Genomic DNA, 276,696 nt, shown 5'->3' with positions numbered 1-276,696 from the left:
AATATCTAACATATTGGTCCAAACGGCGTGTTCAACAATTTTGAACTTAGAAAGAGTAAAGACTATAAAAATTAAAAGGACTTCGCGCCGCATGTGCTGTCACCGTCTTACACATGTATACTACATAAGCAAATTTTCGTTCACTATAGTTTTAATAGTGTGCTGCAGTTGGTTTTGATATTAGAGTAAATTGTGAATGAGTTATGTGCATTTTCAAATATTTATGCATTATATACAAATAACTCATTTAAAAATTAAAATATCGTAAAAAACCAACGAAAGAACACAAATAATGTTATTACCTAAAAGTTTGATAATGTTTTAGTTCGCTCTAATATCAAGACTAACAGCACACTATTGAAAATAGTGAACGAAAATTTGATATATGTAGTACGTGATGAGTAAGACTTAAACAATAAACACTTATGGGAAACTTGTAACAATTGAACATTTAAATACATTTTTAAACAGAAAATAATTTTCATATTTCCGTCTGGTACACATTAGTATAATATGTATATATAATGTATTTTAAACTTGGTTTGTATTAAACTGTACCACTTACTCACTAATTAATATTAAAAGAATACAAGATGTCAAGATTTATAGATTATTATATTAGTTATATAAAGCTTCAATCATAATAACATCGGCGCAACCCATTTGCGCCCGAACCCATTTATCGTAGCCCATTTGCGCCCCAAATCATAGCCCATATGCGCCCGATTCAGATCAGGTGAAAATCGTGCAACGTTGCCATTTATTGAGTATATTGGGGTGTAACTATAAAATCTAAAATAATATTCGATCGTTTCCCAAGCTAATCGAAACCAATATCAAAATCGAAAAAGATAATAATATTTTGTCGTTAGTCGTTCTAATCGAAATTGTAAAATCCCAATCGATAAAGATTATATTATATGAAAGATTATATATTATTTATATATTATATTATTATATTATATTATATAGATTATATATATAAAATGCATTTATCAGTTGTATTTTATATGTGTCAGTTGCATCAGTACATGAATAGTGAGTACTACTATAATGGAATTTTATATAACTAATTCAAGTAAACAAAAACTTTGTTTAGTTTTTCGTTATTTTAAATATCACGTGAGTAGAACCCTTGTTTCTGGAGATATAAGTTAGCGTTGTGTAAAAAAAACCTGTAGTGCGTATGTCAAAACCAATAGTTCAAAAACGAAGTTAACCGAAATTAAAGACAGCCATACCCATGATCCGGAAACTGAAGAAAATTTAAACTTACTGGACGTTCAAGGTAGGTGTAAAAGAAAAGCGTGTGAAGATTTAACTTTACGACCTAATAAAATAATACGTACAGAGCTTTCCACGTGCAGCACCGCTAAGAATTATTCTGATGTTCATAATATCAGAAAGTCTATATACCGAGAACGTCGAAAAATATTACCCTCAGTTCCTAAATCACTCAACGAAGCAATTGAACAGATTTCTAATTTAGTAATTTTAACAAATAAAAACGAAGAGTTTACACATGTTGATAATGTAAATAATATCATTTTGATTACATGTAAAACGAATTTAAATTTTTTATGCGATTTCAACTATTCTGATATTTTTGGTGATGGTACTTTTACTTATAGACCATCACATTTTTATCAAATGTATGGTATTCATATATATGTAAATGAATGTTATATACCACTAGTTATTGCATTTTTACCATCAAAATCATTTGAATGTTATCGGGCTATGTGGAACTTTATTTGCCATTTATGTACAAATAAATTACAAAAAAATTTTACACCATTATCAATCCATTTAGATTTTGAAATCGCAGCACACACAAAGCATTTCTAAATGTATTTCCAGACAGCAAAATAAGAGGCTGTAGATTTCATTTAGGTCAATCTTGGTACCGAAAAATAAATTCTTTGTCAGATCTTAAAAAATTGTACAAGAATCAGTCATGCGATATCTCTAAATGGTTAACATTATTTTTTGGGTTACCATTTTTACCGTCAAATGAAGTGGAAGATGCTTATTTTGATTTACAAAACTTAACTCCAGATTTCAATTTGACAAATTTATCCGAATTTTCTGATTATGTATTTAATAACTATATCATTAAAGGATGTCCATTTCCACCATCAATTTGGGCTGAACCTCCAACAGACGCACCGTCGCACCACAAATTGCGCTGAATCATTTCACAAGCACTTTAACTCCCAATTTTATTCACCTCATCCTCCATTGACTAGTGTAATTGAAAATTTAAAACTTATACAAGTAGAATCATATCTAAAAATAAATGAAATCAAGAAGGGTAAAATAAAATCACGACGTAAAGAGGAAAAAGAAAAAATACAACATACTTATGAAGCGTGGAATGAGTACAGAGGAAAACACTTAAATAAAATAGAATACTTATACCTAAAAGAATTGTATATTTTTAAACAACAACGGCAACGTTGCATGCAAAATGGGCGCATTTGGGCTATAAATCAGGGTGTTAAGTTTTTTATTTTGGGCGCTAATGTCCATAACTCTCGGGGCGCAAATGGGCTGCTCTTGGGCGCAAATGGGCTACATCCAATAACATATAGGTAGGTCCAGGTACATATACAGGGGAGGCGGTTGGGACAAGTTTATGCAATTTTTACCCACCCAAAGTAGAACTTTGTACACTCCAATCTCCAATTCAATAGTGTACATATATAACACTCATAAATAGTGACTTCCTAATTTTTGGAACCAAAAACCTTAAATCAAATTAGTGCGATTGATTTTCATTAAGTCATTAACACTATTACTTGTTTACTGAGATTTGAAATTATTTTTTTTAAAGAAAATTTTCGAAAAACCTACACGAATATTAATCGTAGAACCTTGATTACTGTTGTAATCAGTTTTGGATCAAATTTTTTTTTTTAACTCACGAGTGGTATTTACTTGAACAAATTGTATTAATCCAGAACAACAGATTCCACCAAAGCATCCCATTTGGATCTCTGGGGATAAATTACGGGAAGTATAGTAGTTAGGTCCCAGATTATTTTAGATAAATAACTCAAATATTCGATATAGAAGGTAAAACATTAAAAATAGGTATATAAATATAAAAATAATTATATAGTATATAAAATGCGATTAAAAAAAAAGTGGCTAAGTAGATATCGCTCTGCTGTTAAGTAGTTGACAAGTGGGTTACTGTAATGGATGGTATTCAATTTGAATTCAATAATATAATATCATTGTACAAGAAAAATGATTCCTAGTGGAGACGATTTGTCAGTCTATGACATTTTGTTAATTTTGTACAATATTATTTATTTTGCTATTATTTCAATAAATAATAAAAAAAATTAGGTACCTATAAAATAAAGTCCAGATTCATTATGCACACGACTCACTCAGTAGGTTAGGTATAAGTGGAATTAAATACTTACGTGGTACTTCGTTTTTTTAAGATTTAAAAGTTTTATAAATTTTCAACTAAATATAAAACTTATAACTAATAATAACATTTAGGTACCTATGTCTTCCTATTATTATTTTTAACTACTTATATCTTATTTTATATAAAATAAAAATACAATAATTCGTATTTTATTTGACGAAAAACTGAAACACTAATTTCACATCAACGGCCAATGCTAAATCAAACACGCAATATCAAAAACTAGTAAAACTGTTGACTAGTAAAACTGTTGACTCGCAACAGTTTTTCGGGACGTTGTCGGCTAGCTCCTGATATTTATCTAATACGAATTTTTGCAAAATAGTCGCTAAATTCACACCAGACGCCAATTTTTTTTTGATCGTTTACCAACTTACACGCCACATTTTTATATCCGGGAACCATATATACCTAAAATGCGTAGGTACATGTTTACTGTGTAAGAACTTGCATATTATGTGTGTACCTTTTTCTATCGTTTATGATTTAGGAACTGGCATGTGTAATTTTTTTACCGGATAGTAGGTCTCGTGTAGTATAACTTACATCCACCCTGAAATATTATATTGCCTTTTGATACGATATCTGTAGATGGGTAAACATAATGTGAATTGTGAATCGCAAAAGTTTGAATGCCTTACATACAGCAGGGTCGGCCTATGATGTGTGTTAAGGGCTTTATATAGGTGAGGTGTTACGTGTCCATATAAATATATAAGTCATCGTGGACTATATAGAAAAGGTTTGAGGGGGGTAAACTGGTGAATGTGAATAAGTATGTACATTTGATTTGAGGACGTTTAAAGGGGCCTAAATGTAAGTTCTCACTCGTTAGAAAAAGGTACGTATTACCTAGGAAAATGGAATTCAATATAATAAATTTAGTTTAGATTTTTTGTTCAGAATTTCATTAAGACCTAACCTAACCTATATAAAAATTGAATTTTTTCTACTTGTTTCCGTATTATTTTAAAACTAAATTTAGTTAGTGGTCCTATGTTGTCAATATTAACCAAGCAATAATTGATGCTCCATGTTTATTTCACACAAGGTTTTTTGTTTTCTTAACAAATTTATTATTGATAAAATATACATATATTAGATTAAAACCTATATAATTAATTTTAAAAAAGGGAAATAGTCTCTTTATCCTCCAAATTTATATAGTATATTATTACATTAATTCATTCATAAGTCTTGTCTATGGATAGTTTTTCCTCTATTTCTTACCATTTTTATAATTATATATAAAAATATATTATCACTCTAACTAGTTGTACCACAACCACATAATAATTTGTACGAATTATTGGATTTTCAAAATAGTCACAAAAATCATATAATATTAAACTAAAAATTCTATCAAAAATATGATGGTGTAAATAATTTTTTTGTATTAAATTTGTTCTTATTTGTTTTCAATCTACATTAAGTTTAAAAAAATAAATAAATATGCTATACAGCAGAAGTCTAGTATATCCGTCAATTGAGTAGGTACAGACATTTGTAATGGATGTGTTAAATTTCAATACAAAATACAAATCATTTCACATATAACGAAATTGGTTTTGAGTGAATACTCTAGCTTAAAAGTAACCAAGGATAGCAAAAAATTATTTTAATAATAATATTATTACAACAAATGTTTTTCTTAATTATTTTAAAAAGTACTAACCATTTTTAATTATGTCATCATAAAATTACCAACTAGATGCAATTTGACAACAGCAACCCCTATCAAAGCAGATGATCTGAGAATTTTTTCTACTAGAAAAAGTGTCTTCAGACATAATATTTAAAAAACACATATCATTGTAAAATTAATACATACATTTGGTACTACATTCTGAATCTAAAATTGGATATATGTTTCATTTGTAATGGTTTTTGTTTCTGGTATCCAATCTTATTAATAATCAAATTTTATCTAGTTAGTTATTACCATAATAGAGACATGAGTTAACTGTTAGATTTAAGATGTTTATAGAATAAATAACAAAAAAACTTAATAATAATTTAATATTAATATTAATTACATTTAAAATTACATCAGTAGCATATAAATAATATGAAAATTGACTATTGTGAAAAAACAACAATGTATAATTAAAAAAGAACATAAATTAATTGATAAGAATGAAAACATATTTGTGATAAGCCAATCTTCAAAACAAACAGCTGCATTTTATGAAATAAAAACTTTCATTAAAAAAAATGTGTACATGTTTATTAACTGTTGTATAAAATTTCAGACATAAATGTTTAAATTGTTTGTGATTAAATAAAATTGGATGTTATTTAATAACTATAAATTATCATTAATGAATAGCAGTATATTATTATTTAAAAATAAAACTGCGAAAACACCCAAATTGCTCACAGAGTTTATTAAATTACTATATCTAAATCCAAATTAAACTGTCATAAAACTGATAATACATTTTTAAAATATACAGTTATTCATTAAATATTTTACATAGTTAATATTTAAAAAATATTTAAATTGGTTTAAATTAAAATAATAATATATACATAACAAAATATATTACTAAAATTTGTATTTAATGTTTATTTCGAATAAATTTTAATAAATCAATTATTATAATGGTGGAAGTAATATTATATGATTGTAAATTTATTTTAACAATAAAAATTGTAAAATTTAAAAAAATTTAAATTTTATGTACATAAAATAATAGAGTTTTAAAGAAAAATTAACACACTATTGATGGATCACAAAAATAAAAAAATAATAAAAATCATTTGTAAGACTTAAATAATTATTAAGTTATTTAGCACGAAAATAAGCCCAATAATAACCTCATGATGTAAGAAACATTGTGCTAGGAGATTAACTTGCAAATGTCAAACATTTAAAATCATTCATGAGATACCTAAGATAAAATATAACAGAGTATTAATATTTAAATTGCTAATGTCAAACATATAAATATATAATTAATTTCAAACACATACTTTTTGGTGCACTAAATGGCCCAACACGAGTGTATACATCAACAGCTCTAACTAAAAAATGATATTTTTCACCGTTTGTAAACTATAAAATAAATATAAATAAAAAATAAAAGATTTTACCCTCAAAAATACAAAAATTTATTTAAATATACTTACGTGAGTAAGTGAGCAAGCCATTGGTAGAGGAAGGGCATTTACATCACCAATTTTCCTCCATAGGTCAATGTTAGGTGGTTGATCAGGGGTCTCTTGATAAGCAAATACCTGATAACTTACTATGTCTGCAGTTGTCTTATTAATATTCATAGTCCATGAGAGCACTAATGCTATAAAATAAAAATATAAAATGTAAGAAATCTACGAGTTTGTTAATAAAATTATTTAATATTAACTTAATACCTTGGGGCATATTATTTACTGCTATTGTTTTACTAATGGTCAATTTAGGTGCAGGAGGTAATTTTTTCCATGAAGGAAGACTCTTTTGATTTGGAATTCCAGGCACAGGAGAAGGATGCTGCAATTTAAAAAAAAAAATATGTTATCATACTAATTTAATATATTTATAGATTATTTTTCTTTTTTTATAGAGTAAATAAAAATAACAACAGAATTTCCATACTAATAGTATCGCAGGAGGTGGTGGTCTGTTTAATTGAGATCCTGTTGAACTCCTTTCAATAGAAGTAGGATGAGATATTGTACGTATTGATATCGGTAACCGGCATGCAGTAATAGCTGTTCCAAGAGACGCCTGTGGCAAGGAAATGCCAGGCAATGATCCAGATACACGAGCTACTGGTAATTGGCAAGTTGAATAAACTGGAGTTAATGTTTTTAATGATGCAGAAAGTTGTGACACTGTTATTTGGCGAGGGGTCGTTGAGATTGGTTGTAATGTACCAGATATTCGAGATACTGGAACATGCTGTGCAGTATAAGCAACCGCACAAGGCTGAACTATTACAGGTTCCACACGTGACACTAAAAAAATATTATTGATTATTAAGTATTCTGATACAGCACACAATGTATTTAAATAGTAGTCTTGATAATCTAAAACATACAGTATCCAACCCTTTTTATTAAGAGTAATAACTATTACAATTGATAAATCCAACTAAAGAAAAATGTTGGAACTTGGAACCAAACCAGCACATAATGTAATAATGAAATCCTAATTAACCATGGCTACAATTGCGCGCGCAACATATGGGATATAAAATATATCTAGTGATACTGTGATAGATCATATCATTTTTAGTTTCTTATACTTGCAGTACTGAGAATGGTACTTTTCGGTTATCGTACCCCCAATGGTCGGCCGGCCGACTGCGGCGGCGGTCGGGATATACCGATTCCGCCATCGTACCCCATTATATTCATCTCAATGTTTCCATCATAAAAATATTAACGGTATTCGACTGTTAGGGTACGATAACCCGAAAAGTACCCTGAGAATTTGTATCTGGTTAATTATATAGTCTAAAATGAAATTCTGTGTACTGTTAACAAATTCAAGAAACATAGAGGATACTATGAGCAAGGGCGCCAGGCAAAGGAGCCATTGCTCCTACTGGGAATATTTTAAAACTATTGTTAATTTAATGTCACACATATTAAAGACATTATTAAAAAACAAAAACAAAAAATTATTAAAGACGTTATACAATCATTTTGTAAGTAACCAAGATGCATAAAACTTTTATTTGATAATTAATATAAATATAGTTAATTTGTAACATCTACATTAACATGTATTCAAAAAATATTAATTATGCATTGTAAACCTACACATATTATAAAGGACTTATGTGATGACATAATGTTATTTTATTTTCTATTTATGTTATGCTAATTTTAGAATGAAAACACTATAAATATATTAAAATTTAAAATAATCTTTTTGATTTGGTTTTAGAATTTTGATCTTGCACCGGGTGGGATTTTATCCTGCAAGTGTGGTTGCTAAGGAGAAGTACTTTTACTTATATCCATAATAGTATTAGAACTCCACAGGAGACTTCAAATAAGTAAGCACATAACATCACTATCTGGAGTCTCAAACTTATGAATTAGTAAAATCATTTCATACAGAAAATTTGTAACAATCTAAGATATGATATGATCACAAGCAATCATACTTCAAAGAATAACTGAGCAATAAAGGAGGTAACTGACACAAACTCAAAAATTAATTCCTTTAAAATCAATCCTAGCCCAAACCTAATTTAACTTACATATACACCATTTTCAGGAACTAAAGGATTTCAACTTCAATTTATTGCAATTCAAAACCAGAGCAGAGATCTACTAAATGGTGCTAACAGATGACTTAAAGACAATAAATTAATGGAATACCAGACAAGAAACAATCAGAAAATTAGAGACAGATTTAAAAGAGGGGGCTCGCCCCTCCCTCTATTAGCATAAGCTTAAACGCAACAACTTACTGTACATTTAAAAATGTAAAAAGGGAATTATAAAATTAATGTAGTTGTTATAAGTATTTTTTATTCAATAAAAATGTAAATTAATATTATGAGCAAAAATAAAAATGTCCTTATAATTAGTACTTTTTTTTAACATTAAAATATAACAAAACAAAATATACAAGTACAAATTAAGTTGAATGATTCAGTAATGTATCTACTATTACTGACTAAGATAATATTTATATTAAATGATTTTAAAAAAATCAAAGTTAACAAAAATACAAATTTTATTTAATATTTCTTATAATTTAATTAAAACAATATTATGATTAACTTTATTGCAGCTAAATTATCATTGTCAACAACTGATTTTTAAAAAATAAATATAATAAAAATATTCAAAAAGGAGTTATTTTTAACACTCAGTTTAACTGATTATTGTAACTGTATTATCGCTAACCGTTATAATCTCAAACTAGAGATGGTATAACTATAACTATATGATATGAGCATAATATATAGTAAATATTTAACTAAGTTAAGTACTTTAAAAACTTACCATCGATTAAAAATGGTTTGATATTTTTGGATTTTGGACTTGTATTCATGGTACCTTTATTTGAAATACTTGTCTGATGAGGAGTGCTCTACAATGAATAATGATTATATTTATCAAAGAAAAAAAATTATACATTTTGTATGAGCATACTGAAGCAATTCTAGTCATAGAACTTGAAGAGGATGATGGATTGTTAGGTAGCTCTACTTGAGTCAAAGTTTTTGATGAACTGGCATTCTGAAACATTAACCAATTAAATACTTAAACCTAGGAATTAAAAATTACAAAACATCATAATATATTACATATACTCGATAAAAAAGCGGGTAAGTAGATATCGCTATGTTGTACAGTAATTTACAAGTGGATTACTGTAATGGACAGTATTAAATTTGAATTCAACGATATGATATCATTGTATACGAAAAACAATTCTGAGCGTAGATGATTTGTCAGTCTAGGATTTTTAGGGTTTTATATTATATTAATTATATTACTTTAATTTAAAAAAAAAAAAAAAAAAATGTAGGTACTTAAAAATAAATTTCAAATCAGATTCATTATGCACTCGACTCACTCAGTCATAGTAAGTATAAACAATTTATTATAAAGTATTAATATCGGTCATTAACGACATTAACTATTAGCATTAGAATATAAAGTATACTCAAAAAATTTTAAGTGCCCACCAATAATATTTATAAATTACAATAATATAACTAAAATTGTTATTCTTGGTTGTAATTTGCACATGTAATTTCATCCAAATTTGAACTAAAAAAAACTATGTTTGTATAGTTTTCAAATTTTTTTTCATAGAATTAACTATTTATGTGGAATCTTACTTTAGATTTTCAATTCATAGCTATAAAATTTAAACGTTTTCTAATAAATTTTTAACAATCAAAGAATTTGTAAATTTTTAATTAAACACTTTTGTCAACATTTTAACTTTAAATGGTTATAAAAAAAAAAGTGCCCAAGTATTTTTAATATTTTTCAACTGCTATTGTATCAACTTATGGGGAACCTTGTATTAAATTTTCAAATTTTTTGACTAAACAGATGAAATTTTATTGACATTTATAGAATAAAAAACAAAAAATTTCAAATGTTTATAAATAACTTAAAAATTGTTGAAAATTGTATCAAGTAGGAATTGATAAAATAAAATAATGTAAATTTAAAGTTTTTAGTTATTCATTTTTGAATAACAACAAAATAATAATCTCGGTACAAGAGAACCCAAGTGAATATGTAATGCTATAATGAAATAATGCTCATAAAAATTAAATTTGACCTTCCAGTAGACATTTTTTATTTGATAAAAGAAAACTAACTCATGAATCTTGTATTGAATTTTCAAACCTTAGATTTAAAAAGAAACATTTTTATGAATTTCTAACTCAAAATAAATTGCAAATTTTCGTGTTTTTTATGTATTTTGTCAAATTCAAACTTTCAATGTATATTAAAAAACATTTTGACTGTATTTTTTATATTTTTTAACTGTCATTGTAACAATATATTAGGAGCCTGTTATTAAATGTTGAAGCTTTTATACTCAACGGATAAAATTTTACTGTCATTCATAAAAAAAAACTAAAAAGATTGAAAATTTCAAATGTCTATAAATAATTTAAAAATATTTGAAATATTTTGAAAATTTTATCAAGTATAGAAAATACAAGTATAAACATTTAATGAAAATTGCATGTGAAACAAATATCAAAATTCGATTTTCACAACAATTAATTTTGCGTAAAAATTCCCGATTTTCCTTATTTTTTTTTTGTTGGTTTTTCCTAGTGTTTATGAAAACTACTAGGAATTGAAAATTTGGCTTTCTCAAGCACCAACTAGATTCACTTTCCAATTAGAAAAGCTTACTAAGTTTAAAATAAAAGCATTACTTTGACAGCTTATTGTGTACACAGATACAAAAAAAACACACACAACATAGTAAAATCAATACATTCATTATCCGCTCAGAATCTAAAATATGCCTAACAGAAATTTAATAGGTAATTTAAAATTTATATGACGATGTAAATCATTTGAGCAAGAAAATGAAACAACATTTTTAATTTTGAAGTAACTAGGGATAAGAAGTTTGGTCTTGATTCTAAACATGCTTTGGATAAACAAATAAGACTACATCTAACTCACATTTGTGATATTTTTTTAAATTCAATATTAAAGGACTATACAACTAAAAAATCCTAATTTTTTTTATTGTGTGAAAATGTAGTGCTTAAAAAAAGAAAAAATTTGGTGGTATAAAAATTTTTGTCGGACAATTGCTCCGGTGATTATTTATAAGTCGCGTAAAACGCGTGACGTCATAAAATCACACCGTCCGCCGGGCCGTATCTAAAATACACGCGTTGTAGTTATTTCACTCGATTAAAATAACTATAGAGAAAAATTGATTTAAGGTATAACGGTAAAAGTTAATAAAGTACATATAAAAAGGTTATAAATTTCTTTAGATGATCATATTATTTTTACAGTATTAAAATTTGTTTCAGGGTAGTTAACAAGAAAGACAAAAAATTAAAATATAAAAAATAGCAAATATATTATATTAAATAATATTATACACTTTTAATTAAAGTTTAAACAAATGTGTTATTATAATATTTATAGTTTAAGAACTAAAATAAAAATGAAAAAAAAACCTCTCAATAAAATATGTTAATTCAAACAAAAATACATAGGTATGTTATACGTAATTGAATTATTATAATATATAATAATAGCTAATTTAGCTAATTAAATTATATTTTCAAGGAAATCTTTAATATCTCTTTGATTTTAATTCTTCATAAGGAAGGTAAAGTGTTGGATAAATATGATAAAAATTTTTGGGATGTAGTATTACATATTTACATTCTCTTTGTACGTCAAATTGCAGTGGTAAAATTTCTTTTTCAGCTTCTTCGATAATTTTTGTCATTATACCATGTTTCCAATTATTTTATTCTTTATTGTGTTTGTTTTATACTATAGTCTATAGGGAATAGAATCGTTATTCCATCATGCGTGGTAAAAAAAAATCGTGAAACTTATCCTAAGGAGAACGGATTATATGTTGGTTTTGAAAACGCGTAATTCGTGTAATCTATTACTTAATACAATCCATTAGACATTTAACATTATAATTAATAATATACTATATAAAAAAATAATATCAAATATGTAAGTTGTTTTATTGTAGTATAAACATACTATATACTTACCTGTATTCAATTTTATGAACCTACCTTATTTGAATTAGTACCTATATGTATATTTTATTGTGAGGTTTGTTTTACATATTTATTTTAGTTCTTAAACTATAAATTATAAATTATGATAACACATTTGTTTAAACTTTAATTAAATAATATTAAAATTTATATAATATTATTTAATATAATATATTTGCTATTTTTTATATTTTAATTTTTTGTCTTTCTTGTAAACTACCCTGAAACCAATTTTAACACTGAAAAAATAATATGATCATCTAAAGAAATTTATAACCTTTTTATAAATGTACTTTGGTAACTTATACCTTAAATCAATTTTTCTCTATAGTTATTTTAATCGAGTGAAATAACTACAACGCGTGTATTTTAGATACGGCCCGGCGGACGGTGTGATTTTATGACGTCACGCGTTTTACGTGACTTATAAATAAACACCGAAGCAATTGTCCGACAAAAATTTTTATACCACTAAAATTTTGCTTTTTTTAAGCACTAAATTTTCACACAATAAAAAAAAATTAGGATTTTTTAGTTGTATAGTCCTTTAAGTTGCTTAAAATCATAAATAATATTTAACAATTAATTAATGAGGTACCTGTGTTGTTATTATAGTCGCTGCACCTCGGCGATGAAGAACTTTAACAGGTGATATTGTTCCTTTCAAATTGATTAGTTTTGTTTTTTCAATTAAATCATCATTTTCTGTTAGATCTATAGTAGCAGTGCCAATTTTGATAGGATTTGAAGACTTTGCAGCAGTAATAGTCTTTGGAGATAACACTGGCGATTTTGATGCAGTAACTAAAGGAGAAATTTGCTATTTAAAAAAAAAGAAAAAAGATATATAAGTGTAAATAATAAATAAAAAATAAAAATATTTTAAGTGAGCCCAGCCGCTCAAATTTCTAGCATTCTTCTTTAATATTTTTATTTTTATTTTTTGAGAAACCACATGAAATTAGAAAAAAAAACAAATAATCAAGTTTTAAAGATACAATAAGAAACATAAAATTATAAATCATACTCTTCCTAAATCACACTTGAAAGAGATAGGTAAATAATATAAATAAAACAATATTTTGCTTTAAAAAAAAAATCAACATAAAATCCTAAATAAAAATAATAAGTGTTAAGATAATTATTAGCATTTGTATCAATTTATCAAATTAATTATTTCCCAAAATACTTTTTTTAACAAATTACGGCTGTCATATAGTATGCAGTCTACCGACAAACGCGTTCTACCGCCTCTGTAGGACCATCTACCTGCGACCGGCCAGTTTATACACAGCCCTAAGTTTATCTTTAATAGATACAGTTTAGTCTTTGTCTCCAGTGAACACTTTATCTTTATATAGTATACCGCATACTATATGACAGCCCAAATTACAATAGTTAATATTTACTATATTACCTTTTTTGTAGGCGTATTTGTAATATTTGAAGTTGATGGATTGCCAGATTTTATTACATCTAATTCAATATCATCCTCATCATCATCAACAACAATACTTACAGGTTTATTATCAGTTTTTGGCAAAGGAGTAGCTAATTTTGGTAACTTCATATTACTTTCCTAGAAATATTTCAAAATATTTCAATATTTTTCACTCAATATTTAAATCAAATAATTTACCTTTTTTGGACATAACACTGCTTGCAAACCAACAGTCCTTGTAATTAAATGTGGTCTAGCATGTTCATTGTTTTTTAAGTCTTGTCTATGAACATTCACAATAGTCTTGATTTCTTTTAACTGTCTATTTAGTGAACAATATTTTAACCGCCAATGTTTTTCTCTTTCCTTCAACAACTGAAGTTCTGAACGTTCTTTACCCATGTATGATCTTTCTGTCATAATTTCAATAATTTTCTGTGTACACAAGCTGTCAAATTGCTAAAAAATAGTAATAACACAAGACTAAATGTATTAATTAATAAAATATATAATCAAAATTATAAATAGTAAAAATCTTCTTACGTCAAAAGTCAATTCTTTTTTACTAAACAATTTTAATAACTGTGGAAAACTCTCTTTGGTCATCTGATGTACTCCGCTTACAATATTACTAATGTCCTCGGGTAAATCAGATAAATCAGATAATGAAACATCAGAATTAGAATCAGAATCTATAACTTCAAAATCTTTACCAATGTCATCAGAACAATCATTGCTTGTATTACTACTACATGGACGACTTTCTATAATTTTAGTTTCATCAGTATTTTTTGTTAAATTTTGTGTTTTATTTTCAAATGCCTTCAAATTTTCTGCAGTATTTTTATTATTATTTGCAATGTTTTCGATGTTTTCAATTTTAGATATCTTAGTACTTGAATGATTTAAATTACTTTCTGTTACAGTTGAATGATTTCCTGCTAAAGATATATTTTCATTTACCGGGATATCATTAACAACTTTTTTGATTTTAAGATCAGAATTTTCAATATCTAAATTTGATGATGATGATGATGATAATGATTTATTTAAACATGAAATACTTTTGGCAGTAAGAATATTGTTTTCAGTTAATTTATTTATACCATTTTTTACAGTTTCCACACTGTTTTCAATACATTTAGAACTATTATTAACTTTATTTAAATTACTTGTTTCGTTTTCATTTTTCTTACTAATATCTTTACTTAAAGTATTTTTATCAAGATAATCATCCTTACAATTTTGATCATCAACACTATTTTTGCCATTATGGTTAATCATACTAAAGGATGAATTTGTTTCATTATTAATATTGTGTGTCTTATTCGAAACATTAGATTTTATATCATCTATTGTATTTTCTAGGGACTCTGAAACTTTTTGTATCAAAATTTCAATATGATTTTTTCCACTATCATCATTGTTAGTATCTTCAAATTCATCATCACTTGTATCAGTTAGTCTTTTTTTTTTTTTCTTATCGCTGTCTACTCCATCTGGCAAAGGTCGCTTTAAGCCATTTGGTAACTCATTTATTGATGGAATAGATATTGATTCGTTAGGAACATCATCAGGAAGTTTATCTAAAAAATACACAACAATTTAACTCAATGAATCAATGTTAGATCAAATTGCAAAAATTGTTTATTGATCACTTAATTTATTTAATAATTGATAAGTACATTAAAATCTCTATTAATGGACACCTTTCGATAGTGGACACTTTTAAATTCCCATTAAAATGTATGCACATAATAGGAGTTATAACCCATTAATAGTGGATGTGGAACCTCTCATAAATGGACACAATACATATCATTGCAAATGATTGCAAAAAGCAGAAAAAAATTACATAAAAAAGATTACAGATATTTTCAATTGCACATAAACGTTATACATTTCTATAAACATTTTTAAATACATAAATATAATGTATATTACTATAATTAATAATAGACAAATACCTATGTACCAAATTTAATGTGATTATGTATAATATGTAAATGTATAATCAATTCTATATAGCGTCCACTATGTAGAGATTTTCTCAATAGTGGACAACTCTCTATAGTGAACATTTTTTAATCAGCCATGGCTGTCCACTATATAGAGGTTTCACTGTAATAAAAATACTATCTGTAGTACAATTCAAGACCTATAAGCTAACTTGGAAAATCTAATATTATAAGGAAACATGTATATTTCAATTTCACTTTATTATTGTTAATTGAAATATCATCATAAAATATATTGTGTTTAAGTACTAAGAATATTATATCTATTATATAAATTAGGTGCCCGCATAAATTAAATAAAACAAATACATAGGTATCTGGGATATATCTTAAACAAAAAACATTGGTACATAAATTAAAAATGTAAAACAAACCTAATAGTAATATCTACCTATTACTGCTAATAAAATAAAATAAAATTTACTAGTAATGATCCAATACACATGTCATATGAACATGAACTGTTAAATATTTAAAAATAAATAAAATACTCAACGGAGGTTTATATTTATTGAATTTATTTATTTTACCAATATCCTTAAAAAATATATTTTGGATTGGTGTTCATATGTAAACGTTAACAAAAAATGTGTAAGCTTACTTGGCATGAAAGAAAAATTAAGTAGGTATTTATTTCATAATAATAAACTCAAACATAAATTAAATAATTAAATAATATCAACACTGATAAGAAGATAATGTTAATAACATATTATTATATTGGTAAAATATTTAAACTAGCAGTAAAAACATTGTGGTGGCAATAATTAAACAAGCATCATAACACATACCACTTCTAAATTTTGAATTCAGAGGCATTAAACTATATGTAAGGCATTTTTTTCTAATATTCATTCAATAATAACAGGATTTCAAACAATCAACACAAGTCAAAATGTAGGTATTCAATATTTGTGTACAGATAAAAGTCAACCACATATTCTATCCACTGTAATACACAACACAACTGTTAAACTTCAATGCTTGTACAAGGTCTGAGGCTCATACAATGTTTCAAATCGATACAGCGTCCCATTGTAACCGTGTATCTCTCTCTCTCTCTCTTACTCTCTAACACTATTTACTTATGTGTCCAACTAGGTGTCTACCAAGTACATAGGTCAGATCACTCGTGAACAAACAATAAAAAATTAACGTTATCAACTTACTATCAGGCAAGTCAGGTTTCGACTGTTTCAGCAAGTCCTCATCCACAATGGATACCTGTTGTTCCGTCATTTCGCTAGTCGTCTCGCCGGGCATGATGAGAAAAACTGAACGATTACAATAACAAATTTCGGCCCATGTCCGACGACCGGGTCGGACTAATTACGAACAGTATACCGACGCATCCGACGAGGATACGGCGGCGGCCGAACGGTTTCCAGACCAGCCGCCGTCTCGATCAGTTTAATGTGCCGTTGTTACTGCACGGTACCTACCTACGCGACCGTATAATTCCCGAAAGCAAGACAAGAGCAGACGCTCAGAAACGCTTTTCGAGTTTGGTCTGATATTTTGTTTATGTTTTGTTTTTTACTCCCCCCGTAAAGCACTTGGCCCCGGACAGGACGACGACGAATGGCGAAACAACGTTTACGGCGACAGGATTTTATTTAACAAATTCTGTTGCGTTTAGGGTACGAGTTGTCGAGTTACCTCGTACCTCGATCCCGCGACCAAACCTGAAGGCTCAGACGCAAGACGTCGGGCTGTGAGCTTCGACTGCGGTAAATTGACGCATTTATACGACAGCGAACGACGGACACGAACCAATGAAAAACAAACGATCGGACTGCGCTTATCAGCGACCGGCCGAGCAGCTCCGTTTCGTGCGGCGTTGCCGCGCTCGCATACTCGTGACCCGTCGGAGGTCGTCGCGGGGCGACAGATACTTTTTTCGTAGCTCGTGCATGTATTAGACGGTCGTTTCGTTTCACCCGATCTGTCCCGACGACATGTTGGCAAACGCGCACAACTCGGACGTGTCGACGGCTAACCAATCCGAAAAGCGAACGGGCCTAACTCCGACGTATAACGTGCCGCGGCGTTGCGACGTTGTGCAATGTACGACGGCACACGGCAGTGGATTACGAAAAAATGTAACAATAATAGAATACTGAATAAAATATACTTTAGCATTAGCAGTGCTATAATAGTATAATCTATAGATCCTCTTGTCTCTACGCACGCTGCGACGATCAAGTACAAAAGATTTGCGTTCAAATTCGGTACACCACAAGTCCACAATATGTCACACGTTTGTTGTGATAAATGATAAATACTCATTGCTTAGGCAGTTAGCGCCTCGATATTGAATTTTTCATCGAACTTTTTATAGATCAATGGTTTATTGACAGTCATGATTGCTTGGTATATATGGAGCTGGAAATCAATTTCTCTTCTTGTTTTTCACCGGGCTTTCAGATATAAGTCACTTTCTAGGAATTTCCAAAATTTTGATTTCTTATTGAATACGTTTTTTTTTCAATTTCATATTTTCATCAACAATAGAAAATTTTTTTTTTAATTTCAAGATAACTATTCTACGGGTTTCAGTTTAGGATTCAAAATCCTTTCCATAATTTAGTTAATGGATATCTTAGACATTTGTACCAAGTAGTAAATACCAACTAACTATAACAGATTTTAAATTAACAAAAAAAAAATCGTGTATATTTGGTTAAATAACTCTGTTCAAGCTTCAAGACAAGAAACGTTGTGCGCAGGAGCGTAGCAATTTTACTCGACAAGTATAGAGATAATTGACTGGGTAGGGATGACGAACGGTTATTGCTCAACATCGGTTGACGATAACCGGTCGCAACCGATTAAGTTTTTTAATTTGAACAAAAGCTGTATATCGTACAATTTCAATCTTACGTGATAAACATTTTATACGACGATTGCTCGATTGCGACCCGTTAGTAAAAAGTAATGAGTGTGTAACCAGAATAATATATTATATTATTATTGTTGAATACATAGAATTATGTATAGTAAAATATTTCATCATAAGAAAAGCAATTTCTTTCTTCTTTGTTCATTATATCACATTACTTATTGAGTAAAATATTGTCACCCAGGATCTCGGCCCTTACCATTACAAAAAACGCAGAAAACGCTCTAATTTTAAATACCCAAAATATAGTCAACATTGTCTCTAGTATTATGATATCATTAATATACTATAATTCTATTAATATCTCGATGGAAGAAAATAATGAAATATGCTTATTAGGGTGTTGTTACCGTATATTACTACATAACGTTTAAGTATACCTACTACTTATAAAGTCATAACTCCGAAGTAGCCATGTAGTTCAATGAAGCAAATAAGCTGAGACTTCAAATATGTAAATAGTTTTTAAGAATGATTTTTACTATTTTCAGTATAAAACGAGAGAAGTATTGGTATAGCTTGTTAGTCAATCAATATTTCTGCCCATTTACCGATTAAATTAATGTAATATGGATAAGAAATTAGATGTACTTAACTCAATATTGCAGTACAGTTGAGATGATGGTACGTAAGATGGAAATTCATAACTATTTTTGTTAAACTGTTAGAAAACCGATTTACGAATATCAGGTGAAAATAATTTTTTAGACCCTTATATGAACAGTAGTACCCAATGGTAATTCTGTTTTTTAAACCGATTTATAACTATCAAATTAATATATTATTCATATTTCTTTGACCCACAATACCTTTGCATTAGTAATTGCATTTTTCAAACTATAATATCATCGAATATCCAAACCCAATGATGCTCATATTTTATGCGATTACAACATGCTTTGTGGGCTATTTGGTAACATTTTATCAGAGTGGATTGTTAAATTTGATAAAATCATTACAATTTATAGTTAAAACTGAAAACAAAACTAACATTGATTCGAAAATAGCCACTCAAAAGCTTAATTTCCAAAGACAATGCAACTATGTAATATAACCTACGTATACTTATCTACAAAAAAAATGGATAAAAGTGGGTACCACTCTGCTGTAAAGTAGTTGTCAAGTCTCAAGCATGTCGATGTAACGGATGGGTTGTATTTTAATTCAATGAAATCGGAAACAAAAACTCTTATGAATTTCTAACTGAAAAATAATTTGAAAATTTTCGAGTTTCCAATGAATTTTGTTAAACTTTGAACTTTAAATGTATATAAAAAAAACGGGTAAGTCGTGTATGTCGCTCTGCCATACAGTAGGTTAAGTGGGTTACTGTAATGGATGGAATTAAATTTGAATCCAATGATATTATATCATTGTATACAAAAAACGATTCTGAGCGAAGACGGTTTATCTGTCTAGGATATATTACAGATTATTAAAAATTTTCAAATCTTAGATTTAAAAAGAAAAATTTTTATGAATTTCTAGTTTGAAATAATTTGCGAATTTTCGTGATTTTTACATATGTAGTCAAAATTCAAACTTTGAATGCTTGTAAAAAAAAAATTGTGACTACGCATTTCTTTTATTTTTCAATTTTTATTGTAAAAATATATTATGAGCCTTGTATTAAATTTTCAAATCTTAGATATAAAAAGAACATTTTTTATGAATTTCTAGCTTAAAATAATTTCTGTATTTTCGTGATTTTTACATAATATGTTGTCAAAACTCAAACTTTGAATGCTTATAAAAAAAAAAATTGTGACTATGTATTCCTTTTATTTTGCAACTGATATTGTAAAAATATGTTAGGAGTATTTTGTATTAAATTTTAAAATCTTACAATTAAAAATAAAAACTTTTATGAATTTCTATCTAAGATAATTTGAACATTGCCGTTATTTTAACGTATTTAGTCAAAATGTGAACTTTAAATGCTTATAAAAAAAAATCGTGCCTACGAATTTTTAATATTTTTTAACTTCTATTGTTACAATGTGTTAGAAGCCTTGAATTAAATTTTCAAGCTTTTCTACCGAACAAATAAATTTTTATCGATATTTATAGAAAAAAAAAACTAAAAAAGTTGAAAAATTAAAATGTTAGTAAACAGCTCAAAACAAATCTACATATTTTGAAAATCGTATCAAATATAGAAAATGCCTATATAAACACTCAGTGAAAATTTCAAGTATTATCTGCGGTCATTTGTTTTAGAGTTACACCAAAATAGGGAAATCGCTAAATGTGAAAATCCAATGTTGTAAAAATTTTAATTTCCATTGCTCATAAAAATTAAATTTGAATTAACGGTGGAATTTTTATTTGTGATAAAGATTGAAAAACTTGTAAGGAATCTTGTATTAAATTTTTAAATCTTAGATTTAAAAAGAAAATTTTTTATGAATTTCTAGCTTAAAATAATTTGTGAATTTTCAAAATATTTTGACTTTTTTTGAGATATTTATAGACGACTGAAATTTTCAATTGGTCTGAAAACATTTTTTTGAAGTGTCGATAAAAGTTTTTTGGCCCTATCAACATACTTGAAAATGTAATACAAAGCTCCTCATAAGGATCTTATAGTAAATAAAAAATTATAAGAATACATAGGCACAATTTTATTTTATTAGCATTTGAAGTTCAAATATTGACAACAATTCGTTAAAACCATGAATATTTTTTTTTTGTGTTTGTGATTACGTTTTTGGGCAGTAAAAATGCTTCGACTTTTAACTTCAGTACCTTGTTAAATCAGAAAGTGAATCTAGTTGATACTTTGGGTAAAAGTAAAAAATTCTTAATATTTTTCTTAATAATCGGGATAAACAAACTAAAAATTAACGGAAAAACAGGAAATTTTACGTACAATCAGTTTTCGACAAAACCGATTTTGATTTTTTATGTAACTTTAAAACGAATGACCATAGATACATGAAATTTTCACCTAATGTTTATATAAGTATATTCTATCCACCGTGCAATTTTCAAAAAATTTCGACTTAAGTTGAACTATTCATAGGCATTTGAAATTCTCGATCATTATTAGTCTCTTTTTAATTAATATCGATAAAAATTTATTTGTTAGGCAGAAAAGCTTGAAAATTTAATACAAGGCTCCTAACATATTTTTACAATAGCAGTTGCAAAATAAAAGGAATACATAGTCACAATTTTCTTTTTAAGCATTCAAAGTTTGAATTTTGACAAAATACGTAAAAATCACAAAAATTCACAAATTACTTTAAGCTAGAAATTCATAACAAATTTTCTTTTTAAACTAAGATTTAAAAATTTAATATAAGATTTCTTACAAGTTTTTCAATCTTTATCACAAAAAAAATGTCCACAGGAATTGCAAATTATATTTTTATAAGCATTTGAGTTTCAAATATTGACAAAAATTCGTCAAAACCATGAATATTTGCGAATTATTTTGTAGTTCAAAATTCATAATATTGTTTGTATTTTTATCTAAGGTTATAAAATTCAACACTAAGTTTTCCATAAGTTTTGCTTCAAATAGCTATAGAGAAAATTTGAAGCGTCATTATTGGAAAAATGTTTTGAGCTTTTGAGTTTTACTTTTTTATGAAATCGCGTCTATGATAATATAAGGTATTATGAATGCCTAACTATAAACGCTTATAAAAAAAAATTGTGCCAATGTAGTCTTATAATTTTTTAATCATCTTAAGGATAACTTAGTAGAAACTTTGTATTAAAATTTCAAGTATTTTGATAGGGCAAAAAATATTTATCGACACTTCAAAAAAAAATTTTCAGTAAAATTGAAAATTTTAGTTGTCTATAAAATATCTCAAAAAAATTCAAAGTATTTTGAAAATTAATTCATGTAAAGAAAATGCCAATCTTAATAACTGGTAAAATTTTCAAGTATCTACTACATATACTTTTTGAATAATAACAAATATTTTAAATCGTTTCAGGATAAATCGTTATCGTTACGCTATTTCGTAAAAATTTAAAATTCAACCGCATTAAAAATTTTCCTATAATGATGTTTCAAGTTTTCTCTATAGCTAATCGAAGGAAAACTTATGGGAAACTTAGTGTTGTATTTTTAATCCTTAGTTGTGAACACAAAAAATTTTATGATTTTTCAACTTCAAAATTACTTGCAAATATTCGCGTTTTCGACAGATTTCGTAAAAATTTGAACTATAAACGTTTATAAAAAAAAATTGTGACTAACGATTTTTGAATTTTTTAGCTACAATAAGAACAACTCATAAGGAATCTTGTATTACATTTTCAAGTTTTTTTGGTTATCCAACATTTTTTTACCGGCACTTAAAAAAAATTCTCAAAAAAGTCGAAAATTTCAGTGGTCTATAAATAAGTCATAAAAAGTCACTAACATAAACATTTGGTGAAAATTTCAAGTATTTGCAGTGATTAGTTTTTGAATTACAACCATATAAAAAAATCGATTTGGTCTAAAACTGGTTTTGCGTAAAAATTCCCGTTTTTCTGTTATTTTTTTTTTTGTTTTTCTCGATTTTTTTGAAAACAGTAGGAAAATGTTTACTTTTGATCTCTATAATGCACCAAGGATATTCACTTTTACATCGGAAACCACCCCCAAAGTTAGAAATTGAAGCATTATTTCGACTAGTTATGCTGTACACAGACACAAAAAAAAAATTTTCTTTTTAAATCTAAGATTTGAAAATTTAATACAAGATTCCTTACAAGTTTGTCCAATCTTTATCACAAATAAAAAGTCCACCGGAAATTCAAATTTAATTTGTATGAGCAATGGAAATTAAAATTTTTACAACATTGGATTTTCACATTTAGCGATTTCCCTATTTTGGTGTAACTCTAAAACAAATGACCGCAGATAATACTTGAAATTTTCACTGAGTGTTTATATAGGCATTTTCTATATCTGATACGATTTTCAAAATATTTAAATTTATTTTGAGCTGTTTACTGACAGTTTAATTTTTCAACTTTTTTGGTTTTTTTTCTATAAATATCGATAAAAATTTATTTGTTGGGTAGAAAAGCTTGACAATTTAATACAAGGCTTCTAACACATTGTAACAATAGCAGTTGAAAAATATTAAAAATACATGGACATGATTTTTTTCTATAAGCTTTTAAATTTCAAATTTTGACTAAATACATAAAAATTACGACAATGTTCAAATTATCTCATATAGAAATTCATAAAAGTTTTTCTTTTTAAATCTAAGATTTAAAAATTAAATACAAAGCTCCTAACATATTTTTACAATAACAGTTGAAAAATAAAAGAAATAGATAATCACATTTTTTTTATAAACACTCAAAGCTTGTATTTTGACAACATATGTAAAAATCACAAAAATTCGCAAATTATTTCAAACTAGAAATTTCATAAAAATTTTTCTTTTTAAAACTAAGATTTGAAAATTTTTAATAATCTATAATATATCCTAGACAGATAAACCGTCTTCGCTCAGAATCGTTTTTCGTATACAATGATATAATATCATTGGATTCAAATTTAATTTCATCCATTACAGTAACCCACTTGTAACCTACTGTACAGCAGAGCGACATCCACGACTTACCCGCCATTTTATTTATATAATTATAACACAACAATACAATTTAATTTTGTATTCTTAATAAAGTAGATATTTACAACACATCATACTAAAAACTAGAAAATGTAATAACCGTGTAAAGCGAGGAACGATTACGACGTTAATCATATCTATAGACTAAAATATTCATGTTATAATTTATATAAACAAAGTAAATTAACAAAAATAATTTGTACAATCGATTTAACTCTCTAACATAGTAAACGGTATTAATGTAAATTGTTACACATCTTATATATATGTAGATTGTAGGTGAATAAAATCTTATTTTCACTTTACCACTATAGTTCGTCAACTAATTTATTGTTATTTCATAGAATAATTGAATTTAACCTTATTCCTTATTTTTTTAAGTACATATATTTATACTAAATACTACATACAGACTAACCTAGATAAACATTTAAAAAAATACATTTTTTGTAAATACCCAAGTCAACATTTTTAGCTAAGCTATTTTTTTAATTTTTTTTTTTTTAATTTTACAGGTAATTAATAATTAAATATTAAAATATTTAATATAAAATTCAAAATTTTCATGAAAGAAAAATACATTTGTGTATATTAATAGATCAATAATAATTTATAACTATCGATTTCAGTGCATTGAGTAATCTATGATATACTCTATGTTTCAGTGTACTGATGAGTATAACATCGATAATAATGTTATAGTTGGCAGCCCGTAACCATTAAGGTTAGATTAGGTCCTGACCTAACTCTACGAATATAATTAATCATATATATATATTAGCTACATTATATTAACTAGAAAAAAATTAGTACCTAGTTTAACAATATGGCCAACGTGATAATCTAGATTCTGATTATAGCTTAAACGCTAAAATATGTTCGTAATTTTAAGTAATTATTAAAGGTTGTCCACAAGAACTTTTTAAAGCATTTTTAGCTTATTTGAACGTGTTAAAATTTAAAATTTGAGAGATTTTCAACAACTATACGACACAATTCATATACGATACTCACACTACTACGACAGTCACTATAGTCGACTAAAAAACTGTACTCACGGTGCTGCTAGACACGAAATTTTGAGATTATTCAGAGTGCCTATATATAGTATTAACATTGATTATATTATATTATATTATATTATATATAATCAATGGTTTAACTATATTAATTATTTAGATATCTACTAAATTTACCATAGTTACTAGAATTCAGTATAATAACATAACGTTTTATTAGAAGAAGTAAAATTTTCGTAAATTTGGTAAATTTTGATATTTTATTTATTATGTTACTATAATTCATAAGGACATCCCCAGGAACACTATCGATTCATAACTTTATAATTACCAATGTGATCTACATTTTGGGAAGTAAACCTCATGCTCCGATTTTCGACATCGATATTTTTTTCGATACAAAAGTGAATATAGTTATTACTTTCGGGAAATCAAAATTAAAAATTCTCAGATTTTTTCAAATTTCTATAAAAATGTTTAAAAAATTTATTTTATTTTTTAATATAATTCAAAAATTAATAAACGTGGACACTTAAAATTTGACACCAAAATACCATTACTGTTATAGAGATGGGTATCACAAGAAAATAAAATTCTGGCCTTACTTAAATCTAAAATATAAAAAAAACGAATATATAATATATATATATATATATATATATATCCCGGGTAGGCTTGAATTGTTGAACAATAACTAAAATATAATATTACGAGTATAATACCTAATTATTAATAATAACAGCACGGAATAGTATGGCATTGGTACTTTAAAGTGATGAGATGAAACTGTTACGCTGCACTCTAATCAGTAATTATAGGTAATTTATATCCCAGAATTTATATTTACAATTTTTTTCTTAAATAAATTACTGCTGAATATTAACTAGGCATATACTAGTAGGTAGTAATACTTACTCATCGGAGAGGTGTTAGGTTGAATGATAGGTTCATTGATTGGTACTCTCTTTCGTGGCCTTCCCTGAAAAATAGTTTATAAAAAGATTATACTATAATTTATTACAAACTAGAGATAATTAAATACTGTAATTAAACAACTCAAATCTAAATTATATCAATTATATATGCACCAAATTAATGATTTATGTTATTCAATACTGCCAAGTTTTAAGATTGAAATTTATATTAAAAATAATGAATAATTTAGTCATAACTTGTTGAAAAGTTTTTAAAATATACTTCCCTATATGATGGATGTATTTTAATTTGCAGGTAGGTATTTAAACACAATTTTCAGGAAATTGCAAATGGACAATCTATAATGGGTCCAAAATAACCAATTTTCAAATTGATGAATGCTGGTCATGTATATGTGTACGTAGTGAATAATGATCATTAGTATGCGTGTGAGTGTGTGTAAATAAAATATGAGAAGCGCACTTCTATTATACGCATACAATTTTAGACATTAGTCATCGCCTTGGTGTTATGCGCGTGAACGGTAAACAATTGTATGCTCACATGTATAATATGTACTTTTTGTCAATCCTACCAATAGACCTGATAACGCGATTAGACTTTAGAAAACCTATTTAAATTCGATAATTTGTCTACTTGAGATTGATTAAGTCAAATTTATAGATATTTAATTACGTTTTCAACTACTCAACATTTAAAAATGCGTAAATTTTAAACATTCAAATAAAATATATGTTAGTTTAGAAACAAAATTTTAAAAGCATGGCCTGATCGACAACATATTAACGAGTTCAAATCAATTTTCAAAAATCTTATGTTGTTATTTGTTATCAAGTCCATCGGTATGATTGACAAAAAATTGGTACAGTATGTCGGTTGAAATAATTGTTCATCTGCAATCCCCTTAAAAGTATTTATACTGCTTTCCCACTGTCTAGCTAGTCTAATCAAAATGCAAATTTTGACTCCAGAGTTAGTTCATAAATAAAAAACTATTTTTAAATTGTAGTTAAAAATGTATTATTTATATAATATTTAAGTATAATAACGAGTACGATGATAATTGTGTTTTGCTGAAATTCTGCATAAAATGTAGTTGGTATAGCTTTATTCCTTTTATGGTTAGGTTATCCTATCCAGCGGTGAGGTAAACCAAGTTGAGTCATAGATAATAAAGAAATGGATGGGCCATCCCTATACCTTATACACGGAGCGTTCTGTGATCGAAGAGAACTTATGTTACCACAGTAGTTAGAAAGTGGTTAGATAGTGGTTGCCGGGTAGCAAAATTTTAAACCACGACGTCTCGGAGCGCGAAATTTTAAAATATGTCAGCCCATTAATTACCATTCGACTATCAACAATCAGATAGGGCATAGAACCATACATAATTAATAATTTTTAATGATGACAATAATGGGATTAACAAAATGGGTGATCTGCTATAGGGCACTATGTCAAAAACTTATAATAATTAAATGTATAATATCACAGAATAGAATCTATTCAATAAATAAATAAATATGATATAACTAATATTAATAATGATAAATAATGGTATTTTCAATTTTGTTATTGTCAATTATAGACTAAGGTTAAGTCTAGCATGAGGTCTATGTTGTCATTTTGTCATTAGATAATAATAAAGTACATGACAAATAATAATTTATTTAATTTATTTGTCATGATAAAGTATAAACATAGGTTAAATAATAGGTTAATGAATAAGTAAATAAGTTTAGTTACATTAAAATTAAAATTAAAAATCACATAAAAACATATTAAAGTTATTGGTTTTGAAATAAAACAAGTTTTGTGTATTTAGACCTAATTGTTATGGTATCATTTTTATTTTTTAATTCGTGATACATTCGTACACCTATCTAAATATTTGGATATAATTAAATTCGTCAATTGGTCCCTGTGAGTATCTAAAATGGATATGTCTTCGCTGCAATCGTTTTTATTAAAATATATGTTTAATTGATGCAAATTAGTACATCATTTTTAGTTGTAATTCACAATATTATAACTTAAGAGTTAAAACTTTAATTATTTGATTTCTCTATTCAAGACAAAATACGAATATAGTAATATAATGATTTATTATTATTTAATATTTATGGTGATAAACTGATAAAGCCTATGATACCAATATTTAGTAACCTGTGCTACATTTTGTAACCATATTGGTAACTTAAGTTCTCTTCCGTCACAGATGAGAACAATATAGCCATTTCTTTATTATCTATGAGTTGAGTCATAGATATTAAAGAATGGATAGGCCATTGCTATATTAATCGAATAGAGGGAAGTGTGCCGGAATGGGGAAGAGAGAAAGACAGATTTTTATCATTACCTCTCTTTCTGGCAGAGGTCTTATCATAAATTATATTTTGTGATTATTATCATTGCTGGACGCATAGATAATACTGATAATAGATATTTGAATTTATAAATTATAATAAAATAATAATTATTATAAATGTAATATGTATATTTTATTATAATATAAATTTAATTGTATTAATTGAACCTGTTGGATGTTACCTAGTTATTGCATAATTTGACTAATTTACTCCATTTAAGTCCAAAATCCAAACTGAATATTTATATTAGAACTTACTATGGTTCATATTTGCAAAGTGTGTAATGTTTCATCTAAAGACAACAAAGATTTACCATTTCATAGGTAGGATCATAGTCCCTTATGGGTTATTTTAAATTAGTAATATCAGATATTTAATGTTAATTAATTAATAATTATGATGGTTAGATTTCCTAAGAATTTGGAAAAAAGGAAAAAATGGGCATCAGCATTAGGGTTTGGGTTGCAAGAAATTGGTGATTGGCAATATGTTTGTGGAAATCACTTCACAAATGATTGTTATATTTTTAGTACTGCAAGAAAAATATTAAAGCCTAATGTTACACCATTGTAAGAATACTGTATTTTATTTATTTATGAAAATTTAAGTATAAAATGTAGTTAAACAAAAACTTTCATTTTAGTGTTGTTCATAATTCTGATGATAAATCTTGTTCACCAGTTCCAAGTACTTCGACAACTGTTAATTATTCATACTATGTATTTTTTTGTTTGAGTATTAAATATTGACAACTAATTGAATAAAATGAAATAAATAAAATAAATAATTATTATGTGTGATTAAACCAAATTCCTTTATCTATTTGTGTTAAGACCTCTATAACCTCAAAATAATTTCATATTCATTCCCGTATGATAAGCTCAAATGGCCTATCCATTCTTTAATATCTATGAGTTGAGTAATATTTTTTATCAACTAATCAGTCAAATGTTAACACCTTATCAATCTCTCTATCAAACTGATATTGTGACCACCTCACGCATGCGCAAAAGTATGTGTCGCCGTTATCAGTTTATCACATAACTTTACTTTAGTGTTGCCATCGACTTATAAATATACAGAAATAATTATATATCGCATAGGAGTTACTAAGCGCACTTTTCCGCACCTAAGCGTCAGTTTCACGAAGCTGGCTTCAGGTTGGTTCTCATAACAAAATAAAAATGGACGCCGTTATACATAGTGATTCTTTTATCAAACAACACTCATAATATGGTGTCTGTGTGTAAATACCACTTAACATACTCCTTTATAGCTTTATAGCTGGTCACACACTACGGTTTTAATTGATCGTGTACGGTGTACGGTGTAGTTCGACATTTTTAATTCGTACACCGATGAACGACACACACCATCTATTTTATATCTTTGTACGGTGTTCGAACAATACGGACCGTTTTTTTTTAAAAATGACCGAATCGACCACAAACTATCAACATTATTATCAACGTACTAGTCGTACTTAACGTACAATACTTAACTAGTTGTATTTGATACTAAATAAACCAAATTTATATTGTACAATAATTATTGTTATCAGTACAAAAATAACATCTTGAAAATAATAATATTGGGGTTATTTATATATGCTATTTTTAGTTTTTAAAACTGTACGGTTTTAGTTCGAACACCGAACATGGGCACACACCGTCGGTTTTGTCCATTTCAAACTCCGAACACGGACAAAAAATCAAACTCATCAGTTTTCATTCCGTCTCAGTGTACCGTGTTTTTCATCCGTTTTATTACCCACACACTATCGGTGTACGTTATACGAACTACACCGTACACCGTTCACGGACAAATAAAACCGTAGTGTGTGACCAGCTTAACACATAAACCTCCTAACTTTGGGAGGCTATATATTGTAAACGGATTAACGAAAAATAAATATTTAAACGTGAAAATTCATTGAAAAAAATAGCCTTTTTAGTTTATGAAATTTAAAGTAGGTATAGGTTGTCATTTGAAAGTCAAAAGTTGATAATGGTTTACCTGATAAATATAATGGTGAAAATATTTAAAAAATATATAGTTCTAGAACAAGATGGATCTGAAATTTTGAAAAAAAAAAAATTTTAAAAAAGTCAATAGTTTTTGAAATAATGAGTGTTGTTTGATAAAAGAATCACGCTGTATAGCGACGAGCGAAACCACTGTTTTCACCGTTTTCAGTAAAAGCCACCCGTATACAAACATTACAAACACGTCGAAACGGCGACCCCGGTGAGTATAATTTGTACGTTTTGGAAGCGCAGAGTACATTGCATCTGTGTAGTCGCTGTTGGTAACTTGCTTAGTTTGAGAACACATGTCTAACGCTGTCGTGGAACTGCGCGTATGCGCGGGTCGCGGGAGTCACCGGCAGGCGGCAAGCGAATACTTTTCGTGCTTGTGTTCTTGAATAAGGCGGCTATATCTATGATCTATAGTTGTTTAATATAATATCTTTTGTCCCGCTATAGAGCAAAAAAAGGTCCATAGATGTAAAATGCACACGACACATTGCGTTCACAAAATCAGCGTTACAAATAGTACGTCAAATCGAAAACACTATAAGTTGATCAGACGACCGATAAAAATTATAAGGTCTCCAAATTCCCAATCCTAGGCTTCCAGCGTTCAGCAGTCGACACGTCTTGCCGGCCGCCGCCATACTCGGAGCAACGGCAGTAGGGCGTTCGCTTGTCGCTCAATGTTCAATTTTCCACACTTATACGAAATAGATTGGTAAGATGGCGAATAGTGCACGTGTAATGAGTCAGGACTACTAATGTATTTAAATTATAATTTATAATGCTTTATTTGTACGTACCCTTTTTCTCCCTTGTCCCGGTTTCTGTGTCATAATCATTCCGATATATTATTACTCGACGGTCTTGAAGATGTTCGTAACCACGACACTAAAATTTGGCCGTATCCGTCGAGCCTATAACTATTAAGTTTAAGTTTTATATAGAACTATATAGAAGCGCGATCACTTTAGATTACGTTAACAATGTGCTTAACGTCGAATGTTAATAATAGTTTAACGGTCACTGCGGCGACAGTTGAGCAATATTGTTGATTTTTCGGATTCTGCGATGAGATATAAGGACAAACTGACACACTGTCCCACTAGCGACTGTCGTCTGGCACACTGCGTCGAGCGTGGTTGTGCCCTGTGCGTGCGTGTTTCTTTAAAACAATATATTTTATCACCGACAAACTGGTAATCCGACGCCCGGTCGACAAATGTTATTACCCCCTCCAGTAATGAAATTCAATTGCTGAACAATCGTCTGGGCAGCGTTCACAGCACCACGGGCGCACACATATTTGGAAAATACTGAAAATAGATGCACAGTAGAACCTTATTAATCCGGACGAATAGGGAGGGGCTGTAGGTTGTCCGATTTAATGAAAGTCCGATTAGACAAAATAACCAAAAAACATGTCTCTATTATAGATTTAAGATTTAAGAATATTATATTAAACTAATTACTACCTATATAATATGATATATTGCAACAATGCAACATAATATTAGATCCAGCAAAAACATTACACATCAACGTAATGCATGTAATCATAATTATTATATATTTAGGCACACTTTCATTAACTGGTTTGAAAAAACTGGTAGTCTTTTGTTGTCTTCCTTTCGCATTTATTTCTCGTATTAATAATTCACGTAGATGCCTCAAATGTAATTTACAGATATTATCATTTATTATAAATACTATATAAATATTAAATTATAGGTATTATAAATACTTGTATTTATAATCAATGATATTATGTTTTCATCGTCGTTATCTCAATATTTTTAAGGACAATATTTAGATGGTCTTTAATTTCACCAAGTTATAGCTTAGACTTGATACTATCGTCTACTTCGTCTTGTTCGTATATCCGCTTCAGTTTCAGAGTTTTCTGCAGTGGTGAGGCTTTCAAAAATCTCTTCTTCTCTTAAGATGTGATAGCTATATATTATGTTTATTTTAATCTACGTCATATACTGCGTATATTTCGTAATATTAGACAACTGTCCGGATTAAGCGAAGTCCGGACAAATGGGGTCCAGATTAATGAGGTTCTACTGTATAACAATACAGCCGTCAGCCAGTTGCCAGTCAGAGCATAGATTAAATATACTAATATAATATATATTTAATCTATGGTCAGAGAGACAAGACATAATATATAATAAATTACAAGTTCAGTATACACCCATAAAGAAATGGACAATAGAGAGGATTCCTGGTTCAAAATAATGGTTAACGGAAAAAGTTGATTACCATATTTTTTGTGTGAAGGAAAAAATTTGGTGAGAAAGAGAAACATAACAATACTTGGAAAAAAGGTATCACAGGTATTGTCGTATATTGAATAACTATTTCTAATGATGTTTGCATTTAACGAATTATTTTAGTATGGGTATGGGGAACGCACCCTATATATTATATATTAACAAGGATATAATATCATAAGGTAGGTATGTAGGTATAGGTACAATGTACATGAAGATAAATTTCGTAGGTAGCTGCCGCCACACGTAAATAACTTACAGGTATATGTAATGCTGAAACTGCACCGTGTTGATAATAATAACAACATAAAATATTATCTGTTATTTAATATCAACGTTTTACACTAATTTTACTCTATATTACACGTCTTAATCCCTAACCCATTAGGAATTTTGTTCGCCATAGCCTATACTCTATAGTCTATAGGTATATCGACATCATCATGATTGATTATATTTTTTAGAACGCGGGACAATAAATTTGAAGATAAATAATAATAACACAATAAATGGGATATGACATAATAGTTTTCCAATTTCTGAATATAATAATTAATAACTAATAAGTGTTAAAAAATGACCATGAAAAGGTTTTTAAATCATCTTGTTCTATTCATACAAAATACTATTTTTTTGGGCGCACACACTGTTACCTCCCGAAGTCAAAAAAAAGCCCATAATTTATATACGAATTGCCTCCCGACTATATACGAGTTGCCTCCCGACGTACCCTAAATGTTATCATAAACAAAAAGGGTCTAGTACTAGTTGCCTCCCATTAGTCAAGTAATAAATATAAGAGTGGTTCCAAACATTTTCAAACATCATGTAACACTAGCAAAATAACTTTGTAATTTCAAAGTCGTAATTTATGACTTTTGTTATACAATATTACTTTCATATTTGATATTTGATACGATTATATTAAAATAATTTCCTTTGATACCCAAATAAAAAAACTAAGTGAAAAAAAATTAAATTTTGAGTACCTACAAATATTGGCTAAAAAATACAAGCCTAATAAGCAATGTTTAAATAATTTACCATTATATACAATATACATATTATATTAAATTATTATTACCATACATTTATGTAATTGACTAATAATAGGTACTACTTCCTATTTTGTTAGACTTATCGATTTCTTATTTTTATAGTTGTGTAATTTTTTTATAAATAATGAGTAATAAATCATTTTTCTTAAATGTCGATCCCAGACAGCAAATGTTTGTCTAAAATTACTATTATAACATTATTCTATGTATTATACCTAAGACTGATGTTTTTTAACTGCACTATATATTTTTAATTAGTAGTAAAATATGTTTTATTTGTATTGATTATTAGATTCAGAACGAATTTTTATATTATTATTGTTTTTACCAAGTCTGATATTTTTAATAATGAATAAACATCACCTATTTATGTGGAACTGTTTAGAGAAGTTTATGAACCACTACTTAATTATATATGGGAGGCAACTAGTGTGAAAATTTTTGGGAGGCAATTTGTATATAATTATGAACTACCTGGTCATTGGAGGCAACTAGTGTAAATTAACGTTTTTATTTACGATAAGGCCGGGAGGCAATTCGTATGTGTATTTTGAGAGGCAACTAGTATGCGCCGATTTTTTTAGTCTGGTAAATAAATGTAGATAAAATAATTTTAATTTGATCAAAAGCATAGTAATTTAATATAAAGTATCTTAAAAGTTGTTATTATTGTAATTGGAAATACAGAAGAATATTCTCCAGAAGTCCAGACGGAAGTGGTAGAACGCATTCGAGCGATCGTGAATTTTCTTGAGCAGTTTAAAATTTTAAATTGTCAATAACACTATAGGACGGTTTCACAGGGACGTGCATCATACGCGACGTATCGTGTACACGCGTTTTACAATGGTTAAATTCATACGCACCATTCCGTCTTGGCACGTTTCCTTGACTAGTATGACGCGTATGAATTTAAACAATGTAATTGTTGAAAGATTTTGAATACAACTTAAATTTACTACCACATATTATAAACAATATGAAACACTTAGGCATCTTATTATTTCATAGGCGTGTCCAGATCTCATTTGGAGGACAAGCACAACGATGGCATATCTAGAGAAGGAAGTAACTCCCCCCCACCCATAAAGCAAAAATAAAAAATTCTGTTAGGTTTTGGGGATATGACCCTTGAATCATCCACATGATGAAAATCAAAAAAAAATTTATATAAACTAAGAATAAATTGAGTAAAAAAGTTTATATTATATTCACCTAAATTTACAATTTAAGTTAGATCAAATTTCGAAGGTCATGCCTGTACGGCTGTATACATGGCAGGCATGATCCGTGGATACGCCTATGATCTAAATATCTAATCCATTAATGGCATTACCAGTAGAGACCTAACCATAGAGTCTTACTCCTTACTACTTATTTCTTGGCTCACAGTTTTATTTTCGGAAGTAATTATATTGTCTGTTACTTATTGTGTATTAATATTGTTAATTCGTTATTCATACTAGGTTAGGTTAGGTTATACAAAATATGTAAAAATCACGAAAATCACGAAAATTCGCAAATTATTTTATGCTAGAAATTCCTAAAAAATTTTCTTTTTAAATCTAAGATTTAAAAATTTTTAATAATCTATAATATATCTTAGACAGATAAACCGTCTCCGCTCAGAATCGTTTATCGTACATATTGATATAATATTGTTGGATTCAAATTTCATTCCATCGATTACAGTAAACCATTGTACAGCAGAGCGACATCCACAACTTAACCGTTTTTTTTAATTTTCTTCAGTTAAAAGATTATAAAATGTTCAATGTTTTTAATTAAGAATTGAATATTTAAAACAAATAAAGGTTCTCAATCAAAGTTTATAATACTGTAATCAAAACATTTTAAATTCAAATTTGGACGAGATTAAATATTGAAACCAAGATACGATCTTAGTTATGTTGTTGTAATTTAAAAATATTATTTGTGAGTGCTTGAAACTTTTAATGTATTTATAATTATATATTTTATCTTTTACTCACTATATATCAATTTAAAATGCAAGTTTTTCGGCATAAATGAATTTAACCTAATAAAATGCCTTAATGTCTAATAATAAAATAGATTTATCATTAACATGTACTTTAATCACAATAATATCATAACATTTATTTAGTATTTATTTGTAATATTGCAGGCTGACAGATCGTCTCCACTCGGCACTCATATAGTAGTTTTTCATTTACAATAAATATTGAATTAAATTTAAAATAACCATTACAATGATTCTCTTGACACCTATAATGTACAGTAAATCGTTACCCACTTAGGTACCTGATTTATTTCCATTGGAATTTTTAAGCTTATAAATAATTGAAAATTTGATTTGCAGGATTCAAATTTAAAATAACAACTAAACAAAATAAAATAAAATAATAAAAATTATTATTTTCGGTGTAAAATTCAAGTCGCTATGTTGGAAGTCGTTAATGTCTGATATACGATATTATTTCAGGAATTTTGATTTTAAATGTTTTATTTTTATGACACGTGCATATGAGAAAGCGTAACGCTAATTCGGGCAATTCCGCTAGTTGGCAAAGGATTTGAAATAGTCTTTATGATAAATTTAAATATGTTTTCAAAATATTATTATAATAGATGTAAAATTAATCTAGTAAATTAGAACGCGTATAGGAATATTTTTCTCTAGAAAACGATAGTGTGTATATATTCACTTAAAACGACGCCACACCCGTATGCGTGGACTACATATTTTTTTGATGACACGAACCAATAAATTTTAATAAAAAAATTCAAAAATAAATGTATTTTCTTAAGCTGATAACTTTAATAATTTATATAATATTATCAACAAAATAACAACGCTACGACGGTAGTTGGAAAAAAAATCCCCGGAAAAAAAATCCCCAGGCTACAAATATTACTCACAACCTCATTCACAAATATTTTTTAAACATAAATTGGTATCTATAATTACCACATTACTAATATTTAATTACAAATACGTATATTATATTATATTATATTATACTATATTATTATACTATATCATTCAATAAATTAATAAAGTTGTTAGAAAAATAAAGTTTTTATTAAAAAATTATATTTTTTATCCTTATAATTTTAACTAAAAATATCTATATAAAATTCCGAGTACCTAGTATGTCCCATAGAGAATTTTAGATTTTTTTCAAACACTTATGAGAAACCTTGTTTTAAATTTGCAATACTTAGCTATAGAAATTGAAATTTTTTTGCATTTTTAGGAAATGTTTGTAATTTTTGGTATTTATTATTTTGGTTTTCCGTTATAATTGCATTTAAAAACGTCAACAGTTTTTTGTCTAATATATAAAGTCATAATCATAACGTTTGATTTATAAATAGCTCTAAAAAATATTTAAAATATTTTGAAAATGTTATCATACATAGATATTATATTATTATTATTTATATTATCATGAATATACATAGAAAACATCATATAAACATTTGTTGAAAATTTCAAAAAACTGCAAACAATTATATTATTATATGTTTTTACTGTGAATAGGTGCCTACGTTTAATGATTATTGTTTGATAATTATTATATAATTATTAATTTTATTATTATTATCTATATTTCGTATTATTGACGCATTAATTATTCGAAATATTTTTAAATGCTTTATTTTTACTGTGAGTAGGTGTGTAGGCTAACCTAACCATTTTCACGAGGTTGTGAGTAATATTGCGGTCTGGGAATTTTTTTTCCTAGGGTTGGGGAGTTTTTTCCGTGGTCGTTCGTCGGGCGATTTTTTTTCCGCAATTCCGCTACGACACATATTAAGCGCATACCTATGAGTTGTAGAATTCTGATAATCCTATTATATAAATACTGAGGGAGAAAAGTGGGCGCATGTAAATTCCGCCCGAAAATGGTAAATTCCGCCCAAAATGAAATACAGGTAAAATAAGGTACATGTAAATTCCGCCAAAAAAAATTCAGGTAAAAAAAGGTACACGTAAATTCCGCCCGAAAATAAAAATATTATATTATAAAAGTATATTTCCACGTTCCGATTCGATAAGTTGAGCCATTATAGCGTAGGTACTAGGTATAAGCGTATAAGACTCTAGGACGTGTACTGAACACAATTTATAATATTTCTATCTGAAATTTTAGATCCACAATATTGCAGTCAAAGCTGATATGATATGACATGATTGACGATTATCGTTTGAGATACGATTGTTCCGTGTTCGAAAATGTTGTGACTTCCCAATACTATAAGTTATAACACGCACCGCGTCGCGAAAAGTACGGTCGCGTCGTACATTCACGGAACGCTTAGATTAAAAATATTTTTTTTTCCGGGCGGAACTATTTTTGTACCTGTATATTTTTTCGGGCGGAATTTACATGTACCTTTTTTTGCTTGGATATTTTCTCGGGCGGAATTTACCATAGCCCTTGTTTTTACCTGTTCATTTCGGGTGGAATTAACAATCTCCCAGAAAAGTTGTCCCCTACAAAACAGTTTTCGATAATATGTTTTACGGTTGTGAGACGTAGGCTGCGCATGCGCATGCGGGTGTGGCGTCGTCTGGTGAAACATAATCGGACTCCGACCTATATGCAGGGGGCGCGGCAATAATAGGAACACGACAGGTGCCTAGGTCATTGAATCCCTAGACGTGGTAAAAGCAGACGTTGTCTGACTGCCACCAACGAAAACAGGTACCATTAAATTGTTTCCCAAAATCAACAACCTTGAACATAATGTAATATCATGACACTGCCCCGCTGTATATTTAATAATATCTTTTAGTACGTAACAAAAAAAGGATTTTGTGACCGCCACAAACCTATCGACTGTTTCGTCGGCTATTGCCTATTCGGCGTACCAAAAGAATATTTTCACTTTCTGATTCCATAAATTGAGCTATTATAGGTATACGGACGTATAAAACTATAAGTCATAGGACGTGTACTAAATATGAGCAGACAATTAAAAATCGAAAATAAAGTGATTTAAACAGTTTATAATGTCTCCATCCAATTATTAGATTTACAATATTGTAATAAAATCTGATAAGATATAATATATGATTGAAGATTGTTTCGTGTTCGAATATTTTTTAACTTAAAAATACTATACGCCGTAACACGAACAGTACGGGACACTTAGTTAAAAATATTTACTTTTTCCGGGCAGAATTTACAAATCCATTTTTGTACCTGTATATTTTTTTGGGGTGAAATTTGCATGATCCTTTTTTACCTGTATATTTTTCCTGGTGGAATTTATAATAGAGTCTTTATCTATTTTATTATTTTTACCTGTCACTTCGGGTGGAATTTACCGGTGACGATAGGTACTCGTTTGTGCATAATACACAATTTTTTACGTGTAAACAGATGAACCATTTGCGTACATCAAAAAACGTGAAAACCCAGCTAATACAAATTTTGATACGAAAAATTACGACTCATTTGAGTAAAACTATTACATTAGACTTATATTGTAACTTGCAGAGCGAATTTCGATAAGATCCCCGTAATCTCAAACGATTTTGATTGAGTGGTGTGTTGTTCTAAGCGATAATGCGATTTTAGATAATTGTGTACATTATTACTTATTGACGACCGCTGGATGTTACTATATGCCTATTATTCAGTCGAACGTTTGATGCTATCGAGACATGAGTCATTTTATTTCATGTAGTACAATGAACATTCAAATATCAATTGTATTTGAAACGTGCAGAGGAAAATGTTGTTTTACTACTGAAAACTATAAGTATAGGTAGTTTTGTGTTTTAAAATCAGGTGATCTGTTGTTTAGACGTACCAATAAACAATGTACTTCAAGAGTTTCTGTGAATGAATCATTTATCAAGATAATTAATACTTCAAACACACACAATCACGAGGCACACACTGACCAGGTAATTTCTAGAGAAATTATAAGAAGTAGTTAAGCAAATGATGACTTACATATACTTTCAAGTAAATTGATACTTCGTGATTTACAAAATATGGAAGATATTGCGATAAATTTAATACATAAAGATATAAAGTTGTTTAGGCATTCCATATATGACAAAATAAGAAAGCATTTTCCGAATTTACTGACAAATGAAATGCAAAATAAAATTCAATACAAGGGTGAAGAATTTTGTTTTATGAGTGATGATAAAAATGTAATTGTATTTACATGCAAAATGAGTTTAGAGGCAATTTCAAATGCAGAACATAACTTATGCTCCAAAAATTTTTATGCAATGTATATATTACATATTTATAAAAATAACTATAATATTCCTCTTGTTTATAGGTAGTTTTTTACGCAACAAACTCCGAGTTATTTGATGTTATGGGATATTTTAGAAAAATTATGTGTGCAACTGACTAGCAAAACACTTCCAATAATTTTTTTCTATCCTGATTTATAAAAAGCCTCTCATAATGCTGTAGTAAAAAAGTTTTAAAATTGTAAATTAGTTTGTTGTAATTTCCATCTTGGGCAAAGTTAGTATCGACGTATACAACAAAATAAACCACTATTAAACGAATATTTAAACAAATTATTAGAAACTGCAGGTGCATACATGTTTTTTCGGTTTAAGTTATTTACTACCAGATGAAATCTCGGACGGCTTTACAGAATTGCTATTAACTATAATACCTATGACTATGTTTAGCGAATTTACATATTATATTCTGAAAAATTATATTTTGCTTGACTCTGATTTCCCACCAATTATGTGGGCAAGTGCCGCAAATAATAATCCAAAGAAAATAAATGGCATAGAAAGTTTTCATCGTCATTACAATAGCTAATTTTACTCACCACATCCAAATATCTACCTAGTTATAGTCTTATAGACACAATATTACAAATTCAATCATAATCAGATTTAAAATTTAATTCAATAAACAAAAAAGCGGGTAAGTCATGGATGTCGCTCTGCTGTACAATAGGTTACTGTAATAGATGGGATTAAATTTGAATGCAATTATAGGTATCATTGTATACGAAAAACGATTCTGATCGGAGATGACTTGTCAGTCTAGGATATATTATATTTAAATATTGTCATATATTCTGTTTTGAAACAAATACATTATTTTTCAATTAGGACGCATTTTGAATAAGGCATGGTTAATCAATTTTTCCAAAAACATTGCATGTAGTTATCATAATTCATAATACTTTATATCATCATAGATATACATATACCTAGTTTAAGGATAAATCGTTATCATTACGCGATTTCATAAAAATTTAAAACTAAAACGCTCAAAACATTTTTCCTATACTGACGCATCAAATTTTCTCTATAGCTATTTGAAGCAAAATTTATGGCAAACTTAGTGTTAAATTTTATAACCTTAGATATAAATACAAACAATATTATGAATTTTGAATAATAACAAATATTTAAAATCGTTTGAGGATGAATCGTTATCGTTACGCTATTTCGTAAAAATTTAAAATTCAAACGCACTTAAAATTTTTCCTATAATGATGCTTCGAATTTTTTTTATAGCTACTTAAAGGAAAACTTATGGAAAACTTAGTGTTATATTTTTAATCCTTAGTTATGAACACAAAAAATTTTATGATTTTTCAACTTCAAAATTGCTTGCAAATATTCGACAGATTTCGTAAAAATTTGAACTATAAACGCTTATTAAAAAAATTTATGACTAACGATTTTTAATATTTTTTAGCTGCAATAAGAACAACTCATAAGGAACCTTGTATTAAATTTTCAAGTTTTTTTGGTCATCCATCTAGTCGAAATAATGCTTCGAATTCAAACTTTGGGGGTGGTTTCCGATGTAAAATTGAAGATCCTTGATGCATTATAGATGAGGTCAAAAGTAAACATTTTCCAACAGTTTTCAAAAAAATCGAGAAAAACAAAAAAAAATGACAGAAAAACGGGAATTTTTACGCAAAATCAGTTTTCGACCAAATCGATTTTATTATATGGTTGTAATTCAAAAACTAATCACTGTAAATACTTGAAATTTTCACCAAATGTTTATGTTAGTGTTATCTATATAGAGTTTAATTTTCAAGTGTCGCTAAAAAAATTTTGGATGACCAAAAAAACTTGAAAATGTAATACAAGTTTCCTTATGAGTTGTTCTTATTGTAGCTAAAAAAAATTAAAAATCGTAAGTCACAATTTTTTTTAATAAGCGTTTATAGTTCAAAATTTTACGAAATCGAATTTTTTTTTGAGTTATTTATAGACCACTGAAGTTTTCAATTTTTTTGAGAATTTTTTTTTGAAGTGTTGGTAAAAAAAATGTTGGGCGACCAAAAAAACTTGAAAATTTAATACAAGGTATTAAAGGTATTTTAAGTTTTCCATAAGTTTTCCTTCAAGTAGCTATAGAGAAAAGTCGAAGCATCATTATAGGAAAAAATTTAAGTGCGTTTGAATTTTAAATTTTTACGAAATAGCGTAACGATAACGATTCATCCTCAAACGATTTTAAATATTTGTTATTATTCAAAAAGTATATGTAGTAGATACTTGAAAATTTTATCAGTTATTTAGATTGGCATTTTCTTTACATGATTTAAATTTCAAAATATTTTGACTTTTTTTGAGATATTTATAGACGACTGAAATTTTCAATTGGTCTGAAAACATTTTTTTGAAGTGTCGATAAAAATTTTTGGCCCTATCAACATACTTAAAAATGTAATACAAAGCTCCTCATAAGGATCTTATACTAAATAAAAAATTATAAGAATACATTGGCACAATTTTATTTTATTAGCATTTGAAGTTCAAATATTGACAACAATTCGTTAAAACCATGAATATTTTTTTTTGTGTTTGTCATTACGTTTTTGGGCAGTAAAAATGCTTCGACTTTTAACTTCAGTACCTTGTTAAATCAGAAAGTGAATCTAGTTGATACCTTGGGGGATTAAAAGTACAAAATTCTTAATATTTTTCTTAATAACGGGATAAACAAACTAAAAATTAATGGAAAAACAGGAAATTTTACGTACAATCAGTTTTCGACAAAACCGATTTTGATTTTTTATGTAACTTTAAAACGAATGACCATTGATACATGAAATTTTCACTGAATGTTTATATAAGTACCTATGTTCTATCCACCATGAAATTTTTAAAAAAATTTGACTGAAGTTGAACTATTCATAGGAATATGCAAATTTCAATCATTATTAGGTTTTTTTTTATTAAAATCGATAAAAATTTATTTTTTAGGTAGAAAATCTTGAAAATTTAATACAAGGCTCTTAACATATTATTACAATAACAGTTGAAAAATAAAATAAATTCATAGTTACAATTTTTTTTTATAAGCATTCAAAGTTTGAATTTTGACAAAATACGTAAAAATCACAAAAATTCACAAATTACTTTAAGCTAGAAATTCATAACAAATTTTCTTTTTAAACTAAGATTTAAAAATTTAATATAAGATTTCTTACAAGTTTTTCAATCTTTATCACAAAAAAAATGTCCACAGGAATTGCAAATTATATTTTTATAAGCATTTGAGTTTCAAATATTGACAAAAATTCGTCAAAACCATGAATATTTGCGAATTATTTTGTAGTTCAAAATTCATAATATTGTTTGTATTTTTATCTAAGGTTATAAAATTCAACACTTAGTTTTCCATAAGTTTTGCTTCAAATAGCTATAGAGAAAATTTGAAGCGTCATTATTGGAAAAATGTTTTGAGCTTTTGAGTTTTACTTTTTTATGAAATCGCTTCTATGATAATATAAGGTATTATGAATGCCTAACTATAAACGCTTATAAAAAAAAATTGTGCCAATGTAGTCTTATAATTTTTTAATCATCTTAAGGATAACTTAGTAGAAACTTTGTATTAAAATTTCAAGTATTTTGATAGGGCCAAAAAATATTTATCGACACTTCAAAAAAAAATTTTCAGTAAAATTGAAAATTTTAGTTGTCTATAAAATATCTCAAAAAAATTCAAAGTATTTTGAAAATTAAATCATGTAAAGAAAATGCCAATCTTAATAACTGGTAAAATTTTCAAGTATCTACTACATATACTTTTTGAATAATAACAAATATTTTAAATCGTTTCAGGATAAATCGTTATGGTTACGCTATTTCGTAAAAATTTAAAATTCAACCGTATTTAAAAATTTTCCTATAATGATGTTTCAAGTTTTCTTTATAGCTACTTGAAGGAAAACTTATGGGAAACTTAGTGTTGTATTTTTAATCCTTAGTTGTGAACACAAAAAATTTTATGATTTTTCAACTTCAAAATTACTTGCAAATATTCGCGTTTTCGAACGATTTCGTAAAAATTTGAACTATAAACGTTTATAAAAAAAAATTGTGACTAACGATTATTGAATTTTTTAGCTACAATAAGAACAACTCATAAGGAATCTTGTATTACATTTTCAAGTTTTTTTGGTTATCCAACATTTTTTTACCGGCACTTAAAAAAAATTCTCAAAAAAGTCGAATATTTCAGTGGTCTATAAATAAGTCAAAAAAAGTCACTAACATAAACATTTGGTGAAAAGTTCAAGTATTTACAGTGATTAGTTTTTGAATTACAACCATATAAAAAAATCGATTTGGTCGAAAACTGGTTTTGCGTAAAAATTCCCGTTTTTCTGTTATTTTTTTTTTTGTTTTTCTCGATTTTTTTGAAAACAGTATGAAAATGTTTACTTTTGATCTCTATAATGCACCAAGGATATTCACTTTTACATCGGAAACCACCCCCAAAGTTAGAAATTGAAGCATTATTTCGACTAGTTATGCTGTACACAGACACAAAAAAAAAAATTTTCTTTTTAAATCTAAGATTTGAAAATTTAATACAAGATTCCTTACAAGTTTGTCCAATCTTTATCACAAATAAAAAGTCCACCGGAAATTCAAATTTAATTTTTATGAGCAATGGAAATTAAAATTTTTACAACATTGGATTTTCACATTTAGCACCCAAGACCCAAATAAGATAGCTATAATGCTGTAATTCTATGTACCTACACGAATAAACTTTTGGTTATTTTAAATAATTGATTTTTAATTCATATTACCTATACAGCTAGTATATTATCATTAATAAACATGTCAACATGCTGTTGTAAAATCCGGTTTGTGGAAGTTATGTGTATATGATATTGTAAGGACTACAGGTATATTTTGTACACTGCCGTAAAGAATGTAGTTCGTAATTATATGGAAATTAATCATTTTTCGTATGGATCATAAAAATGGTATATTATATACATCATCTGTACAAAATAATTTTTATTTTTTTTAAATTAAGAATATATTATTATTATGGTATATAATTGATTTATATTCTTAAATAAATTGAATATAACAAATCTATATAGCATAAAGACTACATTTATAATTTAAGTTGATTATTTAAAATTTAGATAATAATTAATTTTGGGGCCTCATTAAAAAATTTGACCCGGGCCCCAAAATTCCTAAGTTGGGCTCTGCATATAGGTCTAAATTAAGTAACTTACTAAGTGGCAAGGAGACTCAAAATCTTAATATTAATATATACATAATACATAATCTAACCATAAAAATAGGATGGACATGCTTAAAAAATCACCCTGTGTTATATTAAGATATATATAAACTTCTCTTCTCACTTATTCAGGCTTAATACTGGCAGTATTTTTAATTGACGTCACGTAGCGAGTTCTAAAACTTATTTTTATGATTATTAATATTGTTATTATTTATAAATAGATATCTATATGTATATTTGAAGATACTTAATAAAATATTTTTTTTTTACCTTATAAATCAATTTTCGGATTTTCCGATGTTCCGAATAAACCGATTTCCATGTCTTACATTAAGATACCTAACTATGTTCTGTATCTATTATCAGTTGAGAATAATTCACAGTAAAACATATATTATAATATTCACTAAATTCTCAATTTTTATTTTTTTTATTATAAATGATCAAAATTAAAATTTATATTATGCAAGCTAAAAAGAATAATTAATTATGTTGAAAATTAGTATTTGATTTTAAATACAAATACTTCAATAAAATGTTTAAAATACGCATTGTTGAGGTACTTTTTTTACGTATTTCAATATTTGAGTAGGTACCTACTTAAAAAGTATTTGAATGATTTTACTCAAGTACTGTACAGCGCTGGATGTACGTATATGCTATACGAATTACCGAATAATCTGAGTAAAAAACGTTATCGATGTTCACAAACAAACAAATATAGCAGTATGGCACCAAATCTGGACACATGATGATAATACACCGGCTTCGGTGCTGACACCAATATCGAGCAGCTCAGCATTGCAGCCTGCTGCGCTGCCCGTCACCATTCACCAGTCACCACACACCATTTGTGTTCGATACCTCAACTGCAATGGACCGCGGTATTGGTCAAAACCGGTGTTCCTTTGGCGGCATGTGCACAACAGTGGTCGTAGGTCGAGTGCCGCGAAGAAACCGCGGAGTAGGTACCAGGGTCCCATGTTCCCATGCACAAAGTCGAAAAGAAGGTTCATAGCGGTTCATACCTACCTAGAATCCATAATTTACTTGGTACCTCTATTTATAATGTTCCTACGATACTCAATAATTATAATAGTATCTAAATAAAAAATAATTCGTATGGTAGTTCATTTTTCATTTTAACTTATATGCGGAGACATTTTATAATGGTCAATGATGTATTGATGTATGTTTTTTATTTTTTTTTATGTATGAATGCACTTTTTATAATAGAAAAAAATGCTTTGGTTTTCAACATCAATTCTAGTAAGCAAATAAATCTAATTGATACACGAGCAGTGGCGTGTAACACGAGCCAGACAAAATTATAAAAAAACTCATTACTTTCCGTAATAATTGAGAAAATCGGAATTTTTACACTTAATCAATGTTCGACCAAATCGATTTTGTTTTTGAGTATCACTCAAAATTAATAACGTTAAGTAAGTGCCTACTTAAAATGTTTACAGGAAGTCACAAAATGACAAACCCAAAAATGTAGATATTTGATAGTTTCACTAAATTGTTATATCATAGGTAGTTATTTTTGATTCTTTTTGAGCTATTTATAGACATTTTACTTTCTTTTTTTTTTAATTTAAAAGATGCATTGATGCATAGGTAGGTACAATTTTTCTATAAGCCTTATATTTGTAATACAAATAACATTATTCTAACATATATTGCAAATTATTTTGTATTAATGTTGAAATTTTTTTATTAGAATACACTTATTTCCCCACTTATTTCTTACCAAAGAATAAGTTAAAATTTATTTTTCCCTCGTAATTGTTCGTAATAACTAATAAGTTCCTAAGTACTAAGTAAAACCAATGTAAAAAATATAATTAACAAATAAAAAATATAATTACTAAAATAGTAAATGACCTAGATGAGAATGTGTGTAAAAATCAATTATTAAAAAGTATCTACGTGTACCTAAATATAAATGATTAGGTATCTATTAGTATCGTTTAGTTATATAATTATAAGATAATGTTTATTTAGAGAAGTAAAATACATCATTCTCAATTGTATAAGACATATGACATTTTATTTTATTATATTATATAAGTAATATGTATAGGAACTCCGTATACCAGAAACGAGCAGCTTGCTCAGTTGGTATACGTATCAGCTCTTATCACTATTATTGTAATAATTTAGCCTTTGAAATTTGATTATTGTATTGAAATAATGATATTGATTTTGCTGAAATAAATAAATAAATAATAAGTAGCATTAATACGTATTAAGATAGCACCCACCATAAAAAAAATCTTATAGACCCAGTGTCGGCCAGGGTTGGGCAGTATCTTCGATACAATTATATCTTGTATCTTATATCTCGATACAAATATATGAAATATTGAGTATCTTTTATCGCGATACTTCAAAGCAAAGTATCTCGTATCTAGTATCTCGATACTGCTTTTGTGGTATCTTTCCCTTGGAAATTATTTTTCAGTACCGATAAATCATAAAATTATAAACTATTATTTATTATATATTAGGATTTAGGACATTATGTTACTACTAAAATTATTTTTATCATGTATTAATTATATAATTTTTAATGTAGAATTATTATTGATATAATTATTATTATTTAGTTGTTCTGTAATTGTATTGTGGTTATTATTGCATCGTTGACGACAACGAGATTACGTTATGTGGCGTTATGTCGTAATTAATTTGTTTTATTCTTACTGAATAAGTGTCAATTTTTATTATTTATCTTATAGACCCAGTGTCGGCCAGGGTTGGGCAGTATCTTCGATACAATTATATCTTGTATCTTATATCTCGATACAAATATATGAAATATTGAGTATCTTTTATCGCGATACTCCAAAGCAAAGTATCTTGTATCTAGTATCTCGATACTGCTTTTTGTGTATCTTACCCAGAGCATATTTTAAGTAATTTTCACTGGGTGGCACTTCAATAAAATTGTCTACCAGAGGAACATAGAAAGAAAATCAACTCTCCTATCTCAACAATTTTGATATAGGTTTATTAACTGTACTCTACTGAAAAATACATCTACAAGTTGTATATAGGTTTATTTATTGAGAATTTGAGATATTATTATTATATCAAAATAACCGATTTTTCAATTATAAAACTTTGATAAAATAAGTAGAACAGAGTATATACATTTCTATCAGTATCTGTATTTAAAAAAATACGTGTTAAAATTTAAAATTATATGTTTGAATCTATGGAAAAAAATTTTTGTATAAATTCTTGATTCTGGTATAGCTCTGGGTCAGGTAGTTTCCTTCTTCTCTCTTTAGATTCCAGAAACTTAGCATTTTAATGACAGCTATATTATAATAGTGTACACTAGGTATACAGTCAACAAACAGGATAAGATCATTACTATTTATTAATACTAAAATTCGTCCAATATGGGCTTTTATAGCAAATTACGGACCGATTGAAAAATATTTCTCGAAGGGCCGAGACTATCCAATCCGGCCCTGGACGAGTATAAGTATTTGATATTTCAATCACAGAAAATCACAATGCTATGAAATATGAATACTTCTAAACAATTGTATAAAAGTAGTATAAAATTTACCTATACAGTGTATGGTCGCCTCGCCTGTCTTTCATCAGGAGTACAGGACGAAAATTCAAAATATGTAGAAAATAAGAAATGTTGTAATATAGCACCTTATTCCCACCCAACCTTCAATTTACGGTGACGATCGACGATTTCCGAAGAAATTGATAGCATCGTTAAAATTACGTGTACTATTTTCGTACTACATCAGTACAACTATATCTATTCGTATAATTTATATTATCAATAGGTATATAATATAAACAATTCCGACAAAATAGTTGTGAGCATGTGACATGTTCTACATTCAATAAAATATTATTATTGTTTATTATATAGTATGGGATAAACTATACAAGAGTCGAAAGCTTAAAATAGTTCTATGTTCTTTATACATATATTATATACATAATAATTGACATTAGTACCTATCGGTCGTTAGATATGAGAATGTATTAGTCAGTGGCAGTGTGGCACGATCACCCACCAGTGGGTAGCATTAAAATATCACTGGGGGGGGGGGGGGGGGCACTAGTGCCCCGTACTTTGTATGTTAAAATATGCTATGATCTTACCCAACCCTGGTGGTGGCCAATAAGAAGACTTGAACAATAAAAATAAGAGCTAAAACACTTAATAATTATATCATTATAATGGATATATTAATTTTTAATTTGATTTTTGTTATAGGTAGGTACGCACCACGCAGTAGTGCAATACACAAATCGACAAATCAATATACATACTTATTTATCGAAAAATAATAAAAATAAAAATAATTCATAATATATATAAAAATAATTTTACACGTCCCGATCAGAGTTGAAAAAGCTGTGATCGTTTCCAGAAATCGGTAGGTATTATACTATACCTATCTATAATTATATATGAAGGATTTAAAATCTACATTATATGAAATTCGACTACCGACAGTAGTCCGGCAAACATGTCTAGCTTATAGGTAAGTTATAGTAGGTAGCTTATATATTAAATTGTAATGATGTGTCACATATCATAATTGAATGGTCTAATGAGGTATCTGCTATCAAGGATAACGGTAAATCTTTGGAAGCGCAAAAGCCTTTGATGGAGCCGCCTGCGACTTTGGCTGTCTTGACCACCTTGTCTCCACTCCAGTGGTTGAATTGGGGAAGGATGTAGGGGGCTAAGCTACTCATCATTTTTCTTCAAATTATAGCGTACCCCTTTATTATATTCATCAAAGTTACTATTAAATTAATTTGCTTAATTGTTAAATTTAATTTAGAGTTCACCTTTATCTTTTTTCCAATTCAACCACTGCTCCTCGTCCTCCCATTAGCGCATGAGCACCATTCACGATAGAAACAACCTCCCAACATCGGACCCTGCTAGCGACAACTGACTTTTTACATTTTTAACAAAAAATTTATCAGTGTTGTATTTATTTCGATTTGAGTGTTTAAAACTTTTTTAACCTTATTAAGTCATCTGCATAAATCAAATATAGCTGCGAATAAGGTAAGGTACACGAGCATCATATTATCTAGGTATGTTAATTTTTATAATTTATTTATAAACATTTTATTACTATGGTGTATTTGATCATATTCTCGAATTACGACTTCGAGAGCCACCCGGCGACCAGGAGGAAGGAAATATCGCAATTTTAATATTTGCATCTGGTATCATTCTCCAGCATTTTTAAGTTTAGGAAATGACACAGATCCATAACATCAACTCTCCCTAATTTTAATTACTTTTAATATAACTATTGACAATAGCCTTAGTTGTACTTCTTTATATTTTTTATTTTAATATTTTATTTCTTTTCTATTTTTGTACAATATTGATAATTTACCATAAAAATTTAAAAAAAATTACAAATTATTAGACTAACGAAAACAACCATTGTCCTATATTTCGAGAAAAAAAGATTAAAAATACAAAATGTTTTGGAAGCTGTTCTTGCCGTAATCAAAATATGTTTAAAAATAATAATTTAAAAAAATTCGTTTAAAATTGTGATAATTTACAAATTTTTCTGCAGTTATTTAGTAATTTTATTAATATTCTAATGTTATTAATTAAGTCTTGAATTTTACAATTTTATATGATTCCTCTTCCTGATTAGTTGTAACCAAACATTGAAACATATATTAATATACATATATATATCATAAACAATCTTGAATTTTCTTATATATCCTGAATCTTGAAGCACAACTAATTTGGTAATTTTGTGGTAGATATGAACTCGATGTCCAGTTCAAATATTCAATGGATCACCCATATTATTAGATTATTATAATAAAATATGATATATAATATTATAGAGCATCAGAGTCAAATAATTCTCAGATATAATAAATCATCAAATAGTAATCAGATAATTTATACATATCAATCTTGTATTATGTATTTATTAGTTTTTAATATTTAGTATTTTAGTTAATAGTGATATTCTCACAATATCCATTGTAATGTTGTTTTAAGTAGGTACACACATAAAAATGCAAAGGTTTCTGGTGTGACATAAGAATAAACAAATGTTTTCCTCTTCAAATTCTCACTAAGATTTTAACATGCGTCTTATATGAGCCTTAAGGGAAAATGGAGATAAAATAAAACGCATCTGTGACAAGTTATACTCTCACTTATTATACATCAGGAGGGAATTGTTTTTTACAGATGAATATTATATGATGTTCATTATTACTAAGCTTTATTTCTATCAGATGATTCGTAAAAAATGTATATTACATAATATATAATATACAATTATTATATATTATATATTAATATAAATTCTTTTTACACAATTAAAAGAAACAAAATGTTAAATATGTTGATGATAAAAGAATAAAATAAAACACAAGGTTAAAAACATCAAAAAACTATTTAATATCATAAAATATCAATTTAATAACATCATTAATACTAGGTATAGTATAACAATCATATTTAGTATTTTTAACATCAATATCCAATATAATAAACTCATTAACATTTTAAATTATTAAAAACAATAGAATAAAAAATTTCAAAGTATAAAAACAGTCTGGAATGTAATGCTATTAAATTCGCTTTGGTTTATTTATAATTTCCTTAATGTTAAAGAAATTATATTTTAGAATTGTATTAAGATATATTATATTTATACAATATACTAGTAATAAATATTATATTAAATTATCATACACAAATTCAATGTATTAAATATTATAAATTAATTAATGACTTAAAATATTTTAACCATCAGTCTTTTCCAAACATAATCACAATAAGCCGTTTAAATTTGATTGGTACAATATAAAAGATTTAAAAAAATGTATTCATTGGTAAAATAATGGTATTTTTTAATTATTTCCTAAACATATGTAAAAGAATATTTATAAAATAGGTTAGGTATAAATAATAAGTGAAAATGTAAATAATACATTATCATGATATTAATATATTATGGGATAATAATTTTAAAAATAATTATCACAACATATTCATAATTCTTAGTCGTTAAAATACTGAGAATAGTATATTAAAAAAAAAAATACATAAATACATATTAACAAAGAAAAATATTAATTAATTGTCTTCTGATGACAAATTATTCATTTTTGTTGCAAAAAAGAATGGACAGTTTTTTTCACTTCATTGATTATAAGCAAACAATTAACAGTAACAATGTCTTTATAAATAGGTTGAACTGAAATATAAATTAATACATTTTTTGAGTTATTTAAATGATGAGCATGTTAAATAAATGAATGCAAAAAAAAAATCATAACTTACACATAAGTTTTTTAATTGGAAAGAATGATATTAAAGATTGTTCTTGTTTTTCAACTATATCTATGATACTGGGATCTTTAATATGCTTTTTTAATTCGTTTAAAAGAGCTATTAAATCATCTATATTTTTGCCATTAACTTTTGAACAAAACACAAAAGCATGGCCCATTTTATCAGGTTTCATCACACCAGTCTACAATAAACAATAAAACAACAAAATTTAAATGTTTAACTAAAACAGAATTTATAAATTTGTATAGACCAAATTTTAAATACCTTTAGGAACATATTAAGAAGTACAAAGAAAACACCAACATTTACTTGAGTAAGCAATGGATATCCAATTAATAATAAACTATCAGAAGTTTGAAGTTTATCAAATGATTCTAAGATAGCAATTAAAGAATCATGTTGTTTTCTATTATTATTGATACAATCACTAATATAAATCGATGTTAGGTCGCAAACAATTAACTGCCCATTAATAGTCTGTCTTGGTATTTGTAACCAAAAGTAACTGCAATGCATAAAAGAATATTTTATATTGAGATCAAAATTTGAATAATAATTTCACTTGTAAAGTTTTAAATGAAAATAAATTTTAAACTAACTCTCTGCGTTTAATACTGTCTTCAATAGGAATAGTAAATAATGATCTTGCTCGGTTACTGTAGTCTATTAATATATCCACACAAAACTTAGAGCTGCGTATCACAGATACAGGTTTACCCATTTGAATATTAAAATCAGATGAGTCAATTTTGGCATCCTATATGAATAAATTAAAAATGTAACCAATTTTAAATCATTCGTTGAAGACACAAAATAAATATAATTTCATTATGAAATTAATATTTTTATTATTTAGTTAAAATAATATTGCTAAAAAATTAAATGATTAAGTTAACCTCTGCAGTAAACCACAAAACTGTTGATTCATATTGCCATTGATATTTATCAAACTGATTCACTTCATTTTGTAGTAACTTTGCTTCATCTGATGCTCGATATTCTGTCCTACGCTGTTTCTCAGAAAATGAATAATCCATGACTAACTTCATAGATAAAACTTTTGGCAAATCATACTGTAAACTCTTTTTAATTTAAAACAATCCAGCATGTTTAAGATAAAGAATTTACATTTTATCACTTAATTTAGAATTTTTTTTTTATCAAATTTTTTTATTTTTACCTGAAGTTTATTATGTCCAACTATTTCTTGTGATGAGTCTATTTTTTTTATTTTATACCTATACACATATGTTTTAGCAACACAATATTGTAGGTCACTTAAATTTTTGGCATCATTTTCAATTTTTTTAACAAATCGTTCAATATTATTTTCAATAACTTGCATTTGTAGTTCACTAAAATATTTTGAGCAATTATACATTGTTGATAAGAAATCCTTAGGCAATTCTTTCAATGGAAACAGACAATAATCAGAGACATCTAAAACGATAAAATAAGTCATATGACGTAAGTAATAATCAATATTTATGGTTTTTAGTAATACATACTGCGATCTATAGTCGAAAAATAAGTATGAATCCAAGGTTCCACATGTTGTAACCCCTTGTATCCGCAACATACAACATAAACCTCAGAATTTCCCTGCTTACTAGTAACTGGTTTTTTTATTTGTACTGAATCAAAAGCACAACATAACAAATATATTCGACATAACGTATTGCATTCAAACATAGTAAACATTTTTATAACAAATGAACCACCTAAAATTCAAAAACATTATCAAAAAAAAAAATCTCACAAATAAATTAAGTATAAATACAACCTTTTTGAAGTATCATTAAGGCGACCATAGTCTCTACTATTTGCAGGCGCATTACTACATTTTCTTGTTCGTCAGGATTATTTTGACAATCCATACTTCCATCAGCTGTTACCTGAAGATCATAATAAAAAATATTATTTTAAATCATACATAAACCAATAATCAAATGATTCAAATGTGTTATTTACCAAATTTGCTTCTTCGCCAAAACGGTTTTTTACAAAGGTATATAATTCTTTGTAGAAATTTTTTTGAAAAATATCGCCAGTGTGATCCTTACCAAAAAACCAATGGTTTAATGTATATAACATAAATCTATCATCATTTATTAAATCAGGATTACCGTTTCCTTCATGATATGGATTTAATGAAACTCCTACCCAATCCCACTTGAATGATAAAAAAAAAAATAGTTAAATTAAATAAAACAATTATTAACACTTATAAGAAATACTTACTTTGACGTTTATTTCTTGGCTAATGATATAATGGTTGAGAGCAGAAATAAAACCTCCAGGAGCTTCACATAAATGAACACTGTACAACTTACCATTTTCAATGCTTTTTTGAGGTATTAGATTATAATCGTTTAATAGTTCAAAAAACTTCAACCAAGCACCGGTCAATAGTTCTGGATGTCCAATTCCTCGAACTTTAGATATAACTTTACCAGCTGGATTTGTTTGTTTTGTATTTGTATGCCATTCAGTTAAGTTAAAATCATTTAGTTTATCTTTGACTGTGTTAAGTGATTTTTTTAAATGCATAAAATCTGGTAACTAAAAAGAAAATAATAATATTGTATTTAGTATATTCAAAATAAAAATTATGCTTAAGTTTAAAAGTTTTTATTTTAAACTGAAATTATTATTTTTACTTTCATGTGCTTTTAATTTATCCAACAAGTGTTATTATAAAAAAACAAAATATATTATTGAGATCTTAAATGCTAATTAAATATATTCTATATACCTGACAATATGATTAGAGTTGGTAGTTATTTTATCTGCTTGGAATTTAACGACATTGTATTTTGCTTATGTTTAATATTTCTCCCTTATCCGATTAAATTTAGAATATGGATCGATAATTTGGAGCCCACCCAAGATTATTTCATGGGAAAACTCAAAATATTATATTTTATGAATGATCAAATAATTAGGTACCTAATAACTTTATAATATACCTATTCAGACAAGAAATATATAGATAATATCTGTACCACAAAATAGAAAATTTCAACTTTAAATTTTAATCCTTATTTTTGCCTGAAAAATATAATGAGACTAATTTTGAATAGGCACTATTTAAATTTTAAAATTTTAAATACATGTTGGGTTCAAATATTTCAGAAATTTGTTATTTTAACTAAGTCTCCATGAATAAAACTTTAACTCATCAGCAACACATTCTCATAAAAATACTATCAGCGTTACAAAATTGAAATACAGATAAGAAATTAATTTTTCAAAAATAATTTTTTCTAGTATCTAAGATTGACCCTTGAGCCCTCAGCAGCTTTAATGTACATGAAATGTCTATAAATTATTATTTATGTACCAACATGCAGTTAGTGCAGTGATAAAGTTTATAAAATTAATTATTCTCATTACTGTGGTCTTGCAAATGTTATTTTTAGTAATATAAGAGCTCAAAGAATATAAAATTGAATACACTGTCTTTCAAACATATACACAGGTCAATAATCATTAAGTACATTAAATTAATGGGTAGTTAGTATTAATACATATATTATTTTATGCTATATTGCAATCATAATAATTGTAATCTTTTATCATTTTTATAGATAATAAGTCTAATTTAAAGTTAGTAACTGGTTTTTCTTTTTTTTTTTTGATATTAGTAGTTACCTACACTACTTATACATTTTGTAGTAAAATAATTTGAAGTCCATTCACTTGCCAATCCAGATTATAATATTTTTTCTAGCTTATAAAAATAATTTATTAGGAAGTTACAAATTAATAATCATTCCTTTAAAATTAAAAAATATATGAAAAATCAAATTTTTTAATTTCCAAAACTGTATTAAATATAAAATATAATATAGATACCTAGTTAATGTGTTACTAATAAATTATGATAAAGGTTATTATAAATAATGACCTTAACTTTCATATGCCAATGAACATTAGGATATTTACAAAAACATTAATTTATCAATATATGTTTAATTAATTTATATATGAATATTGAACAATACAGGGGTTAAAATGGAATTTAATGATGTTGATTACCTCCCATTTACAGAGTCTCAGCATGGTATCCGGGTTAGGAAGTTCCCACTTGCCTTGATTAGTCAGGGGAAATTGTTTTTTGAATAATTGAGCGACAACTTCATCATATTGCGTTGGTTTGTTCTGGTAACCATTAGTGTTTCCGTAATGTTTCTTCTCCCTGATACCATTCTTTACCTGGTACTCATAAGTAGTGTAATTGTTATTAAAAGAGTCTTCGGTCTTATCCATTTTAGTCTGCATTGTCCGTAGAATTTAAACAATAATTTACTCGTATTTGGAATTAATTTATTATGGACAATAAATAAGCAACATGAAATATTTAACAACAATCGACATTACATTTTGATTTAAAAAAAAAAACGAGTATCAGGATTTGCCAATTCCGAGATTGAACTACGAAAACTTAAAACCATAAAATGTTCTGCCTTACAAGTTACAACTTACAACTTACAACGTCAAGTCGTCAAGTTGTCAAGAGAGAAGAGAATATTAGAATGGAATGGTCATTGCCTCATTGGCCTGGTTTTAACAGTGATAACAGCTTTCTACTGTTATCAATTAATAATATGATGTCGTGTCCATAGAAAATAGATAAAATGATTAAAATGTCGTGTCCTCGGCTGCGCCGCACGCGCTATTTTCTAAAATCATGTGACAGCGTGTCATTATCGTAATTTATTTTTATTATTATCCTTATGATGTTTTTACACTTCAAAATTGGTGGTATCACGTCCTCTTAATAGGGCTTAATAGTGGCAGCACAGAGTAGATTAATAGATAATTTATTTTATATGGTGGTGACACTATCTACCATGTTGTACGTGCGGTTATATTTATATACAGTAGAATCAATTCGTGATCGGTCTAGACTTCAACCGGGCAGCCGTTTAATAACACAATTAATTATTAGTATTTTCTGAAAATTAGTGTTAGTTAGTAGTCATTTAAACTTATTTTGTACTTTGTAGGGCCTAAAATACTGTGTTGGTGCTTTGGTGGCCAACACAGTGTGGCAGTATTTATTATTTATGACTTAAAATATATACTAAACCTCCTTTGAACTTTTTAATTTACATTAAGTTCTTTTTTTTACTTAATATAATGTTCAAATATGACGTTATACCTTGGCTCATTCCATGGATATTTTGTTTAAATTTAACTTTAATTAATTCGGTCAACCCAATTAGTTAAGAGGAATGAGGTTATAACTTATAAAGAAATAACAAATAAACATTGTAAAACTAATATATTCCTCACTCCGCTCAGAATCTAAAAATGTAAATATAATATAGCATTATTAATAACCACTTTTATTACAAGAAGTCAAGAAATATTATCATTGAATTTTAATGTAGGTAATACAATTCTGAATAATCTTAGGGGGGAGCTTGATACATTTAATCGAGGTAGGGGGAGCTCAAGCCACAGATATAGGTAATAAAAATAAAAAATTACATTTGGCTCTTCCTAAAATCCTCTTGTGCAGACCGATGGTCTACTGGCTACGAATCATGTTTCCAACTTTGATGTAACGTAAAAAAAAACTTGGATATATAACATATTATATAATAAATTCTAAAACCCTAGCAGAAATCTAGATTAAACTTTTTTTTTTAAAACGACCAATATAAAAACCTTCCCTTTAAAACTACCCATTTTCCTAAAAAAAAAAACACACATATCTTTAAATATTAATAGGTAAAATGACAAAACAAATATGTGGTGCGGAGCATTATTGTACTTGCGAGTGCATCAAGAGCCGAAAAAGTCCAACCAAGTGTTACATTCTGTTCCGGGGACTACACCACTAACTTCAGAGGATGCAAAGTTTTCACAAGATCTTAAAAAAAATAAGACCCTCAAAAGCACCTCCAGCCAAATTTCCGGAGTCAAACCCTCATTCCAGACCGAAATCTTACGCTGAAGCCACACGGACTCAAGATTTTTCCACACATAACTTGTATAGTCATTAGTAAATTTTTTTTTACCCCTGAGGAGGTTGGACCCAGACCCCCCCCCCCTGCTTGTACTCCACTGTGTGGTGTCCTTTAAAGTATAGTACCTATATTTTTGAATAATAATACAAAACTGTAGGAGTGTAGGTACATAACTGCAATGGTATACATTTGAGGTGCTAGTCGAAAACTTGGGGGGCCTTAGCCTCCGTCTATACAAATAATCAATACAATATTCAATTTAATATAATGATTATCTTTAAATTTAAATATATACCAAGTATTCAATTTTAAAAGTATAACAAAAAATATTACGAACGCATCACTTGGAGTTTGATTCGGGAGTTTTTTACTGCCTGCAGCACTACTATAATACATATTACTATAATACTATTACATAACTATAATTATCGGCGCATGCATATTAAAATAAAAATTCTTTAAATAGAAACCATTATTTTTGAGACTGGATTTGAATTGCTTTTTATTTCTGAGCAACTTTGATATTTACATGCAGTTTTTTGATATCTTAAACATTTTAAGTTTTATGTCAGCCAAAAGTTATTACATTATATGTATATGGATTATATAGTCTCTTTTACTCAGAATTAGAGAGTGGCCGGTTCCGGTTCTCGGTTCTTCGGTTCCTTCAATTTCTGTAGCGCATAGCGGGATTGGACAAATTTGGCACACCGAGTTTGTTTGTACTTATCAGCCAACGTGGCAACGTCCCGCGTCCCACTTAAAAACTTAATATCAACAACACCTACAACTATTGAACTATATACTATAACTATATGATCTATGCAAATCCAATACTAGGACTCGATTTTTCAACTTTAAACTCTTAACACATTTCCAGTCAGCAGCCTCATAACTTAAACGGCCCAAAATTGTCGCGGCCCATCGAAGTTTACTCGGTAACTCGCTGGGCCATTCCAACTCTTGCTGTAGGTACGCTACACAGTTTCGTTCACCGACCAGTCGCAAAATGAAGATGGTTTGCAGTTATATTTTATATAGGTATATAACTATATAAGTAATATATAATTATTATATAGTGAATATCGTTTTGAAATTACGCTTAGTTTTTACATCACAAATTAAATAGTTATTATGAAATATTTTTACCACTTTTTTAATCGCTCTATATACTATACATATACATGATCCACTTATTAAACCCCCCGGTCATCTTTCCTGCAGACTAATTAAGTTCGTACAATATGATGAGCCACTGATTATAAAAACTAGTATTCAACTAAAGAATGCGCTAAATCAGCGAATGCAAGCTTTTATTAATTTTTCAAATTATCGGACACGTCATCGATTTTGCATAAATCGTGCATAAGTCACCATCATATGTCATTTTTAATGACAAACCAACAAACAAGCGATCACCCATTGCGACACAATACATTTTTTATCTTTGTATATTTATTATTATTTTATTTTCATTCATAATTCTAAATTATTTAAAAATATAATTACATACCTTACACAAAACACATTTTAGATATAAGTAATATCATTTAAATAATTTAGAATTATGAATGAAAATAAAATAATAATAAATATACAAAGATAGAAAAACTGCTATAATAGGTATATATTAAGACATGATACCATTGATTATAAATACTAGTATTTATAACCAATGGTGATGATGCTATACACTGAAAAAAAACCTTGGTAATTTCATTGTTGGGAATGACAAATTCATATCAAAAATAATTTTGATATGAAAAATAGTAAAATAGTAATATAATTGACATCAATTAAAAATCCATGTTTTATTAAAAATTATTTTGGACATTACTTTGTACCATCCCCCCGTTTAAGTAAAAAAAATAAAAATAGTAGGGGAGCTCCGTCGCCCCGCACCCCTCCCACACCAAAAAAAAAATGTGCTCTGTACATGCACTATAGTCTATAACAAGTAAATGACAATGAAGTAAAAAAAAAAGTGAAAATGTGAGTTAGTCTCTGCCATACACTATACAGTAGGTGTGATTAAAATGATTATAATATACCAATCCATAAAATAGCAGAGGTAAAATAGGTATGTAAGTGATAATAATATTTATAATAAACGCGTAAACGTATAAATACAATAATTATAACTTATAAGTGGCATAAAATGTAAGTTGTCAAAAAAGGTAATATAGTATAAAATTATATTTGCAATTAAATATATATAAATTATAAAGATATTAGATATTGCAATTTGTAATTAATAAAAAAATTGTATAAAATGATAGGTAAAATCTATAAAAATAATATGAATAGGTAGATATAATAAAATAATAAAAACAATAATTATAATTACACTTACACACATCTAAAATTAAGCACTCTGGTAAAATATTCTGTTTGTACCATTTGAACTATTATTTTTATACTTTGATTATTATTTACCTATTTACCTCCTCCATTTTACGGGTTGGTATTATAAACCTGAATTTAAAATATTTGAGAGTATCCGCCACCAGTATATTAGTTTGTGAGCAAATGACAAATGGTACATTAGGTTGAAGCCGTCGAGGATATAACTGGAATATTTTAAAATGCAAAAAACAGCTGTTGAAGGAAACTAGTCAACACCCGGTCTGTATGTCTATATAGGTAATATAATTACAAAGTATTTTATGATAATATTGTAATTTAAGTAATTTATTATAGTATTATAGGTAGATTGCAATCATTTTTCCCTAAAAACTTGCATTAAAATGTAAAATATAAACATAGCACTCAGGAAACTTCTAAACGCTCCTCCTTACGTCTCAAACCACACTATTCACACTGATCTAAAAATGAAACTGGTACATGAAGAAGCTATAGATCATTACCAACGCTTCCACAATCGTCTTTCCTCAAATAGCAACCCGCTAATACGTAATCTTGCAGTCCATACTATTCCTGGTAACCCACCCAGACGTTTAAAACGTAAATGGTGTCGTGACCTACTTGCTCACCCCCTGCCCTCAACTAATCATTTACAGAGTATCAGTTGTTTAACTAATTATTCTAAAAAAAAAAAAAAAAAATTAAAAAAATTAAAAAAAAAAATCAATCAATTTGAGTGTCATTAGTGGATGACTTCTCACGTCAAGCGTATCATGTTGTAAATTCTCTAACCATATAAACTTATTGTGCCCCTAAGGTATAGATTGTTTATCTCAAATAAAGAAAAAAAAAAAAAAAAATGTAAAATATAATACAATTATAAAATATAAAAATATATGCATATTAAATGTTTCAAGTATCACCACACAAATATTATTGTGAAAAAAAATGTACCTATGCAGCATTGCAGCCTAAGTATTTACATATTTTTAAATTTTAACAACAACAACTTATGGAGGAACTTTGATAAAATTTTAACCTACCAACATTTTGAGCTGTTGTTTTGTACATCTAATAAAGTAATGTTACACTGGCACCCGGAATTTGTAACGTCGTGTTCAGGGGCACCGATGTGGTTACAACATTTTTTTTTGCGGTTACAAAATGTTACATAATAAATTACAATTACCAAACAGTTTTCAAGTCGAAATTTTGACCTTGGGGTGCCAGGGTAACACACCTGTTTTCGGTAAGGTTATTAGTGTTATTACACGTTACTAGGATTAGTCTTGAGACGAGGTCTATCGTCAAGACGATAGTCTTGTTTATAAGTTATAACATATTTTCTAAAAAAAATTCGTACAAATATTCAAAAAGTAACCAATAAGAATTAATTATAAATGATTTTATAAATGTTTAAAAATGTATTATTAATTAATAAAATTGACATGACTCTTATTCAGTTGATATTGAACTAAGAGCCATAGTTGATAGGTACCTACATAAAAATTAATTTTAAAAAAATAGGCCTATCCGAATATGGTGTTAAAAATAGGTGTTGCAATTTAAAAAAAAAAGTTTTTACTGCGCATGCGCAGAAAAAATTCTCAAACATTTTTGAAATGTATCGAAAAATGTGTATTCATATATTACCAGTTTGTAAAAAAAAGATCGATTTATTCCAAAAAAATCCGGCCGAGAAATTCAATATCGGTAGAAGAGAAATTGAGTGAATATCCAATGTTGTATTTCAAATGCTCATAAAAATTTAATTTGAAATTTCGGTAGACATATTTTATTTGATAAAAGTACACGAACTCATGAAGAATCTTGTATTGAATTTTCAAATCTTAAATTTAAAAAGAAATACATTCATCGTTCCGCTCAGAATCTAAAATGTTTATGGATTTTCAACTCAAAATAAATTGCAAATGTTCGTGATTTTAACGTATATTGTCAAAATTCGAAATTAAAAATGCTTATTGAAAAAATTGTGTCTATATATTTTTAATATTTTTTAATAGTCGTTGTAATAATGTATTTTACAGGACTTTAGGAGCCTTGTATTACAATTACATTTTGAAACTTTTTTACCCAACGAATAAAATCTTTGTCATTTATAAAAAATTAATTTGTATTAGAGTTAAGTACACCAATATCTAAAATCGATTTTTCAAAAATTGATTTTGAGTAAAAATTTCCGTTTTTCTTAATTTTTTTTTGGTTTTTCCCTGTACTTTTGAAAACTATTGGGAATTTCAAAATTTGACTTGCCCAATGCACCACTAAATTCACTTTCGAACCGAAAAAGCTACTGAAGTTGAAAATCGAAGCATTATTTCGATAACTTATCGTGAACACAGACACGAAATAAAAAAAATACACGCATGCAAAATTGTAAAATCAATACATTCATCGCTTCGCTCATAATCTATAAAAAATGTTAGGTAAGTAACTTGGCACTCGACTGTACAGTTGGTAGAGCCTACCTCGTAATTTATAGAAGTAACTCAGTAACAGCCTGCAACAGGAATATGTTAGGTTAGTAACAGTTACTCACTGTAATGGATATTTTAAATTTAAATTGAATGATATATTATAATCATACGAAAAACAATAACTTACCAACCATATTTTATAATTTTATTGCTGTTAATGTAATTTATTTTTCTCTAAGTAATACTGTAGGTACTGATATATACTTAAAAAGTTTCAACAACTCACGAATAATATTTTTAAGTTACAATAAAATAGGTTACTAAAAATGTTTTTAAACTTTAATTATCTAATTTTGTCAACATACTTATATTATGTCTTTTAAATCTATGTTATTAATTATATAGTTTTTAGATTTTTTGGTAACAGAATAAAATATTTATGAAAAACATTATTTTTGATTTTCAACCCTTAGCTATAAAAATTGGATATTTTACTTATACATTTTTATCTATAAAATAATTTTAAAATTTACGTGATTTTCATAAATTTTGTAAATGTTCTAACTTTAAACGGTTATAAAAAAATATTGTGACTATGTACTATCGATATTTTTTAAATAGGAAACTTATGAGTTATGAGGAACATTATTTTCAAACTTTTTGAACGATCGATTTGGTCCACACGACACCCACTTTTCCTCTTTTATAAATAAAATATTTAGCTACTCACCAACTCGTCAAATGATTGTACTGCAGACATTCGGCAGTACTTGAAAAACTCTTCTGAATGTGCTCGAAAGTCATTAAGTGCCATAAAGTTAACATTGAATTGACCTTCTTGAGGCCTTTTTAAGTTGATTGAATATACCCAATAACGAATCTTCGATATATTTTTTTTTCTGATGTCGTTTATACAGCACATGTGCAACAGCTATGGCTTCCACGTCATCCAATAATAGTATGTCCATTTTTAAAATGCTTAAGTACAAAGTTATAAAATGCTACGCTTAAAACAAGTCTTTAGAGAAACTAATGATTATTTCGCGCTAAAATCATAATGTTGTAAATATTGCAGTATTGTTCAAAAATTGGTTATAATCCGAGACCGCGCGCGGCCAAACCGCTCCGTGAGCATCAGCTTAATAAGGCATTCCACGATTATTCTATAATTTTAGGATGATCAAAATCAAAATGAAATTACCATAACAGTGTCCGGTATTTAGGGGTTTTCCAATAATAATTAAAATGTCCCCGTTCCTGAAAATATGTCCGCTATTTGGAGGTGTCAGCTATTTAGAGGTGTCTGCTATGCGAGGTTTCACTGTACACTGTAGCTAGCTCCCATCCATTGTATATGATCAAAATTCTAAGCTGCTGCATGTTACTGCACGACGATAAGTTGAATATTTTTCAACTTTCTGGTATCGCTTGGTAACGTGATACATTGATTACAGTAACCACAATGTTCAGCCAATCAAAACACTGTAATTTCAACACGACTTGCTATATTTTTATGGACGACATGATACAGTGCAAGCCAATCAGAAAATAGTACTCGGGCATGGTGAACTGTGATTTGTGAACCCATCCAAAAGTCGTGTACTAATATTGTGCAGTTCAAGAATAAATAATAATATAGGTATTATATATATGTATATCTTAATTCTTTGATTTTTTTTTTACGATTCGCCGTTTGCCCTTTTTGCCGTACTTACTACTTAGCAGTTAGCAGAACTTACTAGTTGTTGGTAACTGTTTAGTAGTCGTTTTGTTGTCAATTTAGTCAGACCTCAGACAGCCATTTGCGCCTTTGCCAGTCTAAGTGTCTTCATCACAAGCCAGATGAAAGTATATATTAAACAGTTAAACCATAGAGTATAGACAAAGAAATTAACGAACAAAAAAGTAAATGACTAAATAATTTAACAATTGGCTTAAAGTAGTCCATTAGACTCCAATACAAAATATTTAAATAATGGCACCAAAAAAGGGTAGTAAAATTATTAAAAAAAAATCGTAAGTATATGTACTGAGTCACTAGATACACATATTTACAATTCACTAATTTGAAAGGAATATTATTTATTTATTTTTTGTCATGGATTTCAATTTCAAAATAGAACAATTAATACTTTAAGACAATATTTTCCATCTCTATTAATAAAGTATAACCAGCGTATGGATCAATTGCCAAGAGAAACTAAACTGAATGATGAAAATCTCATGTCAGTGTTCAGGATAATGTGGAACACTAAGTAGGTTATAATTTTTGATTGTTATTCACATACCTATATCTTTGAAAATTAAGAGATTTTAATATTTTTATGTACAATGTGTTTAAAATTAAAAGTATCAACATAATATTGTATGAACATTAAATATTTGTTTAATCAGTGGGAGCATGATTATTTGTCATTAATTCCTATAAGAACTAAAATAGTTGAGTCCACTGGCTCTATTGTACTACATGAGTAGCAAAACAAAGGTGATCTTTAAGAAGCAACTACTTCTTGATTTTTTTTTTATATTTAGGTGTGGGTGGGTGGGTCGGTGGGTGCTCAATATGACAGTGGAAAACAATTACTAAATAAAGTAATTATAGTTATAAATTATTGGTAGAAGCCAGGGAGGTGGTGGGTTGTGGATCAATTTTAGTTGCTTATGGGTTATTTCAGGATCATTTTGTCACCATACTACATGATACCATGAATAGATTTTACACATCTGTAAAAATGACCGAAATTGTTCTATAAATTAATAAAAATTAATCACAAACAGTTTGTTACTCAAGAATATGATGGACAGTAAAGCATTCAGTAAGACAAGAAATGATCATACAAGTTGTGTTAATATGGAAGAAACTCTTAAAGAATTGCATAAAGCTATCTGGAAACTCAAGTATTTATAATCAATTATTAAATCCATTAAATTATATAATTGTTTAAGAGAGAGATTAGTCATTAGGAACTAATATTATTAGTTTTAAAATGAATATGATCATGTATATTTATGATATATAGATTCAATATGCATGTTCTAGTGTATGATTGTTTTTATAATCATTCATAACATTGAATACGTTTTAATAAATAATAATATATTAACAAATAGTTTTAGATTCTGAGCGGAGCGATGAATGTATTGGTTTTACCATGATGAGTGTTTTTTTTTTTTTTTGTATCTGTCATCACGTTTTGGGGCAGTAAAAATACTTCGATTTTTGACTTCAGTACCTCGTTCGATCAGAAAGTGAATCTAGTTGGTACTTTGAGGGGTCAAAAGTAAAAAATTCTTAATACTTTTCTAAATAATTGAGAAAAACAAACTAAAAATTAAGGGAAAACGGGAAATTTTACGCACACTCATTTTTCGACAAAATCGATTTTGGTTTTTGATGTAACTTTAAAACAAATGACCATAGATACTGATACATGAAATTTTCACCTAATGTTTATATAAGTATATTCTATCCACCATGCAATTTTCAAAAAATTTCGACTTAAGTTGAACTATTCATAGTAATTTCAAATTTTCGATCATTATTAGTTTTTTTTTAAATTAATATCGATAAAAATTTATTTGTTAGGCAGAAAAGTTTGAAAATTTAATACAAGGCTCTTAACATATTGTTACAATAGCAGTTGAAAAATAAAAGAAATTCATAGTCACAATTTTTTTTTATAAGCATTCAAAGTTTGAATTTTGACAAAATACGTAAAAATCACGAAAATTCACAAATTATTTTAAGCTAGAAATTCATAAAAAATTTAATACAAGATTCCTTACAAGTTTTTCAATCTTTATCACAAATAAAAATTCCACCGGAAATTCAAATTAAATTTTTATGAGCATTTGAAATTTAAATTTTTACAACATTGGATTTTCACTTTTAGCGATTTCCTTATTTTGGTGTGTAACTCTAAAACAAATTACCGCAGATGCTTGAAATTTTGACTGAATGTTTATATAGGCGTTTTATATATTTGATAAATTTTTCAAAATATTTAGATTTGTTTTGAGCTGTTTACTGACATTTTAATTTTTCAACTTTTTTAGTTTTTTTTTCTATAAATATCGATAAAAATGTATTTGTTCGGTAGAAAAGCTTGAAAATTTAATACAAGGCTTCTAACACATTGTAACAATAGAAGTTAAAAAATATTAAAAATTCGTAGGCACGATTTTTTAATTATAAGCATTTAAAGTTCAAATTTTGACTAAATACGTAAAAATTACGGCAATGTTCAAATTATCTTAGATAGAAATTCATAAAAGTTTTCCTTTTTAATTCTAAGATTTGAAAATTTAATACAAGGCTCCTAACATATTTTTACAATAGCAGTTGCAAAATAAAAGGAATACATAGTCACAATTTTTTTTTAAGCATTCAAAGTTTGAATTTTGACAACATATGTAAAAATCACGAAAATTCGCAAATTATTTCAAACTAGAAATTCATAAGAATTTTTCTTTTTAAATCTAAGATTTGAAAATTTTTAATAATCTATAATATATCCTAGACAGATAAACCGTCTTCGCTCAGAATCGTTTTTTGTATACAATGATATAATATCATTGGATTCAAATTTAATTCCATCCATTACAGTAACCCACTTGTAACCTACTGTACAGCAGAGTGACATACACGACTTACCCGCTTTTTTTACTCTATATTGTGTTAGATAATTTCATTAGAACATTATTGTGTAACAAACTAAAATGTGTTTAAAAAAAATTTTATCACTTCTAAGAATACAGTGATTAGCATCCTAAAACTATCAATCTTGGTACTAAATGTGATAAAATTTAGTTTTCAATAACTTAATCTTAGAAAATGTTATTTGTTAATTTATAAATTATATCTTAAAAGTATTAGAAAATATATATACTCTAAATATCAAGCTAAACCTTATATAATATTTGCTTTCCTTTTTTTTAAGTTCTCTAATAATTTACGAGTTCCACTTCTAAACATGAAATCAACATAAGAATATTTAAATACAATTTATAAGTGGTAGTTCAACACAAAATTGTTAAATTGAAACATTTTTAATTTATAATAACTTTCACTAAACATCTATATTGTATAAAATTTTAAAGAGTAACTTATTAGTTATAATTAAAGTAAATTATTAACTATGTTATGTTATCTAGAAATAATCACTTATAGTAATTTTACTGAATAACACACTTCTGTCTCTTAAAATCTATCCATGGCACAGTCTTCTAAAGGTTTAAAAATATTATATTGTACAGGTTTAATATATTCATTTTATGTATAAACTTTAATTTGAATTTGAATAATGTATCATGAATATCATATCAAGTTATTATAATTATAAGTGTTTTTTTTTTATATTATTATAATGTTCTTAAGCCATAACTTGTAAGACATAAGTTATTACAATTTGTAATGGGTTAGATCTGGGGAATACAAACTATAAGTACAATTCTATATTATTTTAAATACAAGATGTAATTTTAATACAATTTCAAAAAAAATATATAAATAAAAGACAAATAGTCAACTTCTTAAATTTTTTAAATATCATACCTTGTTATCTGATCTATGTGACTGACAATTTTGTCTCTGCTCAGAATCATTTTCATAAAATAAAATAATTTATCATTTAATCACATTTATATTAAAAGGTGTTTTTCAGTAGTTATTTTAATGTTATTAATAACTATAATAGAATTGGTGGCCTTGTGTGAACTTTAAATTGTGCGTATATTATAAAAATTACTATACGTAATAAACTAATAACAAAAATATTTGGATTAATTTAATGCTATTTCCTATTAATTATCTATTTATACCATAAGTCCATAAGGCAAAAATTCATTATCATTATCCTACCTTAAGATAGTATTGATCATAAGTTAATAACAATAGTCAATAACATAATAGAAATATACACTATTAGAATAATTAAAATTTTTTCATTGTCTATCATTGAATTCAAATTTAACTTATTCATTGTAACTAACCATCTTTTATTTTTGAAAATTTCCATATAAAATTATTTTTTCAGGGTTTTATTTTTGCAATACTGTTGATTGTTTCAAAATAAATAAGTGTGACTTGGGTCTTTGGAGTATAGTTATTTATATTAGTTCATAATCTAATATCAGATTAATCTAATATCTTGATAATTCTACATACAGTAGTTACATAGAAAATCTACTATGGTCAAGTTTTTAATGCTGGGAGCACTAATGTAAGCTTATCAAAAATTAATTACAAATAAAAAATTTGGGTTATTTCTCATAACTCAAATCCAAATACTACACTAGTAAGATTAATACAATTTGATCAATGTATAACGTTTACTCAGATATATTTGTGATGAAAAATAATGAATCAATATTTCAGATTCTAAACTATTTAGATAAACTACCATAAAGTTCTGTTATTTAATAAGAAAATAAAAATTTTAAATTACGCTAAACAAATATTTTAGTTGTTAATAGTTCTATTTTAACATGTTCAAGATAAAATTATTTAAAACTTAAAGTAGGTTTCAACTTGGATTACAATTAAAATACACCTTTGAAAATAAAATGGATTTATTGCTATTCTTGCTAAGATTGGTTTAAAAGTAGCAGCACAATATTGTATGATTTCTCATTTTATAATACAAGACAATTTAATTGTTTGTTTATAATTGCTTAAACCTAACCAGTTGAGAAACCCCTACTATAGAGTATAGAAAAAGTATAATTCCAAAACCAATGTGAGTGTGTATATTTTGAATATCAATTAAGTATACATTAATTCTATAGCAGTGGTTCTCAAGCTCTTTTGGTTCACGGCACATCATGATACATCACAAACATTCGCAGCACACTCAATACAAATGTAATGAAATAAATTACTGTTTTCAATATTTTTACCAGCATAATTACAAATATCAGAAACTTATCGCAGCACACCTAGTCGATCTCTTGGCACAGTATTGTGCCGCGGCACACCGGTTGAGAACCACTGTTCTATAGTATGCAATTAATTATTTTTTGAAATTATTGAATAGGTGCTAGGTAGTAATAAATAATAATGAATTAATATAGAGCTTTTATATACACTAGATTTGTTAGACATCTTCATAAGTATTATTGTGTAACTAAATATTAGAAAAAAAGTTATTAACTAGATTATAAATTGTAAGTATATGAAAATAATTTACTTGACTTTAATGTAGCAAAACCTTTAAATTAATTTAAGAATGTTCTAAATAATATTATCTTATCTAAAATTTGTTTTTCTATTTTTAAAATAAATCACAAGTTAAAATTTCTGGCATGAATTCAACACAAAATGTTTAAATGGAAACATGTTTTATTTATAGTAAATTTAACAAAATATGCATGTATAAAATTTAAAAACTAACTTATCAGTTATAATTAATGTAAATTACCAACTATGTTACATTATCTCAAAATCATCTCTTAGGTCATTATATTCAAGCACACGTTTCTTGATAGCCGAATTATCCACCCATGTCACAAAATCTTCTAAAGGTCTGAAAATATTATATTGTACAGTATTAAATATTTTTACTTAATAATATATATACTTCAGTTAATTATATAAGTAATAATTAAAATTAATTAAGTATTGCCATTGTATTAAGTTATAAAATAAAATTATCATCAAATAATAAGTTGATCATATTGAACATATGATTGTAAAACCAAATATCATCATTGTACATTTAGAGAATATACACTGAAAAAATTCTAGAGTGAGTATACACTGTATATCCCCCTCAATTGAATATAATGCCATGTTTTTTAAGTACAATATGTGATTTCATATAGGTACAGTACAAGCAATCATTACTATAAAAAAAAATCAAATAAAAATAATATAACAGCCAACAGGTATCCCACAAAACCTTACTTAAAAAAAGTAGAGTTTGCAATAAAGGTTCACATAATGCAAGTGGGGGGACTGTTATTAAGAGGATGTCAGTGCACTATTTATTTTCTCTATCTGGCCCATACTCAACATAGACAAAACACATTTACGCAGAATCATTTTTTCTAAGTTTTAAGTAATCTTCGAGTAAAATCACCCATTACAAAAAAAATAGAAAATAATATTTTTGAGGGAATGACATATCAACATTATATTATTTTATTGTTATTTGATTTTGTGTTCAATTTTCAAAATAAACAAAAAAATTTTGTAAATTTAAATGATGTTTAAATTGTTTTGAGACAATATTTACACAAATCAATGTCATTCCCTCAAAAATGTTATTCTCTTTTTTTTTAGTTATTGATTTTACTCTAAAATTACTTAAAAACATAGAAAAATGATTATTAATAAAGATTATTTGTCAGAAAACGTTTTTTATCGAACTACTTTAATATTGGACTAATCCTAAAGGTTATATTTAGTGTCACAACAATATTTTTTTGAACATAAACTTTTTTTGTAATTTCAGGAACATTGTATTGGAACTTAGAACATAAGAGATAAAAAAAAAATATTAATGCAATTTTGCAATAATAGTATGTTATATTCCAATACCATTGATTATAAATACTATATAATAATACTAGTATTTATAATCAATGATAATATATTAAGTAAAGGTAAACTTTAGAAGCAAAGAATTTCCATAATATGTCACTTATCCCACCAGAAATTTATATTTACTTTAAACTAACAACAGACAAACAACTAAAGAAATCTGCTGAAAAACTGATACTGATGATTGATGATGATAATGTTGATTTCTTGAAAATTAATGTGATCTTACTACATATTATATTTTATACCTAGTAATTTTGATCTTTAATAGACAGTAAATATTAAATAGGTAGATCTACTACAAATATTATTTTTAGACTACAACTACTAATGTGATATTTGCTGCTGTTGATTTGTCACCTTGTTTAAATTTCATAGCTAGGGAAGTGGCACATGCCTTCTCTAACATAAAAGCTTTTCTTTTTTTTTTTTTTTTTGCTGTATTGTACAGAAATCCCTTTCAAGTTATATCATTAATACAATGAATTTGCTTCATAATTATCTTTATTTTAATCTATCTCATTTGTGTAAGGTCGGCTATGGCTTGTTTAATAAAAGTTTTAAGTTATGGTCTAATCAATAATACAATCCAAACAAAAATTAATTTTTATGTTTACACACATATATACTTCTATCAAAACATTAATCCATGGCTTAAAATAATGTTAATACATTGTAATGTAAGACTGAATACATTTAAGTTTAGCCGGGACTGTAGTACTGTACCGGTTTTGAATATAGGGTACCACTATCCTGATAAATTGTTTCAGGACGAGAAATTGTCCCGGAATCAAACATAAATAATTAATGTTAACATATTATTGTCTTTCAGCAAATATTTGGATAGATAAATAATAAATTTGATTATTTGATTGAATGACAAAATCTATTTTAAAATTATACTCCTGGATTGGTGATAACAATATTATTATTGTTTTTCCTGTTTCCCCATAACAATTTATGTAACACTTTTGGCTATTAATCATTTTTTAGGTTAATTATTTTATTTTTTTAACGTAGATTTGATGTTTGCATCACAAATTTAATATGTTGTAGAGTGCTGATTTTTTAGTGTTATTCTAGTGACGACGAAAATTGTATGTAAAAACTGGTTAACCGAAGAAGAGTGGTACAATTTTTTCAATAAAAATTATACAAAAATTGCTTGTCTTAGTTCAAGTTAAATAAAATATGGCAACCCCGCCATAAAAAAGTACATGCTATTAACAATGAGACCATAAAGTAGGAGATAATAAGTAGGAAATAAATAATTGCAACAACTAGAAAAAATATTCTGACTATGGCACTGAAATGTTAATCAATATATTAATCCAATATTGGTATTATATAATTGTGCAACACTAGTTATAATTTTTTAAAGTTTGAATTATAGAGGTAAGGACAAGTGATTTAAGTATTATTGTATGAAGAAAAAACGTAAGCTTAAAATATAATAATCATTAAACTATAGATAAGTAGTTCTAACTCTTGAGTAGGTTAGGCAAATAGCATCTACATAATATACAACTTGTATTTGTAAGGTATTTTCTATAATTTTGTGTACATCTAAATTATTCAAGATTATCAGATTCTAAAATATTACTACTTAAAAAAAAAAAAAAAAAAAAAAAAAAAAAAAAATGCTAATATTATAAGATATAATATGAAATACCTTGATACTAAGAAAGCTGGATCTTTTACTAACTGTGGACCAACTCGAACATGTCCTTGTTCTATATAGGTAGTAGCAGATTTCAGTGTTTGAACCATTTTGGACCGAACCATTATAACAGGTAATCTACGTCTACAGAAACATGATGCAGTTACCTTTGAACAAAGCTCAAAGTTCCTTTTTGTCGTGATTAATCCCATCATATACCTAAAAAAAATTTTTTGTTTTACACAGTTTGAAACATTTAAGAAGTAGGCTTTTTAACGGGGTACGAATTGCACGGGTTCATCATTCTATGAAACATCAATTCACCATGACTCTGCAACGGTACCAGGATTCAATAAAAAAGTTGATGAACAACATAATCAAAGCTACAATTTGAAACGGAAAGTTCAAAGGTAAAGATGTACCGTTGCCATACATCCCAATGATTCCAACAGATATGCCTTTTGAATTCAAACTTTAGCAGTTTCCAGTGAGACTAGCCTTAGCAATGACCATCGCTACAAGTGGGTGGACTGAATTTGGAATATCCATGCTTCTCACATGGACAGCTGTGTGTGGCATTCTCACGTGTTGGAAAACCTTCTGATTTATTTGTGTACACATCAGAAGGAAAAAAAATATTGTGTATCCAAATGGATTTAAATAAATATTATTCAATTTAATACTTGAATTGTCAGACTTTTTTCGTTAAAACTAATAAAATTATTTAATAATAAACTAAATTGATTATCAGTGTAAAATTATTACTTAGTATATTTTAACCATTATTTATTTATATGTATAAAAAAATACTGCTAGCATGATCACAGAGGTAATGAATTTAACACACAGTTTGAGACATTTAAGAGGTAGGCTTTTTAATAGGCTACAAAGTGCACGGGTTCAGCTAGTGTTCAATAAAAATCAGTTTTAAATAAAATTTTTACCTTGAATTAACACTATTTAAGAAATATTACCCAAAAAATCTATGATTAGTTAAAAATGTAATGCATGTTTATGTAAGATAATGTAAAAAAATATGCAATGAAAAAAATGTAATTTAATGACTTCGAAGTCAAAATTAAAAATTTCTAATATTTTTTAATAATCGGCAATAATAAAAATAAAAATTTTTATGTAAAAACCGTTTTCAAAAAATTGATATTTGTTTAATTCAATGTTTAGAACAATTAATTTAACCTACTGTATAAAAAATAGTAAAATAAATAAATTTAGTATTATATTATTAAATATTATATTTAGTAAAATATGGTTTTTTTTTGTTCAAACCCGTTTACGTATACATTGATATATTATTAAATTATAATTTAACACATTTATAACAGTGATCACACGACACTTAGTGAACAGCAAAGCGGTGCTCATTAATTAGTTACCTTTTAAAATGCATCAAATGTCCCCACATCTTTTAAAACATTTAAGATTTTTTTACATTTATATTTTGAAATATTGTGGTATTTGTTTAATGCATGACCTACTGTAATAGAAATTTGTTTAGATTTTTAGTCAAATTAAATATCATAAAATCGAGTTATTTCATTATTATAAGTTAATTAATTAGTAATACAAATATATTATGTTTACATAATATAGTTAATCGTCACATACTAAACAAATACCAAAATTAATAAATTTATTTGGAATTCAATCTTACAATTTTTCCAATAACTGAGCTCCACGTTCATTTCGAAATGGATCTTTAGGTTCTAAAGTTTTTATCTTTTCTGCAACAGTACGTATTTCTCTGGATAACTTATTATACCTAAGACACATCAAATACATATACAATCAATTTTTCTTATTATGATCTAACCGATTAACTTACAAAGTGTAATGTTCTCGCTTTTGAATCATGTATTTCTTCATAATTTTTAATTCATGTAAATTGTTGTCCAGTTCCCATGATATGAAGTCAACTTTCTTCAACAATTTTTGCTCGTGGAATTTCAATTTTCTAACCATGTTGGCGTTTTGTCGGATTTAACTTTTATTAACACCAATATTACGTTTAAAAATGTTTAATAATAACCAAAGAACCACATTCAAGTCACTATTTAATCAAATAACTAAATACCGAAATGCCGGAAACGTGATACGTGACTGATAACATGAAGATTTAAAGTTAAAATGTTAATTGATAATGTAATAGATAATCTCTCTGATAAAAAGAAGATTGGTTATCAGCCAACAGGAAGTCCAACATTTTGTTATTTAAGCTCTGGAAGATTCCGGAAATAAATGTATGCTGTAAATTGACAAAATTAAATCGTATTTTTCTCCAAACGCACACAATCAAAATAATAATTGCAATAATTGCATAATCATATTATTCATATTATTTTCTACCATCGGTGCGCAGTGACTGCGTTTTTATTAATACAGACGACTAATATTCAATTAATAATGCTGTTAACAATAATATAGTTTGTCTCATTCACACACTGTAAAATAGTTTTTTTTTTCCATTTATTGATAGCGTACGTCACTCATTATTGTGAATAGTGTGAATATTTTTCCGTCATTTTATAATCTTTCGTCGATTAACATAATAATTGGCGTTTGGCACTTTGGCGTTTGGCCAGTGACAGAAATTTTGTATGATTTAAACACGCTTCCGTTAACGAATCTATTGTTTTAAAGAGTTTAGGCTTGTCGTTTTTGCTATGTTATCCTCAAAGTGAATTCAATTTTGGTTGCATCCGCTGTTTTAACAGTGACGGAAATATAACAAGATCGTGTCGCTCTCGTAGCATTTTTACACATTACATAACCATTAACGATGGCTGAACCAGATGAAAATCCTTTTGGTGATCCCACCCCTTCCGTGGGTCATCCTTTTCAGGTAATTTTTCAAATATTTTTATTCAGATATCAGGTGTAAAAAAGAAAATTGTACCTAGCCCCTATTTTAGTGTAGCCAAATTATTTGTTTATCTGAATACAATATTATTTGTATAGACGACTCTAAAAATACAACAATGTAACAATTTTATTATATATTATTAATTTTAAATATTATTTGTCTATTGTTCATATATATGTATTTGAACTTGGAGTCCATCACATATGTTTTCGAGATTCAAATATTACATGTTTTAAAACTAACTATGGAAAATTAGTACTAAGACTTGTTAACTTATTCTTTATTTCTTATTAATTTAACAGATATAATAATGCATACACTTACAACTTGGATTATTTAAATGCATTAGGCATGTGTGCTTAAAATAATATAAAGTGAATTTTGTTATTCTTAATATTAATTAACTGTTGTAAATGTTATAGATTAATTTTAGTAGAAAACTAGAAAATGTACAAAAATGTAGATTTACTAGTATATTTTATAGTATAAGGAAAAAATGTGTTATAATTATTTTTTTTAGGATCCATCAGTCAAAGAACTAACAAATAATAAAGTACAGTCTTTAATTGAAGACTTCAATCCATTTGGAAAGGATCAAAATGTTGTTAACAATGCGGTAAAATTATAACTATTGTACTTTATTATTACTAAAAATGTTGCCTTAGTTGTCATTATTTTTTAGTTTAAGTTGTTTTGTGTTTTTGTAATTTGTTTCAAATATTAGTTTTAATAATATTTTTAAATCTTTATACTTGTAGTAAAATTTTAAGTGTTTATTAAAGCCTTAAAAGGTAACTTAGTAAGACTTCATTTCCTACATGTATATTTTATTACAGAAACCCCCTGTGAGAGGAGCAGCCAATCCACCACTTAATTCTATGCCAGCTGTTATGTCACCTACACAAGAATATCCAGTTACTCCACAAGTTGCTCCTACCTATGGAAGAACTTCAGGCGATGTCTCAGCTGATTTATTGGTATTCATTTTGTCTATTTATTAATTGTTTTATAACATTTTTTATTTATGTATATTGTTACTCAATTAGGCTAGAAAAGCTGAACTTGATCGAAGACAAGCTGAATTAGATAAAAGAGAAGAGGAATTACGTAATGCTTCAATAAATGGTAACAAAATTTATACTCTAAATGTTTGTATAAAAATTAATGAATACCATTTTTATGAATTGTTCTAGTTCGTCAAAACAATTGGCCTCCATTACCTAAAGGGTTTTGCTATCAACCATGTTTTTATTTGGATATAAGTGTAGAAATTCCCCCAGATTTTCAACATGTAGTCAGGCAACTATATTATCTATGGTTGTGTAAGTTACTTTAAAATCGGTATACTGTTAAACAATTTGAATTAATGACAAATGTTTATTACTTAACAGATCATACTGGTCTGCTAGCATGCAATGTATTGATTGGTATCTTATTACTTTTCTTAACTGGAGCGATAGCTACATTTATTTTTTCAATTGTGTACGCCGGAATTTTAGTGCCACTTTCATTTTTATTTTGGTTTCGTCCAGGATATAAAGCTTTTCGGTAAGTACTATAAAATCCTTATTGTTTTATTTTTTTTTTATTTAAAATTTTTTTTTTACTTGTAGAGATGACAGTTCTTTCAACTTCATGCTATACTTTTTTGTGTTCTGTATCCAGTTTGTTATAGCAGTTGTTCAAGCATTGGGTACTTATGAATCGGGTTATTGGTAATTGTTTATGTTATGTAAATATTTATATTATCGTAACATTTAAATATAACTATATGTTATTTTACAGTGGATTGTTTATGGCCGTCAGACTTTATGAGGACTCTCATCCATTTTTAGGTACTTTGGTGTTATTAATGGGAATTGCTTTTTCTCTTGGCGCAACTATGGACTTCCTTTTGTTGACAAAAGTAAAAGATAATAAATTTTAATCCCTATCATACTCATTAATCATTACACTATTATTGATATATGATTTTAATTTTTTTTTAGATCCATAGAATTTATCGTAGCTCTGGCGCCAGTTTTGCTAAAGCACAAGAAGAATTCCGTTCCGGTGTCATTTCTAGTGGTGCCGTTTCCAATGTCATAGCATCTAACATCAGATTTTAAACTAACAAATCATGCATTCTCAATATATATTCTATTTAACACTTAATAATATTACTTCAGGATATACATTGTTATATTGTGATGGATAATGTATATAACGCAGCTGAAAACAACATTTAACCTTTTGCATATTTTAGTATAATAGTCATTACTCAACTATTTTCAAGCAGAAATGATAAAAATGTCATTATAATAAGTCATTTTTGTTTGAATATTATTAATTATTAGGACTTCTTAATTACATCAAATTATTTTGTCCTAAAAATTATATATTATTAGGATTTTATTTATCCTATAAATTATCATTTTTTTTTTCTATCGAGTTATATAAACATAATAATATATTTTATGATTATTTATTATGGTTTTATTGTTTTATATACAATTTTTACGTCATTAGAAATTTGTTTGTTAATATATATTATTCATTACTACGTTTAAACATTTAAAAAATGATGTACATAGTTTTGTTTAACTTGGATTTCCTTATACAACTTTATTCGCCATTAGATGTGCACAAATCAAATCATTATAAATATATGTATATATACTATATATTATATTGGAATTTGATAAAAAAAAAATATGGAATTTAATTTGTGTAGTAATTGAATCCCATGCATGAAGAATAATGACCCATAACTGCTGAACATCGACAAAACGATGTCACATTCAAAAATACTCGAAAATGACATAGAGATCATGGTTAATAATACCATGATAACAGAAGCCAATTAAAATACAATACAAAAAACTCAATGTGGAAGATGCCTGTAAACCCGACATTAGGTTTAACTCTTATGTCAAGAATATCAAGACCATAGGATTTAGAGCGCTTCTTAAACGCGTTATAGTTGTCTGTCTACTAGTTGACAGTACATAGTTTCAATGATCGATATTTAAAGGCATTTAATATTTTATGTATTGTCCATAGTTACTGTACAAATATAATATATGGCATTTTAATTTATTGTGTTGTATTAGATATGTTTAGAAACCGAAAATTTAACATGCTAGCAAAATGAGATTTTCTAACTTGTTTGTTTTTGATTCCTCATCTGTAAATTACAATATATTATATTTAAAAAGCAGACATTCTACAAATGTAACGTTATCCATGGCATTTCACAAGGATTTTAGATATGATAGTAAATTATAAGCTTTTAAAAAATTAAAATACTAAAAAAATTGATATATTTCAATTTATGATTATATCTAACCTAACCATGTACAGGGTGGGGCAGTGAAACAGAAGATTCTCATATCTAAATAAACAAGATAATTAGGTACCCATTTCACTGCCCCACCCTGTGCAATGTATAATCAATTATTTACAATTTTGTCGATTTATCAGTATTCTCAAATTTAAGTGTAATGTACATATTCCAATGAATTAAGTGTCATCACCCACCATTTTGCAGTTGTAGGCATCCTTAATCTCTTTATGACTCTTCGAACATTCTTAAAACTCTGTTAAGTCATTTCCACTCAGTAATTTAAATAAAACATTAAATATTTAAATCTTGGCTGTCAGTTGTTTGAGGATATTGGATGCAGCTGATTTAACTATATTAATATTAAAACCAAAACTTTGAAATTAGAATAGCATATATCCTTAGAATATTAATTTACAAAACATGTAGTTAGGTTATTATTAATTAATATAGATCAATTTGATTTACTAATTGATAATTAATAAAACTTGGTTCCTATGGAAGCTAAAAAATTTTTGCCTTACAATAATTGGATTACAAACACGAGAAAAAATTTCTCGGACTCACTTTAAAGCTTTTATGCTGTTCTATTCACATTACAACAGCCCAATCACTAAGTGGCGTACTTACGGGGGAGATCAACCCCCCCCCCCCCAATAGACTGCATACAAACAATTAATTATAGTCGTTACTCGTTATAATTTGACGATTATTATTTAAAATATTATATGATTATTATTTTTTTTTATTTTATCAATAATTGATTAAATTTGCAAGAATAAAACCGCCGAGCGCTGCTAGTCAGACGGGCTAGATTTTTATTATTCCCAATAGAGAATAACGTTTTATGCTTGCAGACTGCAGTTCAGTCTTGTAAAATTGTTAAGTATTCGGATAAATGTAATAATAATAATAATATAGATATGTATTCAAATACTTTTTTTAGACTCTGAGCAGAGCGATGATGAATGTATTGATTTTACAATGATGTGTTTTTTTATTTTTTTGTGTCTGTCATCACGTTTTAGGATAGTAAAAATGCTTAGATTTTCTTCAACAGTATTTTTTCTGATAGGAAAATGAACCTGAATGGTACTTTGGGTGTCAAAAGTAAAAATTTCCCAGTAGTTTTCAAAAACGCCGTGAAAAACAAATGAAAAATTAAGGAAAATACGGGAATTTTTACGCAAACCCAATTTTGGTCCAAATCGATTTCGGTTTTTGGTGTAATTCTAAAAAAAATGTCCGTAGATACATGAAATTTTCACTGGTTGTTTATATTAACACTTTCTATATTTGATACAATTTTCAAAATATTTTGACTTGTTCTGAACTGTTTACGGATATAGGTACTTAGTTTCCAACTTTTTTTAGGTTTTTTTTTTTTTTGAATGCCAATAAAACTTTATTTGTTGGGTAAAAAGCTTGAAAATTTAGTACGATGCTTCTTATATATTATTACAATAGTGGTTGAAAACTATTAAAAATCCTTAGTCACAGTTTTTTTTATAACCATTTAAAGTTCAAATCTTGACAAAATATGGAAAAACGAAAATTAGCAAATTATTTTGAGTTGGAAATTCATAAAAACTTTTGTTTTTGAATCTAAGATTTGAAAATTTAATATAAGATTCTTCATAAGTATGCCTAATTTTATCAAAATAGCATATTGATATTTTAATCAAATTAAACCTCTATGATATAAGCAAGTAACAAGTACTATTTATACCTGTCCTGACAAGGGTTAAATAATTTACTATAGGTATCTGTTGTGATACTGTTCGAACTTTGGCGCCAACAATTTGTTCAGTCGTTCGTGGTCAATGCCTCAATGGTTTACTGGTTTGTCAGTCGAATGATGTGGTGTCAGTATGACCACTGACCAGCTCAGATTTTAAAAATCAGTTCGATATCATATTCGAAATCGTGGTACAAATTACAGTTCATCATTTGGTTGGGTTCGGCTTATTTTAAAGAGAACATTTCTCACGTTTCTCGGTCATATTTTTTTCTTTTATTGTACAAATGTAAACAACTATTAAACAGTCGTAAAAATGTAATACATTTTTTTCGAGACTTTTTTGATTTTTTAAGTTGAAGGGGGCCTACTAAAATGTATAATGGTATCCCCGGGGGGACTGGGGGGAGCTCAATTAATCCGGGGTTGTATGTATAACAATATTGTATCATCATGGCCTATTCTAACGTACATTGTGCTGAAGGAACGAGTTTACAATCCGTTCAACACGATAAACAAAATCGTGGGTTCAACAGTAAAGTCCAACCGACGGTTGTAAATTGTAATAACTAATACACTGAACTAAATTCAGTGAACTAATACTACCTATAGCACGTCTTTTATTATATTTATACGACGATGTCTACCGTCTGTCGTGGTCGTAATGGTTAACCTCTTTGGTTTACAGTGGTCGACGATAACAACGCTTTTGAGCGGGAGATAACACGATATCATCAAATTTCACGATACGTTTGAACTTTAAAATCGTGGTCGAACGGGCGCAGACCGCAATCGACCGACAACGTTTTCACTCGGACTCTACAGAGGTTTTGTGTCCAAATAGTTCGTTTCAAGCAGGTTCTCATCGCGATTTGCGATTGCGTTTGGACATCATGCAGGCCGCGAGTCGCAGTCATGAATCGTGTGTTCAACGACCGTCGACGACGACGGGGAGTGGAGGGAAAAATGGCGGCATTTACGGCGTGACTGCGTGAACATACAACGTCCCGGTCCCGCCAACGATGGCAGGTCGCATCTACTCGGTGCCGATTTCTTTTGTTAGCGGCATCGATTTCCGCGGCGGCGTCGTCCCTCCGACGGTTCACCCGCTGTCCGAGCACCGGCAACGGCGATTGGCCGTCGGCCGGTCACGTGCACACCAAACATGGCGGCCACCGACGGTTGCCGCGCGTAACGGTCGCCGCGCGGGCCGTTGCGCGTGCGCTGCAGCCGGGTTCTTGCGAGTGCGGGTGCGCGCGTGTGTACACTGTGTTTGTCGAATTGACGACTGTTTGTTGCCGCCGCTCACTGCATGTCCTCCGACCGATTGGTGTAACGTTCGGTGTTGTTTTTTCCCGTCTTTTTTTTTTTTCTCAACGGTTTTTTCGCCTGCCATCCGCACGCCCGACTCGCCGAAAACATATACATATCGTACGTACGCGCACACCGTCGTCGACAACTCGTACCGAACCGCGTCATTTGTGCCGCACAACGACTACGGTACGTCACAGTTTCGTTCACCGCCGTCCCGTTGTAACAACAGAGCTCCACCGCCTCAGAGAAAATGGTACGTACAATATGCCCCCACAACGGACGTTTGCGGGATTTTCGCGGACCCACGGTGGACGCGCCGCCCGACGGCTACGGTTTTTTTTTACCGCGCCAAAAAACGCACGCCGCCGTCTGGCGCGCATTTCTGCCGTCGGTTTTCCCCAATCGATAATTCCCGCCGAGACGTCCGAGCGTGTCTCGAGAATCGTGTTCATATTTTAATAACATTTTTTTTTTTCTGTTTTGTCTTGTCACACTCTAGGCCGGTGGTAAAGCGGGTAAAGACTCCGGTAAATCAAAGGCCAAAGCTGTGTCCAGGTCCGCCAGGGCAGGTTTACAGGTAAGACGCGACGGCGTGCCAACGCCGTTGCAATTGTTTCGCATTAACTCTTGAGAAACGTTAACAAGAAAAACGGTCGCGCGTACCTAAGTACTGGCCGCAATGTTTAGTGGTTGACGCGCCGCGGGTTGGCGCCGGTAACCACTCAATCCCCCTCCCCATCATCGACGGTTACCCCGCCTATCGTTTAGCCCGCTCAAAACGAACACAAATGAACCCACTGGATCGTTTTGCGCGCGTCTTTGACGACGACCGACGTTCAATCTTGTTTTTTACTGTCACTGGTCGACTGTTGGGTGTGTGTTTATATATTATATTTACTCAACTCTAGTGTCAATGTTTGCATGCCACTTTTGCTAGCTCTGTTCTTTTCTCTACTCATACTCTCTGTTCTGATTATCGTTTAACTATCCATTTCTTGGCATATTGAAACTAGTTACTGTTTTCAATTTTATATCATAATATTGGAATCAATTTTCCAACCATTTTTATGATATCGTTTAGTGTTTATCCTAGGTAGGTAGTTTCCTATATGTATAATTTCTACGTCAGATGTACCCTTGATTTAGTCATTTGATTATTTTTACAACATTCTGAACCAATTTTATGCCTGCACGACTGTCGACTGTTTTTATCGCTTAAAAAGTAAACTATTATAATTGTAAAGGTTCTTATAAGATATGAAGATCATTAGGTATTTAGTCATCTAGTTTTATGTAATGAAATTCTATGAACGAGAACAACTTTTTTAAGTAAAAAATAATTTAGGTAATTATGTAATATATATTATGTATGCTGTATACCTCAAGTATTAAAGTCATATAAAAATAATAAATATCTTTAACTAACTCTTTATTCATTTTGATTCTCAAATTTGATTGGTCATTCTACTCTTTAAAAAAGAGCATCAAAAATCAATGTATATATCTTAATAGAATTATGTATATGTTAAAATGAACATCTATAATTATACTTGTTCAATTTAATTATATCATTATGTAGATTGGTAAATTGAATAATATAACTTTAAATTGAATTGCTTATCAATACTTAATAAGACATACCTAAATTATAAATAAATCTAAAAAATAAGTTGATTGTATCTATGCTTTTTCCATTAATAATTCTATAATTAAATCAATAATTTTTGAATTTATACTTATACACAATATATAATACTGCTAGTATATTCTTTAGGTAGCTTATAAAATGGTTTTAAGTAAAGTACATCGGCGGCTGACAATTAATTAACTTGTATGGCACTAATAATCTGGAAGTTTTGTGACGTGCATATTTAATCTAAGAATGTAGAATCAAAATAATTAAATATTAATGAAGTTCTAGTTTAATTAACAAAAAAAAAAAATTGACTACATCCACAGATATATTATGTACATATATTAAATAATTTAGCTCATAAATAAACATTTAGTTGTCCCTTTTATATTACATTCATCAATTATTTATGTAATTTATTTACAGTTCCCAGTGGGAAGAATTCATCGTCACTTAAAAAATCGTACAACAAGTCATGGACGTGTTGGAGCTACAGCTGCTGTTTACAGTGCTGCTATTTTAGAATATCTGACTGCTGAAGTAAATATTGTTGTTATAAAACATTATCTATAGTATTGGATTAAAATATTGATTATTTAAAGGTACTCGAATTGGCTGGCAATGCGTCAAAGGATTTAAAAGTGAAGCGTATCACGCCACGTCATTTGCAACTTGCCATCAGAGGAGACGAAGAATTAGACACACTTATCAGAGCTACAATTGCAGGAGGAGGTAATTTAAATTATGGCGCTGTTATAAAATTCACCCTACATATTATTTTTGTTTTGCAGGTGTTATTCCTCATATCCACAAATCCCTCATTGGCAAAAAGGGATCTCAAAAACCACAGTAAAATTCCACCTGCCATACAAGACTAATTAAATGTAAAACATTTATTTGTAATTCGTAAGCTATGTAATTTGATTTTATTCATTTACCATTTGTTCTTTGCCTTATTTCAATAATAAGTTAAGTTTTATACCTCGTATATTACAAAATGATTCCATTTGCTCTTTTGTGCAAGTGTTGGAGGTATAAAACTTCTTACGGCAAAGACTAATTATATTAAGACAAAGTAAACTTCGACTTTTTTTTGTAATAATAATTTTTTTCACTCAAGTTATATAAATCGGAAATTGTTTTTGATTATGTTTTTAATCGAAAATTTCTTCGATTATTTAAAATTTAGAATGTACAATATTTTGTTGTATTATTCACTTATGATAAAAAAATATATGCATTTCTTTTTATAATTAATCCGTGTTGGCGTTTATTTCTTACCATAGTTACTATATTTACAAAGGTTTATAATAAAATGAAAGTATAATATAAATGACTAAATTGAGTAATTATCAGTCCTTAACGTTAATTATCAGCATAGGGTTTATTCATATAATTTGATTTCTATCAATTGGTTATCATTAGCAATATCCAATTTCAACACACACACTTTGTTCATTTATGTCATCTATAAAAGTGTTGAGAAGTTTTTCGGTGTATTTTTCCACAAAGTTAACACACTTGTCCTTAATTGGCAAAACGTCACATAATGATTCTAATCTGTATTGAATATCTTTCTGCAGAAAAAATTAAATTAATAAAAACAATTTTTAATATATTCGTGTTTGTTCTTACTTCCATCGGAGAAGTTTCAATTTTATGCTTGATGTCGCGAATTATGTCCTTGCAGATTGTGCACTTGGGATGGAATTTCCCATACTTTTTTTCCACTGAAATTAAAAAACCTCTTAAAAGGAACTGTTGGGGTTTCGTTTAAATTTCTAAAATCCTTACCACACGGTTTACTGCATGTGGTTCGCAAGTTTTCTATTAAAACTCGAATGAGCCAATCATTGTTGTCGACAAATTTTATCTTACAACCATACCTGATGAGATTCAGCAAGTCATTGACCTTAAAAAAAATGTTTCAAATATGAGACCATCAACTAGTATAGTAAAGTAGCATATTATGAATTTGCGTGATGACTGGCGACCCAAGGAATATTTAATTTAATTAATTAATAATAATAATAATCATAGATTAATGGAGCAATATTGCTTGTTCATAATAAAAACAACTTCAGAACATTTCATTATACCAACATTGTTTATTAGATAAATTATATGCTTATTATGTTAACTCTACATTACATCCACTGTAATACATATAATCTACAATTAAGTTGTGTAGTATTACATATCGAACAGTAAAGACAATGGCAACATAGAATAATTTTACATATGATTAAGTTGGCCAACAAAACTGAATTGTTAAGACTAAGGTAAGTTATATTTTTATTGACGTACATTATCCTGCTTCGTATTCATCTAACAGACTTACAGATAACTATAAACCATTCAGTAAATTTATATTTAGTCACTTAACAAAATGATAAGAGATTGTAACAATCATCTGATCATACAAAAACCATTTTTATGACATTACGAAATTTAAACTGTTCTATAGTTTCAAAGCATATTATATTTTATTACAAATATTTTCATGTTTTCTAGACATGCTGAAATTAAATTATTCAATTGCAATACAAATTTTAAATATATAAACACCAATAGAGAAAAAAATAAATACATTTAGAAAAATAATTGTTTTTAAGTTCATGCTTTGTATAGGCAATTTTTTTCTGAATGTTATATGTATAGTAAGTACAAAAATATATATATATATATTACTTTATAAATTAGTTAATCCAAAATATTTTTTAAAGAAAAAAAAAACAATATATAATGAAAATATGTATATTAATAGTTTAACTAAAATTTAAAACATAATATTTTATCACGGTTTTAACCTTAGCATATATTAAAAAACCATCTATTAACATAAAAAGGAATATTTATAGGTAATAATAATTGTTAAGTCTAGACTATCAACATTATAAGTCATAATTAGTTACAATATTGATTTTGCGTTCACATAACATGAGTGTACATTGATTTTAATCTAATATTGAATATCACTTTAATCTTCGATAAATTTTACGTTCCATGAAGAGCGTTTGCATAACAATTCAGCCTGAAAAAAGCATACATTTATAAGACAATGAAATTCTTTGATTCTTGTAAATTTATGCATTCAAAATGTTATAACAATTAAATCTGTTAATATTTTATAGAATGTAAAATTTTTTTTAAGATAATTACTTTATGTAAACATTAAAAAAAAAAAATAAAAACAATAAAGCAAGTTGTTAAAATGGCATTGTTGTTATTTCCTCTAAATAAGTTATATTTGTTTGGAAACAAAAACGACAAGTTTAAACCAATACAACTCATTTGTCAAGTCATGGGCTTCACAACAAAGGGAACATTGCATTAACTAATATTGTCAAAAAATATTTAATTTTATAATTACCTTGCAATCTTTGGCGTTATCCCATGATTTACACCAATACTCTGAGCCTTCTAAACATCTGGAGTTACTTAATTGGTTGACTGCAACACTTTTATTTTTATCGCACAGTGCCACTTTTTCGCACATCATCCATGTAGGAAAATGGTTCAAGAGATTTTTGAAAGATTGAGCGTATGACTCTATCATCTCCATACACTGCATAATATTTATTAATGTGAATTTATAATTTTAGAGTTCGCTTTTATAAAATGGTTTTAACTTAAGACGTTCACGCACAAATACAATTTTTCAATGTTATAGTGATATTAGTTATTTAATTATTTTCGATTTAAGCCTATTTTAATTTGATGAAAGGTTCAAAGAGGAGAAAAGATGTTTTAACAGTTTGTCAAAAGTGATGGGGCTTAAAAATAAATATTATTTCTTGGGTCTAGATGTCATCTAACTAACTACAATTTTCAATAAAAATTACACATAACTTGCAAACTATGATTCAAGAATACCAATTTAGTTGTTGTATTTACCTGGTCCTTGTGAACAATTTCAACTTCATTGCACAGCTCGGCTAAATCCAAGTAATCAACGCTTACAGAATCATTGGTTAAACGATCTTCAAATACTGTGATAAATGCTTCGCACGCAGTACAACTCTCAGAACTATCCAATTCCATGGGTTTTGTTGTAGTTAAATGTACATTATTTTTAGGCAATTCAATAGTTTGTTTGCCATCAACTATATAAATAAAACACATTAATATATTAATAAAATATACTTATCCTTCCATAAAAATAATAATTATTGATTGTTATTTATTTATTCATGCGTATTATAACATTATTAGTTGTAATAATTTACTTTTCTCATTATCGCACACCATTAATGCCATACACGCAATACCCGGATCAGATCCGATTTTAATGAAGTTGATGATTTTATTATAGTTAGAGTCAATAAAAGATTGACATTCATTTTCTTCAACATTGGGTAATACGCTACATACTGATTCTAAAACATGTTGTATTTCCTCCTAAAAATTAATTTATATTATTTTAACAACTTCCATACAACCATACAAATAAATCTCTACGACAATTCTTACTTCATTCGATTTGTCTTTGATAACACTATTCAAATATTTCATTACAACCGTGCATACTAGGCAAAATGGAGTTGGTACTTTTGGTTCTTCCAACATTTTGTAATTATTGGCCAATAATTGTCCCATATTGTATCCAGGAAACACTATGGTAACTTGTCCAGCTGTAGCGATCATATTTGTTTCTAAAAAGATAAAAATTCAAATATACAATAATTAAATCTATTATCTACAAATTTATTTAAATAATAAATTAACATTTAATTTGCTTACCTAAGTCATTTTCAGCACTTTCAGATATAGTCTTTGGTTTGCAAATTTCCAATAAAACGCAAATTTCTTCAGGTTTAACTTGAGCAACTAACATGTCAAGTATACTTTGTAGTTGAGTTGAAACAAAAACTGTGCATTCTCCTTTCCATTTTGATGGCAGTTTGGTACATAACTTTTCCAATTTTTTTTTAATCACTTCCTGAGTTTTATAATTATAATTAATTATTTATTTTATTAAGGGCCATTCTTACAATGCTCGGTTAGTGCCTGATAACACTAACCGGAAGAATTTATCATGAGTTAACCGATAGAATTCTACCGGTTAGTCTTAACCGACACTTAACCGGACATTGTAAGAACAGCCCTAAGTGTACTTCCTTACTGTGTCTAGATGCCCAATCATGATAAGCTGAGATATAAAACAGCCGACCAGTGTCAGTAACTTAAATTAATGAATAAACAGAATACAATAATTAAACTATAAAGGTGATTTTTTAAGTAGGCACTCCCTTAAATTATACATTCATTTTCATAAATTCTTACTATGATTTTTGGAATTTTTAAATACATTTGAAGATCATATTTTTGAATACTTAAGATTTTGTTACAAGATAGCAATACAATTAATACAAACTTCTATTTACCATATAAGAACCCCCACTTTTTCACTTTTGTTTATACAACATATATTTTTTTTGAGAATTATATGGCAGTTGTTGATTGATACTTTTAGACAAAAAAAAAAATAATAATAAATTATGTTCATCTAGCGCGAAATGGTATGTAATTGACATGTGATTGCGTGTGCGGCCGTCATAACCAAAGATAACAAATATCATTATTCAGTGGTCTGTAGTAGTTATGTGAGTGAGCGGAGGCACTCACACTAATACACGCCAAGCACGCACATACTATGTTAATTGCCTTCAAATATCCTATATTCAGCTCCTTAAAAACGATAGGCATTAGATCCCCTTAAGTAATATAATTTTTAAGTTTTATTCAAATTTAGATAGGTGAAAATTGATTTTTTCGGCTAAAAAGCTTAAAAGTGTAATGAAGGATTTAACTATTAGTAATGTATTTATAAATATCAAAAGCGTAAATATAATAACCATACTTTATATGATGGACTAGTTATTTTAAATTTTTAGCGTAACAAATGAATGTATTGTATTTATATATTATAATCTATAATGAAGTGTTTTTTATTTCTGTCATCAATATTTAGAGTAAAAAAAATGTTTTGACTTGTGACATCGCCATATTTGATGATAGATGATTGTATTTAGTGTATATTATTTTCAGTAGCTTTAGAAAGCAACGAAATCGAAAAAAAAATGGTTATTTTTAAGCAAAACAAATAACCGAGATAATTTATATTATTTTTGAACGTTCCGTATTTTTTTTTTAAGTCTTGAGATATTTTTCAATTTTTATAAATTTGTTTTAAATTATTCTTAATTAATAAGTTTCTTAGATGGGAATTCAAAAATATTAAAGATATATTGGCTTGGTTATTTTTTTAATGCATTTTGAGTTCAAATTTTGACAAAATTTATTGAAATCTCAAACACTTTCTAATTATTTTTTAGTCAAAAATGAATAAAAAATTTTTTTTTAGTTAACATAAAAAATGTTAATAAAATATTCTATTCAATTTATTTTTGTAACTCTACTTTTGAAAATGAGATATCTTCAATTTTAATAAATATTATTTTAATAATTTAATTTTAATATTAGTATGCTCGAAGCCTCTACTCAGAACACATATATTTTAATGAAATGTTTGACAACTATTGTACAGCAGAGCAGTATGCAATTGTCTACTTTTTTAAAATTTTTTAACTATAGTTACAACTTAATATGAATTCCAACATTTAAAATAACATATAATTAATTTTTATATGCTTAGATCATATACTATATACTAATTAGACTATAATCCAAAATAATATATGATTGTATTTTGTTAATTCATGTATGTAAATTGGTCACAGTGGTTGGGCGGCTAGACAATAGACATAGAGGTAGTTAACTGGTATTGGTCCACCTATTAACACGTTGACTGCCATGCGGTTGCCGGCGTCTGTATAATAATAATTAGGGATCGATAATTTTTAGACCGCCGGCTGCCGCACCATATCATTTGTAAGAGGCCATACAGCAGCGGGCTGCAGTAAATTAATTTGGATTTATATTATTAACTTTTCCATGGCGCTACAATAATGATTGTTAATGTCAATTTAAGTACTATGTAATTGTCGAACTGTAATAGTTTAAGCTGATGGTTCTAAAATAAAAAAAAATACAATAATGATCTTGAAATATGCTGTGGTGTAGTGGGAATAATTACAATTTTGTTTATGTAATAAACATAATCTTAACTTTTTTTTTTGTATTTTTAATTTTTTTTTTCAAATTCAATAGTTTATATACAAATACAAATTTATAATGACACTGAAAAATTTCTTTGGCGTACCCATGATAAATATTCTTGAGGCCGCCGGCGGCTGCATGGCAGTCAACGTGTTAAAAATATTTACTACTCAATAACAATTATATTGTACTTTGTTCACTTACTTCTGTGTCTTTATTAGAAATTTCAGATTCTAAAGCTGACATAAAAATAACACACATAGGACAATTATTTGAACTTTCACTATCTTTGTTTGAAGTTAAAGACAAGTCTATAACTGGACATAATTTCAATTCTGGACAGATCTTATCAATAAAGTAAAAAAATTAATTAATTAATTGTCATGCTTAGAACAAGAGGAACTATAGTTGAACACTCACAATTGATGGATCAACTTCTTGAGCTACAAGTGAAATAAAGGCATCACCATATTGGTCGACAAACTGTTTACATTGTTGTTCAAATGATGATGGGACAACCAAACAAGACTTTTCTAATGCTGTACGGATTTCCACTTCAGATTTTGGATCAGTTACTACTTGTTGAACATAATTTAAAATTGATTGGCACAAGAAACATGTAGTTTTATCAGTAGGCATACTGACATCATTGACTATATAAAAATTTAATTTGGTAAAATTAGTAATTACACATATTTCATGTTTTATTTGATAAATATAAAATACAAAATATGTTAACACAATTATAATTTATACAATCTTACCAACAAAATGCATTTCCTTATAGAACACATCAATAACTGGAGATTTTTTAAAGACATTAATATTTTGCACTTTAGGAGGCTGTTCATCGACTACAACAAGTGTAGGCTTATGTTCAGTCTGTTCTTTTTTAGCAGTAAATGAATTATTTTCTTCAATTTTAGTGGCCTTCTGGGTTTGTAAAACATCAATTGGAACAAGGGGATACATTGGCTAAACAAAGGAATACAACAAATACAATCATCAGTCAAAAATATGATTTTCATTGATAAAATTAGTTATTAACTTACTATAATATAGTTGAGATCATAACGAGAGTTAAGAGATTTGGGGCAAATACCAACAATTGTACAAAGAACTTTTCCGTTCAATTCGCTAACAAGGAACTTATAGAAACGCGTATAATTTTCATCAACTATTGCCAAACACTGAAACAAATAATAATATTAAATACAAAAATTACATACAAAACATAAATATATATCTGTACAATACCTCAGTTGAGAAACTTCCAGTTTGTTTGCAAAGACCTTTAAGTACGTCTGAGAATTGTTCTTCGGTTGTATTAGCGACCAAAATATCTCTTAAATGTTTGACCAAAGTTTCACAAAATTCACAAGTCAATTCATCACTGACTTCAATAGATTTTTGGATCTGAATTCTACCTCGCTCACCAGCATTACTAATTTCAACACCCATCAAAGCATTTGTTGATTTCTGTAAATAGATGTATTAATAGCAAAATATTTATTTTTTTTAAATCGGTAACTAAATTCTTACTTTATAACCATCAGCATGAGGATGGAATGCTTCTGAACACATGCCACTCAACATACATACATTACGTTTATTAAAACCATTTTTAACAGCATTGTATATTTCATTGTGATATGTTAATATAACACTACTGCATACATCAGAATAACTGCTCAATTCTCCACACATCTAACAAAAAATTAAACATATAAATATTCATAAAATAAAAACAAATTTTTCTTGTTAAATAACATTGATAAAATGCTGAATACATATTCATTAATTATTACTAAACTAACCATTAAGAATCTATTCAAGATATCATCTCTAGACATGCTCTGTACTAATTCTTCGCCTTTGTTCATAACAATAGCACATTTTTCACATGGATGATATTCACTTAAAATTGCTGGTTGCTCCTATATAAAATTTAATTAATACAAATAAAAAAAGTTATAAAAAAATTATAATTACTTTTTCTTTATTTTCCAACAGAAACTTATCAATGTGTGCATTATTACACAAACCGGAAACAGTGCAAACAACATTTGGATCCATTTGTGAAGCCAAAGTGTCAACAAGTTCAGGTATAAAATCATCCGATAATTTTTTACACTCTTTTTTAATCATTTTCAATGGCAATAAATTACAAGATCCATCAAAGACTTCTTTCAATTCTTCCTAAAATTTCAATCATTTAATTATTGTAACTGTAATTATTTATTTTACATACAACTAGAATTTTTTATTAAGTCATATATTTTTTGTTCAGTATAAATACAACTACTATTGTATACTTTTTTTGTTACTTTTGTTATTTAATTTAAGCTCATAAATATGTAAACAAAAATGTAGTAGATATATTTAACATATTACATTAATAACTAACCAATGTAACATTACTGGTGAGTGTGTCACGAGCTTCTTTCACCATATTTTTACAAATAGTACAAATATCATCATTATCTTCTGGATATGTCTGTGTAACCCAAGTTGTTTGAATGCAATGTTGGACAGCATTACAACCAGCAGCATTACTAAAAAAAAAAATTATCAAGACTTGTTGTCAATTGAAAAGAATTATTACAATTTTGATTACTCCAGTTTATATATTTAATCAATCATTATACACCAAAAATTATTTCAATATTCTAATTCAAACAGCAATTATTTAACTTCTCTTGGAAATGTTAGATGAATATTTGTAAGCAAAGTAAATATAAATATTTATTTTTAAAAAAAAGTTGTCATTGATTAATACGGTTATTTAATATCTATATAACATCATAATATCTCTGAAACATTGAAACTCAGTTTGACTACCAAATTCTGAATTTATCATTGTTTTAAGTACAGTGAGATCTCTATATATTATAGTGGACAGCCCTGAGTAACTAAAATATATCCACTATTGAGAAAATATATGTTTATAAAATATTAATAGAGGTTTCACTGTATACCTAACTGACACGGTAGTACGGTACACATCCAGCAACTACTAAAGTACAAGCACAATAGTAACCGTCTACACTTCTCTCAACCGAACATATTGCCACTCTGGCCTAAGTGAGAGAATATCGAAGTTTAAATGATAAGATCAAGGTGGCTCATTGTTAAACAGCCGTCAGTTCAGCGCATAAGTCGCAGGTTCAAATCCCGTACCGTGCATATTTTTTCCATTTAATTCTCAATATCTCTCTCAAAACTGGCCAAAGCATATGAGGCCACATAATAACTACACGAGTCTTAAAAAATTGGATGGCCAGTTAAGTAGAAATATTCCAATAGAGAAAAATGTTATACCTATATGTTCTATTAATAATTGATTATTCAGAACAAGATATTTGATATGAATATGAGATGCCTAGGTTTTTTGGCAGTCTATATTATGTAAATGTAGATATAGATAAACATATTGAATAGGTGAGAGAGGTACATTTTTGTATAAAATATTATAACAATTACAATTTCTAGGTCTAAGTTTAAATTTGATATTAAATTAATTAATTTACAAAGAAATTGTTGTATAACAACATTTTATAACTATGTCAATAAAACATACTTAATTTTTTATTTAATAGTAATTTTTTCCTTGCATTAGATGCAACTACGCAAGATATTCATAATTTATAAATATATGAAATTTGTGATGAGAAACTAATTATTGTTAAATAAAATGAAATTAAGGATCGCATAATGTATTATTATTTGAATTGACGACAACATGTTTAAATAAAAACAGATGAACAAATAGTACAGGCACATTTCGATTGCAATAATATAATACAATACCAACCAATAATTTTACATTTTGTATTAATACAATTATTAGGTAATAGTAGATACTCTTTATACCAATTTATGGTTGGCTTGATGTCAACAATTAATCTTAAGTTTAGATCTGTGGGTTAGAAATGAACAAGTGTTAAAAACTATCATAATATATATATATATATATATATATATAAAATAAATGTGAGATAAATATTTCTTAATAATTAATCGAATACTTAATTTACTATCAACAGTAAAATAGAAATTAAGAAATCATTCTGTTGTAAACAAATTAATTTGAATCAGGCAGTTATAACTTTATAAGTTATTTTTTTTTAATAAGCAATTTAGATTAAATTATTAAATTATAATATAGATGTGGTAATATTTTGTTCCTGAAGCATTTCTAAAATAGTTTGAGAAAAAAGACAATATAATAGTGTAATTCTATGCTGTAGCAATATAGTTCATTGTTCTTTAGTTAACAACCAAATTGAACTAATTTTATAGAAAATTTAACAAATACCATCTAATATCCAAGCATGTAAAAATATTATTAAAGCAACTGAATACAATTTATTATAGTAAGACATGTAACGTGAGGATGACTTAGTTATAAATGGCTTATCAGTAGGAATATACTGTATAGTGAATGGTATAGTTTCCTGTTTTTCAGGGTTATCCAGTTTTCTCATACTAATAGCACTTTTATGCAATTGAAATAATAAATAAGTATAATTGGAATTGTAAATTTTTGCATAGCACATTTTATTGATAAGAATGCATTTATATATAATTTCTTTTTTAATAACCATTAAGTAAAATAAGCGTTGGTTAAATATAATATATCATCCGATAATGCATACATTCCATAAATCATTATTATTAATGACACTTAATCTAAAGGTACTTGATATCATAAATTCAAAACTGATAAATGATAATTGGTTTATAAAAATATATTGACTATAAAAAAACACATACCTAATAATACTATATTCATTTTAAATCAATCATACATTATAAAGGTACCTAATCAGTAATCAAGTAATTAAATGTATTCTATGATTGTACACCCAAGATTGAAAACTACAATTATTTATACTAAATTATCAAATGAATAACTTTCTTGTTTATAAAAAAATTTTGTGAATTACCTAAAAGTAAACAAGTACTAAATAAATTACTATTGAATTTTGGTCATATTAAAATTGATATTGTCAACAATTACAAGCACGAAAACAGTACCAAGCTATCAAATATTATTTTGAAATATTGTACAAGCATTATGTTTATCTTGCACACATTTATGTACACTATTATAATAAAGGGAAATACTTGTTATGAATATTGTATTATTGATAATCCAAACCTATAATAAGTGTAATCATAACCAATAAACTGTTACATAAAAACAATAAATGATTCAGTGACGTAGCCAAATATACCCGGGAGAGTAAATACAATATATGCCAACCATTATGTCCTCTACAGTAGGTGTTTGTGTTAACTATGGAAACTTTTACTCACGTAATGTTTTGGCACCAAAACAATGGACCATAAGTGCATTCTTGCAAACCGAGCATTTGGACATGTCTTTGGACGATGACGGTCTCAACATCAGCCAAGGCACCTGGGCACGAAAAGATGAAACGTTAATGTTAGCTAGGGGCAGCTGAACACATAGCACGCCACGGTTATAACTTGTAATATTACAATATCATACAACGTTACAGGCGCCTGATCGTAGTGCAATACTTACAGGAGGACAGCAGTGCCGCGACGAGGCCGAAAAAGGCCAGCGGCCAGCCAAGACGCACACCACCCGCTGCAGCGGTCATCGTCAGGGTTCTTTTCGACGACGATATTATTACGACGTTTATATGTTGAGATTATGTCGCACTGAAATAATATAATAATATACCCGATACGATATTATGTGGATCGGACGTTGTTCATCGAGGAGCAGACAACGTGAGACGCGTCGGACGACACTGGAATGGAAGGCACGTAGATACGTGTGGACGACGTCGGCAACAATGATGGTACTTAAGTAAGTGGTTCACAACAGTCACAAAGGTCGGACAGCAGACGACCGCGAACGAGTCACCGCAGCGTATAAGACTGTGAGACACTGAGACGTATAATTAGGTAATAATAATATGTTATTGTGTAGTCGGATTACGAAAACACGACGGGACGATAATAAAACACGAAAACGTTTTTGTTCGCGATGGGTTCGGGAAGTAGAGAGAAAAACAGGCGATACGATACGACGATCGCGACGGCCTCTGTTGTTGTACTGCGCGGCTGATTGACGCGAGGGGGGGGGGAATTGATAATAGCAACGTTGTTGTCCGCGGCGGCACTAACGATCGGATGGGTGTGCGGAGCGGTAGGAGTGATGGGAGGGGAGCGGTTGCGGTAGCGCCCGAGTGAGGTAGCTATAGAGCAGCTATACTATGTTGTGACAAAGCGTGTGCGAATATTGTGCGATGCACATATTATTATTGTTATAGAATATATATATATATATATATTAATCATCAGCTGCAACTAGTAACCTACGTCCAATCGCGTTTATTATTGTAGTATTGTCACGTCACAAGTACATGGATATAAAACTAATTATAAAAATTATAATGCATATACATAAATATAAATTATTGTTTTTAATTTCGTGCGCTTACAAACCAGCTGATCAAAATATAACACCTTCGTGACAATGTATCGACGCATTTATCGATTTTCGAACAATATCAATTATATCTTGAAATTATGGCGCTTTTCAGGACTGCCCTGACTCTTGGACGCGACCTCCGGACTTACCTACACATTGCTTTATGGCTTAAGCGTTTTCGGGCATGTTTCTTTGAAACAGAATCGCAACGATGTTGCGCAATTACAATTAAAATAATGAACTAAAATCAGTAGGTACTGATTGTGGTTTTAACTCGGAAGTCACATATTTGTATACGTTGGCAGCTAGTTATACCAGTACCAATATAGGCAATCGTACACCGTACACTTACCTACTCATTGTAATGCCTTGATAATAAAAAAGAAAATTTTACAACCGTCATCGTTGTCGTTATACATCTACAAGTTACAACCATACAGCCATACAAGAACTGACAAAAGAATAATCTCAAATTCTCAAACTAGTTCGATCAGTCCGCGTCAACAAAAACGAAATTTACAATATTTTGATAGACGAGTACCTATGCCATTTCGGTATTTTAGTCGAATATGTAGTTACACATTTTATGAATTTAAAATTAATGTTTTTCATTATAGTTAGGATGAAGTAGAAGTATTTTATAAGTTGGAAAATAGAAACAAGGTAGGTTTATACCTATGAAATGCTTGTGAAACTTACCAATATTCGTGGTATTCCAAACTGCAACGCAAAATTGTGTCTGTCATCTCGCTACAAATGCAATACATCAACATATTTAACGTACTTAATGAAAAAAAATGTATTCCGATGTGCTACGATTGCATCACACCAGGGGCGTACTCAAGGGGGGGTCGTGGGGTTTGAACCTCCCCCATGACCACACTAACCTATGTAGTCTTGTGTGTTCGTGCTTAGGGGAGAGGTGGCCACGGTGAGACATGGGGCACAGTGATCCATTAAATATAAGTCGACTAATTTAATATTTAACCATCAGATGGAGAATCCAGAAGATTCATAAAATCATAATAAACATAATGGTTATAACTATTAGTCACGGATATAGATACTAGTAGCTATATCCGTGCTATTAGTAAGTTCAGGTCAAAAATGATACTATCATCTTATCATAATATTGTTATTTTTTTTTTTATATTGTTATCAAAATCAAAAAATGTGAGCTTCGTTTTTTTCAATTTTGGTATCGAATTTTATTCAAAGTTACATATTTTAAGGTATGTATAAATTAAATTTTTCTTGTGCACAATTTATTTATATGCGCAATTGTTTATCATAAATATTCATACGAGAATAATAAAAAATCTGCAAAATAATAGATCGGTATACAGTGAGACAGTACACAGTGAGACAAATAAATACTGTTGCCTCGCTGTACCCAACATCAGTTAACTCTAAAACAAGACTGTTGAAATAAATTGTGATCATAACAAAGTGATATTAGGTTATGATTTTTATTTAATTTTTAAAACTTAAACATAAAACTATTGAAATAAACAAAGTGAATACCTACATTTTTTTAATTGTACAAAAACATAATTAATTATTTTAAAATTTGTTAAAAAAATTCTCTTTAATTGTTTTATCATATATAATAAAATGTTGTGAAATGAAAAGTTTAAATATAAAAAATAAAATATAATTTAAAAGGTTTTATATTATATAATGCCCCGTGACGTGTCTAATTGTGTACAAGGCTGGGTCACAGTGAGACACTATGAAATTTTTAAAAAAAATTTCTCTGGGTTGAAATTTCGTTAAATTTTAGAATGTTATTAATATGTTTTTTAATGCTCAATAATATTTAGAATAAAACCATAATAACGCTGTTGAAGGATTATCACTTAAAACAAAAACAATATTTAAAAAGTAATTTTTAGTATCTCACTGTGGCCACCTCTCTCCTATATAAATATAACTCATAAGAGCAATTTTCTAAAAAAAATTTTTTTTAAGGAAAAATAATCAAAATATATCTATTTTAAATCATATGTCAACATGCAATATACGTCGATTGCATGCATTATCTGTTAAGAACTGTAAGATTAGGTAAGTAAGAATATTTTTAAAAAGAAAGTGACAAAGTCCCAGTGATCAACCCCCCCCCCCCATTGAAAACTCCTGAGTACACCTCTGCATCACACCAAAGAAGTGTTTAAAATTATGGTTTATTATTTATTTCATTTTGCATTTATTTAAAACCGTTCACACAATCGTTTAAAAATTATATTACCTACTAATTTTTAATTCAAGATGTAAATTTTTTAAACGTATTTTGGGATAATTTTAAAATAATATATTATTAACTTGAATATAGTTAGATATCGCTAAAATGCTTAGGAGCAAATTGAGAGGCCTGGGGCGATTAGTCCCCCCCCCTAAAAAAATCTAGGACAAACAATTTTAAAATGCTATATTATAAATATCTGTTTGTCTTTTATTATATTCAACTCCCTCTCCAAGTCAAAAGTTGAAATTGCACCTAGGTATGTTAAAATTTATAAAAATAAAAATTTGCTAAAAAAAGCATCGAACACCACGATGCATTGTAACTACAGGCATGGGGTTTTTAATGGATTTTCTTAGGTCAATATTATTTGATATTATAGGGAATTTCAAAAAAAAAAAAAATAATAATAATAAGATGTATTTTTTATTTTTAACTGACTTTTTTTTCATCACAATTTCAAAACTTTTGAGCCGGCAGTTGTAGCGTTGTAGGTACCGGTAACAAAATTATTTTATTTTTTCAAATGGTAACAATTTTATTTTTGAGCAGAAAATTTGAAAAGACAAATTCATAGTCTTTATTCTTAGTTCAATTTGTACAAAAAAAAAGGAGTAAATAATGAAGCAGATATGCAAAATGTTGCTCAATTTCCGACCGCCAATCGTATATCATCACTTTTTATATCATGTTGAATTCTATGGTGCTATGCCACCATAACACGAATGGTTTTAAGACTAATTATATTATAATATAATAATTGTTTCGATTAAAACTAACAATCGCACTTTATCTAAAGTGAATGATGCGTGCATAACATGTTATTCGTTATTTTTATAATGGTATATTATAGTGTGTTATTACATGTCATTATTACTAGGGCTCGGATGTTGTTGCACTAAAAATGTTATAAAATTGATTGCATTATTGCTGTGAAAAAAAACCCAAAATTGCACTTAAAAATTGCAATATAAAAATATTTTGAACCAAAAAAATAAATAAATATATTAACAAATTATTTTATGAAATGGATTAAGTCATTTTATTAAGTAATATTATAAAGTTTTATTAGATAGGTTTTAAACGAGTAGATAATAAAAAAGATTCAAATTCAAATTCTCGTCAGTTGTCATTAAAAATCTGGTAAATTGTGCGGTCTTATTATTTTTTCAGAAATCTACAAATAATTTTATCAAAATTTAAAACTTTTTATTTAAACTATTTTTGATTTGTTTTTTTTTTTGAAAACCTTACCTTACCTTAAAAATTATTGCACTGTATAATCCTAACAAAAAAAGGTGAAAACATAAAAAAAATATAAAATTATATTGAAAATGATACACATATCTTAATATTATAATAAGCATAATAATTTTAGACCAAAAACATTTTAATATTTTTTTAAATTAATTAAAAATGTTTTAATCTGTTTTTTTGTTTTTTAGATAGAGTGTGATTACCTACTTCTAATCGTTACAGTTATTATATTATATTCTATCGGGATATGTTAACGTGTCATCGCAGTTGCATACGAACTGAGTCCCAGTATAACCTTTTTTGACGAATTGAGTCCCGGGTTGTTTTAGGGTATATACCAAATGAGTCTAGTGAAATTTTAGGTATAATACTAATTGAGTCCATGTTTTAATACTAACTGAGTCCCGTCAAACTAAAAAAAAAAAAACATTTTCCTTCCCATTTTTACAGACATGGGACTATCTGTAGAAAAAAAATTCTACAGGTATGGTTAAAAATGTTTTTTTAAATATTTTATAATATAAATATATAATAATGTAGGGGTATAATACAGTAAGAATAATTAATTAGTCCAGCGTTGGTGATTATTGGCTGAATTCTTGTGAAAACGAAATTTGTATCTGTCGATTACAAATATAGTTTTATTTCTTTCACTTAGCATAACTTCATCCATGATGCGTGGTGTACCTCGTAAACTAGAATGTGTAATATAATAAAAAAAAAATTCCAAGTTGATATGAACAATATCTCAGTAGATATCGGTAATTATTATACTAGCGACGATAGAAATAAAATCTAAAATTCCCGGCCTATAGTATAATAATATGTTACTATATTATCTGATGAAAGTCATAAAAATGATATGAACGAAATGTATATATAGTATTATATACGTAAATTGTACATCCATTTTGACGCCCGGCACGGCTGTGCGGCATAATTTCCGCTTTGTCTGGACTCGGACGGTTGATTTTATATTTTACTCAAAATAATCCTCGGACTCAATTCGTATACTATTAGTTTCCTAACCCCGGACTCAATTAGTATATATCTCGTTTGTACCCGGGACTCAATTGGTATATAATTTTTTTCCCCTTCAGGTATTGGGACTCAATTGGTATACAGCGGTCATCGCTACCGATATCCCTTTTTTTATTACATAAAATGTAAAATAATGCATTCCAATTAAAAGTAATTATAATAGTATTATCACTAGTATCTGCGTTAACATTTCTGAAAAAACTCTATCTCCTCTACCGGCTCTACATCAAGTCAATCAATATGCCTATTATTGCCTATAACTTATAAGAATAAGACATTATTAAGAGTTAAGACCTCAGTTTTCTTCTTCTAAACATTTATAATATTTTGATTTATAGTATTTATATATCCCAAACTGACACATCAGTCATTAATTCCTGTAATAAAATAAATAATATTACACATCCCGACATCCGACAATATACATGATATAATAGTAAAGTTAATGATTTCCAACCGCTTAAAGTCCAAACTATAAAGGAGTATATATTCGTGTTTTATTTATTTAGGCATATGCAAAATAAAATATTTTAGCCACATCTCTCCTAATAAATATTAGTCCAGAATAATATATTTTATAAAAAATGTATGATAATTAAAAAGGGAGACTGGCACAAGTTGGCATGCAGACATCAAATAATATGCAACACCGCCTGTCCGCCTTTATTATGATGCATCGCATAATATGATTGATTATAATACTACTTATATCTTCCTATAATCCTATTCCTTTTTTTTATTTTTTGTTTTTAAACCAGTGGCGCCGAAGTCCGTGTTTATGTATGGCAGCTGCCATACATATAAAAATTTGGCTGGGGGGTGGGTCTTTAGATGAAAATTAATAGGAATAGGATCACAAATTATTAAGTAATATTGCCCATTGGGCATTGAGAATATTTGGTATTAAACATCAATGTTTTCGTTGAACCCTGAACAATAAACGCTAAATAGTTCATAATAAATAATAATACAATCAATAGTAAGAACAGTAACAACTATTAGCGCAGAAATCGGTGTCAGTTGCTTAGCACTAGTCAGCAGTCAGTCATTACTTTATTAAGTATTCAGGTCAGAGTGAGCGACTTATTTGTTATTTTTGTTGAGTTTATTGTCTACTAGTGTTCATGTACTATTTCTGTTAACTGAATAGTTTATAATTAAATGAATTATTATTTAATATACTTAGTTTATATTTTTAGTTATCACTTTTTCTATTATTTTGATTTTAGTCTTTTGAGTTTTGACTTTTTAAGCACGTTTATTTTTAATAATTAAAATACTTTATTACCCATATTAATGTATTATATGAATGTTAATACTGCCTTATCGACTATTATTTATACATTTAAGAATTGAGTATACTTATTTTATGTACATACGTATATGGTATATCCGATATCGTATATAGAAACATTAGAAACAAATATTTTGAACAGAACAAAAATAATAATAGAAACCATCAACCAATAAAGGTATCCGCCGACCGGCGACCATCTACCCCACTACCATAATTAATTATACTACATTATTACCGTCCATCTATCATAACATAGCAAGCACGAGGGAATTATTTAATTTATTTTGTTTGGCTAAATTAGCTAATATTTTTCCAAATTTATATTTAGTTTTAAAATTAGCTGTTACATTACCTGTAACAAGCTGTAGCGTAGAGCGAACGTTTTCTAAATTAAAACTTATAAAAACAAAGTTAAGAACAACTATGTCACAAGATCGTCTCGAGAGTTTAATGAAAATATCATGTGAGCAAGATATAATTATTAATAATGAAAATGTAATTTTGTTATTTGCAGCTAAAAGTAGTGTTCTAACTAAATGTTTGATTTATTAGTACATGTTTAATACTTATATTGTTATGAAAGGACATAATTATTATTAATACTGTATATTGTATAATATAATATAAAATAAAAGGTTGAATTTTGTTTATATCTTTGTATTTTGTAGTAAGTACTATCGTTGAAGGCAATTCAATATAATTTGTATATTATATATTTATGTTAATTATTACATAGTTGGAAAAAGGAGAAAAAGCTTATAAAAAATAAGAGTGTGTAGAAAATTGTTTGTGAGAGGTTTCAAATTTTATTTGTGGGTTGTGTTGTAGGTGGCGGGGGTGGGTGGGTGGGTGGTTGTTGGAGATTCTTGCCATACATTTAATTTTGTACTTCGGCGCCACTGTTTTAAACCATATATACAGTTAGGCATTTAAAAGAAAATATTTAAGCACCATTTAATAGCTTACATAGTTATATCTTATATAGAGCGAAATAAGTAAATCGTGCAATTTACAAAGTATACTATGTATAAATAGAATTATGAATTTATGCCGTAAAAAAAATCTTGATAATGTGTGATTAATGATTATATTGCTTTGGTCTACTCTACGTATTCCGTAGTTCTAATTTTAAGTTATGGTGGCATGATGACGACTTTTCGGGACAAATATTATCCAGAAAAAAATGGATGGTGAATGGGTACTGCTTTAATGAGTAGTGGATAGATAGTAGTCAGTTTTTACTGAATCTCTTTTAGGTGTAACTATATTTTGTGTCAGTAATTCAGGAATTAGGGGTGTTGAAAATTGTTTCTGTTCCATATGAATAAAATATGTTCGCTCCGTCAGTTAATATGATTATTATAATAATATGGTGTTGATAATATGTTATCGTATTATTACAGCAGCCGTTCGCTGTAATTTTGTTTTTATATATTTGTGTTTACTCATCCTGCGTCGCGTCGGCCGATAAACGTTTTTCGATGACTGTACATTTTTATTTAATTTTTTTCGTACGTATACGCGGCTTTGAATAATAATGACTAATAAGTAGTTATTACGATATAGTAGGTAGGTTTATTCCGTCTTGTGTGGGGCCTGATGCGACTAATATAATGTTGGTCGAACGAAACTCAAGTCACAACGATTTTCGTCTGTGTAAATGTTTATGCGTTATTGCCAAGTATTCATAAAATTATACATTGGGTTCGATTTATTTAAAAACAAATGAAGCATTATTCATGTCGAAAAAGAAACATTTATTTTATGAGACAATGAGACTATTATTGTCTATTAATTGTTGAGACCGTCATATTGTTTTGAATTTGAATAAAATACGTTTTGTTATTAATGTTATTATTAATTAATTGTTTATTATTTGTGTATATTTATTCAAAGTAAAACAGAAAAATCTGACGAATGAAATAACTTTTTCTCACCAATATTTTTACATATTATATTATAATTAATTGACGCTTACTGCTTACATTAAACGTATGAATAGTATAACATTTAAATTTTTTTATAGGTAATGAAAAAAAATAAATCTGATATACATTTTTTGAACAATTTTTTTTGTTAAATAAACTATAAAGTTGACACAGCCATAAAAAACATTTTAAATTAAATAGGTTTAAGTTTAAATTGTTTTTAAATATTTTATGATAACATTTATAAATAATTAAGTGAAACCTTGTTACAGTCAAAATAATTTTTTTTATAATATAACTTATAAGTTATTACTTTTAAAATTATTAAGTCGATAACTACATGCGAATAGTAATTTTGATATTTTAAAATATTATCAAAATATATCATTTGACTTCGATAGATGTTTTGATATTCAAAGGTTTTCAAAAAACAAGATTTACAAATTGGCTATATTTTGAAGTTTAAAAAAAATTTTAAGTCTCGTTTTCAGGATTTAAAAATAAAAATATTATATGTTTGACATAAGAGTAATTAATTAATTGACTTAATAAGCCATGTACATATACAGAGTGTCCCAAAGAGATCTGACATTCTGACAAATGAAATAACTTTTGTTCTAATCAATATTTTTTAAAAATGTCTGCTAAATATAATCCATAGACACTTGCGCTACATTTTTAGAATACATTTTTTATTTTTTAATACTGAAAATAAAAAACTTGAGAATTGATAAAAAAAATTTTCGAAATATTCAATATAGCCAATTTGTAAATCTGATTTTTAGAAAAATTTATATGGTAAAAACACTTATTTAAGTCAAATTACTGATTTTTTACAATTTTTTTAAATATCAATATTTTCGTTAAGTAAATTACGATCTAGTTTATGTTAGAAACATTTTAATTTCAAATATTATAAAGTTTTTTAAAAATATTTTATAAAAAAATTTTTAAATAGGTGCATTTTAAAATCTAATTATTTTTTTATTGCATTTATTTGAATAATATGTGATGTATAAACTATAAATTACTATAATTTACTTAACGAAAATATTGATATTTAGAAAAATTGTAAAAAATCAGCCATTTGACTTAAATAAGTGTTTTTACCATATACATTATTCTAAAAATCAGATTTACAAATTGGATATGTTGAATATTTCGAAAAAAATTTTTGTCAATTTTTAAGTTTTTTATTTTCAGTATTAAAAAATAAAAATGTATTCTAAAAATGTAGCGCAAATGTCTATGAATTATATTTAAAAGAAATGTTTTAAAAATATTGATTAGAATAAAAGTCATTTCATTTGTCAGATCTCTGTATATGTATTGTTTAGAACAAAATTTATTTCATTTGTCAAGTCTTTCTACTACACTGTAAAATAAGTAATAGTAAAAAGTGATATTACTACAGGTATATAGATATTATTATAAAATGTGTACAAATAATAATAAAAGCAATAGTTTAAATATAAAATATAGTACCTATACAGCTCGCCTCTAAGCCTCTTTCTGTCTTTCACCGAGGAGACGCTATTTTTATGTAAATATAAATAATACAATGTTATTGGATAAAGAATAAATATTAAAATATACATAATGCACGTCACACAGATGCCAAGTAGTAAATGTTTTGGTCTTGTGAATTTTGTATTAAACGTCTAATAAAACGACGTGTAGGTACTCACGTCTTTTTCGATTTGTTGAATTCCCGGAATGTTGATCTTATAAAAACTTTAAACGTCCCTGGAAAGATGATCCTAAGATTCCTAAGACACAGTATAGTCACTCACGAGATTTTTTTGGGGATAGATTTTCAGCGTTTCAGGTACTTACCTAACTTATCTATAGTTTCTTTTCTTCTCTGAAACCATTATATTATACTGTGTACCTATTGGTCGTTTATAATATTTTATATAAGTTGTAGCCTTCTAAGTGTATAGGCATATCTATCGAGTTGTTTAATATCTGACACTGATTTTTAAATTGTAAGTATCCAATTCATGTGAAAAGAATTCCATTATATATAATAATACATTTTTTATAAAATATTATAACAGAAAACACTATTGCTACTGTTTCTGAATTTCTGAAATAATAATAATATCTAGATCGGGGTATTATATACTAAATATATCCAATCCCTAAATATTGTATTACACAAATTTTTTGAATTATGATTTTTGATCAATCATATATTGACCCATTTAAAACATATTTTTACAAGCCTATAAATATTAGTTAGTAAATTAATATAACAAGGAAATTAAATTAGCTGAAATACCATTTCAAAACTTAGATTATTAAATAATACATTTTGTATACGTAATAAAAATACATGGGAGGGTCTAAATAACTTAACAAATAAACCCCTATGACATAAGCATTGCGATTCATGAAGTTTCATTAATAAATGCTGGTAGTCGTTAGGGCAGTAGACACATAATATTATTATATTTATATTAGTAAACATTAAATGATTAAACTACAGATTAAATGAAATGTCATCTATCTTATGACTATAACCTATTTTGTCACTAAACCGTGTATATATACATATAGCGAACACGTCGCATGCACTACAAATTAAACATTTTCAATTCTATATTTTAAATAAATATTATATGAACGAACACTACTTCTTCTATTTTTTTAAAATTAATATCATAATAAAAAAATATTTGAAATCAAAATACATAGGAACCCATTTCGGCAATATTTTATTTATTTTAATCACATAAACTTTAAATAATATTATTTATTATCTATGATTATCAAAACAAAAAAGAATTCTAGTGGAATATGACATTTTAATTTTATTTGATAGCAGAGATATATTATTCTAATATACTATATAGAATCCTGAGTGTAGATAATACCTGACATCAGAACTGCAGAGGACAGTGAGAACACTGAGAACGCTCATTGTGAGAATAACTATAGACTATAGTACCAACTATACCTACACTATACGTCAATACACCATGTGTTGTAAAACGTGGAATTGAATATTCAACTTTTAGCTTGTAAAGTGTAAGGTAACGTGTTTTTATGTACCTACCTACATAATATATTTTATTTGCTCCCATGTTGCCATGTGTTAAAGAGCTAAAGGAACACGATACGATCCAACTTGTACGCATTGTTCAATTTTTGTAAAAAATTGTTTTTATAGTTTTGGCAAACTGTACCTATATGAATCATGTTGAAATTTTTTAGTATGTCGCGATATTTATTTAAACCGAATGTTTATATATGGCCTTAAGTTTACTGGTTTAAATTGTTGTCTTTGAATTATTGTGCACCACATGGTTCTATTATTGTACCTAACTATTTATTATTAATTTAACAATCTACTTTTTTTATTTAATTTCTTTATCTCGCTGTTTATATCTACCATACTTACTTATTTAAATTGTTATATATACATAAGCAGAGGTTAAAGTAGGGGACGCAGGGAGGATGAGTTTCCTTACCTCTAATGGTGGTTAAAAAGCGTCCCCTTTAACAAATTATTCGTAAGGTACACCGGAACGCTCCAATTATAACTAAACATTGGTCAATATAATTATAATGTACATTTTAATTTTTTATGAATGCATATTGTTATTTAACGTCAAAGAAAATACAATATATTATGTTTATATTTAAGTTCCTATTATTAAATATTATGAAAAATTAAATGTAATTATGTAAAATTGAGTTTCGTATTATATATATAATATATATTTTGTGGGCCAGTGACGTACCTATACATTTTTAAGGGGAATATCACAAATTATATCATAAATATAAGTAAACGTATAATCAAGACATCTATTACACGTATTTTATTTGAAAATAGTTAATTTAGTATACCTAATTAATAATCGTATAGATTGGTTGGATAGATGGATATTAACATTTTATACACAATATCTTACAATAATTAGGCATTATATATACCTATATATTATGGACTTTTGGTAGACAAAATAACATTAAAGAAATTAATACTTTTAATGAATACACAATACACTATTGTATATATAATATATATGTATAATTTTTTTATATGTGTGTGAACAAAGAATGTTTGATCAATAATACGATGTCAGTATTATAGTTCTTATCTACTTATATAATATGTGGTTTACTTAATGCACACACTGAAAATGGACGTCGTAACTCAAAAAGCAATGACAAAAAAATCTAACTTGTAAGTATTACAGGTAGTTGTATATATTAGTATACTTGTATACATACGTATAGAAGGCACAGAAAAAATTAATATTTTGTAAACGAAAAGTGTTTTTTTTTTTTTATATTGCGTGATGTGTAATTTATACATATATTGTGCAATATTTACGGCGTAGATGCCAAAAATAGCGTGTTTTTGGTAAATAACATAAACGAATTGAAAAATGTTGGTCACGGGGTTTTTTTATGTACCAAGTCGTATAAGTGCAATATTAAAGCATATTATTGGTGTTTAGTTTTAGTCTCATACGTTGTGTTGTAGACTTGTAATGCAATTCGTTTCAAAAATAATTCGTTGTCAGTATATATAACACAGCTAGTAGACACACGGGGCACAGCTAGTGCCTAGTAAGTCGACTAGCTCGTCCTCCGTATTAGTTTACCAGGTAAGTTTGTAAAAATGTAGAAAGTAGAAATATGTTTAAATAATAACAATATTATACCCAGCTTGACCATTGTATCCACCAATAGATTCTAAATGATTTTCAATTTACTCAAGTGACTTAACGCCATTTATTAATTATTTATAGTTTATAGAAGCAAAATACCAAATATTAATGTAATTTTTAATGAATAGTTATTATTACTTATTAATAAAATATAAAGAGTTTATTTAATCATTCGGTGGGTATAGTGCACATTTAGAGCTCAATAAAGAAGCGGAGGATTTAAAACTTGTAATTGAACTGGAAATATCGAAAGGGGTCATAACCCAGCATGACTGCATGCCCAAAGTTATTACTCAATATTCAATAGTCATTTTTTCCAATGACATATTCAGGTATCTTTTAATACTTTTATTTTATTTGTTATTTTCTTAAAAAGTTATATAACTCATGAAGTTATGAAGGCTACAGCGATATTGCTAATCTTCTCCTTTACCACTTCATTGCATGGCACTTACATTGAAAATTCAAAATTCTTTCGAGTTGGAAGTATGAAAATTATTGAGTCCAAAAAAAAAAACATTTTTTAGGTAAAGGCAATTTTCTTTTGTTATTCTGTGCAATATCGCCATTTTCCATAAGCTGAATATTATATAAATATAAATTATAATAACAACTAGAAAATAGCAATACAGAATATATTTACATGTATTTATGTACAATAATATTGTCATTTGTCACAATCATGCTATGATTAGGTTGGGTTGATTGTGTTAATATAATAGCCAACAGCTGGTGAATTATATGATATATAATATGGATTATTTAAAAAATGATTATAATGTAGTGCGATAGTTCGAACGATTCGACAAGTCAGTAAATGTGTTAAAGATAAAAATGACCTAACACCGATATTTTTTACCTAAAGAAGAATATTTATTAATGTCAGCGTTATCTAGCAGATAAGGTAAACGAAAGACACAGTTCGTTCTTCGTGGACACGTTGTGTTGTATGTATATTAGGTATACGCATATAGTTAAGTAGTTAAGAAAAGATAGCAGTTAGTTTAGTTATAAGTTACTATTATAGTCGTTGTGAATGTTTAGTGATTTAAATTGTATTAGAAAAATTGGTAATTGGTTGTAGGTAATATCATCAGTACGGCCTCAGTAAGACCTGAGGGCGTTTTACCCGATTTACTCTCTCGTGTAGTTTAAGTGCATGTTTACGAGTAGGAATACTGATTATGAATTATCAAATTAATTTTCTCCCAATTTATGAACAATTATAATTATGTACACTAATATTGAAAAATAATATAAGACAAGTGTATCTTTTAGAAATTATAATTTAATTTACTGGCTATAAACTATTTAATAATTGAAATGCGTTTACCCTAGGAAATCTGCTGGGACTAAAGTTTCAAGAGGGTCTAAGCAATGGCCACCAGTAAAAACGGTAACTTCAAAACGCAAGCAATCATCTGAGCAAAATCGTACTACAAAGTCAATGTCAAAAGTGAAACCCATCGTTCCTCCAAACTTTGTGGAGAATTTATTTAAGCAGACAAGATTTTCGAAGTACGTTGTTGTATTTCGTAAAGATATAATTATTGGTACGCAATACTGATCGGTTATCGGTTCCCTAGTATTTTAATATAATATATATATATATATATAGGTATGATATAATATATAACTATTACTACGTTTATATGATATATATTATATATAAAAAAATAAACCACTCGCACTATGTAGTTTGAGAATTTAAAACCGATCTAACGCCATTATCATAGCAGGTATATATATGTCAAGAATAACAGGTATATACCTATATTGTATAAATAAGCTGAATGAAAATTACAATAGGTACCTATATACGAATTACAATGGTAATTGTCACGTTTTTGTACAGTCATTTGCAACGTTGTTTTAGGAAAGAAATCGTTGGATTATGCAAACTATTTAAAAAACTCGTCGCTATTTATGGCGCCGAATCGACGTCTTCGGTAGCGGCAATGAGCTCGGTTGTTTTAATAACGATCCCAACGCAGGTTATTTGCCATGCGCGATAATTTAAATGTTTTTATTTGTTTTTCGTGTTTTGTTTTTAAAGGGTTTCGACCGGTTAATGTTCAGAGAATTCCTGCAAATCGAATTCGGAATCGCAACCGAGGAGATTTTGACAGACCGTATATTTTGTTTTTTCGATCAACGTAATGACGGCGTCATACACGAAGACGAATGGATAACTGGGTTGTCGGTGCTGTTGAAAGGCACACAGGACGAACGCATCAAATACACGTTCACCATATATGACCTAAACAACGACGGATTTATAACGAAAGAAGAGATTTTCAGTCTGTTAAGGTTTAAGCTCTGTATATATTGTCATAGTTTTAACGTTACCCAACTCACTCACTTAAAACTTACTTACACAGTTACACATTCAACATCAATAAAATGTCGGACAAGCATGCCGCATGCTACATTATTAAGTAGATAGTAAAACATACAGTATTTCACGTTTCAGGAACTGTTTGGTCAAACATCCGCAAGACGAGGATCCGGACGAAGGAGTACGAGAACTTGTCGACATCGTATTGCGCAAAATGGATTGTGACAAAGACTCAAAACTTTCTTTTGAAGATTTTTCTACATCTGTCAACAAACAATCGTTATTGCTAGAAGCGTTTGGGCAATGTTTACCATCAAGAGAAATGTCTGAGATCTTTGTAAACTCTATTAACAATATGCAGTAAAATATTTGATATGATTTCAACAGCTAACAAGAATAATGTAATTATTTGGAAATTTTGTTTGACCACATCTTATTATTATCAGTCATTTTTTTAGATTTTTGATTAAAACAATCTTAATAGCTATTGCTTAATACTTATTATTGATATTATTGACATAGGCCGAGATACATACAATTATGAAAATATGAACAAGTATGCTTCAAATAAGAAATGTAGGTACCTAATAAAGTAATATATAATATAATAAAATAATACGTTTTTTTTTTAATGTGACTACTGACTAAAACATGTTTTGAACATTTTTAGTTTTAGCCTCTAAGGAAATGAAATAAATTTTCCCAGTAAAAGTATTACCAGAAAACTAAAATATCATATTCCCATTATTTCTAAACATACAATATATTATTTATTTGAAGATATACTCATTTTAAGTTTTCCTGTACTTACAATTTAAGTGTACATAACAAAAAATATATACATACTTATAGGTACTTATATAAAATATAAAACAACTAACCATAATAAAGTATGTTATGTGTTATTTGTATATATACTAAATAATGTAAATACTTGTGTTACACAAATCTAGAGAAGTTAAAAAAAACTATTTTTTTTATATTTTATAGTTAAAAATCATATAAATCATTCTTTTATTGCATGATGTAAAATTGATTAATTTTACTGCTACTACTAATTAAAACTATAAGCTTATAAATTATAATGACTCAACTTTAAATAATAGTATATATATATATATATACATAATTTCACTATTTCTGGCAGATTTATGTATTACTTGCAGTTTTACATAATAAAATTATGAAACTGTAAAACAATAAATACTACTTTCTTTGATTTATATAGATATTTTTTTTTAATCTATTACATGAATTAATTATTACATACATTGGTTGTTATAACTCAATTTTTAAGTGAGTTATGAGCATTTTAATAAACACATAACTTACTACAAAATTGAACTAATGTAAAAAAAACCACTTACAAACACAGATAATGTTCCTAACATCAAGTTTCATGATAGGTTGATTCATTCTAATTTTTAAACTAACGAAGCTAAAAATGATTTTCTGAGCGTAAATTTGGTAGGTTAGGTTACTTAAGGGTACTTGTAAAGAGACAAAAAATGGTTGTGTAGCAGTCTTTTAAGAAAATATAACGACTCACAGAAATGTCTTATCTCTTAATGAAATAAAATATATATAAATATAAATATACTATATATATATATAAATATAAATATATTTATATTTATATATATATGTAATATGTATATATATGTATATTGCTATTAAAATAATGTATTTATAATTTATATATTTAAATATTACCTATTTATTTTTATTTATTGTACTAAATATTGCTATATTGCTTACTAGAAAGAATTCTTAAGTTACAAATATTTGAATTTTTTACTATTGTTTAGTTATGACGCAACTAAGGCTATAATTTTGGGGGTTGGGTACTATACTCAGTTAAAAATAAGAAATGCTAGCGGTGACGACCAGTTTTTGTTTCTGACAGTCAAGTCAGGCCTATTGGCCATGGTCCGTACATGTAGTTAAGCCATGCCTATGCATAGTAGCTGACCACCACAGGTGTTTTTTATTTCGAACAGAGTATAGGCCTGTATTGTCCACCTGATTTGTAAATTAAAGAAGGTAACCTGTGCAGGAAACACTACTGAATCATCAATTTATATTCACTTAAAGTTATACATAAAATATAAATCAAATATTTGTTTGCTCAAGTTTCATTTTTCACAATAATAATATACAGTCTGTATATTATAATTCAGAGCTTAAACTATAAAGTCATGAATAATAATAATACCAATGTACCAACATTAATTGTTTCCTTAAAAACAAACACAGGCACACGCTAATGATATTTACCATATTGATCATAAAAAATATAAAATAATTATCAAATTTAAATAAAAACTAAATAATTCAACTTTTTTAAGGGTAGAGGGCTAAGCCTTAGTTGCACTTATCAATTTGAAATATTTTTACAAGCGAAAAAGTTTGCAATTAATTTCTATAATGTTTTTCATTCATAAAATACAATAAATAACATAATAATATAATCATCCATTGTTTAAATGCACAATTTATGGTTTAATTAATTTGATATAAATATATTTTTTTTTAAAGTAACCATTATGAACTATCAAAAGTATAAATATAAAACATACAATAAATGATTACACTTTTATTTCCACTTTACAGTCTCACTTATCATAAAAGTAAAAATTAATAATAAACTTCTATTAGATGTCATTTTAATTCAATTAAAGACCTAACTAATACTACTTTTCCTTTGGCACTATTTTTTCTTTGTCTTTATCTTTAGCAGCAGCAATTGTACTAGGTGTAATACCAGCGGCAGCAGCTATATTACCAATACTGCAAGTATCTCCTGTTTCTAGTTGTTTCAAGAGACGAAACAGAGCTGATGCTTCTCGAATTTGTATAAAGTCAATACAAAAGGCTTGAACTTCTATAAATAATTCCTAAAAGAAACAAAAGTTATTGTAAACCTTGTAACCTAATAAAAAAATGTATTAGTTCACTTAACATAGAATGGTAACTTTCAAAACGAATAAGATATAGTTAACAGTTAAAATGTATTTTAAAAAAATATACTACCTGCACATTTATTATTTTATTTCTAATGAGAGATTGCAGAAAAACACACACTAATCGAACTAATCGGTTTTGCATATATTGATCCTTAATAGTTTCACATGCTACAATACAATTTGATATGTACAGATGTACAAATTCGGTTGGAAGTTCTACAGTAGTAGTTAATCTATTAAATAATACATAAACTTGTTAAAAATTAATAATGATTAATGACGTTGATGGCATACCGATTAACTACTTCCATTGAGTGCAAAGACATTTCCATATTGACTAAGACAGAGAAGTAATCAGTTATAGAATGTGACTGCATTAGTTTTAGTAATACTTCAATAGCTATCAAAGGATTATTTTCAACTAAATCTGGCAACTTAAAAATGAAAAAATAAAAAATGTATTACTATTATTAATCATTATCATCAATGAATTCTGTGTAACTTGGCTTACTTTACAAGGCGTGAGACCTATATGATAAACTAGTTTTGGATCATTTCCAAGTTCAGCTAAAAGATGTTGTTGTTGCTGTAAGGTTAACGGTGTTTTGAGAGCTTTAGTCATAAGTTCTCGTGCTTCAGTAGCTGCACTAGTAGACACACACATTGTTTTATCATACATGATCTGATGATTTGATCGCCCACTCATGTTCATCCAAACCATCTAAGAAGATATTCAAATACAATAATAACACAATTTACTTTATTTAGTTAATTATTTGATTCTTACTTCTTCATTGCACACATAAAGTGGTGGTGCAAGTCGCATCATTTCTGGTTTAAAATTGTGAGATACATATGATTTTGGTCCACTAATCAACATTTCTAAAACTTGTTTTGCTCCTTCCTTTGATCTATAAAATAAAAATATAATATAAAAACTATAACCATTTAATCATTTAAGGTCATACTCAGTTTTTTGAGGATCAGGTATGATAACTGGAAGAGAGCTTTTTGCGGTCCGTGGAAGATTTTTTCGACGATCTTTTATTGTATTAAGAATTGTTGCTGTATTAACTACAGGTTTACTAGGATCACTGCGTGCTGTTAATACTTGTTTAGCAGATTTTCGTAATAACTCTTTAGAATTTTGAGACATAATTAAATTGGAAAGAAATATTTTAACAGGCATAGTTAAAACCGGCAAATCACCAACATATTCGTTTTTGCCAACTTTTTTATGCTGTAAGTGAAATGTAGAAAAAATTAATGTTTATCATAAACACAATTTATCTAAAATAATATCATACCAAAAGATGCATAAAAATAGGTGCCAAAGGATTAGTTGCAATTGGTTCATTTCGGTATAGTTCATAACATAATATTATAGCAGCAAATTTTTGAGTTTGATTGAGTAAGAAATCAGAATGTTGAATCAGCATAAGTAAAGTACAGCCAACTAAAGTGAAAATTAAACACACTTAATAAGTATAAATAAATATGTAATGCACATTTATTTAAGTAAAAGTTAAATATAAATCTAAGAATGGTAGTAGTGGTAAAAAGGAGTGGGAAACTTAAAAGTGAATAAATAAAATTCTATAAAATTAATGAATAAGACATAAAATCGTGTTTTCAGGATAGTATATACTTATATTTATAATTATATAATGATAACATAAATTATATGGTATAAATTTATGTAACTTTTTTATAGAAAATTAAAAATAAAAGGTTAACTTGGATGATTTTAAAACTATCAAAGTCAATAGACCATAGTTAACTTTTAAACATGATGAAAACATTAATTTTGTTATTTTATTAACATAAATAGTTATGTTATAATAATTAAATAAATGTTTTAAATATTCACTTTTACAGTGTGAATATTAAATTATGTTTAACATTTACCTTTAAAATTATCTTCTCGTTTGAAAAATTGATGTAGCTGTGAAACAAGATATTCAAGTGTTTGATTCTCTACAGTTTCTTCACTGAGAATGCTATTAAATTAAGTAATGTATTATAAAACTAGATACAATTTATGTTAATAAGTTTATGCATACCTCATAAGGGTAGACAGTTGGTTAATGGAGAGATGCATTCTGTAGGTTTGAATGTGGTATGATGACTCAATAAAGATACTATAAATAAATTTCACAATAAAAATTTTATTTTAGCTTACTAGCTTACAAAAAAAAATTATAAATTAGATTCTTAAATTAAAATGTTTGTGAAAAAGACAAATAACAAAAATAATTTGTAATTATTAGTTTAAAATAGTGAAAAATGTAAACACTCAACTAATCATTTGATAAGAATTGATTATGACATTGTTGCCAACATAAAATACAGATTTTTATTATCAACATTCTCCAAAAATATTCCAAAGATAACGTAAGCAAAAAAGTTATTCAAGCTGTGTTATAAACATTAATTGAATTCATACCTATTTTGTTTTCTTATTGGTGTATTAGGTATTACATATTATTTTTATTTTTTAAATCAACTTATTGTTAATTGTTATGTTAGCACTTACAGCACTTAAGTGTTTTGGTATATTTTCAATTTGAATAATCATGATTTTAAGTTTTAATATAATTGTTTGTATCCTCTAGAAAATTTTATCAGCTAAATAAACTATTAAGCGCCCATTTTTATACCTTCAGCTGCACACATATAGGTACATATTTAAGTTACGTACATATTTTGTAATGTAATATTATAATTTATAATGCAGGTACATTTTAAATACGGTTACCTATTATACTGAATACCTATCTAATATTTTTTTTTTTAAGTTTTAAAACTTAAACCACGTAATAGGTATACATTAATTTTAGTAAACAGTAATATTTTCTTAAGAATCAAAGTCATAACTTATAATTATTTATTTAAAAATTAATTTTATATTATAACATTTAAAACAAATAATTTATATTTTACTTACTTGTATAATAAAACTCGTAAGAGTATAGGTAGTTTATTAATATTTAAATATTTAATACTTGCATGTCATTAATTATTTAACAATAATAAAAGTTCCAATAATAATCAATAGGCATACCTAGTTATTATAGTAGTATTTATAGGTTACAGCCTTATTGGTGATAGGTATAACTATTTTAGGTAAGTACATATTTCAAAATTTGTTTATATACTATTATTATTTTATTCATACTTATTTAATTAGGTACCTATAATAATATTATACTACTATATTATAGTAGATGACCAATAACAAATTTCAAAAACAGGGGTTTGAATATAGCTTTAAAAAGTGTGGACAAATTAAGTAAAATGCAATTGTAAATTTGTAACCTAAAAAAAAATGTTCTAATCTATTACGCATTAACTTATAATATAATATTATAATATACCTACCGGCTACCTATAATAATCCCATTTTATAATTTAAAAAAAATTAACGAATTAACCATTCGTTTTCAAATAGAAACTATTTATTTTTTTGCAGTGACATATTTTCATTATTTTTTTATTGTGATGGACGGGGTTGTTGGGCTGCCCTATTTCAGTATACCTACTTTAAATATATAATATAAAATTTAAAACATCGTGTATAATAAGTAAATACATAAATATTGTTGTCTGAGGAGGGGAGATTTCCAGACGTTCCAGTACCACTGAACAATGTTTATTTGTGTAAAATATAACATTTTTTTTAAGCTGAAGTACCAATATTATTGAATTCGTTTGTTTCAGTTCTTTACATTATATTTTAGTGTTATTTAGGTACTATATTATATTTATTTAATCAATTAATAGATTTTTCAAATAGCAAAAAGGACAAAAACAAACAATAGGTACGTTATTTAAAGAAATAATTATCATGGTAAAATCATATATTATTATTATTTTTTTTTATTAGCCTTTATAAAAATTTGGCTCAACAATTAAAGCCAAATATTATTTATTCTGTGGTATGATACGTTAATATTGTAATGTTCTATGCCACTACAACACCTAAGCGGTACCTATTAATTATTATTGTGATTTAGGTAATATCAACTGATGGGTAATCATTCATCAAAACCGTGGTTACGGTGTTTACTATTCGTTATCTATGGGGGTCATCTATAATATTTTCATGACGGTAGTTACCAGGTACCATTTTTCAACATAACTCTTATCATAACTAATTTATTATCATTTTAAATATTTACAAATTGTTATTCCATACTTTTTAAAACGAAAAATTATTAACAACTTTTAAATTTTTTACAAATTTCCACAATCTAATAATTTATTATTATTAAACGATGTTTTATGCTTTTTTATTTAAATCGTATGTCTACTCTACTTAATGCAAGCACAGCGGTGCATTGTCAAATTGTCCCACCATTTCAAAATTTCACCAATTTTCTCACTTGGATATTAATATGGATACAACTCCGCCAGACGATTACTAAGAAAAATATCACTTCTCGGATATACCTAGCATGCAAAGGTAAGTCAATATTTAATTTTTTTTCGTTTTAATAATTGTTAGGTAGGTATTTATTATTTCATAATAAAATACTGGTTATAGTGTCTAGTAGGTAATTCGAAATTTTGTTCAACAAGTTACGTAATGGTTAAATTATTACTTTTAACTTGTGAGGACGTTATATTTCCGAGGAGGGATTTTGAATATAGATAAGATTAATAACAAAAACAAATAATTTGATGACAATTGTAATGTAGGTATAGTTTTATCAACTAATATAATATAACTCAGGTCTCAGAATACATAATTTAAATAATTACACAACATACAAGTATAAATAACATATTATTATTATTATAAATATTTTATTTCTTGTACAAATTTAGCTTAATAGATTTTATTGATTTAGTAGAAAAATAAACCAAAAAAACTATATAGATTGATACGTCAAATATTTTTTTCTGGTAATTCCCGCTTCCTTCCGCGTGTAGTAACAATAAACGTGACACTGTGTAATATACATTAATGCATTATGTAATAATTATATACTGTCTATTTAAAGTTAAAAACCTAAATGGTTTGTTGTTATTAATATATGACATTTTTTGTTTAATTTTAATCAATGGAAGTTGCATTATTATTAACCAATGAATGGAGAATGTAGGGAGGTGTTATATAGTATAAATAATAAAATTAAGGGTATTGTCGAATCGAATAGGTAGGTACTTCATCATAGTATTAACAATATAAATATTTTATATGTTAAAAATGTGTATTTCTTAAATTTGTCTTATAATGTCATTGCCCCTCAAAATGTTTTATATAATATGTTTAATAATAAAATAATGTCATTTCTCAGCGGGTCGTATAGGATTGATTGCTATCGTTGTTATTCCACAATGAATATATATAATTAATTTAAGACATCCAAGACCTTAATCAATATAACATAGATTTTGGTAATACAACGTAGAAAAGATTGCCATAGTCCATAGAATTAGTTCGTTAGTGTTTACAAGAGACGAAATTCAAGGTTACTTGTTAGCCATTACTCATTAGCTATTACTATCATCATATTATTATATCATATATTATACTGATACTGGTACGTAGGTACCTATATATTTTGGCGCACAATTCCATTTTTACGGTAGGTAATACTCAAAAAAATATTTTCTTGACTAATTATTGGATTTATTTCTTCTTCTAACTTATTATCGCAACCACAACATATTTATATGATACTTATTTAGGTACTTTATATAGGTATTAGGTACCTTGTCAACACGGTATATTATAAATTAGTAATTACATTATAATATACAATTTTTTTTATTTCGTTTGTTTATAAGCATTTATTTTGTAACTGTATTAGGTTTTGGTATATTACAAGATTAATGTTTTTTTTTGGTGTGTGAGGGGGTAGAGGACTAATGATGATCAGTGTAAGTAAATCATTAAAAATACCTGTTAATCTTTGGGAATTTGAAATCTGGTTTAGGAATTAGATATTAGATGTTTACCCTCTAATTAAATCCATCAATCAGTTTTAATCAACAGTTTAAAAAACGATGTTCTGCTATGAACACTGAAATTTAAATGAAGCAAGGATTCTTTTGTTTTATTCCTGTATTTTTGTGTTTGCCCATCTATCTATTTTTTTTTTTTTTTTTTTTTTTTGTAAATTTAATCTAAACGTTTCCAATTGAACAGACAATTTGACTATAATTGCAAAATACTGTGTAATTTACTGCGTATAGATTTGTTTTAAATCTAGAGCTTTTGAAGTACACCTTGCAGCTCTGCTTAGACATAACTTCATATGATCCATAAATTGAAGTATTCAAATAAATTTGTAATCATAAGTTAAAATTTGAAATTGTTCAATTAACACTTAATAATTCAGAAAGTTGAGTTGCTTTTAGAATCGTTTTATACTTCTTATACATACATTTTTTTAAGTTAATAATAATAATAAATAATAATAATAGTCTATGCATATTCTTAGTTACTATAATTTGTATTACTGCTGTCCGTAGTGTCCATAATAAGAAAAAGTAGGTACTTCATGTTTTAACTAACTGTTTTTCGATTCTAATTTCGTTTGAGAATTGAAATTAAAGTATTTGTTATAATTATAATAAAGGTCGAAATGGATATGTTTTTAAATTCTACATTCTAAATCCTTAAAATTATATTATCGCGAAAGTTGTAAATCTAGATATACCTAAATCTAATTCTTATCTACTAATGCTTACAAAAAGTTATATGACGTGTAACCAACTTTTCATAATTTAATGTATAGACAAAAGGCACTGCCAAAGAAGTGTTTGTAGATAAGTACTTTTTTTACAATTGTAAAATTTGTAACTGATCTCTTCTTTGAGACCTGAAACCGAGTTTGGTGACCTTGGCAATAGTGCGTGAAGTGTCCAAAATCATTGGAGCCTGGAAGTATCAAGGACCTTGGATGACGGTGAGTGAGGAGCGATACGACGTGAGGAAGCGCTTCTTTTCCCCGTTTGTAATAAGTTTTACATAACGCTCGGTGTATATATGTATATTAATGTCTTGCCAGGTGCAGACTATAGGGCAGTTCGGCGCTGTCCATACCACCTGGCTTCTGTTTTTTCCTCGTAGAGCATCGCACGTTCTCTCTTTTCCAGTAACTCACCCGTAAAACCTCTGGATCTATTCGTCCGTTACATAATAATACAGGCCAGTACACACATATACGTATCCACACGTAAACCGTTTCATTGGTAACTTGAACTTTCTAGGAGCATGACCGTCTTAAATGGTCAAGTCATTAAGATAGCGAAGCGCTGTATACTGCAGCTGTATTAACCGGGTGTCTCTCAACGTTTGTCACCGTTATAATCACTTTGCTATTCGATACAATATTCAAAATATATTTTAGTTACAGATGAACTATATTAATTGTAAATATTGTTTTTATTTTAAAGTACATTTTTTTGTGTGTCTTATTTTGTATGTCATCAGTTATCATGTATTCGCATTTAAAACCAGTAAAAATTCTTCAATTTAAGATTTGAGGGTGATTTCTGAAAGAAATTTGGTCAAAGTTGGAACTAAAGTAAAATACTCCTTGTAATTTTAAAATACTCGGTTAAAAACTAAAAAACCACGAAAATAAGCGAATATTCACTCAAAACCAGTTTTCTGCATATTTTGTTCTTATACCTGGTAAAGAATATTTACAATTTCTTTTTATAAACGTTTAATGTTCAAATTAAGTAATTGTTTTATAGTTAAAAATACCTATAAGGTTTGAAAAATAAATTTAAGATTTCTCATGAGTTATGTTTTAGTATTAATTAAATAATATCGGACGTACATATGTATATACCTATATAACATTTGAAGTTAAAATATTGATAAAATTTAATATTTAAATAAAAATTAATGATGTTAGTTATTTTTCTGTAATTTAAAAAAATATAAATTGTAGAGACTTGAACCTTTTCTCTTGATTACGTTTATTATTATTTCCATACACAATTACATTTTTAAATTATTTAGTCTATATAGTTTTAGCTATGACTACCTTGAACAACACATATATTTTCACACTATTTTCATATGGTACGTCGATATCGATTATAATTTGTAAGTTAATAACAATTATAAATTATGATATGATTACCATTGAATTAAAATTTAAGAAGTATATTACAATGACCTATACTTAGTGTCATGACAAAGGACTTTATTTGAGTCACGTGCCTCAGATTAAACTGTGGTGGGTATCTTGGGGACTGGGGTTCTCTCAAATCATTATCACATATTATTTAATACTTAAGTATACATGCTAAGTAAATAGTTCTTTAAATTAAAATAATGTTTTCCATGACGGGTGGGCCTAACAATATAAATGATGTGTCTCATAAGTTAAATTTGCCACTTCTCTCGACCTATTCAATGACGAGTAGGTACACTCGAAATATTCTATATAGCGGATAGGTTTCTTAAATTTTTTTTTTTTGTTTTGCTAAACTTAAACTATAAAAGTCAAAGATAGAAAAAATATGTACCTATAGGCTATAGCTAATCAATACGTGAAAATTTAAAAGTGTATTATTTTCCATTACATTTTCTTAAGTTCTCTTGAGCTTCAATATGTGGAGGGTATATACAGATAAGTATACTGCAGGCTAATATTTGTACGACGTGTCGAGGTTTAACATGATGATTGATGAGACGCGCATTGTGTTCTAATTTCTAATATTCATATTATATGTTTACGATTAAGTAAAAATTAATTGAGAGTTGTAGGCGTTGCAGCATGGCTACTCTAGTTGCTAAAATCAAAAGGTTAAGTTTAATTTATATTAAATTATGAACATACCAATTGTAGTTCAGTGGTTTAAACTTATATAATTTTAATGTTATATTAAATATATTATAGTTTATCACATTTAGTATACAGTATATTGTAATTTGTAATTGTAAATTTGTTAATAAATTTTTACAATTGTATAGGTATAATTAATATTTATATGCGTATACCTATGTAAATGATAAATGAATGTAAGTGCTTATATGATTTATCATTACGTTCGTAATTATTGTCTATAGGTAAATTTATTTATTTATTTATTATACGGCATATTGATGAACTACTATCAATATTTAATCAATAATGATATAGGTAGGTATATTATGATTAATTTCCATTATTAAAATAAAGAATATTATTTATATATTTCATAAAATTAATACAAATAGTTAATTTAATGATAAAAATAATCAGATTAAGTGTCCTATTGAAGGATATTATAATTTTTAAGAATGTCCATATATGTATAATTTATTTTTTTGAAATATAAACATTAATAAAAGCTAATTAATTAGTAACGACTAATAGATTGATTTATTATTACTTTTTTTTAAATTTGTATTAGCTTCTACGAAAATTTACTATATTTTGACAATTAATTGAATAACAATATAAGGATGTGACATTAATATTAATTAATTTTGTAATTACAATACTAATAATAAAAAAAAATTATACGTAACAGTAAAAACTTAACTACTTAATTTACTATGACATACATTACGTTAATAACATGATAATATGATATAGATGTATGGAAGGTATATTATATGGTGTGTATGTTATGGAATGAGAGTGCAATTATTATAAGCGGGTAAAAAATTGATTTTAATTTGTTGAAGAGATTGATTAATAAATGCGGAAAACAAATCGTCTTAGAAAAAGTATAATTAAAGATAAGTAATGATTAATCTATTACTTTAATATAATTTCCTGTCAATCTTAAGTGTTTTTTTTTTTTTTTTAATTGCTTTCACTATAACTCTATTTTTGCTCAACAATATTAAATTTAGATATAATATTAGTTAGTAGTTTTCTGCAGTCAGAGTATAATATTAGTATTTGAATTTTGAATTATAAGACGGAATTTCGTTTTGTTAATTTTTAAGTTATTATTACTTCTAATTCTACTAGTTGTCAACAAAAATATTACACATTCAATGAATATGAATCACACTCGAGTTTATCAATTATTCAATTTAAAATATGATGCAAAGACTCAATAGTTTAATAACTTAATGTATATTTTAATTTCCGGCGTTAATATACATTTATAATAGTATATTTCTCACTTCATAAAAAGTAGGTCAGAAGTGCGTTTTAAATGTTATAACGTTCGACTTTTGTCACGATTTATAGACAGATTAAAACATTTTAAACTCTTTGTGGGTACTTTTAACCAGTTTCTTTATATAACTAAATTTAGATAAAAAATTTTATTTGAGATTTTAAATCTTACTTGATTTTACATTTTGTACGATTTGGTAAAACTCAAAACCTATTATTTACTTATTGATTAACTATGATAAAAAAATAGGTAATCAATAAAACATTTTACTTTTTTGGGTAAAGAGTTTTGTAGATACACGTTGTGTTCAACATTGCATACTTGAATAGTTTTCTATAGTTTTCTTTGGCGTTTTTTAAATATCTTTCTATCCATACTGACTTAGATGTGAATAATTTGACAAAATTCTTAATTAAGAGTGGTCATTGCTAGAAATTCACAGTAGTTTTCTAGAAATTCAAAAATAGTGAAAAACTATGATTTCATTTTAAACAAGAATATAATATTGTGTGTTTACTATTTATATTTGAAATACCAAAGTGAAATACGCGTTTGTTTTTGTAAACATATGATTGTTAAATTATTATCGTAAGTTAAATCATTTACTTACTGTAGTTTAGTCACTATTGAAGTTACGTTTAACTTAAACAGTATAAAAACATAAGACATTATAAAAAAAATGTAGAAAATAACCCTATCCAATAAGTATATAATTACTGAAAATTTTCATTGCTATAATTATAAGACAAAATAGTTTTCGCACACCTCCATAATGTAGGTATAGCAGCAAAAGTCATTATGATATTCTTATACATTTGAATTCTTTTCGTCTTTGTCAAAATGTATTTTACCATCTCGTCTTATAAAAGAAGCCTAATTCAAATTGAAGGCATCACATTAAATATTTTTCGTTATCTTTCTTTGACTGTGATAATAGGTTTATGATAATGGGTTCGGAAGATAATATGGGGGTATGTAGCTATGGTGTTAATATACATTAGGTATTATTATTATATTTCGAATTATAAATGAGGTACTTAGATTATAATTTTCAAAAAAATTATCCACAATTACTATATAATACTTACAGTAAAAAAAAGAGATTCTTACTCTAAAAACAGAAGTCATTACAAGACACCCTTTAAGTAGCACCGCAAATTTTGAGAATTTAATAAAATATATGTTTGAGTATATTAAAAATTAAAATTAGATTTGAATAAATTTATTTTAAAAATGGCGTGGAGTGAGAAATTTAAGTGAACTTTGTAATAAAATTGGTAAAATTTATTTTTATAATTTTTTTTATAAAATATTAATATTATATTATTATTAAAATAATGTGAATGATGTGTTCTGTTTGATTTAAATTTAATTAAGTAGGTACAAGCTTAAAATTGTATTTAAAAGTTAATTGTCAGTGCGGGGTCATTGTAATGGATGTGATTAATTATTTTATGACTATAGTAACATAGTAGACTGAATTATTATTTTCTGAAAACACTGCATTTAAAAGTATATCATTGTATATTTGTGTGCATAAAAAAATATTGATATACTTAAAAAATTTAAGTTTCCATGGTTAATACTTATGAATTTCATAACAAAGTAACTAAAATTGTTGTTCTTCGTTTAAGTATCTTATTTCGTTCAGGGTTAGGTTAGGTTAGGTTAAGAAAAATGTATATTTTTTAAATTTTTTGGTTACAGTATGAACTACTAATAAGTAGGAGAAACCATATTTTAAATTTTCGATCCTAATTATAAAATTAAACATTTTATACATTTTTAACTACAATATAATTTGTAATGTTTGAGATTTTGATGAATTTTGTGATAAAATTCGTATTTATGTATCATTCATATTTTTTAACTTATATTATTACAACTTATAAAAAACTTTGCATTGTAACTTTGTATTCATTTTAACCCAATGGAAAAAATGTGATTTAAATTTAGTTATAGAAAATATACTAAAAGAAAATTGAAATTTTCAAATGTTGATTATAAATTATATACATACCATTTTATATAATGAATAAAAAATTATAAAAATCTTTTTGTGAACATTTCAAATATTTACGGTTAATCGTTTTTGAATTTCAACAAAATAAGAATATCAATAATTTATTCCTTTTATGGGTGAATATCCAACGTCGAACAATTTTAACTCCCGAAACTTAAATTAATTTGATTCTCTAGTTAACTTTTTTTTAAGTTGAAAAAACTTATACGGAATCTTGTATTACATATTTACATTCTTAAATTTTAAGTATAAATTAAAGTTTTTATGAATTTCTAACTAAAAAATAATTTGGAAATGTTCGTGATTTTGACAATTGTTGACCTTTTTTTTGTTTTACTGACAAATCTAATATCGATTTTTTTCTTTTACAATTTTTTTTTAGTGTATTTATTATGATAAAAAAGAGTTCATAATAAATAAATATTAATGAAGGCATTTGTATTAGAAAATAATTGATAAAATACAATTTTCAATTGAATTAATTTACTGTGACATTACAACTATTTTTCTAGAACTTTTTACCTCTTTTTCATTCAAGGTTTATTTATTTTGAAACAATTTATTCACCCTTTTTAAATATTATGCGTGAGTATATACATCTGTAAGTCACTATTACACCCTAAAATCTGAATGAAGTGTTTTTTTATATTATGCTCGAAGAAGAACGTAAAGCAATATTTTTTTAACTTAAAAAACATAATTATGCATATACATTTATTTAAAAAAGAGAGCCTAAAAAGTATACATAATAAATCAATTTATATCTACTTTAAAATAATACATTTCGTAATCTTTTATAATGTCTGTAAATTCTATAATAAGTCTATAATAAGTTCCAAGAAATTTTACTTATTATTATACTTATATTGTACCTAAAGTCTTGTAAACTTAATAATTTTTAGCATTAAATCTTACCAATTTCATGAAAATATCTAATTTTCGATTAATATTATTTTAAATAGTTAAGAAGCCTTATTCTAAGAAATGCATCTATAGAAATTGAAATCCACCCGTAAGGCGTAACGTTGGTTATGACTTATAACATATTATTCTAAGGTATTACAATACCTATTAAATCGAAACTGAAAAATGCGATGGAATAAAAATGTTTTGTATCAGAAATATTTATAATATTGCACATTTCATGTGTGGTCACGTATGCAGCACTCCGCGTATTTATGTCAAGTAAACTAGGTACGTGTCTTTCGCGTTATAGTGTAATAAACCATTTCTTGATGTACCCATCTGTAGGCGTGGTTTCGGTAACTTAATATATATCGGCTGTGGAAGTTTTTATTTATCGTGTGTATTGCCTATAAAGAAAATAATAATCGTTGTGTTTTGTTCGTAAAGTACTCAGGTTCCTCAGTTTCCTGGTGCACAAAAACAAGGAAGCTGACGACCTCTGAAAGTAAAAAAAAAAAAAGAGAAAAAAAGACCCTATATCGACATTGCGATGTCGTATGTTGGATTTGGGCGTGCACTGTACGTAGTCTTACCAGGTGCTTGTATTTACGTATTATTCTAAATTCCTACAAGGGATTTTTTTAAATATCGCGTGCCCCGTTTAAATAGTTTTGGAATTATTTTTATATTATCAAACGTTTCTCGGCCGAACCGGTTTTTCGGCGCCAGTTGTTTTTTTTTCATTATTAATATTATACATTATTCTCACCAATATTGTAATATGCCGACTTTGGTGTGTAAGGAATTTGTCACGCGCGTGCTCACAGATTACTTGATCGGATTAAGGATATTATGAAGTAAATCGTGGTTTTATTTTGATTATTTCTATACAGTTCAGCAAATTCTAAAAACTAAATATTAAGTGGGTTGTACGGAAAGTATAATATAGGTATATAATATTTGCTTTTAGATATGCCGATCATTATTTGTTCGTGAATGTAACATTTAACCATTTATTTGCTTTTCGCCATTGGCCGTTTTATAGCGGCGACTGACGGATACCACTTCAGTGTTAAAAATGTCATTTGGTGAGTTGATTTCCCTCCTAGATAACATTAAACACTGAACGGTAGTCGATCCATGTATCTCCCGTTGTTTTCGAAAATTATTTGTTATAGGGAAATGTACGTAAGTATATTATACTATATTCCTTTATCGATTTAAACTTAAGATATCCAAGAAATAACAATACTATAAGCACGTGATATGCGATATACAGCGCGTGCTTGCTGAATTTACATAACTAATTGTGTAGGTCACGCATGGTCTCAGTCACGTACTTGATAGTTTTTTTACTTTAAAATGCTGTCGTAATTTAATATTCAGATAATAATTTCAATGTGCATAAAATCGATATGCATCATATTCGATACAGCTGAAACAAATGGTTTATCCGAGCTTTTAACTGTTGGTAATAATGTCACGGCAAATTGGGATGAGTATTCTTATTATTTCTTACGTGACATCAATTTATGATTTTTTATAACGTAATTTTTGGTATTGCGTTATTACCTCTGGTATTCGATTATTAATATACTGGTTAGTGGTTACTATATATTTCAAACTCTCCCCGCAATTCTAAAATGTAGCGTTTTATTTTATTGGTTTGACTCTGCTCCTTTTTTATACATTTTTCCACAGAAATGTCACTGAGTAAATATTCCACAAATACATCGTTAGATCGTAAAAATTAAAAGGCATTGTCCATAGACAGAAAATCGATTTAAGTTAGATAAAATTAATTTACCTTTCATTTTATATTAATTGAATGAAACGTAACTGGCATATCCGTTGTAAATGGCGCAGCGTCTTTTTTTAAATTTTAGTAATGTACAAATATTATTGTTATTCACATTAATCGTTTATGTTAGCCAGGTGAATATTGAACAAACATGTTAATTTGTATTAAAATAATATTTTCTAATATAAATTACCTAAAGAATTAAAGTAGATACATATTATTTTCCCTATATAGGAGGTACCTACCTAAAAGTAAATACATTTCAAAGTATTTTTTTTAAATTTTTTTGTATTTAAACGGTCTTATGTAGTTAGACAATAAACATTTTAGAAAATAAATTATAAATAGTTGTTTATATGATGCATAAACAAGTATTTCTTAATGAATAAATAAAGATTATAAGTTGTTAAAAACTTAAAAAATATAGTTATATCAATGAAATTTAATATACAATATACATAGTAAAAAAGGTACCTATGCATTTTAAAAATGTTATTTATTTTATTATATTTAATACGAACAAGTTTTTAAAAACTCATTATTAGTCATTTATATAAAAAATAAAAATACCTTATGATGTCGTTTTTATAGAGTATATTTTGATGAATAATTATATGATAAGAGTTAATGTTGGGACTGTTTTAGACACTAATTTTATTTTTTGAATTGGTATCTTCTATAATAAAGCGTTTTTAAAATTAATCTCTTAATATAAAAAGATAAAAAGTATTTTATGTGTTCATATCTAGAAGGAATTCGGAACAACCGGTTAAACAAACTGCAGTATAGGCGCCCGTCTAGAATTACCCAAAACCGTCCGAGGGGTTGTGATGGAAGAGCGGGTTCATGTTTCCCGGGGGTTTATGTGTATGTGTGCTATTACCCTTCATATTAAGAACCTGCAGCTGGAAACCAGCACCGCCACTCGATTTGGCCCGTGCCACTTTGAACCTTTAGAGTCGTGTAATACATAATAAGAAATTTAAAACAGTTTTAACGAGTTCAGCATTTCCAAATAGTTTAACCGTTCACAGCCTTTTATAAATCTGAGAATCTGTTCTAATCTATTAAAATATATTTTATTATTTATTTTATAATTTTTTATGTTCCTATTACTTATTTTATCCTCATTTTCTAATTTTGTAATAACTAGTAATATGAATGTATAAATATAATTGTAAAAATGGTATTTTAATTTTAATTTTAAGTGATACATAAGTAGTTTGCAATTTAAATACCCTTTGTTTAAAAATCTCAAAGACAAATTATTAATTCTATTTTTAACTAGTTTTAAAAAGCTATTATTCTTCTTTAGTTCCAATTCATTGCGCTGAATTTAATATACGCAATACGAATGTCAATTATCATAATTGATAATACGCTATATATATAATAGAGAGTGTGAAACATTATTTAATTGTGTTATCAAATTCAAATCATTCAATAAAATAATTAAGTGGATGCTTACGATTGCCAAAAATATATCATACCTTAGAATAGCTGAAATAAAAATTTTGTTGTATAAAAATGGTTGTTAAAGGTACCTATGTAATAAATAATACACTAGCGATTTGAAGAGTAATATCTAGGTAATTATAATCTGATCCAGTTATAAATTAAACATATTTAAAGTTATAGTAAATAATTTTTGTAACATATCTAAAGGCAAATACTATAAAGTAGTTGAAATACCTAGATTAATATTTTAAGTGTTGTTATAATCTTTTTTACCTATAGTTTTTTAATCATACTGTATAATAATATGCGCAAAGTATTTTAAAAATATTTTATTGATCTAATATTATATAATCATGTATTACAGTCATAAATAATATAATTTACTACATAGCTATTTTGCTTATTTGCAATTATATATTAAGTTTTTTTCATGGTTAAGCGTAATAAAGTACCTAAATCTATTAAGAATATATTATTAACTAACTTTTTACAGTCTCAAGTTTTTAGTGTATATTACTGTAATAAATTTCCATGTAACTGTGAACTGCCCAACTTGTGTTTCAAGACATTATATTATATGAATAATGGTTGTATGTGATATTTCTATCGAATATCGATTATTGATCACATTAACTAGCGCATTCGAATTGCGTCCTAAATGATATTTTGTCTGAGTGGCGTCCGCGATTTTGTCACGACACATCGGAGTTGCGTCCGCGGTTTTCTCGTCACATAGGTACGAGTTGCGTCCACAAGTTTTTCAGTGACTAAGAATAATGTTAAGTGATAAACTCGTAGATGGTATAGATATCTCAATAATTATCGATACCTTATGTGTCCCGGAAATTATAAATACACCCTTACAATTTATTGTTGAAAATTAATTCTGATCATGTTAGCATCAGTCACACTTCGACATTCCATGTTCGACAAATCAATACAAATTTAACACGTCTTAGTTCGTTCAAAAATCGTCATACAAAAATTTACCCATTTTATAAAATAATATACAATTACAGTTTTTAACTACACCATTTCATAAAATTAACATTTCATTTTAGAACAATAAATAATTTAACATATATATAATCATTAATTGCAATACATCATTAAACCACACCAATTATACAAATGGCAGTCTTCAGTCTGTAAAAGCGGGAAAGAAAATATCTATATGGCGTATAGATATGTATATTATTAACCAATTAGTCAATTATTAACCAGGACGCAACTCGTACTATTGTCGCGAAAAAATTGCGGACGCAACTCAGATGTGTTGTGCAAAAACCACGGACGCAACTCGGATATCGCTAAGTATATTTTCGTATTTAGGGACGCAATTCGTATGCAGCCACATTAACATATAAATTCACTCGTTTTTTCACAAGTTATTTGGTTACACTTCATAACCAAATAATGATATAATCTACTACGTACATAAGATACATCTATATATAGTACAATATTATACCTATTGGCTATATTGTAGGTGTATATAATAATAATAATATGATGTTGGGAGTTGATAAATTGCGATTAAATCAATCATATACGAGTATTAAATAGAACACGATATAGTGGCGAAATAATGAAAACCCGTCGTCATACTTTTGATCACGGTGTTTGGCCCATTGTGCGATTTCGTATTGTGGGTGGCGGCGGCGGCTACCCAATTAGACGTGTTCGCACATGCCACGACGCGCGTAAAGGTGTATAATACCGTAATGATTTTGCGATTTTCGGTAGTTGTTTACGAGAAAATAAGGCAAGAAAAAAAAACACCACCCCAAACAGAAGGGCCCGTGCTGAGCGCGCAAACACGGGAACCCGATCGAGTAACATTTGGCAAACTCGCGTCCGTCACAGTAGCTGCAGCATGCAGCCATCGGAAGAGCAGACGGCTCGCGTCCCCCGCCCCCACCGCCGAGGACCCTGCTAAGTACCCTGCGATGGCGCGCGCGTACATATATAGGTAAGAGAGCGAACGTTGTGGGAGGAATTAAATTAAAACTTGTTAAAAGGGAGTTTGCAACAATCTGACGGGCAGATGGTGGTGGCTAAACAGGCCGCCGTCGCCGCGCGCCACCGTAAGCCACGTGTTGCTGTGTGTATACCAATAACAACCCCCGACGATTATTCTACGCGCGCACATAGGTGTTCTCCACACACACACACACACACACACCCACACATCCTCCTTGCAAACATAATATATACCCTCAGCAGACCGTGCATGCAGTGGTGCACATATATATAGGTATGAATTATATATTCATACCTATATATATATTTATTATGCCGTTATACGTATATTGTATACGTTCGTATAATTTTTATATTAGGTATATACTTAAACTAGTTAAACTTGAATGTAAACTTGCATGATGTGTACTTCAACCTGCAGAGTATTGGTTTAACATAATATACAATAATCCCACTCCGTGATACGCGTATATACATATAGGCGTGTTGGATAGGTGCTTGGGTATAGGTAAGCGACTATATATAATATTTTGTATGTTGTAGACAAGCGACTGAAACTGAACACGTATATGCACGGTATTATGCGCGCGTATGTCTATTCGAAAAAATATTATTATTATTATTTGTATAATATATTATGTGGATAATGAATACTATACTCGTATACTTATAATACAAGAGAGCGCGAGCGCGCGCGGGCTCGGTAAATTTCGTCGGTATTGTGTGTACACGTATATATTATGTATATATAATATATAATATGTGGACCCGAAGGGTTGAACCATACCGTTAAGGTACGTGCCACAATAACGGCGGACAGATGTGAGACAAGAGAGATGCCGAGACACCAAATGGCACACGACCGCTGCAACCTGATACCACCAGCACCGGGTGCTTTTGCTTTCGATATATATATCATGTATTTTATATTTTATCCAAAACACCCGTTCTCTTCTCCTCGAAGTGTGTATACGTATATGTTTTTAAAGGTCTAGATCCGTCGCCGGGTATATATAATATAATATATGTATATACCTGTGCGGCTGCGCGGCCGAGCGTCCGTGGTCTGTCCGTCCGTCCGTCCGTCTGCCCACCCCGCACCATATACGCACGCCGTTTGTTTGTATTTATATTATTATGATGTATACATATGATGTTCTATTCAGCCGGGCGTGCGAGGGTGATCGTGTTGCGTCGGCCGCACGCCGTGTCCATTGATCCGTACGCATATTCGTATAATATTATATCATTTCTAAGTATATGAAATATTATATACACATCATAATATTACAATATACCGAATACATGTGCCGTTCGTCTGCGCGAGCAAACAGTCTGTGCGCGTATCGAAAATCGCCGTATATATATATGGATAAAAGTCATGCATATATGTATATAACTGTACAAGTCATATTATATACGTAATGTATACCCACATTATTATATAGGTACCGAGAACAATAACTGCGAGTCTCGGGAGTCGCGGGTCTATATTTTTGAGAAAAAAAAAATGTTGAAAGGTCAACGCGTGTTAATGAGAGGAGAGAAGACGACCTATATTTATTTGTTTTTTGTTCGTTCGGTTTTTTCTCCTTGTATCGTTACTAATTGAATATCGCGATCGCGGCGCTAACGGGGCTGTTGCCGCAGGACAAATGGGGGCAAGCTAAGGTGTCTGGGCCGGTAACAGGATGCTGGGACACGTGTGCCACCGCTCTCCGCGTGCAGCGCGCATATATATTCTTTAAATATAGAAACACCGGCACACGCGGCGGCCTGCAGGGGCAGATGCGACCTCTCTCTCTCTCACACACACACACACACGATTCATAATTATTATATCGTCTTTCGCTCTCGCCGACGTGGCAGATGTGGAGCAGAGCGTTGCACAGGTCCTCGACGCGTGCAGATTCCCGTACGAGGCGCGCGCGCGCTCGCCCCCGACACACGATGACGACGGCGACGGCGACGATGACGACGACGACGACGACGACAACCCCCTTATACATACATATATATATATATATATATATAACCGTGTTTGTTACCTATACACTCTCTGTCTTTCCTCTTCCTGTGCGCGTCGATGGCCATATGGCACATTTGAACTCCTCGCCTCCCGCCCACCCCCACCCCACAATTTACGCACAAGCACACGTCTTATAATATATAGTGTATTATATTATGTATGTAATAGCTTCATTACCAAGAGTCGTGGTAATGAACCGTGGACGAGGTGTAACAGTATATAATAATAAACTGTCTCGAAAGGTCGTCGTGGTTCGAGCCTGCAATTCTGTGCGTTGCACGTATTGCTGCAGTAGGTCGATGGTATACTGTATACGTTGTTCTATTATTGTTAGCGATATATGCTGCAAGTACCTATATGAGTATTTAACATCTCTGAGTAATTTCACAAACATACGCGTGCAACGTGCGTGCCGATGTAGATAATAATGTTCGTAAACCGATTCGTACCTTGGATGCATAATGTATAAATGCAAAAAATAGTTTTATAGTGTATACTTGTATAAACAACGCCGGGTGTACCTCTGGAAGTGGTAGTAAATGATTATATATTATATATAGTAATGACGAAGTGTTTATATATATATATATATGTATATATAGGGTAATACTGTAATAGATATCCATCGAATGAAATGTAAAAAATAAAAACAAATTTGTAACGCCTTCGCGCGCGTTTCTAGTCTTTCCCAAAGCTAGTTTGTTATCTCGCGGAAAAGGGTGTCTTTTCTCTCATCCGGGCAATAGAATTAGTTTGTGACGCTCGCAATAAATTACGGTGCGAAAAAGAACGGACTTAGTAATAGGGGAGCGCGTACCGGGAGCAAAAAATGAAGTTTCTTTACCCACGGGACGTATATAAATTGAACAATTTATTTCTGGAAACATACGCGCGTATATATCTCTGCGCGCATGCAAGGGACGGAAAACGGGGTTAAACGCCTCGTTATATATATATATATATAATATGTGTGTATACGGTACATACCCCTGAGGTGGAAACCGGTTCAATGGAACAAACACCGCGCTTTACGCTGCACACCACCAACATGGTTATATATATTTACACGCGCGCGTATAATATTGCTTAGAGATATATGTGTGTTTTCTCTCTCGCGCGTTCATGTGCCTACTGCGTTATATATTATCTGCATTGCGTTTTACGATGCATGTCGAGACCGTATATATCAAAAGAAAGTGAAATAAAATGAATTACGTTACAGGATAATTTGACGTACATATAAGGACGTTTGCCTGATATTAATATATATATATTATACACGTACATAATATCATGTTTTTAATATATTGGGGCTCTGTATATGGTTGGGATCGCGTGCCAAATACATTGTTTTATAAACGCGTCTTCATGTGTTTTGTGTATATATATATTATATATCATCGATAAAAGGGCATAATAAGGAAATCGCTGTTTTCCCAAAGAGTCATTGGTTCGTGTACGGTTGTTTTCCAGACGTCTGAATGACTTTTAATGTTCTCCAGTCATGACTCATGACTATATGCCATTGGCAGCAAAACGGGACGCCATAAAAATTGAATCACATTTTATTTGTTTACTAATGGTTTCAAAAAATATTCATATTATCGTATATATTATATATACATATTACATGTATATTATATGTATACTATGTACAGTATAATATAATGTTAATGCCTCGGAAAACAGATATCTTTCTTTCCCGGTAAACATTTATCGAGTCTTGTAGTGTAAATGCTTCAAATATGCATTTCATACAATCATACTATATATACCTAGTAATAAAATCTTTTTTTCCTTAAATTTTAAATCTATTTATACTATAACCATAAAGAAAAGATTTTTTTTTATTAATTTAATGAAAGCCTGATATATATTCAAAGTTACAGACTGATAAATATATATATTATGTGTAGTTCATAGTTGGAAGAAATTCATATAGAAGACTAGGACATGTTCATGGCATAATAAATATCTAATAATTATCGAGTATGAGTGGCGATGGCATCCCTAAACCAAGTTTGGTCCAGACTCCAGAGGGATGATAAACTCATTATAATACACATAAATTATTTATATTTAAAATATATTCTAGAGGGGAGGGACAATACATGTGTTCAGTCATAACGATATCAGTTTCGTTTCCGTCGCCGTAAAGACGCAAGACACGAATCTAAACCAAATAAAAAGGCAATTTTATAGGAACCTACTGAACGTACGCATAAATGCGTTCGTCGGCGGAAAAAGAAATTGCCATACTGAGATTTTACAAACCTATAAACAAATACCATGTTACCATGGTTTATGCCACTATACCTGTATAAAATAAATACAACGTAAAACAGTTTCTATATTAAATCATAAATTATCCCACGTGCAATAATATAATATTTATAATATGAGTTTAATTTTTGAAGTATTGATCGATATAAATGTATACATTATAATAGTTTTATGTAATTATTAACTTTAATAAGTCTCAGTATATAAATAAGCTAGCAATCACCATAAAAATATTTAAAAACATTGATACTGTCTTATATAGTTAATATGTATACCCAAATTTGAATTAATTTAAGTAATCATTAAATAAAAATTTGATAAATAATTATTTGGTATGACTAATATTATACATACATTATTTTTTAAATTTTTGTTTAAGAGTAAATCTAGCAATTTTATTGTTATAGAATTAAACATAAAAGTTTTAGCTGAAATATTGTCATTTTTCATATAAGTGAAATGTTATTTTCCCTTGTTCATCACCTCTCCTTTCTCTCTCTCTTTGTGTACGTTTCAGACTCGATATAATATATATTAATTCCATTTAAATATTTCGCTATTTCAGAATGGTAAGTTCTCAAGTTATATAATAGGTATTTTTTTCAAAACCAAACCGATATGCGAAGATAATGCATTCTAGACATTTAGACGCAATAATCTTGAATAAAATCTAATATACAGATGCTGTAGTATTTTTATATATTTTGAATGTTATCATAGCTAATGTGTTTTCACAATATATATTATATAAGCCTCTACAAGCACATTACATCTCTATGCATTTTCATCATACACTACAGTCTACAAGGTTTATACATACATGCTGTATCATTTACGCGATGCGTGTTTTACTTAATATCTAGTTAAGAACCATTATAGTATCGTGTATCAAAGCAGAGCATGCATAGAATCAATAATATTGCCTATTCAATGCGCCTTACAGTATGAAAGCAAGTTTAATGGCGCCTAACCGTTATATTCTATACATTTATTATACTTTATTTTGAAACTTTTACTCAAAAGTGGATATTTTATATCCCGTTATTGTTTTTAGGATTTTAAGCGTTTGTAATTATCTTTTACATCTGGTTTATTGGGTGAACAGCGTTGTAAACATATATGTGGCCAACACAGTATTAACTTCTCCGTAGCGGTTCCTCTTCAGTTATAATGTCAACTTACTAGTATACGGATTAACTGATAAACTGACAATATTAAATAGTTATCTGGTCATTTGTTAACATTAAACTTTCGTATCCAAACAATATACAGAGCGACTTTGTATGCATGCTCATCCTATTGTACGTATGCTTAAATCATGCATAAATTCTAATTTCAGAATTTTTATTTAAGATTGAATACCATATTTTTGAATCCTTGAGATTTTTTCGTGTCACTTTAGGATGATTCTGTGGCAATACAAACTTCCGTTTTTCCAAAACGAATCACCCTTTTTCACTTTTAATTATTAAGCATATATATATTTTTTTTTTTTTGGAGAAATTTGATGTACTTAAATCAAAATTCAAACGAATATTCGAGTTATATAACTTTTGTAGGTTCTAAGGATAATAAAATATTATTTTATGGTAATTGGTTAGTAGATAGAGAACTTAAACGATTTGAAAAAGTTAGTAATTATATATTATATACTATTGATTTATTAATGTAAATAATTTGTAAAAATGATTAAATTATAGTAAATTCTACATTTAAATTTACGTAATATAGTTTTAATTTGTTTAAACCCAATTTTAAGGGTTATTATTCTCAGTATAAGCATTTTGGTAACTCAAAAACTACTCATTTAATTAGGTACATCAATACATTATCAAGAAAATCATCCACTAAATAATTCGAAGTAAAAAATGAGGTTCTCATTTGAAAAAATAAAAGTTCGTATCACCATACAGGACACTTTCTTAGGTAGTACAAAAAATAGCTGACATCGAAAAATATAGTCTTTAGATCTACTTAAAAAATTCTAAAAATTAGAATTTAAATAAATGTGCTATTAAAGAGAAAACCGACGCTCCTAGTACATAATGCCACAACGCGTTAATAGTGAAGTGTTTGTCGAATTGCAGAGATATTTCAATGATATCGTTATAATATTTATAAAATATAAATAACTATATAATTATTATTTCATATCACTTTATCCTCTTTATCCTTCATAGCATATTATCAATTTTCAATATAATATATCACGGGATAAGTACGGTTTGCGCTTTCCTCCCCCACATAGCTTCACTTTTGGTTCCGTCCCGCAAAGCTCCGGTCCGAAATCGTCTACTTACTACAAATGTGTATGGAAGCCGGCGTGGTGTATTGTTAAAAGCCAGCTAAAGCAATAAAATCGTATACATTTTCAGAGGCTATTTCTTTTTTCTATTCTTTTTTTCCGTCCTGCAGCCTCTCCCCCTCGCGCGATCGTCTCGTCCGCTAAAGTTTTCCCCGTATTATACATAAATGCAAGTCTACAGTCGTTCGGATGGCGCCAATGTCTCCCGAATCGTGAGCCGTTTTCCGTTGGGTAAGGTTAGTCCTGTAGGCGAGTTCTCATAAAATATCGCATAACACAGCCCATAAACAATTCAGAGTTTCGTATCGCAGACGAATTTGGAACGGTATCAATAATATAGCGACGCGCGCGCCGAGTCTAGACGGGCACACGAATAAAATGTCTAAAAATTGTGGCGACGAGTATTTATATAAAATGTACCTATATGTATAATATGTGTGTGTGTGTGTGTGTGTGTACACATTGAGGACCTTTTCGTACATATCTAACCTATTATAATACGTTTTAAAATAATCTCATGCATATAATTGATAATATAGATCGAAATTATTGTTTCATTCTTACGCACGCTTATTAGTTTATGAACTATGCGTATTAAAATGTGCGACCGAATCGAATGTTTCGATCGCGCATTATTGTGCGTGTACTCTGTACACTTACACAACGGAATCGACCCTTTTTACGTGACTTATATTATACCTTCTGCAGGCGCTTTAATCGAAAGCAGCCATAGCAAATAATAATGGTAAAACGGTCGCCGTTTGTGTATAGATGAGCCACCACAGGCCATTCAGCTCTATACACATAATATATTATATCGAGCCGACATATTAAAGGTAATGATTGAACCTCCATATAACGCCGCCTATAATCTTGTTTAAATATATATAATAATAATATATTATGTTCTATATGTATAGTGCACCGCCGACTTGTCAGCTTTAGTTGAATTAAATCATTGATATATCACTATATAGTATTAACGTTGTTGACATCTATACTTATTCAATAACCAATGCTTATCGAGTACTCGATAAAGTCGCTCTGAGACCTACACAAGTGGCGCATAAACTTCTTCCTCTCTCCGGAAATTATCAATTTAACAATGTCTATATGACACAATAGTATATTATTATTATGAATGTCGCAATTCAGACACGTGGATTCTATGCGCTGTTAACGTGGGAGCTCGTAAAAATAAATTACATTTATACAGTTATTAATTGCCATACTTGTACGTATGTATATATATTATATTTGTCATTGCAATCATTGTACTGCAGTGTTACTCATACACTAGATGATCGTATATATTATACATGTTTTGCTATTTGATGACGTTGTATATACACCTCGTTGACACCAAATGTGACACCCAATAATTTCAGATTTATATATGTTATTTAGCAATTATAATTGTTAGCGCGATGGTGAAATTTTTAAAACGAAAAATTCATCAATTTCGTTTAACCACATATACGTAATATAATTGTCTTATCTGTCTACACTATATAGTTGTTTCGATCGTGTTATTAATGTCGTTGCACGGATTGTTTTTCTCTATTTAAATGTATACCTAGGTTCGTTATAGTTTCAACAGAATGTGTTCTAGAATAATGTTATGGAATACGAAAAGTCATAATAAATATTAATTTTTTCTGTTGTACTGATTAATATGTTATACATATTATAGTTGAAAGTACAATATATTATACATTATATTATATATTTAATTGTATGCACGTGTCACGAGTGTAATTATTATTTTAAAAAGCAATTTATTACACCGTATATAACATTAATGGGAACTATAAAGTAAACTGTAAATATTATTGTTAGGTGTTTAATAATTATATATTAATCTCGAGTATATATATTATGATAAAACGATTGGATTTGATAAAACATCATACACACGTACGATCGTGCTTCCATGAGTCAGTATAATATTAATTTGCTTTGCTTTAACCACGAGTTCGCTCATACATGAAATTTCGTTATGTTTCAATAATCACACATGGTGCCTTATTATAAACGAGTACCATAATATTATACGAGACTGCAGGCACAATAATCGATGGAACTACTCACTAGAGTGAACACTGGTATTTAATAATATTACCGCGCGATCGAAATTTGTATAATAGTCCAATTTCATTCGATGCGTGTCCAGACGATAGAAATAAAAGCAGATGCTGTGTTCGGATCATTAGATCGTGGACACGAAACGGTATTATTGACATGGGGCTTGAGCACAAAAAAAAAAAAAAAATATTAACAATAATGCTAAGAAGTATTTCCACTTCTTATTATTGTCAATATAATAAGTATACAACAGTAGGATTTTTTTAATTTGACCATACATATATTGTACGTTAGCGCAAAATGCTTCTTATATTATGTATACTATATTGACAATAGAAATAATATATTTGGATTATTTTTCAAGTGTCATATAAATACCTCCGTGGGTAATTTTTGTGGCCTAACAGAGAAAATGATGACATTTCATTGTGAAATAAGCTACCTTTTTTTTTTTAACCTTTTTATGTGGTATTATAACAACATTTGTACACTATAATATATTATATAATATGCTGTTATTGTTGTTGACTTCTTTTTAAAATTCAATCGTATATTCCGGACGAATGGCAAAGTAATAGGATTATTTACTTTCAATTGCATCACTGTATACTGTGTGTCTGCAGTATATTCAGTATTTAATTTTCTTTTTATATATGATGCTGCAGAAGTCCTCGAATCGTTATAATATAGACTGATAAATATTATTACATAAGGTATTATTTGCAAACAGTCTCATCGCTAGTATAGATATATATAGGTATATATCGCATGTCATTAGGGGATGAATGTGGTGGTCAAGCTGTGAAGGAAGTTTTTTTAACAAAACCCACAAACTATAGTCGAGATCTTGGGTCGCATATTTGTTCATTTTTTTTATTCTTTTTCTATTGAATCATATAAATCGTGTGTGGTGGGAAGTCAATATGCGCAGGACATTTGAGGAAATTCTTAAAAAAGAGATATCAGTTCAGTTACCGATTAACAACAGTTACGAATGTTTCTTTCTTATAATTCGTAATATTTCTCTTGATTCTCAGACTGATGTTTGTGAATATTCTAAGTATAATGTGCGATATTGAAGTGTCTGCGATTGAAATGTACATTCATTTTAAACACATTGATACCGACCAAAGAGGTAATTTTATTCATTTTATTAGTTGTCAAAATTAAAATACTTCATTTTAAAACCAACATTTTTGAAAAAAATTTAATACTTTTATAAAAAAAAAATCGTTTATTTTATATAATTTGTTTGCGTATATAGCAGAAATAATCGTTTAAATATTTTTAAAATATTATTCATTAGTGTAACTTGTAAGAGCTTACAGTTAAAATAGAAATAATTTTAATATTTAACACATAATAGTCAATAATGTGTGTACTTTCCCATAATTGTGTAAGATAATTTTTCAACAATTTAAAATAATTACCATTTCAAAACGTTTATTTAATTAATATTTATCAACTGTAAACAGCTAGTAAACCGCTTTAATCAATTAATCTATTCATATATGATATAAGAGGCACCGTGTCAGATAAAAAATCCTAGACGGGCACCCATCTTAGTATGTAGTAATATATCGTTTATCGCGGATTATCTCGTCATTACTGGTCTAAACAAGTTAATCGTTCACCGCGGCGGTGCTTGGCCGTCGGCGAGCGATTGTAATCGAATTCCGTATTTAATTTTTACACGTTTTCTTTAGTGCCGTTTCGTGTTTTTTTTCCTGTACGTATAATAAATTAATTCAAATGTAATGTATAAAACTATTTTAATTTTATCGTACATGTAATGACAACGGTTATTAATTATGTTTTAGTAGAACTCAATACGACTAATCGTCGGTCATTGGGCGCGCGCTTGCATCTGTATACATACGAAACAAAATGATTTGTTATCATAATATTATACTTTTAAAACGTTGTTCTTATACATTATACTCGCTCAAGTATACACTGGACTGGGACATTAATCAGTTAAAAAGTTAGGTCAATTTTAATCGAGTTTTTCCCAATGACTAATGAGTTACATTTTGTATTAACTTTCAACTTAACGAGTTACTTTTGTTCTAAATTATAGCTACTCATGTTTAGTGTATTAGTTTTTTATTCACTTTAAGTAAAATATAATTATGTATAATATTGTGTGCAAGCTCCAAAAGTATGATATTATTATATCATTCAAACTAAACGCTCTACAAAATATAATTATTGAAGAACTGTATAACTGCGAATAAAGTTATTTTTTCTTTCAATTTTTTAGACTTAAAAAGACAATTAATTAAGAATCAAAACTACTGACTTACACTATATATTTTCGGTAATACAATACCCAATGGCCAATATAATGTACACTGTATTGTATCGTATAATAATACGCTATAATTATAACCATCAAAATAAATAAAACTTAGGGTTACGATATTAATAAAACATATTATATGGCGCTCTGACATAATTTCACACGCCGCTCGTTGTGTTCGAGAGTAAACAGTCCCGGGGCTGTGTACTGAATTATATAGTATAGTAGGTATACCATACAAATCTGATTACAATATTTATGTCATGTTAAATATTTGAATAATAATAATAATTTACCGGTGATTCGCACATTCCCGAAGGGTTGATTTATGTGCTTGCGTATAGTAATAATAGTATAATAATAATAAAAATAATATCATAACCACCGGCGCGGCGGCGTGCGGGTAGTAAAAACGAGGCACGGCACGGCGGCGCGTATCCGGTTCGGGCACGGTCGTCGACGGTCGTGAGCCGGTTGGCCCGGCGGCGGCGGCACCGTCCCTCCCGTATACGCGACTACACACACACGCACGTACGTCAGTCGTAGGTTCGTTGCTCGATCGGCCGTTCGTTGTCGCTCTATGTCCGCGTAATCTTATCTGGTTCAGGTGCCGAGTACGATATTATTATAATTATATTTATTTACACCTATTAATTTGTTAAAAAATTATTATCACACACACCCACGTGCGCCGGTAACACTTACTATGTGTGGTATGATAATCATATTAAAAACATGACGTGCATCGTAATCGGGTTTATTTGGGTTCTGTCGTTATCACCTCACTCCCTAGTGAAAACCCCAATTCGGTAAGTTCGTGGTGCGAGCGAAACGAGTTATTCTTGAAAACGTACGTTTTTGCGGAAGACGTGTGCCGGTCTCCGCCCGTGATTCAGTGTCTTTTTTTTTTAATGAATTGTAAAACCTAAAAATTTTCTTTTATTCGTGTTTTTTTAAAACCATTTTTCAACTTACTTTTTGTTTTAATCTACAGTGAGTAAATTATATTGCCTTTATGTTTAATTTTTTTTTTTAACTTTGTGAAATCATACCCTTCTCTGTGAGCAGTGCGTTTAAAAAAAAACTCTGTGTCGATTTTACTCCATCAGAATCGCAGTATTTATATACTTTCGTATTCTCATATCATATATCTATATAATATTATAAGTTATAACATACCTAGTGTTTCCGTTTTCTAAAACACAATCAGTGGCGTATGCACAGTGATGTAGTGCGTAAGGTTCGCGTGTTTGTCGTTAACGATGTAATTACGTCTGAAGCGATGTTAGAACACGTTATTAATATCACGGGACTAGATTCCTGAACGTCGAAAAGGACGCTGAGAAACTTAAGTCAGAACCCAGACGACAAGATTTCGAAAATCGATGATGGTAGAGCGAATCGATAACGAAACGGATTGTAATATGCCACAAGGCTCCTGTTGGTCTACGGTGTATTCTGGCTTTTATTTATTTCTCGCCAGGCATTCAGGTAATCACATAATATAATACATTATTTTGATAAACACGCCATCGCTAATTTAATTAATTATGAATAGAGTGGGAGATTAGGTATAGTGTACTATGTTGTATGCATGTGACCCAATGTGTGCATTTTCATTTACTGTTCGATGTACCTATACGTACCGTTGTTGTTTATTCATAATATGCATTTTTTATTTAAATTATTATTATTCTTAATTTCGTTGAGTTGTCTTTATTTCCATTCACTGTTATAATAAGTGTCTTAAGTACCTTAATCGACAATAGTTATTGAACATGCATGATAACCGATAACGTATTTATTTTTATAAACCGCAATTTTATCAATATTTCTCGTCTCGACGAAATCTAAAGTATTTTTACCGAAATCGTATATTGCGTTAGATTGGGATAATATTTTCTTCATTGAAATATTTAATACGAAGCAATATCAGTAAAATACCAGCAGCCTGCGGTTGGTTAATATCTACAATATACATAGGTATATAATATGTATGGTATGTATAAACCCATACACATTATACATATAATATTGCACACATATAATAAAGTAATGGGGTGATGCTGTGTCAAGGGGAAAAACAATGATGTCAACCGATAATAATAAACGAACCGCCGAAATCAAATAACGACTTTAATGTGAACGGGGCTAATTTGACCGGAATTTGCTTTACTAGAAGGGTTGTTTTTTTCATTTTTGGAGGGCCTAAAACAATAGTCATTTGTATAAAAAATATTCTGGTGTTTTAAATTTCTTGTTGGCGTACACATACGTGATTCACTGGCTGGTTTCCGCATTGCTAGACATTTAATTATTCCCGCGGAGAAAGTATTTTTTGCGTCCCCGTAATTATTAGATCTATTGATATCTAACTTAATTATGAATATAAGAAGTCGTTACACTCGAAATATATGGGCCGCGTCTGTATAACTGAATAGTGTTATAAAATTGTACGATATATTATATTATGTAGTTACACATACATTTTCACGTACCAAGGTTATTATTAAATTGTAAAAGATAAGTAAGTTACATGCTGATTGCTTATATGTTTAAGAATAATCCGTAGGTATACATTTTATGCGTCATGTTATTCATAATAATATTATGTCGCAAAGTCTTATGTGTCCATTGTCCAGTGTATACTAACCTATAATTTACAGTATTAAACACGAAGTACCTATGTATAAATAACTGTTACGGTATAAGAAATTCCTGGAATTTTGTATATTTTTTTTTAGTTTTAGAAAGTTTACAATTTAATACATATCATAACAACTGAGCATCGTAATTAATTTTGTAATAAACGCTTGGTTTAATCTCTTCAAAATATTCAATAAACGTAAAGATATTGTGTTCCCATTGTAATATACTTCTACAGTAGTATGAATGGAAATCATGTTTTTATCGGATGAAATGATTCAATACGAAGGGAACGACAATAAACAATGCCAATATTTTATGCGAAGCATACACGCGGGATATTACAAAGAATAACGAGAGTTGCGAATAAAACGATTATCGTCATGATTTCAAAACTAATTTTGGTGTCTTAAATTATTTATTTTTTTTTTTGAAGGTATTATTTGTTAAATATTGCGGATATTAATATGAATAAATATTATTAGTATAACGACAATTAGTAAAATATGTCAGGTATCTCGTCATGTATGATTCATCGAGATAAGATTCATAATATAGTTATTACTTATTATTGTACTTAGATTTTATGTGAGGCATCCGGTATACACGGAATGTTTTGACAATGAGAGCTTTAATCAACAGCTGATCACGTATTCTTGCAATTTCCGATTAAGAACTCTCGATTTGGAATGCATTTTCGGCAATAGGTTTTGTGCTGTTAAAACTGTTCCTCTCGTTTTTATAAATGTTAATTTCAAAATGTTCAAATAAGTGTATGAATTAACAATCGAATCGGATGTGCATGGAGGATGTGTGAGTGTGCGACAATCAGAGAAAATATTGGCGCAATGTGTTGTTTTATTGAGTTTTTGTGTCTTAATAACTTGTTGATCGGTAAAGTTTATTATGAAGAGAGAGCAATATTTTCGAAAAGAAAAAAATGGCAACGTTAAACAGCTTTACAATGGACACGGCGATTAAATAGAGAATTCTGTTAAAGGAAGACTTCTCGGCGGAACGGGTTCAAGGTCAACGGACCTCCAACGCAGCAAATCAATGGTGCAACCGAGAGAGTTATTAGTTCTTTTTTATGACATGTTTCCACTGTGTGTATATTATATTATAAGTATATGATGTGTGCTAAACGAATGTAAACATTAAAATTTCCAAATTAAATAATTGCACGATTTTTAAACGTATGAAAAAGATTATTGAACTCGACTAGTTTTTGGTTAAAAAACGGTCCTTTTTGTTTCATCATTGTCGCCAGATTGTGTGAATATATAATACGACTTCTGCATTCGTTCTGTCTCTCTCGCAGTTTCTGTGTTTTAAACCAAACTATTGAGTCAACCGGTGCGGGTTGCGGGGGAAGAACTGTCGCTGCTGCGCCACTGGCAGATCCATCGGTGGTAACGTCACGGATGGCGAACCAAAAATAAATAAATATAAAAAATTATGTTTATATATATATAAAGAGAATTCGTAAATACATCTGTATTATTATTAAAAAAATATAAAAAGTACAACTACAACAAAACACCGGGCAAAAGATGAACTCGGCGCACCATTACTATATTACTGAAATTGTCAACCGGACCGTATCGTCACGACTGTCTTCGTCTGTGGAACGAACAATATGCGACTATATTCACTTGTACACATATACAAATGTATTAAAGTGGTGTGCAGACTCTGGGGGATAGGTCCGAAATGACCCACCAAATAATCATTTGCAGTGTTTCTATCCGTGTACTGCCGTGGCGTTGTGTATTCATTATATTTATTATCTGTACCTACCTATTATTATTATTATTATTATTATATCGTAGCTCGTCGTCTTCGTAGTGCTTGGGTGGTAGCTGCCACGGTGGTGGTGGGGGTTCGTTGCACCTTTGGCCAGGGTCAATTAACCTTCCTTTCCTCAGGTATTTAATTTCCCACGCAAGACAGCTGTCGTCCGTCACCATTTTTCATCTTCGATATTGTGTGTGTGGTTGTATGTGTGTGTATACATCTATATTTGTATGTGTGTATGAGTGTACCTGTATACCTATGTACATGTGCGTATTATAACCATGTTATTTTTCTACATAACGAATCCGTACAAAACAACCGACTAACAGCCGCTGTGGGGGTAAAAAAAAAACAAAAGGAAGTTGACTTGGGGTTTTATTTACCACTATATACCCGACGTGGCGACGTATGCAGCTCACCTTCTTCTTCTTTAGCTACTCGGGCTCAGAGACACCAGTATTGACAGATTTTCTCTAAAAATCCAATAGTGCGGTTGGCGCATACTATGCACTAGGTATTTGGTCATGAAAAAAGTCAAATATGATCTCGAAGGAAATATTATCAAAAATTATAACGGTGTTGTGTGAACAGCGAGCAACCGCGAATTGAACGCGGCACACGCCGTCTCGGTGAGAGGAGAGAGAAATCGAATTTTATATTATAATATAATAATAACATGTATACTATATACATATACCTATTCCATATGTATTCTAATATAAATATACTTCGCGAAGACACATAATAATAATATACGCGTTGGCACACGATCGGTGGCTGCGCGCGCTGTAGACTTGTTATGACCCGATTGTAATCACGTGCTCGTCCGTCTGCCGGTGGTACGCTTATATTGTAGTGGTGGACACATTATATTACACACTAACACACACGCACATGATATGTTACACTCTCAGCGCACTGCGAACGCGATAATATAATTTAATATCGGGAAGGCAAACCGGAACGCTCGCAAATTTCATGCCGGATTCCATGCCGAGCTCATAACCCATATTACAATAAACGACGACGGCGACGCATGTTGTCGTCGTCGTCGTCGTGTTACCGACCCAGAAAATCCATGGAAATCACGCGAGTGTGTGTCCGGTTAATATATCCGAGTTTTCGCGTTCGTTCGCCGTTGCCGCTGCTGCACAGGACGTGTAGGCAGAAAGAAAACAACATAATAATATTATAATAGTAAACGAAAATTAACTCGCCCCTCTCCCCTCTTTTTTATCGTCGTATGGCCGGCCAACCCGAGAGACAAGAAAAATGCGTATCGATGACGTTTTCAGCGGTGGTGTTTATTATAAATTATAATTTAATATCACTATACTTATGAACTGTGATAATCATTTACGAGCGTGACGTTTCCGATAAAAATCCTATGTTTAATAATATTATATTATACATGCTTTCACTGAAAATGAGCATAAAAAGGAAGTGTGGTGTAATCCAAAGCAGTAGTGGCGGTGGGCACCTCAATTATCTTCACTCGGTTAATTCGACGTACCTTTTAAAAACATCGCCGGCGGCCACCGTGCATCATAATATAATATATTACATTAAAATCTCTACGCGCGCGCTCATTATTTATATACACAATCTTATTTTAATATTATGTATAGTTAGGTGTCCATCGCCGTCGTCCCCCATTAAAAAGTTTACCCTCTGTTTTTTATACATATATTATTATACGTACGCTACTACGAGGTACTATTCTTAACACTATATAAAAGGAAACTAATAGCATTTTCCATGATAATATGATGCTACGGTGTAAATCTTATTTACACCAGTGCAGAGAAAGACGACATCGTGACTTTTGACGGCGATGCGAATGATACGATATATACTACGATATATAGTATCTGCAACTTTTGTGGGTTGTGATGTCAGTATTCAATAAATGAAACGGTTAGAAAACGCTATAATATATTTCATCGCAGGTGTAATACGATATGATTTGTGTCGTCATAACGTAAATGCTGAGTGTAAAATGACTAATGAATCAATGTGTTTGTTTTTTCACTCACAGGTCGAAGACGCACAGCAGAATCCAAAGAAGTAGTGAGGCGGCAAGGCGGCGGCGGCGGCGGGTCGTCACAAAGCCTGCACCGCGCCGCCACATTCACCATGTTCAATTTCCTCCTGCTAGTCTCCGTATGCCTTTCGTCAACCACACGTGAGTACCATCAACTGTCTTAATTCGCCGTCTATTATAAAAAAAATATAATATCAACTTGTTAGTCCCGCTCGCGTCAGACTCGTATTATATACCTAGTCATATCGTATATTATTAATTGTTCGTGTATTATATTATATAGGGTATTATATTATCCATTCACCACTATTATATTATCGTTATTCCGCGTGGTCTGGTCGAACGAACTTTTTTCGCTGCATCCATCATAATGCATATATATATATATATATATATATATATATAATAATGACATCGCGAACGCAGTGTGCATCATCTGTATGTAATATTCGCGTAGTCGTGACGAAAGACGTCATCGAGAGTCGTGCCGGTGGCGAAAGCGATAGGTCACGCGACGTGTAGTTGCGGTAGTGCGAACGGACCATCATCGGCGGCGGCGCTGCAGGAGAGGAGAAGAAATTGGAAACGGCGTCGCGACGGCAATGTGGGCTAAAGTTGGCGGCCGCGTGGGTTAGACGCGACGGCGTTCACGGCGGCTGTATAGAAGGCTAGGCACTAGACGTCGCGGTATGTTGACACGCTGCCAGAGTGCCGGCGTCTGGGCATGTTTCCGGTCGGCGACAACGGAATGGAGTCCGCGCGACTGCCGTTGCCGCCGTCAATATTGAAAAGAGACCCTGAAAGACTTGCGATCTCTGCCTCGAATGAATCATAAGATTATTTTTTTCACTCTCTTTATATATATAAGCGTAACTGTTGGGGGAAGAATCGTTTGATAAGCCCACTTATAATTGCGTGTATACTCCTACTTACATAATAGCAGCGTCGACGTTATTTTTGTTATGGGTACAATTTAAAAAAAAAAATTATAATACGTTTAACCCTTTTACAACTTAATGCTTTTCACTCTGTAATATGTCGTCCCTGCTACATAAATTTTATTTTTTTATTTTTTTATTAACAAGTACAAAGTATAACCCACAAAATTCATAAAAATCTACAAAAAATATCAAATTGGTTATTTTATAAGTATCATAAAAAAAAGTATTTATTATATTATATAGTGTTTGATTGAAAGTATAACCGTGTTTATAGGGTGACTGTTCCACGACCTTAATTATGCTATCCAAATATGTATGTCAGATCTTTAGCCTATACCACCTAACTTAAAGACCTAGTTACGCCTACGCATTACGACACCGCCTATAACGTGTATAAATGAGAACGCTTTTCTTGATTTTTTCTTTTTTTGTTTTAATCAAAATTACGACGTCAATAATATTTTAAAGTAGGTATACGTTTTATTCTCGTTTTGTTTTATAACGGGTAACAACAACGGCGACGACGACGACCGCAGCACCCCTCGACGCCGGGCATAGGTACCTATATATTAATCGAAATCGGATTATTAATTGCCCATCTCAGAGGTGACACACGGTCGTCCTATTATATATTACATATAAAGTGTACAATATAATATATATATATATCTTCATCGGTGGTGTAGGTGGTCTCGACGGCGGCGGCGCTAATAAAGATTCGTCGGGTATACGCAGTGCGTGTGTGTGCATGCTTCCAGTTGTATATACACACGCACACACTGACATTATAACAATATAATAAGATTATCTAAACGCGCGCGTATGGCGTCATTAGCGGTCTGGACGAGATACCGATCTGTGCTGGCCGGCCCGGGCTACAAAATCCTCCAGCAGTTATCGTCGTACATTATTATAATAATATATACATAATATTATATATTATATAATATCGTATCGTTTATATATATGCTGCAATATATTATACAATGTATTGGTATATAGTAATCGGCGGGATGGTTTTATATTATTTTTACTGCTCTCTCTCTCTCTCGCTCGTCTTTCTTTTTCCGATAAATCCCTGACGCTCGGAGTATGATTATCTCTCGGCCCTTGTCCGCCTCCTTCGTCCTCTATGTGATGGTCACAAAGTCGACGAGACCAAACGCGTTTGGATAAATCGATCGTACGCGTGTTTTGATTGATTTGCTTCTGTGCGTGTGGTAAACACGTATATACATACAATATTATATATCATATTATACACATATATGCGTATATAATAGGTGTACCACCGAACTATACGACGAAGAGGGTTGGTCGCGGTCGTTCGTTCGTATAATATGTGCGGCGTGCACGTAACCACTTTTTTGGTTTTGTTTTATCATAAACCGATATAACTACGATGTAATGTGGTTAGACCGGGTACAATATTATGTATACATACGAAACGTATTGTATTTTGTATTATGTATCAAAACATAATATCGTATGATAATATACGACATTGACGAAGGAGGGAAGTCGCGCTTCCTATTTAGTCGATGGCTTATGGCGGCCGTTTTGCTTTGGCGTGTAATATTATTACTGTAACGCGTCGTCAGTTGCACAACGCGAGTACCTATAATAATGCAATAATATTATAGTGGCATATATAATAATATTATTACGTGTGTACATTGCTACAGCGGAGACCAGTTTCGCCAACGCGCATCCGCGATGTCGTTCGTCCCACACGCGCCTACTCGACTCACTAGCCGCCGCGCGTATATACACGCATTATATTATTATGGTCATTATATTTTATACCTACTCTATAAAGTATACTACGACCAACACTTAGGCGCCGCCACAGAGCGTCACACAGGAACAACGCACGTGTGTGGTGCGTGCAATGTTGTTAGGTATTTGTACGTTTCAAATAATATATATGATATTGACATACCAGTATACCTATATACGTTTTTGAAGTACGACCCCAAAAATAGACTAAACAGTGCGTATAAAAAAGTGAGAGTCGTTCATTATATATATATATATATATATATATATATATATACTAGTAGGTAGATGGTAGTTTAGGTAGGTTGGATTCTGAAGAAAAAAAACAGGTGAAAAATGTTCGTACGTTATGTGACAAGTATTTAACGGAATTACCTCTCTTTAGTGCATTACCAGTGTACCAGCTATTACTTCACTTAAAAACCTGACCTTTGAGCATGTCGAATCGGTCGGATTAGAGACCTACGTTTATATATATTACACTTTTATTCAATCGATTTTCGTAGAAAAAATTTTTCAGATGCAAAACCGCAGTAGGTAAGAGGTATAATATATTATATCGTTTTTTAATGAAATTAAAGCCCTCTTTGTCAATTGAAAAATAATATAAAAAGATATACTTAAAACGATTTATGGACGTAACAATACATTTCACTGTCTTTTGTATACATTTTTGTTGTTGTAAACATTGAATTGGCTATTTTTAAACCTTGTAGGATGTTAACAATAAATTCTGAAGATTAAGGGAAAATGCTGGAATTTGGAAAAACGATTGACTACCTGTTTTTGTCAGTCTCCAATTATGTCGAAAAAATGTTCATACAAAAACATAATTTTAACGAAAGTATTCTTTGATAGTTAATTATAAAAATACGCATAGTTGTGTGATGGGTACGTTTCTATTCGTATATTGCTGTATGATACGATACACTCATAAATATAGATAAATATATAGATTTTCGTTTATTGGCAATATAATTTTTTTTAGAAGATTCGTGATTAATAAAAACAATATTATAGTTTAGAACAAAAAGAGCTTATGTATATACATCCAGTCATTCTGTTTGATATAAATGTGTAATCAATAAAACAATAGAACGAATTTGCATGTTTTTTTTTTAAATTTATTCAACATACTACGATATTATTATAACTGGTGTTATTGTGGATTAGGAAGCATATTATATTTTAAACGCGATTGTACGTTTCAACAAACTCACTAAGTGTTGTTGTAGCAAATTCGGTTATTGAAAATCAATCGAATTAAAATCTTCCATCATAATAATACGCTCGAGTGGAACTTTTAATCCTTTCGACGACGCGTTTCGCGTAAATAGGTTGGTCGGGTCGTCGCCGTTTAAACGAACCAATAGGATTATGTGGCCGCGCACACACCATCACACAATCGCATAATATTTTTATTATATTATTATTGTACGTTTATGCTCGTACCGCGTATGTATGTGCATCGCAAATCGGATTAAATGGATTTGGAAATATTTCGAGTGTCATTGTCAACACAGCTGCAGCAGAGTCGGGCGGAGCCGAAAGGATTCCGAAAAAAAAAATCGTTCGTAAAATCTGTCGGCCCGTTGGAAAAACACGTTTTGACATATTTTCGCGGGCACAACCGGTGGTCAGCGGCACCGACAGGTAACACACCGAGTCCGGCGACTGTGGTTTGTATAATAATAATATGAGATAGGCGTCCCGCCCGCACGCATATTCTCACGATCCGCGGGGGTTGTGTCGGCAGCGGCGACAGTATAAACGGGCTTTATTAAATCGTCATTATAATATGATATAAAAACTCCGCCGCCGCCGCCACCGATGCTGCTGCTGCTGCTTCTATAGCTGTCACTCTGGCCAGAGAAATTAATAAAAAATAACAACAACGACATCATACAGATACGTAGACGACTCGACCTCTTCCGCGGCGACCGTCGTCGTCGTCGTTCCGTTTTTTTTTTTTTGTTACATGGGTGTTGCGTGTATACATACCGCATGGAAACCTTCCATATGGGTAACCGCCATGTCGCTCTGATGTGACGGGTATGAACCACGATGCCTCCGAATCCCATCGCGCGCGTCGTCCTTGTGGCGCTATATAACATCATCATTAACCACCAAAGCTAGTTGTAACCTGTCAAACGCCACCGACGCCGCCGCCGCCGCCGCCGCAGCGTTCCCACCGGTTGGCCGAAACACACGCGGGGCTTTCCGGGACAATTGTGCCGGCCGGACGACGTGCACCGACGAGATGAGCGGACTACGGGTCGAGGGGTCCGCGAGACCTCACACGGAATCATAACCCGTTTGACCCCCAAACACCATACACTCGTCACCGCGCGCCACTACCACATATTATTATTATACCACGGTCAACGCGCGCGCGCGCGCCCCCGAGTATCGATTATTAATATTATTATTTTTTAAATATCCGACGATTATATTACGTATATTACATTAGGTATATATTGTATAATAATTAGGAATGCGGCTCCATCGTACCTATATAATAAAATATTAATAATGTCTGCGTGTATACCGAAAGTACCCACAGCACTGTGCGTGTGTGTGTGTGAGACGACGCGTAAACCGTTAGCGGTCGCGGAGAAAAAAATAGGTTTATTAGGAACAAAATACATAATACGGGATAATCGGTTTTTTTCATACGACACGACGGCGGCGGCGGCGGTATTTATATCATATTATTATATATTATATTATAAAGCGCGTATATACACTGACAAATCGATTACGACGGCGGCGGTGTACGGACCGTGTCAGTTCTCATCGGCTTATTTATTATTATATTCGGTCCGTGAAAGACGACGAGCACCGAAAAATGGCGAACCGCAATCGAAAACGCAACGTTACGGAAAAAACTCGATCGACGACGATGAGGCTACCGCGGTCCGGTCGGCGTTTTATCGGCGGCGGCGGCGGCGTTTTGCACACCGGTCGAACAACCGAATCGTGAAAACTATCCGTCGTCGTTAAGAGATCGGCATTGATATAGAGTGTTGTAGGTACCTATCTTCTGCACGATGGCGAAGTCGTCTGTCAGGTTTTATTATATTATCATTATTATTATTATTGTGCGTCGGTCCGGTCGCCGCCGTCACAAAAGGAAGAACGTAAGACGCGACCGTTCAATCAAACAAAAACGAATAATATAATAATAATAATAATAAAAACCCCGTGCGAACGCCCCGGCGCTCAAGTGGCAACCGCCGACATATTATATAAGGAACGTCGTATTTTTATTTTTATTGTCCGCCGTCGCAGTAATGTGCGGCCGCGGCGGCGGTGGTGGGCGGCGTGCCCGCGCGCGTCGCTCAGGTACACTCGTTTTCTCTCTTCGTGCGGCCTTATCCGAAATGCGCGCGTAATAATGTTATTATTATTTAATTATTATCTTGGAAACTATAATATTGTAATAATGTCCGGTTGGGCGGCCGGGCAGGAGAAGGATTTCGAGGTCGTCGTCGTCGTTTGTGTGTAGGTTCGCGCCGTACATGCAGTGTCCGAAATAAATAAATATAAAAACGATTCGAGTCGCTCGCGTTTTATACGACTTGTTTCATTTTTTTCCCTGTTTTATTAGTTTATAGTTTACAATGATGCAATGGTGATATATTATGGTATATATAGGTATAATATAAACGCACATAATGATAACAATACCGCAAAAGCTTACAACCGTTTTGCCGCCCCCAAAATAAGTTTTCCCGATATTTTCCGCGATTCTCAATGTGTGCCGGAACCATAGGCTGGGAAATGGGAGGAGAGGGGGGTGTAGGCCGCTGCCCCTCATGCGGCGTCTGGCTTTTTCTTAAATAAATGTTTTCGATTATTTTTACATTTGCATATATTGACTTAAATAGTAAATAGGTATTTTATAAAATTTGCAATTTTATATTTAACTATATACCTACTACTAGTAGTCATTAGTACAAGACTCTTTGGTAATTGATGTATAGTTCGGACCGGACAAAGTCTGCACACACGCCTATGGTCATTGCCCATCGGAATGATAATAATATATTATGTACGACGGGCGCGTTGAACTTGCGATGCGATGTAACGACTTATTACGTACCGAAGAGTCTTCGTCAGCACAGTAGAAGAGAAAAATGAATGTACCACCACGACGTTTGACCTCTCAGAGTTTTCCCTGCGAAAATCGCCTAACAAGGTCGATAAGAATATGACGACGATGTGTCCTCAAGAGCTATGATGGAGTGTTCCAGACAGTGTACCACCGCCGTAATTATTACTTACTAAATAATATTATATTATTATACTTCCGTTTAATAACTGCACCGAAGAAACGTTTTCAAAGCATCATTTTCATTCTATTCAAAGCGGCGGCGGCGGCGGCGGCTGCCACATGTGTCTGGAAGAATAATAATATTATAAGTACAGCTGCTATTCGCCGTCGTTTTTGTTTTCGTTTTTTTCGGAATATTATATTAATACATTACATTATATAGGTACGCTGCGAAAACCATTCTCAGGTGTAATGCGTGTTTGTAAACCGAAATTATATATAATTAATTTTCGAACGATCGAATGTCTCGCCAAATATTCGATCATAATATTATACATAGGTACATTGAAAACATGCGTTAAAAAACGCCTTAATTATTTAAGTGTTATTGCTATATTGTCATTATTTCTGTAAGTATATTATGACGTGTTGTTCGTGTTGTTGATTATTCATGCGCGCTAATCGCGTATAAAATAAAAAACCGGCGCGAAGTGTAAAATACTATACAATAATACTTGATTAATAATGATAGTAATAATCGTCGTCGTAGACGAACAGCTTTCCGTGGCGTGCGTGTAGGCAGCCAGCATGTGTAGTGTAGGACATAATATTATAGTTAGTATAGTAGCTGCTGCAGGTATACGACGAAGAACAATCGATGAAGACCCTTATTGTAATTTATTTGGAATTTAATACGTGACTCATACGCGATTTCCCTGTACAAAATATAATATTGTGATATTTAATATTATATCTATTTCGTACGTAACAGCAACAGCGACTCTACACTGTGGTTATAATATTAATATTACTATAGGTACGAAAAGATATACTTATAGGTGCCTCGAGACCTGAACTTTTTGGCTTTTATTTTTCGATTGGAGTGCAGCGTGCGGTGCAAGACCTGCAGCTGCAGCGGTATTATGCATTACTAAATTATTCAGCGGAAAGGCGCGAGCGTAGTGTCAGTGTAACTCGTGAAATTTTTCCAAAGTGACTAAAGTTTTAAATGATTTTCTTTAATTTTCCAAGAACATTTTCAAAAAAAAAAAAAAAATGATTAGATGGTATGCCCTCTAAAGACGTCTCTTTTGGGGAAATATGATGTACATCCAAATATATTGCATCTTTATTGTTATCGTCTTTTTGACGGCGTGATGGGTTGCATCATACATATATTATCATTATGGTCTTTTCCACCTTCAAATTTCGTATTAGAACTCTTGACATCACTGTCACGAAATTGGAGAAAAAATAAACGATAATCTAGCCGGGCGACAAACTTATACGTATGGTAAGATAAGATTATTCGTCGAGTGACTAAGTTTGAGTATAATATATTTTCATTGTGAAATCGTTATAGTGTCGGCTGACTCTGAGGGGCCAAAGTGTTAATAATAATAATAATAATAGTAATGTAATGTAATAATATTATTAAAACGTATTATAAGACGACGACGACGTCATATGCGCCGCCGTTTCCGGTATCGTCGCGCGGTCGTCGTCGCCGTCGTCGGAGGCGGCAACGGAGCGTACAGGAAGCGGCACGTTTGGCGGTCGCCATGGACCCACGTATGCCAACCTAACATTACGCGTGACCGAGTGCTTTACCATATACATATTATTATTATTACATACACACGTGTATATCGATGTATATTATAATAACGCGACGGCCTTCTCCCATTTAAAAACGTGTGTGTGTCTGTACATGCAGACGTGTTGATTGTTCGTCTCGCGGACGTGTCGTCGTCGTCGTCTCCCCCGAGACCGCTGCAGGTTCGCGCGCGCTCGTCTCCCATTATTACACGTCCATTGTAGTAGTCCGCCACCGTGTTCCGTTAATGAAAACTGTCGGAGATTTCTCTATCGTTTCCAACCCACTGCAGATCCGTGATAAGTATATAATAACACAACAATGAACAATATTACACTTTTCTCGAAGAGCTTTACAGTAGTAAGCAGTAGCGGTTTGTGAAGGTGGTGGACGACGACGGTCACCGACCTTAAACGTACGGTTTATACGGTATAGCTAAATATATATGCTACGTTCGTAGGTATAGAATAGTAAACGCAGTGGTTAGGTATAGTAAAAGTGTCGCAGAGTCGTTTAAAAGGATGTTGGCACACGCATTTTGCAGCAGTTTACCCTCACCGATCCACCTTGAAACACACATGCAGGCAAATCTGCATTCCGTTGCAGCTGCGCCGATTTCTGTGGTTATATAGTTTTATACGATATCAGAGCAGACGGTTACCGATTATGAAATTCAAAAGTTGAGAACATCGCTGCAGTCTTTACGTATATAATATATTTAATATATAATGAGCATGTCCTTTGTTGACTCTTTTGACACAACTTATTATTTAAAGATCGCTAATAAAGGCCACGTGCCAACTATTGATAATTTAGTACTTTTAATATAATTATAATATAGATATTAATCATGGAACGGCAACGCGCGGCGCGTTTGCTGCAGCTGAGAGACGACCGGCACGGTCCGTTATTGCACCGGCGCGTGTGCGTGTATTCAGAGCGCGAAATAGTTGGCGGGATAGCTCATGCGAGCAGAGCAGAGCAAAGCGCGCCCCGCTCACCGCACCGGCGTACCGTTTCGCACCGGCTGCGGTATAATATAATACGTGCGCGCACGCACGCGCGTTCGCAATTACGGCGGACCTCTTAGAGCAGTGTCGCGCGCGTCGCACTGAACAACCCGAAGCCATGCACAAGCGGCGCGTGGTGTACGGTTTTCGGGGGCCTCGTGTAACGTAAGACGAACTTGCGTGGGACAAAGCGGGGGTTATGACACTAGTGTAGTATACACCACCACCACCATTACCCATTACCAATATGTACCTCCTGCACGGATAACGATGGTAGTATAGTAGTGGTGGTGGTGGTAGTATAACGTGCGATGTGTCCAGAACTGAGCCTATCCAGCAAATCCATTTTCATGAGAAAGCCTACAACGCGAATACAAGTTCTACACATTTTTACGATTCAAAATTTGTTTTTTTAGTTGATTTTTTAATAACTGCAGTTTAGAGTTGGTCCAACTGTATAATATCGGTTATTCGACGCATATATTGCGATATTGCGGCTAAAGTAGACTACGATATTGCACTAAGCTGAACTGCACAGTACCGGTATACGAGGAGACGAAATGACGTAATCCACTATCTTAGAGCAGCTTACCGCATCGTTCTTAACCCCCTCCCCTCGTACACTGTTAGCCTCTTGAGTGACAATTATCCATTTTCGTGACAGATAAAATTCAAACATGTTTGTATTTTTACTGCCATTCACGTTAATTATTGTCATCATTAAATATATGTATAATTTCACCATCATAAATCCTGCCTTTCAGTGGACAATTTTTCTGTGGGTTTGTGACAGTTTTGTTTTGAAATATTATAATGTTTAGTAATAAAAATTAAGCTTGATAAATATTTAGTGGATTATATAGCGTAGTGTAAGTAGCAGACGATATTATATTCAGCGACTATATATATTGAATTAATGGCGGGGAAGAATTAGGTGTACTTATATATACCTGTGGCGACAGCGGCGCAGTCGTATTTATTACGATAACTACATTTCTCATGACCGAAATAATATTACCATTATTACCACCGTATGTCAATATATTTTTTTTTTACTTTTTTTTTTATACCTCTTCGTCTTTTATTTTTTACGCGATGTATGGTGTCCATCGTATCGATATTCATACCTCGTATATTGTATTAATATACAGTCGATCCGGAAACGTTTCCGAAAATTACGCACTGAAAAAACACGACAGCGATCAGTCGAAGAAGCCGTACTGAAACAATCGTTTCTGCAGCACGACGGGTATACGATCGCCGGTTTACCGGAGCTGAATATTAAATATATCGCTAATCACGCACAACGTGACCGCGTTTAATTCGAAATAAATTCAAAGAATAGAAATAAATAATATTATATATATATATAATATATGAATTGAAAAATTTAACAAAAAATTAAAAATCAATTGAAACTTAAGGTTCAAGGTATATACATCAAACGTACAAATGAAGAGAGTTGGTTAAATGGATAGAAATTAACATTATGTTAAAAAAAAAAAAAAAACAAAAAATGGTTTTGTTTGACCGCGAGCGATCGCTTTATGATGTATAAATTGTATAACAATATTAAGTTGTTGGTTTTTCGATAATCGTTGGGGTAGGGAGGCGACTACTCTTCATACACGTGTGTTGGTATCATGTTATTTTAGATTAACCCATTAACTCCACATAATAATAATAGATTAAATCTATATATAATGTTACGATATTTATATATGACCTTAAAAATTGAACAAAAAAGTATGTTTTTCATAGAAACGTAAAAGTATATATGCAAATTCGCATTACACATGCATTTTATCATTAAAACAATATACAATTATAAAATACGTTTAAAATGTTCATTAATCGTATTCAAAATGCACTATAGGTATGTACCTAATTAAATATTTATTACACGTCATTAATCATATTATCAATAGAATAAACACGTTTAATAATATTATATTATATTAGCGCGTTTACGTGAGTTTTCACGCCAATAATATTTTATACGACTACATGGATATGACACTCTTGCAAAGTGTATCGAGCACTCCTGAACCTACGCGATGATTATAAAAATAAAAACTTTTAAATTTTTTCAATGTTCTTTGTATTCTAAAATTTAAGAAAAATACTCAACAAATGCAAAATTAAATCTAAACATTTCTGCTCCTATATATTTTTTTCATTCAAACGGGTTTAATATTATGTGCACGAGTGCACGACTAATTGAAAAAATATGTATATATATATATTATACAAACATCCTAACCCTAATTAATATATATTATTATCATCGAACGAGCCGGCGCTTTATTGGTGTTTCGGGCAAAAATCGATCGACCGCCAATATACCCTACACCGGTGCGGTGTGCAGTGCAAGACAGTGCAATATAATAATATTTTATGGTCGCATATAGGGTCAGAAACAAGTCCGATCGTTGGCCTCGAAACTTTAGGCGTTTACCGAAAACGACATTTCGCGTTTCATTTCCGGCCGTAAAATGCGAAAACAATCACTTTAACGTCATTTCTGTAAATTTATTTTGTTCCATATTTATGATATATTATATATAATGTGCAACAAAAAAGAAATGTAGCAGTAGAAATACGGTCGAGACGGCTGACGCCTCGACCAAAAGACGATATTTGTGAATTTTGAAAACAACAAACGCGCGTAAAACTTGGACATATTATTTTGTTCGTGAAGATTTCGAACAGCAGGCAAACGCGTGAAAAAATAATATTATAATCTCAAACATTTATTTCATTTGTTTTTTTTTTTTATCTTTAGTTCTTCCCATTTTATCATAATTTGACAGAATGCCAGAAACTTTGATATTTTGTATAAGATTATAAAATATAAAAAACTAAAATATTACGGTCAAAATTGTAAATTATCTTATATTGTATATATCGACGATGATAGATTATTCGAACACAACAATAAAGTATATTCAACTAAACCAAATATAAATCTATGGACGTACTCGTTATTTTCTTTAAGAGTCTTAAAACGTACTAAATAAACGGCGGTTCTTATTAATCCATCAACGCAATCTTTTTCTTGCTCACTCGGTCACTCGCTCACTCTCTCTCTCTCCGTCTATTTCTGTATCGCTCGGTCTTTATCTATCTGTAAAGCCACTCATCAATATATGAAATAGAAATCGATATACCGATAATAATAGTCGGAAAACGTCGTCGTTTATTAAGTGCCAATTAATTAATGGTTTTGATGAGTTATAGGTTAGGTTAATTATTGTATATTATAACAGCTCGCGTTTTAATAGTCGATAGGCGCGCTCGTTAATATCCAATATGAAATTAACGAAACATAATAATATAATGTCGTGTACGCGATTAAAGACCCAACGATTACAGAGCGTATAACAATAATTTACGAAAGATTTCGTTATTAATCAACTTCTCCCGACAGGGTGACGATATCTCAATTAATATGACCGGCATCTATATACTATAGCGATATAATATACAATATATTATAGACAATAATAATATTAGAGTGTGATACGCAACCATGACTTCCTATATGATATTAGACTTGTATATGTATATTGTTTATATAATAGCACCAGAACTGTAAAACCGTTATTTTAAGAAAATAATAATATTTAAGTCTATTATACAAATTTATTTTTTATTTATTATTGTTTTATGGGTAATTCGTAAGTACAAAATATCATTTAAATAATATTATGTATTTTTTTTTTTTAAATTTAATTGGTTTTTTAAATCTATATAAAAATGAACCATTGTTAGGTGTGTATTTTGATCGTGGTTGGTCAACAACTTTATGTTATCCGTGGACTGCAGTAAGTTGTATATGACGATCGAAAATGGCCTATGATCCTATTATATATAAGCCTATTATGATGTTTTAATCTCTAATCTCTATAATTCTACGAACTAAATTATTTCGACGCCAGGGCGCTAAAAAAATAAATATGAACCCTCTCGGTTCAGCATCCTCCAACCGAAAATATTTGAAGTACATGATATTATCATTATATAGGTATTGTTCCTGCAGAATGCGTTTATCGCTGTAATAGAATATTACAATTGAATGGATTTCTTTTTTTGTGAGTTAATCCGTTCTGGAATTATATATACATATTATTTTAATTGACAATGTGTGTAAATCATGTGCGCGATGACGACAAAATCGGAGTTTATCGTTCGGGTTTTCACGCCGTTTATATGTCTAAAAAGAAGCACGGTCGCCGGGTGCAGTCTATAAACGATGACGATAACGCAATAATCCGCCTGCATCAGGCGCGAACGGTGTACGACTACATGATGTTTGACTTTCAACACAGACACACACGCGCGCGACACGCACATACCCGCCCACACACGTATACACAGTTCGGCGCAAGTGCCCCGGGGAACGTGCCGAACCCCCCGAAACGCCGCGCAGGTGATATAATACTAAACATACTATAGGTTATCTGGTGTTTGTGCGCGACATTGTTTAAATAGGACAGGATTTCCTCTCTATCCCCCATAATATAGCCGTCTGACGATCTCAAATAATAATAATAATAATAATCTCAATATCTCCCCGTCGACGACGACGACGACGACGACACTCCCCTGTGCGCGCAACCGTCGTCACCGTCGCCGTCACCGTCACCGTCACCGTCGCCACTGACGATGAGAAAAGCGGCGGTGACGTCGAGGGCATTGTACGCTCGCGAGCGTATGTATATATGTATAAGATATACGAGTTTGTGATGCCTGTCTGTACTTGCCAGTGTGTGTGTGTGCGCGTGTGCATGTGTGTGTGTGTGTGTCATGACGGACGGCGGCGCGTTTCAAACGCTTCGTGTGTCGCCCGAGTATTATAATATTATTATTATTATAATACACATAATATACGCAGGCTGTCGGTGGGTGGATGGGTGGGGGGGGGGTGCCCATACGTTTGTGATGTGTAGGCATCACATAATATAAATATAAAGGCCGCCGAAAAACGGCCCAGGTGATATTTATTACCGAACTGGTATGCTGACACTCGCGTGGACCGTATATATTATTATTTTTTTATTATATTATTATATATACGCTTTTTATATTTTATTCAAATTGTGCGCGCTGTTCCCTTTTTCTCGGACCGTGGTGCACTGCATCACGGACACGCACACACTCTCGCCGTCCTTTCGTGGTGCTTTACACTATCATTATTATATACGCTCGTGTGGTGTATTTATTATATATATTATATGTATATGTTTAAAAAAAAACCTCGGTGATTTATAACTGTGCCGGCGCGCGCGTTAACTAGAAGTAGTCTTTCGGACCATCCGAAGCGAATAATTAGAGGAGAAAAATATACATAATAAAATAATATTAAGAGTGTTGTTCGTGTGTGTTGTTTTATAAGGATATGGCTGCAGTGAAATTCTCCTCATCGCCGTAAAACAGCCGTTGTCGTCGTCGTTTTGTCTATTCTATAGGTATATTATTCAACTATATTGTAAGATCATATAATACTATATACATATATAATAATATAGCAGCAGACGCGCATTATCTATATTTACTCATTCTTTTTTTTACTATGTATATGTGTTATACCATGTATAGTTGACTTATACTATGTACAATAAGTAGGTATATAACACTACTACTACTATTAATACTACTAATACTACAACTTCTATTACTATTACTATACTACTATACTACTATACTATTACTACAATTGCTACTTTCCATCTATCCCCTACCATGTATATTATAATGATGGAACCAATGTTTTATGGAATCGTAAAAAAAAAAAAAATAATAATAATAATAATCGACAATGTAGGTAATGACGATTTTCACACGGTGCGCGCGTAGCGTGGGTTCCTTTTATTATTATTTTACTTCTCTGTATACCTACGACGTATAATAATAATTTCGGACGTCAACCGATTAACGGTTATGATTAATAGGGCCGAAAAAGCCGGCAAAAAGAGGCGGCTTGTTTGTACACACTACGGACCCCCCCAGCTCCCGGTGGCGGAGGACCGTACTTCGCCGCCACCGCGTCCGTCACTCCGAAACTGTCCTGTGCGCCGCCACCGGTCGGACCATACGTGCGTTAAAATATTCTCGCCACCTCCACCCCATCGAATCGTGTCTCCCTCCGCCACCCGGCGCATATACTTACGTATATATATATATATATATAAGGTCGGGTCATATTATTATATTTTATATAAATAATATGTATTGCGGCTCACGCGCCTCGTTCGGGTAAGGTAAATAATAATCAGCGGGAGTTCCCACACACACACACGAATCTCGCGGTAATAGAAATATCGTCGGACACCACCGATTTAATAATATATATATAAGACGGAGGTAGAGAGACTACGACGGTGGAGACGTATGGAACATATACGGAGACATTAGTCATTTGTCACCCGTCGACCAAATATATACATTGGGCCACACAATCCGAATCCTTATGGTGTGTACCGGCACCACACCCTCCCCGCCGCCACCGTATATATTATTCGTAATCAACACACACACGCCTCCGTCGGCTTAGGTTCTCAGTCGGTTCGTGTGTGTGTGTGTGTGTGTGTACGACTCGCAGCTGGACGCGACGGTCGTCTCCGCGCCTCCTCCCTCATCCGATGACAACAACAACAACAATAATAATAATAATAATAATAATAATATGATTGTATTCAACTTACTTTTTATTGCTCTCTTTATCTCGCCCACCCGCCGCCGATGTATACGAAAAACGCAGAAAACCGATATTTTACGTCGTGTTATACTATATGTACTTAGGTATTATTATTATTGTTATTTTACTTTTTCGGTACGTCGTCGTCGTCATCGCCCGTCGTCGCTATGTCCGGGCTGCTGCAGTGTCGTATATATAGTATCGCACACGTAGAAAATCAAAAGCGTTAGGGGTTATGCGATAAACATTTTTTTTTTTTTTTGTTAATTCTGAACATTCTGAACGGACGCCGCTGCTGTTGCACAATATACACATTTAGTACGATGTTATAACATTTATGTATGTCGTGGGCACCGGCCGCGTGTGTGTCGTGTCGCTCGCAAAAGGGACGGTGATGGGATAAAAAAAAAAACCGTTTGTATCAATGGAACCTTCGTCGCGCTGCTGCATGCCGCCGACGTGTTCTCTCAATTGAAATTCCTGTAGGGACACGTCCTTAGATATTTATTTATTGCAGACCTCTACGCATATACCTTCACAATATTATATTTTTCGTATACCTGCCTGCGTAAAAAAGTCGTAATAGGTACCCTAATCGGGTGATATATGGTTTCAAATTTTTTTTTTTTACTTCGACCGAAACGCGTCACAATGTATTACATAGGTAATATATATATAGTAGTTAATGTTGGTCGTTCAAAACTCATATATATATATATACTATCGTTGACGCACCACCTGCTGTACCGTGCAGTGTCCTCTGAAAATTTCATTTCCGTCTTGCATTCGGAAATCGTCCGAAAAAATAATGTAATGCGCTGCAATCATTTATCAAAACACTTGGAGCTCATCGTGACCACCACCCCATGCAGGTATATATAATATAATAATGTGTGGCATTTTTGTTTTTTTTTTTTATATACGTATCATCGTTGCCACCGTTTTGATTCGCGATCGGTGACCCTGCGCGCGACGTGATGCTGAGCGCATATAACACACACACATACATACTTGGCTTAGGCGTGTACGGTTAGGTATTTTGTAGTCGTCTTACATAATAAAATATTGTGTGCGAGTAGAACAAATTGTGTATTTCCACACCGCACACACGCGGCGCAATTTATTGACACGGTGTAGGCATGTCTCTGTGGATTTTGAAATCTCTATTGTGTTGTTATTATTATTATTCTAAACGATATTATAATGTACGTATTTCGTCGCACGCAGTCGTTAAGTAGGTAGGTACGTATAATATTATGTTTTGCGGACTATCGGTTTCACAGTATAATATACGCAGTTGTACGACGTGTGGTCGTAAACGTTTTCCGCACCTCATATTATTCGGATGCACTTTTGAATCAGAATTCGACGCGGCCATTTGAAATTCAAATTAACTCGCAATATAATTATTATACCGCGTAGACACAACAGCAGTATTCTGTTCAGCTTGTTGTTATACCATAAAAGTTTGAGTCGTTCGACTTGCTCGTCGATTTTCCTCGCATAACATAAATATTATATATTATTATAATACCGTGTTGTTGATGTAAGCAATAAGCGACTTGTGCGTGCGTTATCAACTACGACACTATATAAATATGATGTTATGTACAAAAATCCAATTAAGTTATTAACCGATATTAGTTTCTACTGTACGACGGCCATGATATTGTGTTGTTAATTCGTTTAACATCATAACGCTCTACAATGTTCAGTCAACAGTGTTTGGAAAGAACGTCGTCGTTCACGAACTCACGTTCACTCGTTCATATAGCAGTTAAACGATTGGTATTGACTGCTGGTGAACAATTCATAAATTAACGACCAAATAAACGCGTTTATTTTTCGGAAGAACGTGAACGATTTTATTTCGTTTTTCAATGAACGTTCCGAACACTTAATGTCTTTATGTACGTACTATACGTAATATTATTGTAAATTATAACGTTCGCCGTTTACGATCGTTTGTACCACGTCGTCGTTAGATTAAAGTTCCAAACAGTCGAACGTCTGCGCGCACCGCCCAAAGAAAATTCTAAATTTATAATCGAATCCAATATACCGATCTCGTCAGCCGTTGACGTGTATATATATATATATAACACTGTACAGTATAAGCTCGCGCGGCATAATAATAGCTGTTCAGGTTAACTGCTGTTGTGCGGTGTTTTGACCGAATTAAAACACAAACTACTGTCGGTTTGAGGTGTACCAACTGCAGTGCGTACTGCACAGATTTCTAGGTCAAGCCTTTTCTCTCTTTAAAATAATAATATATATGTTTCCCCAGCGCATTAACACCACACGCGTACAATGTCGGTTTTAACTCCACCGTTGCGTGTAGGTAAGTATGTGTATGTGTGTGTGTAACTCGATATATTTGTCGCCCCACTCTTCTTGCGCTACCTCTACTTAAGGATATTGTATTTTCGACGTAAAGTCCGCGGGGGGTTTCGGCTGCCGGGGAAATGTTTTTGAACAAATATACAATTATTTCGTCCAAATTTATGTTATATAATATATATAAATATATTATATTTTTATAAATTTATATTATGTTTTAATATTATTATAATATAATAATATATATTGTTACAATATATATTATATATTATATACTATATATTGTCGGATTAAAGCAACAAATTTATCTAATAGTAATTTATTAACGGTTGTTTGGTAATAAAAAACTGTTTGTTCATTATATGCTGTATCTCCCCCGCATCTCACATCATCATCACTTTCTCGCTCACTCTCACTCACTCTCACTCTCTCTTTTTCTATTTCTCTATCGCACTTTTTATAGCTTACATGTAATAGGGAACTCAAAGTTTTGCAGTATTTTTAATGCGGTATTGTGGGGATATGGGTTAGCAATCTAATCTGTTCGTCTCGAAAAGGTTTCCCGACGGCCTATAATTTTATAAAAATTATGAGCTATTGTATCTAGGTTAGGTGTGTGTGTGTGTGTGTATGTGTGTGGCAGTATTCGTGTTTTTTATACGCACTCCGTCTAATATATTATTTTTATTTTGTCGTGTAGGTATATAAAGTTATCTCGCATCGTATAATAACACATATAGTGCGTTTTCTTTCGACCGAAAGTAGTATTTTACGTAATATGTTTCCAGACGACATAAAATAAAATTATTATACTTAACAATGTATAAAGTATCAACATAAACATATAAATATATGTATGTTATATACAATGAACATTATACATGGTTCGAAATGTTCTGTATTTAAGTTCTTAGAAACCATATTTATTATCGAACGGAAAAAATTATTTTTTTAATACATATAAACATTAACATAAATATTTTTACGGTTAAATAAACGAAAATGAAAAAAGTATATATATATATATATAAAGCTATCGTAATAAATTGATATTCGACTATGATAATAAACGTATTTTGTTATTAAACCATTGTAGCGAATAACATAATAAATACTATATATGCAACAATATTTCAATGTTTATTATTGAGTTTAAAAAACTCAATAAATAATACGAAAAACACGTTGACCGCACACGATAAATTACAGCTATAACTATACGGACACATTATGGTAATTTATCGTTTTCTGTATAATATAATTAGTATATATTATTATTATAATTCTATATTTAAATAGTTGGGACTTAAAATATTACTAAGTATTATAATAAACTCTCGTATGTTATTATTTTATCGTTTAATGACATTCGATCGCGGCGTTTATTATGACCATAACATTGTTTAATTAAACCGTATTATAATATTATGATGTATTATAATATTTTTGGTTTTTTTTTTAATTATTTAAAAGAGAATTTACAATTTATACTGATTATAACACATTATGGGTAAATTATAGATAGATAAAGAAAAGATCAAATATACATGAACACATATATGAGGTTTGAGATTCGTAACAAAAATTTTTAATTTGTTTTCATTATTTATTTTGTTTGTTTGTTGATCTGTTTTTTTTTAAATTCGATTTTATAATTATAATGTTGTTTTTTAGGTGATTTCTTTTTACTCTTCTCTTGGGATTTTCTAGAATAGTTATAGAGAACATTTATATTTGTAATTTTTATTTCGAATGATAGGCAGTAGAGCTTAAGAAAATTCAGAAAATAATTTAAAGTTGATAAAGTTAAGGTATACAATATCTTCAATTAATATATTATCTTATATTGCATATAATATAGCCTATATAGCAGAATTGAAGTTCAAAATTGATAATTTTTATCGTCAAAAATTTCTATAACCAGCAATAGGTATATTATAAAAGTGTTTATTGATTTCAATGATGGGGACGAGACATCTGAAAAATAAAAAGAGCATCTATGGGACGCAATTTCGCATAAATACAATATACTACTCGTATTACAATATACGAATAACGTCGTTTGATATTCCACCGGTGTGGGTAGTAGTTGGCAGCGGAAGGAAAACGTTTCGAAAAATAATATCGGAGCGAGTAAGTGTTTTACGTATATTATAACAGCGACCGCTAAGTACAACGATATTATAACATATATTGTGGTGGTGATGGTTATTCGGTTATTATTATTTTTTTATTCATTTCGAATTACCGATGGAAACCGTTGTGCGACCACCGCCGCCGTGTCGACGACGGTGGAAAGACAACAAACAACTTTATGATGATAATATAACCACATCATCATAATCTTTGGGGATCTAATCATTTTATACACACACGCCGCGCGCGCTAGTTAATCACACGTTTGGTGGGTCGGCTGCAGGTCGGATAATGAGTAATGACATAAGAAAAACACGCGGTGGAGTGGGTAGGTGTACTTGGCGCTGTTGACGAGTCTTCACTATAATATATCCGTGCAGCGGTTAGCCATCATCTAAATAGATAGACCGCGGCGGTGCGGCGTTTTCCCAGATTATTAACCGAAAGGAGAAGACGTGAACGAGAAAAGAGAAGAAAAAAACAATTTTCGATTTGTCCGTCGTCCATTTGTGCCGCCGCCGAACGATCCGTAAAAAAGCGCCGGCTTCGTGTAATTACAGAGCCCCGACTGCCGCCGCGTTTTCGGGAGGAGCTAAAAATAGCGTCGTGTGTCTACATATATTTATATATTATAGATGGGTAGGTACCATGATGGGTAGGTTGATATATAGGTTGGTGGTAAGTAGGTAGGACGTGTATATATACCTTCGCGTTTTGTGTCGCGGCACGGCGGTGTGTTTACTTTTGGCGGCGGTCTTTTTTACGCTAATCACGCGATACGCGAGGCCCCGCTCACGGCGACCGATTTGTGTGTGTGTGTGTGTGGGAGGGGGTGGGTGGAAACACGGCGTAGGGTAGGTAGAGTAGTAAAAAAAAAAAATAAATAAAAAAACGCCACTGAACCGCCTCCCGACCGCCGCCGCCGCCGTCGTGTGGTAGGTCGTGGTCGAAAAGACGATATGCGCGCTAATATTTTATTATATTTATATATTATGAGTCGCGCTCGCACGGTGATTATATCCCATATAACATGTACGTGTCATCACACCGGTGCAGTGTAGTGTATATACACCGCGAACACTGTAAAAAATATATGCGGCGGTAACTATGGTATAACAAGCGCGGTTATTGTTCCGCGATTGGTGCCGTTGCGATAGGTCTCTCAACAATTATATTTATATTGTTTTATCTCCGCAAATCGGTGGCAGCAGTAGAACAATATAATATTACGTACTATACAGAGTGGAGCGTTTTCGTGCTGCTGTCGAACGGCGACGATGCGCTTCTATCCTCGGTCGCCGCCGCCACAGCCACAGCCACCGCCCACTAATTACATTATTTGACCCACACGCCATACGCCTGCCCGTGTACATAAAACACACACACACACACAGGTTTGACTACCAGTGGCGGCGCGTATTTTAATGCACCACTCTATATTATACTCTGGGCGGTCTGATTTTTTTAAATTTTTTTTTTTTATTAGTGTTTGTATTTATTTATTTTTTCGCCAACTTTTATTGGTATTGCGTTTTTATAATATAATAAGTAATAACATTACATTAGCGCGAATATAATATCTTAGGTGATGGGTACCCTCGAAGGTAATAGGTTTGTGTACGAAAAGAAAATCGACGGTTTTTTATTATTATTATTAAACGGACACCGACAACGTCGTCGACAGGTGGTGGCGGTGTGGTGGTGACGAGGTAGAGAGACGAGAATCTTTATATAATAATAATATATAACTAGAAGATCTAACCTGCACCGCCGACGACGGTCTGACTTTTACGACCACCGGCCGTCGTCTCCCTCGTGACAACACAATTATTTTTATATCTCATAATACCTCTGCCTACCCATCATAATATGGGTGTAACATAATGCGTGCTGCGTGTGGCGGTGGCTATAGCGGTGGCCAGGGGGGGGGGGGGGTACGCCGCGGAGAGAAGACCACAGCAATTTTCGCGGAGACCGTTTGTCGGCGGCACGTCTCTTCGCCGCCGGTCCGCGCGCTCGTGTTTATATATTATACATCCCTTATATTGTTATTACAATAACATACTTTTTCGCTCCTCTTGCCCACGCGGCCCACACGTACCTTGTATAGTATCACATTGTGTTGTAGATGGTCTCCGACTCATGATATGGGTGCAGAAGCACCGCCGAAGTGGTCAGTGTATTATTTATAATATATATAGTATAGTCACGTGCAGCTTACCAGCAGTCGTAGAAATGTTATTTCAAAATAATCGGCTCACACATGATTTTGTCACCCCCCCCCCCTCCACCCACGCGAGCTCCGTCTCTCGCTCGGCGGAATTTCGGTTTCGTCTGTACTTGTGATTTTTATATTTTCCTCTACACGCCTATATATTATATATTATATAGATACGAATTACGAATGCTCCGCGCAGTGAGTTGCTCGATAATTCATCATCTGTTCGCCTGTATAATGATATGATATAATAATAACGATAAACAGGTGCTGTATAATTCGATAAAATACCAAAACTCGGTTAATTGGCGGTTTCTTCTATGTGTAGTATAATATATACGATATTTTCCACGGACGAGAGAGAAAAAACAACGTTTACCGTTGTAAAACATAATGAATCCTGTTTTAAATAAATTACCGTATATTAATAATAATATGATAGAAATTGATATGAACAAAAATGCGGATAAACACTTAAGGACATTATTCCCCACGAAAATATTATATACCATTGTGTCATGCAATCTACATATATATGTATATGTATATAATACGATGTATATAATATATTTATATGAACATTTATTTATATAGGTAGGTACCACTACGCGCTTTTTACCGACCGTCACCGCCGTGTTCTCGTCGATTATGCTTATTATAATGTACTACACGCACGCACGAACATCACTCGCGTTTACCGTAATAGGAAAAAACACGGAACGTTATATCCGTATTAAACCTATATATAAGAGGTACTCGCCTATTTTATTTTCCTCAACACGACAATTTTTCCAAACACCCTGAACCATGAATTATATGTATATAGTTATATATATATATATATATATATAATGTATAAATGTACTCATGCTTTATAACGTTATATGTATTGCAGTATATAGGTACTTATTGCTAAATAATAAGACTATATCTATTCCTGCGGTTTTAAAGTTTCTATCCGCGTACCACCGAAAAAATTTGGAAATTGTCATGAACCACTTGACCAAACAATGTTTTTTTTTTTTTTTTTTTTTTTCATAGATAATACGGACATTTTATAAGTATGCCCTTAAATGTGTGCAGTAATAATAATTATTAATATCGAATAAACCAAACAATAATTCTATATATTAAATGATCCGTTCCATTTTTATCATGAAGTGATTTTTTTAGTGCACTACCTACCACCACTGAGCTTAGAAGGGCGTACCACTATAGCGTGGTGCGTGTGCCGTATAGGTTGAGAAACGTTGCTCTATTCGTATAATCTTACAGTTATGTATTAGACGAAAGTCAGTAGAGCGATTTAAGACGCAAAGGTAGATGGGTAGGTTTTATCTATATTAAAGATAATATTATGACGTATTATTATTGTCTTAAACCGTGGTAGATTCGTACTTGAGCGACTCGCCGGTACAGGTCGAAAATATTTTGCGTTCTCAATGGTCGTTTTTTTTTTTTTTTTTTAGTAGGGGGGGCACAAATGGTTCGGTTTATTATGGTACCGATATTGATTTTCTCGTATTAAAACCGCGGATTGTTGTCGATGAAATAATTATGTACATCGCATGCTTGTGCATTAAAATATTTTCGATTAGGTATGGTTTATGTATATTTTGTATGTATAAAGTGTTATACCGTGAGAGCGTTATCATTTATTTCCTACTCATTAGTACGTTTTGAATTTCAAACGTTCGATGACGATCTAACACAATATAATAATAATATGGTCAGTGATAATGAATTCCGTCGTAAGTGGTACGGTTAGTGGTACGGTTATTATCCGACGGCGACGTCATTGACTTTAATGTCTATATATGTGTAGTTTAATCATTACGGCTATTGGCTGGTGACAAAATTTCGGACTTAAGCCAATAATAGTAATAATAATAATATCAAGCACTCTTCGCAGACTGCACACGTGTGATTAATGATGTCGAAATGTTGATATAACGAACAATAGGTATATAATACATCTATATAATATATGAAAAAAATAATATTATTATTACACGCGTAGAACACGACGATATCACGAGCAACATGTTATGAGTCTGACACCTGCAGCAGTCCGAGGGTATCTGGACTTGTCTGCATGACGTATAGTTTTATCATTTTATCGGTGTATCGCAAACACAATCGCTCTCGTATAGATTCGTGTGTATCGTAATTTACGGTTCGTTATTATATTTTGACAATCAAAACTGATACAAAAAGCTATATAATAATATGTCAAGTATACAACATTTTATAAAAGCGTTTGTTTTATAAATAAAATTTGTGGGTAAATCGTAAAACAAGTTTAATCGATATTATATGTGATGTGTAACGAGAAGCGAGTGAACACGCCGATTTGCATATACTATATTTATTATATAATATATAGAGAAACCATTTTTGATTTTTTTTCTCGTGATTTAATATGTCATAATATTTTGTATAATATGTTTATATCGAGAACAGGCCTCGAATATCGATAAATCTAAAATGTAAGTGCGATCATCCAAGCATTTAAAAAAAATTAATACAAGACGAAATTGTTTAAACCACTGTATATACAGCAATAATGTGGCAAGATAAATAATACTTTTTGTGATTGAAAAAGCATTTTATCGATCAACTGATGAATTACGATTCGTTAGCTGATTAAAAAAAAAAGCTAAGATTTTTGCTATATACTATCGCGGTGTACCTACCTATATATTATAATTATATACGATATCATATATAGCTGCAGTTTCGACGTCTGATGCGGAGACGAAAACTCGAATATTATAATCTCGTCGTGCGTATAAAAAACGCCATGCACATAAACACTCATATCACCCACCCACGCACAGACTTCAAGAGGTGCACAATGTATATAGACATATTATACCTACCTAATATTATATAGGAAAAAAAAAACGAAAAAAACGGCGCTCGCACGTGTGTGTAGACTCGATGATCTCGAAATGAATACAAATCTTACATCCGTTTCTGGTCGCCCGGTGCGTTACAATATTATTATCTTCGTATATAGTTCGTCGTAGTCGTCGCCATTGAGTCTCTCGATACCGGCAAACCCATTGTGTGAGCGGTCGCTCGCGCGTGTGCTTAAATCGCTGCAGCAACGAAGCATACGGGGGCGGGGTGCGACATGTGCGCATGTATGTATATGTTGTTTAACATTTAGGTACTATATAACAGCACATAACGCATCGCCACTGCGGCGGTGGCACGCTATTATACGTCGTCATAATAATATAACATATTATAATACATATAATAATAGTCCCTTCCGGCTCCGATAAAAAGTGCATGTACCGTTATCACGCGCCAAGCGCTCCGAAAGATATCGGATGTCCGGGCTCGTCGTGCGGGAGGTCCCTTATTCTATATATGGGTGTGTCGTATGTGTGCTCGCTGCCATTGTTCTTGTATATACGACTCGCGTACTCAATATATAATATGTATATACAGTGAGAGAGAGATAGATAATAGATGTCTTATTCACCACCACACACTTTTTTTTTGTCATATCATATATATATATATATATATTATTTTTTTATATTGTTATAATGTAAGTATATATGGATAGTGTAGATATATAGGCGCAGCCCTCAGATCGCAGGGTCGGTCGATGCAGGAGGGAAAATTAAGGGCTGCATCTGCCCCGGGCCACACATAATTTTTAGCGCTCCTGTTCCTCAAAAATATGAGAATAATTGTAATATTTGGATCCTAGATGTTTATTTAAGAAAAAAAATGTTTGTGCTTTCAAACAGAAAATATATCGATTTTAATTAATAATTACAATAATGCAGTACCTATATCATCACTGCATTATGAACTGCAGTAGATTGCACTTAACAGTTCTTAACTTGTGTAATGTGTATGTCTATATAGATATCATAAAGATTCTATAATTATCACTGCAATTTTTGACCATCATTATTCAGTAATAATAATCGGCCAATAGGATAAATTTGCGGTTTTAGCCGAAAAATCCTCCTGCTCCGCGCGGGACCTTTGAAGTTAAATAGTTTGGCCCTTGTGGTGAAACTATAATTTAAGTGATTTGCGTCACATTTTGAAACTATATATTATAATTATTTAAAAACATTTTTCGGTTTTTGATTTTTGATTTTCGCGTATGTGTGTTACAGACGCGTGTTCGAGTAGGTCGACGCCGAAACCGCGACCGTTGCAGCCCACAGAACGGCCGAACATCACCTTCCACACCACCCCATGTCCAACCGTATACGCCAAATGGTATTGTCTCAACGAAGCCACGTGTTTCGCCATCGAAATCGGCGAATCTGTGCTGTACAATTGCGAGTGAGTATATAATAATAATAATGTAACGTGGTCGGGGTAACGATTACCTGCAGTTAAATATAAGATAATATCCAGTGAGAGTGCAGATAGAGCTCTATAGATATATAATTATACCGTAGCTGGGGGATGACAGATATAAAAATCTTAAATATATTTAAATAAATAGTGTACTACTTCAGTTATAATTTAGGTTTATTGTGTTAACAATAAAAATCACTTACAATTATTATATAATATATATACTGCATAGTGACAATGTATCGTAGTTTTCCGGAGTTCAGTATTGGCAGTGTATTGTGATCTAAGGTACACAGTGAACTAACTATTGCTTAATACATAATGAACTAAATGTGGTCAGCAGTTACATAGGTATCATGGAACATATACAGGGTGTCCCGCGAGGATTTACCCATTGCAAATTCTGGTTTAATAATAAGATTTACTGGGATAAGAACTACAATTATTTCATTTTTTAATTTATTTTAATGTTTTTGTAAAAAATGTAAAATATATATTTATTTATTTAATTATTTCTAAAAATATTAAAGATAGCCATTTTGTATAGTTTATTTTTCTGAAAATATTGACGTTTCAAAATTTTATTTTCATTAATTTCCTGATTTTTAATATTTTTCTAGTTTTGAAGAAAATATAAGATATGATTATAAATTATAATGTATGACTATTAGGAGCACGGAAGGTATTCCGCTGGCCGTATGGGAATGCGCGTGGCGCGGCGGGTCACATGTTTGATAGCATTACGGTGTTAATTATAAATTCGCAATTTTTCTCGAAACTAAAAAAATATTAAAAATCAGGAAATTAATGAAAATACAATTTTGAAACATCAATATCTTCAGAAAAATAAACTCTACAAAATGGCTATCTCTAATTTTTATGGAAATAATTAAATAAAAAAAAATATTTTTTAACTTCTTTACCAAAACATTAAAATCGATTAAAGTATGAAATAATTGTACTTCTTATCCCTGTGAGTTTTATTACAAAATCAGAATTTCGATATCACCATTATTTCGGGAGATATTGCAATGGGCAAATCCTCACGGGACACTGTATATATATATATACGTCTATAATCGTTTATAATATTATAATTTAGTTTTACACATAAGTATATACCTCTTATGGGTACTATATATATTCAGCGTTTGTGCGTAAAACAATTATTACAGTAAAGTGCATTTCGTCGCAGCAAAAACCTCTTTAAACTTAGGTACGGACTCTAGCATTGGGCGTCATTCATTTGGGCGAATAACCCAAAATTTACCTGAGTAGAGCTGTATCATTTGGGCGAGAAATTAACCGATCGTTTAGATGAATTTATAAATTATTGAATAATAATAGGGAAGTAACATGTTATATTTAACATATAATAAATACGATCATATTAAATATGAGTTAAAATTAAAAAAACTAGTTAGGTACTATTTTTAATAAAATATTATGACAATATGACAATTTATATGAGAATATATAATGGATATGAGGTACCATACTAATAACAAATTATAAGATAATAAATTATATATGACAATTACAACATAACACATTTTTAACCATGTACCAATTAGAATTAACTGAGAGTCCTAAGTCTCTAAAAATGGGAAGGAAAACGTATATTATATAGTCTATAAATTATAATCAATATGATGACTAAATATAATATTGTGATAATTAGTCATAATTTTATAAATTATTTTTTAGGAATAATATTATATAACAATTTTTTTTTTTTAATAACTCGGCTCGCCCAAACGATGTATTAGATAAATTAGAGGTGTGTGTACATTTCGCCCAAATGATGTATATAAATTCGCCCAAACGATATGTTATTTTGGGTTATTCGCCCAAATGAAAGCCGCCCCTAGCATTGGTTGGTCATCGTGACTGCATTTATATAGTGTGATCGATGTTGTACCGCGAATATTATTTTCCGCTGTTGACGTGACCTTTACTCACGACGATACTTTTACGACCATTTCTAACTAGTAAAATATTTTTCATTTATTCCGAATTAAATTAATTGAGATTCATTCTATATTGTAATCAACTCTGTTCAACTATATTATATTCAAAATTCTGAAATTACATCAATATTTACTACTGTAAATGTACGCTTGTATATATATATATATATATATATATATGTGTATAAATAGAAATACCAAAGTTATGTTAACTACAACTGACCGATTTTATATCGATTCGAATTTTCTTTTCTACATAGATTTCCTTTCCCTAACTAATGAATGCATAATGGTGGGTATTGTGTAGCGCCTTACATATTTTGTATATAAAATTAGCGATGATTGTACCTTGCAAATTTAAAAAAAAAAATATCTATATTTTGCAATAGTGTACTTCGTCTACAGGAGAATTCACTTACATACGATTAACTTTCAACTGCACTGTATCCACATGCCTATCTCTACGGGCGTATATAATATTATATTAATACAGAGGCGCATTCGCGAGGGGGTGGATTTCGGGTCCGATATTCTCACCCTATCAGTGTTAAGGCGTGGAAAATTATCAAATTATTTGAAGCTTATCAGAAAACATCATTCTCCTATAAAGATTTAACGTACATTACACAACATATTTTATTTTATGAATTAGATATTGTGTTTGACAATTTTTAATTGACAATTAGTCGTGTTAATTTTGATAGGTATCAACGAAATAGTTGGTATACCTTATCTAAGTTTTGAAATAAGTATTTTTTCGTCTGCATCCGAGTTTGGTCCCAAAATTAAAATTCCTATATAAATTGGGCTCTAGATTATTTTCGGCAAGAACTACACAAAAATGTTGAAAATCTATTTAAAAAATCGTTTTTGTGTTGGTAAAAATGTGTAGGTAAGGTATTAATTTTATAAAATCGAATCCACTGATTACTTTTACAGGTTATAAACGGGACACAGAGTGAAGTGTTTACATTATACATCAATAATTATTGAGAGAACCATTAAAATAGTTTTGAATTACACAAAAGTGTTGATGTTTTTTAAACGTGTTATATTTGTTTTACTCGCCTAAAATAATTCGGGACTCAACTAGTATTATAGTACAGAGTGTCTAAGTGTTAGTGGCTCAACTAGGAAGTGCCGAAATTTTCGTATTTGTAAGATTCAGTTTCTGTTTTTTTAATATAATGAGCTTTTACCGATAATAGATATGGATCGCTAATTATTGCAATATTATTATAAAACATCTTCGCGTCTGTTTTATACTTTTATGGTTAAAAGTACCTAATAAAACATGTATTAGGGAATATTGCACATTGTATTTTTGTATTATCAATGATAGATTATAATTTATAATATATACCTACCTAATAATATAAGATTATAAAATATTTATATATATACCTACGTGACGATTAAAACAATTTTCTAGCATTCTCACTCCGCTTAAGGATTACCCGGTTGTGCCACTGTATAACAATAATATATAATATAATTTGTACATCCAACTTCTATATAGCTACCTACACATCGTATTATACGTAAATATTTTATCTATAAGTGTATCGCGTTTTGTCGACCGCCGGCGCTACGTTAACACACACACACACACACACACATGCACACACGTAACCATCCACGTATACCTAAGTATGCATTATACTTATACGTACCCATATGCACGTACCTATATCGCATATATATATGTGTATATTATGAAATATACGGACGAATGGCGGGGTGTGGGGCGACGGCGGCGGCGGCGGACGGGTTATAATAATATAATATTATGTGAATGCTGCTGGGGCGGTGGCGAGGGGGGGCTGGAGGACGAGGTGTACGCACTGCACTCTCTCTCACACACACACATACACTGCGTTGCACACCATCACATAGCGTATGTATTATATTATTATATACATAGGCGTTATTAAATGCGTGTGTGTACACACATAATCCCCGGGCCGCATTGCGGGTCACGTATCTGTTTAATGCCCGAGCACGGATATCCTTCGGACCTCTTTCTCGCTCTGCCGCCACCGTGCGAGGAGTCGAGCGCAGCAGTACGCCGGGGTCGCAAATATTTCAAAAATTCCTACCGCACACCCAAAAACCCGCCCGCTGCAGCTGCGCATCGACGACGACGACGTCTGCTGCAGGAAAACTCTCATCTGTATGTGTGCGGGTAGGTAGATATATAGGTATTACCTACACGACGATATTATAATATGTGTAGGTACGTTCGAAAATGTGCAGTTTATGTGATGTTTACCGATCGGTTGTATATATACGTGCAGCTTATATATAATAATGGGTACGCGCCATAACCGCGCCGCTGCTGCTATGTATAGGCGACCCGCGATCGTAATAAATAAATAAATATCACAAATAGTAAACGCGCGCGATAATCATAATAGTCTGCGGCGTTTTTCGGACCGCGAAAATTTGTCACCGAAAAAAATGTGTCGTCATGTACCTATACCCACGCCGGTCGAACGCTGCTGAGCTGGTCGGAAATCTCCGCGGATCGTCATAATATTATTATTACCTATTTACTGTCGAGTCGTCATTATATATTATATCCGATTTTTGACTCGCGCCGTGCTCGCAGCGTGCATTTATGCTACAGTCGTCCGTCATCGGATCGAAGAACGTTTCGCGAGATGCTGGTGCTGCAGTTGGAAGGGAATATATTATTAGTGTATATGCGTTCTTATATACATATATACATATACATGAAATATATTTATATACGTATATAGGTATAACGTACGAGATTAAACTTTGGAGTTTAACGTTCCGAAACGGTCGGTTCGAGCGATTAGATGATGTTAAAAATAAACGTGCGAAATACACCGCGTATTACGTACACGCATTTAGAAATTATATAGACGTTTTATGTACATGTATAATATGATATGTATGTATGTACCTACCCATCATCGCGTTCGCCGTTTTTCCTGCATCGTGACGTGTATACATCGTATTATATATGGTCTATTTATTCGTAAAAATTATCATCATAATATATATAGTAATAAAATTGCACTGTTGGGACATTTTGTTCGTTACGATGAGTCGTCGCGCTTTTCGTATAAATCTCGGCCGAATGTAGTAATAATCGCGTGCACTCGCTGTGTATAATATTATGATATCAATGCACCGTCAATGCAATCGTATTACGAGTATATATGCACCGATTTACGATTTTTTTTCCTCCTTTGGTTTCTAATTTAATTTTGAATATTAACGAAGAAATAAAACGAAACTTTCCACGGAGAAATCATTTGCTTATTAATTACGATGACGCTGAAAAAGGAAAAATCCATTTGAATTACTCATGCATAAACATATTTCAGTCGGAGAGAGGAATATACCGAATACACATGCATATATACACTCTACACGTATATAATATGATGGAACGTGGGTTTCTTGTGTTGGGAAACGATTTTATAGTGTATAGTGTGTGTGTGTGTGTGTGTGTGTGTGTGTGTGTGTGTGTGTGTGTGTGTGTGTGTGTGTGTGTGTGTGTGTGTGTGTGTGTGTGTGTGTGTGTGTGTGTGTGTGTGTGTGTGTGTGTGTGTGTGTGTGTGTGTGTGTGTGTGTGTGTGTGTGTGTGTGTGTGTGTGTGTGTGTGTGTGTGTGTGTGTGTGTGTGTGTGTGTGTGTGTGTGTGTGTGTGTGTGTGTGTGTGTGTGTGTGTGTGTGTGTGTGTGTGTGTGTGTGTGTGTGTGTGTGTGTGTGTGTGTGTGTGTGTGTGTGTGTGTGTGTGTGTGTGTGTGTGTGTGTGTGTATATTTTTATAGAGTGAGAGAGAGAGAAGGAAACGGTTCCATAAATCTTCAGACAATGTTCGAAAATTGTTCACGTTTACTTGGAAATCGTATTATATTATACGTTTAAAAAGAATATCGGATTAACGAGACACGCACAAACGGCCTTTGAAATAGAAATTATTACACCCGCGGCCGTTACACAAACGAAGTGACTTGTTGTTGATAAAAATCAATTCGGAACAAGGTCGAGGCACACAGCAAATACTTATATCACATACGTATTATACTGCTGCAACGGGCATCGTAATTTTCTAAGGAGTGCTTTTGGCGCAGAAAGCGAATTTAACTATATACACACACACGCACACAGATACATAAATATATATATTGTACTGACTTGCAGTGTATATAACCGCGTGTACATAAATACATTGTACATACTTAAATGCTGTAGTAATAGACGGAAATACGAATTTTATCGCGTTAACGTTTTAATTGTTGTATATTTTCGATTTGTCCCGGGCGCGATTACACTCCGAGCGCCGTGCCACATAGACGCACGCAACACCGATAACACACGACCACAATATTATTCTGTTTTGAAAATTATTTTGACGATAATGTATTGTATATTTTATCGTCTGTGTGGTAATAATATATACCACACTGGGGTGCAAGTCAACTCGCGGCTAGCGTCTTATTATTAATAAATAATAATTTAAAAAAAAATAAAAAATAGGTATTATTTATCTGTTAATAATTAACGATATGAAATACGAACAAATTATGAAAATTTAAAAATGTATTTATAAACATGTCGGTTTTCGATGTCGTTGTGTTTATCCGCGTGGCTCATGTTGGTCACCTCTAGTGTTATATGTATCGTAACGTGGTCGGGGGAACGACCAGTTAAATATAAGATATCCAGTGAGAGTCGTAGGACTCTATAGATGCAATTACCGTAGCCAAGGGTAGATATATAGGTATATATATAACAGGATCTTAAATATATTCAAATAACTAGGATTCCGTTTCAGTTATCATTTAGTTTTATTATATAGCTGATTAAACACTTACAAATAATAATATAGCTGATTAAACACTTACAAATAATAATACTCACAAGCTATATACCTAAATTATATTCTATCTAACTATTTGACTGTATCGTAGTTATAATACAGAGTTCGATATTTATTGAGTGTTGAGGTCTTAGGTGCACAGTGAACTAACTTACTTCATGCATGGTGTGTATTGACCATAGGCCTTACAATTATGAGTAGGTATGTGTTAATATTATAGTATTGGTCAGCAGTTAATTGTACATAATGTTAGGTGTGTAGACGTGCAGTGCATACTGCATATACATAAATACTTAGGTATCATGTAATATATTATAATTGTTACAGCATACTTATTATAATAGATATATTAAAATGTGATTTTTGTGTTTCAGATGTACCGACGGTTTCATGGGACAGAGATGCGAGTTCAAAAATTTGGACGGCTCTTACACGAGTAAGTAATATTATGATATTATACGCGTTGTGTATATAGATATCTCGTACACACACACACGAGCTCGTCTATCGTTTTAATATATAGGTATACTATAATTATTATTATAATACGATACCGAAAACTCTGGTGCGTTATAACATTTAAAAAAAAACACACACACACATATATATGTATACAGAGCGGTTTGATAGACTAAATCCAACCCTACACGCCATATTATTATTATATATATATACATGATGTATGTATGTAATATGCGCGCGAGCGGATGATGGACGTCGTTATTTTTACACAAACGGCATTTTTTTCCCTTCGAAAATAATTACTGCCGCTCAGTAGCGGCGCGGAGATGACAATAAAAATCTGTGTACGAGTAAATCAACGCGCAAAGCCTACCGATTTACATTTTTTTCTTTATTACGACCGCGATTTTGGGCGCCGTCCAAGAAAACGGACGGTTTATTAAATCCGTCGAGCACTCCACTCACACGGTGATGCACACCACTACAGCACGATCGTGTGCGCGCGCTATTTTCAAATTGTAAAACGAACGCGGACGAGTAAAAAACTATATACGGGAAAAAAAAAACTAAAACTAAAAACCAAAAACAATAAAAACGATGTCGTGTTACTTGGGTGGCCGAGGGGGGTGGGGACCTGCGCAGCGTATAATATAGCTTTTGACGAAATCGATTGATTGCCGTCCGCCGCGATCTCTTATTACCGCTGCCGCCGCCGCAACATAAACGAAACAACAAATCCGTCGGCGGCGCGCGAAGGCGGTGGTGGAGGTAGTGGTGGAGGCGGAGGAGGAGGAGGTTACATTGTGTGAGTTATTTTTTTTTTATTTATTTATATATTTTTTTTTTTTTTGAAGGCGACCCGACGGTTGTCTCTCCGCGACCTCGTCGTCTCCGTCGCCGCCGACGCCGCAACCGCCTGCCGTCGTTCGAGAGTTTGCCACATTTCGATTTGATTTAATAATATTCTGACGATTATACGATCATATATTATATATATGTACGATGTATATACGTTATACTTCGACGAGACGATGACGAAAATCCTCTGACTCGCAGCCTATATATATATATACTTGACCACCGCGCCGCGTCCGAACTGCATCGGACGCACATGAATGGGCCGTGGACACACACACACGTGCGCCTGTGTAATAATATATACTGTAGGTTTATACTTGCAGCGTATGTGCATACACATACCTGAGTGCGCGCGCGCGTGTGTGTGTGTGTGTACGCGCTTATATAACGTTTTTGTGTGTAGACTTATATGCTCGCACAGGTGTAGGGGGAGGCAAAGAAGAAACGAGACCGCATACCAAACCCGCGCTCTGTCCGGCATACTAATCATTTACCTACTATATATAGGTATGCGCCATCATCCCTCCGCCGCCGCCGCAGCGTCTGTCGCGTTATTAAAATAATAATAACAAAAAGAAAACGACACCGCTTGATTACATATATACGTAATACGTATATAACATGTTATATACATATCTACTCGCATACCTATACTATTTTTCTAGGTCCATTATTATATGAAAATATAACGAGAAGATAATAATATTATATATATAAAGTAAACGCGCATACTATATTATGACAATAATAGCCAATATTATGCGCATGTATACCTACACACATGTCATCATCATCGTATATTGTGTAGTGCGGTCTCGAGGCGGTAAACTTTGACTTAAACTATATTGCTGTGATGTATACACACTATTATGTACGTGTGTGTATGTGTGTGTGTGCTTAATATAAATTATACAATATCTATTATAATATATATGTATAGACGACGTTCATATGTGCAGTTTTAATTGTTTGAATTTTATGATTTTCAACAGCTGCCCGACGACAAGTGATGCTCGAATCGGCCAGCATAGCATCGGGCGTCAGCGTGGCGGTACTTTTGGTGTTCATAATCTGCACCACGTTTTACGTGAGGTCCAAGAGACAGCGGAAACTCAAGTTGAACGCAGCGGACGTCTCGTAAGTTAACTACCTACCTGCTGCAGCAGAGTTGCCACAAATAATAATAATAACAACTTAATTGCATTTTAAGAAAAACATTTTGTGTTCATTATTATATATAGTAGGTATATTATACAAATAAAAATTATTTAAATGATCGTCTCCAAAAACCTATAGGCTTGCGCGGAGGAGACAACAGTTCTTATTTCAAAAGCGCGTTTACAATTTTAAGACAACTAAACTAATAAATCGTATCAAACCATTCAAAATGAGCTTAAACAAATAAATAAGTAATGATTAAATAATACGTAAATTATGAGGCAGGGACAATATATTTTAAGTACAGTACAAATTTATAGATGTGGGATGATTTCATCTTATACTTAATATACTTTTTGTAATGTATAAAATAATAATTGTTTAATAGGTATATCGTACTCGTGCATAAATCTATACCTATATTGAAGGGATATTTTTTCAGTTTTATATTTATTTAATCTAAAAACTTTGTACATACTATTTTGACGAGGGGAATAGTATTATGGTTCAATTGATAAAAATATAGATTTGTTAGTTATTTTGGCTGAGATTTTTTCAAATTTTAAATATCATAAATATAATATATATTTAGTAACTCAGTACGATGACCTTTAAAATATGAAATGTTCGTCTTGTTACAGAATGGTTGACGGCAACTGGACGGACGCGGAAAAGCGGCCGTTCTCATATCGTCCGAAGCACACGATCATCACAATTCCCCTGAAGACAGTAATCACAGTGAGTGTATATTATATTATATTATATTATTGTTTTTGGTGATGTATATGCACACCTAAGTATAATACAAAAAAACGAGCTCGGTATTCCATTGGACGAAAACGGATTATTTTGTTTCTTTTTTTGTTTTACGAATATTAAACCCACGCGCTTATTTTATTTTCCGTTTTTCGGTTTCTAATCATTTAGGTCGTCGGCGACGATTATTGTTGCTGCACACGTGAATACGTATAATAATACAAATGCCACCGCATCTCGTTTAATTAAAAAAAAGGAAACTCTAATAATAATAATAATAATAATAATAATATTCTCTGTGCGCCTCAAAGCCTAACATATAATAATAATAATATATACTCACACACAACCACCACTGTATAGTTTGTCCAAATATGGTGCAGGCGGGTATGCTAAGCAGCACAGAACACACACACACAAACATATAGTCAGATGCGAATTTGATCCATACGTTAATATATGGTATTTTACGATCTTTTTATATGCTCGTCGTCGTCGGCGTTCTATTCTTTACGAAGAAAGAAAATATATTATATACGGCGACGGCGGTGCGTATAAAAACTATACACCACTCATTGAAACCTTTTATATATATATATATATATATATATATATGTATATAACGTCGGGAGGGAAAGAAAACATCGTGTGCGTATATATTATCATTGTTATTATAACTATATTATATCCTCTACCGTGGTAATTTAAGTACAAATCGTGGGCGAAATCATTGTAATTGAGACGTGAGGTTGGTTATAATATATTATGTTAATGTCCGAGTTATAAAAAAAACACACACAGACGAGCGTTTATTATAAACTTACTACTACTATACTACTATTACTATTATTACTACGACGATGACGATATTATGTTATGGGAAACGATATTGTTAAAAAATATTGTGTATTGGTACTTAAAATAAAAAAAATACGATTTTTAACGAATTACTTTTTTTTTCCCCCCCCGCAGGAACAGTCGACGCGATCCTCCGGCGACGGCCGCCGCTCCGAAGATAGTTCGCGACAAGAACCTTTGATCGTATGAGACGATGACTGCAGCTATAATTCCAAAGTTATTAATAATAATACGTTCAGCGCAATCCGTGTGCGGACGACAGATGATGACGATTTTTTTTTCACGGAGAGATCAATACAATATTTTTGGTGCCGAACGGACGCCGCACAACGCGCCGCGGATACCACTATACGTACACACACGCGGCACAACCACACTCGGTCACCAGCCATTGCGATACAGACATACAAAATATTATTATAATCGCACACGCGATGACGATGGTATCTATCGCCTTCGTCGTCGCGTCCGGAGACCTCAACGCCGACACGATTTTTGCACACGCGACGCGCGAAATTCAAATTCGGAGTCAAGAAAAATTTACACCCATTAGTCGAATTGTAATCAAATTGGAAAAAAAAAATTGTTTTTAAACGGACCGTTTCAACTGTTGTAAATTATAGTTGTGCATCGTTGATAATATTGTATTATTGTTATTGTGTTGTGAGCATCGCCGTGGCGTATTATGCCGTTTAATGTGCATAACCGATGATGGCGACGTTTACTGACACATATTTCGACTAGTTTTAAAGTGAATATTATACATTAATTTTTACTTCCGTCGTTATCGTCGTCGATTCCCCATGGCGTGTGTGGTGGTGTCACCGTCCGTCGTCGCGTTTTTCTCAGATTTTGCCCGTTGTGTCTCAAAATTATTATTATTTGCACAAATACGTGCCGCTATAATATAGGAAACGCACTCGAAATATTGATCATATGTTATGGTGTTTTATATTGTATAAAATCGTAATTTTCGTGACTTTTTTAACCTCAAACGTATATATTAATATATAGAAAAAAAATCGTCTGAGCAAATATATATATATATATAGAATTATAAATGCATATATACATATATTATATATATATATAAATATATTATAATATAGCCATTTGTCTATGGTTTCGATGGTAACGACAAAAAAAGCAAAACGAGAGTCCGCTTGACGAGACTTTTCAACTATAATTGCTGTCATTAATGGCTTACACTCCCCACACGATATATGTATGTGTATGTATATATTTATACATGTATAAATATATATAAATAAATGTATATGTATGCATATTTATATATATATATATAATTCTGCGAACCTATCTCTATGTGTATCTCCACCATATAATATATATATATATATATTATTTTTTTTTTAAATTTTTAGAATCATTGTTTTAAACTGTTTTGTTTTTTTTCCTCCTCCCGCCTTATTATTACTATTAATAGTGGGTTACCATTTTTTCCCAATGCTTGCTAATGCGTAAAAAAAATTATAACTAAAAAAGCCGATTGTATTTTGAAAACGAGGAATTGTGAATATTTTTTTAAAAAAAACAAAATGTCTTTTCGATTTATATATAAAAGAAAAATTGTGTAAAGTGGTAAATTTGAAATTTATGCGTTTTTATATTTTATATTATTATTATTATAGTTATTTATTTATTATTATTTTTAATGTAAATTATTGCTGTTATTCTCTGTTGAAAAAGTAGATTTGTATTATTGTTTCTTCGAGCGCACCTACTACCAGATTGTTGTTATCAAATTAAGCTTACTGCCCTGTGCCCCCCCTCCTCCCTCCAGCCAGTGTGTAGTTGTATTTATGTGTATAATGAATTTTAGATATGCTAAAATAAAAATTCTTTTTTGCAGTACCTATATTGTATGATATATATTATATATACATATATATACATGAATATTATATTATAACTGTTGTAAAAAAAAAAGTTTTTACAAAAAAAAAAACAAAAAAAAAAAAACAGAGAAATCTACCAGTTCCTAATTTTTTTATTGTAATAATTTAATATTAATAATAACAATGGTAAAAAAAAAAAAATGCTATAGTAAATTTACGATATTTTTTAGTTGTTGTAAATAAAAATAAACTCAAAATATATACCAAACACTTTTTGTTGTACTTTACATAATATCCATGTCGAATGTATCGTGTTATTGTGTTTACATAAATTGCATACGCCTATAAATCTATATGCATTCTGCAGGGTGATGAAACGCGGTCCTTGCAGCCGGATGTCCGTTTTCAATAAATTATTGTACCCGTTAATGTTTATATCATAATGATATGTGTATAAATAAATGCTAATGATGTTTCGCAACACTCATAGGCACAAATCAGCCAAAAACATCATTAGGGGGGGGGGCTTAAGCGCCAACAATGTCTGACGAAACAGATCAAATTTCCCGTTAATATCATAATTTCACAACAATTATTATGATATTATACCTCTGTAATATGTTCTATATGTCATTGCAGTTTATAATTATTTCCAGACGTAAACTCGACACATTATAATTTATATTATGAATAATCAAATAAATATGAAACTGTTTTTGAATCTTTAATAAATGTGATTATTATGGAAATCAGGAACGGCGCTAGGATTTGCGGGGCCTCGGGCAAAACAAATAACAGTCACACATTACATAATATATTATCCAAACTAACTAATCTCTGAACAGTAAAAAAATATCATTTAAGAACTGCGGGGCCTTGATTATAATTTTAAAATCGCGGGGCCCGGGGCAACCGATCCGATTGCCCCCCCCCTCGCGCCGTCTCCGATGGAAATATGATGGTATAATAGTACTATAAGTTATAACCACGGGATGCGGGGGGTGCTATAGCATTAACATTCAGTGTGCCAAGCACCCTCAGCACCCCTGCGATTTGCGCTTATGTGGGTCAACACCTACCGCGTCCGGTTGGCTGCCCTAGATCCGTATTTGTTTTCCGATTTATTGCTGCACGACTCGAAATCGGCAAAACCGAACGAATCAAAACGTTTACATATTATTATTATATTGCATTGCTCGGTATACCGTCCGTCGCGTCGGCGCCTAAGTGGCGACACCATGCAACTGGGTGCATTTGCATTTGCATCCCACCGGGGCTGTTTTCGTATAACATATGAATGATATGACGTGTGTCACATTTGCTATGACATTGAAATCTGTAGAAAGTTTTCTATCACACAAATAATAATAATAATTAGGTATCCTCTTTTGACGGGTTCGGAAGTTTTCAAGGATAACATTTCTATAATTTTTTTAATTCTTATTCGATGGATGCGTGTATTCATTGAACATTAATTTAAGTTTATATTCGATTAATTATCATCATTTAAATTTCCTTACGTTCAGTCATTTTTTATCAGAAATATATGATGACCATTTTTCGCACTTGTACTTATTCCTGCTGTTGTATTCATCGTTATCATGTTTCGTATCAACAATTATAAGACGTCGAACGATTTTTTAAAATTCGCAATGATATAAATCAATATATAACATATAATTTTTCAACCCAATAAAAATACTTATTTTATTATATTATATATTATACTCATTTTGCGAGCGGCTCTGCTCGTGCAGATTGGCTGCTGAAATTTTACACTCAGTCGACCTCGTAATTAGCTCCGTTGGTTTGAAAACTAGAGAATTGACCTCTTATAAAATTTAAATGTAAGTGCTTATTAATTAGACGACATCGGGACCTTTTTTATTATGTTTTAATTTTGAAGCAAACTTATTAACCGTCTTAGGCGCAAATGAGAGACGACTGTGGGGGGGAGGCTAAGCCCACTAAACTAAGCCCCCCCCCCAAAAAAAAAAATAAAAACTAATCTCATACACACATAAACCACATTATGTATCAATAAAGTGTCCAATATAAACCTATTTCAGCCTCTCTCCCAACAAAAATAATCTCAAACACTATTTGTGCCCATGTAGGTACACCGTAATAGTGAAAAATCGTACAAAGTTGGGGCTAGAAGAGTGTTTGAAATAAGAAATGGCGGCCATCGTCTCGATGAAATCATTTTTCAAAAATAAACAGCAAGTTATATGTATTGGCACTTATTATTACAATAATAATAAATTTGTATTCATCTTTCAAATTTTTATAATTTGTCATTGAAAGTCGACCGTTTTGCTGCCCCATCCTGTAAACCGTTGGTGCTGTATCCTCACTTGGGAAGCCAATCAGAAATTAAAAAATGAAACTACAGTAATAATTTAACACGATTTATAGACAGTGTTTCGATTTTTGTTTTTTTAATGTACTTTAGGTAATTAAAATACTCGAGTCCATAACTACCGTATAATTCATGCAAAAAGTAAGTAACATTATTCCACTGTTTAATGTGTTGCGTTTTTTTTTTTTTTTTGTTTTTTAGACGAAATGGTTATTATGATAAACGTCACAGTTGTGGTAATTTTGTTTTTTTGTAATAAAATAAAACAATACCATAAAAATAATAACTGTGATTTTAATAAAACATTTATTAAATAAGTATACGTTCGAATTATAATACAAATACATTTCATTATAACATACTTATATTTATTTCGCAATGTGTTTTGACGGTCAGTTATTTTTATTTTGCACAAAGTCACGAATTCTGTTTATTTATTATTATTATTTATATGATTTTCCGAGAATATTTGATTTGAATCGGATTTTGCAGGTCGTTTCTAATAATAATATACATATAATATAGATAATTATGCACATTAAGCTTGCTATTCAAATAATGACACTATTCAAGAGAGACCGCAATAATACAGCAGAGGATATACGATGATGAAAAAAAAAATTTGTGGTCGAATCGGACGAATCGTGATATACCTACGTCGATTATAAATTCCTGCAGATATTATGTACTTCGGTAAATTATTATTTTTTTTTTTATTGATCATATAAACATGATGGCCATTATAGTTACAATAAAATTATGGTAGCTAGGTTTACAAGATTTAAGATTTTAACAATTTTTTTTTTTTTTAATTGGTATATTTGGCGTAAAACTATATAGTTTATTAAGTAAATTAGTTTTACCGATAATATTAATAATTATTTCCGAGTTACGTTGTTACAAAACATATTGTTGAAAAATCATAATATATAGAATATATAGATAGTAATTATATTTGTATATTTATATAATATATAGACACATTAAAGTATCATAATTATTTTTTTTTATATTAATTGAAAATGTGTGTTTTATGATAATATTTTTAATGTGGTAGGAAGTGTGGTGTTATAATAGTCGAGTAAAAAGCACATATTTGTGTTTATCGTTAGGTTAGGTTTAAAAATCCATTGTGCACCGAAACATACGACGACCATTATTGATGCAGTGTGGTCGTCTCAATACTTTCAAACTGTTCTGATCATTTATAATTAAAAAAAAAAAAAAAAAAATGTTATCTTTACGGTGTTCGACCCTTCTCCTTTTCGTGAATTAATTAATTAATTAATCGTGAAAAAACACAACACATCATATGCTACTGCAATTATCTCGTGTGACGTTAAATATAGACATTAAATTGCGTACTACGTTTATTCATTATTGTTGGATGAGCTAAGGTGGGGCGAGGAAACGATGATGATGAGCACTACTTTGATAAAATTCGCTGTTAATCACTGCATAATATACCCTGCAGGACCGTTGTTAGGGCACAAGCAAGTCAAGCACGTTGTTTTAGGACGGCATAAAGACAAATCGAAGACGAAAAACTCAAATAAATTTCGGTATAACGGTATAAGAGCTGCGTAAAAATGTTCGATTTAGCGCGGAAAACAGCTAACGACCGCGGGACTGCGCAGATTATACCAAATAGTTATGATTTTTTACTAGAATATGAACATGGAATGTCGTCTACAACAATAGACGATGGTGCCTTTTCGTCAAAATTAAAATTATTGTACTACATTAATATAATATGTTATGACATTTTAAGTGAGTACAATATAATATACTATAACATAGGTATATATATGATAGTAAATATAATATTATATTCGTTGTTTGATCAGTAAATTATTTCACTCGTCCACCCACATGTATAATATCAAACGATGAAAATCTCAAATGCTCACGGTTTCAAGTACGTAAGTTTGTACTCGGCGTCACTTTAACACTGTACAGATGTCGAAATCCGAAGTAAAACCAAACACATTAACACACTGCGTACAAAACAACGACACAATAAGCGAAATAAAAAAAAAAAATTCTTGGAACAATAAACAATATTACAATACAAAACCTGCATATACACAGCATTATATATTATATAGTATTCGAGTTGGTCGTTACGATGGATTAGCCAATCGCTACATTAATTACCTACCTATTATACCTTCATATTTTTTCAAATTATGTATATTCGCGGCATTTATCGGTGTCATTCGTATATTTGAAATACGTATTCGAATTCTGTCTTTCAAATGTATTTGAATACAAATACAAATACATTGCATAAGAGTATTCGAAATATCTTAAGAGTGTTTCTTTTTTGTTTGTTTTGTAGTTTATCAAAATGTTTCCGAAAATTTGGTCCCATATCATGATTTCAGATGTCACACCTCATCACCTATTATACATTATTATTGATGAGTTGTCAATAGTTAAATTTCTACGAGGTGGATTGACAAGGTTAAGTGTCGTCAGTCGAGTGTTTAACGAAATCTTAAAAACTCTAAGAGAAGCATTAAAAAAATGTTATTTTTAAAATAATTTCAATGAAATAAAATCAATGTTCGTTTAAATGCGAAAAAAGACTTTCTTGTTCTGGAATAAAATACAAGTAAAAAGTATTTTGAAAGTATTTAAAACACTTCACTTGTGAAAAGTGTTTTCCAAAACAAAAAAAAAAGGAAAGTATTTACAAATATTCGAATACTGCCTAACAAGACTGCAAAAGATACCTCTATATCTGCTTATCTATAGTATATTATATATTGACGATTGACAACTGGACCGAAATTCGTCATTTCACATGCAAAGTATATGCGTGGACTTATATTATGGAAACAAATATGTAAAATTTACTTATTTTTCGGATCTCAATAAAGGCATCCGTCTATACACCTATTTACAATATATATATATACGTGAGTTGATCGCCAAACGCTCATTTTCTTAGAAAACACTGGCGATTTTGAAAATATTTCATTTACATAATTTTAAGCCGTTTTACAAAAACTACTTTTATTGGGTGGGGGGGAGGGGGAATACAAATTTTTAAGTTTCGTTCTCCTAAGCAGAATATTTTTATCGGATAGTGTTTCGATCTTTATATATATATATATATATATATATGTAAATCAATTTTCGCTCAACTGATAACTGCATATTTTTTAGGAAGTTGCATATTATTATAATATATTCAAAAACTGATTTGATACAAAACTTTTTATGATGCATAGGTATATATACTGCCATAGGCGCCAAGTACATGGGTGCTCGGGTGCTCGAGCACCCATTGAAAATATCCATTGGGTGCGGAGCACCCAATATAATTAAAACAGGTAAACCGTTATCACCACGTTCATTGTATGATATCAGTGGCTACAAAGAAAAACCACAGGATATAAAAATCTATTTCATCTATAATTCTGTGGCAAAACCTCGGAAGTCAAAATTAGAAAAAAAAAATTGATGGTGGGTACAACCCATTACTCCCTCCCCGCCAATGCTTGCGCCACTGTTGTTTTACATTGGTAAGAGCACCCAATAGCTTTTTGAAAACCTGGCGCCTATGTATACTGCAATACTGAAGTATAAGCATTTATGTCGTATTTTTTACTACAGTTATATGAGGTTTTGAAACATTTCATTTTGATGAACAATAAACAAAAAAAATGGAATTTTAATTTAGCATAATAATACACTGTTGTCTAATAAGAAAAAGGAAACATTTTTTCATCATAATAAACACCTCTACGGCTCAACTTGATTCAAACATGTTAAGTAGAAAACGTTATTGAAATGTTGCTTGTACGTCGTATAATGTAAATTTCACCATCTTATATATTCTATATGCATTATGCATCTTCGCTCTATATAATATACACCGCGTGATTGAAAATTAAAACATAATATACCCATTATCGAAAATCACTATAATCTGCAACAGGTATATGAAATTAGGTGTGACCATCTATGGCTATGATGATTTTACGAAACGTACCTACGAAAAAAAAAATTATATATATTTTTTCAATATTTCCAGAGTGGTGAAATATAATTTCAGCGCGAAAGTTTCATGTGAAATATTTGATACACACTCGCCGCCACGTTACAATATAACACCAAAATTACACGCCATAAAACGAGGCAATCGGCCGTCTGCCGCAGTGTCCGTCCGCAGTCTGTCCGTCGCCGTACTTTTGTGATGACATGACGTACTAGGTCATACCCACTCGCCGCGTCCGATGTGGGTCCCGCGTGCCGAATCGGACTCGCGAGCGCGCCCGTTTCGCCTCCAAAACGGAATCGTCGGTTATTGCGTGTCAACCTCTCGGGCGCGTGTTCGCGATAACAATAATAAATCGCGGAGCACGTACATGGGTAGGCACTATACATAATAATAAACTATATATATATACCTATAATGTACATACATACATACATATATATATATATATAACACTGGCGGGCAGCTAACTGTGTATGTGTGTGTGTTCGTATTAACTAAGCTGCTATGGTTATAGGTTAGGTACCTCGCCCGCAGTAATGTCTATACGATGTTACGAGCTAAATTATATTATTATTATTATTATACGAGAAACGATTTTTACGACTAAACGATACCGAACGGGGTCGCGCGGGGAGCGGGCGAGTGTGCAGCGGAAAACACGTGTAAAAAAAATATATATAATTATATTTAACGTGAAAAACCTGTATACAGGTATAATATATAGTGATATTATGTGTTTTATACATTAACGTGTTTTTGGTCACATTTTATCGGCTCGCAATTTTATTAATCCGCCACTGCAGGGGCGATAGACTATAAAAATATTACATGTGTGTGTGCATGTATAGGGCCATTTTTTAAGCATGCTCACGTCCATTTTTTCCTTTTTAATAGAACATTTATTCAGATTCTGATTCTTATAACATTTTCAAGTACACTTATTGATATACAGACCATGTTTTCAAATTTCTGATATTTTTTCTACCACTTGAGGATGAGCATATTCTGTGGTGATACCAAATTCTATTCTTCCAACGAGAACCCCTTTTTTTACTGAAAATTATCTAGCAGATATTTTACATTCCGAGCAGAGCGATCAACATGTATTGATTTTACCATGATATGTGTGTGTGTGTTTTTTTTGTGTCTGTCATCACGTTTTGGGACAGTAAAAGTGCTTCGATTATTGACTTCAGTACCTCGTTCGATCAAAAAGTGAATCTAGTTGATACTTTGGGGAAGGGGGGTCAAAAGTAAAAATTATTTTTTCTAAATAATCGGGATAAATAAACTAAAAATTAAGGGAAGAACGGGAAATTTTACACACAATCAATTTTCGGCAAAATCATTTTGGTTTTTGATGTAACTTTAAAACAAATAAACATAGTTACAAGAATAGTTTTCACCAAATGTTTATATGATAAATATATTCTATCAACCATGCAATTTTCAAAAATTTTCGACTTAAGTTGAACTATTCATAGACATATTATACAATTTTCGATAATTATTAGTTTTTTTTTAAAATTAATATCGATAAAAATTTATTTTTTGGGTAGAAGATCTTGAAAATTTAATTCAAGGTTTTAAACATATTGTTACAATAGCAGTTAAAAAATAAAAGAAATTCATAGTCACAATTATTTTTTTTATAAGCATTCAAAGTTTGAATTTCGACAAAATACGTAAAAATCACGAAAATTCGTAAATTATTTTAAGCTAGAAATTCATAAAGAGTTTTCTTTTTAAATCTAAGATTTGAAAATTTAATACAAGATTCCTTACAAGTTTGTCAATCTTTATCACAAAAAAATGTCCACCGGAAATTTAAATTAAGTTTTTATGAGCATTTGAAATTTAAATTTTTACAACATTTGATTTTCACTGGTTTTCACATTTAGCAATTTTCTTATTTTGGTGTAACTCTAAAATAAATGACCGCAGATACTTGAAATTTTGACTGAATGTTTATATAGGCATTTTATATAATTTTCAAAATATTTACATTTGTTTTAAGCTGTTTACTAACATTTTAATTTTTCAACTTTTTTGGTTTTATTTTTCTATAAATATCGTTAAAAATTTATTTGTTGGGTAGAAAAGCTTGAAAATTTAATACAAAGCAAATTTCTAACAAATTGCAACAATAGCAGTTGAAAAACATTAAAAATACATAGACTCAATTTTTTTTTATAAGCATTTAAAGTTCAAATTTTGACTAAATACGTAAAAATCACGAAAACTCGTAAATTATTTTACCCTAGAAATTCATAAAAATTTTTATTTTTAAATCTAAGATTTGAAATTTAAATACAATGCTCCTAACATATTTTTACAATAGTAGTTGAAAAATAAAAGAAATATATATTCACAATTTTTTTTTATAAGCATTCAAAGTTTAAATTGTTATCACATTTCATACATTATCATGCGACTAAAGTTTGTCACTGACTTACACCCAGTAGACAAACAGTCGAATGTTTTTCGTTCGACTAGTCATATATTTTTTCAAGAATACCAAATATTTATTTTCATGCGACAAAAATGTTATCGCATGCGACAAAGTTTGTCACGATTTCAAGAATTGACCACCTGGGCGGCATTGTATGTGGGCAATTACTGGCACCGCACGGCGTCAGTGCCGTGTTCTGTTCCTGACTAGGCTGACGCCGGATTGGCGGGCGACCTCCGTTCCGTCACAGAACACGAGACCGGCCACCCGGCCACCGGCCACCTGTTCACCTGACCACCCAGCCACCTAGCCATCCGGCCATACCCAACGTCAGTGCGGGAACTCGTGCGTATCGCGCCGGACACTGCACCATGCGCAGCTGTTAATCAGACAGCTGTGGGCGTGGTTTCGAAAGTGACAACAACCAATGCATTGGTCAGTGCCGTCACGTGACCACACGCAATAACCAACCACAGACAATCATGGGCGGTTCATGTTAGTACACAGCGCCGCAGCAGGCAAGACCAAGATTATAAAAGGGAGTGCGGAGCACAAAACCTTTCAGTATTTCTTCCTACCTTACCATAGCAAGACCCACCCAGGGCAGACTTGCGTGGTATAATTTCCTTCCTACCTCACCGTAGCAAGACCCAACCAGGGCAGACTTGCGCGGTGTTGACTCTCCACTCAATCAAATTAAGAACAAAAATAACCAGTCCACTCAACATCAAAATAAGAACAGGGAGGTTTCTATTTGAAAAACTCAAATTTGTATTGTCATCACCGGATCATCCTTATAAGTGGTACAAAAAATGTCAATGATTCGAAAAATTGTCTTTAAAAGTGTATTTAAAAATTCCAAAAATCTGAATTTCTTAATGCATGCAAAAATCGACCATAAAATTAAGATGACCGTGCTTAAAAACCACCCTGTATAGTATATTTAATATTATGTAACTTATGATCGCGGTGTAATTATGTCGCGCCATCAACGCGTGTGGTGCAGTAAGTCCATTATTTTAATTTTATGACTGGAGCAATAATTATTATTATGTCGTGTTTATGTACTAAAAACACTAAATAAAAATATACCCGTGCGGTATAATAATTATATTATCGTATTGATTGTAGGTACGCATAATTATGTTACGAGCGCACGACCTAGACTATATTATGCACACGTTGAACGCACCTCTATGTATTAAGGTGATTTTTGACGATTTTTCTTCGATGTAATGCGCGGTCCTTCAAAATCGGAGTTTTGAAATTTTTCGGTATACATAATAACTAGATGAGGCTGTAAAGACCATATTTTAAAATTTTCGATATTTTTTCACTTCAGCTTGATTTAGCGGCTCATACTTTTACTGAAAACTTCAACGTACCAAAATCGAAATTCTAACTAACAGTTTTCGAGTCATTTAAAGTTGGATAAAAGGTCCGTGATGGTGGGAAGACGTGAGGACTATTATAATTAATATATTTAATTTATCAACATTTTATCATTCGTGATGACTTGTAAAAATGATTCATGATGATGTATAGGCAATGACCACGTCTTGGTCATCCAATATATCACATCTATTTTGCATTTTTTCTTAAACCATTTTTAAGGATTTATATATTGTTTGGAAAACGACTATTTTTCGGATTTCAAATTATTTTGGTACGTCAACGTACATTTGAAAAACAGAAGTGTGTGTCACCACAGCTACCCCTCCTCAGCAGGTACGTAGTCAGAAAATATTCACTAGGTAGGCCCCTGACATTTGTTTATTATAAAAAGGAGTTATCAACATATTACTTCAAATATATGAATATATATATATTATAACCTAATAAGTAATGATTCCATATTTTATCATTTTGCCAGTAACTAATAAGTAATAAGTGTATAATAAAAAAAATAAAATACATAAATAAGAATCAAATACAAATAATGTTTTGAATAATCGTAATGATAATGAAATTCAAATATTTTATAAACATTAAAGCAATTTTTTAATGGAATACAATAAATATAATTTAAGTACTATTATAAAAAAGTATTTTTTCTATTTTTATGTTTTGTGAAAAATATATTAAAAATTTTGGAAACAATTAAAAGCCAATATATATAATAATGGGTGCCTCTGAATACTTTGGGTGGGCCGGCCTCAGACACACCCTGGTCCCCCTTAACTACGTGCCTGCTCCACAGTAGTCTTATCTCAATAATTTTGAAATATGGACTTGCGGAGAAGAATTATAATTGGAATAAATTCGCTGTCAAAAATGTAGAAATCGGGCTGAGCATGTTCTACGAATCGCCTTCCATTATGTTAAAATCAACGTACCTTTATCAGAGCGCAGGGATGTTTGACGTTTCATATTTTTCTGCAGGACGGTCGGACGGAGAGACTCGGATGTGGTGAGTTGAGATTTTCGACGATTCGTCGCGTTCACGATTGCCTAATAATCGTAATAATTGTTTAACGAAAAGAAAATTCCGTCACCGATCCCGTCAGATGAAATCTCATCACGGTATACGCGTGTTTTGCTGCTATTCGTTGGTTTACCAGCTATATATATGTATATGCGAAGGAATCGTACAATACTGCTATTATCCTTATGGTACCTGGCCACACCTCTGTATAATATATTGTTTATAATTATGTATACGTATTGTAAAAATATCATAGTTATCACTATAATGTAGTATTGTATTGTTCCAGGTTTTCGCCGCAATGTCGCGTAGTCGTTGATGTATGTCAACGTGAAAAATTAACGTACCTATATAGTTATGATTATAATAAATCGACCCGCAGATAACTATAATATACTATACGTCGTGTACTTTGCGTGTCTTAGAAAAAAAAAATAATAAACGGTTCATTTAAATATAATATAAAACGGCACGTCGTAATGACATTGTACATGCCTATATATATATCAGCCACCAGTATACCAGGTACGGGTACCTGATGTGTGGTATACGCAATATTATATGTTATGGTATTAAACCGCGACGGCCGTCGTTAAATTTCAAACAATTTGTTTTCGCGAGTCATACACACACACACGCGATTATGTGCGTATTGTACACACATCAAACGTACTCGTAAAATATTGTCGTATATTAACAATAATAATAATAATAGTATATTCATAGTCGTCGTTGTCGTCAGACACGCAGAACAAGGTATCTGGTATACGCAACTGCAGCAGTTGCAGCGGTAGGTAATATATTATACAATTATATATATTATGTATAACTATTACACGCGCGTTGTTTGTTAATTTTTTTATGAGCGCATATTGCACGTGTTCGCCCGGTATACTCTGTAGGTACCTACCTATATAATATTATGTACGATACGCGTGTGTAAAATAACGCACGAGTAAATATAACTTACCCGAGTATAGTTTAATGGGACGTAAAAGAAGAAAAAGTAAAAAATAAAAATGCTATCTGCTGCAGTAACAGTAATAAAATAAATAAATCGTACGTCGACTTCATCGGTGAGACGCAGGTACGGCGATATCGCGCGAATGTCAGAAAATTAATTCTACGCGTATATACAGAGCGTGTATTATGTATGTAACAGGTATGTATTATGTATTGTAGGTGAATCGCGGTAAAAAAAAAAACTGTTGTAAAATTCCCAGAAAAAATCTTGTTTATGTACGCAACAATAAACATATAATATATGATGTTTTAATGATTTCTCTGCAGTTTAATTAACCATCATCGTCTTGTGAATAATAAATCAAAAAAATTCAGGCTGATATATGTATGTATATATATAAAATAACAATATTTAAAAACAAATTCGTTAATTATGCGTAATTACCAAATCATTACCTATTAAAAAAAAAAATCGAAATTATTATTCACATATGATATAACATTATAAAATTATTTATCGTTTTAAAAGTTGTGATATTGGTGATATATTATTATGCCTACTGGCTACTAGACTATTTATCGATTTCGTCAGGTAAATCATTTAGTACTTATTACAACTTGTATATCACCTAATACCTACTAATTAGGGCGTTCGATTGTACATCCACGTCGTATATTTCTTTCTACCTAATTACATATGTACCGGACTTTTTCAACGTTAACTTTTTATGCCTCGGTCCGTTTGGTAGTTTATCGTTTTAGGTACTCTTACATTGTGCAATATACATATTTATTAGGCATTATACCTTGTGATCATAACAATGATATTGTCTAAACTAAAGGTTTTTGATTTTTAACACGTATTATACATATATAATATATATATATACATTTTTTTTTTAATTATTAATTGAAGCCTCAACAACTAAGTTTAATGGTTTAAAATGATGTTTAAATTGTTTACAATATTAATATTATATTATGTGAAATGATATTTAGAAATATTACAATTATATTATTCATGTAAAAAAAGGTAGAGGTAAAAATAGCACAACATAAGAATGAGAGAAAAATTGAATTATACGTTTGTACAGTGTTATGGTTATTTTCAGGAAATTTATCGTTTTGTCGTAATTTTCGTGATCAGGTCTAAACCTCCAAACATTTTGTATAGGTATCCCTCTGGAACTGTGGTACCTATGGTTCTAGTATATCTGCAAAACTACGGTAGAACAGAAAGACATGTTTAACGGTTAAAGCTTCCCCATCATCACATGTTATGTATATCGGTCAGGTTCTTCGTGTCTCGTGAGGAACTGAGGAAATAATAATGTGTATCAATGTGTGTGTGAGCCAATTATGCACAATTATTGTTCGTGACATCTTTTTACCTTTTGGTAAAAATTGTTGGTCAAGGGTCAATAGAAAGTATTTAATTTCATTAAGTTTTGTCTGGGACGACATCTATAACGGCGTTGCCACCGTTCCAGTGTCAAGGACTGTATGACTCCATTGATGTCGCTCAGTTTTCTTATATTTTATATATAAGTAAGTACATTATGATGGTATCGGCCATTGGTCAATGTTTGTGACCAGCAAAACCGTTTAAACCGTGAAATCAACACGCTCTAAAATATTGAATTTCATAGCGCACACACAAAGTTCGGTTTCGGAGTTTGTATGCCGTTTTTTCTCGTCCTTTTGTTTGTATTTGAGCATTTTGACGGGGAAAAACTATTATTTTCTTTTATAGTATGAAATGGTTAGAATTGCTTTTTATATTTCCAATTGACCACCAACATAATATTTTTCTTAAAATGTTTTTTTTTTGATTTTGTATTACTGTAGGGTGCCCTCTACTTGACAGTTCATATCCCTTATGACTATCCCCCAATACCCACCATAATATTGTTTTTGCAAAAAAAAAAAGGGGCTTACATATTAATATATATTATTTATACATAGAAATATACATAAAAAGAACGTTTACGATTATCATATATATATATATATATAGCTTTATAACTAATCTATTTCGTTTCAAAATCACGCCGTACTTTCCCCCAGCGCATATGTCTGTACAATATAAATATAAGTTATATACATATATATATATGAAAATCGATAACAATGTATGAGTTATAACTACGTGTTTTTTGCTATATGGCATGTACGTCCAAAGTTTGGAGCTCTTATATCGATTAAAACTCTGAGAAATGTCTCTCTCAATTGGCATAAGGTCTGGAACTCTGATTTTTGTATGCTTGATAGTGTACGTCATAGGTAAATAGTCTTATAATATTAGTGTATTTTTTTTCCTGTTAGAACCGACAGTAGAGGAGGATCTGTAAATAATTTAAGAAATAATAATATACTCATATTAGCAAATTCTCAAAAATAGTTATTAAACGTTCCAAATTAATTTAACTAAAAAAATATTGAATTTTGAACAAATTCTAAAAAATAAACTACTTGACTTAGATAAATGTTTTTAATTGTTCTTATAATCAGACTCACAAATAGGCTATTTTGAATTTTTCCGAAAAAAATGTTATCAATTTTTAAGTTTTTATTTTCAATATTAAAAAATAAAAATAAAAAATGAAATACATATCTAAAAACAATACAGAATTATCTGTTAAATTATATTATAACCTATGTCATGTATATTTTAAAGTTTTCAATAGTACATCAACTATGGTGAAACGGCGTCACTGGTAGGCAATTCGGGTACACACACGTCACAATCGGGAGTTAGTGTATAATTTGTATAATTAAGGCGTAAGCGTAAGTGCAGTGTTGTGTAGTTAATAACAATCAAATGTAATTTTAGGTAACTGAAAATTAAATTATCAGCAATAGCTTTAATTTTCAATGGACGCAGACGAAGTTGATCCACTGGCATTATTTAATTGGTCACGGGCGACCGGCAATTTCGTGCACAGGATAAGCTGGGTATAAACGTAATTAAGTAATAAATAATTAATTACTATTTAACCTTTATACATTATTAACAGACCCAAAAAATATAATTTTTATAATATGATTCTAACTTTCTTCAATTCGTTGTTTAATAACCTAATAATGTTTAGAGAAAACAAATCAGAAAAATAAAACATATTTAATTGGTAACTTTTATTCATACGGTTAACCGTAATCGTTAGTAGAAATTAAAAAATAATATACGATCATGATTATAACCCATCCGAGTAAAAGATATCGAATGTCAAAAATAGGTTAAAATAATATTCAATATCATAATGATGAATTTATTTTATGTAACCAGTGGCAACCACATTAATATGTTTTAAAAAAACCTAATTTCTACTGTTATAATCTGTAACCAAAAGCAACTAAATAATTGTCATCAATTATCAATCAATTGATTAATTTGTTTTGATTTAGAAACAAATAAAAAAATGTTTATATTTCCTTAGTGAATTTCAAAATTCTTTCTCGGACCGTGTGGGGGCATTTTTTTTAAATTTTGGATTTTCAAAAATTCTTACTCAACGCACCATTACATAGTGGTGCGAATTTCCGTGCAAATTTAACTTGTTAAATGCTCACCACTATACAGGGTGATTATTTTAAGTGGGTACACCAATTATATCGAAAAGTATTTAATTTCTTCAAAATATTTTTTTACATGTTTTCAATTTGTTAAAAAACCAACGTTTTTATTAAAAAATAAAAAATTTCTGATTTGAAATTAAAATATTTTTAAATTTTAAAAGTACATTGATAAAGATTAAAAACCAAAAAGTAAAGAGTTAAGTCTTAAAGACTAAAGTGAAACACTATTTCTGGTTTCTAGAGTAAAAAATAAAAATAATCCAGAACTCAAAAATAATTAAATAATTAAATAATGTATAATACTATAATTTATTTCCGTTTTTGTTTTCGTTTTTTGTTTTGTTTCGTTTTCGTTTTATTACTTGTTTTCATTTTTTGTTTTGTTTCGTTTTCGTTTTTCATTTTTTTCCGTTTTATAACGTTTTTTAAAAACATTTTCCATCCCTGATAAAAACGTTGGTTTTTTAACAGCTTGAAACCATGTAAAAAAATATTTTGAAAAAAGTAAATACCTTTCGAGATAATTAGTGTACCCACTTAAAATAATCACCCTGTAGAGACGCTTGTTTTACAGAATATAATAACGCCTGTACGGTAGGTGTCTTATCTTATATATTTTGTTTATGCGCGAAAAGACTATAATATACGAGTAGTATCGAACCCGCCGGGAATTTAGTTTTGAACTTGGCTCGTTCGAGTTAAGTAGTGTGCACGTAGATCGTTTACTATTAACTGTTCTTAACTACCTATGTTATTGTAAACTAGTTGAAATGTTTCTAATCAATAGTATAAAAGCGTTGCAGAATAAAACTTGATCATTATTGTCTATGACATTAAGGACCCGTTTTACAATCATATAGTTTAAACCGCTGTATACCAATTGAGTCCCTATACCTGAAGGGGAAAAAATTGTATACTAATTGAGTCCGGGGTTAGGAAACTAATAGTATACGAATTGAGTCTGAGGATTATTTTGAGTAAAATATAAAATCGACCGTCCGAGTCGAGACAAAGCGGAAATTATGCCGCACAGCCGTGTATTTTATAAAAGATAAAGAAAAAGAAATTCAACATCAAATGCAGCTGTTGCAATCAAACAAAATAAATAGATTTGAATAATATGTAGGTACAATGCTTGTCCCATAAATTTTTACCAATATAAAGAATTATAAATTATTATCATTTTCTATATTTATTACATTTTACACAATTAATAATTCATACTGTATTATACCCCTATACGCATTATTATATATTTACGAGTATATTATAAAATATTAAAAAAAAAAATTTAACCATACATGTAGAATTTTTTGCTACAGTCCTAAGTCTGTAAAAATTGGAAGGAAATTGTTTTTTTTTTTTTTTTAGTTTAACGGGACTCAATTAGTATTAAAACATGGACTCAATTAGTATTATACCTAAAATTTCACTGCTGGACTCAATTGGTATATACCCTAAAACAACCCGAGACTCAATTCCTCAAAAAAGGTTGTACTGGGACTCTGTTTGTCAAAAAAGGTTATACTGGGACTCAGTTCGTATGCAGCCGTTTAAACCTCGGTTATGCTTGAACGATTGAACCACTGATTTTACCGGCCGAATTCCGTGGTTTAACCGGAGCTCAACTATTGTAATACGGGCCCTAAGAAACCTGCAGTGAATCGGTGCCGTGGACAAGATTTTTTTCGGTATTTGAAGGGGAGGGGGTACAATAGCTTATTTTTTTGGTATTATCAGCTTATTATACATATCGATATGAAATAAATATATGAGTGTACATCCACAAAATAATGGCTGCCAAGATGAACTCTTCAGTCGTATAGGTATGTAATTACTATAATAGTTATGTATATTGGCAAAAAGACTTTTCATCGATCAACCCTCAACCCCCACTCCATACCCAACCTAATCTATGGGCACCGCTGAATACGGTGCAGTTTGGTAATTATTATTACTTATGAATTCTATTCGATTTTTAAAGCTTATTCAATTTATACGCACGTGTGTACATTTTACGTGCAAACGTTATATTCACATCATCAATACTGAGTCACAGCGGGAGGTGTTCAAATTCTATTATGTCGTTAGCGAAATCACCAGAAAAATTATTTTTTATTTGTAATTTAATCACAGTTCATTGAAATTCTATTTATCGTTTTAGTCTATTGCTGCTGTTTTATCATGATAATAATTACTGTTGTGGGTTTTACTTTTTTTTTAATAAACTCTGTATCGCGATATTAACATTAAAATTATCAATTAATATTAATTGTAGTTAGACTACAAAAAGAATAAGAATGTATGAATGATTAAACATCATATTACTGTGATGGAAAAAAAGAATAACCAAATATAAATGATTAAACATACTATTACTTACGTTATATTTAATTCGTGATAATATCATATTTCGATACATTTCAGTTAAAAATTGTTGTAATCCTTACCTATAAGTAAAATTCTTGTTATCGAAATATTTTTAGCTATTATTCATTATTGCGATGTTTAAAAAATAAACTATGCTCTTAGTTAAGTATCAAAAATATTTAAAAATTAAAAAAGAATTATACAGAGTGATTCACCAAACATGCTCTGTAGTGCACACTTCCTAGGTCTTTTTTTCTAAAATAATACGGTTATTAAAAATCTGATTTTTGAAGTTTTTAATTATACTTAAAGACTATATTTTCATCTTATTGAATACTTTTATATAACTTTTTTTTTATATATATTCCCTATTTTTTGTACTGCTCGTGTTAATAAGGGGTGTGCTGTGAAGATATAAACTTCTATTTTTCAAATGAGAACACTCTTTTCGGCTGTGAATTACTTTGCTGATAATTTTTTCAAAATGTTTACATATCAAAATCGACATTTGAAATAATATAGTTTTTAAGTTGTTTAACTTTGTGTAGGTACTAATTATAAAATGCGATGGTTGGGCTATAGTCACGGTCATTTAAAAAAATTATAAAACAAAAATTGCACTATTGACGATTTTCGTGTTGACCCGTTGAAGTTGCACAATAATGTAACGTATTTTGTATGGCACGGTTGACAACAATCGACAGACCAGCAAAATAACTTTATTATTGTCCATTAAATTTTCTACTGCAGTATTTCACAAGTTAGATGTCATCACAATAATAATTAATAACCCAAAACTATTATTCATATAATAATATGGTATACTAATTTATTAATTTAAATCACAAAAACATCTTACGTGTGTGTATATATAATATATGCTGCTTACTCTGTTTGTGGTAACTGAACCGTTCAGCGTTTTTGCATTGTAACTTGAACAAATAATGAAAAAAAATATAATCAGCGGCCATATAGCTCAAAACGTGGTTGTAAGTATAATGTTATAATATTATCAAACCGATGTATCTGAATCTACACGAATGACCCAGGTATATGTATCTGATTCTTTATAAAATAATAAAACAAACAAAACATACGCTATAAATTATTAATATTCCAAGGTTCGATTTTCCCCCCAACACTATCGTTAAAGTCGTAATACATCATACACTAGCTGTTACTAGTTACTACAAATATAGTAATAGGTAGTAATAATAATGTTATTTTAGAGTTAATTTAGCCACGATGGCGAACACATTTCCATTGGTGTTGCTCTTTTTATCTGACATCGTTTTTAGTAGCCAAGTACGTAACCAAGTATTACTGTTAAACATATATATATATGCGCTCAAGTTTATTTGATTTTCTGTGGGCCTAACGTATACATAAAAAAAAAAAAAAATGAAAAATAAATTTGAGACATCGCTTTTAGACGGCTCCTTGGGTGCTCAACAGAGCTGATCCTGGCAGTGGTGGCGTGTCGTTCTTCAACAACACCGTCACCGATTCGTACATGATGGTGAGATGGACCTGGAGGGACTCGTCTAGCGGCTTTTGGGACACAAGGTTGAGAGTGACGCTCAACAAAGAAGGTGAGTGACACATTCGGTAAATTTAATATACCTACATATAAGTGCCAGTAATAGGAATTAAATTCAAATTAATTTACGACTTCGAGGTAAATATTATTGATTTTATCATTTAATATTATGATGATATTATATTATATAGTGAAGTTCATGTACCTACCGTAACTTAAATTTCAAGTGATAACTTTGAATTATCTTTATTTGTAGAAATTAATTTCCGTTTTCAAAATAATAAATTCACGTCAGTGTAAAGTAACGGCTTATACACATAGGATGAAAGAAATAATCTGTTCAAAACTAAAGATTAAGATATTGCGGGTTGAAACATTTAAATTATCATATAGAATAACAGAAAACAATAAAAAACAATTCTCATATTGCGTTATGGATTCTTTGGACAAAATAAACAAACTATAATTAATAAATCAAGAATATAATGAAATAATGTAAGATTGTAAATATGGATAAAGCATTTGACAAATTGAGTAAAGTAGTATCAAGGCGTATATTATCTATAAGCTCTGATTTGAATTTCCCGCGGTCACAATAACATTTGCCGGGGTGAATAACATGTATTTTTTATTAATTGCTGAAGGGTAAAATAAAAATCTTTTTAGTCGGTTTTTACAACTATAATATTATAATAAATCACATACCCTCTAGTTTTTTTGACCTGCAAGCGAATGTTTACATCATAAATAATACATAATATTACTATGCATGCAATTATCATTTATTATTGTAACGACTATAGCGTTCTGGGTATGATATTTTTAATTTTTTATCAGGTACCTAAGTTTGGGGTTAAAATTTACCGAGTATTAAAATGTGTGTATAAATTAAGCTATATTCACTTGGTAGTTTTTTTTTTTTTTTTATTCACTGGAAATCTCCATATATATAAAATATATATAATGCATATGCCATTGAACGTTTTTATTAACCTTCAACTTAAAATATCAGTAAAAAAAATCTCTTCCGGTTTGATAAATAGATTAAAAATAGCATAAAATATAATAATATCTGTTATTTTGTTAAATGTAAAATGCAATTTGATAAATTACTGCGATGGCTATAGAGTATATAATTTGGTTATCTTTTCGATGTACATTTATTTTAATATTCACATAAGTATATAAGTATTAGGTAGGTAGTGACAATAATTTTTGTTTTCTTTAAATTTGTTTAAATAAAAACATAATAAAAAAAAAAAATAAAACAAAAAACAATATCCTTATTTAGATACATTTCTCCGACAGTTTGACGATTAATATTGTTTTTGGTAAAATTAATAACTGAAACGAAAATATAATTTTATTTCATGAAAAGTAACTCTTAAATGATAAAAAAAAAGTAAAGTTTCTATAGACAATATAGGACGTTAAAAGCAGTTATTATTTAGGTACTTGTGTGTAATATACTAATATATATCTAATTGTAAAATTATTTTTTAAGAATTATTTCGTTGATAACATTTTCATTTAAATATTGGTTTATAACAGGGAAATTATTATCATTAAATTATGTTATAACTGAGAAACTGACAACTAAAAGAGATGTATACTATTAAAAAACAAATTAGAACATTTATTCCCAATAATATTATGATATTCTGTGATTTGTGAAACTAGACTTTATTGTGTCAACACAAAAGATTAGTTTAGTTAGGTACACTACAATATAACACAATCAAAGCATAATAATCGAATGGTAATGAATTTAACATATTACATAACATTCATCTAAATAATGTGTGTAAAAACTAAAAACATATTTTGTTGTCTTTAATAAATTAACACACTTTTTGTTGAGATGTCCATTAAATAATTGTGGATTTTTAATGTAAAAATTAAATAAATAAATATAATGTAGGTACGAGTAGATACCTACTTATATTATTTTTAGATAATTAGCTGAGCGATTTATATTAAGATGGCGTGTGATCTTTTTATTTTTGCTTCTGTCATGTCTTTCATATATTTTGTTATATTCTCATTTTAAGTGCATATTTTACTCGTATTTTTAAATTGGAATTCAATTTTTTTTCAATTGATGGTAAAAAAAAAAACAGTAATGTAGGTTAACCTATGATAGAATATTTAAAGAAATTAGTGTGGGTTGTGTTATCCTCGTCAGTGGGACATTCATAGTTGCAATAAATTATGAACCAACGATCTATGCTTTTATTAATTTTAATCACACAACTATTAATTTGTGTAATTATTATTAGTATTTATTAATAATTACCAGTAGAAAAATGTTAAAAAGACACAAAGTCTGAATAGATAAAACATATAGATTTATTTATAGACTCAATATATTGTTTTATGAATATAACAATTTATAGTTTAAATTATTTATACAACATATATGTATGTATATTTTTTACTACGCACATTTACTAATATAAGATAGGTATTAATGAAAATATTTTTCTGTTACATCCTGCAGTATAGTGTAGTCAAAATGTTTCTGTTTTTAGGACATATTTTAAGAGCATATTAAGTGGTTGTTCATGTTTTAAGGGTTAGTATAGTGATTTTTCAGGGTAAAAATTAATATTACAACAATTGTTCAAATCGATACTTTAAGCGAAGTTTTTTACTTAAATTATTTTAACACGTCGCCGGACACTATTAATAATATATAAATAAAAAAATAAACTATCTAATAGACAATAGTAATATAAAATAATTAAAAATATTCATAGAAATAGAGAGGCTGAGTGTCCGCATAGAATCGTTGCAATGATTCATCAATTATTAAGCGTGATGAAAAATCAAAATTAAAGATGAATGATTCATGGAATGAAGAATCCTCCCACTGAAGGAACTTGGACATAATAGTATATAAGCTAACAATTGTTATAAGTCACTTTAAATGGTCATAGTTGACTATCAGTTTGGTATATTATTCTATTATTATGTAGTTACAATTTGACGATACAGGCCAAATAACTTTATGTTAATTAAATGGCTCTACATTATTTGCGGCCATATTACAATCAATAGGTACGTTTCAATTTTTGCCCAACTATGTTCATTTTGTTTTACTTTAAATGTCCTATATACGATGACTTAACGTGTATTGTACGGGCTGGCTATTAATGATTGTGAAAGATTGCATCATAAGTACAATTCGTTATTTTGTACACACAATTATCTAGATATAGGTATATATATACATTTTCGGGAATATCAAAAAAAATTCGAATTGACATCAAAATAGCAAAATAGCCCTACGAACGAGAAAACCAAAAAAAAAAAAAACTACAAGCAACAAAACTTTATTCATCGGAGACAACATAAATCAACTTAAAATATAATAAAATATACCTAAGATTGTAGATTTTGTCAAGAAAATGGCAAGACAGTTCGCCTCTTCGTGGTGCACCCTGGGTGGGCGTATGTAATTTGCGCCAAAATCAACTCAAAAAAAATAAAAATAAATATATGTAATTTGTGCCACATCTAAAAATGTATTTTGGTAATTTGCGCCACTTTTTAAATTTGTAATTTGCGCCAAATATAAAATTAAATAAAAAAGAATTATGTAATCTGTGCCCTAGACTAGGTACCTACTAAAATTGTAATTTGCGCTTTTTTCCACCTTATTAAAATAGTAATTTGCGCCACTTATATTATAATAACATAAATAACTCCATGTATATTAAATATGTAAATTATCGTTAAGTAATAAAACATATTATAAAAATCAGTCATATTAAACTCGTAATTATAAATAAATGTATATACAAAATCAAACTCCATGCATATTTAACTTCTAAATATTGTCGTTAATTAATAAAACCTATAAAAATCAGTCATAATTATAAATAATTCGACGATATTGAGACGATAATATATTGATCCGACACGCGTCGGACGCATCAGAATGTATTATTGTATATCCTATGCGATATCGCTAAATTTATCTGCTGGTAAATTCCAACTGCTATTAAAGTTGAAAGTATGGCGCAAATTGCATAATATTCCATTTTGTTTTCTTTAGTGGCGCAAAATACCAAAATTAATAAGTATATGTGGCGCAAAATACATGTTATATTTTGGCGCAAATTACATACGTACTTAAATGTACCTATTCGTGGCGCAAATTACAAGAAATAAAAGTGGCGCAAAATTCCCCCCTGGGTAACTCTAAACGAACTGGGACGCACTGAGGCCATGTCAAAGATATGACCTTTTTTGGGGGGGAGGGTCGCTCTCGGGTGTTGCCTTATTTTGGACGCACTCGGAACATTGGAAAAAGGTGATCTCGGGACGCCCCCTATTAATAATCCGTGCACCCGGTAACCGGTAACCGATATTCTCATCCGAAGCGCTATTATATATTACACTCATACATTACCGACCTGTGTAAAAGTGTGTGTGTGTGACCAGAGAGTACTAATGTGTGGTGGATGTGTGAGTGTGTCTATTTTTTTTTTTTTTTTAATTGATATGTAAATCACATAAAGAGTGATTAGTGATTGTGTCTATCTAATATAATAAAATATAACAATACGTAAAAAAATGTTATCAAGAAAAATATTAGAAATATTAGTATTATAATAGCGTTGGGTTATATTCATCTTATATTAATATTTACGTACAAACAAACAATTTCAAAATGTTTCTAATTTTATGGGTTATTATTAAATCAATCGAGAAGAGCCAAGTGATTGAAACTATAAACTAATTAGTCAAGTTTAAAAATGTATTTAATTTTTAACTACCTAGTTAATGCCCACTTTTGCTTATATATATAAATACTTGGTATTTAAGGTTAATAAATGGGGTTCTGAATTTGAAACTTTTCACTTGAATTTTTCAATGAAATTATGAAAAATTGTTTTTCTTCTTTTCGTCGTTTTCAGGTTATAGATGATTAGAAATAATGCGTTGATTTCATACGGGAAAACATTGAGAATGAATAACTGTAGCAGTTATCAACAAACGTTTACGAATTAATTTAATATTTTATGATAGTTATTATAAATTAACTTCATAACTGTATAAGTATAAAATATAGTAGGAATGTCGGTGTTAATTGAATTATAATTTTTAAATCATCTTATCAGATTAATTAGAATCTTAAGTGATTAAAAATCAGTAAAGTTGTAAATTATAATGCAATACAGTTACATAACTTAAATTGTTGTATATTATACTTATTACTTACTTATAAAATTATTGACTTGTAAAGTTCTAACACTTTAAACTATAGGTAGTAAGTATTATAATTTAAAATTATATTTATTTGTATAAATATGGATTGGTTTTAAATAATCATGAAACAATTAACGATATTAAGTTCCAAAATCGATAAGTTATAAATATCAAATATCAAACGTTTATTTCATTTTAGTATTTTAAAATATGTTAACATGTTGCGATGTTGAGTTGGCTTATGAGTTTGTAACGTAAGAAAAGGCCAAGTTTAAATTTGTTAAACAATTATTACACGTTATATTTAATATTATCATCGTACTTCCTTTGTTTCATACAATAAACCAATTTAAAAAAATGTTCTCTTGCAACTTGCAAGTTGATGTCTATGCACTTTATTTTTCATAGAAATACTCATCTCAAGAAAATAAATTTCATGACATTTTAAAAACTCTGTTGATGATAATATTTTTTGTTTTACAAATTTATTTATATTTAATCAATAGTTAATTGTTCCAGATTTTTATTTCTTTTTACAGTTAATTTCAAATGCACAAATCATATGGCACATGATGTAATATTTAGAATATAATTACCTGGACGATAATTATATACACAGTGCGTGTGAAAATTCTTTGAGTTTTTGAACTTTTTTCACTATTTGTGGACCACTTAAAATTGTATTGCAGTAGTGTTTTTACAGTAGTTACCCTATAGGTATAGTAGTCATGTAAGTGCATGCTGTTGTATGTATATATTATATTATTATCAACACTGACAACACACTAAAACACGCGAAAAATCGTAGGTTAGACTGTGGCTACAGGCGATGTCCGTAATACGATATTTCGTAATAGAGAAGCTGCAAGGCCACAGAAAATAAATTCACTCTGAATAAAAAATCGTCTTTCTTTCGACGATACAACATTAAACTGTGTGATAATATTTTGCAATTCGGCGTTAGTAAAATTTCGTTGTTTAAATAATAATTTTTAAGGCGGTCGAATGTAGGTACTGCAATATTATTGCCATATTGTTTAATCGCAAATTATGACGTTAAAATCTGAAATAAAACGATTTTTTTTGTTTTTTTTTTTAATAACCATCATTGACCGGTTTACATTTTCATGTACTCGACTTTGGCCAATAGAGAGAGATGTTGATTGCGTGCTAATATTATATAACATCATATAAGAATATAATATTATTATTAAATTATAAAGTCGTACATTAATTTTTTTTTTTAGAAATATATTATGTGGGTTAACGTTCATTATCAAATGCATAATATAATTTTATATTGTACTCGACGTTACTCGTTAGGAAAATTATAAGCGAATTATCATTATTTATATCTCTGATGCGAGTTACTGACATTTCTTCATTCATTCATTAATTTCTTATCAAAGTACTAAGATTAAACAATAAACGTCAATGGCGCCGTGGTGGCACGTATACAATAATAATGGGCGTGTGTGGTCGGGAGCAAAAAACAAATAAAAATACATATACTCATTTGTTGCAATCTTAATGGATGTTGACTCTGCGATACAAACAAAATCACATTAGGAAGACGAAATATAATGTTGTCTATCAACATAATTATTATTATTATTATGACATTACGTTGTATCAACAAAAAAATGACTTTTCGTGGCGAAATTGAAATAATCGTCGACTCGCTTAAAATATTTTAATGGACTCGAAGTTGATTGAACTGTTTAAATTATTCATTGTCGGCTTACCGTGTAGTTAACTAAACAAAAAAAAAAAAAAATGATTTTATCAAAGGTCTATATCGGTACAGCATTGGTTTTGAGTTTTCAATCTGTTATACTATATTGTTGATCACAAAACGCTGTGCCAATTGTTTCGCATTGAAAAAATGCCGTGAATTAATCATCGAGTGATGATTTGATGAAAATTTAAGTTGAAGAAATTATTTAATCTCCACGCAGAATTTTCGCTCAGATATTTTACTTTATTTCGTCGGTCAAAGTGTGTATACAGTTAATATTATAATGTCCACTAATTTTGTGCAGAAATAACCGGCGGCGGATTCACGTACTCCGATCAGTATGAAAACGAATTGGCGTCGGTCAGATGGTTTAGAACTAAAACGGATGGACCGATCAAATGGAAGTACACTTCGTTCTCTTCGCCTCCCGACAGTTGGTGGTTGACTTCGGTGGTGCCGAATGGCAATATAACTTGGGGTTTCAAAAATCAAATCATTGACGGCTCGTGGGTGTTTAGAGTCGGTAAGTGACGTGACGTTATGTATTTGAAAAATGCCTAATTTGAAAAAATATTTTTTCGTCATTTAACCAGTGGTTCTACAAAAGGCGATTGTTTTTTTTTTTTTTATCGTTAGGAATACTCGTTATCGGTAAAAACGTTTTAAAAGCAGTGAACAATGTTTGTAACAGACCCTGGTCATAAAACAAGTTAAAAATTGCAGTTTTTTAGTCAGTTTAAAAAAAATAAAATATTTTTTCATCATTTAACCACTGGTTCTACAAAAGGCGATTGTTTTTTTTTTTTTATCGTTAGGAATACTCGTTATCGGTAAAAACGTTTTAAAAGCAGTGAACAATGTTTGTAACAGACCCTGGTCATAAAACAAGTTCTATGCCTTAATGGTTAAATGGTATACCAGTTTTCTGAAGATACTGCACGAATGTATATATAGTTGTTATCACTTAGCCCCTTAAAAACTCGTAACAGCGGAATGTTTGATAGAATAGACAAATTACATTAATATCCATATTATTATAATCAAACAGTAATTCTATACGATCAAAATTTTTTCCACACGCTTCAAAACATTTTTTTTTTTCATTTCATTTTAGTAATTTTTAGTCTTCTCTTAAGTCACACAGTTACGAAATAAATTCAACCACATTCTTTCGTAATTTTTACAATTATATTGAGATATGAACCTCAAATATCGGAGGTTTAGGACACTTCTTAACAATGTATAAAATGTACATTTCAGTCACTCTATAAATAATTTTACTAAAAAGTAGAGATAATCAGTGGCTACAAAATTCATTTTGGTGATAGCTGATTACATCTTTTTTTTTTACTTATTATTGATAAGTATATTATTTGAACTTTTGATCATTTATTAATTGAAATAGGCATCATAACTTTTGTTTCATAAGTATTGTAAGTAAAGTGCGTCGCATTTCCTCATAAAATTTCAGTGGCGATCAAACCATATTTTATTAGAGTTTAGATAGCAAAACGACGGTGCGCAATTTTATCGTCTCACATTTAACCAAAAAAGGGGGAGAAGTAGGCAACCACTCTTGCTGCTCAGTAGGAATTGAGTGTGGCCTCACATTGAATTGGTACTGTTATGGGCGTGTTAGATTTTAAAACAATGATAAATATAAAGTAAAACCTCTCTAAAAATGTTTATTTTTCCGTTATAAAAAGTTTTCCGTCGTAGACAGATAGAAATTTCACCTATTATTTGCACCGGGACTATTGACGTTTTCCGTTATCAGGATGATTCCGTTTAATATAGAGGGTCCGTTATAGAGAGGTTTTGCTGTACATGATAATATTAAAATACGATTATGAACGAATATGGTCCAACTTTTTGGTGAACATGGTTAACAAACAAATATCTTAACGATAATATTAAATTGTTTACAAAAATGTTGTAAGTTTTTTCAATGATTTTAAAATGCTCTTAACATTTTCAATTTTTATCTCCCAAAAGCACCAACAATATCCAATTTTCTACAAAAAACATTCATAACAGTCGATAATCAAAGCGTTTGTTTTATTAGAAAAAGTTTCTTTGTACACTCATCGACGATTATAATATAATAAAACATTTGTTCAGAAACTGAGATTTAATATAACACCTTTCTTATATAAATTGTAATAATGTAATTAAAGGTAATGACACACTTGAACCGAAAAATTTTCAAAATGTTGATGGATGGTCATCATCGCAAGGGACAGGAAATAGATGGAAGAGATCGTTGAAATCACACAGGGTAATGTGTATATTCATATTATGTTAATATGTAGGCGACCGCTATCTTTTTTAATAATTTTACAATTTATTATTTCAATAAACTATATTATAGAATTGAATAATATTTTCGTATCCCGCATCAATGTGAGATATTGTGTTCTATTTATTACTATAATTATTCCACAAATCATACGCCTGCACTCAACAATGAGTTTTAATTTAAAAAACTTGACTAGTGAGCACGGTAATATTTTTTTTTTTTTTTATAATTCTATTTCAAAAATCGAGCGTTGTCCATCATTACTAACATTAAAATATTGATACATTTTGTTCAGAAATAATATTCAAGTGATTAAGAAAATTATAATCAATACTCAATAGTAGTTATGTAGGTAAAGAATAATATCATGTAACTCTTTAATATGTGTTTTACTGCTATGTTATTGTAGAATGGCGTAGACAACTTACAAATAAAACAAAGTGCCTCAGAAAACGACTACGATGACGAGGAAGAAGATATATTTCAAAAAATTATTGGTATGTGAGACTTGTAAACAGCTATACAGTATACGTACGTAATTTAAGTGATTATTAATAAACGACATTAATGTTTTATATTTTTTACAATAGAATAAATTGCCTTTAATATTGTCTCAAAACGTTTTTAATATATTATTACGTACACGTTTAAATGTATACAATTTAATACATAGTTTGTATATTTTTGATTGTATTTTTTTATTTCCTGATAATACGTTTACAGGATGTTTCATGGAGTTTTTCAAAATGTTAGAAGGAATTTTTCAGAATTCCGGGTGACATGTCATATTATAACATACCTACTAGCAATGAGCCAATATAATTATTAACTATACTACTTTTCTAGAAAACAATGCATTGTCGCTTCAGCATGCTTGGGACTTCATCACTATAATATTATATTTGTATTTATCACCACTTGTCTTATTATTGTTATATTTTATGTCGAAATGAAAAAAAAAATTACCCAATTATTATTGTTTTAATATAATATGGTATGTATATATAATTTTTACAAAATAATCAATATGAATGTACACAATGGCTTACTCGCTAAGTAGTCTACAACAAACTTAAATTTAGGTACAAAAATATATCATTATATAAATATTTTGGACATAAAAAAAAATATTACTGTTGCCTAAAGTTCAACTGATAGCTAGTCGATAAAGCTAGGCATATTTTAACGATATTTTTTGGTCACAATACAATACGTTTTACATTAATAATAATAATATAATATTTTTAAAAAAAAGGCACAAAACGGTGCATAACACTCAACTTATTAATATAATAATAATAATAATTGTCAGTATATCTATTTAGGGATTTGAGGCAGTTTCATAATGATAAGGCCTAGACAAAGGTCCTCAACGAACGTAATAGTATAGTAGTAGTAGTAGTAGTAGTAATAAAATAATAATAACTTACTATTATTATTAATTACCATCATTATATAAGAGGAGAAATTATTTTAATTTAATTACAAAAGTATTTTACAAGAAACGAGTGAGATCATAACAAAAAACAAAATATAACTTGGTTGTACGTGTGGTGGTTTTTAGTCTACGACATTAGTGAATTTGACTAGAAACCAAAAAAAAAAATATAATAAAATAACATTCAGTAAAGAGACCGAACAGTGCACGTACACACGATTAGCGTCGGAGAAGACTAAAGTCACACAAAATAAGTAGTCAGTCTTAATAACTTCAACGCTCCGTCGTCGTCGTCTTCTTTACATTTTTCAGTAATTATACCATGGTTATGTTTCGCTTTTTCTTGTCGCCGCTGCTGACCGAACTCAAAGATCCCTGCAGGCTTTGGTTGAACAGGATCATATTGTTCCGGTGATAGTTGTTGTACTGGCCGGGCGGCGGAAGTCCGTTTTGCTGCTGCTGGAAATGGCCAGGGGCCGTTCCGTAAATGTTTTCCGCGTTGGCTTGCTGCTGCTGCTGCTGTTGTTGCTGGAGTTGTTGTTGCTGGTATGCTGGCAGAGGAGGCACTGGTGGCGGATACTGATTCTCGAAGTCACCGATCTGACCGTATGGACTGGTCCTTCGTTCGTGTTCATGCAACAGCTGCGAAGCGGTCCAAGATTGGTACGGACTCAACGGTTTCGGTGCACGGGTCAACGTTGCTCCGGCAATCACGCTCAGGTGACCGTTACTTTGGTGATGGTAAGGATGCGGTTGTTGATGTGGTTGTTGATGCGATTGTTGATGCTGCTGTTGGAGATTATAGTGATGATCGTTTGTTGCGGCCGGTCCGTATTGTGCCACGCTGTACCGTTTCTTCGCATCACCCGTATCGATCAGACAAGGTTCGAAATGCGATTCCAGTTCCGTCTTGATGGCGTTTATGGGAGAAGATATGTTCAGTGCACCGCCGTTGCCGTTGGGTATGACAGACACATTGAGCGATTTTTCTGGCTTGGGTGACTGTTTTTCGGGCTTCCGGTTGCGTTTCACGGCGCAAAATACACAGTACATAAGCAACAGCAGAGCCAGTAGCATCAATCCACCGGCGGCCGGTACCAAGACGTCGTAATTCATCTCAAAGTCTCGGGCGATACCGGGTATGACGTTCTGGTTGGCAGATGTCCAAGACGGGTCGGCCGACGACACTGATGAGTGAGTGGTGATCAACGATGGTGGAGGTGGTGGTGACGGGACAGACACTCTGACCCAGTTAGACATGGGTCCGGCAATGGCATCAGACTCGATACGTCCGTACGCTTTGACAGCCACAAACAGCGTCTGGTCTAAGAGCCCGGGCATCTTGTTCATATCCATTGAAAACACAGTCTCTGAGCCCGGAGCCAACGGCAGCGGGGTGCCGTGAGTCCAAACCGGTGCAGAGTCGAAATCATTGAGCAACGATCGAAGTGATTGTGAATACCGGATTTCATACTGGGCTACAGAATTACCACCCATATCTGGCGACGTCCACGTTAGTCGGGCTTTCAACTCAGACTTGATAATCTCAGCTTTCAGATCACCCACTCGGCCCACATTCGCTGACGGCGACGACAAATCTTCGGCGGTGTATGTGACGGACAGTGGGGTGATGATCCGTTGAAACGGATTCAGTTGTTCTACTGACGGTGATGTCATGAATGATCCACAGCAGTTCGATTCTGTACATATTATAATGTGACGTTAAGTAATGTCACTTAGATTGATAAAATAAAATAATTTAAATTTGATACTAACCGGAATTTACGGGATTTCGTTCGATATTTCTGTGAGAGCTGTGTTGCCAAGTGTACGCATTGCTACTGCTATCCGAAACTGTGATCTCAAAAGTATAAACTCCAGGTCCACCAATCATCGGATTGAAATATCGTGAATAAATTCCATCGCCTTTCATGAGATCCGGATCTGTAAAAATCAGTAAAATGTAAAAACAAATGTTTTGGTTTTAAGAAAATTATGTTTTCCTCCACAACGGATTATCGCTATTTTAGAAAATATAAATTGTACTGACCTCCACTTCCAGTGTCCAAGAGATCAAACTTTTCACGATGTGCATTCGAACCGTTTAAACCAGGTCGGATGACCGACACTTCAACCTTGGCACCGAGTACTGGATAGTCACCACGTTTGACTTCGGCATAAATCGTCAATGGATTGGTCGTTCCACTTGTCCAAGCCCTAGCTCTGACCACAGGAGAATTTTTAGATAGCGGTTTGGCCATAACTTGCACGTAATGCGGTTGCGGACTTCCTTGGAACCGTTCGATATGGTATGTCCACGTTCCGGTCTATAAAACGACAAATACACATTCGGTTAACATCGAATTAAAAACTTTATAAAAAACAGAACAACACATCAACATAAAAAACATTATAATAATATATAATAATAATTTAATAATGATAATAATATTAACCTCGTTTATGGCAGCCGGCACACTAAGCATTTTAAGGGATAATAACGAATCGGATCGAGTAGAGTAGACCCGCTGTGATGGGCTGGTCAAGGTAATGGCTCTGATCAGTGGATTTTCCGTATTGTGCGTGTAAACGGTGAACTTGGCGGGTTCTCCCATATGATCCTCCAAAACGAAACTACCGGTTACCACAGTCCGTCCATCGTCGGTCAGTTCACGTCTATGGATTTCCACTGGCAAATCACCCTTGTTGCCCTGATAGTACGTTTCCATAATATTGCGCATGACGTTTGTCAACTTGAAGTAAGTGGATAAGTATGAAGTGGCCATGTTGTAACGGTTTTCGGTGACCGTAAACGAAACACCTCCGGTTTTATCGGCCATCCAGTCTAAAGATTTGAGTCTGTTGAGCATCGGGTACGTAACGGTTGCCAAACGTATGTTTTTATCTTTGGCTTCGGACACTTGTTTGGCCAAGTCCGGCGTGTATGACGCCAAAGTTCCAGGGGCAATCACCACGATGACCGAACTGGCGGGACCACTATTGCTTGTGCGAGTTTCCAACATCTGCAAAGATTACACACAACGATAAATAATTATATTTTATTTTTGGTGACTTTGTCGTGCGACAGTCGGACGAATGATTAAGTCGCGTTGGTATGATATATATACCTGAATTGCTTCCTTTAACGCGCAGGCTAAACATGCCGGTTGTCTTGAGTCACCAGTAGAGTATGGGATGTTCGATGCCACTTGGTCTCTTGCTTCCGGCGTTTGTAATCTGCTTAATCCGTGTAGACGGTTGGCTGAAGAATCGTTGGCCGAAACTAGCCCGACTTCCGTGTTGGCTGGAAGATCATGTACGGCCCATTTACGAATAGCCAATCGTAAAAAGCTCCAAGATTCCTGAAGGATAAAAATAATAATTATTATTCCAATATTAAAATAATATTATTATTAATAAATCTATTCGGAAAGTAGTCTGAGCAATTTTACGCAAACAATATTGTGACACATACCCTTTCCATCATATCTTTCGTGTCTTCGATGACCACTACGTATCTGGTGAGCATTTCTTTCTTGAATATGAACGTGGGCGTCAGATTTTGATTTCCGGATAAGTTCACACTAAACACGACAATAAAAATAAATTAAACGTCCACAACAAAAATATTCGCGTATTTAAATTATACTGCGGTGTATGCGGTGCAACGACTACCTACCCTTTGGTAAAGTCCGGATGAGTGTTTATGACCTCCATGATACTCCGCCTTCCGCAGAGTGCATTTTGTTTGGTGGGCGCGTAACGGTCGTGACTTGAAGCATCGCAGAACTTGGTCACTTGAGATGCTGTGGAAAACATGAGTGAAGTTTTTGCTTCCGGGTGAACCAATGCTGTCGTGTTGATGGAATCACAAGCTCTGTAAAACAGGAAAAGAAGAAAAAAATTAGTCTTGTAAACAAAAAAAACATTGTCTATCGAATCTATATATTGTATACAACAATCGCTGCACACGCACCTGGTCTGGGAAATTGGTTTGTCAGAACATCCGTTGACCTCGGCCGGAGACGTTTCGGACGCGTAACATGACGGGTAGACCGCGTCGCCGGCGTACCCGACCTCGTCGAACACGCCGTACCGGTATTTGGCCCACTGTTTGGTGAGCTCCTTACCCAGGTCTCGGGGCTCTTGGAACAACCGATAACTGGAGTATATGGCGTCACCGGGGCGGCCGCAACCTTGTGACTGTTGTGTCCACAGGGCGTCTCCGTGCACCGGGTGCGGAAGTCCGACGAGCACGTCTGGAGTCTCTCCCTGGCTGCTGACGATCCCGCGTAGATGACCGACACAGTGGTCCGGCCAGTTTTGTGGAAGCATCACGGTCACCGATCGGAAGTAAGCTTTGCCGCTGAGCGCTTCGTGCAGAGATTTCGATCCACTGGTGAACGCCGCCTGTGATACGAGAAAAAAAATTCGTTTTAAATAACAGTTCGTAGGTATATATACAAAATATGTACACAAATTATGTAAAGTTGTGCGCTCTCCCCGGGAGACGGACATATTACGTATTATTTTTCACCGGTGTCACGTCAAACCTTACGTGTGCGCCGCCGTCGCTGGCACATAGCTAAGGCTTCGTCATCAGCTATAATATAACCCCCCTCAAACTACCCCATCGGTGGTGGAACGCGTGACGGCGTGAAAACGACGACGTTGATAAAATGTGTATAACATTATTATTATAATAACTAACGGAAAAAAAAAATCGTCGGCTATAATTTTATACGTCATGGCGGGCATCGATAGGTATAGTGGTGGTGGCGGCGGCGGCGAGGAACGTATTTATCACAAGCGCGTCTGCAGCTGTGAGCATGCGCGCCCTGGGCGAGAATTGATTGCCAGTCGAACCGGTCGTGATTTCGAACACGTTATAAATCACCCGGCAGCTAATTCGTCCGTCCGTCAGTGGTTTCGGCACCGAAACCAAAAATAAAAATATAAAATAATAACGACAACGACGACGCGCCCGTTACCCACACTCTTCGTAAATATGTGTAGAAAAACCCGAAGAAATCCCCTAGGCACATTAATCTCGGTCGGAATGTCCAAAAACCTAGAGAGGATATTAAATTCGAGTTTACCGACATAAACGAATATAACGCACCCGTAACACATGCAAATGTCTGCAAAATGTGCAGTATTACAATATGGTTGTTGTAGGTACCTACGTATCGTATTACCCGGAGAAGACCATGTGTGGGTAGATACGAATATCGAGTCGATTACGGTGGTTATAATATTATTATACGGTATCGATTATGTTATGGGTATCGTTGCTCACGTTCGCGTCCGAAAAGTCATTTCCTATTGTTACGACAACGATCGGTCGATTATTATAACGAAGAGTTTCTAAAAACGCAATCGCGCGACTCGGGAAAGTGATAGACCGCTGCAGCTGACTGTCTAACGGTGTTGTAGCAGGTATAGACAACAATAACAATATTGGATTTGATATTAAGCATCTTTAGGTACTCTTCTGCTAATCACCAACGTGTTACGTGTCTTATCGTCGTTAATCGGCAACGGTGGCCGGCAATATTTTTTTTCCATACCATATTCTTCCTAGTTTTCATCACGAATCAATTAAAAACCAGAGGGTTACGCGCGAGGCGATCGAGCGGCGAAAACTAATCCGAAGATTTAGCGAGAAATCTATCGTACCGTGGCCGATCGGTTAATTACTTGCAACCACGGCGCCTCATTATAACCAACAGTCGTATGTGTATATATGTTTATAAATTATAAGTTATAATAGCACTCGTATATAATATTACAATATGCAGCACAGCCGCCGTGTGATTGATGCCGGACAAACGCGTAACGAGATTATAATTCTGAGATTTTCTAGACGGAAAAACGGAAGCAAAGCATGTGGACACACCAGTTTGATTAACCAAATTAATCCCATTTTAAACAGTAAAACTTCCGACCGGGATTTCGTCTAATTATTGCCATAAGCCTAAAATCTAAAGCCGGTCGATTTCAAAGAGCGGCGGCGGCGGAGACCAGACTTGACTAGACTGGTTTTGTGAATGCTGTATGTGCAGCCGAAGAATTTTCATCGAAAATCCACCATGTGTGTGTGTGAGAGACAGAGAGAGTGAGTGTGTCCACCACACGAGTATTTGCATACGACGACGACGATGACGACAACAATGGGTGTGAATGTAGAGCGCGCATCGGAAAAGAAACAAGAATCGGTTACGATCAAAACGACTATTGAAATCACCGCCCGCAATCCGACCACCGTTTTTCGCGTACGTCACCCGAGCGGCTGAATAGGTACATGCAGCGTGTTTACACACATTATAATATCATATTATTGTGGAGAAATCTATCACAAAAAAATTATCAATATATTCGCGAGTTTTACGAAATGCGAGCGATAAAAAATATAATCGTCGGGCGGCGGAGAAAGTGGCAGCGGCGGCGGGCACAATGTATATTACATATACATAATATCTATTACTATACGGTTATTATAATTTTTTTGAACATAAAAAAATATAAAATACAGTAGGTACCTATAATATGCTCGAACCACACGCAATCTACAACGTTTTAATAATAATAAAAAAAAACCACCGGCAATTGGCGAGCGAGCGCGCGTGACACGTATATCGAAATTGGAATATCGAAACAACGCGATTTTTGACACCGTTTAGGTCCCATCGGCAACAGCACACATGACCGGATAAGATGTTGAAGCACAAGCTAAATAAGTTCTGCTATTTTATTGTTATAATTTTTCACTAGCCACAGGTCAGCCTACAGCCGACGACGAATTATTATTTATTATTATCATTATTATTGTGTTTTTTCCTATATCATTCCGGAACGATGGAAATACGAGTTAGAAGCTCTTATATCCCGCAACGACCGAATAGTCTCCGAACGTTTTTCTCACGAGTTCGGCCGCGAGGAATTCTCCCGGCCCATTACTGGATGCCCGGCGCGCCGATTACACTCACGCACGCACGCACCACTTATATAATATAATACCAAGTCGTCGTATTGAAAACCCAACCGCGGTAATGGTATCTGTGTTCCGATAGTATGTGTATTCACTATTGTGCAACCAGTTTTTTCGTTTACTCTCGCGAGCATAGGTCGTCCCGAGAAAATGCAACCAATGACAGAGATGTCGCGCGTATACACGAAGACGTGTCCTGCACTGTGCCGATCCGTTACTCAATTAAGATTTTTTCCGATGTTCATACTTATTTTGCTAAGTCGTAGAATAGATTATTATTATTAATCAATATCGTATGCGGCGGCGTCGGTTTTTGGCGTACCTACGCGATATCGAGCGCATATTCGCCTCGTAACGTCCAGCTGTATATATTTATATATATATACATATATATAGTTGATGCAAGAGATCGGTTTTTTTGTCTGCGTAAGAAAAAAAAATTCATATTAATTCTCGGACAACGGCACAACAACAATATAATAATGATGTACGCATTTTTCCAATCATAAGACACGTCCCCGCGCGCGCGAGCGCGATCGGTGCCAAACGCGCGGCGGCGGGCAAACACGCGCTACGATTCGACGCGGGTTGACACCTCTGCCGCCGCCGATCCAATTTACATGGAAAAAAAACGCACACCGTATCCACAAAATGAATAACACTGATTTTTTTCCCTCTCGTTGTTATTACTACCTTATTCTCATTCAAACTGCTCTCCGGTGAAAAATCTGTAAGCGATCGCATCGATCGGACACGGGTTACATATTATTAGTATTACTATATTATTGTTGTGGGCCGCTGCTATGCGGACGAGAGTTTTTTTCTCGTATGGCTTCTCCTCCCCTTCCGCCTGTATATAATAATACTACAACACTACTGCCTACGTATCTCGTAACGATTTATTAATAGAGAAAACGTTATCCGCAACACAATACCATTTTCAAGTGTATGCGTTATTACTTATTAGTTATTATTATAATACAAGTACAACGACGATACGACGTAGTTGATAAACTAATTGACGTCTTATTTTCTACGACTGCCGCTGCCCATCACGCGGACGAGACGCACCACCACCACACCACAACCACCCTGGATTTAGAATCATCGTATCCCGTCGCGCGGACACGGGGGGGTTTTAGAAAATCGATTCGTGTACCACGACGACGCTCGTGAATCGGACCTATTGTCGTGAAATATGCGTATGATGGCGTAACTTGTACACGTATGACGTATACCACGCCTGGTTTTTACCTGCTACCTGCTACCCGTGTACATGTTCAATAATAATATCATATTAGCCGTGTCATAGTGATGTGGTATTTATGTGTACACTGTGCTGCAGCTACGCGAAACATACACAATACATCAACCGGTCGACGGTCCGATGTCGTCCGGTAATTAGCTCACTGACGGCGGCCGAGCTGTCCGGAACACAAAGCGGGCGCGCGCCCGTCGGACGATGAGTTAAACACGTCGAACTGCTGCGTCAAGTCGAGAGGGCCGCGGGACGACGTTGGCAAATTACCGACGACGGAGGAGAAAAAAAAACCTAATAACACTCGACCGTCTCGTCGGGCCGTGTGCAGTGCTTCAAATCAAATCTCCGTGCGAGACGCTAATTAGCGTTAACCTCGCTTGATAAGTACATAATATTGTATATATATCGTATACAACAGATATAGTAATATTTCGAAATACATTATAAATAAATTATTGTCTCTTGCGCGTTGTAGTTACGACAAAAAAAAAAAAAAAATATATTTTGTGAGTTTTTGACAGTTTTTCTAAAGTTTTTCACTTGTACGAGTCCCTGACAGACGGTGTTTTCGTGAGTATAACTCGTCGGCCGGGTGGTGACGCCGAGTGCATTAAGAACGGAATTATAGAAACGAAAAAATAAAATAAATAGTAATCTTTCTAAAACGTGTACCGTCAACCACAGGGTGTGTGTGTGTGTGGGGGGGGGGGGTCCATCACGTAGGATAATGGAAATGCTTATTTTGGTCGCCCGTACATATTATAATGTCGTTCGAAGAAATATCTCATAATGCACTCTCCATGCCATAAGTACCGGTTATTATTATTATTATTATTATCGTATATATAATATAATATCTCCCCGTAGCGTTCTCTCCGTCTTTCTCGAAAACCCGATCCATTAACGGCCGACACGCCTCTTACCTGTTGGGCCGTGGAAACAAAAAAAATATCATGTATATATATATACGAACACCGGGAACGCGACGTCTTCGTATGTATGTACCTATATTATATACTGCAGTATTGAGTGTTCGAGTGTACGAGACGTGTACCAGCCACAATTTCCATAACACACGATAAACGTTGAAAATGAGATTTACCGCGTTTCGATCGATCGGTCGAGTCTTGCGGTTTTTCAACTTGCTAGCCCACTGCACCGCAATCGATGATTTTCATCGATATTCACACTTTACACGTGTAAGCACATTATTATTACGCGTTCTCGTTCGTTCGTGTGTGTGTGTGTGTGTGTGTGTGTGTGTGTGCGCGTGTGTGTGAAGATTTTTTTCTCTACTCGCACACATTATACGTATTATAAATGGTATACAATATCCTATTATTATTATATCTTCATATTTTTCGATCGATTTTTAACTTTCCAAAACAACGAGACTGACATTTGGATTTCTTGAAATTACTGATGAGATTCCAAAATAAAACATCGAATCGATTTCTGGAATTCATCTATATATACGAATGTTTACAATGTGGACTGATGACGATAACTCTTCGATTTAAATGAAGTTAAATAATGCATTAAACTGTCTAGCCAAACGCGATAATAATAATTGATCAGTAATATTTTATGTAATATCTTAATGTATTTATTTATGTTTGTGGATAAAATGTTTATCATATTTTAACACCAGATTAAATAAAACATTTAAATTAAATATGTACTCCTATGAATATTTCGAGGTTATACAGTGTAACACATTATATTAATCGAAGATTAGGATGCCCCGGAGTCATAATGATTGTAACAAAACGTAAAATGTTTTTTCAACACTTGAAATTGTTATTTTATGACGATCCAAATAAGGGTATCACTGATCACCATGTGCACCTTTTTACTGTTACCAACAACAATCTATAAAATTGTTATAATGTGTGAAATAATTAAATAAGACCGTTTTTAAGTTTTATAACATTTCATTATTTTTATTAATTTAATACCGCATTTAATATTTAATGTGAGTCAGTTATAATATCCATCAACAAAAAATATAAACATGACTTCAATTAAGTACATAACCAAGTTTATTTGAAAATTCAACATATTTTAGAATTATAATTGCGAAAACAAGAATTGGAATATTATAACCTAACCTTATATGATTCTATGTTCTATAATAACGACCAACGTTATATTGGTTAAGATCCAATTGAACGATATACTACAAACTGGAGATGATGACCAAGTTTTAGAATAAAAAAAAATAACACGATCATGTAATCACCAATAGATAAATTACAAATCAAAAAATCAATCATAAATTTAATCATTTTAGTAATAAATATTTAAATTGAATGTGATCGTTTTTGACATTATCACAAATAGATAAGATATACATTTTAATATTTCAGCAATGAATCCGTGTTCTGCCACAACAATATTTCCTTTCATAAGATTAACCGACGATAATCTCGTAAGTCTGTCTTGTGATATGTTCGCACTACACAATTTTCTCTGCAAGCCGAACTCCAGGATATGTGTTTTTATAATTGAAATTCAGAACATTGAAAACATCATTAGATATCTAATACAACCAAGCAGTGTGTAATTTCGCAAATGGTTTAACCGATTTTAACGATTTCTTAACAAGTAGGTCCGAACAGTATGATGGGTATCAAATAAATAATTAATGAACACCAAGTAACAGTTAAAGATAATGTTATCAGCGAGATTTAATCAAAAAACCTTGGAGATCTGCAAACTTGTCTCTAGCTTTGTGAACTATAGTATAGTGATGTATATACGTAGGTATACGCACAAGAAATAAGTATTTATAGAGCTAATTTCAAAATTACACTCCATTGAGCAGAGTTGCAAATGTATTATTATAATAATAGTTATATATATTCGTCAGAATAGATGCAGCACACAAAGTACATCATATCGAAGTTTACACGACTTGTTCGTTGCACACGTCTACAACGAGGAGACTGCATCGCATTTTCACGATTGCCGCGAAGAGTTGAAAAAAAATGTGGCCGGACGCGTAAGAATATATCACGATACAATATTATAATGCATAAGAGCTCTTTGTATATTATTATTATTGTTCTTGTATAGCGCGCGTTCAATATTTTTTCGCGATTAGCACGTTTACCGAAGGCGCTCGCGCGAGATATTACGGCTCAACCGGTTCGCGTTACACATATACACGAATAATATTATAATATATTGTAAAATATTCAACCAGTTAAAATAAAACTCGATCGTACAACACATACCATCTCACACTATACACAATTTATTATAATAAATAATGTATACGAACACGACGACGATACGTTATATACTCCGACCCGAGAGACGAAGTATACATATAACAATAATAATAGTAATACGTAGTAATATTTAAAACGAAATCCGCCCACGACACATTATATTATACGCGCACACACAGAAATAATATAATATTATAATATATATTATTCGTAAGGGGATTTATGGGATCTGCACATATATTATGTTATATATGTAGGTATTCTGTATACTCGGCGTGCAATGTGGATGACAAAGTGGAGGGGAAAAAATCCGATCGGAGAGCGAGAGAGGAGAAAAATGTTCGAACACACACAACAATCGGCCGTCGATTAGCCCCGTAGGATAAAATATTATGCTGCGACGTTGGTCACGACCAAAACGCAGACGCACGACGCGGACGCCACGACAACGACGATCGGCAACGGTGACCGTCGTCGACCAAGTCTCCCAGTATAATATGTAATAATAATATATATAAAGTCGACGACGGTCATCTGTCTGTATCATTCTCTCTCTCCCTCTCTCGCTCTTCTGTCGTCTCTCTCAGACGAATAAAAATAAGAGTAACTATGTGCACGACCGGCCGAAGGTATTTTTCTTAAGTATAGGTACAGACTGCGTTCGCCATTTCGTCTCCTCTATACACACACTCACTCACATTATATTACATTTTCGTCGGCACTGTTTGTAATAATGCTTAGCAGCAGCAGCGATTACAGCACACGTGTCTCCCCACTAACACCCTTTTCTACGCTTCCTCACGGCTAGAAAACCGTTAAATATTCACACGGCAAGACCTCCTATATATATATATATATATATATACATGCAATATTATAAATTATAATTCGTATATATTGTCCGGGCGTACGGTATTCACGAAATAAAAAACCGCGAGGTCTTATTTAATTTAATAACGCGACGTCGGCGATAAGACGCGAGGAGATGGAGAGAAAAAACGTCAATCGTATATACATCACGGTCGGTCGATTTTGTTGTAAAAACCATTGCCACCGCGCACAGTGATTACGGGCCGCCACCGCAATAATAATTATTAATCGTATACAGCGGCGGTGGATAACACAATGGGATGTACAAGAAACGGCGTAGGATTCGTTTCGGTCGTATACATAACGGCAGCGGCGAAGGTTGTTTTCCGTCGGACGTAATCCTTTTCCGGACGAAAACATATGGTGATACCATCGCGACGGTAATCGACGAGTTACCTTAATAGTAGGTAGGTACTACCCTTATAATATAACATGATATAATTATTAATAACCGTATGCGTTAGATAAATTATCTGGAAAATCGATACAGCCGCAATTCGTGGTTTTCGGGGTTTCTCGCGGGAAGTGCATCACGCGTCCAATTTCTACCGCCGTGTCGCCATATGTCGTCTGATGGACGATGGCCGGCACCAACGAACAACTTCCGCAGGAGTGTTTCGGGGGGAAAAAAACGAAATTCGGGATACGATGACTTTATTAACTCGAGTCACGTGAAGTGAAAGTCCTGCGTGCGAGTATAAAAATCATGTGCTACAGTTGAGCACCGGAGAAGCCTCGACCGTACACGGTACTCGAACACGCGAGATATCAGAGTTCGACCGTCGTTTAATCGACCGTAAACGCGTTTAATGTAGTATCGGGTGGACAGAAGGTTACCGTAAACATGTTATGCTATTACGTATTACAGTACGCGCTTTTCAAGCGAAAGAGTGCCGCCGACGCAAGACAAGAGCCGGACGACTGTGAGACACGATGGGTGCGTCAAATGATTCAACCCGAGTGGGTATTTTTTATATACAAATAGGTATACAGTGCACTGACACACGGCTACTTCCACAATATATTAGGTTACGCGGACTCTAAACAAGGAAACTTATAAGTAGATAGTAATATTATTATTATGTGTATGTACCTGCCGACCGGCCAATACCAAACAGCCTTAAAACATTTAATATGTATATGCAGTGCGTTTCCTCCGCCGCGTAACGTTATCCCTTCACATATTATGCACAAATTATATTAATATATAGCGTACATGAGATACAAAAACTATATAAATGTGTACACGCGTGCGTGTACCTATAATATAAAATTACCATCCAGAGAAAAGAGTAGTTTTTTTGATTTTTTTTTGTCTTCTGCTATAAACGCTGTTAAACGTACTGTGTGTATTAAAATAGAATATACACTACATCCCTCCCTCGTAACCTATCACGGTCATCGTACGCCACTAAATTACAAATTGGTATATTTCCACCGCACGTTACGTAATCATTATAATTTCTTTGATAAATATACGCTACTATGATATATTAAAATATATTATAGTATACATAATATACATTTTAATCGTTTTTAATAATATTCTAATTTTTCTATTACCGGACGTTCTGAAAACATTCTTTTTTTTATCGTATTGTTTTGTTTAATAAAAAGTCGAGAGTTATTGTTTTTTTATTTCTGTGGTCCAGTGATTTTTCGAAACACTTGCAACAGCAGTAGTCCCTATCTATAATATGTTGCAGTCGACCTGCGTATAATAATTAGGCGTGTATAAAATGAAAAATAATTTATAGTTACGGTGACGTATTTAAAACGCACTCGATGTCGGATTTGTTCTTTTACCCGCGCACTTTAAACGTGTGTTCGTGTACAATGTCTGTATATAGGACGTATAGGTACATCAAAATATACATGAGCATGTACTTTCACTGTTACGCGTGCATATGCATATTACATGTAAGTTATACTTAAGATAGTTACAGTGTATTATTATTATGTATCACAGATAGCTGCAGCAGCATAATATTATAGAATATTGTGTATAAGCTACCGGTTCGGCGGCGCCTCAGAGGATCCACACAATCCGCGTCGACCTTGCAACAGCGAAGAAGGAGAGGGGCCGAGGATGATATCCTGCCATGATAGGTACCATGCAATAATGATAATTTGTATGATTTGATTTACAATTTTCAATCGTGTTCGCCTGCAGCCCTTGGATTCGTATTAGTTATTCAGAGAGCGTCTTTCGAGATGACGAAGACGGCGGTGGCGTCGAACAGACGAAGAATGCAGCGCGTTGTACCTTCATACAATTCGATACAAGCCCGCCGTTTATCTACGTGTGGCGCCGCGACCACCGACGACAATTTTCCGCGAACCGGTGTGTGCACGCGACTGCATACGTGTAGGAACGCATTCGTATTTGATAATATTATACCGTATAATGTACGCGTTTTTACAGCAGACTATGACTATTACATATTATTATATTATTGGTGTTTATTATATTACATACATATTAAAGTAACCGGATCGGTAAACGACGTCGGAGAAAAATACAAAACAAAACGGTATGATTGTATGTTCCATGCACACTCGATGCGCGCAACCTGCATACAATATTATTATATACTTGCCAGATAATTAACTGCATGTTACATAGTATACGCTCAGCGATCGCGGTGGTTTAAGGTCGTCCTCGTGTCATGTGTGTATGGTGTTGCACCTCTCTCGTTATTAAACCGCGTCGTCGTGATGCGGTCATTTATCATTTTTAGTATCTATATATAATATACGAAAAAAGGCCGAGCATGCTGTATTCGAAACATAATATCTGTATACAACCTCATATAGTGGAGATATAAACGCAAGTATTATCGTTATATCGTCATTGTTCGTGTGTGTTTCGTACTCTCGAAACAGTGTTTGAAAGAAATCTGTCAGTCGCGCGCGAGCGTTTAAAAAACCAACAGAAAGAAGCAGGGTGGCAGGGGGAGGACGCCGTTTGATTAATAATAATAAATAGGCAGGTTCGGACGGCGTCTTCGTCGTCGTCGATGCCTCTTCACTGCGGTTAATCGTCGAGTGTGCGACCGCGATTCGAGTGTATTATATTTATATAATGACGGATTCACGGGCTCCAGAGCGTGTGAGGAGAGAAGTGGAATACCGCCGCTTATATTCAGTTTAAAAGTCTCACCGCTGCAGTGGACTCGGTAATTATAACGCATCAGTCAGACGGTTAAGCTTTTTACGATTTATTTTTCCTGTAGGAAAGCGCACAACACAATTCTTTGTATAAATGGGCTATGTGCTAGCCCAAGGTCACGCGCGCCGTCGTGTAACGGTCGGTCGAATTCGACCGAAAGAGAAAATTTTGTGTAAACTAACTATAACTTGTTAACTCGCAACAGTTGAAGCCGTGCCAAAGGATCTACACGCATAGAGCGTAAGTGTGAGATCGTGTCGTCATTGTCGTCAAGCATTCGCGCCGACGTCCGCTCGACGTCAAATCATGTGGAAACGAGGTGGCGTCCTTCGCGGCGTGACACTGCGCCCAGATGACGATCGATATATTATTTTAAGATGAGACACAGACGAGAGACTGCCGCAGCAACAAGTCATGTACAGCAAACATACTGTTTAACCACCGTCAGTCATCGGGCGTTTTGAATGATTTCAGTTCGGAATGGATTTTACCCACCGCCAATGATTGAGAACACACAAAAACGTAATGCAACTGATTAATCTTATAGTGTGGTCCTATGTAAAATATCCTAATGATGATGATCATAATAATAGTGACGACCTGCGCCCCACGACCAAGAAAATCGTCGGGTGGCGTTTCGAACGAACGAATTCCACGGGCGGCGATCATCGACGCGCCGGACCGGTTTTTTCGTGGTCATGTTTTTCGTCTCGTGGTGGACGTGCGGCGCGGCGCGAGGTGTCCGGCCAGTCGCGCGGCAACAACAATTAGCGCGGCGAGGGGCGGGACCCGGGCCGGCCACAGCTACCGGTGTTCACCTCGGTGACAACGAGGGAACCGCCGCGCCGCCGCCACCGACACGGCTGTCCACCGTCTACTCACCAAACGTATTATTATTATTTACGAACAACGTTATCAATTTCTGCGATATTTTTCCCGTATTCGATTGCTCATTTGCTTCGTAAATATATGACCAAATGTGTTTTTTCAACTGTTTTAGAATTTTTGGATTCCATTCCTCGATTTTCTAACGTGTTTTGAATTTTTATCACCATTATTTGCGCACCCGTCATATAAACTCGGAGAAGCGTAGTTTTTAGAGCATACCATCGTCGGCTTCGGAACGAAAACAACCGAATTACAATATATTTTTTTTGTCAGATTACGGCGGTGATGCGACCAGAAAACACTACCTAACTATGCAATTGGACAGATCAGAAATTACTGGAAATTGCTGATTTAATATATTACATTGATCACATCATAGATAACTGTATCATTGACTATATTATTCTACTATACATATTTTTATAGTAGAGATTGGTCGATCACACCAGACGGAATTTCAAACTTAACTCGAAAATACGAAATGTCATTCTGTGAGGAAATGAATTCGGAGGAAATGCCGAAAATGCTTACCGTAATTGGTACTCGCTCTTGACGTATACCAATTTTATTGGAGATATATAATAGTGTGCAAACGTTTATTTATCTCAGCCTTAATATGATATACGGTGGCGAGACTTTAGTAAATCCGTTATATTCCCCGCTGTAACCTCATTGCTATCATCATCATCGGAAACCGGTTAACAGGTTTTCGTCGATGATGTTTATAGTGATTACTGATTACACACCGCCAGAGCGAACAGCGAACGTTATAATATTAATAATATATTTTATAGACTATCCGATCGAACCAATTATATCCGTGATTATTTTATAAGAGCGTCATTTAATGGTCTCGGGTTCAAGTACAATAAATAATCTTTATAACATCACGCGACGTATAGGTACACTATAAACGTCTATAATTTTTTTGTTTCGCTTTTTTTTTTCTACGGACAGTTATTGATAATTACAGGTATCCGATTATAGTCCTGGCGGTCATTCCGTTACGTGCGAGGCGTTCAAATCTATTTTTTCGATGACATCTACGCAATAACACATTCAGGGGGATTTGGCAGTCGAAATTAAACTACTGAGTATTTATTAAATAGCCGTTAGTGTTCACATTTAATCGATACGAATATATTTTTTATATTACTCGAAGTGATTTTTTTTTTTTGCGCAGCACGTGCCGCCTCGGAATTCGACGCTCTACATTGAATTTTATGATAATTTATTATCAACCAGATTGACATTTATTATTATTATTAATCGACAATCGTATCGCGTTATGTGCATGGCGTATGAAAAATAAACGAGAAATCTCCTTATGTTTTTTATCAACAATCATTCGCATAGCAGTCGCACACGAAGACGAAGACGATGAATAATTATTGAATATAGAATTTCTCTGTTACAGACCATACCGATAACACTCAACCAGAGGAGAGAGACTGCCCCGCTGCTGTCTAAATTTCCACAGATTTCGGTCCGTAATAATATTTATAGCATAATGGTATGCCTATTTAAACCAGTTTCGACGACCCGTATGATATTATGTACACGGGTTTTGACAAGACGACACGGCACGAAAACACAAAATTATAGTGATAATAACGGATAGGAAAAAACCGATCTCGCGCGCTATATTTCACCGGACGAACGTAACTTAATGACAATAATATTATAATATTATAAATAATGCGTGTATTTTTTTTTATGACATGGCCGCGCAGGTATAGATAGCTGTTAACTTCGTGACTTGGTTGATCGAACTAGAATAATAATAATAATAATTCCGAAAGGGGAAAATATGATTATTATTATTATTGTGATTTTAATACTGCAGTGATTGTGTGTGCGATAGATGTAAATTTTACACGCGGTTTGACCGATAATGATAAGACGTTTTTTTTAGCGACCGACGACGGTTGTGGCGTTCATGTCGCCGTCGCGAAATAGTGAAAGCGAAAGAAAATTCTCGATTTTCGCGTTATTGTGACGACTCACTGGCCGAAGTGACCGTGAAAAAACGTATAATGCCGGTGAGATGAAGATATTATTTTATAATAATGACATCTGATTTCGAAAACAATATCATTATACGCGTCCGCATATTGTTATGACAATTATTATATTTGTACGTTTATTTTGCAGATGAAAAGGACAGTTGGCGACATATGCGTGTGGCCGCGGTGCCTGCAAGTATGCGGTCCGATTGTCGCGCAAACAAAGCGAATAATTTATTATAATTTTCCGAGAGAGCCGGCACGGCCGCGTTTAACGTCGAAATCAGACCAAAACGGTAGGCCGGACCACCGCCACAGGCGGAGGAGGTCGGTCGGTCAACCGGTGAACATAATAACGATGGTAATATTTATACCAAGCTAGGTCCTATATACCTAACCATATTATTTTATATGTCATAGTGGACGTCGTCGACCTATTCATCGAGACGAGTTTGGCGGTCTGAAATATTATAACGCGTACCTACTACCTACTTTTTTTTTTACGAAAGGTCCGCGATCGAAGATTTTCCTATTACTCTTCCTACGCATTGACGTATATCAATATGCATTATATTGCCGCGGCCATCGACGACAACACAATAGACGATAAAAACTTGCGTATATTATAAAATACCACGGTAAAGCGATTCGATAAATTGCTCGCCGTAAAAGGTAGAAAAAAAATAATAATTGCACGTATGCCGCCCAAGTTACGGATGAGCGGTAAAATATTATTATCACGAGAGACTGAAATATAAGATAGGCACGCCGATTTGTATACGGAGTGATCGATTTTCACAACGTTTACTGGGACGATAAAAGCCTAATTATCTGTCATTAAGCCGATCGACGAAAACCCATTTTTCGTCCGTCTTTCGATTAGCAACAAAAAAAAAAACTATTATACGAAATTCGAACACAGTAAATCCTAGCGGGTTTATCAAATTATGATAGATGATTATTCCGGAAGTAGTGATATAAGACACTTACCTCGACGTTGTTGACGATCTGTTTGCAATTCGCCACCGGAACGGAATCCTTGATGGCCACCACCACGTTGTCGTAAGCTCCGGACTGGAAGACAGCCGAACCGCCGGCCACCGCGACCACGGCGGTGCAGGCGAGCACCGCCGCTAAAAACGGCGCGCAACCAGTCATTTTTTTTTTTTTGGCCACTCAATCTCACACACCTGACCACCACCGGTCGCAGTCTGGTCGGATCGCGGCGTTGGGTCTGACACGTGTGATGCACTACACTCGCGGCGTAACCGTTTCTTAGACGGCAGAAGACCACTTCAACGACCACGACGTCATTATCATCGGAAGACAAAAAAAGGCCGGGTTGCCAACAGCGACGAAATAATTCGTTTATATCGATAAAATAGTTATTTTATAAAAAAAGTCTCGGTTTCCGGACGCACAGTGTCGACGAAAAATTCGATGGAGAAAAACTCGCGCACCTTTTTTGTCGTTCGGAACGAAACCAAAAAAAAAAAAAAATAATAATAATAAATCGCGTACGGTGCGTTGCCGCGAGATAAATCGTAATATTTTTATCCTCTGGACGACGCGACTGCACTGACAGCAACGAACAAACTACAAATTCGAGTGTAAAAACTGAACTGAACTGTCGAGTGCGCCACCGGGAGAACAGGTACCTGGCTCGCGCGCGAGTACAGTCGACCGCCGCGATGCAGCGCTGCGGTCGCGGCGCAGACCGTATTTTGTATTTAATTTTATTATTATTATTTGCCTCGGCGGCATGTGCAGTAAGTTGCCGTGTACGTGTACACCGGCTATACACTGTGGCTCTGGTACGTGATTATTATTTTATTTTACCTCCATTGTAGTCGCTGTTGTTGTTGTTGTTATTGTTGTCACGACGACACTACGACAGCACACCACCTCCACTGTCCTCTCTGCTGGTACGGTTTTTTTTTCGAGCGAATCTACCAAAGTCCTGCAACTTCGTGTGCCAACCGAAAAGTCAGTCTCGATTCAGAATAATTCGACTCATCGTTATTAATTACCGATATACGGTCAGAGATATACCAGCCTAAGTACTACTTATTAAAGTTGCACAACTGTAATATAAGTAAACGAGGCTTATCCTACACCGGATGAGCAATGATTGTTATTTTAGTCTCGAGTTTTGGTCAACGAACTACTTGATTTTCGCGTTTCCGTATTGCAATATTGTACACACCAACACGCCTTTTAATGATACATAATTATATACCAACTAATAACAATAGTATGTAATAGGCTTCTATTATACTTTCCTAGTTTGTTGAAATATTTTATTTTTTAATCGGTTTTGATCTGTATTGCTATTTCAGTAGGTGCAGACAGTATTTCTCGGGAACCGCGATTTTCACTTTCTCGCGGTTTTTAATCTCCACGGTTTATCGCTTTGTATTATTATTTTCGATTTCCGGTAGCGGGCAGGTAGGTGTTGAATAGGTAGCCTGAACAGCTACCCATTCATTTGTCATTAAAACAACGAGTCGGTTTATTTTCGAGAAATTAGTACTGTCCGTTTACATTATTATTTTTATTTTTTTTTAATGTAGATCGCCAACTATTCTTGATTAAAGCATAAACATTTTTGTTCAATTTTATGAACACACGTGTTCTATAATATAATAGAAGTGTAAAAAATCGGTATTATAGGTTTATTGTACATACCCATTAACAACTCACCAATATTTCCACATTTATAGACGACACCTGTAAAAGTTATTCTGACCTAGATGGCTATATAACCTAACCATTGCCATTAATAATCTACAAATCTAGTTCAACAAAGTAAAAATAAATTTAAAAATAATTACTCAAAAGCAATGTCACTCAACATCAAGTCATCTAGTTTTTTTGTTTCTTATTATAAAACCAAAGACTAAAAGGTATTGATTGTTTTTAATTTTGTAGGTTATAAATCAACTTTAAAATTAGTTGTAATAAAAATAAATAGATAATATACTTTTATTCTCCATAATATTGTTAAAAGTATTATAATTTATCACCACTTCTTCTGCTGCTAATCTGCACAAAGTTTGAAAGTAATAGTTCACAATATTGTGTATATCTAAACAAATTTTTGACCTAACCTTTTTTTTGGACATAATTCTTGTTTAGTACCTATATTATATTGGGTACCTTCTGTACAAGAAATCAATTCATATTTTCATATTATACTAAATATAGGTACACTGTACAGACAGCGCGTATTCATTATTAAATAGTTTAGTACTATTTAATAATGAATTTTTTGCGTAGTGATGATGAGTTGAATTAAAATCAATTTCTAATAATTAGTTTATACGGATTTTTTATGAATACTTAAAACACTTTAAGTTACGATATGATATGATCCATATACAACAATACGCGTTATTGGCGAAACTAACACAATAATATAATGCAGACTGCATTCGCAACCACGGTCCACGATAGAGTTAGGTATGAACGCAACGTTTGTGTTGAAAAAATAACGTAACGCAATTGCCGAATTAAATCGATTATTTTTCAAACACGCCAATTACCGAAATGTATAACATTTTATTGGGTGACTAATGAACAAAAGCGTGTATATTACTACATGTAGAACAATATTGTGTATATTATAAATTATAATGAATGCATTTATTATAATATTCAAACATATGCGAAAACGATTTCAGAGTTCGGCTAAACAAACAGTATAATATGTATAGTTTTAGTTTATGATAATAACAAACATTATACCCATACCACATATTTATTTTAAAAACCATCGTTGTGTGAAAATGGGTCAATCGACACTATTGGACGAACATCATAATACTGTAATATTATGTTTATCGACGTATAGTTTTTCCACAGTTTTCGATTTTTTTTCCGTCGTCTCTAAACCGATGGATTTTCTGTAAATAATAATAATATATTATATTAATATAGCCGTTGTACCTATGTGTTATAAACTGTACATTGCGGTATCTATAACAATAAAATATTACAGAACTGTGTGGGATAGATTATGAGTTTTTTCGGACGTAAGGCCTAAAAAAATACCTCCAAGACAGATATTTCAAACAGATAATCGTGAATATTATAAATTACAATATACAGAGCGTTAATATTGTCACATAGACAATTTGCGAAAACCGTATTTTAACGACGATGTCTCAAACTACATACGCATGTATATTAGACACGTACGTTGGTGTACACAAATTATCATTTTTTTTTTTTACATTTTTATCATTTATTATCATAATATCAGAACGTAAAACATTTTTTTTTTGTACATCGTCGCAATATAGTGTTAAAACGGTTGAAATTATTCATTAACGTACGATAAGGTCACTGCTGCAATCCATTACATAAAAACGCATAAACAACTATAATATTATGTTATATTCTTGGAAATAAGTATAATAATATTATATTTACATGCGTATTTTCGTGTCCTGTGGTAATTCTACGTACCATCGTCGTGCAGGGGATATTAAGCATTTAATTCGTTCTTCAAAGAAATAAATAATTCCACCGCTCTCGGAAATGATAACAAGCCCGTTTAGTCGTATCTAAAGTTATGCGGGACACAGCATTTTAAAATACGCTAACCTAACCGACGAAATCGGTCGAAGACAGGTACCATTCAATATTAATATTTTAAAATATTAAAATATTTTGCTAGCCGTTATGAATGTCGCACCCGCTCTCCCGCACAAAATAAAATAACAATACTATACAATATTCGTCGCGCAGCGGACGACCGCAGCTATGTACAAACCAGCAAATGATATTGAAGTCGTCGCTAGTACGGTCATTAGCCGCACGGCGATCCTACGCGCACGCAGAACACATCGAGCAATAAAAACGAACTTCCGGTCGACGAAAAATAAAAACTCCTGAAAACGGAAACGGAAAAACGCTCGTTCGTAGCGCTCTGCGTGTCTGCGTATTGTTCTGTTAGCGTTTAACGATATAGCGACACTATACACAAATTCCATCACATCGTTTCAATTTGTTATTGGATGGGTGGTGGGAGAGGGACACGCACGTGCAAATGTCTATACTTTGGACGTGATAGGTAGGTACTTTTCAAAAGCACTTTCCGCAATAGCCACAAAATTTTTATACTAATGTTTTCTTTTATTATTAAATTGAATTTGTAAAATAGCATAATATAGTATAACTTCAACTGCAAACTTTAAACGTATACAAAATTTGCACACTATCTACAAGTAACAGGTTGTATTGAAGGTTTTTATATAGTTCATAAAATAAATATTAATTAAAAATCATACGTTATGTGCACTACGGTAACTAAAGCTAAAAGTATTTGCAGGTCTGAGATGTATAAAGTAGTGTGACACCTTCACACATCACAGAATTTAACAATAAATATATATTATACAGATCAGTGATTAAATTATATCCATGTGTCACGAATGAGTTAGTATCTTTGGTTATTTATTTTTAAACCACAACAAATATGAAAATCGATTTGGTCAAAACTAGTTTCGTGTTAAAATTCTCAGCCATCCCTTTTTTTTTTTTATCGTATTCTCAACTACTAAGGAAATTAGAGGTGAATGTTTACTTTTGAGCTTTTTAAGTACCGACTTGATTCACGATTTTACCAAATATGGTAGGTAGAAATTGAAAATCAAAGCTGTTTATTCTTCAATCAAAAATGTCTTCAAACGCGAAAAAATAAACACAGATTTAAATCAAAACGTTCATCACTTCGCTCAAATCTAAACTTGAACTCGTGCCGATAAATTTATATATTGACATGTTATCAGAGCTATATATGCACGACAGCACGATTGTATGTAATATGTAAATATAGCTTTGTTTTTTTATGGATAGTGTCTGCGATTTAACATCATTTTGCTAATCTTGAAAGTTTCCTGTCTACAACCACCATCACCTTTAGGCTGCAGCACATCATTTATTTCAACTGAAACAAAAAAAGTAGCTTACACCACTACATTAACATACCTAATAACATGCACCACGCCCTGCTTCTTGTCACGCGTTTGCACAAAAGTGTCGATGATCAGAAACATCCGACGACCAGTGCGGGTCACGATAATAATTTTATTATTGTAGGTATACGTAATTCATTCATCATCAATGGTGCATGATGGTGTGAGAAAAGATCATTTCGCGGATGGGTAAAAAAAAACGATTTTCATCGCGATTTGCAGTCGTCGCGCGCCGGACGACACTTTACATAAACATACACATAACAATATGTACATCATCATCATTTGATTTTAATTAAAACGCGACTACGTCGTCGTTGTTGTCACGCTACGTCCGCACCGGTCTCGATGACCCCGAAAATCGGGTTCGGTGCGTGTAAAATTTTGAACCGTCGCCGTCGCGCCGTATCAAAACGCGAATTTTCTGATCTAAGAACAATATATAACAACACGCGTCCGGTGCGCATTCGGAATTAAATGCAGCCCAAAAAAAAAAAGAAAAAAGAAAACCGATGACCGTCCCGCGACAATTTTAGACGACCAATATAGGTATAATACATTACGATCAATCGTGATGTGTGCGTATACACGCTAAACGCTCTCCACAATTAGATGGATTGTATTTTAGATGTATTGTTAGATATATGCGTACCTATATAAGTAGTGGATGTTGGTAAACATATATTATATTGTTTTATACATCATTATAATACATCGCTGTATCGTGTCGCCGACTTGACCGATTTTCACGGTCGCAGCCAGCTCGCGGTCATCGTCGTCGTCAGTCTGTATATATATTATGTTGTATACCTACATATATATATATATATATATATATATATTATACTAATTCACGAGCGAGTCGAAACACGAAACCCTCGGATTGTATATTATTATATATTTAATACATACATATACATTATACATACGTCTATAAATAGACGTGTGCATATTATATATATGACAATAGATTATTACGCGGTCGCTACTTTTCAGGTAATTTTTTTTCGTTCCTTTCTTCTATCTCTCTTTCTCGTCAAACTTCTATACTCCCGTTTGAAACACATATTTTTTTTCTTAATTTTTTCATGCGCACGTTGACAGTTGTTGTTGTTCTATAACGGTTTACTTGCAGACCGTCGCCGCGTATCGTCGTCGGGCGCGCGCGCACACCACGTCCCAACGCCAAATGAACTGAGACGACGTAAAGTCAGTCGTGCCTGCCATACACCCAAAACTGTCTATATTACTATTATATCTACACTCTATCTATAGCAAAATAATGCGCCTAGTTCCGACTAAATTTTTGGGTTTTCCGCTCTTCCTCTGCACATGACACCCAACCATAGGGGAACAACAGTTTCGATAGCTGTGTGATGCGTGGGGGGGGAAGGTTGCGCAAAATCAGCGCACATTCTCTCGATGAACATATACACATATTTTATGGGGGTATACTACCATAAATATAATACGGAAACGATGACCGTCGGAATGGTTTTCCTTACCATTTGCAGTGTATATGAGTCGTTTTTATCACTTATCATCATAGTTGTATACCTATATCATAATAATATAATTAATTGTATAGTAAATTACCATCAGTCGCGGTAGGTGAGTATGGCGATTGGCGATGGCCTCGGATCGTTCACGCGACAAACACGGAGCACCGGACCTACCGTTCAGATTTTAGCAAATCATTTCTTAAGGACATTGACATTCAGATTATACATTTTTGGCTGGATGGTATGTATTATATTTCGCGACTATCTGTTGAATTCGCTTATGAGTATCATTTTGACTTGTTTCAGTCTTTTCTCAAGAGTTTACCGCCAATAACGTCTTACTAATAGACGTCACATAATATAATATAATGGCTGTATCTATGTAGGGCTATATATATAAATGATAAATTTCAAATGTCAAAAAGAGTCCAGTGAAGATTTCCACGGTCTACCTCTAACGTTCTTAAAATTTACTGCAATCTTGTCCGGTCAGCATTCAATTTTCCTTCTCTTTCCGACCACGGACAAATTGATCATCCTAGATTGCTTCACCAAATTAACTTCAAATATATATATACAGTGAAAACTCTCTATAACGAATCTGAAGGGACCATGTGATTTCTTTCGTTATTGAGAGTTTTTGTAATAGAGAGTAATTAATAGGTTTTAAATCAAACCAACCATTATTAGTTAACTTAATATTATTTACGTAATATAGAGTTTTTCGTTATAACGAGATTCGTTATAAAGAGTTTTCACTGTATCTATATAGGTACTTGCAGTAATATTACACGACAGATTATAATAGACACTATATACCTATATGATAATAAAGTGATAATTCTTTTAAATTGTATTGTCTTGGTAACTTTAGTTTGGAATGTTTGGATGTAGAACGTATCGTATAACAAAAACTCGGCCAGTACTTGTGCAGATATTACCCGGAATATTGCTTACGTTAACAAACTTGCACGTTTGAACCTATATGATATAATAGTATGTATTACACGTAAGTATAGGCATATAATAAAATGTTGTCCTAATAAAAATTTCGCGTTATTTTATTCACACAAAAAATCCGTTTTGATTTTATATTAATATACCATAATATAATACGATATTATGATGATGATATTCTAAGCCGATCGTATAGGTAACCAACAAATCAGCTCTCCTCAATGCATCACTGAAATATTATGCATAATATTATACATTATTATTATATTCGCACGTACAGCGGTGTATACAATATAATATAATATATTAAAACATGTATAGTGTCTGCTGTAAAATATTCTGTACGCATATACTTACGTAGGTACAATTGCCACGTAAAAGTATTTGAATTTTTTTCCAAGACTTTACAGTACAAGTCGTCTATAATAGTATGTTTTATGTATAATATGTATATACGTTATGCACGCGGTGCAACAGTGTTCGGTCACGTTTTCAATTAAACGCTTTTTGTTCGGATCCGACGATGCGAATCGCCCGGTGGATTGTCCAGGTGCCGTAATTGGATTTAACGCGGTCGTCCGATGTGTCTTCGCTGAGCTAGCGGCTTACGACACACACACAGATATATATTGAACACTTATGTGAGTGTGTTTTTTCCTGTTGTAGATATACGTAAAGAAGTCAAAACGACGATCCCTGTGCACCCTGAACAATATGCTGAGACCAGGTGACCCGGGCCCGTTACGTGTTTAAATGTGTTTGATGTGTATATATAATATAATATAGAAGACGAACCAAACACCGAAATTTAAGACTATAATTCTTATTTTTTAAGCAGGATGCACGGATTCTAAGAATAGTATAGTATAATCCTGTTTCGTTGGTTTTATATTATACATTATATATTATGTACCGTGTCACCCCGTTCCAATCGTATTTTTGTGTCTGTATATAATATATATTTCTGTCCGAGTTTTTTTCTCTTACTTCGTAAAGGGTGATATAAAAGAAAACAATAATATTATATATAAAAAAATCAACTGTCGTGTGAAAAGACGTTTCTATACACACACACACTCGAATGCGGCGGTGGTGGCAGTACAATTGTTGTTATTACTGTCGACGGGGGAAAATAACTATATTTCAACCACGGCCGCACAATGTGCATCGCCACCGTTGTAGGTATAATATTATAATAATATAACGCGCCGCAATCCGACACGCAAAGCTTTTTTTCGAAAACAACAATAATTATATTCTTTTTCCTCCATGTTTTTTCGTTTTCGAAAATAGCTATTTTTTTCCACTGTACATGTTTGGTTTTCGAAAATAACTTTATTACCGTCGACGACGTGCCTAAGCACAACAACAACCCCCTTCGGAGACGGCGACGACGAACATAAAAGCTTTTTCCATATATAATATAACAAACGCACTGTATATGTATATCGTATGGTATTCGTGTGCGCCAAAATAATCAATCGACTCGGTGGCGGTGCACTTGACGTTATTTTTTTTTTTGTAAAACTAGCGTCCGAATCGTGCGGGGGAGTATATACAGGGTGAGGTAGTAAAACGGGCAATTCTTGTTGTATCCAAACATACAAAATAATCACCCGTTTCACTGGCCCACCCTACATACAGTACGCGTATATATAGAGGTGATGGTGGGAGGGGCTGGAAAATGACTTTGACGCGTACCGAACGTCCACATAAAGTCATCATTATTCGTATTGTATGGCAGTAGTATATACACACGACACACATATTATGTATTTATATACATTATATAGATATGCACATAGTCCACTCTTCGCGGGGGGTATAGACGGTCATCGCTTCTCTCTCACTCACTCACTCACTCTCTCACTCTCTCTCTCTCTATATATATATATATAAACATATATAAACATCGAAGGTATTTCTCTACGACCCGTTACAATAAACCATATATAACATATATACGCGTTGTATATATATAGTAAGTAATAATAATACATACCCATATATACATATATATGTATATAAAATATAAATATGTTTAAATTATTATTTAACAAGTATATATGAATATGTATATATTATTATGTAGGTCCCTATATACGTACTATAATATATTACATACGCGTAGGCAGGTATATATACTCTACATCCGGTGGCCGCCGTTATTATATTGTACGACGAGTGCATTATTGAAACTATATTGTGGGGTTCACCCCGCGGCGCTGTTGTGTGTGTGCACACTACTATACTCGGGTGGGTACTATCGTGAGTACAACCGCGACTTGCACTCGTGTTGTACCGATAGTATATTTTGTAGGAATTTGTCACGACCATTATTATTATTATCAATGTAAAATAATATTCGTTCGTGTTACACCATCGCATGCGATATCGGTGGTTGTATATACATTACTTCAATACTTGTATGACGAAGCCGTGAGTTTGCATACACAAAACTCAAAATAATAATATTATTCTAATCCGATAATGATACGCGAGCACGTAAAAAAAAAATGTGTAAATGTGCGTAATACGATTCTCGCGCACGAAATTACTATATTTTTCTAAACAGACGCACTGATATTATGTATATATATATGCTTAATATGTAGTAGTTATCACACGTTTCACCGACGAGGTGGTTGCCGCAGCGTATCTGCGAGGCGACCTGTTATTATATATTATTATTCGTACGTTAGGTAGGTATAGCCGGTATAGGTGGGTTTACGAACAATATTATACGTATTATATAGCAGGATGGTGATTGTCGAGGAGACCCGCTGCAACAGTGCAGGTAAATAATATAATATATAACGAGCGCGGTGTGTAATCACACGGTATACATATATAATATATTATTATTATATGATGAGCATGTAATAGATGTATAATATACGAACGTTTGAAGAAAAAATCCGTCAATTTTGAATTGAGAGACATAGAGTCGTATATTATCTTATTGTTGTATGCTTAATAATAATATTATTATTATTTACTTGACTATATGTCGGGTGCAACCGGTGTAGGGCCTGATAATTCGTCAACAATCATTATCCGCTCGTCTCATTAGACGTTGCAGGTGTACGCGCAACTCCATTGTGGAGGTAACGATAGCTTGGTTACGATTTGAGTTCGTCTTTATAAAATTATTCCGCAATCGAAACGTTATAATAATAATGTACATCTCAATACTGGTTTTATAATAATTTCGATTTGTTATTAGATTCTCCGCACAAGTTTTTTAGTTTCTTTATTTTTGACGCACCTTTTTATTACTGGAGAGTCGAGACATTCGCTATCATCGCCACCGCGGTTTATCGTGCATGTTATATATTATGATGTATAATATAAAAATTTAATATTATGAGTACGAAGTCGTAGGCTCGATCAGTATTTAACACACACAATTATTCAATGACGTCGTTGATTTATCATGTAATATATGATTATGGTGTGCCGCATATACATAATATAGGCATGAGCATTAAGCACGCACATTTACAGCCGTCTGCTGCAAAGTGTGTATGTTATATTATATGTTTCGTTAATGGTGTAAAATAATATTATGTATTTTGTGAGCGAAATCCCATGTGAAAAGAAAAAATCATAAAAAGGGTCCCCCAATTCTGCCGGTGTGCCTGCTGCGAACACGCACAAATGCGAACGCACGCACATACACACACACTGCACGCTCGGCAAACAGGTAGCACGAATGCACGATATAATAATATTTTGTAAAACAGTCATTGTTTCGCGCAGAAATTTTCGGCTGGTAAATAATATGAAAAGTGAACGTTATTATATTACCTATATATTATTATTTATTCCACTGGGTTTCCCGCCACCACTTCTCCGCCATTGACGTCCCGAAATGGTCTCCGCAGCAGGTATATAATATGTGTAAAAATATGTGTACGGTTTTACAAATATGTTTTATGCGCGTTTGTAGCATTCGACATAAAAGCATAAGAATAATATAATATAGGAAAAGCAGGTAAACACTGCAGACCTCAAAAATATGATATTTGATGGAACCGAGAGATAGATTAACATCGTTGTATAAAGGGTCGATCCATACGGATGGCCATTTATTTTTTCTTCGAAAATCATCGGTTGTCTTTTACCTATTATAATTTCACCCATAATTTCCCCCCCCCCCCACCGTGTGCGCATTTACCCGGAAAAATATTTTGATCTCTTTTGTTTAAAATGTTCGGTAGTTCATCCGAACGTATCTATAGTCACATACGCATGCGATGCTGTTCGTATTCGATGAAATGTCTTAGACATAAACTCATCCGAGTGCAACGAGTTACCAATTTACCATATCATAATACAAAATACGCTTACCTTCAGATCACTTAAATATACCATGTTTATGTTTTCGTTAGTGGCCTCTATATCGTTTGTTATTATATTCTCGGTTTAAACGTCTTTTCGAACAAACCGGCGAGCATCAATGTTGCAGCAGGATCATTTCAGTAACACTCGGACAATCGGACTGCAAGAACCAAGTTCTGATAACGATCACTTCGAGTATTTCTCCGCTATAAACATTCACGCCGCAACCACTTATACCGCTGTTTGTATACCTATTTATACCTAATGTTATATGGTATATAATACAGGTAAACATACACATACATACCTATATTGTGTACACGGCGAGTGGTACGATATAAGTTGGACGGACATGCTGCCGCGACGAATTCCGCTGCCGGCCGATCCGTCACGTAACCAATCACGGTCGGTGTAGGTATATACCGCAATAACCTAACATTATATTATACGCTCGTCGATCTGATTATACGTCGCGATCGCGCGCGTGAACACCCTCTGATTGATTTCGTTTGTTTTTGTCGGCGGCAGGTTTTACAACGGCGGCAACATTATACGCCTCGGCCTCCATCGACGATACATCGCGACAACGATCGTTATTCTGCCGTTGACGTCGCACCGACCTGCATCAACACCGCACGAAAGCTGAGCGCTGAATAACATAATATACAAATGTAAGTAAGTCGGCCTATATCATGTATAACTTTTATTTTATTCGGTACCAACACTAGACTAGCGACTTGTCGAATATTCTACTCGATATAATGATGACATCATATAATAATTCTCCAACAAATATTGTTTCCTGCAGGTATTTATCCATTTCGAAAAAAAACTCGAATGGGTCGTCCACACAAAAGCAAAAGCGTAACCCATCAGTGGCGTAACCTACAGGATTTTTTTAAGGGATAGGTCTAAAAATATCATTATTTTGAAATAACAAGCAAATTTAATTATTGTTCGATTCATGTAAATATTGTAATTGGGTGATTTTTTCTTATCGAATATAAAGCGTATTTATTATAACAAAATCACAGAAGCTGTACTCAGTACTGAATCGAATCATTTATTAAATTTTTTTTAAACATTTTTATTATTTTAGAAAGATACAACACGATTCAATGGAGGTTTAACCCATTACCACAATACGCCCTGCGATATCGCCTCAAATACATGACTTGATATCTGACTCTTCCTCGTCTTCATGTATATATACAAATAATCTTTCTAATTATAAAATACGTTATCAATAATGCATATGATGCAGCTGCTGTATAGTATCGAACATCTTTCGGTTTCTTGGAGTCCTTCTAATTACCCAACATAAGACTCATCACCAGCAACAACGACATTGTCCTCATTTTGAAAGTTCGAAAAGTAGTTTTAGTGTATTATATTATATTTTAGTGCTTTCGATAGCTTTTATGTGTAATACTGTGTATTGTACATATTATATATTACATTTATATAATACATACACACTTTTACATATACTTGGGATTTCCTCGGTAAATTTTCTCCTCATAGATATTGAACTGTCCACTTACACGAGTGACGAACCGACCATTATGATGCGACTGGTTATATTTCATACGAGTATCTCGTGAATTACTTGTAAACATCACTACAATAATGTGATTGAAATCGATTGTACGCTATTATGTGGAGCCTTTCAAAACAATATCGTGGCCGATCAAAACATCACCAGACTCGGGGAGTGCGTATATTATATTACATATATTTTGTTCAGTACAACACACTAATATTTTGTACAGACGATATTATTATTTTCGAGCGGTTTACCCGGGGGAGCCGCAACCGCTGTTGAAACAAAAGCGCGCGACGATACATTTAATTAACACGTACATATATATGATATCGTACCATTGTTGCGGGACCCGAGTGTTTTACACGGGCGTTTCGGTTTTCATTGTATGCACGCTGTAGAGGTTTATTATATTATATTATTATTATTATTATTATTATTATATTATACACTAGCTGGCTCGTCGCTGCAGTGTATAGTTGTTCTTGTTGTTGTTGTATTATTTTTTCCGTTCTTTTCGCGGTCGTTGTGTTTTTTTTTAATTTCTTTTTTTTTCGTTATTATTATTCGACTTGATGCGAGTGTTGTTCACGTGTGTGTCGCTGGCACACGCACTCGCACGTACGCGATCGAATGCATATAATATAATATAATATTGTGGTCTGCTGCAGCAGTGCAGCGCGTTAACAATGAGACCCTGCCCGGGGCCAGCTTAAACGCACGCATAGTACAAAACGCACACTTGTTCAAGAGATCACTGCACCACCACTTACAAATAGAGTACCTGCCCATTATATGTATTATATGGTGTTATATTATAATACTATGAAATTTCTACACCGAATGCCAATTATACTTACACTTGTATATATATGTACTTATATATGTTATGTAGTATAATTTTTCACTCAACTGTGACACACTGTAAGCGACTATAATGTATTGTGCTTAGGAGAAGTACGGTCTAAGGAATTTTCGCCTATGGCCTATATACACACACAGCAAGCAGAGAGAAAGAGAGAGAGAGAGAGAGAGACGGGAAACAATAATATAGGTTGCGAAGCATATAAGCTCTGCACGACAGCGCCACGGTGTCGCGTGTCTAGCCGAAGGATTTGAGGTCGGTTAAATCGTCCTCGTCCGCGAGTCGTCCACCCGCAGAAGACGCCTGCGAGTACCCGCTTTCACCGCTTTCAAAAGTTGCTGGAAACAATGTGCACAGCCGACAAAAAAAAAAAAAAGTATTGTTCTTTATTGGGAAGAACCGCAGAGATAATATAAAAAAAAATTATGCATATACTCGTACCTATAAAAACAGCGTTCCTATAATATAATATAATAGTTATTATATACTGTAATCGGAACGTATCATAAACTCGATTGTTGTGAAATTACGTAGGTATGAACGCGAATCTTGGAAAAGCGCCGGAAACTAATTTCTTTATATTTTATTTTATGTTTGTATTATAATATTATATGCTATTATAGGCACATATCGACAATAAAATAATAGAACTCGTGCGTATATACTGTATATTATACCTATGTAGAGAAGCGTTCCGTCGAGTGCGTCTGACAACTATATGTATACAACCTAAATATAAGTACATTACGTATATTTTCGCATAATATGCAAATAAATTCTAATATCATTGTTATCGTCAAAAAGTACCCGCTTCATTTTTTCAATGAGCACACAAAATACATCCCGATGTCTTCATCACGCATTCAAGTATGATGGTCAAAATGTAAACCATCACAATTATTTAGAATTTGTGAAAAAAAGCTCGGAAACTGTCACTTCCTATACTATATATATTAGGAACAAAAATTATGTACAATAAACAGTGTCGAATGCAGAATCCAATTTTACTTGTTTACCATAATATAATAAGTAATGAATAGTTATAGTAATAGTACTTAATAGCCATCATACACATCGGTAAAAAATTCTACATACGATTATTTTTAATTTTTACACATTTTTTAAATTACTTTAATAATGATGTATATGTTATGAATTTATGCAGATTGCAATCATACGTTTTACATTACATGATATATAGGTAGTACTAATAGTACTATACACTTAGTTTTATTTACTTAATAAGGAGTTTTTACCCCGTCGATTTTTATTTCCGAATGACTACTATTACTATAGATATTATTTCGTTCGCATAATGATGTATTTAATGGTCTTAGGGATGATAAAGTAGTTATAAGTTGTCCAAAGCTGATCAGCGAAGATATCCGAAAATACCTTACAGCATCAATGCAGTATACGTTATTGTATATTTGTATATAGTATATATACCTACTCCTAATTTGAAGAGGTATAACGAGGGAGGTTTTAGGTCAAATACTATAATATTATAACTTGGATACTGCATAGTTCGACTGATCATTGTAATTTGTATTCACATATACATCTCGTTAAATTACGAGATTACTGACAAAAGTAGGATAAAAATATTTTGTTAACAATTTGAGGCATAAAGCTGTTGTCACTATTTATATAGTGTATCGAATATAAGTTTGAACTTTAAACACATATTATGTCATATGACTGAGCGATACTGATTTAGAGTATGAATTAGTTCACACAAGACATTGCAGTCAAACATCATTGTCGGGTTTGATTAATATTGTTATATAAATACGTTGTTATTATATTATATTAATAATAAATAGGTATGGCCGGTATGGGTCTGGCAATGGAAATAATGTGAACAATATTTTGTTTAAGACCATCACGGCGCACGACATTTGCAGACTTTCAACATTTCGGTGGCACATTATCCTATAATATAATATTATATTACGTAAATCGCGTAACGATCTGTCTTTCGACTATTTGGTATATTTTCAGGTTACCTATACCTATATAGATAATATGTATAAACATAATACCTGCTCAATAATGTACTAGTTACTATAGTTATACCTACTCGTAAAATTATAAAAGCCACTTGTGTACAACCGTCACTAAAACTACTGCAGCTGCAGCTGTATCATATTATTCCAAGGATGCTATAAGTAATTGCAAAACATCGATTTTCGTCCGTTCCGACGATGTCGTGTACGCGACGCGAGGACACGGGATTTAATAGTTTTCGTTTCTCGTTATAATACGTACCTATTTAATAATATAATGACCGTACACGACAATCGTTACGACGGACGATATACCAACAATATTATACCGTGGTGTATATACTATACATACATACATAAAGTATACGAACTTGACTCGACTGTCGATGTACATTTGGACGTTGCCGATTGTACTGCAAATATCATGTCGTGGCACATATAATAATAATGATAATAATAATAAAATAAAATAAAATACCGCGTGTACGGCTATATTGCGAGTACACGTCGTTAATTGAACAAGTCGTAAGTCGGTGTTATCTCGCCGTATATATAAAGGTACTCATGTATATTACAATATTAAATTATAATTTCAATTCAGACGGCTGAAAAAGTTGCGCAAACCGCTAATCATTCTGCTTTCGACTCGATGAGAGGAAGATTTCTGAGACGATTACGCACATATTTATTACAGTAGCCGGTTTGCAAATGTATAGTAATATATTATATTTTTATTATGATAATATTATAGGTACATACACGATGACGAATGACGCATGTGCTTTAACAACGTCCCAGTCACCGTGTTTTATTTTCAATCGCCCGAAGGAATATCCAGTACGATTTTTTTACAACCGATGTCAAAATTTCTGGACATAAATGCGAACACTGTTTTTCGAAATCTCCAATTTTGAAAATGTAAGTTGAACGTTGAACGCGTAATATATATATATATATATATATATGTGTTTATGCTGTGTTGTATACAGAATAGAATGCAGATAGGTAGTAGTATAGTAGCTGTCCTTACTCCTTATTATTGTTTTCATCTATATATTATGTATTATATATTATATATTTATATAGGTCTACAAACCGGCGGGTAACTAATAGTTTTTCCATCATACAGCACTATTGCACAAATGTACAGTTCACTGATAATCGTTTTAGCGTGGGCTGGTGTAGATGAACCATATAATCTATACTTATCACTGATATATAAAGATAATAAAATATTTAATGGGTATTGTGGTACTCATCATTGCATTGGGTGCAAAAAACTTGTGTAGTGCATTGGGATTAAACATAAAAAAGTCCACTCAGTGCATATTAATCTTGACGATGGAACATAAAAATATGTACTGATGCAATAAGTGCAGTATGAGTGAAAACGCTATAACTTTTGAATATTTAATTTTAATCTCATTGCCTGAAGCAATAAGCATTTTGATGTACATATGTAAATATTCTTTAATAGTATTGTAAATTTGATAACTTAGGGGTGCATTGGTTTGGAAAAGTTTTTGTTCATTCGCAATATTCGATATTATACATACGTCTACAAGTTCAAACAAATATTTAAATTATGACGATGCATTTTTAAGCCAAATGCTGTCATTTTTAAAATGCAATAGTCGACTACGTTTGGTAAGTTGTCTGCGCTAACGATAATAAGGTTTCGATGTATAATATAGCTTATCAAATTCTACATAAAAAATAAATCGACGTAAGTTTTTCGTTATAACAAGTGTTTGTCCTTAAAAAAAAACATATTATTGAATAGTATATACCTACTGCAGCAATGTATATTATGCACACCATCTGCACAGATGACCTTTATTTTATGACCGTTCGTTTTGGCGTTTTCGTATATATATATATACCTATAGCCTACCAATAAATACATATTATTGGTCGTCGTGACAAATTGCAACTGTGTACAGACGTCTGTCCTGCACTCGACGAGGCGTACTTAATCTATACATAAATATATATGTATATATTATTTGTTGTAACATAATACTATTCCTCCGGCGAGTATATTATATGTTACTCGGCATTACATGTCTGTTGTTAAATGCATAATAAACCATCGGTTATGATTAAACCAATATATATAACGCTCATTAGGTCGAACATGTACCTACTTTCTTGCAGTATATTATTATTATATAGTTGCAGTTAACAAGACGCGTGGAAAACTGCAACCGCGAGTTAATATATATGTGAGTGAGCCGACTTACGAACCGACATTCTCTTTTCGATCCCATCGCGGCTTCTGCGATTTTTATTTCTCGTTATTTATTTCGCGTCCGTCAACCGCAGTTAGCCGAGTCCAAGGTGTTTGCACAATATTAATTCTAATTTTTATACCATCAAAAGCATAGACTTGAACATTTTTCCCACTATATGTGCATTGATGAGCCTTTTAAAACCGTATAGCTGAATTTCGTCCGATTATATAACTTGACGAAATCATATTATTTATAGCAGCCAATAGCCGTTTAAAACTAATGGTATATAATAATATGTACATAGGTGGTTGGCGCATCGCGCATGTGATTATGGTGTGCGTGGTTATGTTTGTAATGAAAAATAATAATGATAATTGGTAGAACGTTTGAAAACTATATAATAATTATTATCACATTATACGCGTCAGTAATAGCTACATAGGTGCATATATTTATATATAATTAGGCAAGTGATATAGGTTGTAGATGCAAGTTGACCAATTTTTTCGAACATGTTCGATTACTTTAGAAAACATTTTTAAAACTCGTCAAGCCTTGCGGCATTGTACATTGCAAAAATCTTTGTAGATAAAATACGGTTTTTAGTCAAGTATCAATCTTAATCTTGCCTATGGACGGCGTAATAATATTATACACGCACAACCGTTGTTTACAGAAAAACCGTGCGTTGGGGCGCTCTATGCAGCTCACTCGTCACGAAAGTCCAATGATCGATCGGGCGTTAAAATAAAAAAAACCGAACTCTCGCGAAACGATCCAGAACCGAGCAAAATCGTGTTTCAAGTGAATATAAATATATATTTTAGTTTAAACATTCATTTGATGTTGAGTTTTCGTCGTCGTCGCTCGGTTTTTTCGTACTCGTGCATAATATATTACGCGGTGCAGCAGCGCATGTTTTTGTTGACCTTAGTTACGCGGATTTGTAACCATGTATACACAAGTCAAATAATGTACTATATATATTATGTATAGGTACCGGCGCACCCCGTCGACGACTGCACCACACTTTCATAAATCGACACGACTCGTGTGATGGGAGAGGAGGGGGAATAGGGATATAGGGTATTATGATATTATAACATTATTATAGGATATAATGTATAATATTGTAAGCGGCGTTCGCACAGCATTAAAACGAAATCAATAATATATATGTTAAACATTGGTGATAACTGATAATATACGTATGTCTATGATACTAATATGTATAATACATCGCGTTCGATGTGCAAGTCTTAAACTCGTTTCCGGTCGTATATTATCATGTGTAGGCGTATCGATTGTGTTTTACCCGTTAAGCATAACAACGTAGGTACATTACCTCACCCCCTCCTACTCTGAATTTTGCAATTTTATTTTGCATCAATGATAAGTACTCAATTCCTGTGAACTCTTGACCAGATTTTTTAATAATTCGTAATGATTTATGAGTTATTGAGACTTGGGAGAAATACAAATCAGAGAATTTTACCATTCCTAACATTAATGTTTCTTCGCTCTACATAAAAATCGATGACATCGATGGTACTCGCATAATATATATATATATATATATATATATGTATATAATGTATTCACACTATGTGTTTGGTTATAAATTTATAATATAACAAGCACTGATTAAAAATGCATTAATCGAGTAGTTGTGTAAATTTATAAGATTTTTATTCATGGCCATACGATTTTTAGAAAATATTACATTATTAGGTATTATTTATGATTTTAGAGATTCTGACGAAAAAAGTGGGTGTGAAAGTTCCAAGTAGCACGTATAAATTATAGTAAGGTAATGATGGGAGGGGTGCCCAGTGAAGTGATACATGACAAATAATTCCAACATAACGATTTCGGAAAATGTCATACGCGTGTAAAATTTTGGTTTTCAGACTGGTCTGCGATGCTTAAGAGCACGACGACATCTAATTTATTTATTTATTTATTTTTACTGTTATTATAATAATATACCCTCGGCAACATGGGCCATTGGGCTTACAGTGCGAACATTATAAATTACAGAAATTACAGAAATTACAAAAATTGTATTATATTAAATAAAATTTTGGATATAAGGTTGGTAGCTGTGATGAATTGAATGATGTTGGCAATGGATTGAGGGTGATCGCATAGAGTTTCTGATAGTGATTCGGGTAGGTATTGTGGCTTCTTCGGGTACTGTCGTAGGTTTGGCATTCCGTGAGTATGTGATTGATGGTAACTTGGACACCTCAGCTAGGTTGTGCATATTGGGGGTTCTTCTTTGGGCATTAGGAAACTGTGGGAGATTTTTGTGTGATTTCCCCTTCTTAGTCTGGTTATTATTATTTCGAAATTTCTGTGAATTTCAAAGGGAAATGTCCAATTATCGGTGTTATGTGACATCTAATTATTGACTCGTCAACGCTCGTATTCGTTAATACACCGCACAGAAAACAAAAATATATTGAAATGAATATAATTATACCTACAACAGATGATGGTATTATATGGAATTGAGGGGACACAGCTGTCAGCAGCAGTCCGGTTTCAAAAATTGAAAAACATACCATTGCAATCACTAAAAACATCGTGTCCGAGAGTAACGGAAAACGCAATTTATTATATTCCTCCCCGCAGATTAACAGCTAAAATAATAATACTATATTACTATTCGTGTGTTGTATTTTCTCCTAAAATAAAGTGATGCACGTGCAGTATATAGTATATTACTATGTTCGTGTCGCACACACATCTGTTTTTAATCAATAAGAGTGTTCTAGACAAACACGCGTGACACATTATGATGTGACGAGACATCGCGGGTTCGACTGTTCGACGAGGACTTTCAACAACAAAAACGTCAAAAACAACAACCACAATTATTAACCGTGACATTTCGAATGACGATGACTCGAGAAAAAGCGATGACCGATCGGAAATAAAATATATCGTAGTGGAATATCCATATCCGCCCTGCAGGTTATAATATACTATCGCATTGACGTGTCATACGCGTTAGACGTTTTTACTCAAAGGTGATATGAGCATTAACTGTATAATTAGTTTATTTTCTAATCAACTGAACTATAGTTTGATTTACGGTGACAATAACTTATCTTTTCTCAGTTGATTTAAAAATAGCTAGATCTTAAGTTCAAAACATCAAAACATTTTGAAATTTTTCGTTTGTATGTAAATATTAATATAAAATAAATATAATCCAAAACTATATAATAACACAAATATTTCTATTCTTTTTCTTGATAAAATAATTTTGTACATATATTGATATTATATGCTATTACATAAGAAAGATACAATCACTTTTTATATGATTAATAACGTACTAATTTAAAAAAATAGATTGACTTTTTTTAACAGAGTTAAGTTAATTTTTTTTTCATATTAACTTTTAAATTATCGAGTTAAGTCCATAATTTGTCAATTATTAACGTTAAGCATAACGATCATGCGTCCTCTTAATTTAATTTAGCTTGATTTGATTATTTTCATCAATTTGCCCACCTTTGCGTTTTGTATTTTAAATGTAATAGAACGCAATATCGAAGAATATTTCTAATATCACTAAAACGGATCTTCAAAACGTAAACGTAACGACCGTGTTTCAATTTAAAAAAAGAAGTTAAAAGTCAAAATATTCGTCGCGACGGCTTCTGGCCGCACGTTTGCTGCAGTGGACAAAAAAGAGCAGCATCTGCAGTAGTATCTTTAAATTCTCTTTAATATTGGAGAAAAAATAAACACAGCGTCCACACATGATGAATTTTAATGATTTTACTACCCGTTTTGCTGCACGACCGTAAATCGTAAATGTATACGTTACAACAAACATCCGCCCTTTTCGGTCATCTGGACGTGGGTCTCAACATTTGTCTATTACAAAATGGTAGAAATATTATAATGATTATTATTGCTGTGTCGACTGCGCGCGAATATTATCCGGTGACCCGGAGTACAGGGAGTCTGCAGTTCCGCACTGTACTTTTAGATAGTTTTTAAATTCGATACGATCATCTGTACTTTTCTGGTTTTATACGAATAATATAGGCCACTGCAGGCGCACAATATTTAGGTACATATATGCTGCAAGTATATACATAGCTAGTATATGTATAGAGAGGTATAACCTTTGCAATATATACATAATACATATTTACATAATATATAGATAATAGATTATAGATTATAGCATGCTATATTCAAGGTTAGAAAGGAAAATCCCAAGCACAATCCCAACCGTTAAATCTGCCTGCAGTGTTCATGACCACGTACCTACCTGATTTACATTTTTGAAACATATACGATGAATGAATGTAGCACATTATATATAATGCATCATTAGACAATTTCTGTAATGCATTAGTCTCCATATAAGACATTTCTGTGTACATAATTTATATGTACCTATATATATACTATCATATATCGTATTTGTAGATTTCACAAACTTTCATAAGTTTTGCAGTAAAAATAAAGTGATGGGTAATAAACGACACAAATGTATTGCAACGCACAATCACCGAGCCCAGCTCTTTTCTGGTATAGGTACTGACTATTAAAAGAAAGAAAAAAATTAATACTCGATCGTGTTAAAATACTTAATATCACCATTTACTGTAAATTCAATATTTATTAGGAGGAAGGTATACTTACTGTCCCTGCAATGGCGTGTGTTCAATGACTAACCAAAGTAACTATATACAGTTTAGTTTATCGATTCTCTCGAGTTTGTCTAGTCAAATTTAAAATGTTAAAAAAAAAAATCAAACGATAGTGATGCATACATCATCATTGCATCAATATTCGTATGCCGAGTGTGTGCAATTGGGAATTGTAAATAGTAATTTGCTCCGATCCATTGTTACTCACGGAGTTTTGATCTTTTCAAAATTTTATCTTTATTTTTGACATAGTCTATAAAAAATAAAAATACAACAAATAATACAGTCGTAAAATGTTTTACAGGGCCTCCTGCAGTATGCCATACCGCGCTTAGAAAAGGTTTTTACAAAAATCTCATCAACTCATAACGTCCATCTAATATACAGTACATTCGAGGACGCACCTAAGCCCCCCTCAAAATTATTGGCCTCTAAAATGTTGGTAATTTGATCAGGTATTGAGTTTAAAATATGATATAAAAAATCATCATCGATCTAACAAGATCATCTAGAATACTATTTACTATTAGAAAATAATGTTTGATTCAGGACTCATTTCAAAAAAAAAAAAATCCTGGGCGCGACCATATGCAAACACCATTGCACAATTTATTGTATCATACTCTGACTCGGACAGAGTATGACATTTTTTATTATTCGTATACATTGCAGACGTAGAAAACCCGAGTCCTGGCAAATTATTGAAAATGCGTTCTCACTAATCCTCATTATTGGATTCGGACATTCATTGTACATGTATATATAAATATATATTATATATATAATACGCTATATAATATACTTACGCATTAATATAATACCATCACATCGATACTATTAACACTATTCATATATATATACACAATGTAATGTGTTAAATGCGTATTAGGTATTTATATATTTTATAAACGACGACATTTTACTGTGTAGTGACTATAGCTGGTGCTTATTATTACGGTTGACTGTTTTATTTATTTTCACTCATGCAACTACGTTTCTTGTATATAGCATACAGCAAGTATATTATTATAATATATTTAATATAATGCCTAATATGAAAAAATAAAATGTATACCTACCTATAGGATGTACCAAAAATAACTGGCAGTTGTAATTAACTAATTATATGTATAGAGGTATCTAATATTTTTTTCTTATAAATAATATTATTTTTTAAAATTATGTATCATTCAATAATCAATAATTGTATTGTAATGTAAAATATAAATTATTATTTTTTAAACATCGATGAGAATACGAGGTATTATATTTTGACAGTAAAGTTGTTCAAACTCATAGGTCGATTTCATTTTGAATATTTACCCTATTAATTGTTAAAGTTTAACAGTTAAACCATAAAAAAAGCTTCTATATATAAAAAAAAAAAAATGATAAAGATCAGCTATTGGTTGCACGGTTCCATATTATCAGTCCTGTCAAGTATTCAAATACTTTCAGCATAAAGTATTTTGAATGGTATTTTAGATGCTTTTTTTTGTATTAAATATTTATTTGTATTGAATACTTCGATTTTTTTTTCGATTAATCAATTTTTATCTGAAATATTTGGTTGGAAAAATATTATTGTCAAGTGCAAACTACAATATATGAATAATAATTTTATTTAATATACTGTATATTATATATAAGTATTTTACAAGTCTTACAGTTACGACTGTGTGTTAAAATTTGTTTTTAATATTATTATATGCAGAAACTTAACACTTAAAGTCATAAAAATTGCGCAATGAATGTAAACCTAAAAGAATTTACATTAACGTCGCCTTCAATCTCCACCAATGCCGTAACGCAATTTGTTTATGACTCTATATAGCTGCATATAATATTTTCATAAATAATAAAAAAAATTTCAGCGTATTGTATATTATATTATACTATACGTCATCATCATAGATATAATTGCCCTAAAACATCTATTCTATGGTATTGCATTCTCGGTGCATCTGCAGAGTTTATAAAACATATTATTTCAGTAGAGCCAGTAGAGGTGTACCTGTGTATTATGATCACTATATTTAAGTTATTATAATAAATATATAGTTACTTTTGGAAACTTTATACTTTTGTAAACATGTTCACTCTTCAAAAAAATCGTTTCTAAAAATATGTGTTGAGTTAATGTATTGTATATACCTATACAATTATATACCCAATAATAATAATATTTTACCTATTTTTTAAATGGCTGATCTGAGTATACATATATATATATATATATACATACAGTGTTATACGTATGGACTGAATGTTTTTATTTCAACGCATAAAACACACTCGCTCATTAGTAAATATTTTCATTTTTCGACAGATTATTTACCGAGACGACACTATATATAGGTAGTGTCTCACGTTAAAAAAAAAAAAGGTTCTCAACCAAACCTTGCATTTACATTTCCTAATATCCTAATAAATTGAGTTCGAGAAGTCAACTCTATCGCGTCGTTCGGACGTGTTTGGATTTTATCTAATGCGTTGGTCGACTGTGTACCGCTTTAGGATGGCGATCGCTGCAGAAGACCGCTTCGAGTTCGCGGACTGCGGTGGCGTTGTCGGCGACGGTTATGACATGCCTTCGCGTAATAATATTACACGGGTTTCTGCTGTACCTACACAGTCACACTGGCGACATTAACACCGTATAATTATATAATTTATAATACATGCGAAGATTGCCGAAGATGTTATTATTGCTCCCGGCAAAGGTCACGTCGTCCATATAATAATAATATTATACTCCGCCGCCTCTGGTCGTTCGCTGCAGCGGTAATATGTATATGCCTCTATATTATATCTATATACGTAATAATTAATTATACACGCAACCGAGTCGATATGTCGATATTGTATAGTGTTAAACTTGATGGGTGTGCGATTAATAGTAATAATAAAAAAATTAACGACAGCAACAACCATAAAACACTAAATAAATTAATAGTAGAAAATCGATACGAATTAAAATCGTGAACACGGATTCAGTGCGTATCGAATGGCCGACGCAATAATATGGTTTTAAATATTGATATTACATAATATTATTATCATGATAACAGCGGTAATGGGAGCTATTATAAATATTATAAAAAATAGGTATCTATTTCTCGTATACTACCTATATATTATACGTTTTTCAATTAAAATAACGTATAATTTATGAATGCCGAAAATGATTAGGAATTTATATTGATTTGAAAGATCGCGTGACGTAATGTTACAATATCATACCTACCGAAATGTAGAAAATGCTTGCAGTCTTGCACGCGTGTTCGTCGGAACAAATATATTCTTCCACATGCTGCAGTAATCGTTTTATTGTTATTGGTACTATATACAATATAATATGTGATGTTTGACCACTGTATATCATTTGGACATGTGTATTGACTGTGACATTATATGATGATGATGCACATATTATTACAACATGACGTTATCGTTGCACCGAGATGCACGTGTACCTACGAATATCAATGTGCAATTCTTCGACGTTGTAATATTATATCGACTTACACGTGGGAGTATCAAAAGCTTCAGAAATTTGAAATTTCAACCATCTCATAAAAAATATATCTCGTATGTTGCAGCATCTATATAATAGTGTTTCGGTACTTATAATACAGAAGTATATATAAATAAAATACTATTTGAATGATAAATAAAACGTATAATGTAAGATGTAGGTACTGCAAGTATACGAGGGCATAGCTAGGGGGGAAGTGCCCTCTCGCACTCTGTTTATAGCTAACAAATATATTAATGAATAATGATAAACGCCATTTTAAATTGGAGTATAAATCTAAAAATACAACCCCCCCCCCCCCCAAAAAAAAAAAAAAAAAACTAATGACATTTTTAGCTATTATTAGTAATTATAGGCTAATTTTTATTTCTGTGGTACAGACCAACAATATTATTTGATCGTCTATACATTTAAGGCTTATCGAGACGTTTATAGGTATTTAGATGTGTTATATGATGATATTTGAGGTTCTTAACGTTTTGCTTTAGCGCAGAGATTGTCGAAGTTATTTTTCACATATCTTAACCTATCACCCCCCCCCCCCCAAAAAAAAAAAAAAAAAATTATTAATCGTTAAGTATTATAGAAATAATTTTTAATGTACACCTATAATATTAGACAAAGTGTCCTATTATGAAATCTGTTATTAAATTATGAGAAAAAAAATGTACAGTCGTCTTTTCATTATTTGGCAGCGGAATGGACGCCCGCATATGTTTAAATATAATATAATCAATAACTATAATATTATTATCATACCTCTACAAAAAGAAGTAATTTATTTCCCGTGCCGCCAAGTCTTCCGCAGTAGTTCAACGTACCACGGTTTAAGAACCTCTGGTCATAGTATAGATCGTTGACCAGTGGCGCCGAAGTTCTAGAAATCCAGTAGGGTGAAAAATATTTCAAGAGGCCTAATATCTTAATATTGACGTACCGTGGAGAGGAAAGTGGTCAATATGAAGCGGCCCTATCCTACATTTTCATAATATGTCGAGCGATGGCCTGACCTTAACATAAGGTTCGGCACCACTGTCACAGAAGTAAATCGTATAATATTCTATCTCTTTAATCATATTAATAATAATATTACCTTTATGCTTTTTACAGTTCGGCGACAAGCTCGCAGTCGCCTATACCCGTTTACTTAAATCGTGGTTTTCGTGTATAATTTATATAGTATTATAGAACTTGTACTCTCGTACATCAGCAGATGGCCTGCACATATTCAAGTCGTGTAATAATTTTCTCGAGTTGTAAAAACAGCCGTGCAAGTCTAAAAGCTGCGGTTCATCGCTCGCAGTGATGTATACAGAGTATATACTATATATACGACTAACCTGTGGTGCGTGCACACTCGGCATCGTGTATAATATGAGCATGTTATAATATTATTATTTACAACGTTCGTCACCGGTGCAAATTAGTAATTATATATAATATATATCCATATAAATATAGGTAGGTATACGAAGTGGGTACCATGCTAATATATATATATATATTGCAATGTAACATATTACAGCCATAGGTACACATTGTTATTGTAATATATACTGCACGGTCGTATAATATGTATGCCATTCAGAGACGCGAAAGAAACATCGTAAATGCACTATCTGAATACATTACCGTCATGTCGTTTTTTATATACCTGAACACACGGCGAGGTTACGTAAGTGCGGTAGCCGCGCACTCGGTCGTGAACAGGTATGTATATTATTATATTATATTGTATATTATAATATTGTGAACCTGCAACGAGTCGCGCAATTACAATATACGCGTGTTCGGTCGGTCGGCACACAAATCACTCTTCGCCGCCGCCGATGAAAATAATTAATATTATTATTATTATTATCATCATCATCATCATCGCCGTCGTTGTTGTATTCTTTCTCAAGACAAACGATCATTTTTTACGCGAGGTGACAGCTTATTTGTAGCTAATAATGTAAACGCGGAAAAGATATTGTTGTACACACATACATGACGGGCGCATAATTTAGCGAGAAAAAAAATTCGTAATTACATATTATATTTTATTATAATTATATTTGCGGTTGCGCGCGCAGTTGTCAAAAAAAAAAAAATGGTTACAATCTATATGCAGACGGGATTGTAGTGGGAGTGAAAAAAATGACTAGATTAATTATGGTAAAAAATATGTATTAAAAGGTATACCTATACATGCTGCCAGCACCGTATTCCACGCAATCTTCAATATTATATAATGACGCGTCGTGTAGTTATAATATTAATGACTTCTATTCTCGCATTATTCTATCGAAAAAAAAAATGTTCGATTTAAAATTCGTAAACGTTTATCTGTAGGCAGTTATTTTTACCTTCATATTGTATATGTGTATAGAAAGCGCGACATGACCATAGTCTTAATCTGACGCGTTTATTTACCATACAAAATTTTATAAGCGGCGTCCACCACACATATTGGTACGCGACACACACTCTGCAGAAATACATTTCACATACCTATTATGCAGAAGTAGGTATACGTATTTAACTATATATTATAATACTCAATTTCGGTATAATTATGAAAATTATAGTGTTTAGATTCATGGGCGTCTAAATTTTGGAATATAGGTAGCAAAAGAAGCCCTCGATAACATGTATAGTGATACCTATACATATCGTTCGTTAAATTTACAATTTAATTTGTGTTTAATCCGAACATTATATTATAGCTATTACGAATATACAACAGGTGGGTGGCGTATAAATGTTGGGCAGTAGAGCGATGTGCAGTGATGGATGATTATATTTCTTTTGGATTTTTTTTTTAACGGTGGTGATTTCATGAGTATGTCTTTGGGCGTAATTCATATTTGGCTGTCATCAAAATTTTCAAAAAAATAGTAATAATTCTATCGGACCGTTTACGTGCTTATTATACAAACCACCTGTTTCGGCTTTCTGGAAATATATTTATGCTACATAGAGCTGATTTTGAAATTTAAGTTCAAGCAATCGCGTAGATCTTATCTAAAATTTAAAAATAATAATAATTATTATATTTTTCGAAAATGTTAATTTATTGTATTTTTATTATTTTTTTTTTTTGGCATTTATCTACATACGAGTATTGTTACTTTATCGTAATTATTTAAAAGATATATTAAAACTGCCATTTGGGTGGCACGCACGTGGAGTCTCTCGCGATATTTATTTAAATCAACTTCCCACTCCCTCATATTGATTGAGAGGTATATAAATAGTCCACCGAATCAAACTGATATATAACACACAAACATCGCAGGCTATCACATCACTGTTAAGTACATATTTTTTACTATGTGTATTATACAATATATATATAATCGAGTGGATCCAGTCATTAATATTATACATATTTTGTATTAGTGTAATTTAAACACATCTGAAGAAAAAAAACTGTACATCGGATTGCACTGGACCACCCAGTGCAGCAGTTGGCCAGATATTAAATCGCTGTTGCAGGTAAATAATATTATTAGTTATTACGATGGTTATTGCTGTAAAATCGGCAAAAGTTAAACCTGTCTGTAAACCGCGAGGCCATACGCAGCCGACTACCTACTGCACAGTGCACATCATAATATTATAACAATATTCTCGGCGACGACGCATTATAGCGCATATTATAATATGACGTATAACTATAAAACTGCATCTCCGTGTGATGTTATTATATATTATTCAGTATGTCCGACGTGCACATGCCGCCGCTGGAGGAAAAACCGTTTAATTATATTTTTTCGAGCGCATAACTTGTACATATATATATATATATATATATATGCATAATATACTAATATGTATATTTACTGCTGCGACCGACGCGAATCGCCCACGTTTGCACACGCGCTGCAGCCAACTCACACGATGGACACACAAACCACGCGAGCAACATACCTATTATAATATGTGATGTGGCCCCGAACTGGGTAATTTGAGTAAAATATTATGTATGTAATCGAATAATGTTGTGCCGCGCTTGTGCAGCCGATGGTTTGGAGACTTAAACTATGTTTCTGAGAAAAAATCGTTCTTAAAAACCGCGTCGTCGACCGTGTTTGACGCACGACATAATCAATGTGATATTGTGATGTACTTTTAATTTTTATGTGCGTAAACGCCGTTATTATGTCATACAATTACGAAATATCGACACTTCGGCGTGTTTAAATTACGTGAACGAATATGTCACACGGTCGTAAAAAAATGTATCAACATAATAACATGAGAGTGTATAGAACCAACCTTTTTTTTTCCCGTAATGACGCGCGATAAATATTATTTTAGCGAGGTCAATTATTTTTTTTTTTAGTTAAGTAGTATGTTTTTTTTTAATTTTTTGAACGGCAAATGGTATTTTTAGAACAGTCAAACAGATTTTTTTTCGAAAATGCGTGTTTATTATGCGTATTATACGAAGCGAATTACGTATGCATCGAGCAAATAGTTATAATTATTAAGAAATTTAATCATTAATATAGTAAAATCTATTATAATAGCATAATATTATGGCGTCGTGTGGAATGGTGTGATGGGATAATCCGTGAATTGCAGTTGAATAACTATATGAAATACGCGTCTTGTTCCGTTTCAGAATCCGGAACGGGTTTAAATGTGAAATCCTAAAATTCTAACTGTTCAAAATAAAAAAAAAAAAATTTTTTTCAAACTGTGTAAGTCCCAGGTACTTGTTTTAATCCTATAGAATTTCTAAATTTATGACATGGTTGCCAGCCTGTGTACTCACTACTCATAAACAATTTATCATAATATTATAAACAGTTATATTGACGGTTTTATTTTTTCCATTATTTTTTCGAATGTTAAATTTTTTCCATCGTTTATAACTGCATTACACGTGCCAATTGTGGCAAATTTGTTGTTATTTAATGGCACACTAGCGTCAGATAAAATAACATAATATGAATTTAAAATATTTGTAAAACAATGATTTAAAGTTTTTAAAAAATTATAAAATTCCTATATTATATTGTACAATTTTGGTGTCAAAATAACATTAAGAATGGGTTTTTTTTATTACTTAAAAAAGAGTATTTACAACTTGCGCTACAATAACAAAAATATAATTGGTATAAACTATAATTGGTTTAATTGGTTACTTTGAGAATAAAATCCAAAATATAATATACAATAACAACGTATGAAATTAGATTATTAGTATCGAAGTGGAATTTCCCAATTGATTATTATTTCTATACGATAATAATAAAATTGTTATGACACAATAACAATTTTTTAGGGGTGCAGCGATACCCATTATGCTAGAACAATAAAAATAGTCGTATCATAATCGCCGTCCGTTGAAGAGTGGTTTGATCGTCGTGCAGTGTGTGAAAATTGCATCTCCAACAAACTAGGCGGTACTTCGGAGTTGGACTCAAATCGAAGCTGTTGAGATGATATTCCTTAGCATTTTTTCAGTATAAAATTGATAGAAAAATATTAATGCGTACAACAAGGGAAAAATCTTGGCCGAAATGTTTTGTATCCATTTAAATCTGCATGAAAATGAAATTTCGAAAAAGTTCGATGTTTAACGGTCACTTATACCATAGATCAGCGTTTCTCAACCAGGAGGTCGCAAACACCTTGACTTGGGGTCGCGTAGGTCAAAAATAATAAAACGCTGATTTAAAATTTAAATTGATAATGATATGATATATTTGCTGTTCAAATTTTCACCTAATATAGTTGGTGGGGGGGGGGAGGTCGCGAAGTGATTGACCATATTTCATACTTATTTTGGGGGTCGCGACACTAAAAAGATTGAGAAACGATGTTCTAGATAATTGGTGGCGTACGCAGAGGGGAGGGGGATTATTTGTTTTATATTTTCCCTTGAATTAATATAGCATCTTAAATTGTGTGTTTATTACCTAATCATTACAATTTACAGCCATGGACTATTTATATATAACTATACCATGTGACTAGGAAACCATCTAATTTATTTATCAAACCCTATCTTGAGACAACTGAGTGATTTTTTATTTTCAAGCCTTCCCCTCCGCTTCCCATTGAAAAATCTTGCGTACGCTACTGTATAATAGCATGATGATCACAATGGTTAAATATTCATGAAAAAAATATCTCGAGGGTTCCGCAAAGAGGTCAGAGATGCAAACTATAAACTTTAAAACGCGTCATAAGTTCATAACAGACAATGTGTTCCGTTTGAGCAATCGTCTAATCTGGTGTTTTTTTTGTTATTTTTGAGTTAAATATAATTAAAATATTCTTTACTCTATGGGTAAATACAATTTTAGGAAAACTATGCTCCAAGCTAGTGGACACTTTAATTCGAAGCAAATTCCATTGCAGTTCTCACCCAAACCTCTAATGTCCCAACAACATTGATAACAATAAATAAGCATATATTAACGACACTAATATTATTTTTATATATGTACGCTGATATTTGTATACATATAATATATTATGAATGCATGTGTATGTGTGTGTGTGTGTGTGTGTGTGTGTGTGTGTGTGTGTGTGTGTGTGCGTGTGTGTGCACAAGTACGCGTGGGCGTATATATTATTATAATCGTTTAAATATCATGAGGCTGCGGCGCGAAAGTATAAATTTTATTATAATGAAATGAAATAACAACCGCGCACAAATATTACCTGTACCTTGTGTGTGTGTGTGTGTGTGTGTGTGTGCTTAGACCTAACACGGTCGTTGGAAAGTAACTTATTCGTGAACTCTGACCTCTTCAGACGCGGCGGCGGCAGCAGCTGACGTCTGTCCCACTCGAAGGCCAAGGTATATTATATATTTTGATATTTATAATATATACAATATTTGTGCATTACACGTGTGCATTGCTGTCTTTGGCGAAATACTTTTTTTTTTTAATAATTAGAAAACGTATCCGAATAGTATAATGTACCTAACAACGATAATGAGTAGTTATAATATAGTACCTATATTTTACGTGCGTACGCCATGTCGTATATTATTATTATTATTACAAACTATCGATTGACTCCTGTTGCAGGACTTTCGCGAATCATGAGAATTACGTGATTATATTATGTGTATACACGTATGTATGTGTAATAAATCACTAGACAACTGCAGTTTGCAGTTAAAATAGCCGAAGGACGACTCAAGTCTCGGAACGCAACAACCCCTCCCCCCCCCCCCTAAAAAACCCGCGTATTGCTGACGACAATGTTACACACGCATCCGTCAAAGATTTTTGAAATGGGACTTATTCTTTAAATTTTTTCATCGCCTCCCCATCATGTAGAAATTCGCTTATATGGCCGCCGCCTTGATGTATGCAGCTAGGTAATATACCGTGCTACCTTACTCCGCGGATTATCGCTAGAGCTGTACTCGAGCTGTTTTAAATGTAAATTAATAAAAAATAAAAACTCTTTCTCTATGGTTATATATTGCTTATAGAGGTATACCTGGTTAATACCGGCTGCTGATGTCTGTGACAATCCCATAATCGTGGCCTGTAGGCAATAATATGATATATCATGTTAACCCGGCCATGCGCACAAATGTGTAATTTTTGTCACGACTCTCGCGGAGTCCAAACTCACGATTGTTGGTATTATTTATATTGTTATTAATTTATTATATTATTGTCTTATAGGTTTTCATTTGTCTCGGGGAATCTAAATCGAATGCTTTCAATAATTGCTATACTTTAAGTAACAACTATAGCGCAACTGCTGGCCATATTTCCATCAAGCGCACGCCTATTTAATATGTAGGTATTTGTGGTATTGCTCGATGTGAGCTCGAAATCACAAGTGTATAATAAATAGTTTTTAATATCAGGCAAGTAAAACTTTTAAAACAAACTAATTTTTTAGTTTTGTATTTCGGATTGTAAAGTGGTCGGAGATGACCAATTAAATTTAATATGA

At 31.3% G+C, this 276,696-nt stretch overlaps 12 protein-coding genes and 2 long non-coding RNA genes across 23 annotated transcripts; 7 read left to right on the top strand and 7 right to left on the bottom strand.

The window, feature by feature from the left end:
* Positions 1-4,819: 4,819 nt before the first annotated feature.
* LOC107166430 (uncharacterized) lies at positions 4,820-32,069 on the bottom strand. Of its 2 annotated transcripts, XM_015515093.2 has the most exons (13): positions 31,788-32,069; positions 26,562-26,625; positions 14,654-15,696; positions 14,309-14,569; positions 14,087-14,248; positions 13,268-13,489; positions 9,569-9,655; positions 9,419-9,506; positions 7,047-7,408; positions 6,824-6,941; positions 6,581-6,750; positions 6,425-6,506; positions 4,820-6,342 (listed from the first exon to the last, which is right to left on the bottom strand). In XM_015515093.2, exons 1-13 carry the CDS (start codon positions 31,824-31,826, stop codon positions 6,332-6,334), a joined length of 2,709 nt encoding a protein of 902 aa, XP_015370579.1. In that variant the 5' UTR covers positions 31,827-32,069; the 3' UTR covers positions 4,820-6,331. The 2 variants fall into 2 exon arrangements, with proteins under 2 accessions (XP_015370579.1, XP_015370580.1); XM_015515094.2 differs by lacking the exons at positions 26,562-26,625; positions 31,788-32,069 and adding an exon at positions 17,298-17,929.
* A 20,204-nt stretch (positions 32,070-52,273) lies between these two features.
* On the bottom strand, positions 52,274-57,770 carry LOC107166418 (cap-specific mRNA (nucleoside-2'-O-)-methyltransferase 2-like). 2 transcript variants are annotated; one of them, XM_015515075.2, is made up of 11 exons: positions 57,239-57,770; positions 55,439-55,759; positions 55,169-55,369; positions 54,981-55,092; positions 54,706-54,918; positions 54,378-54,637; positions 54,094-54,279; positions 53,797-53,954; positions 53,462-53,702; positions 53,186-53,378; positions 52,274-53,099 (listed from the first exon to the last, which is right to left on the bottom strand). In XM_015515075.2, exons 1-11 carry the CDS (start codon positions 57,479-57,481, stop codon positions 53,005-53,007), a joined length of 2,223 nt encoding a protein of 740 aa, XP_015370561.2. In that variant the 5' UTR covers positions 57,482-57,770; the 3' UTR covers positions 52,274-53,004. The 2 variants fall into 2 exon arrangements, with proteins under 2 accessions (XP_015370561.2, XP_015370562.2); XM_015515076.2 differs by having other exon boundaries at positions 54,094-54,270.
* Positions 57,771-65,741: 7,971 nt separating this feature from the next.
* On the top strand, positions 65,742-68,951 carry LOC149055430 (uncharacterized). Its single transcript, XM_089229561.1, has 4 exons — positions 65,742-65,996; positions 66,101-66,235; positions 66,759-66,878; positions 68,921-68,951. Exons 1-4 carry the CDS (start codon positions 65,956-65,958, stop codon positions 68,949-68,951), a joined length of 327 nt encoding a protein of 108 aa, XP_089085687.1. The 5' UTR covers positions 65,742-65,955.
* A 2,348-nt stretch (positions 68,952-71,299) lies between these two features.
* LOC107166420 (U3 small nucleolar ribonucleoprotein IMP3) lies at positions 71,300-76,318 on the bottom strand. The gene is made up of 4 exons (XM_089228777.1): positions 76,026-76,318; positions 75,855-75,962; positions 74,195-74,401; positions 71,300-71,503 (listed from the first exon to the last, which is right to left on the bottom strand). Exons 1-4 carry the CDS (start codon positions 76,160-76,162, stop codon positions 71,407-71,409), a joined length of 549 nt encoding a protein of 182 aa, XP_089084903.1. The 5' UTR covers positions 76,163-76,318; the 3' UTR covers positions 71,300-71,406.
* Positions 76,319-76,707: 389 nt separating this feature from the next.
* Scamp (secretory carrier membrane protein) lies at positions 76,708-80,141 on the top strand. 2 transcript variants are annotated; one of them, XM_015515079.2, is made up of 9 exons: positions 76,708-77,042; positions 77,584-77,679; positions 77,900-78,040; positions 78,110-78,188; positions 78,257-78,385; positions 78,455-78,611; positions 78,677-78,778; positions 78,849-78,969; positions 79,052-80,141. In XM_015515079.2, exons 1-9 carry the CDS (start codon positions 76,980-76,982, stop codon positions 79,169-79,171), a joined length of 1,008 nt encoding a protein of 335 aa, XP_015370565.1. In that variant the 5' UTR covers positions 76,708-76,979; the 3' UTR covers positions 79,172-80,141. The 2 variants fall into 2 exon arrangements, with proteins under 2 accessions (XP_015370565.1, XP_015370566.1); XM_015515080.2 differs by lacking the exon at positions 77,584-77,679.
* Positions 80,142-83,488: 3,347 nt separating this feature from the next.
* His2Av (Histone H2A variant) lies at positions 83,489-86,327 on the top strand. Its single transcript, XM_015515073.2, has 5 exons — positions 83,489-83,690; positions 83,937-84,014; positions 85,497-85,610; positions 85,673-85,802; positions 85,862-86,327. Exons 1-5 carry the CDS (start codon positions 83,688-83,690, stop codon positions 85,921-85,923), a joined length of 387 nt encoding a protein of 128 aa, XP_015370559.1. The 5' UTR covers positions 83,489-83,687; the 3' UTR covers positions 85,924-86,327.
* Positions 86,311-98,248, bottom strand: Sap-r (prosaposin). Of its 2 annotated transcripts, XM_089229941.1 has the most exons (18): positions 97,747-98,248; positions 97,515-97,617; positions 94,600-94,747; positions 94,185-94,391; positions 94,010-94,129; positions 93,735-93,899; positions 93,450-93,671; positions 93,245-93,382; positions 92,957-93,167; positions 92,613-92,845; positions 92,397-92,537; positions 89,814-90,012; positions 89,544-89,725; positions 89,300-89,471; positions 88,968-89,176; positions 86,865-86,982; positions 86,706-86,800; positions 86,311-86,647 (listed from the first exon to the last, which is right to left on the bottom strand). In XM_089229941.1, exons 1-18 carry the CDS (start codon positions 97,823-97,825, stop codon positions 86,492-86,494), a joined length of 2,898 nt encoding a protein of 965 aa, XP_089086067.1. In that variant the 5' UTR covers positions 97,826-98,248; the 3' UTR covers positions 86,311-86,491. The 2 variants fall into 2 exon arrangements, with proteins under 2 accessions (XP_089086067.1, XP_089086068.1); XM_089229942.1 differs by lacking the exons at positions 86,311-86,647; positions 86,706-86,800; positions 86,865-86,982 and adding exons at positions 87,159-88,104; positions 88,444-88,638 and having other exon boundaries at positions 97,747-98,242.
* A 9,667-nt stretch (positions 98,249-107,915) lies between these two features.
* Positions 107,916-108,402, bottom strand: LOC149055429 (uncharacterized). Its single transcript, XR_016192227.1, has 3 exons — positions 108,266-108,402; positions 108,118-108,198; positions 107,916-107,962 (listed from the first exon to the last, which is right to left on the bottom strand). It is a non-coding gene; the product is annotated as an uncharacterized LOC149055429 (long non-coding RNA).
* Positions 108,403-110,481: 2,079 nt separating this feature from the next.
* Positions 110,482-114,252, top strand: LOC107166423 (calaxin). 3 transcript variants are annotated; one of them, XM_015515081.2, is made up of 5 exons: positions 110,482-110,627; positions 112,456-112,635; positions 112,994-113,111; positions 113,174-113,427; positions 113,591-114,090. In XM_015515081.2, the coding sequence occupies exons 1-5, from the start codon at positions 110,569-110,571 to the stop codon at positions 113,817-113,819; spliced, it is 840 nt and encodes a 279-aa protein (XP_015370567.2). In that variant the 5' UTR covers positions 110,482-110,568; the 3' UTR covers positions 113,820-114,090. The 3 variants fall into 3 exon arrangements, with proteins under 3 accessions (XP_015370567.2, XP_089085335.1, XP_089085336.1); XM_089229209.1 differs by lacking the exon at positions 110,482-110,627 and adding an exon at positions 111,135-111,449 and having other exon boundaries at positions 113,591-114,252; XM_089229210.1 differs by lacking the exon at positions 110,482-110,627 and adding an exon at positions 112,052-112,077 and having other exon boundaries at positions 113,591-114,088.
* A 1,784-nt stretch (positions 114,253-116,036) lies between these two features.
* Not11 (CCR4-NOT transcription complex subunit 11) lies at positions 116,037-118,700 on the bottom strand. Its single transcript, XM_015515077.2, has 9 exons — positions 118,485-118,700; positions 118,330-118,421; positions 117,729-117,877; positions 117,390-117,661; positions 117,209-117,332; positions 116,933-117,142; positions 116,716-116,855; positions 116,489-116,654; positions 116,037-116,352 (listed from the first exon to the last, which is right to left on the bottom strand). The coding sequence occupies exons 1-9, from the start codon at positions 118,520-118,522 to the stop codon at positions 116,149-116,151; spliced, it is 1,395 nt and encodes a 464-aa protein (XP_015370563.1). The 5' UTR covers positions 118,523-118,700; the 3' UTR covers positions 116,037-116,148.
* A 1,935-nt stretch (positions 118,701-120,635) lies between these two features.
* Positions 120,636-192,564, top strand: LOC107166417 (uncharacterized). Of its 3 annotated transcripts, none has more exons than XM_089229867.1 (7): positions 120,636-120,886; positions 152,170-152,316; positions 179,327-179,498; positions 186,720-186,781; positions 188,658-188,802; positions 189,465-189,561; positions 190,552-192,564. In XM_089229867.1, exons 1-7 carry the CDS (start codon positions 120,706-120,708, stop codon positions 190,624-190,626), a joined length of 879 nt encoding a protein of 292 aa, XP_089085993.1. In that variant the 5' UTR covers positions 120,636-120,705; the 3' UTR covers positions 190,627-192,564. The 3 variants fall into 3 exon arrangements, with proteins under 3 accessions (XP_089085993.1, XP_089085994.1, XP_015370560.1); XM_089229868.1 differs by lacking the exon at positions 120,636-120,886 and adding an exon at positions 144,411-144,521; XM_015515074.2 differs by lacking the exon at positions 120,636-120,886 and adding an exon at positions 146,216-147,179.
* A 19,086-nt stretch (positions 192,565-211,650) lies between these two features.
* Positions 211,651-222,188, top strand: LOC107166426 (uncharacterized). The gene is made up of 6 exons (XM_015515089.2): positions 211,651-211,761; positions 211,889-212,048; positions 219,256-219,474; positions 221,129-221,229; positions 221,660-221,747; positions 221,974-222,188. The coding sequence occupies exons 1-6, from the start codon at positions 211,702-211,704 to the stop codon at positions 222,027-222,029; spliced, it is 684 nt and encodes a 227-aa protein (XP_015370575.2). The 5' UTR covers positions 211,651-211,701; the 3' UTR covers positions 222,030-222,188.
* A 24-nt stretch (positions 222,189-222,212) lies between these two features.
* On the bottom strand, positions 222,213-242,739 carry LOC107166425 (calcium-activated chloride channel regulator 1-like). Its single transcript, XM_015515088.2, has 9 exons — positions 242,103-242,739; positions 226,665-227,098; positions 226,368-226,565; positions 226,164-226,272; positions 225,817-226,050; positions 225,145-225,711; positions 224,739-225,015; positions 224,465-224,632; positions 222,213-224,388 (listed from the first exon to the last, which is right to left on the bottom strand). Exons 1-9 carry the CDS (start codon positions 242,268-242,270, stop codon positions 223,004-223,006), a joined length of 3,540 nt encoding a protein of 1,179 aa, XP_015370574.2. The 5' UTR covers positions 242,271-242,739; the 3' UTR covers positions 222,213-223,003.
* An 11,070-nt stretch (positions 242,740-253,809) lies between these two features.
* On the top strand, positions 253,810-266,350 carry LOC149055428 (uncharacterized). 2 transcript variants are annotated; one of them, XR_016192206.1, is made up of 4 exons: positions 253,810-254,567; positions 259,065-259,231; positions 265,534-265,684; positions 265,779-266,350. It is a non-coding gene; the product is annotated as an uncharacterized LOC149055428 (long non-coding RNA). The 2 variants fall into 2 exon arrangements; XR_016192205.1 differs by lacking the exons at positions 265,534-265,684; positions 265,779-266,350 and adding an exon at positions 259,813-260,003.
* Positions 266,351-276,696: the final 10,346 nt, after the last annotated feature.

Source organism: Diuraphis noxia, unplaced genomic scaffold, assembly GCF_037042655.1.
Source record: "Diuraphis noxia isolate RWA-SAM2 unplaced genomic scaffold, SU_Dnox_SAM2 contig0005, whole genome shotgun sequence".
NCBI classification, from domain to species: domain Eukaryota; kingdom Metazoa; phylum Arthropoda; class Insecta; order Hemiptera; family Aphididae; genus Diuraphis; species Diuraphis noxia.
This window is presented reverse-complemented; position numbering and strand designations above follow the sequence as displayed.

Excerpts from the sequence above, each read along its gene's own strand:
- LOC107166418 (XM_015515075.2), bottom strand. The coding sequence starts at position 57,481 with ATGCAGACTAAAATGGATAAGACCGAAGACTCTTTTAATAACAATTAC. Across the intron at positions 55,370-55,438 it reads GCCAAGAAATAAACGTCAAA|TGGGATTGGGTAGGAGTTTC; the intron begins GTAAGTATTTCT and ends TTATCATTCAAG. Across the intron at positions 53,379-53,461 it reads TTCTTAATATGTTCCTAAAG|ACTGGTGTGATGAAACCTGA; the intron begins GTATTTAAAATT and ends TGTTTATTGTAG.
- LOC107166426 (XM_015515089.2), top strand. The coding sequence starts at position 211,702 with ATGGCGAACACATTTCCATTGGTGTTGCTCTTTTTATCTGACATCGTT. Across the intron at positions 211,762-211,888 it reads ACATCGTTTTTAGTAGCCAA|ACGGCTCCTTGGGTGCTCAA; the intron begins GTACGTAACCAA and ends CATCGCTTTTAG. Across the intron at positions 212,049-219,255 it reads AGTGACGCTCAACAAAGAAG|AAATAACCGGCGGCGGATTC; the intron begins GTGAGTGACACA and ends AATTTTGTGCAG.
- LOC107166430 (XM_015515093.2), bottom strand. The coding sequence starts at position 31,826 with ATGATTATGACACAGAAACCGGGACAAGGGAGAAAAAGG. Across the intron at positions 15,697-26,561 it reads ACCTAACACCTCTCCGATGA|ATAAACTTCCTGATGATGTT; the intron begins GTAAGTATTACT and ends TGTATTTTTTAG. Across the intron at positions 14,570-14,653 it reads AAAAAGAATTGACTTTTGAC|CAATTTGACAGCTTGTGTAC; the intron begins GTAAGAAGATTT and ends ACTATTTTTTAG.
- LOC149055430 (XM_089229561.1), top strand. The coding sequence starts at position 65,956 with ATGGCACCAAAAAAGGGTAGTAAAATTATTAAAAAAAAATC. Across the intron at positions 66,236-66,758 it reads AGGATAATGTGGAACACTAA|TTTGTTACTCAAGAATATGA; the intron begins GTAGGTTATAAT and ends AATCACAAACAG. Across the intron at positions 66,879-68,920 it reads AAAGCTATCTGGAAACTCAA|TTCTCTAATAATTTACGAGT; the intron begins GTATTTATAATC and ends CTTTTTTTTAAG.
- His2Av (XM_015515073.2), top strand. Across the intron at positions 85,611-85,672 it reads TAGAATATCTGACTGCTGAA|GTACTCGAATTGGCTGGCAA; the intron begins GTAAATATTGTT and ends GATTATTTAAAG. Across the intron at positions 85,803-85,861 it reads AGCTACAATTGCAGGAGGAG|GTGTTATTCCTCATATCCAC; the intron begins GTAATTTAAATT and ends TTTGTTTTGCAG.
- Scamp (XM_015515079.2), top strand. The coding sequence starts at position 76,980 with ATGGCTGAACCAGATGAAAATCCTTTTGGTGATCCCACCCCTTCCGTG. Across the intron at positions 77,680-77,899 it reads AAAATGTTGTTAACAATGCG|AAACCCCCTGTGAGAGGAGC; the intron begins GTAAAATTATAA and ends ATTTTATTACAG. Across the intron at positions 78,970-79,051 it reads ACTTCCTTTTGTTGACAAAA|ATCCATAGAATTTATCGTAG; the intron begins GTAAAAGATAAT and ends ATTTTTTTTTAG.
- LOC107166417 (XM_089229867.1), top strand. The coding sequence starts at position 120,706 with ATGCTTTTTTATTTAAATCGTATGTCTACTCTACTTAATGCAAGCACA. Across the intron at positions 120,887-152,169 it reads GATATACCTAGCATGCAAAG|GTCGAAGACGCACAGCAGAA; the intron begins GTAAGTCAATAT and ends TTTCACTCACAG. Across the intron at positions 188,803-189,464 it reads TTGAACGCAGCGGACGTCTC|AATGGTTGACGGCAACTGGA; the intron begins GTAAGTTAACTA and ends GTCTTGTTACAG.
- Sap-r (XM_089229941.1), bottom strand. The coding sequence starts at position 97,825 with ATGACCGCTGCAGCGGGTGGTGTGCGTCTTGGCTGGCCGCTGGCCTTT. Across the intron at positions 92,846-92,956 it reads TAAGGAAATGCATTTTGTTG|TCAATGATGTCAGTATGCCT; the intron begins GTAAGATTGTAT and ends ATTTTTATATAG. Across the intron at positions 90,013-92,396 it reads TTTCTAATAAAGACACAGAA|GAAGTGATTAAAAAAAAATT; the intron begins GTAAGTGAACAA and ends TATAAAACTCAG.
- LOC107166425 (XM_015515088.2), bottom strand. The coding sequence starts at position 242,270 with ATGACTGGTTGCGCGCCGTTTTTAGCGGCGGTGCTCGCCTGCACCGCC. Across the intron at positions 226,273-226,367 it reads CATCCGGACTTTACCAAAGG|TGTGAACTTATCCGGAAATC; the intron begins GTAGGTAGTCGT and ends TGTCGTGTTTAG. Across the intron at positions 226,051-226,163 it reads CGAAAGATATGATGGAAAGG|GAATCTTGGAGCTTTTTACG; the intron begins GTATGTGTCACA and ends TTTATCCTTCAG.
- LOC107166420 (XM_089228777.1), bottom strand. The coding sequence starts at position 76,162 with ATGGTTAGAAAATTGAAATTCCACGAGCAAAAATTGTTGAAGAAAGTT. Across the intron at positions 75,963-76,025 it reads AAGCGAGAACATTACACTTT|GTATAATAAGTTATCCAGAG; the intron begins GTAAGTTAATCG and ends GATGTGTCTTAG. Across the intron at positions 74,402-75,854 it reads GCTCAGTTATTGGAAAAATT|GTATATGATGGGATTAATCA; the intron begins GTAAGATTGAAT and ends AATTTTTTTTAG.
- LOC107166423 (XM_015515081.2), top strand. The coding sequence starts at position 110,569 with ATGCACACACTGAAAATGGACGTCGTAACTCAAAAAGCAATGACAAAA. Across the intron at positions 112,636-112,993 it reads AAGCAGACAAGATTTTCGAA|GAAAGAAATCGTTGGATTAT; the intron begins GTACGTTGTTGT and ends ACGTTGTTTTAG. Across the intron at positions 113,112-113,173 it reads TAATAACGATCCCAACGCAG|GGTTTCGACCGGTTAATGTT; the intron begins GTTATTTGCCAT and ends TTGTTTTTAAAG.
- Not11 (XM_015515077.2), bottom strand. The coding sequence starts at position 118,522 with ATGCATCTCTCCATTAACCAACTGTCTACCCTTATGAG. Across the intron at positions 117,662-117,728 it reads CTATTTTTATGCATCTTTTG|CATAAAAAAGTTGGCAAAAA; the intron begins GTATGATATTAT and ends TTTCACTTACAG. Across the intron at positions 116,856-116,932 it reads TAGGTCTCACGCCTTGTAAA|TTGCCAGATTTAGTTGAAAA; the intron begins GTAAGCCAAGTT and ends TTCATTTTTAAG.